General features: G+C 40.5%; 2 protein-coding genes across 9 annotated transcripts; both read right to left on the bottom strand.

The window, feature by feature from the left end:
- Positions 1-25139: 25139 nt before the first annotated feature.
- AFF1 (ALF transcription elongation factor 1) lies at positions 25140-97994 on the bottom strand. 2 transcript variants are annotated; one of them, XM_071555745.1, is made up of 21 exons: positions 97780-97994; positions 73235-73355; positions 71717-72715; positions 51059-51103; positions 50468-50554; positions 49858-49894; positions 49432-49483; positions 44982-45036; positions 44813-44850; positions 43259-43415; positions 41075-41953; positions 38620-38717; positions 36525-36768; positions 35409-35500; positions 34650-34713; positions 33677-33813; positions 32849-32920; positions 32168-32261; positions 32022-32065; positions 30972-31216; positions 25140-28250 (listed from the first exon to the last, which is right to left on the bottom strand). In XM_071555745.1, the coding sequence occupies exons 1-21, from the start codon at positions 97794-97796 to the stop codon at positions 28129-28131; spliced, it is 3699 nt and encodes a 1232-aa protein (XP_071411846.1). In that variant the 5' UTR covers positions 97797-97994; the 3' UTR covers positions 25140-28128. The 2 variants fall into 2 exon arrangements, with proteins under 2 accessions (XP_071411846.1, XP_071411845.1); XM_071555744.1 differs by having other exon boundaries at positions 44807-44850.
- Positions 97995-119325: 21331 nt separating this feature from the next.
- Positions 119326-233411, bottom strand: PTPN13 (protein tyrosine phosphatase non-receptor type 13). Of its 7 annotated transcripts, none has more exons than XM_071555752.1 (48): positions 233299-233411; positions 207327-207446; positions 199854-200023; positions 194786-194851; positions 192005-192190; positions 190758-190851; positions 179597-180160; positions 169013-169108; positions 167230-167329; positions 162443-162662; positions 159957-160031; positions 159673-159847; positions 158540-158693; positions 158245-158383; positions 157674-157826; positions 156309-156491; positions 154942-155104; positions 150644-151067; positions 150379-150476; positions 148507-148563; positions 147959-148051; positions 146660-146767; positions 146018-146149; positions 145308-145774; positions 144222-144350; positions 142178-142271; positions 141290-141375; positions 140312-140474; positions 139238-139452; positions 139048-139146; positions 137015-137376; positions 136653-136827; positions 135189-135347; positions 134803-134974; positions 134491-134701; positions 132755-132825; positions 131128-131189; positions 130300-130456; positions 129793-129969; positions 128465-128547; positions 127226-127281; positions 126054-126157; positions 124604-124770; positions 123949-124039; positions 122957-123294; positions 122225-122440; positions 121193-121255; positions 119326-120163 (listed from the first exon to the last, which is right to left on the bottom strand). In XM_071555752.1, the coding sequence occupies exons 2-48, from the start codon at positions 207439-207441 to the stop codon at positions 120083-120085; spliced, it is 7563 nt and encodes a 2520-aa protein (XP_071411853.1). In that variant the 5' UTR covers positions 207442-207446; positions 233299-233411; the 3' UTR covers positions 119326-120082. The 7 variants fall into 7 exon arrangements, with proteins under 7 accessions (XP_071411853.1, XP_071411852.1, XP_071411854.1 ...); XM_071555751.1 differs by having other exon boundaries at positions 128465-128544; positions 144207-144350; XM_071555753.1 differs by having other exon boundaries at positions 124604-124740; positions 144207-144350.
- Between the last annotated feature and the right edge of the window lie 10382 nt (positions 233412-243793).

Genomic DNA, 243793 nt, shown 5'->3' on the forward strand with positions numbered 1-243793 from the left:
GGAGAGCAGCCAGGCAGAAAGGGACCTTGGAGTGCTAATTGACAGGAAGCTCAACATGAGCCAACAGTGTGCCCAGGTGGCCAAGAAGACCAGTGGGATCCTGTCCTGTATCAAAAACAGCATGGCCAGCAGGACCAGGGCAGTGATCCTTCCCCTGTACTCTGCATTGGTGAGGCCACACCTTGAGTACTGTGTTCAGTTCTGGGCCCCTCCCAGTTCAGGAAAGATATTGAGGTGCTGGAGCGAGTCCAGAGAAGAGCAACAAGGCTGGTGAAGGGACTGGAGCACAAGCCCTATGGGGAGAGGCTGAGGGAGCTGGGGTTCTTTATCCTGGAGAAGAGGAGGCGACCTCATCACTGTCTATAACTACCTGAAGGGAAGTTCTAGCCAGGTGGAGGCTGGTCTCTTCTCCCAGGCACTCAGCAATAGGACAAGGGGGCACGGGCTTAAGCTTTGCCAGGGGAAATTTAAGTTGGATATCAGAAAAAAATTCTTTCCAGAGAGAGTAATCAGGCATTGGAATGGGCTGCCCAGAGAGGTAGTGGATTCACCATCCCTAGAGATTCTTAAACGCTGATTGGATGTGGCGCTGAGTGCCATGATCTAGTAAATGGACTAGAGTTGGACCAAGGGTTGGACTCAATGATCTTGGAGGTCTTTTCCAACCTAATCGATTCTATGATTCTATTCTATGATTTGTTGGCTTCACTGATTTAAACACTTTCTTAGGCTTTCCCTTGCATGTTGAGGAGGAAAATTATAATAACAGAAGCCCCACAATGAAGATACAATGAATAACTTAAAGCAAGCACACCATGAGATGAGTGTCCTTGGCTGGAAGAGCAAGAGACAGTTAAATTCTGTAGATATATCAGGCTGCTTCTGTCATCTTGATTAAAGAGTAACAGGCTTTCTGAAATATATGTCCCTAACAGAGTTTGTAACAGAGACTACACACTGCACTTACTATGTAGTACCACTGATGTCCTCTTTTGCAAGCTAAGCCTTGTCTCATTTTTTAAAATGTGACCTTTTTTATAGTTTACACTGTTATTGTGATGGGACTGCTAATTATAGTGCTAATGTAAATGAGAGAAAGACTTCCAGTCCTCAGTGTGGAGAATTAATTCCAATTTCTGAGACCTTTACAACTCTTCCTCATCACATGAGGTTAAGTGAGGTGTTGTTTTGTGCTGAAAGGAGGAATTCATGTTCCTTTAGGGTTGTTTTATAGTGTTCATGAGATTACAACACCTACAAAAAATCCAAGGAGGTATAATTTATAATTTCACCCCATTACAACAAAAGGGTCATAGTCTAAATTCTCTGAACATAGGCATAAAATTCATTACAACAAAAAACACAGGAAAACATTCTCATCAAGACAGCCACAAAAGAAAAAATAAAATTAGTGGCCTCTGTAGGCATAGCACAACTCCTATTTCAGGCTAAATCTTATTGAGATGAAAGTCCCAAGATAGTCCTATTTAAACTAATTTAGCATAAAATACAACTCAATACAATGCCTAGTTTCAACTGTCTCCTGCAATTTACTTTTAATTTTTAATGTTCCCCACCTTCTGTGTTTTAATAGTAGCTAGAGACAATATCCTCAAGCTTCCAATAGTAATGTTGAGTGCAAAAAAACCTCTGTAGTGTAAGAAAATGTTGTTCTTTCTGTAATCATGCTTACATGCCCACTAGCACAGTTGCCTCTTCAGAAAACACATTTAGGTAATGCTTCTCAGTGCAGCTAATCCTAATTATAATCAGTAGATATTTTTTTCACTACATTTAATTTATATCTCCTAGTTCTTGTTCACATTTGTCTGCACCTGTTCAATCATTCTGTTTCTTATTCTGAAGATCCTTTGAAGGGATTTCATTGAACTTCTTTAATACATAGCACGGGCTCTCTTCATTTTTCTACTCTGAGCTCAGGCTAATCAGATTCTGGAAAAAAAACCAGTATAGATAAATGTTGCAGTGTCTAAACAAAAAAGAAAAGGTTAAAATGTCCCTCAAAGACCCTGGTATCATAGGTACTCCTTAAGGCTCTGCCTCTTAAGTTTTTTCTGTTCCTTTCTTTCTTTCCTCAAGGGAAAATTATGAACTTTTAACCACCCCTCTTTTCGGTCCATCCTCCAGACACTCAATCCAGGTTGGAAATGTACAGCATCCTGCTTTCAGAGCCAACTCCTTCATCTCCAGTGCACAATCTTTGGTACACATCTTGTTCAAAAAATATAAAAGCTGGAGATGAGGGGAATGGGAGAAGGAGGAAGAAAAAAAACCCCATCAATTATTATTTGAAGAGAAGAAAATGCTAGATAACAACAAAAAGTTAAATAACCATTAAGCAAAATTTCTTTTTCACTGCATTATGAACCTAAAAACAGGTAATGTCTGAAAAGATTTAAAAGGCAAATTTTGGTATTTTTGAATATTTCAGCTCTTAAGTGATGTTATTAAATGAAACTGAAGGTTCATTTTATTTAGGTAAGCTTTCAAACATTCCTGAAAAACACATCAGTTTATAAAAAAATGAAGCATTCAAATCTTTTGTCCACCAAAAAAACATCATGCTGTTGTGAGAAACAAGTTCTCCATGACTTAAAATTCCCATTTTTTTTCCTTGGTTTTGGTATTACTGCACTGCAGGAACGAGTTAGTATTACAAGTCATGAACCTTAGCTAACTGCACCTAGAGGTCTGTATTTCTCCTTATAGAACCCAAATAAAACCTGCAGAACATTCCAGTACAGGTTCTGAACCAGCTTTTGCCTTGGACTGTATAATTCACATGACTGCATCACAAATTACTTTTGTGAAGTCTAAGTCCTAAGATCATAATGTCATATTCTCCATTACTCAGTTTAACTTGATGCCTAAAAGGTTTTTGATTTTTTCAATTTTATAGATTTTAGAAGTATTTTTAACTGCAGTAAAAGGCAAGTTTAGTGTGCTAATATTTCTAACAGGTTAAGTTCAATGTTTATACATGCCAACCTCTGTCACGAATCAGTAGCTCGAATTCTTTTAGTTTTTTAGTTTTGTTTTCAGGGTAGAAAGCTGAAGAATATCAGGTGGCTTGCAGAATTAGACATAAACATGATCCAAAAACCTTGGGTCTAAGAACACTGGAAAAGCTCCAAGGGTCCTATGCGTGCTGAGGAAGAGGGAAATGATGAAGACAGGGTCCCACTGGCCCCTAACTCAAATCCTGATGAGGTGTGACCACAGAGGCAAGATGGGACTGGATTGAGAGATATGTGAACTGGAGATTGGGTAGACAATATTATAAAAACCATTGAAACCAGTGTTCGCACATCAATATGTATTCCTGTGGTCCCTAGGCCTGATATTAAAGGACTTTCACTTTTTATCTTATCCCACACCAACCTGGCTCAGAAGTTTGCTTTGTTGGGGTCTCTCACGGCATCAAACTAAAGTCTGTCTCATCCTCTTTCTAGGTTTGGGAGTATATCCACAGACATATAACCTAATCAAAAAGCAAATACTTCAAAAAACTTCTGGTCTCATTCTTTAATGCATTCTATTTTTAGACACTAAAGGTATATTCACAGAATGACTAATTTTCAAAGAAGCAGCAAGATCAAGTGTTGCTGGTATGGAGGTAGTTATATGTAAACCAGTCTTCAGCACAGATACTAGTTATAGGTGCATTTATACTTAAAAACAAGGCAGCACGTTAATTATGCTTAATCATTCTCACAAGTGTAAAAGAACTACATTGTTTGAAACTTAGTGGGAAACCAAGCTCTGCTTCTCTGTGTTCTGATCTCACAGAAGGGAAAGTTAAAAAATGAGGAGATTGAGTGGATACTCAAAGTCTCCCTAGGGAACAGCAAGTTATTTTGTTGCTAGGGCCACAGCAACAAGCCAAACAGTGCTTATGAACTTGGATACCCCTCCTAAAATTTCACTTTGCACTCAATGAGCCTTTGATATGCATACTTCAAAAGTTCATAAAGTTAGAACTGAGATAGATTGCTGACATAATAAATCTTTTATTAGAACTTTTTCAAGTATCACTTTCACCAAAGTCATAATCGAACTAAGGCTGAGGGAAGGCTCATTGATTTCCAGGAATAGTCCCACTCCATTCCACAGTGACACTATTGACTTCAGCAGGAGATGGGATGCTACCAAGGGATTAATTCAAGCTCTAAATTTGACAGCAGACTGATTAACTATTGAGATAGAGTCATTGGTTCACCCTCCATAGCCTCAGAAAATCAGGGAAATTAGCAATAAACATGCTTGCCAGATATTTTCAAGGCTATCCTATTAGAATTTTTTATGAATACCAAATCCAGTGAAATGGAATGAGGTTTGCTAGAATAATTGGCAATTATTGAATTAGCAGTGAAGTCTTGCCTTCAAGAGCAGCAATAAACAGTTTAAAAGAATCTAGTTTAGTGTGAAATTGCAAGCAAAATAAGTTTACTGATAATAAAATAAGTCTAAATTTTTATTTTCTCATTAAATATATTTGCGGGACTTCCTGAGAATGGACCATTTCAATGCTATTTCAAAATGTTATCAATTGGCTTCACTATGCAAGTTGAAAATAAAACCTGAGGAATATCTCATAATAATTGTCAATATTGATGTGATATTCTCACAAAGAATAATCAATGGACTTAAATTATCACTCATTATTGTGCCAGAAAACCAAGATTCTGTCCCACACACATCCTCTTTTTTTTAAAGCTAGAAAGAGAACATTATGTGGAGGAGCACTTTGATGAAAATTAAGTCTTTTGCTGATTTAAGACTTAAAGACAACTCAACATTTTTTCTAGCTGCTTGTCCTGTTGACCTATCTCATCAGTACAGGCCCAGTTGGTAGATGGCACAAACCCACGAAGGAGCTATGGAGCTGGTCTAGGAGTTTAAAACATACCACTAAAAGTTATTTTCTCACTTCAGAATAATCAAAAATTAATGAAAATTTCATATTTTTGTGTCATTATAAACACATTTCATTCCATCATCAGTATTTGTCATGACTCAATGAATACAGTAAACTGCTAATAGTAATGGAATTTATTTTCTTCTAATTTTTTCTGAGAAAGACAGAAGAAACGCTCATGCCTTCTAGGGGACATGTCTCATATCAATGTACATGCCACAGTTCTGCACACATGAAAACTCAGAAGAGGACAAATAAAGTGAGAGTTTTGGAAGCCTTTAAAGGCTTTATTTTAGTATCTTCTATGCCACTCAAGTGCAACTCAATAAACTCAACAGCTTAAAGTTTAAACGATTAAGGAAAGAACATACAGTTGGAAAAGACATGCTAAAAGTAAACACCATAGTCAGAGGCAACCATGTTAAAAAATAGAGAAATTCTAATGATTCCCTATGCTTAGGAGAGAGTATTGTGCAGGTAATGTAAATAATGAACCTTTCATATGAAATTATGTAGTGTCACAACTCATTTACATCCCACTTAAAGTGTAATTAAGTTTCCCTGACAGCATGGCTTATGGCTGGAAGAACAGACCTGGCTTCTAAATTAATCCAGAATTCTTCTAGTTAAGTAACACTCCACAAAGAAAACTTAACACACTTTCATTTAAAGTTCCTAAACTTACATTTAAAGTGGCACTATGGGGAATTTCAGAGAATGTTTTTAAAGACTTCTAGCTACACTCAATCACACAGCTGACTTGAAAATAGGTGTACCGAATCCACAGCAAGTTCTGGCCCAAACCACAGTGAAATGAGATAATACAGTAAACGTGTCTAAACATGTTTCCATTTTTGTATTCTGTCGGAACCGACCTATGCATTGCAGAACTCCATTTCCAGGAGAGTGTTCTGAAATGCAGAGATAGATCAAAAGTCTCAGTGAAAAAGTGCTGCTAAACTACAGCAAAACACATGACCATCAGTAGGTTCATTACTTCCAATGATACTCTTGTCTAATTTTTTTATGGAGCAACATTCAGCAGTATAAGCTCAATACTAAACAGTTGTTTTGTCTTTTAATGAAAGAAGCCTTATTATTAACCACTCTTTTCAGCCACCTATAAAACTCATTCCTGTAAAGCAAAATATAGGCAAGTATTCCCCCTAAAGAACAGTAAGCAGTGGAAAGAATTCAAAAGGTTTATTTCAGAGGTGAGAACACTGAAAACTTATAGATCTTATTGGCACTGTATGTCCAGCACCGGGCCTCAGAGCAAAAGAAAAATGCGAGGCTTTTGATCATGCCTCAGCTTTATCATCACTTCCCACCCCTCAGCTCCTCCACTGGCTGACAAGGCCTTGCAACACATCTGTGTGTTACCTCTCTTGTTCCCAGGGAGCAACCTTCTGTGGAATGCATGCAGAGAAATATGCCAAAACTCTGTCTGGAAATGATGCATCGTTCCAGGCAGGAAAGTCTCCTTAGTGAAAACTAACTACTTGCTTGGTAGAAATATCTTACAGAAAAGAGCTATTTACACCTACAATTCCCTAAAAAAAGAAGTTACTAGAAAAAAACAAAATAAGGTTGTCTATATAAAGCATTTGAGCGTGTCCTGGTTCCACAGCTAGGACAGGGTTAATTTTTGCAGTAGAGCATTGCTATGTCAGGGCAGTTTTCTGTGTGAATACCTTGGCTCTTTCTTCTATCCTCTGTAATTAGTATTGGTGCTGTTGCTTTGTTTTGTTATCTCATTGCTGTTTCCATGAAATTGTTCTTATCTCAATAAGTGAGCAGCTCTTGGTTTGGAGAGTCTCAGTGGGAATGCTAAATTGAGAAGTACCATTTCTCAACCACAACAGAAAGTAATATTTTATGGTTTATTAATCACTTTCTTTTTTACTGATTTTCATCTTAGAAGTTCTATTTAGAGTAGAAAAAGCTGAAACACTTCAGAATACATATATCCTGTAAAATCCACATGGATTTAAGAAAGGTTAACTCATTACCATGAGCCATAATTTATATGTCTAGAATAAACAGTTTATAAACACTGTCATGCATTCCATTATATTTCTGCCTGCATGTTGCAAAAAGTGAAGAATATATGCAGTTTCTCCATGATTCTGAAAATATCATTAGAGATAATTCCATTTCTGCCACTGGGAAGAATCCAACTTTAGCAGCTTTACAAGATCACTCCCAAGAGCCACTCTGAAATACCTTACATGAAAATCTGCAAAGAGGGAATCTGGATCCCAAAGGAACAGGTACACAGTGGCTAAAATTAAACTGTAGCAATTACAAACGACTTAATCCTTCTCTATGAGAGGATTAGTTGTAACAGGTTTTTTGACTACTGAAAAACAAAAATGATGTTTTGATGTCCTGCAAAACAATTTTTCTCTATAGTCAAATAAAAGGTAAGCTGGTGGCAGTTATTTATAAAGAAATTAGCCCACTAGTCACAAAAACATGGTTTTTCACATGGTGGTAAAAGAACATGAACAACCAAGTCTCTGAATTTGAGACCTTAAGTTATAGATTTATAATATTAATTGTGTTACTACTTAAAAGGCTGGAAAAAAAATAATTTCTAATATCTCCTGTTAATGGAATGTTTAAGAAAAGCCCTTTGTGACCAGGAAGAGGAGTTTAAAACCCCAATTATCCCTGCACAGTCAGAATTTATAACAATAAATGCAAAACATAATAGCAATAAATGCAAAACCCAACTAACAATAAATGCAAAGCACAAGTACTTTAATGCAGTCCCTTATATGGCAGACCTTGTTGATTTGCCAGACTGTGATTTTCAATGTAAGAAAATACAGTTTAATAACCTGGATCAGATACTTATTTTCAAGTAGTTTTAGTCATTCCTTGACAGTAGGAACTGCTTTATTTAAGATATCCAAAGTAGTAAGGAAGCTGGTTCCAAGATCTCTCCCAGATTCCATTTCTGACTTAATATTTTCAAGTAATGGTAAAAATAAGGAACAGGAAAACAGTGTGCAAGCAAATGTTATGAGTTCCACTAAAAATTTACACTTAAAAATTAAATTACCAGTGCTAATTGAGCTTAAACAAGTGTGAAAAGCTTCAGACTATCTTTTGCTTCAAAAAACCTGCTAAGATGTCAAATTCAGTTCAGAAAGGATATTGAGATGCTGGAGTGGGTCCAGAGAAGAGCAACAAGGCTGGTGAAGGGACTGGAGCACAAGTCCTATGGGGAGAGGCTGAGGGAGCTGGGGTTGTTTAGCCTGGAGAAGAGGAGGCTCAGAGGTGACCTCATCACTGTCTATAACTACCTGAAGGGAAGTTATAGCCAGGTGGGGGCTGGTCTCTTCTCCCAGGCACTCAGCAATAGGACAAGGGGGCACAGGCTTAAGCTCTGCCAGGGGAAATTTAAGTTGGATATCAGAAAAAAATTTTTTACAGAGAGAGTAATCAGGCATTGGAATGGGCTGCCCGGAGAGGTGGTGGATTCACCATCCCTAGAGATCTTTAAATGCAGATTGGACGTGGCGCTGGGTGCCATGATCTGGTAAATGGACTAGAGTTGGACCAAGGGTTGGACTCGATGATCTTGGAGGTCTTTTCCAACCCAATCGATTCTATGATTCTATGATTCTATGAAATGCACCCTACTGAAAGGTAATAATATGCACGAAAGCAAACAGTTAATTTTTTATACAAAAGAAATTCAACATATGTGAGATACTGGATTATTATTTTAATTATTGGCCTGGACCAACTCAAAGTGGGGGACCGGGGAAAGGACAGATTGGATTTTACAAAAGTGAGGTGCTGTCCTGTTCCATAGCCTAGCCCCTTCAAGTCTCCTTGGGCAACCCCAGAGCAGCAGTCAGTCAAAAGCAACCTGGGATCACTCTGCCATACCACACTCCCTTTTCACCCTTAACCCAACTTCTCAATGAACACACCAGAAGCACTGCCTCTCACCCTGCCCCAGACTCCAAGAGTGGCCAGTGAGCCAGAATTTGCACCTGTGGTGGGTGGCCACAGGGGAGCCAGAACAGATAAAACCAAAAATGTGGTCTGCATGTGGTTGGACCCTAACATCTTCTGAACTCCTGGTAACTGGATCTACTATGGACCTAGGGGTGGTAGCTATAATTCTCTCTTTCTCTCTGTCTTTATTTCTTCTCTTAATCTCATTTCTCGATGTTTTGGGCAGCTTAGAGCTGGATTGATTGGATTTTGCTAAGTTAGTTTGTGTTAAGTCAATGCTTTGTGAAATGGCTTGTTTTGATTGAATGTTGCTCTTTAAATTTTCCCCAGGTTCCCTTATTTTCTAAAGTTTGACAGTAAAAGCATGTTCTTTTACCTCCTGGAAAATGTGTGTAGCATCTTCTTCCTTGAACCCTCTAAAGGTATGAAAGAAATGAAAGCCCTTTTATTAAAATTCAGCCGGTGAATTTTTTGAGTAAAACCCCTTAAATGAGGTCAGAATGCAAGCCTGGGGTCTTACAAAATGATCCTGTTGTTTTCATTTGTGATAAACTGGTGATAGATACTCAGCAAAATCAGGGTCTGACAGCAATTACAAGCTCTTTATCTCTCATCCTTTTAATGAGACTAAAGTTTCTCAGTGATTTCTAATGCAGTAGAAGGGCTCAGAGAACAATGAACACAAATATAATGGGAACAAGGCTTCACAAAAGAGCTTGTCAGCTCCACTGACTGAGTACAAGAGAACAAACTCATGAAATGAAAGACAAGATTAAATTGGCAGGTAATATTCTTTACAGGTGGAATTTCTGTATTTCAGAAAGGTGACATCTGAAAACTCCTTTACTCCCACCCCCACCCCAAGAATCTGTTCCATAGTCCAAGAAAGCCAGGTAATTAGTCAGGCTTAGGTTGATTTTAAAACACCAGTGAGGGCACAGTAATTTAATTTTATTTAAGTTCCATTGTAACAAAATTTAGTCAGTTCTGTTTTATCACATGCATAAAAATATATTTATATTTGCAAATCCACTACATAATTGGCAGAGAGTACTCCATGAGAGTATTTGCCTACTCCTCCCTTCTCTTGCCTTGAATTGCTATACCTCTTTTGACTTGTCTTACCAACTACTGCATGTCATTGGTACTACTGGTACCACTCCCTTGCTTGCATTGCCTCTCTTGTCTTTCATTGCCTTGCATACCCATGCCCCACTTTGAGTTGCCTACATTTTCTTGCCTGGTCTTGCTCCTCCTGTGATTTGCCTTCCTTTGCCTACCCCTCCACTGCCTAGCCTTGCCAACCCCTGTGTGTCTTTGCCTTGCCTACAACTCCCTTGCTCTCTCCTCCTGTGGTTTGCCTTGCTTTGCCTACCCCTCCAGTGCCTTGCCTTATTAATCCCTGTATGTCCTTGCCTTGACTTGCCTACACATCTCTTTTGGCTTTCCTTTCCTTTCCTAGCTGTCCATTGACTTGCCTCTAATATCCTATACATCCCTTGCATTTTCATTCCTACCCCTCACTTGCCTTGCATTGCAAACCCAGCCCCTGCCTTGCCCACCATGCCCTTGCTTTGCCTTGTCAAAGCATCCCTTACCTTACCTTACCTTCCAGTGCCTTGTGTTGCCTTTCGTACCATCCCCCATGTTGACTTGCCTCCCCTTCCTTGCCTGGCCTTACATTGCTTTGCCTGTCTCTATCCTTTCTTGTCTACCTTTCATGGGACTTGATTTGCCTTCCTCTTCTCTGCCTTGCGTGCAAATTCCTGGCCTTCCCTTGCTTGCCACTCCCTTGTCTTGCCTTCCCCTCACTGGTGTTGCATTGTCTTGCCTTTAGTTGCCTACCCAATCTTACATTTCCTGTCCATTCCTTCCCTTGATTACCACTGCCTTGCACTTCCTTTCCTTGCTTTGCCTACCCCTTTCTGTGCTTATCTTGCCTACTCCTCACTGGACTCGAATTGACTTGCCTCCTCCCCTCCTGCTCTTGCCTTGCCTACCCCAATTTTCCTTGCCTTGCTTTGACTACCCATGACTTGCCTTGCCATGCCTTCCTTGGCTCTCCCTTGCCTTGCCTCGCCTCACATACCCCTCCTTTGTCTTGCATTGCCTATCTTCCTTTCTTGGGTTGAGCTGGCAAAATGCCAACTGACCAATGCAGACTGTCAGTCTCCCTCCCTTTCTCACTGAAAAAAGGGAGAAAGGAAAAACACTTGAAAACTCGAAACAGGTTTAAATTTAGACTAATTATACATATTTATACAGAAAAGAGAAAATTAAAACTACAATATAACAGACACACAGGTTAGATAGAACAACAGTTTTTTCCCTTTGCAATGAAGCTAGACGCATCACTCTAGATCTACAAAACACTTCAAAAGTGTTTGAGAGAAACCAAACTACTTACCCAAACCAGAGGAGAGGATTCCTCCTGAAAAACCACGTCACTACTTATTAAATTTAAAAAAGGAACTTTAATTAGCAAATGGATATGGGAAGGATAACCGTTCATAACAAAACAAGAAACTACCCGGTACCCGCGAAGGGAAAAAAAACCAAATTAAAATACTTTAGGTGAAACTGAGTTCGCGTCTCTGCACCTTATCTGCTGCAACAACATTTGCAGACACCAGGGGTCGCTCCTGCGCCTCAGCCAGCAGTGAGGTGCCCCAGGGAAGGTACATCATAGTCGTCTCAGATTCCGGACCTGAAGCTCTCTCTTGGCATAAAGCATAACTGCTCCTTCTTAGCAGAAACTCCTCTGTCAAGTTGCGATTTTCTTCCCAGTTCTCTGCCTAGAAGTGAAACGTGTGAAGATTCCTCTCAGACTCAATGTGCCACAACAGATACAGCTTGGTGCTTTGCAAAGGGACAGGAAAGGAACATCTTATTCATCTGAGATTCCAGGCGTGCACCGCTTTCCTTTGGCAAAAAGCACAATCGTTTCTTAGGAGAAGCTCACCTCTGAAATTGAGAGTTTCTTCACAATTCTCTGTGAAAAGGGAAACCCATGAAGTTTCCTCCCAGAACAAACATGCCAGGACACCAAAAGCTCCTTGCTGATAGAAAGACAGGGAAAGTACATCGTAGTCATCTGCAAGTCCAGGCCTGCAGATTTTTCTTTCTTGGCGAAAAGCTCAACTGCTCCTTAGGAAGAACTTCATCTTTCCAAATGCGATTTTTTTTTCCAGTTCTCTGCCAAAAAGTGAAACATATCAAGATTCCTCTCAGGCAAAATGTACCCACAGGGCAGAAAACGCTAGCTTCTTTGGGAGGGAGTGGGAAGGAACATCATATTCATCTGTGATTCCAGGCCTGCGGCTCTCTCACAAGCGGTCCTCTTTAGGAGAAGCTCATCTTTTGAAATTGCACTTTTCTTTGCAGTACGCTGTGAAAACTGAAAGGAGTGAAGATTCCTCTGAGAAGAAACGTGCCAGGAGATAAAAAGCTTGTTGCCATTTGAAGGACAGGGAAGGCACACCATATTCATCTGAGATTCCAGGCCTGCAAATCACTCTCTTGGTGAAAAGCAGAATCATTTCTTGGGGGAAGCTCATCTCTCAAATTCTGGTTTTCCTCACAATTCTCTGCGAGAAGTGAAACCAAGAAAAGTTTCCTCCCAGGAGAAATGGGTCAGGCAGAGAAAAAGCTTGTTGTTTGTAGAAGGATAGGAAAGGCACATCGTATTCATCTCAGATTTCAAGCCTGCAGTTCTCTCTTGCCCGAAAGCACCATCGGTCCTTTGCAGCAGCTCATCTCTCCAATTGCAACGTTCCTCCCAGTTCTCTGTCTAGAATTGAAACATAGGAATATTCTTCCTCTCAGACAAAATGCACCAGGGCAGAAAACGCTAGTGTCTTTTGGAAGGACAGGGAAGGTACATCATAGTCATCTCAGATTCCAGGCCTGCAGCTCTCTCTTGGCATAAAACATAACCGCTCCTTCTTAGGAGAAACTCCTCTGTCAATTTCTGATTTTCTTCCCAGTTCTCTGCCTAGAAGTGAAACATATGAAGATTCCTCATTTCTCAGCCAAGAATTGAAGATGGACGAAGATTCCTCCCAGGGAAAAGGTGCCAGAACAGAAAGGAATTGTTGCTTTTCTAGTGTTAATGGAGCCAAATCATTGGCACCTGAGAGCCCAAGGCTGCCACCTTTTCTATTGGCCCAAAGCTCAATGTTTCCCAGTGGTTCCAAGGAACCCTTGAGCTTTGCACCAAGATAAAAGGTGGCAGCCTTGGGCTCTCAGGTGCCAATGATGCATCTCCATTAACACTAGGAAAGCAGCAATCCCTTTGTTTCCTGTCACCTCTTCCCTGGGAGGAATCTTCATCCATCTTCAATTCTTGGCTCATAAATGTCAATTTCTCAGACCCACATGTGCTAAGGAAGAACTGAACTTTGTTCCAAGGTAAAGGGGCACTCAAAAATTGGGGAAGGGGCACTCAAAAAGTGGGAAAGAAGCACTCAAATTTTTGGCCAGGAGTACTCCCAAGTTGGGGAGAGGCACTCAGATTTTTCGGGAAGGGGCACTGAAATTTTTAGTAAAGGGGCACTCAAAAATTGAGGAAATAGGCACTCAATTATTGGGAAAAGGCTCTCAAAGTTTTGGGAGGGGCCCTCAAATTTTTGGAGGGACCCTCAAATTTTTGCCATGGCCACTCAAATTACGGGTAGTGGCACTCCAAAACTGGGGAAAGGAGCACTAAAAAATAGGGGAAAGGGGCACTAAAAAATAGGGGAAAGGGACTCACAAATTTTGGGGAAGGGCACAGAAAAATTGGGGAAAGGGGCACACAAATGTTTAGGAAGGGCTTTCAATTTTTTTGGAGGGACCCTCCACCCTCCAATTTTTGGGAGAGCTACTGAAATTTTAGGGAGGGGTACTCAAATTTTGGAGAGGGGTACTAAGAAATTGGGAAAGTGCCACTCAAACTTTGAGAGGGGCACTCAAAAATTTGTGCAAGGGGAACTCATATTTTGGGGAGGGTCTCTCAAATATTAGGGAGGGGCACTCAAATTTTGAGAAAGGGACACTCAAAAATTAGGGAGGGGCACTCAAATTTTTGGGAGGGGCACTCAAATTTTAGGGAAAGATGTACTCAAAATTATGGGAGGGGAACTCAAATTTTGGTGAGGGGCGCTAAAACTTTTGGGAGGAGCACTGGGGACAGAGGATCTCCAAAATTGGGGAGAGGGGCACTCAAATTTAGGCAGGAGCACTCAAATTTTTGGGAGGGGCACTCAACTTTTGGGGATGGGAACTCGATTTTTGGAGAAAGGCGCACTCAAATATTGGAGGAAAGTGCACTCAAAAATTTGGGAAAGGGGTACTCAAAATTTGGGGGCAAAACTTGGAGGAAAAGGCACTCCAAAATTGGGGGAGTGGTACTCTAAAATCGGGAAAAGGGGCACTCAAATACTGGGGAAGCGCACTCTAAAACTGGGGAAAGTGGCACTCAGATTTTGGAGTGGAACTCAAAAATTAGGGAAATTGGCAATGAAAACTGGGGAATGGGGCACTCAATTTTTGGGGAGGGGCCCTCAAATTTTGGAGAAAGGGGCACTGAAAAACTGGGGAAGCAGTCACTCAAAATTTTGGGAGGGGAACTCAAATTTAGTGAAAGGGGCATGCAAAAACTGAGGAAAGGAGCACTCAACAATTGGCAGAGAGGCTCTCAAAATTTAGAGAAATAGGCACACAAACTTTGGAAAAGGGGCAATAAAAATTGGGGAAATTACCATATTATTGTAGTTACTGCCATTACCGTAATTATCTTAATTACCGCAATTACCCCACTATAATAATTGCACTATTACCGTAATTACCCTTGCTACCATAATTACACCATTACCGCAATTACTCATTACCGTAATTGCCACTATTACTGAAAAGGTGCCAGGACAGAAAGGGATTGCTGGTTTTCTAGTGTTAGTGAAGGCACATCATTGGCACCTGAGAGCCCAAGGTTGCCACCTTTTATCTTGGCGCAAAACTCAATGGTTCCCACTGGTGCTAAGAAATGACTGAGCTTTGCACCAAGATAAAAGGTGGCAACCTTGGGCTCTCAGGTGCCAATGATGTGCCTTCACTAACACTAGAAAACCAGCAATCCCTTTCTGTCCTGGCACCCTTTCCCTGGGAGGAATCTTCATCCGTCTTCAACTCTTGGCTGAAAAATGGCTGACTGCTGCAGGGCTAAGCACTTTGTTCACCTCTTCTCTTATAGTCTTACTAAATATTGAGCTCAGGCCAGAGAGATGGATAAATTCATCTCATTGTGCCTGTACTTTCAATGTAGCAGAGTAGCAGCAGATCAATACATGCAAAATCTCAAATCCATAGCCATCTTATACCTTTAAGCCCCTTAAAAAGCAAATTATTTCTTCTTAATAAAAGGATCAAATGTTTCTTTTACCTTCTCCAGGTTTTAAAATACCCTAAGCTCAAGATATATTAGCTCAGTATTTAGCTGGAAGAAATAGTTGCAAAAAACAAGGAATTTTTATTATTTGTGTGAAGAGGTTGGGAAGAATATTCTCAGTAGCAATACTAATTCTTCCTAGAAACATTTTGTATCACTCTGAGTAGTTCTGATACAGTCATACACATATCTGCACACCTACCTAGCAGCCAGTACTACTTACATATTCTCATAGCTGTGATGCTGATGGTTCCTTTTCACTCTTGATACTATTTTGTTAAGCTGTCAGTGCTAAGATCAATTTCCCTCAGCAACAGGGTTCTCTGGAAATAGAGTCCAGCAGCATCTGTCATAAATTAGGCTTTAGCTGTTTTAGAAATAATTTGCATTATTTTTCTACCCTTTGCCAAGTCAGAGTATTTTGACACCTATCAAATGAGCAGTGAAAAAAAGTAGTGAAGGTTTTCTAGGTAGCACTTCACATTCTGTTAATACCCAGGATTTTTGGTAGCAGCTATCACTGTAAGAGGCAGTGATCTATATTTTTTTTTCAAATAGCTAAATAACAGAGATGTCGAGGTCAAGAGAGGCTTTTTTTCCATGTCTCCATTCTGCTGGTGCTTTAGGTGGGCACTGTAGTGTAAAACCTTAAAGATCTGTGTCCATCAGGAATTCCAAACAGAGCACATCCATGCCAAACTGGTCTTAGCAAGGCAATGCACACCACTTGATTGACTGAGACCCTACTCCATTCTGAAGCCACAGGGCTGCTTATGGGGCAGTTTCTGGTAGCTCTTTGCAATACTGGGATGCACTACCTTGTCTACAACTATGTCTAAAATAGGAATCTTCTGCTTTGGATTTAAAATCAATTTCTCTGAGGATGGCAGAGTATAAGTTGAAATTTATAACACAGGCAGATCAAAAGGGAAGGCAAGTAGTAAGACTATAATTATGGAGTTCTACATGTAACAAGGATACTCAGGGTATCCCAAGGCCATTGACACAGGTATAACAATACCCCTGACCCTGGAGTCTGATCAGGAAATACAAGCTCTTTTCCTAAATGAGTCCCAAAATAGGTCTGAATTCCCTTGAAGCAGTATGTATCAGGTGCCTCATCTTTGTACTTGTTTCAATGTTTGTTTTAGTTCATCCGAACAGACACTAATCCATCATAAACAGGACTCATCAGGCATTCCTTGTCTGCCACTGTCTCATGTTATTTCTTGTGGGATTCAAATGCCCTTCTTTCAACAGTGTTTGATATTTTGGGCTTAGCTGGCTCTATATCCTGCTGCTTTGCACTAACATGCCTTTGAAAACACTAAAATATAGCAATGATTGTTAGAAGACTCTTTAGTGGAATTCTTCTCCATTTCTATATACTAAAGCACTCACTTCAAGTTCTAGAAGGAGGAAAGTTTCATCCCAAGGGAGATAAATTCAAAGAGAACTAAGCAGCAACATTTTTAAAATCTATTTTACTGTCATGTCTTAGTGCTTCATTTGGATTATTAGGTATGACTTCAGGTGCAGTCATTAATGGCAATCTGGGTGTCTGCTGATTTTCAGAATACATGAAAAAAATAAAGAAGAAATTGAAGTTTTCAGTAAACTTAGGCCTTACTTTTTAGGTGAATTCAAGCTTTCTGACTTGTACATAAAGAATTTGTTTCCATATTGAAACAGCTCTCCACTCCCTCTCCCTGTTGTATGGAATCATCTGTAGTTTGCTTGAATTACTGAGTGTAATTGATTATTGAAGATAATACCTTCTTTAAGGTCACTGGTTGTGCTATAAGCCAGAAGTGAGCCTTTACATTAAGTTAGTCCTGCAAAAATCTTTTTCATCCTTTTCAAGTCTAGTTGTAAATAATGAAAGAATCAAATATTCTCAGACTTCAAATGGTCCAGAAAAACCCTCCCTTACTTCATTATCTGGAGACAAGCCTTTCTTTTTGTAGCCAAATTAGCATCAAAGAATCACAAACTTGGAAAAAGCAAGTAATGTAGGATTGTGTAGAATGACTGTAATGAACCCTTTAATTATGAGAATCAGTGCAGTACTACTTTTGCAGTTCCCAGTCCAGTATTTGTTATAGACAGAAACCCTAGTAAGTGAAACATTATGGGATTCATTAAGTGTCATTTTATAGGTTGTAACTAAATCCATTGACACTCAATAGAAATGTTTGATACAATGCATTTTGTTATATGTTATATTGAATATTGTATGTATATCCAAGACAGTTTGGTTATGTTTCTGTTAACAACAATTAAGGGCAAAATAACATCTCTTTTGCCATCATGTAGTTCAGCAAATAAGCTGCACAGAGATATTGGATTCTAATCCAACAAATATTTCCACATAAGCAAGGAACAATTGCTAAGTACTGCTGAGCCAGCCAACACAGAGCAAGTGTATGCCAGAAAAGTAACAAATGAAACCCTGCCATGTATACTGCTGCAGGAACCACTGGGAATATCATGATTCTGGATGTTCCTAACGGGGTGCCAGAAATCTTTCTTCTTTCATGGTGGTCAGGGGAAGATGCAGAGCACTGCCTTGCAGACTTGGCCAATTAGCAAAAAATCCAGTTATTCTTCTTTAGATAAACAAGAGAACATGTATTTTGCAGAACCAAGAAGAGGAGGAGGCAAAATCACCAGGGAAGTAGACAGCATCTTGATTTATATAACTCCCTTTTGAAGGACAGGAACCTCTTAGGTTCAGTCAGGGCCTTGAAGTAATTTCTTATGCAAACCAACTTGAGCTCAAAGCCAATAGAAAATATTAATTTTTAAAAATCCTCTAGCTTTTGGTAAGATTTTTACATTTATAGGAACAGGTGAGCTGCCATGAGAAGAAAACAGCTTGGTATCACTACCTTAGGGTTTGTCTCTCCCAGTGCAATAGGGCTGAGAAGCTGGCAAGGGCTTCCTGACATCTCCAGGTGAGAACATCTCATTCAGCTTTAGAGTTTTGTGATATATTAACAAAGGACAACACAGAACTGAGGAACCTCTGTACTGTAGCCTGAGCCCATTAGTGATGACTACTATCTTCCTCTCCCTGTTAAGTCAAATAGAATCTAAGCACAAGGTCATCTGACCCTTTGCCCTACCACCTTGCCCCTTGATCTGTAATAGCTGCCATGTGTTGGACCTGGCCTGTAACGGCTTGTCTGTTTAAAGGGATCACGTTGTGAAGTGCTGTTCAATACTGCATTATTTCTCATGTGACATTTTCTTCATACCTTGGCACTGAGATCCAGGGATGCAAATGGTGCCTGATCTTGGCCATCCATGGGTCTGACATAGGCAGTTGGGTTTTGCTGCATTGCATTTGCTTTTGATGTCAAAGATGGGGGGAAAAGTCTGAGAGGAAGGCTGAGTGGTGCTGGTCAGGGTAACGGCTGAGCTGTCCCAACCTTCCTTGTTCTGTGAACCTAGGTCCTGAAATTATTTGGTTTGACTGTAAGTGGGCCCATGACTTTTGATGCTGTTTGTGTGTGCCATGCTCAAGTGTGCTACAGCCTATGCAGAAGCCACAGCTCTCCTCTTCCACCCCAACCCTTCTTCCTTCTCTCCTTCCACTCCACACCCGGCTACCATTACCTTGCAGGGTTCTGCAAAGAGAGGAATCTTCTCAGAGAACTGGTCTTTGTTCTCTAGAATCTCCTGACTCTGTCTCTCTTGAATATACAGCAAGTTTCTGTCTTTGTTGCACAAGCTTTAGGAAGGAGAGAAGGATAGGATGATGAACACTTCACATCAGTGCTATCAACAAGTGTCTACAACGGGTCTAACCCCCTGCTCTTCCTCAACCACATCTGCATGCACTCAATTCCATCAACACCACATCAAAGCACCAATAAAACTGTGTCACATGCACAGTAGAATGACTTAATGGACAACTAGAACCTTTAAACTACACCTTATCTGTGAAATACTGTTGCAGAACAAGGGAATCTCTTGTTCTAATATTATATATTAATATTGTAACTGTCCAGGAAAAGACATTGAGTCCAAGGACTAGCAGCTGCTTAAGCCAGCATCTCTGCTGAGCTCTCCAGCATTCCAAACAGGGAACTAAACTGCAGCTGATGAGTACCTGCCTAAATCAGATTTTCCACTAATCTACCAGAAAACTTACCAAAATTTACTGTTATTTTGTATTTTTCAAACTGTCTCAAAGCAAGTAAAACATACAGTTCAGTACCACAGCTTGAATTTTATTAATAATGAAAAGCTGGGTGAGACACACATGTACCTGCCTTATCATTCAAAATTGATACTGCAACTAGTATTCATGAACAACAACAAAAAAAAGGAGTTAGAGCTGAATCTGGAAAGCTCTGACTCTGCATCTCAGGAACTGCAATAATGAGGGGCAGAAGGAGTTATTTCACTGGCTTTCCCTGTGGATAAGTTATTAGCAGGTTAAGTAGCAGTTGTCAGTTCTCTACTGTTGCCACTCCATTTCTTCTTCACATTTCTCCTAAAAGGAAGAACATGGATAAATGTTGGTAATGAAGCTGAACCCTTCATAATTCCTGTTTCTCATTTTTAAAAGTTACTGTCTTTATGTCACCACAGCACACAGTGGAGATGAAAGCAGGCGCCCAAGTGGCCCTGATCAGAATTGTTCAAGTTTTTTTACGGTTCTCTATTTGGCCAAATTGATTTGTGTACCCCTTAGCTAAAACACACTGGATTCCTCTTCATTTTGCATTTCCCCATCAAGTTGCAGGTAAACAGCTGCTCTAACGGAACATGGAAACTGCTTGGAAACTTAAACCTCATGTACACATCTCAAGAACTTCCCTTCAACACTGCTATTACTAATACAGAAATGATATTATTATGGGCAAAACTTGATGTCTTGCATATATTAAATTGAGAGGATATATCAATGTACAGTCACAGGCAGCTTTGGATCATTAAAACTGTAAAATACCCCAGATTAATAGCTTTGGCTTCACTTCCTCTATTTGAGTTCCCTCACACAGGCTTTACCATCTTCCTTTGGAATCAGTGGCTGTGACAGCTCAGCTCTAAGACCAAATAACACCCATGTCCTGGAGAGAACAGTGGTGCCCCTCACTGGACTTCACACCACCCAGGCTGAGCCCCTTGTCCCAGCAGCTCTTGCCTCACTCCCCTGCATGGACAAGGCTCTCTCAGCCCAGCCTCTCACAGCAGCTACAGCCTTACCTGCAATTTACCACGCGAGAAGACTTCTTTCAGAGAAAACTATTGCCAGCTTGCAGAGGCAGAAGTAAGAATTGGTATTTAAAGCTGTTCCTGCCAAGCTCCGGTGATGGAAGGGACAGGAGACATCAGTGCCTGCCCTTTCTCTGCTGCTTTCAGACAAGCAGAGAATTACCTTGCACAAACAGGCTTTCCAGACAAGGAATGCCTCACAGCATGACAGCCCCGGTGCCAGCTGAGCTGCTGTTCACCTCACAGCAATGCCAAAGGAAGGGCTCTGCTCTTGGCAGGTGCCTGGGTGGCATGGGGGGATCACAGGTCAGAGCCACGTGGCAGTGGCTGGCCCAGCCAGGAAACTGCTCACAGACCCTGCTGGAGAGGAGGAATTTGGCACTTCCCAAAATCAGGACGCAGGCATGACAAGGCAGGGGCACAGCACACACCTGTGCCACCAAGCTCCCAGGCCCCTGCCCAGCAGCTGATAGGGAGCCACTTAGGGAACCCTCAGCTACCAGGGTCAGACATGCAGGTGCTTTGTCCAAAGGCTGTGAGCTCAGAGGCATCAATTTGTGTGTCTTTTGCCATGTTTTGGGGGGCCTGAGTACTGATGGAATCCAATCTACCAATCTAGACAGGCAAACTCCTGGACTGGGGTCTCTGCAACAAGAATTTCACATGGAAATTACTTGTTAATGGGGTATGAAAAACAAAATGGCACTGGAATTCTGTATCCAGCAAAACACAACTGCAGCCCAACCAATCTCTATGATTCACAGATTCTTTACCTCTCCTTCAAGTACAGCTGCTTCTTGAAAGACTTCACATGAGAAAGGGCTTCTGGACACTGAGTTACCTTCATCAGATAGCGAATGGGGTATTAAATCATCTCTGTCAATCACAATTAATCAAAAAAAATAATATCAAGACATCACTGACAAAATACGTATCACCAATTCCAAGACTTTCTGATTTCCTGAACAAATGATGGAGATGATTTGCCCACCTTTACACTGAAAAATAATTATCAGATTATTTTTTCATGACAGCCAATTCCCGCAGCTCAGTTGCTCTGAGACTGTCAGTTGCACATCTTTTTTTTCAATTTGATTGCTACACTGCAACTCTATGTCCAAAAATTTTCTGTGAAAACAAAAAATCCTCTATGAAATTCCTATTTAGGACAGCTTTCAATCACAACAGTAACAGCACATTTTGCTGCCTGCTCTCATCACAAGAGCTATTGCCCAACGTCCTTCTACCTAACCCGGTTTCCCAGCTTGAACTTCTACAGTCACTGGAAATAAAATCAGAGGTTTAATTTCACTTCACACTCTTTAGTCTTATTATAGAATTTTCTACTCCCTCAGCTTTAAATGTACATTTTTGTTTTAAAGGAGATAAGCACTTGTGTCCCATTTCCCCATGCTTAATGCTAGAGTCACAAAAAGAATTTAAGAGAATTCCACATTTATTTTTTTACCAATGTTCTTGTAAAGACATTTGCCATTTTCCAGTTGATGTGAGTCATTACATTGTTGTGGTGCATGGTCTTTCCTGTTCACACTGTTTCAAGGAGTCACTGAAGAGGAACAACATGCAGCTGATGCAACAGTTAGATGTCTGCACTGTACCATGTCAGTTCTAGCTACTAAATTGCTGTGTGGGATTCTCTTTTTTTCCAGAGCAATTCTTGCCCTTACACAAAGTAACAGCAGGTGGAAATAAAGCTTCTGTCTGGAGTGATTCTTCTGCTTCACTAGCTATTTAAATACAGTGAACTGTTCATCTCTTCTATAACAATCATCACAGAAAACTCACCAGGTGTCAAGAAGCAGGTTTAGTATGCTAAAATAAAGACAGTGCCCCTGAGCTGCAGATTTCTTCTCACCTTTTTACCTGAGCCAGACTGCTTACTCTAACCCCTACCTGCACTCAGCTTACTATTCAAATTAGCACTGAATGTATGCAAAGCAAAAGGCTCATTTTTTCCTAGCTGTGGGGTTAGCAAAGATTTTGTGCAATAATTTCAAGATGTATACCTCTAATGCACCTCCAGCTCTGATCTGCACACACTGTATTTCACATACTGTAGGTCTGCAGCACAATTACTTTTTGTCCACAACCTCTCTCTGGACCAAAAAAATTCTAGCTACTCCCAAACACTGTATTATCTAAGTAATGACCCCTTTACAATCATTAAACCAACAGTATTTTCTGATCTTTTTCAAATGAAAATTAAGCAAGTACTTGAACTTACTACAGCTATAGTTTCCAAGTGAAAGGTACAGTAGGCATCTGGGGGAAAAACCCACATGCAACAAGTGAAAAAGAGATGCATTTTATTACATGGAATCTGAAAAAAAACCTGAACTATTCTTTCCATTTACAAGCATTTCTTCAAATATGAGCAGCCAGCAGTAAAATCAAGATTTCACTAAACAACCCACAAGTCTTGCAAATGCGTTTGGCAGTGCACAGCATGGCCATGATGCTGTGATATGAAATGCTGAGCCCAAAGAAAACCTGAACCTCAGCAATACTGAGTAGGAGTGGAGAAAAACCCAGCAGGGACTCTGGGAACCCTGTACCTTGGCAAAACACATCACAAAGCAGCAGTGAGCTTAACACTGCTCTTGTAATGTGCACACATCCTTGTTCCAGGAATGCAAAGTTTACAGAAACATTCAGAAATGCTGATGATGGCCCAGAACAGTGTTGTTTTAGAGTAGTGATAGGGGTTAAAGAAAATGCAATTAAAAGAAAGCACAGGCTGCCAAAGGGCTATTTTAGTGTTTGGAGAGCAGTACAAGGCTGAGAAACTGCAATCAACTTGAATGCAGCTGTTTTGCCAAAAAACACATTTGTCTTTGAAAAGGAGAAGCCAAGACAAAGAGAGAATGCAAGCTCATCTACAATCAATAACAAATCTCAAAATAAATTAAACATGCTTCAAAATCAGGTTTGGTCAGTAAAGGCTAAATCAATAAACAACAAAACATTATTGGAAAACAACCCCAAAGTATTTTTGCCTATCTTAGCCCTGGGGGGGAAGGGGAGGTGGGAAGGGCCACTGTCCTGGGCAGAAAGGCACACAGGCCCGTTAACACTTTCTAAAGACCCATGGCATCCCACTCCTCCCTCTGCCTGCCTGGCTTTTGGATGACCTCCCTGCTGGCACATTGAATGCCCTTCCTCTGCTCCCCATCTCTATCCCACCCCCAAAACTAACCCTTCTTGCTTTTGCCATGACCAAGCAGTGTGGGAAACACACCTTTTGGGATATGAGGGGAAAGGAAATGGTGAGACAGAGGGAGTGAGTGATCCAGGAAAAGCAGCTGCCTCCAGCCAGCAGACAGGACAGCTCATGTCCAACCACCCCTTGCACCACCCAAAGCAGAACAGAACCCACAGATGCTTTAATCCACATAACAATGGGCACAACCATGAGCTCTCTTTCCATGCTCTTCCTTCACCCTCTTGCAACCAGCATGGGGCTGACCTGGTTTCAGGCCATTTGAAACAGGAATTGAAGGCAGTGAACTGAGTTCCAGACTCACTGTGCCTGAACAAACGCACCACCAAGCTCCTCTTGTCTAGTCTGTAGCAAAGAATCCCACACCAGATGCTCATGTAGGGACATGTGACATTTCATTTCTTTTACTAACTAGATACTTTTTCATTTTACTCTTACTTTAATATCAGTTTTGCCATAAGGAGTTTAATCATGGAGTGAACAAGTTCACTGACCCTAATAAAAGAGTGCATTTCTATACACAGGATCTGTAACAACAATGCATGTAGTGGGTATTAAAACGGGTTTCAATGTCTTCTACAATTTACACAGTACAGAAGAAACTCACATCTATAAATATCTAGTCTATTGCAGAATGGACCTGAATTGCACACAAAAATTATGTCCCAATAGTGCACAGAGATGCAAAAATTATTCTTCCAAGGAACAGTTACATTGCCTAACACAGAACAAAAACTGTGAAAAGCCTCAAACAAGAAGTGTTTTACGCCCATGGCAAAGAGATCTCCTTGTACACCCAATAAGACACAGAGCTACCACAAGGCATGAAATCCTGTGGGATTCCTTGAGGAAAATCCTCCTCAAACCACTTCAGAAACTAATGCATGAATAAGACCTGAGCAGACCCTTCTCCCAGCACCGAGCCCTGCAATACCTTTGTGGCAACCACAGAGCAGGACACTTTGGCCACTACTTCTGTGCTTTGTCTCCAGGTTTTCTTATTAATTGCCTGAAACCACTCCTGGGATCTTCCTGTCAGTGAGTGCTCAGAGCCAGGCTCTGCGGGCAATCAGTCTTCCCTGACTTGATTTTCGGAGAACAGGAAGCAGATGTCCTGAGTCGTCACCCTCCTGCCACTCTGAGCATCTAAATTTGCACTCATTTTTCATCATTATGGAAAAGGCAAGGGGCAACAGGGCAGCACTGGAAACAGACACTTCATGTACAGAAATTCAAAACTAAACCTCATTTAGAAGGGAAATACTAAGGCCATTTGGAGAGAAAAGGCAAACTCCAATTTCTCTACAAGAAGCTAAGAACACAAGGACTCTTGCAACACCTCATAACAAACATTCATTTATTGTTTAGTTCCCATATGAATGAATCAACCATCAACCATCTTGGAAACTCCATCTCACACACAGGGAAAAAAAAGGTTATATACAAGATGGACAAATGTCCCAAAAATAAGATGTACAGATTTATTATGGGAACCAAGAGGGAGGGGAGAGGACAAAACCAAAAACTAGGACATTGCAGTCAGACTGTGACTTTCAAGAGATCTCTATTGCCATGTAAGTGGGGTTTTCAACTATTAAATAATTGGCATCTTAAAAATAGAACATTTGACAATTTCAACACATGTATTATTTCTTTTAAATAAATATTGCATGGAAATGATGCTTTGCCACCATAGCTGCCTCCTTTCCTTCCGCAACTCAACCATCACCTCTGTTTTTCCTTGGATTAATGGTTTGCCTCTGAATGGCAAATACTATTTCCTCCACTGTTATGTTTTGGTTTGTGTTTTTATTTTTGTTTGGCTTTTGTTTGGTTTTTGCAAAGGCTTGAATAGGCCCAGGTGAAAATGATGATTATTTTCCTAACCCTTTGCAGGCCTCTGACCTGGCTCAAGGTTGAAATACAATGGCTTGTTTAAAATTTCCTATTATTTAAACAGTGTTCTCTGTGTCCTGAAATGAAACATAGCTCCCTGCTATGGAGCTTGGTACTGATAGTTCCACAGATCACTTTTGAAGTGAGAGCCCCCAGGTAGCCCCCGACAAGCCTGTGATATGAACTGCCCATGGTCTCATTTCCTGCAAAGTCCAGGGGAGTTTGCCCCAGGAACCAGGCCTGACAACAGGGAGGGACATGGGTGCCCACAAAATGAGAGTACCAGAAGACCTGAGTCCCTGCTACACCTTATGCTTACCCTTAACACTCTGCTACACTTCTTGAAGGCTCCCACAGTGGTCTTCAGGTTCAATAAAGCTTGCTTTCTTCTTCCCCCTCCTCGGCTGGTGATTCTAGAAATAGCTTTGTCTAAAGGCAAAGCCAGAAGAAGGCATCGATCCACTAGTCTGGGATCGAGCTCCAAAGTGCACATTAGCCTTCAGGCTGGCTGCCCATCCCCATGCTTCCTGAGAATAAATTGGTTAATGCTGAGCCTCTCTCTGTCCCTGGCTTACTCTTAAGAATTTTCTGCTCCAGGGAGGAGGAGTGCAAGTGAAGTCTGATAGGTAAAATGAGGAGGGGGACATGGACCTTCCTTCCATTTGTTAGGACAGATAATCCCTGAAATGTACTAAGGCTTTTAACAAAGTGAACATAAAAGGACAGTCCCTTCAGGGTGTCAGAAGACCCAGCCATGATCCCAGCAGTCCTGCACTGCCAGAGAAGGTGAGAGGAGAACTTCCTTGTGCTTGGGACCAGGGCAGAGCCTCAGCATGCTCCAGCCACCTCCTCCCAGAGCCAAGATGACTCCAGGTTTCCCCATGGCAGGGGCCACTTCTACAGAAACTACTTCTGGAAATGCAGACCTTTTGCTGATATTTTACTGTCCATTTTCATGAGCCTCAAACCCATGAGCAGGTATTTTACAAAGGAAATACTGCTGCATGTGTGTAGAAACATTCCTCCAACCTGAAATTCTGTGGAAAAGGGAGAATTCTTTCCTTTAAACACGAGTATTTTGGGATATCATCTTTCTCTTCACCACTCCCACAGGTCTGTCAGAGATAGGGCAAGGGATGTGAGAGGGCACCAGAGGGCTAAGGCACACTCTTATATATAAGGATGGCAGGATGCTGCTGTCACACAACAAGAAATCTTTGGATAGAAAAAGGTGTCATTTTACTGAACACACAAATGCCATGGATGCTGCCTTCACTGATACTGTGACATGGAAAAAATGCTTGCAAATTATTCCCTTTTGCATTCCCTTGACAGATTTCTAAGTCACTGGGCTCATCCTATAGTGTGGCTGAGAAAGAGCACATGAGTTCTGTCCCATGTGAAGGGGAGACTGCTTTGGTACCAAATCCTGCTCTTAGTTAATCACTGAGACCTTAAATGGTAGCAGGCAAATATCCAAATGCAAAATTTGCCTTATGTTCCACATTCAGCCACTTAACCAGAAGCATTTCCTCCCCATGGAAGCTCTCAAACTCCAAGCTATCACAGTGAACCAGTGCAGCTTTCCACCCCCACCCACTGAAATGACAAAAACCCGCCCAACAAGAACTCCTCCTTGTGACATCCCTCAGAAGAGAGGCAGATCTGTTCCAATTGCACCATGTCATTTTGCCACTCCAACTGTGTTTGGCTTCCAAGACCCTCAGTAACACAGTTCAAGTGCCATGGGCATGGATATGCATGAGATCACAGCAAGGAGGACCAAAGCAGTGATGATTTAAAAAGTAAACTTGCAGCACTGAAGGCAGTGGCTTCCTCAATTCTGTTAGCTAGCTGACAAAAGCAAGACGGTGAGGTTGGAAAGCAGGCAAAGCAGATCCTTTTGCTGTTTTTACTGTAACACAACGCTGGTTGGTGCTGATGAGGTTGCTACTTGCTCTATGAGGAACAAAGATCCAAGATTGCATCCGTGCTTGTAAAAACAACTTCTCTGGCACATTTTCTGGGTGTGCAGCTGCTGCAGACTGTGGGATGTTGCATAACCACCTCTGGAGGCAGATTTCCTTCTTGTCAGCATCATGTGCAACTCTTGTCCTGCTGGTTATTTGTAACAGAAATGTTTATAGACCATCGATACATTGGGCCATTCAGACAATTCATTGCACTTAATCATTTTAAAGGAAGGTGCCATCCTCCATCTCTTCTTTTTCAAGGCAGCAAAATGCTACCCTAAAACAACACAGTTCAAAGGTTTTTCCAGTGTAACCAGATAACTTCCAACTTTATTTAAAATATTTTCCCTTGCAGGTGCTTGTATTGAACAATAAAAAAAAAATAAACTGTTTCTGAGGCTTCAAAAGTGCAAAAAACTTCAAGGTATTTAACCACCTAGAGAACCAGTTAAGGCATATTTGCTTCCAGTCTCAGCCACTGTAATCCCTGTCTGATGTAGTGTACCAGGTCGGTCAGGCTACTGGTCAGTGCCAAAGAACATGTCACTCTGCTGAGTTCAGCAAAAAACTCTGGAAAAAAAAGGTAGGGAAAGAGAAAACATTTGATTGGTTTCATACAACAGGCATGTCTGACAGGCAAGGAGTGACAGCAGTCAGTTGGCCAGTCCTATTGAACAGTGCTAATGCCAACAGCTCAGCAGTCAGAGAGGGCTGCGGAGCATAACAAGCACAGGAGGCAGGGCACACAGGAGGAAAACACACTTGCACACACACACATACACACTGACCTGCCTCCTCATGTCATGGCTTTAAAGGACATTGAGCCTCCATGGTAGGTGGGCAAGAGTTTGGGTGTTCACACCACAGTCCCTGCTTAGAGCTTCCCCCAAATTTTAAACAGGTCAAAATTTGAGTGTCTTCCTAAGCAACACCCAGAAGCATGCACAGCTGTCTTCAGACTGGTCCCTTTTCTTCATTCACCCTCAAACCTTGGAGACATCATAATTTCTCCACGGAACAGATTTAACAATTTGTGTAGCTTGCCAGACTATAGATCTGATTTGGACTGCTTATAAGCTGAGCATGTCAGGCAGATCTCACAGTCCTCCTATTCTGTCACCAACTTCGGGTATCCCTCCTGCACAGGCAGGAGGTAGCTCTTGCAGCACATCTGAACATACCAGGAGGTGCTGGCAGGCTGCAAGCCCTGCTCTGTGCAGGTGACCACAAGTTATGGAAAATTCTCACACCCACTCCTTTAAAGTCACCTTTCCAAGACACTCCTGTATGACCAGCCTTCCAGTGACCTGGGCTTATCCCAGTCCCTCAGTCTCTCAAGCCTCAATCATGTTGCCAAGTACCTTTTCAGAAACCGGTCATTCTCAGGTCTCCTTTTTTGACACAAAAAGATTGAAGCTGAAGGCAGAAAAATTCTGTTTGGCTACACAAGGAACTCTTCTGAAGCAGAGTGCACAACACTTTCATTCTAATACTTGCCAATTCAGAAGCAGAGAATAAATTTTCCCTGATTTTCCCGCTTTTGTTTACTAATTTCATGTTTAAAAAAATCTTGTTTACTAGATCCAAATCTTACAGAAGAGTTGTAAGCAGAGAAAAAATGTCCAAAGCCCTTGTCTGAGCACACAGAAGATAACCTGATCTGTGACCACAGCATCATGTGAAAGGATAGGGACTTCCCATCCATGCCTGCAACCTCAGCTTGTCTTCGCTGGCAGAGATCAGAGGCTGGAAGACCTGATCACAGCCTTATGGTTCACAGCACTGCTGTGAATTACAGTGAGGAGCTGGGTCCTGGCTGTGGCTCCACCAGCACTTCAGCTCTGCACACGTGACTTGGGCATCAGTTACAACTAACTGCTAACTTAGGACTTCCCTCTTTAAAGGATCTTGATAGCCAGGCAGCCAACTGCTCTTTCTTCCTCTTCTTGGGCCCCATGAGTTGCATAAAAGAATCAAAGATGTGGCCTTTTTATTTCATGTTCTCACTCTCTGTACTTCTTTGCATCTGTACATTACACTGACTATCAACAAGCTTCTGTTCTGAAATGCCCCCTGAACAGTGACAACAACTACCAAGCCTACATGAGCATTTACTGGTCTCCTGCACACATCAACTCCCTAAAGAGTATTTACTATCCCAGTCATCGTTCCCCTACATCAGAACTGGCCACACAGAGCAGGTTTTGAATTAAGTCTTGACTGATGCAAAGTTGTGCTCAGGATGCCCTCCCACACATTTTCCTCCATGACTCACTCCTCTGGCTTACTAGCAGCATCCCCTGCTGCTTCTATGTGACAGCCTTTTATGAGCCTTTTGAGGACAGAATCCAAAATACTACACATGAACTGCTGCTGGGAGCATAGATTTGTTCAGAGGGCAGCCAATGACTACAGTTACTTTATTCAAAGGTGACTTGTGAAGCCCTTTGAATTTCAGCAACTACCTCATTAGTGTGAGGATGTTTGCAACCGTCCAACAATTCATCCAGGCACATCGTGCTTGTTTTCTTTTGCAAGTTTGCCAACAGGTCACAGCAATGCATCTATTCCCCTACAGTGCCCCACAAAACTTTGTGTTTTATGAAAAATAACATGGCAAAAGCCACGTGGGATGGCAGGTTACAGGCTGAACTGCACCCACCCTGTGGCTTTCATATATTCACCACTGCTTGCACCACAGGACAATACAGCATTTTTAACAACAAAACTGTAAAATAAAAAAAGTAGCAGCAATTCTAGGAACTGCTACTGGCAAATACTGGGCACGCACCCAGTAAGGACTCAAATTCAAGTACTGCTCAGCTTCTCTGTTAGGCAGAGAAGCCAGCTTAACCATTTTCAAGACAAAATGACCCGGAAGTTTGACAAAAACAAAAACACAAGACAACAGGCCAAAAAGATGTTTTTAAACAAAGTGAACCAACTCAGAAAAGCTCAGTGCCCAATGGGAAAAAAAGAAAAAAACCTACCCAACTTCTTGTTATGCTTCTTGTGTTACCATGAAGTGAGTTGGCTGGATTCCTGCACTTGATACCCTCATTCCTTAGCTCTTGGACATTTGTGGATGCCAAGACAACCGTTTAATTGGAACACTCATCAATATATCACCATCAAGTATCTCTGCCAATAACCTGCCAATATGCTGTAGCTGTCTATTTCAACATAAATAATGCTTTGATCTTTAGGTATGGTGCTTAGGTATGGTAGGATTTAAGCAAGTACACATCACCAAAATACATGAAACAGGAAAGACAAAGGGCAAAAACCTACCCTTATTCTTTCTGGCCAGTGCATCAGCCTTTTCCCAAATTTCATAGGCATGGAGGATATAGGAAGTGATGTTGACATAGGAAGAAGTGACACTTGAGATATGACAGGAGACAGTGACTGTAGAGCCAACGCTGTTGCCGAAGCCATTGTGGCCAATGCTGCTGCTATCATTTGATCCCGGCTGAGAACTCACAGAACCAGCAGGAGAGGGTATTGGAGAAAGAGGAGAAGGCAAGCCTGTGCTTCTGCAGCAGAAAAGAAACACCATCATTAACGTTCAATTTCAGAGCTAAAAGTCTTTCCACAAGGCTGTCTTATGCCAGGAGCTATCCGGTGTCATCCAGGCTTGCAGTATGGAGTGGACTGTTGAAAAGTGAGATGTGTTCAGCTACAGTACAAGTAATTGTCCTTTGAGTGGAAGGCCAAGTTTTTTGAAGTGATTTGTGACTCTAAGGACTCCTCTCAACAAAAGAAAAAGTGGAACCAGACATCAGAAAGGGCCACCCATCCACATTCCAAAATCTACACCTGCTTGTGAAAGTCTTCACCAGATTATCCAAGTGTTTTTTGCTAATGCCTTCCATTTCAGGCATGCTGAAGCTCCCCTGCTATGGAGACTGGAGCTCTCTGACAGCTACTCAAACCAGCCAGGTCAGCCTACACACACTTATTTATAGACCTTGGGAAGCTAAATGTGGTCAGCCACCCGCCTTCCAGACACAGACTGGCTTCATCACATCACTTCACCCCTAACACTTCAACCAACCTAATTTTAGTCACTGGTATGACAGGGCTTCCACCACTGCAGTCGAGAGGCCATTTACTTCCCAATGAACAATACTGTGCAAGGTGGCCAAAAAATGTCACTGGAATCAGCACCACTATTATAGTCCAAACAACCCTATCTCAGCCACAGAGCTTAAAGGGCACAGATGTGGAGCCTGGTAGCTGTCTGCCAAATGGAACTACCACAGCACAGAGAATAGCTCTTTGCTACTCATTGTCATTAAAACAGAGACACATGACAACGCACAAATTTTTAAATCTTACCTTGCAACACCTGGAGAAGGTGCTTGTATTACTCTGAAATTACTCTGCAGCAAGGAATAAAAGTCTTATTAGTTTTGGGCTGTTCAGCTGACATCAGTAATTACTGCAGCCATCCAGCTGGCAGCTTAGCACTACTTGTGCCCTACCTTGAAGTGGTCATTCAGGAGTCTGGAATACCTCATTGCAGTGTCTTTTTTGTACCCAAACATTGCCATGTGCAGAATGGACTGGCAGCGCATGCTGTGAACAGAAACACACCTGAGTGTCAGTGTGTGTGATCAGCACTCACCAGCCTTGTGGGATGGAGGCAAGCACACCTCAGCTGTACTGAAAAGCCAAGAAAGCTCAAAATTTCTCCTCCTGCTGCTCATCTTGAAAAAAAAAAGACTGGTGAAAAAAATCACAAGGCAAAGAAAGAAACGAGGAAGGGCCTTGTCTCTTCTTTATAAACAGGTGCCCAGCCTCTCAGAGGTGCCAAAGGCTGAGTAAGCCCCCGTCCAGAAGTGCCTCAGCTACAGCTTCAGTTACATGGCTAAAACACAGGCAGTCAAACTGCATTCTTTCACCTGAGGTGAAAGCCCTTATGTGCTCTCAGGTTACCAGCAGATCAACTTTTAATGCCTGTGCCTTCTACATATGGTCCCTTGTGATCTTCCAGCTCACTTTAGAGATGCTTCAGTTAATTCTAGTTTTTCTATTGTGTTTTTTTTCCCTTGCATAACTCTAACTCCCATTAATTCGCTCCTTCGACATTGCAAGTAACGGGTCTTTCACTCTATCCAATCTCAAAACAGAACATGAAGGAACAGAAAGAAACAGCTACTCACCGTAACACGGCAAAGATTTTTCCATGTGAAGAGACTGAGGAGTCTGCAAATGGGTTCAATGTCATAATGAATCTAAGGAAACAAAATAAACAGAACCTTGTCAGCTATCAGTGTGTCCTCAAGACCCACTGTTTATGAAAAAACAGTGTATACCACTCACTCAAAAGCCAGTCCAAAAGTCAGGAAGCCTGCTGTGAGTTCTTAGTCCTGGCACCAAGAACTTTGCATGATCTTGAACAGAGGACTGTGTCTCAAAATGCCTTGTTCTCCACACAGCAGAAACAGATGTGCCAGCCCCTTATGTGACTCACTCTCTTACACAAATTAAGGGACAACATCCCTACAAGTAGATGACCCATGTGGGCCACCTACAGGCCTTGGGCCCAGAGAAACCTGGAAAATCTGCCTTCAATCAAGCTGCAAGATCTTTGGGGCACAAACTGTTCTTCCACATGCCATACTGTTGTTTTGCTTTTTATAACTTTGCATAACTATTGAGGTCACATGCACAAGCAACTGCAGATCTGGGTAAAGTATAAGCTGCTTCATCTTCTTGATTGTCATGATCAATGTCCTCTGGTGTACCTCAGCTTCTGAGCTCAAATGCTGAGGAGGACATGGTGCTGCCTTCTGATAAGCAATGCTGAAACATTTCAATGCATTTGCCTCTGGGGCCTCTGGATAGTCTGTCTGTCTCAGGCTCATGCAGCAACCCCAACTCTGCTCCATGGTGGGAGTCCAGAGGTGTCACAGTTGAAAACAAGCAATGCAACTAATCCTTCCCCTCCAAACATTCTGCCAAACCATTATGCTTTGAAAGGCACTTACTTGATGAGAACTATGGTGTCGCTGAATATGCTATAAGCTGATTTTGGTTCTAGTGCATCCGATTCCAAGGCAATCCCATATTCGATGAATAAAAGGGCAGCCTCTAGGTACTGAAAGGCCTTTCCAGTCTTGTCAGTCTATTGGGAAGAACACTCACATTTTTAGACTAAGACCAAACCCCCTTCTCTCAAATGTACTTGAATTCTCTTTTTTTTCACCCTAGTTAGGCAGGATTTGAAGAAATAAAAGATCCCAGTCTGGCTCTGGGTGACAATTAGAGGGTTCTCAGCAGAACCCCTAATATGATCCCAGTCATCAGCTTTGCGGGCTCTGGCTACTTGTATCTCTTCCTCTTGCACAGCAGTTTCCTTAAGTAATTTATTATCTTCACTCTTTTCAGATATTATCTGGTCTTGCAGGCTTGTCTTTCAAGAGGCAGAGGGGGCCTTCCCACTGCAGTATTCCCTGACTTCATTTTCACAGGTAAAAGGCAAGTAGCAAATGGACAGTATCTGACTGAGCCATAATTAGAAAAAACAGTAAGTTCACTCATGCATGCTGTTAAACTGCACAGAGGAGAGAAAGCCAGTTAGATTTGCCAAGGTCACTTTCAAGTCTTGTTCACCAGCAACACAATAACTGTCAGGATCCTGATTTTTCCAACTTCTTAAACTATCTTAAAACCTACTGTATCATATGTCTTCCAAGGACTCTTTTGTTGCTCTGCAAAGCAAACAGGCTTGCTAACCTCAGACAACGTCAGTTCTGAACCCTGTTCTCTAGAGGTGTTTACACCCAAAAGAAACATCTGAACATCTGGCAAATAAAGACAGCCTCCCAACATACGACTGGAACATACTCCAATATGGAGCACAGAAGTCACATTAGCCTGTGAATCTTATTCACATGCACACAGGTACCAGGTCTGAATAAAAGATCTGGTTGACATTTCTGGCATGGGCCCAAGACTTACCATTGCATCAGCTTTGTGCTTCAGACTCTGGGCCTGTTCAAAGTAGTATTCCTTTGAATGCTGTCTGAATTGGGGACAGAGAAGAAAAACAGATGAAGAAGAGTAGAATAATTATCAGCTTTACTTTCATATCTAGAGGATGCTATGGGTCCAAACACCATGTTTTAGTAAGCCTGTTACAGCCTGATCAAACACACATGCCAGTTATGATAGTTACTGAATGAATGTTGTCTGCATGTTCAGAAGTACACAGCAGCAGAATGCACAGAGAAAATCCATAGATTTCTTAAAAATGTATGCTGGAATAATATTGAAAACTTACATTTAGAAATGAAAAACCACCAGAAGTTAGGCTACTATGGGAGCAAGTTCCCATGGAAAGACAGTAGTTATGCCATCTATCATTCCTCAAGTACAGTTCCATAAATACATTTAAATTGAAACATAGAGTAAACTTAGCAGCACCACACACTAATCTGAGACCAAAAGAGCTTGCGTTCAAGTTATCTGCTTACAAGAAAGATAGTACTTAACTTTCAGAGTAGCTTCCCTCAAACCAAGAACCTTTGCTTTGTTGTAAACCTTTGCTTTGTGGTGGGTGGGGTAAGTCCCAATCACAAGAAGGCAGTACAGAGCAGGTCTCACAAACCCCTCTCCTCCCAGAAGAAGAGCTCATGAAAAAGCAGAATGGCGGGTGCAGGGCCTGCCTTGCCTCATGTTTTCAGAAATACTGATCAGGGGTGAAAAACAAAACCTTACTTTTCAAACTTGAGTAGAGGTCTGCTTGGCTTGGAGGTACCATTTGGCAAAGAAGGCACTGGGAAAGGCTTTGTGTCATCCTTTACAGACCCCTGAAAAAGCATAGAGATAAAGTTGGTTAGAAAGTTATGCCTAAACCAATTCCAAAATGTGGCTTTCCTAAATTTCAAGAGAAAATATTTATTTGTCTAAGCATAGTCTATTCTCTAGACTCTCCCCTCCTTCCTTTCTTTATTCACCAACAACCCATCCTATAATGGAAATAGGAGTTTGGCTTCTCATTTGACTGCTCATAATATTTAAAACCATTCAAACACTTTCCCAAGAACGGAGAAATTCAGCAACAGGTTTCTTTGCACAGTGGCTAAGACAGCAGTAAGGCTGCAAGCAGCACTTATTTCACAGCCACTTGCCAAGGCAGGAATGGGTATGATCTGCTCACACACATTTTCAGCTTAACCACACAACAATTGCTGATTCTCCCTTACTGACTACACTGCCAGGAAAAAAGCAAGCAGTTAGAAGCCTGCTAATACAGCACGCCCAGTCTGGCTTAACATAGACACACAACAACATTCTGGACCACACCACCACCACCCAAGCCACCAGTAAGTGGCCATGCCACTGAATTTTATAATCCAGAAATGCAAAGATCCAGCTGCAAGGATCATGAATAATTTTTTAAACAAGCTATAAAATGTTACATCTGAGTTGCAGTCAATACCACAGGTTGCTTGTCTCTTATTTTAGCAATGCTCTCTCTCTTTTTATAAACATATTTTATTTTTACACCAATACTGTATTTGCAGTTGCCTGCAATCAGAAATAGTGACAGCATAAACATGATTCTCCTGCTTTTGGTGTTTGTGTGGTCACTCCTTCTCACTGTGTTTTACTGGCGAGATGAAAACAGATGATGGAAATTGGCAGAGAAGTTACAGGCTTTTGGGCTACCAACATACAGTCACAGACAGGCATTAAATGCTTCCTTCCACGAGCTTTCTCTTGTGGCTAGTTTATCTTCCTTTTTAATATCCTCAGAGTATGTTTTTAAAGAGAATCATACAGCACCCACGGCTTGCAGGAAGGATCCTACCAGTTATCCTGGATACCTACTCTGATGCCCTTTGACAGTTCCGTATGATTTTCCTCCACTTTCCTGTGCTTGGCAGACAAAGGATGCTTGTGGTTGCTCTTGTTCCTGGCAGGGTTATCCACGGCAGGCAGATCATCAGTCTTACTTTTCGATCTCTTTTGGGCAATCTTGGTTGACTGTGGTGCAGGATGTCCAGTAGACATGGGTGGCAGTGATGGGAGCAGCAGATCTTTCTTCTGCGTATCAAAAGAAACTTTTGATGGCCTGGAGATGGGAAGAAAATTCATTAATATGGTGTACATATAATGTAGGGATTTTTTTAAAACTTATTTACATCATGTACCAATTCTGTTTAAACTCCTCTGGAAGTGTGAGATGACTAGTTAATAAAAAGGATCCAACAAAAATAAAATTTCAGGACCACACCGTCACCTACCATCAACATACACACAAGTTGCTTTTCAAGTAAGAATTAGTCTCAAAACTTGTTCTTGTAGTAAACACCTGAAACCAGAATATGAGGACATTGCAAAAAAGGAATCCTTCCAACACAGCCCCTTTTCACTGAATGAGGAGGGTGATTACAGTGACTAAAATCCCTGTGACAAATCACCCAACGAGGCACCTGTAAACCACCTTTCAGTTCCTGCAGCACTGCTTGCTTCTCCCCCTTATGGTACATGGTACCTTCTGTAGTCAGAGATACTCCCCCTGACACTTGATCCTGTATGTGCTTTGACAGAATTAAACTGAGTTCCTCCTTCAAGACTTGTCAGCTCAACTAGACAACACTTAGAAAGTTCAGAGGATTCAACTGAGAGAGACTTAAAATGCTGTGCAGAGAATGTCAGAGATTATCACATTTAATAATAGAGGGACTAATGTTATATAATTCTCAGCATCTGAAGTTAGGGTGACCAGGGAGCTTTGGCAGCAGTAAGCAGCACTACATAGTTCTAAACCTTATTTCTCCACTGCTCCTTTACAACATTTTTATTCAGCTTCTCAAAGTTTCCAAGGAAACACTGAGCAGTGAATCGTGGGTCATGGACTGCAATATCAGAAGAGGATGAAATTAAGTCACACGTAGTGAGAAGGCTTGAGTGAGGCACATCTTGCCTGATTCTGCTGTGCACAGCACAGTTCTCTTCTCTTTCATCACTCACTTTCCCAAAGGATGGTCCCTACTCACTGCATACATGCTCTCCAGCTTCTCTACCTTGGCACAGCTGATGTTCCAGAGCACAGAATCATTCCTTGACCTGGTCTGGTGCACTATTCATCGTGTCCTTCCCACTTCAAAAGCCAGATAACAGGTGCTCATTTTCACTAAGAAGAAGGGAGGAATAAACTCCAGAATTAAAGCTCTTCCATTACTACCACAGTTTAAATATCCCTTTACCCAGCTAAATGTTAGTCCCCATGCCTCAGTGCTTTCAGAGTATGTCAGTGTTTTTTCTGCAGAAATGCATTTTACTCCTGTTGTCAGGACAGAAACCCCAACACTACCCATCAGTCCAAACCAACACCTCAAGTTCTAGCCACTAACAAGCAGGAACTGAAGGCAGTAGCCCATGACTGATGCATGAGTCTCCCCTCTCAGGAACACTGCCCAGTTGGAAACACGCTCCTGGAAGTATTCATTCTAGCAAAGACCTCGCCAAAATTCTGGCAGTGCCCTGGTATGCAAATTACAGGGCAAGCTTTGGCAGGATCTACCAGAAGCACTGCACATGCTATGCTAGGATAAATGAGAAATTCCTGGCCACAAAGGCCACCTGAAATTCCAGTCAGGACTCAAAAGGCATTGTCTTGTGTTGAGCCTAGATTTAGGCCTACCTAGCTAAACCCATAACAGGCATGAGCGTTGTGTTTCTGTTGGGTCACATAGAATAAAAAGACAAAGACAACAATAAAATTTTAGTGGAGAAGGGAAATACTCCCTGTTTTCTGGAGTGGTTGTTTCCAGGATGTTAAGGCAAATCTGCAACAGATTAAGTTTTAGAAGGCACATTATGTTAGAAGCACACTCATGAGTTTAAGGACAGGAGATCAGTTCCTTGCTTTAAGCCTCTTAAGAAAAGCTTTTCTGCCATCCCACCACTGCATACTCACTTCAATTTACTGGAGTCTTTGTTAGCTGAAGACAGTGATGATTTTGTTTCTTTTCCTAATTTCATTTTCTTCCTATCAGTCTCCTCCTTCTCTTCCCTCTAAGAAAAAAAAAAAATCATTCCAGTTTTCAAAGTTCACATGAAGTACAGACCAATACAGCTAAGCGTGATTGATGCTGGTATAAAAAAAAAAAAGAAAGAAAAAACATATCAGAACCAACAAAACAGAAACCACAACACAGCAGATATAAATTACAGGCTCACTGACAAGTAACCTAAAATGGCAGTTTATCTACTTTTGCTTGGCTAGATTAATTGTTTTGTAGTGGCAGGGATGGAACTTCTAAACCTGTTGCAGCTAATCAAAAAAAATCAAAAGTAAGGCATGTGCATGTGAGTCAGATCACACAGAACCCCCAGATGTGCAGGGGTATTCAGTTTCTATTAACAAGAATCTGATATAGGTGAAATTTTAAAGTCAGTTAAAATCTGGGGACCCCAGAACTGGATGCTCACTCAAGGGTGTGGGTCTCACCAGAGCAGAGTAGAGGAGCAGAATCATCTTCCTCAACCTGCTGACCACATATCTTTTGATGCAGCCCAGGATGTGGTTGGCTTTTTCAGCTGCAAGCACACACTGCTGGGTCATGTCCAGCTTCTTATCCACCAGAACCCCCCAAGTCCTTCTTCATTGGGCAGCTCTCAAGGAGTTCTTCTCCCTGTCCCATGCTTATGTCTGGGACACATCCAGGCTTATGTCACTCAGTGGGCTGTGCTGTGACACAGAGTCTACCTCTGGCAGTGTGCTCAGGACAAGGCTCTAGGACCAAGATCATGCCCTTAGACTGTTTTTCAAGTTGCTCTCCACACTACCACAAAACATGGCTGAGAGCTGTGCCCAGCCCAGCTGGCTGCCATGAAGCCTGAGCTTCCAAGGACATTCATGTGTACTGACAGAACTGACAGTGAGACTTAGAGGTGGATTTTCCTGAAGTTGGGCACTGAGATTGCACAGGAAGACATGCCTTACATCAAATAGCTTCTCTCCTGGATCTTTCAGACAACAAAAGAAGTGACAAACTGACTGACTGTTTCTCCTTCTGCCTCTGCTCTGCAAGACAGGGAACTGCTGGGTTCTCAAGTTTCTTCACCATTTCCCTGTTCTTCTCAATTGTCCCTCACAACCACAGGAAATTCAGAAAATGACAAAACTAAATGACACCCTCACAAGAATTAGGCTATTCACCCACTCACGTGGAGCCACCTGCTCTGTGAGAAGCAAAAAGGTAGACAGGCACTGAAATGTCCACAGGGAATACCCACTGACTGCAATGCCTGCAGCCAACATTTTGTGCAGCTGATCCAGCTGGCTGGAGGTATATTCATAATGCCCTTTGGGAGTCAGCTTTCCAAAAAACACTTGTGAGCAATGACCACCTCAGTCAAATAAAGGGCTGTCTTGTAACTCAAGGGAAAATGACTGTGATTGCTGAGGGACTCTGTAAAGGGGTCTCTGGAAAGCCCTTTAGATCTCTAAAGCATCAGCATCACTGCAAGCACCACAGCAGCTCCAGCAAAAACCAAACAAGTTTTCTACCCATTTATCCAAGTGCTGAGATTCAAAGGAGGGGTTTGTGGCAGTTGCTACTATGAGCGAACCCAGTTCAGTCAAAAGTCTGCATTTCCAGAAAAGCAAGAGGCACAAAAGGTGCTGCTATCACCCCTGGCAATAACACAGCTCCCATCTGCAGAATTCGTCCGTCCTGTAAGCAATCCCAACTGTTTCATGGAAATAAATGACTCCACATAGGAAAAGACTACACTACTCAGACTGAGGTTGTATGGCTCAAGGCAGCCAGAAGCTGTATCCATGAGCAAAACTGAAAACCACAGATCACAGTGTCCTGGGTCAGTCCTCTCTCTTGGCAGCCCACAAACTGTAAGGCCAGGTGCCCCCCAAAACAGACAGTAAATGCACAGTGCAATTGACTGCACAGACTGGGATGTGCTTCAGATACTGTGCTTCTTTTAACAGGGTGGCATGGGGAGGGGGCACCACCACCCTGCAAAGCTCTTGCTTGGGTTGAAAGTCAGAGATGCTCACCAACACTGCCAAGGGGCTGGTCAGCCACATGCTACACATAGCCTGCTGCTGAAAGCTCCTCTGACAGAGGAGGGCTGGGGTTTTGTTATCTGAGAAAACTAGGATTTCAAAAAAACACAGCAAAAAATTCTTTAAAACAGCAAAGCACGTTAGACAGTTTACAGGGGTTTTTGTTTGCTCAGGAGGGGATGTGAAACCAACAAGAAACATCTCCACATTCTCCTCAGAAGTTTGTTAACAGCTTTATAGGAGGAACATAATGGCTCCACTTCATACCTATGAAAACTCCACAGAGGTTTTTTAAACACCACCTTGGTCTTTGTATAAACCCACCTCCCCCTCCACCTCTCACCCTCCTCTTTTGAAGGCAGTCCTCAGGAGTGTCTGTGGCCTTCCTCTTCAAGTCCTGCTTCCTTGAACCACAGAGGTCCTTGGTCTCTGTTCTCTTCTGGTGTCGGTCTTTCCTGGGGGGCTGAGGGACTTTTCCCAGGTGACAGAGATCAATTTTCACCATGAGGCGCTTATGGGTTGGGGGGTCCCTCACTGGCGAGAGCAACTTCTCCCCGAGAGGCAAAGGCAGTTTCTCCTTGTGCAAATCCTGAGGCCTGTGGCTGCTGGTCCTGATGGGGGTTGTGCTCTGGCCTTGAGGAAGGGGACTGAGAGCATCATGTCCCTGGGCATCTCCAATGAGTTTGGGGTCCAAGAAGGGTTTGGTGTTGGCCTGGTGGGAGCTCTTGTGCTTCCTTTTCTCAAAGGGCTCTTGAAGAGCTGACTTCGTGTCTTGTCTCTCGGTGGATTTTGGCTTGGCTACTTTTTTGACTTTTGGCTTGTCCTTGGAAGACTGGTCTCTGCCCTCCAAAGGACCAGAGTCACTCTCCACCTTTAGGCCTCTCCTGGACCCCTCATGCACCAGGGGCTTGCTGGGCCTTTTACTCCCCACAGTCTGCCTGGTCGAGGGCTCCTCGGTGCACACGGGAGGCTTCTGGCAGTTGCGTTTGGTCGGCAGATGAATGTCCTGAGAAGCCCTGGCCATTTGGTTCTTGTGATGCAGCTCCCTTGGCTCAGCTTGCCCATGGGAGGAGTTGCTGCTGAGGCCCTGCTCCTGCTTCTTGCCCTCCTCACGTCCATCCCCATGGGCGATTTCACCGAGACTCTCTGTTGGCACTGCTGGTGGGTTCACCTTGGTCAGCCAGTTGTCGAGCTGCCACTTATTAGAAGTTGGTGGCTCAGGCTGTAGACAAAAAGAGAAAGGAAGGATTCAAGACTGATGCCTTTATGGGCTGTTCCCATCCTAGCACAGCTTACCAGAGTCCAGAGACTATTGCCTAGACATCTTAAAGTGTGTCCTTTCATATGCAAAGAACTGACTATAAACAAACAGGCCACATATGCACTAACTTGATCTAGAGCATCATGGATGGACAGTTTGTTGAATAAAGGAAGGATAAAATGGTCAATGACAAATAACTAGGACTTCAGTAGAGAAGAGTCCTACAACTTTGTATTTTCAGGACAAACCAGGCAGAATTTGGTAAAAGAGAAGTGTAACATCTGGTTCCTTCCAAAGACACCCATACTGCAGCGGGCAAACTCTATAACTGAGTTGCTGGTCGGTAAAGAGTATTAGGGTGAGATGGAAAGATAGGCCTTCTCAAAGTTTGTTTTCGGCACATAAAATTCTCCCTGTTCAAGCACTTCTAAGGTAAAAGAAAGAAAAGCTACAGCTGAGGCAGGACAGGAGAAATAAATTACAAGTTTCCTGGACTTAGTAAGAGTATCTCAAAACTGCCAGTGGATTAGTTTACATCAGCTGTGGTCTGCAGATAAAACCATGCACTTCCCACTGGGCTGAGAATGTTTTGCAAACTGGAGAAACTCGTAGAAAGGGACATGAGCACTTCAGCACTTTCATTCCTAGAAAGTGCATGGTCTCAATTATGAAACTTTAAGGCACCAACTTCTGTTTGTCTGCTTTCCCCAGTAAAATCTTGAGAAATGCCAGCGTAGCATTATCCAAGACAAATTCAATAGAAGCAAGACTAAGTACATTCCAGTCCTTCCTGCAGGTCTGATCCCTTCAGCTGCGAGCTGGGAGAAGCTGAATCTGTCACTCAGGCACAGGATCTCCAAGGAGGCAGCAGCAGCCCATACCCTCAGCACCCAGAAATGCTGCACAGGTAGAGGTGGGCTCCAAACACCCCAGACCAGCTGTGCTTCTCATTGGCACCTCACTTGTGCCTTGCCAGTGAAGGCACTGATTCCTCCTAGAGTGCTAGACAACAATGCCAAAGCAGAAGGGGGAACATTTCAAGGTCAGGTACCTGAAAGGCTAATTACATTATTACTAAGGGTTATTTAATTGACAAACTAGAACAGGAAGCAAAGGGCAAGAAAAGTCTGGTGATGTAGCAAAAATGTCAAGGGGACACCTGAACAATGGCAGTACTTCAGGTCTTCCATCCTCACTGCATTGAGACAGCAAGAGGCTGAGGCAAGAGGCTGTGTTATGCAGCCTCAGTGTTTTATTTGCATTCACCTCAGGTACTGGTGCTCTTGAAGGGTTGTTCACTTCACTGTCACTGGAGTGGCTCTCTGTTTCTGAGTCTGAGGAGCTGTCTGAGTCACTGGTGCTCCCTGACTCCAGGCTGCTGGAATGTGCTGATCCCACACTCTTGGGCTGAGACTGTAAGGAGCTGCAAGGCCACCATGAGATAAAATTAGAAAGCAGCATGGGGGAAGGTTACTTACTTATTATATTGACATGTCAGCATTCAAAAATAAAACTAAAACCCCATGTTTTGGCACTGAGACAAGAGGAGAAAAAGTCAAGAGGAATATACTACCACACTCCAAAAATAAAGAACCAGAATAAAAAATTCACTGGAAATAATAAAATCAACTCCAGCCCAATCAAACATTTAAGAGGGATGCCACTGCTACAATGTGATGCTCCATTTAGCCAATCAAAGTTTAAAAATCCACCAAAGCTGACCAGTGCTTTTTCTGAAAGTCCTAAATTTCAAAATGAAAAATTTCCAGTGAAGGTGAACAAGACAGAAACATACATTCCAGGATGGTTTCTGGTTTTTTCTATTCTCACCCTTAAGTTTTCACTACTTCATCTGTTTTACTTGGTCAGGCTGCTGTAACTACTTCATTAACAGCCATATCAAGCAGCAGCATTTCTTGCACCACCCTCTTCTAATCAAGTGTCTTCCTCCACACTAACAAGGGGAGTGGATGGAATTGAGGGAGAGCTGTCACTTCTAGGTACTGCTTTGTTGTTTTGCAAAGGGTTTACAAAATTTAAATGTTAAATTTTTATGGGTTTTTTTTTACTGTGCAAATGGTTTTCTACATCAGTATCAACACAGCTGTATGACTTGGAGGCAAGCTCCTTGCTGCTCCAAAACTGGTATCGTGAGAACACTTATTTTGCGAGTTTGCAGACATACAGATCATGCCAAAAATCTCCAAGTCTGACTTTGTAGATCATTATCCTGTGCTTGAAGAATATAGAAATCAAACCAAAAATGTATGACAGTGCTCTCCTACAGGAAAAATTCTGGGGTCCTCCACTTTTCTTCCTCTAATTCTGGCATGCAGCTATTCAGTCTACCTATTGCTTCTGACTAACAATACATGGCAGGAACTGCTTACAATCAGCTGCCTTATCAAGAGGAGCTGAAACAGCTTCACCAAGTTTTCCTAACCCTTTTCTGTTCTTTACTTCTTGTTTGGGGCTCCCCCCTGAACTAAAACTGGACTCACATCTCACCCATTGCTACTGCAACTGAAAATCCTGTTCGCTGCAGTGTGATCTACACACACACACTGGTGGAAGGGAAGAGGAAAAAGAAGGGAGCAGTTGAGGAAATACAGTTCTGGTTCATAGGCAAAATCCAGCAGGTCTGGATTATTCATTTCTAATTGGAACTTTCCAGAAAATGGACACACACTTAAAGCTGACTTTCAGTGGCAGCTAGAAACCAAAGCCTGTAGCTACAAGACAAACCGTCTATCCCAGATACAAAAAGTTTTGGTTTCCTCCTTATGTAATCTAGCTAGTAGTTTGGGAACAAACCTGTACCTTGGAGGAGCAAGTGAGGAAGGTGACTTTTCAACAACCTGTTTTGTTCACAAAAACAAAGAGGAGAGGGGGAGGAAAGGTTAGCTCACGGAACTCAGAACAAGGCAACAAGCGGTGATGAGTTAAAGGGATGTCTGTGTGCCTAGTGTGTAAAACATCTAAAACCGACTTGGTCGTCACCACTCTCTTCACTATCACTGAGCTGCAGGTCGTCCTGAAGCATTCTGAAAGACAACCAGAAGATAAATATCAGCCAAGGCAGACATATTTTCTATCAGCAGACACTGAAAAAAATTGGTTTGTGTTTGCCAAAACAAATCTCACATAATTTCTGAATATTTGGCATGCTTGAACTACTAAACCCTGTCATTACCTGAACAAATGGTTAAAATGTTCCCTCCTCCCCAGCTTTTCTTTTTAACTCTGTTTTTCAACTGACATTGGGATATTTTACAGTGGAGGTCCACAGCAATGGCTGCCATCTACAGACAACAAAGACCAAGCCAGTGAGGGGAATGCTTCTCAGAAAAGGCCACCTAGCACACCACCACAGGGTGGAAGAAGTCTGATCTTTGTACAGTAAGAGACTCACATGCTCTTAGCCTACACTGGCTCCCCAAGGGACAGAAAGCACCGTCTTTGCACCAGAAGCTGTGCATGTTCATGCTTTCTGCACTCAGGGTTGAAAATATTTCTCCTGTCACAGGGGTTCTCATTTTGCTGCTGAAGTCTCCTATCACGTGTGTAAGTAAATGCCAAAGTAAACCCTATCTCCTATTTCTTCTGTGCATAATGAACTTCATGCTCCTGCACATCCTGGCAACGTCCAGCAGTTCGGACACCCAAAGCCATTCACGAGTGAAGAGGCACAAGCTCTGTTTTACTATTGCTGGAGAAGAGAGCATGCTGCATGCAAATGCTTCCAAAAGCATCAATTAATCCTCTGCCTGCCGGTGTTAACTGCTGTTTGCAATTTCAATATATTACCAAGGTCCTTAAAAGGCTGGAAGGAAAGGATCTGTGGGAACAGACCTAAAGTTCTCCCAAATTGTTATCCCCTTCTTTGGCAATCATGCAGACATCCCAAAAGGATATTGAAAAATAGTCAGGCAAAACTTTTGCTATTCAGATGTACAGTTATTCAAATCTTGAAACTAGCTGGCATCTGACTGCTCAACCCAGAGAATTACTCAAGTGTCCGTACAAAAATGGGATAAAAAGCTTGTGAACTGAGACAGGTATTTAAATCAATCAGGTCAAAGCTGTTTATTTCAACCTCACTTCAAATTAAGAAGTTTCTCAGAGAGCCCTTACTGCTACATAAGAAAAATAAGCCTCCAGCTCTTCATGACAACACATTTCATAGCAAGAAAACAAATATGAATGATCTCCAGTGAATCACATCACCCTGGAAAAAGGTGGTGAAAGTTGGTGGTTTCTTTGTTCAGGCATTTTGACTATCATTCCCCTATGACTATCCTCTATTGCCTCATTTCCTCACACACCTTCTCAGTGGAAATCACCTCTTGTCTCTTCTTTTAGAGTAAACACTGAAGGGAAGTGCTAAGAGACACCACCTTGGAAAATGAGACTCCTGAATTTCCTACAGAAGGTAAACAGCTCGCAGCCTGCAGCAATCCTGCACGTGCCTACTCTGTTTGTGGGCTAGAGCTGAAGCTCACTGCCAGACAGACGCGGCACAAAAAGGAAGAAAAGAACAGCAACAATACAGACACTTCACACTTCTGGACAGTCTGGCCAAATGTCTACTGGCATCTCAATGAATTCTTTGATTTTCTTTTACAACTCTTTAGGGGTAGTAGTCCTTCAAAGGCGATAGTGAAGAAACTTCCAGGGATGCTAAAATGTTCTGAAAGTGGGTTTGGGTTTTGTTTTGCTTTAAGAATTTACAAACTTATTTCCTTCAGAGGTAAGAGGATAATCATAGAATTATAGAACAGTTTGGGCTGGAAAGGACCCTAAAGACCAGATAGTTCCAACCCCTGCCATGAACTGGGACATGCAGGTCTTCTTTTAAATCTTTCCACATGAGCTGCTGGTAAATAAAATGCATCAACATAAAAGAACACTGCCAGTACTTAAGCTCCATTTAGGATCAAGAAAGGGCAATAAAACCTCAAATGAGTCATACTTCTGCAAGGATAAACAAAGCCACTTTCCCCAAAACAAAGTTCCAACAAATTGTTAAATAGCTTAGTTAAAAACAAATAAATCTGCTTTAATTTTAATGCTTTAATTAGATCACAAGTTAATAGATGCCAAGTTTTCATTTGCAGGACATGTTCATTTGCAGCTTATATACACACCATTAATCTCCCTGTAAAGCTATTTAACAAGAGCTCTTATAGAGAGAGAAGCAGCACTAAATTAATATCACTTGCCAAACAACTACACAGGGAACACAGGCTGATCCCTCTCTGCTAGCCAGGTTAAAGATGCATCACCAAGGATGAGCTGGCATCTGCCTTTTAAAAGGGCTGTTTCCATTCCAGTGCAGCCAGGTGCAAACTTCGGGGCTGCATCCAAGAATGAAAGCCATCTGGGAAAGCCTTGCACGCTCTGAAAAGCTGAATGTTTAATTTGGGCAGACAGATGCCTTGGGATTTCAACTTCTAATTAACCAGCACAAACACTGTTTGTTTTCAGCCAGCTACTCTTCTCAACACAAGCTACTGCAGGCAGCTGAATTTTCAGACAGTCACGTGTGCTTTGAACAGCAAAGAAAGCCAGTCCTGTTGTGCCAAGGAAAACAAACACAAAAAAGAAAGATGCATCAGTTCAAGGGAAAGATGCAGAGGAAGTCCTTGGGCAAATCTCACTTGACTTCATTTTGGACATAAACCCAAGCCACCCTGTTCCTCCTTCTTTCACTGCCTCTGTCAAGTATGGGTATGCACATTCCTGGCAGATGAGTGCTGGCTCTGAAATGTGCAGCAAGGATGTTGAGCAGAAAGGGGATCTTGGCAAAGGACAGAGCTACATACCATGCCAAATTTAACATTCTGGTCCTTTGGGCTAAGAAAGGAGTCTTTTCCAATTCTTATCTACAGGAAAAATTCATTCTCTCTGCTCCCTGGAAAACTGACTAAGTGCTAAAGGGATTTTTACAAGCAGCTCAAAAGAGTTGAACTAATTATGGTCATAGGGTAGCTGAGGAGGAAGGCAGAGCCTAGAGCAGTTGAAAGTACTTGTTTTAATGGTGCAAAGAAAATTTCCAGAAGTCATTGAGTAGCAATCTGGGCTGGAAGAATGAGGAACAGAATAAGAAAGGGATTAAGGGAGTAAGTAGCTCAGTGCTTAACAAGACACTATCTCACACTTCCAGTGAGCAAGGGCTCCGCTGCATCATGCTGTAACAGTAGGAAAAGGGATATCTTACAGGGCTTGAGTACAAATTTCTACAATCTCAACCAAGATGGAGACATGCTCTTCCTCTTACTCATGACTAGCCAAGCTTTATTTTGGTTTAATGAAATGGTTCAGGATAATGAAAACAAGAGGAGTAAGCTTTGTAGTCTGTAGTTTGCAGCCTTTCATGGAACAACATACTATGGAGTAACATGAGATCTTGAGGTATCACATGAACTGACAGGCATTTAATGGTTTGGCAATAGATCCCTGAGCCTTCCAGACATGGAGAGATTTCTATTTGTTAATCGGGGCTCAGAAGCCACCAATGCTGCCATCTGGCCAGGTTAATCCTGAAAGACTAATGTCAACCCCCACCAAACTGCTTTCAAAGAGCATCTGTAATTAACCTCATTAATGGATAGCCACTTTCATCTACAAGAACAGTACCAAGTTATTCTAATCAACAACTTAAATTTTCTATTGGAGCAATTAATTTATTAGATGCATACTTCATATATATGTATACACACATACAAAATTAAAATACACTATAGAAATTTTATCTTCACCCCATCCTGCAACTATGTTATTAGAATATAAATTGAATGTTTTAGAAAATATAGGTGAAATTTTTTTAATAAAAATACAATTAAGACAACACTTTTTTGAAAACCTTTTCTTGAGGAATTGCAGAAAGTTGTACCATGCAATTGCTTTAAAATTTCACCCTAGATTTTGCAGGTTTTGTAGCTGTAGCTTTATGAGCCCTTCCAGGCTTCAAAACATTGAATTGATTGGATTCAGTTTGCATCCCTTATAATATGTGAGTTGGATGCATTATGAGTAGGTTAAGGAGGAGCACAAAAGTGTGAGGTTAAGCAGCCATAGATTAAAAGAACAGGAAAATTTTAATGTAGTACATTAGCAGTTAGGTTTTTTCTTCAGTTTTGTTTTGGTTTTTACACAGTCATCATAATCAGGACATGGTTTAGTAGATCTGCATTGCTGGCTTAAGGGTTGGACTTGATGATCTCTAAGATCTTTTCCAACCTAAACGATTCTATGATTCCATCACAAAACAATAATGTTTCTGTGGGTGAAAATTGCCTGTATTGAAGTTTTCTATGAAAACTCAGATTGATAATACCTTAAAATCTTCAGAATCATCAAGTAACCCAAATTTAGGTTATTCCAGGCTTTTTTAACTAACTGCACAGTAGAGACTGGAACAGAATTTAGTTACTTACGATGTTCTTGATTGAGAACTAGGCAATGTTTCTGAAGGTGCGCCATACTGCTCTGTAAATGAAAAAGGAACAGGTTGGTTTCATTGCCTCCTTGTAGCCTATTTTACCCTATGGGCTCTGAGCACCAGATTAGACTAACCATTTTCTTCTAGGACATAATTATTTGCCGTTGAGATTATTCATCACTCCAAATGGGGTTTCCTAGCAAAACATTGCTTGTCCTCTGCTGAACTGTGGCCTTAACTTCTAGATAATGAATGTATACAATCTCCTAAGCCATTTCTAAATTCATCACTGTTGAGCAAAGCAGACTAAAACATGCCTGTTAATCAATGTAAACATTTGATGTTCTCCACAACATACGACACTCAACACACAGATCTGTCAATACCCATATAACTATGTTTTCTTCGGATTTCTACTTACTCTGATCCTGTGCTACAGATCCCTCAGGCTGCAGTTCCTAGAAAGAAAGGATGAAGTGCAAATTGAGAATAAAATGAATCAGCTCTCTCTTAAAAGCAGCGTACCAATGATTTGCTTTCCATGTGTTACTGTAATAAATACTCTGACAAGCTTGTCTAAGCTTGACTTTCAAGTGCCCAATAGTTTAAACTGGCCTGATGTAGCTTAGCATGGAAAGAAATGATTTGTGCTACTGCCACCAAAAATGTGTTGCTAGCACATTAGGGATATGCACATTTTTGAAGAAATATTTGAAACATTTTATAAGAGCTGTCAAACGCTTCCGTTTAACACAGCAGATATTTTTGTTGACAATAAAGGTAAAATGTATCTTGTGGTTCAGCAGAGATACTTAAAATGTTTCTGAAATTGCAGACCACAATTACAAGTGTGTAAGTTGCTGAAGCATATTTCATTCATCCCCATTGTCCTTTCATTTATCAGACCTCTTCTGAAGATAATAATACCTCTTAACAGCCTTTATTTATGAAAGGGGGACAAAAACACATGCAAGTGCCAGAAAGCTCTCTTCAAGTTTACCAAAAATGCTGGCAAAAAGAGGGTGTTTTACCTTTGTTGGGAATGAAAATTTGGAAGGCTCTGCTTTAGTAGGCGTATTAAGAGCTGTCAGGGGAGGTGGCCATGAGCGTGTCATTTCCTAGAAGGAGTGAGAGGAGCAGCTATCAGGATTTTTTGCTGAGAGACACAGACAAAGTTTCAGGCTTCAGAGATTCACATGGATCTACCTCTTCATGTGTTTGTACATCTTTCCCCATGGAAGGACTTGGGTGCATGGTCCTGCTCAGGACCACACTGCTGCAGCCGGCAGTACAGACACAAGGCAGTGTGTCCAGTGCCTTTGGAAGAAGGTTGCTCAGGAAAGTCAACTCCTGACTTGATGAAGGAGCAGCTCTGTCTCTTGAACTGCTCTAGACTGCATTACACTCAACTACTGCTAGAAAGCCTGATCTGGCAACTCCAGCTGTATCTGAGGCCGACTTTTATTTTTACTTCTCCTCAGCACACCCCAAAACACACTTTTAGTGATGGCAACATCCACTGTGTGAAAAGAAACAAAGTAGCACTTTTTTTCCCCCACCCACTACCTTAATGAATATAAAATAAAAGCAAACACAGAGACCTATTATTTAAGAGCACCTACCCTCAAAATTTCTTCAATGGACTGCACATCAATAGGGTTGGTTTGCTGTAACAAGAAAGAAGGAAGCAGCATGACGTTTTATGGTTTTTTACCAACTGACATGAGATAAGTATGCACTTGGCTAACATTTGCTTACCAACAGCTCTACACATTTCATGGAAGTCCATTATTAATAAAATGCTAGTAAGGAACAAAATCCCCATCAGAAGGGCAGTTAATAATGCACTTCTAAAAAGCCTTGCTTTCAAGTCTTTAATAGAAGATATAGTCTAATAAGGATGAAAAAGAAGGAAAGTGAAACAGAGCTCATTAAGCAATTATGCTCATTCAGCTGACAGGATTCCCCTTGTTTCATGATATGCATTCTTCTATAAATCCATGTGTACTCAGCAGAAAAAGAAGCCAGTATAAAGTCCTAACCTTGGAGATGACACAGTAGAGGTGGGTTTAAGTGGAGGAATCATGCACCAGGCCCTCAAATTCCAGCTCTTGGACTCATATAAACATCAATTGCCATTAAAAAATAGAAATGCAATACAATTTAACATGTGTAGATTAGAATAAAACCTTGATTGCAGCACTGGGTAGAGGCAACATAGTGATTTCTGGAGAAGCCTGCAGATAGCATGGATCTGGATCAAGGGACTGCCCCTGTACCTCCCAACCCCATTTTGCTGGAGCCCAGGCAGCGATCACACATGCCTGCCTGGCCCCTGTTCCCCAGCTCAGGTGTGGTGATGCCCTCTGAAGCAAGGCCAGCTCCCTGTGGTGCCCTGGCACTTCACCAACGCCACCGGAATGGGACCAGGAAACAGGGTGGCAGCACCTGCAACTGCCCTCAACCAGGCTCACAAGCCCAGGCACAGCGAAGCTCTAGGGCAGAGTACAAAGCAATAGCAATGCTTCTATTTTCCAGTTATTTAACAAACAGAAGACACTGCAGCTTGTGCAAACACAGAAATCTGCTTTTAATGTATCAGCAAACCCACTTGTCCTGGCAGGACACACCCCTGCACGCACGAGGCACTGCTCTGCCTGGAGCAGGGTAAAACAACTCCAACAACATTACCAGTGGTAAATGGTATTTGCAAAGCTACAAGTGGTACAGGGAGAAGGGGACATCAAGCTGCTTTTTGTGTTGAATAATGCTGAAACCAGTCTGACTCATCAATCCCAAAGTTAAGCATCCTGATACTGAGACGTAGATCTGACAAAGTACCTAACAAAGGAACAAACAAGTGATACCACTAACTTATCTCAAGCTTCTGAGCTGACACAGCTCGCCTAAAGTCATCTGACAGTGAAACACTTTGTTCTATAAAAACCCAGCCCCAAACCCTACCAGCAGGGTCTTTAACATATCCCTTCCCTTCTTGGACCATGTGTGTGGAGATTCCTCCCATGAGTGCAGATACCATTCAAGGGTACTCCCTGAGGCTGAGTGAAAGATTTGCCCATGGTTGCTGGTATGATTAAGTAACATCAATCTCTACATAATAATTGTTTTTGTTAGCTTTAATAAATATTGCTTCCTAGTGTACTATACTATACTAATTATTATAGCTCCTATATTGCATAGCAAAAAGTTCTGGTTAAGCTCTTTTTGTCTAATCATTATTTTAATAAATTATTTTTATTTCTATAAATATATCTAGTTTGCCATCCTTAATCCTGCAGGACAAAGTTGTATAAAGGTTCAGTTACACCTATATAATCCTTCAGGCATAAACAGTGGGCAAAGGCTGGGGCTGAGATTGGATCCAGACACACCCAGGTTCCTCTCTAGGGAGGAGTTTAGAAAGCAAGGGGGTCCTTTCTGAACCTTGTGATTCAGTGGGAGCGCTCCTTTAATAAACTCTGGCTGAAGATCCCACTCTGTCTGTGACAGCAATGCCCCTGGACAGAGCCCACTGCACCTCTCACCAGACTATATGTGGTGGAAGAGGATGAAGCAGCAGTGCCCTCCCTTCCAGCACCACTGGCAACACTGGGCACTGGGCATGCTGCACAGCAGGACCTCAGCTGCTTCCACATGCTGACCCACCACTCAGCCATGGGGAACACCACTTCCCTTCCACAGATTGGCTTCTCATCTGCTAACAAGTCATGTGTTTTGAAGATGCCTGTAATTTACACATCTTTTCCTAACTGGTATCATTAAAGGAGACTGAAACTGAAAACAACCAAACAACTGAGTAGCTGTAATGGGCAAAGTGCATCACAGACCAGTTTCTTCCCTACAAACAAGGAATTCAATGGAAACATCCAGTGATCTGTGTACTTGCTGAAAGGGAAAGGCCAGGAAGACCTCGTTCACTTTAAAGGCAGAGGGCAGCAAGCTACAGTGCCCAATCAGAAGGATCTTCCCAAAACCAGATAAAGAGGAAAACAAACACTTCAGTAAGTCAAAAAATGTCATTCTCAGCCCTCTCACAGAAAGGCCACTCATCTGCTTCCCACATGCTGCTATTTACATTGGAGGGATAAGAAAAGATAAAAGAATGTCTTTTCCCTGCAACTTCATTTGTCTGAGTCTTAATAAAGCTCTCATCGAGGCAGTACTCATTTGACAAAGATTTGACTTTTCCTCACAAAATCATGCATGGAGTGCTGCTTCTGACCTTACTCATCCAAATAAGCAGAAGCTGAGGCACAGCCAGATGAGTCACATGAATGAAAGCAAGGCTTGCAGATGTGTCCCACAGCAGGCAGAAGGAGGGGAGAGAGAGAGCAAACAGCAGGGAACTACCACATAGCAAGAGATCAGGATGCTGCATACCCCATGGTGCCAAAAAAGCACCTCTTGTTCTCTTTTTCTTCCAGCAAGCTCAGATAGTTCAACCTAATTTAATTCTTAACTCAGTAAGTGGTGAACAGCAGACACAGAAACTTGCATCTTCCTGTACAGAAAAGCAGCTCTCAACTAGCAGATCGCTTCAAAAACTCCTGAGGTACCCCATGAGAGCATTATAGTAAAAACCCTTCCCACAAAACAGATAAGAAGATCCTGCCTGGGCAAGGTATTCAAAAACTCTCCCTATAATGGATTAATTGCAAGAAATAAAAATCAGTTTACTTCACCCACTTCAGAAACTTCTCTTTTATGAAGTGATAAGTGATGACAAAAGTGGAATTCATTTAATGTGAGAATCAGAGAATATGTACACCAGCCAGTTTGGACCTCTCTTATCCTTGCCAAACACCACAGACTCCTTCCAGAAGTTCTTTCTGATGAGTCTGGAGAGGCTTTGACATTGATTCAGGTTTACATACAGTATTTACAGTTCAATTGTCAGGAGGATTTATTGTAACCCCCAAGGGCACTGATCAGTGACTGCAGTTCTTCACAAGTCCAGGGACTTAGAAGAAACCACTTATTTATGGCACAAAATTTAAAGGAAAGCAAACACATGACACTGAACAAGTACTGCACAAGTCTGCATCAGCAGCAATAGGGCCTCTCTTTTGTTGGGTTTTTTTAAAGACACCAATATCAAAAACATGTTGAAATGATTGCTCTAGGGATTACAGTCAGACCATCTGGGACATGCACAGTGCCAAAACCACACCAAAACTGGTCAAAGTCATCTGACTGAACTGGGGAAAACTCCTACTCTCAGCTAGGACTGAGATTGTCATTTCCACCTCAAGCCTGCAGCCCAAAGCAGTCCCTATGCCCTGAACCTGTGGGGCACAGCCCCTTTCACTCCATCCCAGCTGCAGCAAACAAGGACTCCCCGTCATTTACAAACCTACTCATCCAGTGCCTGAAGGAGCTGGACTTTTCTGCATGCTGAGTAAATTCTTGCCTTTTATTGTTTGTTTGTTTCTTTGGGGTTTTTTTCCCCTTTAAGTCATATCTCAGCTCTGTTTCCGCTTGTTAAACCACTAAATCACCATTAAGCCACAAATACCACCCAGTAGCAAGGAATGTCCTTGCCAGTTTTAAGAGAAGAGTTTAAGGGAAAGGAGAAATACACTGATGCTTCATGAAGAGCCATAAACCCAAAGAAATCACCTAAGTGAGACCAGCTTTACTGAGGACTGTGGGTGTAGGAGGTCAGATATTACATGGTGCTATCTATCCCCACCAGCAGTTTTACAGCCTTTACTGGGAACAATCCCTCCACACAAGTCCCTTTAAGTCTGGTGCACATTTGCTGTCTGACACTGACATCTGTACTATCTCCAGCTAGGACTCCCTTGTGTCACATTCAGACTCACTTTCAGTTTGGGAATGACACAGGCACCCCTGAATGTCACTCACAAAAGGTTTTGATGGTCGAGGTCAAGCACAATCACAGGGCATCCAAAACTATTGGGTTGTGGAACTTTTGGTTTGGCTTTTTAAAGCCAGTGTTCCCATGCAAACTGACGTTGTGCATCTGTAATGGCTAACCTCCTAGCAGCAATAATACTAATTTAACTACTAATAATGTTTATTTAAATGATAAAATTAATAATTATACTAATTTAAAGGTAAAAAAAAAAGGAAAATAACCACTGAAGGATTCACTACTACTTTCATCATGAACTGCAAAGGACCTGAGGACTGGGGCCAATATAATTTCAAGCATCTACGCAAGCGTAAGAAGCCCTAGAAGTTGCACAAGGAATTAGTCTCTCTTTAGTACAACAGGCTTGCAAAGATGCACAGGTGCACATACTCACAAAAGAAGAGAGGGAGCTCTTAATTTAGAAAACAATTTAAAATCTGCACAGGCACTCCATTCAAGCTTCATAGCAATTGCGTGACAAAACTCTCAGAAATACTTCAAAGTCCTCTCTTCACCAGCAATTCCAAAAAACTACACACTTGCATGAGCACATAGCTCTGCTCACACTCCGAGCCTTGCTCATCTCTGTTAGGGAGATGAATGAAAAAATCAGGATATTAAGAATCACCCAAAACCAGACTAAACTGCTTGAGGAACCAGCAGGCACAAAAATGAGATGCCCCACTAGCTGCGATATGTGGGCCTTAGATACTGCATTGAATAAGCAGTTCTTTTTCTTTTCTTTTTTTTTTAATGAACCTGGGGTTGAATGACCTCTAATGTTGCTTCTTTTTAAAACAATACTCCATTAAAAATTACAGCACACATCTTTATTCCATTCTTCCAAATGTGCCAAGTGTAGCTGAAGTATCGTACAGCTCTCTCATGTGTGGAGGACTGAAGCTTTCTCCCTAGTCTTTAAATAGCTTGCCTCATGAGGAGGATGTGACAGAGTAGTTTCAAGCACAATGTCAAAAAAATCGCCTCCCAGAGAGAGTTGGCCATGCATTATTCCAGAAGTCTCTGCGTGACACTGTCGAGATGTGTAGACTCAAACAAGGCCAGCAGCAGTAACAGCATATAGAATATGCAAAGATGAGGACAGAAGGTCTGGAAGGAGATATTAACGGGAACACATACAGGCTGCCTCTCAGGCAAGTATTAAGGTATTGCAGACCTTTCTGTTTCTTCTCATCTCAGTAATTTCCCCCCAACTGCTTATTCCTGCTCTTTGCATGTCTCTGCTGTCACAGTCCATTGGGAGCTGCCCCTCTGACACCCTGTGCGCAAACGAGCCCCTTGCTTCTCCATCTCCTTCATCTCGGGTGAAACTGGTGCCTGCACATTCCCAGGCGGTGTGGAGAGGAACAGCTACAGCACGTGTGTATTTCCTATGCTACCTGATAAATCAAAACATGAAATGGATGCGTGTGTAGCTCAAGTAGGCCAACTACTGTTCTTTGCCCGGTCTCAGACTGAGTTATTAGGGCCAAGAAAACTCAAGCAGGCAGTACTGTAAGGAGAAGAAAAGCCAATTATGAGTTTCATGCCCTTTATTCTGCTGTCAGGGTTTTGGGTTTTTTTTCTAATGAGAGCTTTACCATCATAACTATCAGTAGAAATGGTCACCTCCTGCTCTCATGCTAAAAAATTTTTTTTAAAAAAAATCACATTTACAGCTGCTTCCCATTTAATACTACACTTTAATACATCTGAATAGAAATACCTAGTTTTACATTTATTTTTTCATGTCAACTGCACAGCCATTGTCATTTGAATGCAATGAAGATCACAAAACTGCATATGCATTAAGGGTTAGTTCAAAAACAACATGCAGGACAAAATCACACTGAAAGCTACCATCCTGTCCTCACTTCACCCATCTGTGCTTAACCAGTCAGAGCAGAAGGAGATCTTGCATATTAGATGCACTCTCGTCCTCACATACAAGACACGCCAGCGATAGCACGCTAACTTATTCTCCAAAGCAACCTTCCACCTGCATTTCCATGTAGTTAAAAATCCATCTTCTCCATACTATATAGAGATGAGAAATGCACACACACAAAGACGACATTTCCAAAATGAACCAGTCAATAAAAGAGACATGTTTTAACCAAAACTCTACTAATCTTGATGATGGATGCAATCATGTTCTGCCATGTATTGAAAAAGGCTGCCAAAGTTTGAAGCTCATATCATCTTGCTTATCAACATAAACATGTAAATTCATAAAGGTTTTCACATGCTCTCTTGAGGAAAACCAGACACCATGCAGATTCTCTGCCAAGGATGTTTTAATGCTCCATACCACAAAACAGAAAGGCTATAATTCTTTGCATTTTACAAATCTGAAGTGCCTCTTATATTGTACCCAATACTTGCAAATAATAATTTTTAAAACTTTATGAAATGGGCATTTTAGATTATGAAAAAGACTCAAAGAAAACCACCCCGCAATCAATGTATGCTTCGCTATCAGCAAGTTTTGTTTTCCCTAAAAAGCACACAGATTGTGTCATGCTTTCCCATATGCACTAACCTAGTCCGAAGCACTGTGTTCCACAAACTAGGGAACAGGGGTTTTCTAATCGCCTGTCGCTGAGCAGATTGGAAACAATAGAAAGTGATGACTCGGTTTTGAAGCACATGCTGGTGAAACTTAGTAACCTCAACAGCTCTCTGGGGCATAAAACCACATTTTCATTTTCAACCCACAGGTTCCATCAGCATCCACCCCTTATAATGCAATGCAACCTTGTCAGCTCTGGCACCAGCAACCCTCAGGTTAATCTGATTTCACCTTCCAAGGAAGAAGCCAAGTCACCATGACAGCTTTCCGTCTGCAAATCGGTTCCTTGCCTTGTGGGAGCAACATGAACTCAAAAGCAAATATTGCACCAACGCACCACCGGTGGAGGATCGAGATGAGTAAGAGCCCACACACAAGGAGCAGGGATTTTTCAGCCAGCTGGCTCCTGAGTGCAGTGCTGTGGGGCTGCAGAGCCCACAATGCTGGGAACAGAACAGAACAAGCCCCAGGCGCTCTGCAGGGCTTCGCCCACCGCGGCTCTGAGGGGCGGCATCCCGGCTGCACAGCACATGGGCTGTGGGGAAGGCATAGCCAGAGCCCAGAACAGCACAGGGATTTCTCTGCCTCATTCCTGCACCATCTGCAATGCTGCAGGGATTTGGGAGCAACAGGAGACGCAAGTTCAAAGGGCACATGGTTAACCCAAAACATGCATACTTGAAAGTCAAAGTGATTCAGATATGTCACTTGCATTTGTAAGCAAGTGTTTTTGCAAGAATATACAAAGGTAAAATACCACTACCACAGCTGCTGCAATGAAAAAGACCCCTGTAAACCACTGGAGAATTGACTACACAGGGGAAAAACAGGGAGAGTGACGAAGAGCAAACAAAAGCAGCAAAATTGCATCAAGTAAGAGAGATGCAGGCAGGTAGTCAACCCACAATTTTCTTCTGATTCCGGTTCTGAAATTGTAGGGACTGGTTTTTTTTACTCCTTTCTTTTTTAAAGTTCATGAAAAAAGTATTAGTATTTTTAAAAGAAAAAATGTGGAGTGTGAGTTAAAACTTACCAAGATGTGTCTTTGTACTGTTGCCTGTGAGCTAAAGACTAAATCAATAAAGAATCAGATTGAAGAGTGTGCAAACACTTCAAAACAAGCTGTATTTTAAGGATGAGACCATCCCTTCCCTGACTTCACACTTCCCTAATATGCCAGTGTGGGAATACTTGCATATATTTAGGATTTTTTTGGTGCTATTTTTGTAATAAGCTCACAAAGGTTCATTTCAGAAATACACAAAGAGACTTTCATTATCATCACAAAATCTTTTCAGACATCATTTGTTTAAAAACTCATATTGCACAGAGTTCAATATGTCTTTAATGACTGGCTTCATAAATTATATTTACAGATTTTAAAGGCTGTTTTTCATGACTACTGTAAAATAACGTACAGGTACTATTTGGCGGCAGAGTCCTTCTAACAGCAGCTTGAGCTGTTCCAGGAAATTCAGGATGCTGCTGTCAGAGAAGGACAAACCTGTGAGAAGGGAAGGCAATTTTCTCAGCAGGATTAATTTTCACGGGAGGCTAAAAATTACCACTAGACACATCATTTTTAGCACAGAAGAAGAAAGCTAACCCCATTTCAACAATAACATGACAATCACAACAAAAATACACAGGAAGGTAGAGTACAGAGGGACAAAAAGAGAAAATGAAACAAAGAAAACTGAAATAGAAAACTGAAATTTTATAAAATCCTTGTATCAGATTATCTTTGTGGAAAGTAGTAACAAAGTACCACATGCTGCAGGAGCTGTAAAAAATGCACATTGGGGGATGCACTTGCCGAAGTTTTGTGCTAGCTTCAGGTAGCCAGCTGGGTGGGGTTAGATGTGAAGGATGAGCAGAAACAACACCCCATGTCTCCCCTCTTACCAACTTAGTTCTTCCACCTATTCCAGTGAGACTGGAATGATTCCAGGAAATCATAGCAAAGCTAAAGTAGATCTGCTTGACATTGCTTACCACATTACGTTTCACTTCTGTATTTCAGGAAAAAAACAACCCTTTAGTGTGCACACTAAAACAATGCTGAGGCACCACAGAAATGTATGGAAGGACTCTCCCTCATCCAGCAAGCAAAATCTTAAAAATTACACTATGAATGCATTTGTTTTCACATTTGCATTTATGCTGCTTGCTTAAAGTCACAAGACCTCATTGTAGACTACAAATCCAATCTACCAGTCTCAAAGTCCATGAGAGCCTTCTAAAGTAATTTTTCTGGGTGCTGTTTCAGGTCCTCTGTGGGCACCAGGGTTTAACCAGCAGCTTGAATGTAGCCAAGTTCCCTGTGGACAGTTTCACAGACACACTTAACCCCTTTGAGTCGACTCCTCTCTCTTCCAAGGCAACGCCAAAGCTACTCTACCTAAACATGCCCCATCACCCATCGCCCTCCTGCTTCTGCCCTAGCATCAACCCAGAAGCTCAGCTCAGGAGAGAAGGCAACAGCTCCAGCCTGTCACCACCCTTGTCGCAGGTTTGAAAACAAATCAAACCATTCCCACGAACTTTCTTCAGCTGACACTGAATGATCCTGGCAATTTAAGCATTTTACATCAAAATACTGAGGAAACAATGGTTGCACTGTCCTGTTCCTGCGTGGGTGCCTGGAGGAAATAAAACATTCTTTAAAGATTTTACACGCTTTTCTGCCTCTGAGATGGATTATTTTGCTCAATCTAAAAATAAATGCATGGGCCTCATTGTGTTCAAACACATCAGAAAAAACAAATCGCTATTTTGTCTTTCTTTGATTGAAGCAGCAAAGGGGTTTATGTCCTGGGGGAACAGACTGTTGATATGTTTTAATGAAGGGTTCTTTACAAATCTTGAGCTACTGTAAGAAATTTGTGCATTTCTTGTTAGTCTTTATTAAATAATAATATAGTTGAAATCAAAACAAACTAAATGTGAAAATTAAGTGCAGCATCACCGGCATATAGTCATGCGGACCAGGACTCCAGCCAAGTCTGATTATTTCACTAAGAAATTGTTCCACATAAAGAAACGCCACACAAAAGCACCTCCCACTGCAATTACCATCTGTATAGTAGCTCACAAAAATCTAATTTTGACCCCTTGATTCTATAAGATTTTCTTACCTACTCTCCCCTTAAAGGCCCTCCAATAAATAATTTCTAATACTGCTTAATGTGAATCTCTAAGTATTGTGTCCATAAAAAGCTGAGGCTTTGTCCTCTTGTTCCCTGCAGAACAAACAAGGTGTCTTTCAATGTAAGTGTTGAACTTTAACTATGAAAAGCATTTGAGTAAGAGCAGCAAGACATGATTTCAGGTGTTTCCTCATTTCCAATACCGTCTCATTGTAGTTTGAGTAGCCTGACTTTTAACCTGCTCCAGAAAAAAAAAAAAAGCTGGACACTGCACCTGATACAACGGAAGATAAGACAACAGTGACTACATTTGTTAAGACCATCAAGGAAATTGTGAGTTTTGGTGGTGAGAGACATCCTGTGGTTCTGGGAATCACCTCAAACAATAATTAAGTGCTGCCATCATTCAGAAATGTTTTCCATTTCCAAACACCACTTTTCTCTTAGAGAACAAGCCAAGTTAGATTTATGATGGCAGTGGTGGCACTTGGTGCTCCTCCCCTTAATGACACAGTAAACAAGACTTGGAGATGCAGGCTCTCCCACTGTTTTAATACTTAACAGGACTTCTTTTCTGAACCAAGACCACCTATTCGTCCATTTCTTTGAAAATAGTGCCCCATGGCAGTTCCCTGTATTACCACCACTGCAAATAAAAATTTGAAAAGCAAACGAATTGAAGAGGCAGGCAGGAGCCTGGAGCAGCATCACAGCCTCAGTCCAGCACAACTCTGTGCTGCTGCCTGAGACTGACCACACAACTTGGAGGGGAGCTAGAAGGCATCAACCACCAGGAGCAGTGCATCAATGGAGAAAGCAAAGTGGGAGGGTTGTGATTAAAGGGATGCTTGTTAGTGGATCTAAGGATAGTATTCCCAAAGGAAAACAAAAAAAAAAGAAGAAAACTGTGTTGAGAGAAGTGTATCTCTCTTCACAAGCAACCAGAGTTCTTAACTCAGAAAAAGCCTAGGTATATTTTTAAACTTTAATGGAAATTGAAAAAATATTTTTAAATGCTTCAAAACCAAGGAACTTAACCTGTGGGGGGAAAAACAGCAGGATATCCCTTTGCTTGCAAAGACAACTTTCACCATTGTTTTACAACTGACTAAATGCAAAAAGACTACCTCTAGTTTTTAAGTTTTGAGGTTGGAACAGCAAAATGCCTTATTATTATCACCATCATGCATACACAGATGGAAGTTATCCTCTTGGAGACAAAACATTGGACAAATCTCTTGGAAAGCTCCCCTATCTTGCTAAACATAATAGGAAGCCAGATGAAGCTCTGTCCACCAGTTACCTGGTCACTCTTTTCAGTATACAGAACTAATTGTTGAAATTTAAAACTTTTTTTTGGACTTAACCTTTTGGCTGTAAAAGCAGCATCCAAGGTTGACATGGCCTGTTCCTAGAAGATGTTTGTTAGCATTTGTCTGAACACAGACACTTTCATCCTCTCCTCACAGCTTTGTACACTCAGCTAAAAGCCCACAGCACCCTCAGCTTCTTTGCCATGTAGATACAGAGGCCAGGGCTGGACACGGCCTTCTAGGACTTGCTTTGCTCCTGCTGTGCTGAGAACAATCTGTCTACAATCAGTATTTAAAATCCAGATAGAAGAAAAACACTTGCCTCTGTTATGATTCAAAATGTAACCTTCCTTAAAAATCATTTTATCATCACCTAAACTCTGCATTAAAGACTGCAGACAATATTTCCTAAATCTCAGAAGTTCTTTATGCCAGGCTTAGGCATCCAGTGGTGTCACATACAATTTTCATCTGCAGCTAAGTGCAGCAGGAGTGCTGAGCTGAAGTACCTGGCTGGCATTTGAGAAGTGATTCTTCTCAGCCAGGTGCAATAGGAAGGCTGTAGGTCATGAGCCTCCCAGGCTCAAAAGGCTGTAGGAGAACAAAGTAATGCTGAGAGGATGGGAGAGGGTCCCTTCACTGTTTCCTTCCTCGTACTCTGGAGGGAAGGAGCAGATTTTTGGCTTATTCAATATACTGTCTGAATGGCTTATAATTAAAATCCAAACAATGGGAGATGGTTATGTGAAGCACCAAGACATCAACCAACCTCTGCATAAGGAAAAGCTTTCTGCATCTTTTCCTGAAGCAGCTTTGGGGCAGCAAACTGGAGAAGACTACACTCGTTTCCAGATTTTCTCTATTACTGTTTCACTGCCTATAGTTTTCTTTACACACAATTGCTCAAATGACGCCATATTTGGAGAAAAATTACCAAGAACCAATGGCAACATGCTCAGGGATATGAGCAGGCAGCTTTATAATTTGTAGCCATATGATAGATTAGGTTCCACACCTTTGCATACTACAATTTATGTCCTCTCAGGCAAAGGCTCTACAATCACAATAGTTTCACATGAAGTCCCCAAACTCCCGAAAGCTGGAAAAGCATTCCCCACAGAAGGCTCTGAGGAAATGTCTAAGGGAAGGGTAGGACATACCTGAGGGGTTACTGCTACCATAGCAAACAGAAAAATAAATACCACATTGCTTCTCCTCTTGCTTTCAGTATGGAAACATGCTCAGTCCTACCGCAGTAACACGAATGCTCTATTAGCACAGAGGGGCAGGCAGGGAGCTCACCCTGCCCTGCAGCACGGCACACCAAGGAGCAAGGGAGGTCAGCCTGCACTGGTAATGCACAGATGGTGTTCCTTCAGCACATTCAGTCAAGGATTAACAAAGGAAAACTGCAAATAGACAAGCAACATGACAGCCAAGAGCACCTTTAGTAATAAACACTTGCCTGAAGTGAAAACATTCAGGCCAAATACACCACACCTTTCACCTTTAGTGAACAGATGGTGTCCAGCCAGGTCTGAATTACAACTTGGGCTGAACAGCAGTGAGCTGACAGGCTGATGAAAGAAATCAAAGTATTCCCTGTATAAGAAGGAGTAGGTTGCCAGGATCCAAATCTGACATGAGTTTGTCTCCTTTTATATCAATTCACCCTACATCTGCCCAAACCTACAGCACTCTTCATAAGCCACTGCTATTCAAAATGCAATGTGCATAAGGCATATTTAAAAAATACAGTGTTCTTACAACACGTTTAAAAAACACAACATTTAGAAGAAATATATACCACAACATTAAAACAGAATTGTTCCACACATTGTTTATTTTAGAATAGACTTGTAAAACATTCTGTTACTCTGCCAGTGGGCTCACTCTAGAGACACAGAAAAATACTTGTAAACACATACAGCAGCAATAAGCCTGAAAAATCATGACGAAGTGCTCACTCACTTTTCCCTTTGGGGGTGCTTTGTTTATTCAATTCAATAGTATTTTAAATCAAACATTTGAATTTAGGCTCTGATTCAAGAGGAGTAAGTTTGCTCAAAATTATGCTAATATACAAACTTAAATTTTCCAACATTTCCCAAGAAAAGGAAAAAGTATGCATTGCTATTTTGTCACTATTCTTTGTAAATTCAAGCAGCAAAAAAGAGATCTGAAAAATTTGGACGTATTTTAATTTTGACTTAGTGAAGTTTAATAAGCCATCCAAGATAATATTTCTGACTGTGGCATAATCTAAGCTATTAGGTAATGTACTGAATAACAATAGTTATTATTTATCTTCAAAGGAAAGTGCACATTTATACAAGTCACCCAAACCAGAGTTTCTGTAAGTAATGGGAGTTTAGGTCATGTTTCATAATGAGTTAAAAATGAGTCCACAATCCAAGTACTATTGAGTGCTATTTCCTTAGCAGCCAAAGCAAACATCACACTTGTTCCTTCCTCCTTTGATTCCAGACAAGCTCCATCTGAAGAACAGGCAGAAAGGCCAAAGTGATTGAATTCAATATCCTGGAGAAGCAGGACTCATAGAAGGCAGCAATGCCTTTTATGAGATGAAAGTAGCTGCAGGGAAGGGAGAGGGCAGAGGACACTTTCCAGCATCAAGCCCTTATCATGTCTGAAACAAACACCAAGTCATGTCAGCTGCAGTTTTTTTCCCATGTGATTGGGTATATGCAAAGGCAGCTGGGCCGAGGCAGAGCCTCTCTGGGACCTTTTGCTTGGAGCACGATGGACTGCCAAGATCATGTCTCGCACTATTTGCTCCACCTGACTGCATGAGAAAAGAGGGCCTCAATATCAAATGACATTTATGAACTATTTGACCAATGGAACAAATTGGCAAGAAATTGTAACACTACTAATGCAATTTAGAAAAGAAATTTGACTTGAAAAGTAGGTGATTAAAAAGTTAGGAATATCACCTTTTCCAATCGGGAATTAAAATATTCTCCTGCCTAAAACAGTAAAGCACTATTTTATTGTCTAAGTAACATATTCTTATCATTATAAAGATGAAAATTGGCATCTAAATCTTGGGAGGGAAAAGGATGTTAAAGATAATTCATGAGAGAAAATGAAAAATGAGACCTGCAACTTTAAAGTATAGAATAACCACACAAGGCAACAAGTAAAAGAGGCATAACTTACAGAAAATAGACTACACTATACCATGGCAACAATACTGCTACTTGCTGAATTAATTTCAAAAATTAACATATTGGTATGGTCAAGCTTTGGTGAGCTCCGGCAATCTTATGCCCTTATCAGGGAAAATCAGGAAGCCCTTCTGTGATGGAGAACTCTACCAGGTCATACAAACATCAGGGCAACTTTTCTCCCCTTAATGCTCATTGAAAACTAGAGAACTGACCAACACTTGAGTGTAACACCTTCTCACTGCAGCACCCGTATGGGGCAAGAACACTGCAACCAGTGCCCATGAAGCAAAAGCAGTGCCACCAGAGTTGTCATAACCCACATGGCTGTGCTGATGCAGAATACTCTGTGGAGCATCCCTAAGCTGCAAATGGCCACTTCCACTGATGTTCACTGGAAGCCAGTAAAATATCCCACAAATTAAGAAATACAATAGAAAGCATGTGCTAACCTTTTCCCTTCACTCAAACAATACAAAGAATCAGATCAAAGACCAGGAAGTGCTCAAAATAGCATTAGGAGAATATTAATGTGATGACCAATGTAGGAAGACAAATCTGTATTTCAATCCTGAAAGTACATCTCTTGAAAAAGACACCATTGGTCTACTCCCAAAATAATTCAGAGGCTTCAAATGGGCAGATTCACTCTCTGAGGGAACATGTCCAGTGGCATTCAGGACCATCAGAGGAAAGACCTCCAGGCTGGCACTTAGCTATGAAGTGCTGCTTGGTTGGGAAGGAGCACAACCATACATCGGTGTTTTCAGCCTTGCCTTGTTTACGAGCTCTTTGACCCGTTAACAACTAGAGAAACCAACTCCGTTTACATGAGGCAGCAATTACGAGACTCACTGAAAATAGCCTCCTCTCTCTCCAAGCCTATCCTTCAGCAACCTGCTCCCAGTGGGACACAAAAGCCAGACCCTGACAAGGCCCCCACTGGCCTCCATGGGGCTGGGCACCTGCCTGGGTCTCACCTCCTCCCACCGAAGCCAAGCCCTGGCACCGCCCTTGCACAGGCAGCTCAGTGCCGCGCCACGTCCACCTGGTACACTTACCTCTGTGAACATGTCTTACCGCCCTCCTACATGGCAGGGGAGGTTTCCTGTTTTCGTACATTCCCTTGTCAGCCCTAATCAGTGTCAATAGGTTATGGTGTCTTTTGTGCTGGCGGCGTCAGCCCTGACAGGAAAGAACTTTTAATCTCTTCCCTCACGCCGAGCCATGAGACGCTGCAAGTGCTCCCAGGCACAACTCCCTTGGCTACCCTCCGAAAAATGCTCTCTCAAGCACTCCGTTGCTTAGCAATATTTACCTTCCCCCTGTACAGTTCAAACTGGCAACATCTGTCCCTTTGGCACTTTCCACTTGTGCTAGAAGTGGTGCGGAGAGTTTCAAAAATCTACAAACAGGTTGGTGGAGGATGTTTCATGTGAGCTATTAGAGCTGCTTTGGCATTTTATTGCTGGTTTATTTCCAGCCTGGATAAAATGTGTGGCTTCTTCCAAAGCAGAGGCACACAAGGGAAAAACCTTTTTTGCACCCAGTGGGACTCACCTATTAAATCCAATACAGGAAGTAGCTTTTTCTTTTTACATAACTACACCTGCGTGCTTTGGCTTGGTTTAGATAAAAAAATTACCCAAACAAGACACAGCACTGCCATATAATTCTCTCCTGTCAACTGGGATTGTCTGTGATATCTTCTAAGACACTGCATACACATCAGGTGAAAGAAAACAAGAGAAGTCAGAATCTGTTTATGTATTTAAAAATGCCAAAGCTGTGTGCAATCCTGACCTCACAAACCCTGTCAAAGCCCCAGACTGCTTGCGGTCTGTGCAACCACTCCAAGGAGCAGTGACTAGGATCATTGCCTCTGGAGGTACCTGAAATGCAGCTGCTACAGCAAATGTGGAGAAAAACTGCCTTCACTTCTGAGAGCCAAAAAGGACCACAGGGAAGACTCAAGCAAAAGGATCCATCTTTGGGCACTTCATATTACAACAAGCAGCAGAGAATCCCACAGTTAACCTTTCTCTGGCTGCAATTCATTTCAGGTCACACTTAACACAATGCCCAAGGGTTTGAGAAAGGCCTCGGACTGCACAGCTTTGGATATTTACATGCAAGTTGTAAGGGAAATGAGATAGCTCAGTCTCAGCCCTTAGAGTGAAGTTGAGATATACTTTTTTGTTTTTTAACTTTTCTTACCCAAAACAGTCAGAAAAAGTAACAATTCTCATTCATGTTTGATCTGCTTCTTTAGCAGTCACACACCAACAAAAAGACAAATTAATGCATGTGGTGAAGCACAGAAACCTTCTCCAATCACAAAAGGCACTTCTGATTAGAAAAAGGGTAGAAGAGGAGACACAGAAGTAACACCTGTCTTGGTGCAAAGCAAAGAAAAAGATAAACAAAAAAAAAGGAATACAAAGGGGAGAGGGGAAAAAAATCACAATCTCCCTTCTATTCAGCAAATGAGAAATACAGATAATTGGGTAGAAAGATGACAACACTAGCTTAATACTAAATACTTGTGTATTCCTTATATAAGACCAAAAGTACTACATATGTCTTTAAAGATTTTCATCTTAAAAGGATGCTGGATTAAAACAATGTATGTGTTTCTGCTCTACAGGGTTCACCTGTCTGACAACTCCTGCCAGTAGAAAAGCTCAGTTGCCATGGAGAGAAGTCAGAGAAAAATTATTTACTAGAATGGACTTTTTATATTTGTCATCCAAACTTCTTTGTAGGTAGTCATTATATACACTATGTAATAACCATGTTTTAACTGGCAATCTTTCATAAACGTTTACTAAGGGAAACAGCGCAAATCACAGCAATCCCAGTTTGAACATAGAGATCTTTGTGTGTACCCTGTGCTTCAAGGATAACACAGCATTACCAAAAAGATTTAACACATCTGAGCCTCGTCGCTGTTGCTTCTAGTTGTTGTTTTGGAATTTAAATTGACTGCTTCCCTATTTGCTTCCTGGTTCACAGGCAGGAGAGTCCAGTGAGGCCTCATTACATGAGGTAAAAGGAGCTATGCCCTGACATTTACAAAATTGCCAGGAAAACAAAGCCAAATCTTCAGTGAGCATCCAGGGCTGTACATTCTTCCAGACACTCTGCCCTTAATAATGCTTGAGGATTTATAAACACTCTCCCTCAAACAAGCCTCACTGCTTCTTGGCCCTGCTGTCAAGCCAATTTCCTTTCACACATCAGAGACCATGTCAATGGAGGAAATACAAGGGTCTCCATTGGTGCTGCAGGTCTCCTGAACACATAGAACGGCTTTAAAAGCATCTTTGTTCAGGTGCAAAGGGAAGAGGTAAAACCTGGCAGAGATACATGTAAGCTTCTTCATGTGTGCTATACTTTTAAGCCTCCTCACAATAAATTTGGAAAGATGCCTTAAACAGACAGGGATGGCATTTGAAAGTGAAGGTTTTGATAAGGGGAAAAGGGGAAAGAGCTGTTCAGTTTCTTAATGCAAATGTGAGTCACTGCATGGTTATCTACTCTGGAAGGCTTCGGTTTTCAGTATTCCCAGGAGCAGAAGCTGTCAATAATGTATTCACAGCTGCAGGTGAAACAGGGCTCAGAAATTCAATTACCAAACACACATGTTATTGAGGAAATGGCTTTCTTAAATCATGTCAAGGGAGATCACAGGAAGAACCATATTTGGCATATTCAGTAAACTGGGGCCAAACACTTTAAATAACATGTATAAAACCACGCTCCCAGTTGCTGGGAGGAAGAGGGAAGAACAGCAGAGTTTTTGCTAGTCTAGACCCATTCATTGCCAGAGTCATTGCAAGGCAGGAGTCTCTCTGCAGCTCCTGTTTCACAAAAAATATACAGGACGACCTTTCAGGCAAAGGACCCCTGCTCAGCTTTCTCAAGACCCTATCTTTGGGTGAATCTTTCATCTGTGTTCAGCATACATCACTGGATGTTTCCTAAAAGCAAACCAGCCCAGCCTTGTTCCCCAGTCACCTCTCTCGAACTGTACATCCAGCACACATGGCACATATACAGGCATGCAACCTCACTGTTTCTTCCTCTTGCCTCTCTAAGCTTCAGCGCTGGAGGACTAATATCAAATAGATGTTAATCATTGAGACCAAACAGAACTAGGCAAATGTGACATTGACAAGACTGAAATAAGCAGAAAACAAAGTAATGGATTTTTCAGTAGGGCTTACAGAGCCATTATCCAAAATGCCTATGCACAGAAAACTGTCAGGGGCCACGGCCTAAAGATCCCTAGATCAAAGGAGCATCACTCCACATGTCCACAAAAAGGTTCATCTATCTGTTTCAAAAGAGACTAGGCATATAATTAAAACTAGGGTCTTGATTTGTGCAAAAACTTATTTTCATTATCTTCAATTCCCTTTTTATTGTGTTCTTACTTTGTCACAGATCTAACAGAAGGAGCATGAGTAGCATTACTCATGCACTGACAGCTGTAGGATTGGGCATTTGGCCTTAGGCTTCTGCTTGATGGAATGTGAGTGAGAAGCTTCACTCAGCACACAGCATCACAGATAATACCACCCTATCCAAATTCATATTAAATCAGAGATACATGAGATGACAGAAGTATGGGGATGGGAAGAGAGATGCAGAAAATAATGCAGATGAGAACAATAAGACAAGAAGGTGATGCCCTGCACTGGTTTACTTCTCCCCCAGGAGTAAAATATCTGGTCAAGCAAATAAGGAAATGCAGACCTCAGTGAACTTCCTGTTTTGAGGTGTGATGTGCAATGTCAAACCTACTTGGAAGCAAATAAAGTCTCTCAACATGGGAGAATTCTAACAACTTCTCAACCATGTAGTTTGGACTGTTTGCTCTCATTTTTCACAAGATACTGCCTACAGCCACTTTTAGCTGATCCACACACCCTTTTCCATGAAAACCAGACTTCACCCACACTCTTCCTTTTCATTACAAAGGCAGTAAAATACAATTTGAAAACTATCTCCTTGACTCTCCTTGCCCAGCTGCTTTAGGTCAGCACTGCAGGATCCCATATCCCATAGGACACAGCAATATTCTACATGCTGAAGGATGTGCACAGTAAAACCCCAAAACGTACCAGGAAACCAAGTGCCTTTGAGCTCATGGGAGACCAAGCTCCAAGGCAGGCAGGGTCACTGCTGGTCCCTCAGAACAACTGAAACAGGGCTTCAAAAGGGCACAAGAAAAAGAGCTGTTTGCTGGACAACACACGTACACCAACACTGCTTCTTCTCTCCCACTGCTTTGCCAGTCAAGACTTCTGTCTCCCTCACCACTCTGTCCACTGTTCTTTCCCTTTTCTCTCAAGTGAAAGCTACAACAGATTAATTGAATCCAGCTCAACTGTGCCAATCTCTGCCACACTCTGCACATGATCTCTAATCAACTCAAGATGCAGTGAGAACTATACAAAAAAAAAAAAAGGCATCTTCTCCAAAGTTTTCTTCCCTTTGTCAAGGACATTTAAACAGGACAACAGGGACAGCATTGTGTTCTGAATTGCACCTGCTGATCTACAAACCCTGTCCTCATGCCTTGTTGTACCAACTGAAATGGCTCATCCTGGAAAAGAGCAATTCATACTTCCCTGTGGGTCTACAAGTGAAATCTTATAAACTTACTGAGGAGAATCCTGTGGTGTTCACAATCCCAGGTGACCACAGAACTCACTGCAAAGTCTGCTGTCCCAATATTCAGTGAAAATGTGGGGTCCCCACCCACCAGCACTCATACTGGGCACTGACACTGCACATACTAACTGCATCACCACTGCACCTCCCCATATAATTTCCCCCTTCTTTTTCAAGAAGCCTTAGAGGAAAACAAAAATTACAGTCAAAGAAGCAGTCTCTTGAACCATAAAACATGCTGCAGCCTCACTGAGAAAATCACAGAAGAATCATGGCAAGTATCGCGTTTTCACCATCCAAACAGGGTGGTGTCTCAGCCAGGTCATCAAAAGCCAACCTCAAAATGCACCTTCTAAACAGGGCCATCCATGTACAGCTGTCATTTCTTCTGGCAGTCACTGCTGTTTGATGACTTGATCTCCCACAGCTGAACTTACCCTGCCTGGAACAGAGATCCTCAACAACTGCACTTACCTCCACAGGCTCTGAAGGGATTTCCAATTTGGATAGTCCAGCTTTGGCTTTCGCCTTCAAATCTGAGATATCTTCATCATGTTCCTTCATGGGCTCAGAAGGGGTTTCCAATTTGGATAGTTCAGCTTTGACTTTTGCCTTCAAATCCAAGAGATCTTCATTGGGTCCTTCGTGGTATTCCTCTAGGAGAGGTTTGAGCTCCAGTGATTCAAATGGTGCCTGATCTTGGCCATCCATGGGTCTGACATAGGCAGTTGGTTTTTGCTGCATTGCACTTGCTTTTGATGTCAAAGATGGGGGGAAAGTCTGAGAGGAAGGCTGAGTGGTGCTGGTCAACGTAACGGCTGAGCTGTCCTGACTTTCCTTGTCCTGTGATCCTGCTGCTAGGTCCTGAAATGATTTGGTTTGACTGTAGGTGGGCCCATGACTATTGCTGCTGTTCTGTGACCTGGAATTGATATGCTGGCTGGAATGTAGAGGTGACAGGGGTGCCACTGGAGAAGACAACAAACATGGCAGTAACGGGGAAAGAGGCAAAGGGGAGGCCTGCAGTTCATGAGCACGACCTTCACCATCCCCAGGCTTGTCATTCTGACTGTGCTGAAAACCTGCCTGACCATCTCGGCCACCACGATTGTGTCCTTGACCTTGGCTCCCACTACAGGACAAGCTGCAACTCTTGGTGTGCAAACCTGAAGCTGGTTCTGTTCCTGATTGTGCCTTTTGGTAGTGATTGGAGTGGCTTGGAGGACGAGGTGCTACAACCATAGGTCCCACGGGTGGACGGCGGGGTGTGTGCTGGAATGAAGATTGTAACGTATGGCTGGTCTTTCCAGGAAAGTATGGGCAATCAGGCTGTCCTGGTGGGATCAGAAAAGTAACACTTTTTGGAATTCCTATGAGATTCTGACAGGACTTGTTGCTCATGAACTCCTTAACCTCCTCATAATTGCCCAGCATGTTCTGAATTCGGCTTGACAACTCATCTTCTTTATTAGTCTGCAATAGAAGAACAAAGAGGTGGAAATTTCAAAAATCCTCCAAGAGATTCAGCTCAAGAAAAGGCAATTCTTCATGATTTTAACTTAGTCACCACACATCACCACAAGTGAAGTTAGGCAAGCTCATCTTGATCTTGCAAATCTCTCCAAAGGAAATGGGACTCCTGTAGCCACTATCAGTTATTCCAAGCCAGGCTTGCAGGTGCACCTGCAGCCTTCAGGAGCACTACTCAGATCTCTCTTTTATAACCACAGCTGCAGACAGACAGGCAACCAAGCTACTCACGAGCACGCTCCCTCAAATTGCAGGAGGCCAACTCAAAGTCTACACTGTTCTTTCACAACGAGCAGAGATTTAAGCACATACCCTTGAGCTGAAGTAAAGCAGATGGGAAGATGATGTGTTTGCATGTACTATGCTCAAGTGCGCTGCAGCCTATGGAGAAGCCAGAGCTCTCCTTTTCCACCCCAACCTTTCTTCCTCCTCTCCTTCCACCCCACACCCAGCTACCATTACCTTGTAGGGTTCTGCAAAGAGGGGAATCTTCTCAGAGAACTGGTCTTTGTTCTCTAGAATCTCCTGGCTCCGTCTCTCTCTTTCTCGAATACGCAGCAAGTTTCTGTCCTCGTTGCACAAGCTTTAGGAAGGAGAGAAGAAAGGATGATCAACCCTGTACATAAGTGTTATCAACAAGTGTCTACTGGATTTCAGACAATGGTACAAGTCCAAAATGAAAGCAATTTTGTAATCCACAGGGTGGTTACAGCTGACAAATCAGTTACATCAAATATTTGCTGCATAACATAGTAATGTGACACACAAGGTACATTATGCATCCTTCTTAGTGATTTCTACTCCTGATACCATCCTTCAAGGAGAGTGGGAAGAGAAAAACTATCAACCCCATTTAATTGTGAAACAAACTGAGAAGCAATCAATGGGAGTCATAAGCACATGAGCAAATCCGCTTGCAATGGTTGATATGAAAAAACTATCCCTCTTGTTTTCCTTCAGACTTCCAGCCCAACTCTTCATCCAAGAGTAAAAGAGAAACCACTATTTTGAAGGTGTTGCTATTTTCAAAGATTGAACTTTGCCTACTTGGCAAAAAATAAGGCAATACAACTTGGCAATGAGCATGCTTGAAAACTTCCTCTCTACTTTACATGGACATTTGGAAAACTCCTTACCTGAAGAACCTTGTAGCTGCATTTAAAGCAATCACATGAACTTATTCAGAAAGAAGATCTCAGAAATGGAGAAAACATCAGACCTAACCCCCTGTTCTTCCTCAACTACATCTGCATGCACTCAATTCCACCAGCACCACATCAAAACACCAATATAGCTGTGTCACATGCACAGCAAGATGACTTCACAGAAAACCAGACCCTTTAAACTACACCTTGTCTGTAAAATACTACTGCAAAACACAGAAATCTCTTGTTTTAATCTTTATAGACATTGCGGAAGAAAAAGCACGCAGGCATCTCTTTTCTCTCCTACTGCTACTCTACTGTACAGTCTACTGTATACATATAATTCCTATATTTTATTTATACACTCAACTTCTCAAGTGCCTGAGTCTGCAAGGGAAGAGCCTTGTCTTTCCCACCAGTGACATTTTCCTAAATACTACACCAAGAATCAGCTCCAGTCACCCCTAAAGGAAAGGCAGAGGACTGGCTTTGATGTAGCAGTTAACCAAGAGGTCTGACTGCTGCAGAGGGGGTTTCCTGACTCAGTGGGAGCTCTGGAAAATGATGCTGTCTAATGGTAAATTTCTATATTTGGAACTGCAGCAAGGATGTACTTGTACCACGAAGATGGAAAATCACATTCAGGGGGTAGACTGTGCACATTTATCGTAGTTTACAATTTTGCTAGTGCTGAACTGTTTCCAAATATAGCAAAATAGAAGGGTCCAGTAATATCTATGTACCCATTTCTGAAAACAATACAAGCAATTTTAAAAATTTACAAAAAAATCCCTGTAATAAACAACAAAAACCCAACCAAAACAGCAATCACAGACCATTGCTTCAGTAAATATACACAGTCCTTCTGTTACAAACTATATAGTAGAAGCATTTCCCCTGTGCATCTTATGTAATTTTCCATGTGAGCAATTCCCTAACTATAAGTAGCTGCCTTGTGTCTGCCAGGAAAGCTTTGTGTGATCAGGTGTGGGAGATACCAACTACAGAAGACAAAAACTTAGGAGGAATTATAAGGCAAACTAGAAGCAATCTTGGCTATAACTGCTACTCAAAGCCGTATGCTTGCAAAAGATATTTTGAAGTGAATGTATTTCACAAAAAGCCAGGCCACATATTATGACCCTGTAAATTGCTTTCTACTTAAACACTGTCCTAATGTCCATGTGGATTACAGATGTCCTTCTATCTCTAAGCTGGCGAGCATCCAAATCCAGGGGAATCAAGCTGTTTTGCTCAGAGGTTCTGATCATGCTCAAACAAAAGGCAAACACTAAACCACTTGAATCTCTTGCAACAATAATATTTACGATGAGAAGTAGCTGTGTTTCCTATACATACCTCAACACTGCATGTAAAACAACTTACATGCCGCTTGCTGCAAAAACAGCAGCTGTAATACCTCTAAAGGTCTTTTCTTTCCCTGAACCTTCGCTGACCCCAAGCTGTCTTCCCAGCAATAAATTCTTTCTATAGAGCGTGTGAAAAGAGAGAGGGGAGGGACAGAGGGAAGGGGAGGGGACATCGCTTTGTTGCCATAATGGCAGCTCCTGCAGGTTTAAGTAAAGCCAAACGTAGCCTGTTCCAGAATAGCCCAGCAGACACGAGTGCTCACACACGTACAGCACTCCTAGGCACTGCCCAGCGAGGTTACTCATGCATTGGTACCACTGCAGACCACCTCGTGTGGTCTGGTCATGCTGACAAGTGGCCCAGGCTGCCGGCCGTGCAGAGCTGGCTGCCTGTGAAGCCAGGAGAGGGGTCATTCCCTCCCCCTGGCTGTTCAGGTTTGCCATCCACCCTCTGGCTCCTTGTCTGAATTGGATCAAAGCTATTTTTGCTCTGAGTTTTTCTCCAGCTTCATTGAACAGAAGGAGCTCACTTTTAGAAGCAGAAGAATAAAGAAATAGTGAGTAGCTACTTATTTGATCATGCAGTTGAGATCAGCAGCCCTCCCTTCTTTAATTTACAGATAAGACCTTAAACTACCTGAAAACAGCAGCTAAAACTCATTTCAATTCTATTTTATCATGTAGGTGCCATGTTTTTTCCTTGCACACTGCCTCATCTCCTACTGAGCAGCTTCTATTTTTAAAAAATAGGTTGTATTGCACTAATTGTCATTCCAAATTCAGAGCAGAAGGGTCTGCTGTCTAGCAAAATGCCCACTTTTTTAATATAAGGCTGTAGATATCTACTCTCAGCACCTGTGGAGACACCATTTCTGCCCACCATTAACCTGACCACTGAGGGCATTTGTCAACATGCTCTTCAAAGATTTTAAAAACCTTGGTTATGGTGTAACTGGTCACACAAACAGTTACCCTAAGGTCAGTGTTAGAAAGCCAGGCAGAAAGCCACACAGAACCACAGTCAGCTCAGGCTCTGAGTGGACCTGTGCCAAGAGGAGAAGAGGTCTCCATGACCTGCCAGGCGCCAGCAGAGGAAACCCGTACAGAGACACCGCCTGCCCGGCCCCAGCAAGCCATCCCTCACACAGGCATGGACAGAGCCCTGACCCTGCTACTGCCAAAGCTGCAGGGAGAACCCCAGCTCCTATTCTTCAGAAACCTCTCCAGAGGAGCAGCTTTGATATTTAGACTTTCCTAGAATAGGAACTAAAAAAGCCCTCAAAACCTTAAAACCAAAACCACTCCCAAGCTCTTCCTTACTGACTTGCAAAAAATGCCTTGGGAAAACAGACTTCAAGGCTTAGCACCAACACACCAAGCACATGCAAGCCTGGGAGCTGGGGGACAAATGTACAAATCACCTGCATCCCCAAAAAGCCCCTAATCGTGCTTTGCTACTGAAATGGCAAAATACCCCTAGACTCAAAGCAGCCCAAGCTGAAGAAGGCAGTCCAGTGGCTTCTGTAATAAGAGATTTGGTTCAGGAAGTTCAGCAAAGCATGCACCCTGACCCACAACATCATCCAGGCTTGGGTCTGTAACAGAAGCCATGAAAGTACCAACATGCACTGAAGCCATTCCCAGTGACATGCTAATCCTTACTTTAGAGCTTCAAATGCTGGTATGTGACAATCCATCCCATGACAACATATGCAAAAAATAGTCTGGTGCAGGAAGAAATTCTGCCTCTCCTGTCCTGTGTGTTCTCCAAATGAAAACAAAAATCTGCTTTAATTGTAGTAAGATCTAGTGCTCCCAAAAGGAATTATCCAGGAGCAGGGAAGTGGGGTGGAGAAAGGCTAAAAAGCAAACACACAACACACACTTCCTTCTCAACACACAGAACCTCTTCCTCCGAAACACTGCAAGAGAACATTTCATTGTAGTACAACTGCAGGAAATCACAAATTTATTGAAGCTGTTTCGTCATTAAAATTGATTCTCTTTTTACCATGGGAAACTGCTGAACAACGTTGCTCATGACTGAGAGATGTATTCTTGTTTAAGGCAAGACACATCGCCTCCAAAAACAATTAAACAGAAATCACATGGATACACCGTAACAGCCTTGCTGCAGCCCCCCATCTCTGCTGCTCTTGAAGTCTCCATAGAAGAATGGCCACCAATTCACACAGCTCGGTTCACATCTATAAAGATTAAATATGCAGTTTCACTTATCAGCCTATAAGCTTGAAAAGAAACACTGATAATGGCATGGCACAGAAAGTTACTGAGCTGTGCTCAGCTCTCTCAGGTATCACCTAAGCAGTAAGCCTGACAGTGACTAAGATTAGCAGATGAAAGGGCAATATTACAGTTAAACCAAACAGTATCAAAAATGCCTTGCCTCGGCCTTTGTCTCCTTTCCTTTATGGAAATATTGCCAAGTTGTAACTTGCTAAATTTTTTAATTTCTCTTTCACATCAATTTCACAGAAAATACACAGTTGGAACATACACAAATGGTAAGAGAAAAACATTGGGCAGAAGCGCAACAGATGGTACAGTTAGCCAGTTATTTTCTGCATCATCATCATCATCAATCACCCTTGGTACATGCTTTCCAAAAACAAACACCTTTACATTGTAGAAATATGAATGAATTGGAACTTCCTTTTCAAGATTTTGCTTTCCCTATCTTCTTTAACTCACTGAGTCTATCCAGCCCCATTTATTGATGGTATGATAGCATGAGATCCACTGAGCATGAGATCGGGGCCTCACAGTGCACCTGTTTATCCACGGTGATTGCAGGAAACCTCTTGTCAAGTATTTTTCAACAAAAATAATCTTCCAAGAAAAGGTAGCACAGCTGCAACCTTTCCTTCAAAGCGTATGGAAAAATGATTCTCAATACACCTCTTCCTATGTTTTATATGTACAGCCCTCTAGGATACAAAAAAATGGAAGTAAAGGCTAGAATGTTACAACAGGCAAAAAGGAATTGCCAGTTTGCTTCAGCAGAAGCTAAATTGGCTTTTACGAGAAAAAACTTTTGTAATATTTATCATGTTCTCATTCAGCCTCTCCTATGGTAATCTTTGAGTTCAAATTCTTACTTATTTGTTTCCTACTGCTGTTGCCAAGTTTAAAATTATATTCATTACTCAGCCATTAAAAGGTTCTTGCTTCCTTTCAGCCTCAATAGGTCTTTCATCTTCAAGCAGTTCCCAGAAGTAAGCCTGAACATTTCCTGAGAACTGAGTCCCTGCAGAGCCCAGTGACTTTGCCAGGAATTGGGAACTCTCAGATGTTCTTCAAATATGACAAATCCTTCATAGACTTTTGCCTAAAAACCCCAAATGGCTATGCACTTGAAAACACAGCCCAAGATTCCTCAGCCTATGGTCCACAAACCACTGAAGTCTCAAAAGAGGAAACAGACTTGTCAAAAGATGCAAATAACTGACAGTAACAACCTCCTTTATGCCTACTCAAAAAAGGCAAACAAGTGAAAAGTCTATGACCTAAACTTTACCTTTCCCAAGATGTTTAAAATCTAACTTAGTTATAAATAAAAGCCAATATAGCAGTATCACAAAACAGGCCTCAGCAGAAAAGCCTCATGATGAGTAAGAAACACAAATTACCCCCTCCCCAAGTGGTGAACCCCTGAGAGGTCAGAATACAACATGCAAACAGTCTGCCGGCAGAAAGATGCTCCCAACAAAAAGCAAGAGTTTATGCTGATGTCCAGCCTCACTTAACAGCCATGCACGACACTTAGAAAACCTGGGAAACAGGACAATTACACAGCACTTAACTATGTTGCTGTAGCTGAAGCACCTGAACACACGGAGAGGCAGTCTCTTCACTTGTGATGCTGCAGAAATTAAGTCTCTAAAGAAACCTAGGCTTTCAGCCTCTCCCTCTGTACCCTGACATTAATAAAATGTTGTCAGAAAGGTGTTAATTATAAGTTAGACGAGGAACACGAAAGCTGTCATTCTCCATCTAAATGCAAATATACTAGGAGGGCTTCTAAGAAGGTGTGATTGTGTGAAGTGTAATTACAAGGAAAGCAGACAAGGAGTTGATGAATTTAAGGCTTTGTTTGTTCTGGATGTGGCAGGCAAAGGAGGAAATGTGAAAAATTTAAATCACCATGTAGGTGGCATGAAAATCCTGACCACTCTGCCTTTTAGAGGCAAGGCGTTCTAATTCATCAGGCACACATCTCCAGATTTCCCTGAGACAAGTGAGTGGTCTGACTGCCAGTCAGCCCTGAAGGCATGTGTGTCTTTTTGGGTAGGTGGGTGAAGATCTACAATTCGAATGCTATTTCAGGAACTGGATATGCACAGAGAGATTCAAAGCTGCTGGTGTCTTGTCTGCAGCACTGATGGTGCAGCTCTGGAAGTGAAGCATAAGATGGGACCCGTGTGCAGGACTAGACCCCTGGGTTTGGAGAGCCCCTCCACAGCAGCACACCAAGCAGCCTTGATTGTGGTGACCCAACCATGACACAACTGAGCTTACACGTGAGCAGCTTTTGTAGGCAAGATGACCCCATCTGTGTCTCTTCTCATTTCATCAGCAAGGATCAAAAAAGCTTTGTGAGGACACAGATAGACACTTGCCCAAGTGACTGGGTTTACTTTGCTGAGGCGACAGTGAAAAATTAGTTATTCTAAACTTCACTCTGTATCAAAATGGGAGGCATTAGATTGCCACTAACACAGCTACACTCCTCTGTTGCACAGCTGAGTAAACATTTTCACAGAGCCCCAGGCGGCTCCAGAGGTGCTCCCACAGAGAGTGCTCGGACCCAGGACCAATCTGGTCAAGCTTAGCCGGTACACACAGACCCTTCTGACAGCGTGCTACTTCCTGGCTTTGTTTGAGAATCGGTTTGAATGGAGAAGGGGCATTCCCTGCTGAGCAGATCCTGCTCTGACAGAGAGGGGACTCTGAGTCACACACGATTCTCTCAAAAGTGACCTTTTCTCATTTTTATGGATTTGAAAGCCAGATGCAGTTACAAAGTCTGTCATTAACACGCAACCTTGCTTTATTCCTGACTCGCCATAGGCGAGGCACAGGCATGCTGGCAGCAGGGTATTGAGCCCTGTGCCAGCTGCTGCTGCAGGAACTCTTCCAGCAGCACATTCCCTGCTTCTGCAGCACCTGGAGCCTGCAGCAAGGGGATTATTTCCCCTTGATGAAAATGCAGGTAGAGCATTTGGCAATTGCCATCAACTAAGCATGTAGACATGAACTCACACATGGCCATGTCAGAGCAGCACAGTGGCAATTTTTTTGGATAAGTCAACGTTCAGAGAGTAGGCAGGCAGCAAGAAAAATTAGAGACTCAGTTTGACATCTGCTCTCCACCAGGATAAAAGCACCTGGAACAGCTCTCACTATTTGGGAACAGACTGCCTGCCCTGCAGCATTATCCCCTCCCACAGTGTTTCTTCTTCTTGATTATCTATATGCCACTCAGAATGAAACCATTGTACATTTCTCCAGGTTGTTTAAGTCATTCTGAGACACATAATTACATTTACTCAAGTATTAGCCTATAAACCCCAGCTCAGGAAAATTACATGACTGAAGTAAGATCAGTGGAAGAGTGCCAAAACTCAAGTTTTTGTTAAGCCTGGCTGGATCCTCCAGCACTCTGCACTTCAGTGCACTGCTTCATCTGTTATCTCTGTGCCAAATCTTTCTGTTATGGCTCTTTACATCAATTATATGAGCACAGGAACAGGGGAACTACTTACATGGTGAGCAACAAGCCTTTCAGAGCAGGGATAACCTTTTGATGCATGTTCATGTGTGAACAACTGCCTGGCACAGAGAGGAGGTGTTTCCCAGTGAAAACACAGAGGCCAGGACTGTGATGCTTTACCAACTCACCCACCACTAGCAAAATATTAGTGTTTCTAATGCTGACAAGGCATAGTTGAGTACTCAGAAGTGGTTATCAGCTGCTGCCCAATCAGTCTGAAGGTTTTCTTCCTTCAATGAAGTGGTGCATGAAATCTCCCACTGAACTCACCTGCCTCTGAATTCTGCATATCAGTGGCAGAAATCCAGCACCTGGGATGAACTGCTGTAGGCTTGCCTGGGAAAATACATTCTACCTTACATAAAGCCTCTCCTACCCGTCCATTTGCTTTTGCCTTGAAATGCCGTTTGTTGTTGTTCAGTACAATCAGTTTACTGGTAATAGGTTTAAAGGCAGCAGAAGAACTACATTCACACCAGTAATTTACAAAAAGAAGAATGTAAAAATGCAGTCAGGTTTCTATTTCTTTAAAATGTGCTCCAAAAGAATGTCCTCTACTGGTAAACTTTAGAGACCTGAGAGATTAAGTAAAAAGGCTGCTGCAAACTAGTACTGTTTGAAAAAGAGGCATATAATTAAGGGATCAAGAAAAAACATTTTTACCTTTAATTTCGCAGACCTATTTTAATTAATTTTAAAATTATTTTTAATTATTTTTTCCACAATTACAAGATTCTGATTCACACACATATTGCTGTCTTACTGATTATAGGAAACAAAATCATGATTGCTTAGACCTACTGTTCCTCCACACCAAATATCCAAAAATTTTATTCCAGACCTAGCACAGAAGTACTCAGTAAAGCAAAGTCCAATGGTCCCCTTCAACTCAGTTACTGTTTCTCCAGGATTGTCATAAAAATGATAAGCCTTGCAAAGAACTATCTCATCAAAAATGTTTAAGGCAAAAAGTAGCTTACAGCAATGTAAAAAAAACAAAACAAAACACCAAAAAAAACAAATCCAGGTGATGGCTGCTGTTAAATTAAAAAAAAAATCCAGTGTTTAATTTTCCATGTGAATACTTTCATCAAGGATTCAAGTCCTATAATGTATTTTACTACCTCAGTTCTTTGGGAGTATACTGAAATGCTTACTGTAGGTGCAAGAGGTCAAATGCCATAAATTTTCTATTTTAGGACTACATTAAAATTACTCAAGTGGATATGCCTTTTGTTCATTGATTTTATGGAACTTCTTAAATGCTTTTTTTAAACATTATCGTTTTCCATTATACCAAAGAAGAATTTTAATAAGATGCATAGTCAGTAAAAGAAAAACTGAAATGTTTGGTGAGCAGCTATTTCAAGAGTCTGCATTTTAAATCTCTCTGCACATGATACTTCTCACATAGTAACATCCCTGTACATCCAGCCAGGAGAACATGTCACTGGTTTTCCGTAGGAGACTGCTATCAGCTGACCTTGTCCACACTCTGCCAAGCAGTTCCCAAGTCCATCAGTCACGTTGCCGTGCCATCCACAGGTGCCACAATATTGCCACATTCTCATTCACACACAGCTGAGCTTAGCACTACCTCTCTACCAAGAGCTCCTGCACACTTCCCTCCCCATGTCACACAGGTAGAGCACCAGGCTCAAGCATCACCTCCTGTCGCTGTGCATCACACAAACTGATACACGCACGTACATCACAACTTGGCTTTTGTCAATCCTCTGCTTGAGGCAACAAAACCATTCATACCACTGTAAAGCATTGTAAAGCAAGCCTGTTCCCTTAAACCCTTCCCAAACTCGCTATGTTTTTTAAAGGCCTTGTTTCACCCAGCTTATTCTAAATGCTGTCAGACAGCTTGCAAGGCTCTTGCAGAGCCCAGGAGCCTTTCACGTCAGATTTCCTGCATGGTCAGAAGGGTCCTCCTTTCTGTCCTCTGTGACCATCCCAGCTGTGGGCCAACATACACACCTGAAGCCCTACAGCTCAATGCAAACACAGCCCAATGGAAAGGAGAATGTAACATCAGCCTTTGAATTTGCTGCTTTTGTGACTGCAAACATGAGGCTGTTCAAATAATAAACTACACATTCAATGCTATCACTGATTTAATGTGCTGTGAAGCATGACAAAAGCAAAAACTACAAATACAAGCATTTTAAACTATCAGAAATATGGGTAAGTGTAATTCTGCCTCCTGAATCTTTAGTCCCCTGCAACCTATTTGACATGTGGGCAAATCTCTAATTTTTCTTGTGAAACATATGGTCTGTGTAAATCCTTCCCAAACAATTGACCAAATGAGTCAATATGCTATGAAAAGGAGAGTACTGTAACTAAACTGAGATTAAGAAAAATTAAAGACTATTAAAGAGCCAAGTTCTTTCCTACTTTGATAGGAATTAGTCACAAACTCATGATGCACGAATTAAAGGTTTCCTACTTGAGATTTCCACTTATATAACAGCATGTACTGAGTAACAGGTTGGACAAGTCTTATCTGCATTGCAAGGACCATGTAGAAACGTAATGAGATTAGCAATATTTGTTGAAAAGATCTGTTAATATGCTGAAAAGCCTATTTAAAAGCCTTTCCTGCAGTCTCTGCCAGAATATAATTATTCTAGAAGTATTTCCTATTTTTTTTTCATCTATACACAGAAGCACCTGCTAGCTTTCCTACGGTTTGTATCTGTTGTTCAATTTTATTAAGAGGTGCACATGCTCTGTAGCCAAGTACCTCTCTATGCTGGAGTTTCAAACTGCATTCAAATCATCAGCCTGAACAAAGCATCTCATTGTCATTTGAAAGAACTTGGCAAGTGTTCAATCTAAGCAAGAGCAATAATCCATGACAGGGTGCATTAGGCAGGTACTGATGCATGCCTAATGCACATTGCAAAGCATATGCCCCTCCAAAATACACTCTGAAGTATCTTATCTCTCATTTTTCCTGCTTTTTAAGAACATTTACACAAGCTGTTACTTTTATCAACTACAAAAAGTTTCTCCTTTAAGAAAATAATAATAAAACAGCTATAAATACTTTTCTTCTTCAATTCTGTGCACATTTATTTAACACGTTCCTTACTTCCAAATTAAAAACAAACAAAAACAATTGTAAAATTTTCCTTCCATCATCTGAACCTCTATTTGAAAAGTCTCTAATCTTTCCCTTGGTACTGGAAGCTGCATGAGAAACAGCAAACTGCTCAGCTTCACCATTGTTAGCCACATTTGCGTGCAGGCAGTGGGAACATCACACTGGCTCAGACCAAAACCAACAACCAGCTCCAGTTCCCACGGGACAGCAGCACGGGCTTGGCAGTGCCGAGACCCACTGCAAACACTGGAAATCTCTGGGACCTGCTCAATCTGCATCTCTGTGCACCACAGAGTGAGTCCAACAGGCATGTGTCCCATCCCACACATGGAAAGGAAGGCCTGAGCAAGAGGGCCTTCTGCAGGCAAGTGAAGTCAGGTGTCCTTGTCCTTAGGCAGCACAGGGAAACCATGCACTAAATCATGGGAAAGGGGAGTGCTGGTGGAAAGCAGCAAGGCCACTTCCAAAACATCTTGCCTCCCTGAGCAGCATGTGCTCCTGGAGAACATGTTCCCTGATAACCATGCTCTGTTCTGGAGAGCACACAGCTGTACACCAAATCAACTGCCAGCTCAATACTGAGCTAATATTGGTTTTCACCTGGTGGTACCTAACTCAGGTGAGTTATCCAAAGGATGGACACAACGCCTTTAAGGACTGATGTGTCTTGGAAGGCTTGCAGAAATACCAGAAAATGGTAACATCAATGTGTCTCTAAGCATATCTCCTTTGTTGCTGAAAAACATGAGGTAATTTTTGCAAACCACGTAACACAGCAAAACCCATGATTTTTACAGGGAGGCAGAGAGACAATGCATTTTCTAGCTGAAATAGCAAACTACTACATACCAGGAATTATCTGCCAATAATTGAGCAATGTGCTGATTAATACATTTTCTGGGTTGCCTAAGGACACTGCATGCATGAGTATCTCGCCACTATTAATTAATCGCTCTTTGTGCGTTTATCCTGGTAGAATTTACATGTTGCACACAGTGAATACCCTGAATGAGGCAATTTCTACCTCCAAAAGCACTTACTATTGTCAGTTTATTTGCCCTGCTTAGACTGATGCTCAGATTGGCAATAAATCATCATTCTTAGCAGCTGAAGTGTTTAGTGTCTTTCATTCAATATTCTTTCATGCTTACTGTTCCCCCTGGAAGTACAGTAATCGTGTGCTGAATAGTCATTTGCAGCACTGCAATTAAGAGATTATTCCATTAGGCTCTGTATTTCTATCTGGTTTTATGTTTCCATTAAAAGCACTTTGTTAAACAATTGAGCAAACAATGTAGTGCAACAGCAGAAGCAGATGCCTGTCAGGCAGAATCCTGGTGAAGCAGCCCAGGAAGAGCAGGTGGAGCTCATGGGTCGACAGAGACCCTCTTAGGCAGGGTCCTAAAACTTGGGAGAGGACAGGCAGTGTGACTGCACATGGACCAGTGTGGGTAAGCAATGGAGGACTGGAATAAATACCTGCCAAGAGACTGGGTGAAACTGGAGAGAAGTCACTGGCCAGACACCTACGTGGGGGTGAGTTTCTCTGTAATCACAGCATTATTTCTTGTGCTTCTGAGAGCAGCGTAAAAAGTGTCAAGGAAATTTTACATCTATAAAAAGTGGCCACTTTTTCAAGGAGCAAAACCTGACAGCCAACTGGTAGAAGGCAATCAAAGTACTTGTTAATTATGGTGTAGCTCTTGTATTTCATTGTCTTCAGGCTCTGTCTAGTTTTATTTCCAGATTAAACCTCCTAGGGGACTGGATCTTTCCAAGCCTGTTCTCAACCAGTTCTCCTTTTTTCTGGGTAAACTGCCCCTTTCAGAAGGTAGTTCTGCCCAGAAAATAGTAGTGATTTGATGCCAAGCTTGTGGACAAGGCTGGAAAATCACAGCAAAGTGCTGCAGGAACACATGAGAGGACTTTCACCGGGCATACACAGCATTTTGTCCACTCAGTGGTGACCAGGGTACCTTCCAGGAAATGCATTGCCTTCTCTGATAACACCTTTCTAGCCTCTGCCCTTATGAATATTTTCATCATAACAGCCAACAGCCTCTGAGCTCCTGTCCGCAATGCCATGGTGGTGACAGCCAGCCTAGGAGGGGAATGAATCAGCACTGCCTCTCCCTGGGGTTCCTCATCCCCTGCCCTGCCATGCACGTTCCCAGCAGCATTCATTCACTGCCTTAGGATGAAGCAGGAGGCCTGCACTTTGCTCACCAATGGACGGAGCAGATACCCACTAGTAACCATCGCATCAAGCTTCTGCAGAACGTTTTAAATTTTTTACATGCAGGCTGCTGGATTTTCCCTTGCCTCCTGACTGTCTGCTTAGAGCTACATCCAGTGCCAAGCATGGTAAGCCTCTTGAGCAACCTGCTCCCAACCAGACAATTTCCTGCATCATCATGGGGATGCGCTGACTCTGAATTGCTTCATCTCTCTGTAGTCTCTCACTGGCCCAGAGATTCAATAATGAAGTGTCCACAAACGTGATGAGTAACACCTCCAACACCAGCTAACGCCTCACATAAGCCAAGCAACATCCGGCCAAGTCATCTGTAGAAAGCTATGTATTCTCAAGAAAATGCATGATGATCACAGGGATTTAGAACAACTTTTTTAAACCACAGGATAACTAAATCTCAGCACACACTTTGTAATACATTCTGTATCTTTTCCATCTTACTCAATTGCTTGTTTGGCACAGTTACTAAACCTGCAATCACAAAACAGTAGAAGTCTGCATAGCAAACTTGTTATGCATAAGTATTTCTGGAAGCCACTTGAAAATTGGCAGTAGGGAAAGAACAGTCTCAATATTTCTGCATTTTGCTACTCCACCTGAAACTTCCCTTTTATTTGTCCTCAGAACAACTCTTAGAATCCTTTCTGAGTAGCACACTGTGCCTTAACTCCACATTGTTTTTCACTTAAGACAGCCCTGCTGTAATGCTTGTAGCAATACACACGCTAGAGAAAGAACAAAGGAAATGATAGTCAATATCCCTCCCTCTTACACATCTCTTTTTCTCTCTGTCATACACACACATAGCAGTCATTCCTCAATTTCAAACTGTGAATCAAGAACCCATTTTGAGCACTTGCTTATACACATACAAACCCCATTCTCTGTGTAAAAGCTTCGCGTCAAGAATTCATTTTGAGCACAAGCTCAAGCACAGCTCTTTTACCAGGAACACCTTCTTGAATTGGACTTGAAAGCTTAAAGCCAAAGGAAACTAGAAAACCAGATACTGGTCTAAATTCCTCTTCTCACCAAAGTAGCACATCACCTTAATACACAGTTTAAGTCTCTCAGAAGGTGTGGAGGGGATAGAGCAGATGGAATCCAGGCTATGATTTGGCCCCAGATGAGGACAATGTAGAAAAACCCAGAGTAACTCATGAAATTCGGAGCAGCAGCTGTAACAACACCTTGTATGTACACCCTGCTGAGCCCTGGCACATCGACTCACCACTGTCTCAGCTTTCAGCACACCCTTGGCCAGCCGAACTGGCACAAACCATTTCAACCCTCCTCTGGTTTCCTACTTTCCATCAAGCCTTTGCTGTGTGTAAGAACAGTTCAAGGTCTGTACCTAGTCAGTGCCAGCACCTCACTTGCACTCTATCTTATCTGCACTTACCAAAGTGACAGAGAGGAGGAAGGGGTGAAAGAATAGTTCAAGGAGCTTCTAAGAAAACTGCATGGCTTAATTAAAGACCTTTTAAAGGCATCTTATTAACCCCAGTTTTTCAGTCCTTCTCCTCTCTAGGTAAAGAAAGAAATATTGAATAAGCAAAAACAAATCATTATTCACTTGGCAGATTACTGTACACTAACAGTTGTTACGCTTAAGTAAACATAGCTTATATCAATATCATCTGTGTTTTTCCATCATTAGTCTGAATGGGAGGACGGCCCATTTCTTTTTTACAAAAGGAAACCATTAACTTAATATTCAATCAATGCACAAAGGAATAGGGAAGTGAAGAAGAGATTCCCCAGAAGATGGGGTTGGGACACAGAAAGTAAAGAGTTTTTCTCACAATACTTTCTTTTATATGGCATTTCTACCAGACTTTTTTTGGGGGGAGGGGGGGCTGGGAGGGGAGAGGGTTGAAGGGGGTCGGGGCAGGGGAGAATATTTCTAAACAACAGTTTGACGTTTTCTTCTGCTCTAGCTGAAAATAGGACCTTTTCTCCCATTTCCTACTGTTTTGACTAGCACAAATGATTACTGCCAAATCAGAAATAAGGAATAAGCACTCTTAAGGGAGTGGAGTGGAAACAGTACTGAATGCAGGACCCTTGACTGAGACACCTGCGTTCCATACGTGTCTCTTTATAACTAAGTACAGCACAGATACCCAAGTCAGTTCTAAATAAGAACATAAACAACTCTGTTTGGCCACAAAATGACACAAGGTTCAGCCCAAACGACTAAATGATGAACTAAATGTTCATTAGATTTAAAAATTAACACAGATCACCTCTGGCTTTATATGCATTACAGGATAGGGGTTTCTCTGTATGTGTGGTTTTCTTTTCCTTAGATTTGGGGTGTTTTGGTTGGGGTTTTTTACCAAGCACAGTTTCTCAGTTTTCACAATAAAGTCTCTCACAAGCTGTTCAAACAGCAAAATGACATCAACACACACCAATACAGTTGCCAAAACAGAGCCTTGAGAAGGTTTTGGTTGCAATTACCAGATTATATTATTGTTACAAATGGCTTTCATTAATCTAAGAATTACAGAAAGAAGGTTCTGGCTGTGAAATGCAGTGCCAGACTAGATCAGCTGTTTACACTGTAAGAGAAAGAAACAGCAATAGGCTCCCTGCACATAAATTCAGTGTTGTCCTTCCAAAGGTGCAGGCAAAAGGGATGTGCAATGAGGGAAACCTATTTACTGTAGGTCAGTTCACTCAGTTTAGTTAACTGACTTAGAAAGAAAACACCTTTTCCAAATCATTATGAACCAGACTGATTCCCATGTTTAAGGACTGGAAGAACCAGCTTGGAAGCCAAGTTTTAATGTTATCAATTTCTGCAGACTGGTAGTTTCATCCATCTGCTTTAATGCACTGTTGTCCTACTCGTGCAGAGCTGCACTGCGCGTGCACCACAGCACCAAGCAACAGCACTGCTCATCACGTTCAGTGACATGCTAAGGGATGGACAGAAACTCCAGTTCAGGTCTGTCTCATTAGGCTTACTTGGACCAAGGCTGAAGTCCTCCCATGTACCCACCATGAGTTTGGAGCAGGTCTGGTAGGAGGAGGGAACGATGACAAGTTAAGGGCAACTTCAGAGGGAAATTCTAAACTTTGCTGAAGTAAAGCTGTTGATGGGGTTTTTTCCTCCTTTCCCAGGCTAAATTCTTCACTTTTTGACAAATAAATAGAGAACAGCAAAGGAAAGCTTTGTGGTACTTAATTCACTAAATGACCAAGTTACTGAATTTTTCCAAGTTAGCCAATTTAGGAAGTTATTTTAGTCTATTGTTTTTAATGCCTCATTGTACAAGTCAACAGCTTTTCCTGCAGGATGCAATGTCCAAAGTATCCCATGTTTTGAAATAATACATCTCATTATTATGGTGTTGCTAAAAGCAGACTAGACTTTCTCAAAGAATAGAACACAATTTTACCTATTTTTCTGTCTCTTACAAATCTGGCTGATTACACAGAATTTTCTTATGCTCTAGACTAGCAGGTTTTTTTACCCCTGTAGTCCATTGCACACAACGCTGCATTTCCTTTGAGGAGGGTCACAAACACAGCTAAGAGTAAAGCCTATTATTAGTTTGCTGAAGCTAGTCCATATAAAATGGATAGGGGTTTACAAACAGATAAAGATCAACTGTGTTCCAAAACCTCGGCAAAGTGATCACATTCCCTTTAAACATTAAGGCACTCATTCACTCTGTTTCCAGACTGAAAGTTACAGAGTATCACATGTTAAACTCAAAATCAGATGCAAAACTTTAAATATATTTAAACCCTTCTGAGACACAGAGCATCTAAACAGGTTGAAAATCATGAGCTTTCAAAAATTAATGTACATTAAACATGCTCACAGACACAGGCAAAAAAAAAACCCAACATCTAAACTTCACATGCTTCGGAATTGACATTCTTAAAGCTTTAAAAATAAGTAATTTTGAAGGGAGAAGCATTGCTTCAAGTACTGCCATAAGTTTCCTATCAGCCTGAACAAGGCAGGACCAGGGGGAAAACATCCTACAGCAAAGTTCTCTCTCTATGCTGGGATATATCGTCAATGTGGGTATGCATCCGACAAGATTGTCCTGCAGCTTGGCCTCCCAGGAGCAAATAGTAAAGAGAAGCACAAGCAAGAAAACAGCAAACAGACCAACCATAGCCAGGTAAAAGACTGAAGAGAGACTTTCAAGCTGGACTACAGGAAACATGGTCCCTCTGGACAGAGATGGGTGTCTTCTGTCACCAATGAAAAGTTAACTGCAGGATAAAGCTGACTATGCTGCTCCAAGGGAGCTGCAGGGTCTGGACAAGAAGGCAGACACAGCGGACCAGAAGAGTTCTTTGACCAACACAGCTTATAGCCATCATCCCATATCCATCCTCCCAGAAGCCACAGGCCAGAAAAAGCAGCCTTATTCACCGGTATCATGGAGTTCACACTCAGCTTCGGCCAACAAAGTTATCTCACCTCTGCAGTATATTTGTTGCCTTTTAGCCACGCCAGCAGAACTTTTCACAGTAAAAAGGCCTGCAGTGCCAGACAGACATGGCAGCTTCCAGGTAACAGCAACTCTATGGGAGTCTTTGAAAAATCCAAGCAAACCTCCCTGCAATGAAGCACAGAGGGATAGCCCATGCTATCCTTCTGTTAGCTTGTTACTCTAGCAAAGCTATGAAGAAATAGGTCCCTAGGCTGACAGCCTGTTCTCAGCAGAACCACAGCTTACTGACATCAGGAAAACAACTTTTCCTAGAACAGCTTGTTCTGCCGAGGGCATTGAGGACAGGGAAAAGAGAAGCATGTCACCAAAGCACTTCTAAAATGCCAGCATATTCCCTGTTTTCAGATTAGGATGATTTTTCCAAAACAGCCTACGGGGGGAGAGGATTATTGAGAAATAGTTGCATACCAGCTATGAGGGAGAGTTTCTGAGATGTACTTGCAAAGATGAACTATCTCAGTAATATCTTTTTAAGCAAAACCTTACAGACTGCAGAAGAAGAAAAATACTAAAAGCAATTTCTTACCACGTCTAGAACTCTCTAAAGATGTAAATATCCTGTTACTGCACTACATTGCAATAATTCTTTTCAATTTCAGATGCTGGAGATATCCGTATTTCAAACGGCAATGCCCACAACTCAGCCTGGGGAAGAAGCATGTGCACTAATGCTCTCTCACATACCTCACATACACACACCAGCTGTTAGACACTACTGTGCCATAAAGGAGCTGATCATACCTTGCTGAATACATCATTTGGTGCTAATAGATTACAGAGTATATGGCATTCTAAGCAAAGATGTAGAGAATAAAAATACTACCATATGCTTGAGAGTTGCCTTTTTGTTTCTTTTTAAAACAGGCTACTGCTTAGGTTTTGGTGAACTTGGGGTAGGGGCATTTTTTTGTTGTTTGTTATTCTTTGGCAAGGTTTTGCAGCTGTTTTTTGTTGCCTGTTTTTTTTTTTTGTTTGTTTGTTTTTTTCACAAGTACAAAAATGAAACCCACAGTTCTGGAAGTCCTGGAAATGAGTTTTACTGTTGTCTCTGAGGTTAAACATTAACAATTTGCTTGTTGAACTTTCTCTAAAAATTAATGCAGGCCCATTATTTTCTTTTAACTTGATGGCAGCATTGTAAAACCACCAGTAAAGGCAACTTCAGATATAAACACTCAGTACAACTAAAAATGACAGTTCTGTGCACTAAACAATATCTAAACATAAACTAAACCAGAAGACAAACATCTTAATGAAGCATATGGCATTTCTGATGAAGGCTGCCAGTCAAACCTCCCCAGATAACTGAGCCTAACAATGCTGAAGCACTAAAAGGAGCAGAGCACCTCCTCAAATGCAGTTGTGTGCCCACACACCTGCTCTGCCTCCCTGTCTGCCACCTCTCCCTGCCCATACAAGAATAAGGCAGCAAAAGAAATGTGCGTTTTAAAAGCCATGCAGTTAAATAAGGTGATCAACAATTTCTGCACCTTAGCAGCATACAAGAGAGCTGGGGGCTGGCTCTGCACACAGCAGCCATCACAGCTGAGAGGGAAGACTGAGCAGGAAGGATTCTACCTCTCACCACTTTCCACAGCTGCTTGATTCTGTACAGATCCAGAATTAAAATTCTCTTCCCTGAATTGCCTGTGAATAAGCAACTATGAAAAGTCTGCTCATAGCACATGCAGGGGCTCTCGTCTGTTCCCCATAGAAGCATTCTGCTGGAGAGCTACAGCTCTATCATAATCCACCTACAGTAACACCTCATTTTGGAGTGATAACCTGCCCCAGCCAGTGCTGCGCCTGTCTTCTCATTCTTATCACAGACACAGATGAACTGCAGCAGCCAAATTTGCAAAACATAACATAGCCAGTACTTTTTTCACTATAACATACCACAGGGAAAAAAATCCATGCTTTGTTCAAGAGTGACCAGGGTAAGTACTTTCTCCTTTTTTTTTTGGGGGGGGGAGTGGGGGGAAAGTGTGGGGGGGTTGGGGAGTTCTTTTGGGTTGGTTGGTTTGTTGGCTGGGGGTTTTCTTGTTTGGGTTTTTTTCTTTTTTTGATTTGGTTTGGTTTGGGTTTTTTGAGGCTCAGGCCACACTACAGTAAACTCTTCTGCCATGCTTCTCATAATCCACGTAAGCAAACCAGGCTCTGTGCTCCCAACCACCTTATGCCAGAGCCAGGCCTTTGGAAGACACCCTGCACTCTGTGAGAAACTCTTCCTCACTTCACTACCCTCTGCCTCATGGAGAACAATGTCTTTGTGCCATTCCCAAGTAGTTTAGGAAGACACCTTTTCTATTATATTTTAAAGGCATTTAAAACCTTCATGATGTCATTTGCTATTACTACTGTTGGCAGAAAAGTGCTGAGGAGGATTTATGCAGTTCATTAAAAGCTTGTTTCCTGGTATTGATGCTGCATCTTGCAGTTGTACAAGCAAATTATTTTCTCATATAAAGCACTGAGAAAATGCCTCTAACACAGATTCAGACACAGGAAAATTACATGACCTAAGGAAACATTCCCTTGTATACCAGCTCAAGTAAGCCATGACAACTGTATTTCAAAGTTTTCAATGCCTTATCACAAATTGAAACACTCACTGCAAAAAGAACAAAACCAATCAAACAAAACACCAATGGACCTGCCTGAAAAGTCCACTTCTCTGTAAGCATATCTTTCTTCTGTGTGGGAGAGTTTCAGCTGCAGGCCTGCCCCAAATCAACAAACTCCAGGCTCAGAAAGTCCAGGCAACAAGGAACTGTGAACTCAAAAACCCCAGCAGCCCACAAAACATGCCATGGATCAGCTGGGCATCTGGTTCTGGAGAAAACAATTCTATTTCTACAGGCAGGGCTAGTAGCAACATACAAGCAAAACTGACAGGGATTCATGGAATGTTTTTGCTTTCAATACACAGGAAAAAACTTCAACAAGACATGTTTCAGCCCTTCTTGACCTACATCAGCTGACTGGAATACTGTCACCACCAATACTGGCATTTCCCTGTATCAACCCAACCCATAAAACTACCAAGTTATGAAAAGTGTCTCCAGATCTGGCCAGGAAAGCTGTGAAATGACATGGAACAAACTTAAGCTGCATCATTCAACATATACTCCTCAGGGAAAAGCCTCAGTGTTATTCCCTTCAGAAATTACCATGTTTTAAATGTAGGTAAGGCCACATTTTATTTCTGCACAGTGTAACCTTTTTCTACCAAAATGAATAGTACAGCCTCATTTCAAGATTCTTCTGGATTCAGCTGGTACAACTTGGTTTTACAGGGTGAAAACAGAGGGTTTCCCTGGCTGCTGTCCACCTAACCCTTCCCTGCAGGGCTGACTCAGGGGACAGAGCAAGGTGAGACCATCAGGGATGACAGCACAAAACTCAGATTTCATGTTGCTCTCACTGTTACTGTATTCACCTATGTACATAGATTAGGAACTTGCATTGGTTCTGCACACCAGCAATGATACTAATCATGACTAGGCTGAAAGGCAAGTCATATGTGAAATGGAAATTCTCAGCATCAAAAATTACAAACTATTTTGCTTATCCACCAATTATAAATAAGTGTAACTGACAGGGTCTACAGATGATTTAAAATTACTCCAACAAGCCTAAGAAAAGCAGCCTACAGCCTACACCTTAAAAAAACCCAGCTAGTCACCTGAAGATCCTCAGCTTGCAATTGCTGCAGCAGAGGGGATATTTCAATGAAGAAGGAAGCATAAAAGAGATAGGCTCCACCATTCCATTAAGGAACCGTGTCCTCACTCCTCCCTAATCCCTGGTAGTAAGCACAGGTGCCAGCCTGTCCCACACCCCTCCTGGGATCCTCCCATACTTCAGAGCAGCAGAACAGCACGTGACAAGTATCACACCATGCTCGACAAGAAAGTAAGCTTGTCCTCATTCAGATCAATTCTGCTTCTGCTCACACGTTCTTGAATACACCATAAAAACCTGTCACAAGCCCTCTTGCCTGGGGACACTACAGGCATAAGATCATTCGAGCATTCCAGAATCAAGCGCATAGAAAGCTATGGCTGCAAACCTACAGCTCAATGAGCAACTTAAAACAAACAAAAAAAAACCAAAAAAACCCCAACAAACAAACAAAACACCCAAAAACCAACAAAACCCTTACATTATACACAAAACAATGCTAACTAGAGGACAGTTTCTACACCTACTAGTTCCAGATGTAAGCTATTTACAGCAGCTATTGACAGAAGCTGATTATTCTCAAACTGCCGAAACCAAACCATACCCAACCTACCACATAATCATTTCTTAAGATTACTATTTTTAAAAATGTGATGACACTCATTAGCATATCAGCTTCTCAGCCATCACTCTTAGAGGTTTTTAAAGTGCTAAAGAGCAGTAACAGGCATGTTTAATCACCCCATTGTCCATAGCCTTTCACGCTTCAAAACAGTGAAACCCAAATACTAAGTGAGCTGCCCAGGATCACGGTACTTACGCTGAAGAAAGGATGCTGCATTTTCTTGTTTGCAAACAAGTATCCTCCCCGACTTGGCATCACTTTCACTAACTGAAACATACAGCATGTGAGAAATAGCACACGCGAGCAGATGGAGGAGTGTCTGAAGGCCTCCTAAAGACCAATACGCAAAACTCTGCTGTGCTCAGTATCATACCACCTCATCAGTAATTTACTGAGCTTGCAAAAATTGGTTTAGTTTTTTTTTCCTCTTTTTACAAAGGAGAAATGTACACAAAAAGCTCACCCACACCTTTTATCAGCTACCATGCAGAGTAAACCCTCCAAGATGTTTTGGCAAATGAATTCTGGAGATATGTCACCTCTCAGTCCCACACACTGCAGCTCTAATTATTTATTGTGAATATGAATTCACCCTTGATTGTTGAATAAAAGCTTCTACACACGAGCAAAGCACAAATCTTTTGAAATTAGATGGATAGCCTTGTGGACCTGTGCCACTAAAACAGAAATACCACAAGCATCAGGTTTTCTAGCAAATGCTACCTCTCTCCTGCAGACTCATTTTGGCTGCTCATATTCACTCCTACTCTCTTTAAATGAGCAATCATCTTTTTTTACTTTAACACTGATCTTCAAGGATACAGAGTAATCTCCTTACTCACTATGCTCTGATGCAGTTTTACAGCTTGAGCACCTCACATCATCCTGGCAAAAGTGAAACCCAAGACACATGATGGCTAAGAAAGGAGGGTAGAGAAGGGCAGGTGTGGGTCTTGTCCCCATACCCATCTCAAATGGTAGGTGTGGGGCAAGATCCTTTCACCTCCCCTGCGGTACTCAGCCCTACGGACCCAGCCCTTGGGCCTGTTTTCCTCACTTCAGTTTGAAACACTCAATGTACGTAACTTTATTTTCCACACCGTTCCCCTTACAGGTGAATGTGGTTCACTGATCCCAGTGCCAGCCCTGCCCTTTCTCGTCAGTTGGCTGAAGCTGCGGGCTACTGCTGGGACCTGACTCCCACGTGCTCTCCTGCCATCCGGGAAAATGGCTCTGCGATCTCTGAGACATCAAGTGTGTCCCTGGCCTTGGATTCAAGCCAAGCTCCACAGCCAGCAAGCATCACTACAATTTATGCTGCATCCTTGCTTAGCATGCAGGCCTCTTACAGCAAGGCTGATAATGCAGGCCACTAAATCATGCAGATAAATGATCATACAAAGAAAAAAAATATGCTAAAAACTGAACCTTTAGCTTTTTGTCAAGTATTCCCAGTGTTCCCACATGCAGAGAGAGCAGGCAGTGGAAGCTGGAGAAGAGCTCAGCTGTTAACCAAGTAATCAATCTTCCCCTGCTTCCTCCCCAAACCTCAGGGCTCTGTCCTTCTCCAGAATGTAATTTAAAGCCAGCTCTTGGCTTCAAACCTGCAGAAAAGCACCACTGTGAAAATACATTGGGAGTGCCAAACTTTTGTGTAGGATATGCCACCATTTTTAATTTTATTTTTCCTGCCTGCAGGAAGGGGGAGCAGGGCGGCTGTTTCGTATGGGACAAAATAGCAAAAAGGAATTTCTCTTTTAGGCATTTCTGAAATGCCGATTAAAGCATCATAAACGCTGAAAGGCATTTAACAGGTACCTTAAATAGCACTGCTCCATCAAGTACTACTACTTAAGAAAAGCTGCCTCCCTCATGCTGAGTGAGAAATTTTACATTAATCAGGACACTCCTACCCCTGCCCCTCAAGAGCAGGCAAAATTTTGCTTCTTTAAAGCCACAACTGAAAAGTATTTAACCAAGACTAGTAATTTTGCTTGAATTGTGCTGCGTGACAGCAACTAAATAACTCTTTTTTAAACTCCTTTCTGTGACCATTTTCTGCCCTCCCACCTCTCCGGCAGACTTGCACACCCGCAGACACAACCTGCTTCCCCTGCACAGCCAGCTCCCAGTGCAGCCGCACAGAAACCATTCACCACCCCTTACAACACTGCTGGGAGCAGTGACAGAAACCTCCTTACGCCAGGCTGCTTACAGGGGGAAACAAACAAACACCAGGCAAGCCCACAAGGGAGAAGAAAATCTGCTTCAAAGAGCTTTTAACTTGTTGGACTAGGCGAGATTTGACGGGGAGCAATTAACACTTTTGGCTTTCCTGCTGAAATAAAGTTTACGCTGGGCCCTTCGGTGAACAAATTACACGGGCAAAATCTACTCAGGCCGTGTCTCCAGAGACGCGGGGTAAAATCCCACAGCGAGCCGTGCCCAAGCAGGAGCCGGGCATCCCTACCGCGAGCAGCCCTCAGTGAGATGCACCGAGCGCGACCCGAGTTATTTAATGCCGTACCTCGACTGGGCAGCCATCGCGGGGTTATTCTGCCAAGCGTCCTCTATCCATGAGCTCTGCCCGCAGCTGCCCGGGCTCTACCCCGCTGCCAAAGCCTGCCTTGCCATGTGCCGGCCGCCTCCCCGGCGCTGCGCGGAGCCCCCACGCCGCGGTTCCCCCCGCCCGGGCGGCCGGCGCGGGGCTGGCGCTCGCTCATTTTGATCGACATCCGGGCGGCCGGCCCTCCCCCGGCCGCCGCGGAGGGAGGGGAGAACGCCCGGCCCGGAGGGACCGCCCGGGGTCGGCCCGCAGCCGGTGGGGGCGGGGGCCGGGAGGTGGCGGGGGCGCGGCCACGCTTGGAGTCCCCACAGCGCCCGGGGCGGTGGATCCGGCGGCAGTGCAGCCCCCAGGGCCGCCCCGCGCCCGCATCCCCCTGCCCGGGCGGGCGTTCGTGGTACGGCCCGGCCCGGCTTCTGGTCAGCATGGCCGTGCTCTGCCCGGGACGGCGGCAGCGTCGCTGCCTGGTGGGAAGCGGGGGAAAGGGGACGGAGAAAGCGGGAGGTGCGGATGCCGCTCCGCGTCCCGGCTCCCTGCCCCTTGGCCACAGCCCGACGGCTCTGGAGGGCGGCTGTGAGCTTTGGGGTTTGCGGGGGTTTTTTGGTGGAGGTTGGTGTTTTGGGGTTTTTTTTTTGTTTGTTTGTTTGGGGTTTTTCCTTGCTTTTTGGTGAGTTTTCTTTTTATTTGTTTGGGGGCTTTTCTGTTTTTTCCCTTTTTTTTTTTTTGGTGGGTGTTAACTTTTTGTTTGCTTTTATTGTTGTTGGGGTTTTTGTAAGGTTTATTTTTAATTTGTTTTTGGAGGGGTTTGTTTGGTTTTATATAAGCAAAAGAAAATGCCTTCGGTTTTTGGTTGGTTTTTTTTTTTCCTAAAGTTTTTATAACAGATTTCAAAGCAAATACAGAATACAGCTCATACCGTGAATCCCATGTGTCCTTGAAGGAAAGCTCAGCGAGCTACTAAACTTGCAGATGCCCATAACCTGGAGTTGCTGGCTAAGAAACCGTCAAGAAAAGGATTGTTATGCATTTATATGCCTACGTGAAGTTTGTTATGCAATTTCTTCTGGGCTCTGGTCCTGACTGCGGTTTGTAGACTCACTTGGAAAGCAGCAATACCTGTCCTTTGCTCTGGGTGCTCCTGGCACAATTGTAAAAACAAATGACTCCTGCAGCTCCTTTCAACCATGAGTTGACCAAACATTCAGCAGGCAAAAAACATTTATCCTAGATCACTTCACCTTTTCTCCCAAACGATATATGGCTGAGGTTTCTGCCAACACTGCGACAACGTTACATTCCTTCTAGTTTTCTGGTTTAAACTACTCAGCACTTACCACAAGAAGAATTTACGCCTGGTTCTTTTCATATTCCAGGTAGCTCAGAGTGGAGATTCCCACAGAGGTTATCTCCTTGAAGATTTAATAAAATTCATATCAGCTCTTTTGGGCAGAACAAAACATAATGGAAAAAATATATTCTATAGACTTGCCACACCACTTGAGCTTTCTCCCAGAAAAAAATTATTTCCTTCCATCCTAAGTTTCTATCAGTTTTCCACACTTGCCCTCCTTGAAAAGCACTTGCTCAAGTGCTTCTTGATTGATCCAAGGTATTGCCAGCAGGCTGTGCCAAGGTGAGACACCTCTGCTGGAAGCAGAGAGACTTTCCAAGAGACCAAGGACTGAGGGCAAATCAGGCAGAAGGAGACAAACCTCCATGCCATTATTCAACTTCTATATTTTAGTGCTCATCTTGCAAACCTACAAAACCTTCCTGACAGTAAAACAGAATCTAACCCTGTTTCATGCTACCAGGCAAGGGCTGCCTACCATTAATTTCTTGAAAGGACATGGCAGAGACTGCTGCTGAGGCTCTAAAGAGATGGCAAACCTGCAGGTAAATCAAAAGTTTGGCCAAATAAAACTGTGGCACAGAAGCCAAGGGAAGAGTAAAGGCAAGCACCCTGGGAAATCCTGCCTCTGTCAATCAATTGATACTTTACTTAAACTGTCTAAATCTTTATATATGGTATTTTTTACCTACAGTCTCTTCACTTCCACCATATTGTGTCACCCTGAGTTTGGTTTAACAGTGAATTAAAAAGTGGATTAGGATCAACTATTACAAAAGATTAACACAGTCATCATAACCTCATGCTACACATATCCCTGAAAGGAGCTTCTAAGTAGAATCAATAAAGCATTTGAAACCTTTGTATGAAAAATCATGCAGCAAAGGTGGGGAATACTGAGATTCTGCCAGCTACTGAAAGAGCAGAAAAACAGTTTTAGGAATCTAAGCAGGAAAGGGCTGGGAGACTAGGAGAGTAGGACTAGACTTGCACAGTGCTGCTGAAAGTGATATAACAACAAACTCCTGCTGAGTTGCAGGGCTCTTTTGCTATCCTTTCCTAGGATGATATCATCAGGAAAAGGAAAGGCATTTCAGGTTGCTGAAGATAAAAAAGGAACTTTAAAATAAAATAAAAACCAAACGCGAACATTCTCTCTGTCAAAACTTAAACAAGGAAGATAATGAACTGAACAATATTGTTCAGAATTTCTAAAGCATACCAACTATCCCACTTACCAGGATTTTCCAAAGAGTGAAATTTTTGGAGTCTGCTTTCTCCTGACAGAAATAAATAATAATTCCTGAACTGTGCTGGCAGCCACTTTCCATTTTTAAGGAAGGAGATCAGGGGCAGAGCATTGAACATCCCACCCAGAATAAAGCCTCAGAAATTCTGTGCCACAAACATTTCATGCAAAGCAAATGCCACTCTCGTGCTTTTTCTAAAGTTTCAGACACATACCCAAGGGAACAGCTGAGATGCCTCACTTTCCCAGCTTCTGGTTTCAGATTCACTAACTAGTCTAAGAACAAAACAATGCCATTTTTGTTGGAAAAAAAATTGATGATAACCTCCCCTGGAAGATTTCAAGTCTCACAAATCAGTTTCCTCAGAACAAGTTTTCTGTCAGAGTATGTCCTGTCACCTGTGGACTCCTCACCCGTGTTTGTTTTCAGAATTAGCAGACTACAGCTTTTCTCAGCTGTTTTTATTCACTGATCAGGGATACAATTTTCCCCTTTTTCAGTCATTGTCTTTGAAAGATGTATTACAAATGAAGGAAAATGTCTCCATTAAGTAAAATGCAAACAAAACAAATCAATAAAGTAAGCTCTTTGTACTCTTCAGTTCATCATAAGCTCAGAATGCAATCCTGATCTATCCCCTCCTTAAAAACCTACCAGGAAAAGCTTCCTACAGGCAATCATAATTCCAAACTGTATTTAAGCTGTCTATGACCATTTGAATATTAGAAGATCCATTCATATCTACCTAAGCACTGGATGAGAAGGAAGTTCTCCACAGAGATGAAGCTTGTGATTTAAACACTTCATAGAAATGCAAATCCAACCAAAAAGCAAACGGAGGTGTGTAGCCAACCGGGATGCCACTGTTTCTTAATTTTGAACTCCTGGAAATGCCAGGCTACTGACCTCGGGCATCACTGGTAAAGCATGGGCTGTGGGTACATTACGTGCATTTTAAGTACACAGCACCCTCTGACCTGCCTGTATACCTACGTGTATGACCAAAAGGAAGTTGCTATTACGGGGGGGGGGGGGGGGGGAGAAAAAAAGATTCAGCAGTTTCAAGCATAAAGCAACATTATTTCCAGATAAGGTGCAGATGCTGATACATTGCCAAAACCAGTACCTACAGCATCCGTAGCAAGGCCTGGCACTCCTACAGAAGGAAGATGGTATCTCTTTGCTCACCATTAACAATGCAGGCAAAACCTCTGTGTTGGTTCAGGAAGGGGAATGGAACATCTCTTAAGTCAGGAAAAAGGTGGAACATGACATTATACTAATAAAGGTATGATAATCCTTTAAGTTTGTGGGACAAATGCCAGAAGCTTATAGAACTGTGAAAAAATTAATCTAGCTAGAGTACCAATGAAGAAGGAATACATAGCAAGCAATATTAAAATCATTAGATTAACTACATGGTCAGAAAGCTTTCCTGAAATGTATTTGCTGTAAAGTAAAACACGTATTTGTTTACACACAGAAATAGGTCAAATTCGTGCCCTTACCAAGCTTTTGAAAACATCTCATTGCACTGTACCCCATCAGGTTTTTAAAACAGACACACCCCGTTACCTTCACTCTTGAAGAGTCACTGGTGTCCTTTAATTAAAATGTGTTCTCCCAGCTCTGTTGACAAGAAATCCATCTTACTGCTGTTATTTATTGCCACTGATGAGTCCTTTGCATTTGGAGGTGAAAAGTGTCCAATGGATATTGTGTTCCCCGACCTGAGGCAGCCGTGGGTAGCCTTTTCATTTGCAAAGGGGACTTCTGCACCAGGTCAGAAGGCAAGGACTGTGCTCCATAAAGGCTCTGAAGAAGAATCCTTAACCTCTCAGCCCCACCAACCTTGCTGACTGGCTGTCAGTGCTATTCTGCCTTGCATCTCCTTGCTACCTCTACAGAAAACCAGAGGCTGCATGACTGCAGAGTTGCTTGTGTTCTGGCAATCCCAAACCCTACACAAAACTGTCAAGGGCTTGACTCTCGTGTATCTTTCTCCACCAGTAGGCAAGGAACTATCCACACAACAAATACATACGTTGCTGCAGTAAAGCAGGGGCTACAACCATAAAGTGCAGGTTTTCAAGGGCTCCACATATTTGGAGAAAAGGAGTTGGTTTATCTCATCCTTAAACTCTGGTCTCCAAAGTACACTTGGAAAGCAAGTAAAATTCAGAAACCTATAAGGCAAGCACACACAAAAACCAGTTGAACAAGGTAAATGAAGCTGTAAGCAATGACAAGTCTGAAGAAGGCTGAGGCAGCAAAACTCTCTGTTAACCCTGACTCAGCAAAGCACTTCTCTGTAGGCTTGTTTCATTGTACCTTCTTAACCTTAGCAGTTTCCAGAACCAAAGCTGACTGCCAGAATCTCATCCTCGCTGGGCAAATACTGAAAAGCACTTGGATTTCACTGAGTCTATAACTCAAACTGTGTAGCTGCAGTGAGGCTAGAGAAGCTGCAGGGCAAAGGAAAGAAACTGAGCTGAGTACAACACTGAAAGAACAGGCAGGGAAGAATATAACCAAAAGGACATGTCAATTTTACCAATACAAGACTAACTTGGGTGCAGTTTGCTATGAAAGAAATTGCCCTACAGATTTTAGAAATCAAACTTTTCTGAGAGGAGACAGGAAAACAACCCTCTGTCTTTCACAATCTAAATTGAAGAAAACATATTTTAAAAAGAAACTGCCTTCTCCCAGGCAGCAGACTGCACTTGAAGCTGCATGCTACTAGCTTTTGGCAGCCACCAGGAGCAATTTCCATCATCTTACTTGGCATTACTCAATTATCACTCTGAATGCCTTAAATGTTCCATAACAAGCTTGAACTTTCACAAGTACTTTCCTTGCAGATGCATTGCCCCACCCACCTCCCCCCCCCAAAAAAAAAGGTGCTTTGGATACTGATAGCATGGGAAGTGCTGTAGATAATCCTCACAATATCTCTGTCCAGCCATACCTCCACTCTTAATGTGATTGGGCAGTGATCCTTGCCCTTTCATGCCTCAGTGTGGCTCACGTAATAGGTGGTTTCAGGATAGAGGATACCAGCAGTTTTAAAGATCTAAATGAGAAAGAAATGGGAATGGAAACAGAATAATAAACTTTGCAAGTTATATGTCCAAATGTAAACCCCTCATTGTTCAAACTTCCAATGTGCAAGTCAGATCAGGATTGCTTTTCTCAATGAAATGTATTAAAAATTCAGAAATACTTGTTTTGAAGGCTAAGTTGCTCACACAGGTCAGTGGGATAGCAACGGTGCTGCTGCTGCACAGAGGCAGGACAGGATTTGAAGCAACGGGGCTGGTGCACAAGACAGCAAGGCATGAAGTGCTGTAGGTAAATACCTCAACTCCACATGATGAGTTTACAGAGGACAAAAGGCACTCTCATCAGTGGGAATATGGAATCATTTAGGTTAGGTTGGAAAAACTCTTAAGATCATCCAGTCCAACCACTGACCTAACATTAGCACTATGTCTACATGAGGGTCCCATTGAGACCCAGTGTTCAATAATGACATTTCAACAGATTCGAGTTACAAAAATCATCAACTCCTCTTCTCCCACTCAATGTTTATGATTCTTGCATTGAGCGGCGGGGATTATTTTTTTTAAACCATCTTGGCATTTTTAACAGCAGCTGGGAAAGCCAGATTACATCAAATGAATTCCTGTTATCACTGTTCTCGTTGTCTGTAGATTCCATTATGAAGGCTCGATTTGAGTCAGGTTCTCCAGAAGAGAAAACCCAATATTCAAGATCTCTTTTGTGAAAGAACTGCATGTTGTACTCAGTATATGCCACCCCAGTTTTGCTTCAACAGTCACAAAGACCAATTCAGGAGCATCCCTCCCTGGAGCCAGCAGAGGGAAAAGTAAGCAAACAGGAAAAATCTTCAGTTTCCAAAGTAGCAAGTCGTTCCAGTAATTGTTACAGCAAACAAAAGATGAAATCTAAATGTTTATTTCCTTCAAACAAAGTATGAAATCTAAATGTATATTTCCTTTGTCGATGTGTGTCTGTGGATGCACGCTCTGCATTTAGGTTTGTGCGTGTAATACATCCAAAATCTGCATTTTAATTTACTCTACAAATTAATTCTGCATGGCAAAATTAAAAGATATAAAATACGTGCCCCCAACAGTCGCACAGAGATTTTGAAGATTTGTGTGAATCCCTCTCTTCTCCCTAGCAGTCTAAATCATCTTTCGGTTATGATTATGTCAGTGAACCACTACACAACAGGAAGGTTAGATGGACGCTTAAGAACAGATTGCTTACCTGAGGCACCAAATCATTTGAATTTTTGCTATTCACTAGGCTGACAGCTTTCTCCACAACAATTCCCAATAAGCTGTGGCAACAGCTCTGCACCAAACACACTTACAGGTCAGGAAACTGAGTTTGGGAAAAGCTTGTAAATGTTGGGAATGCTCCTGTAAACACTTCTGTTAGAGGCATACACTCTCATGACTACATCATAATGAGTGTTTGCAGAAATTGGCCTTAACTGTCTAGGAACAATAAAATACATTTAGTAACCATATGTCTGGAATTGTAAGGCAATAGGAGCCACCATGTGACATTGGCTGTCATGGCAGGCTTTTCCAAGAACTAGCAGCTGCCTAAGTCAGCATCTCTGCTGAGCTCTTCAGCATTCCAAACAGGGAACTAAACTGTACCTAGATGAGTACCTGCCTAAAGCAGGGAGACTGGGTCAGGATCTCCAGGAACATGCTACACACAGAGCCTGGAACATCCGACTGGCAGTCACTGCAATGGTTCTAAACATATACGATCCAAACACATGGATGACATGTAAGTAAGAATGGAAGAACCAAGAGATCCATTCTACCCTTTCCCTAGCAGTGACATTGTGTTTCAGGTCAGCTTTTAAAGATAATTTCAGGTTTGGCCAAAAGTGTGACAAATGAGGGTACAGGCCCCAGGATATTTAGTTCAATTTTAAGAATAAATGTGTCATACAGCCCTCGCTTTAGAACAACCAAATAGATCTCCAACAAATGGCAGCATTCTTGGAAATGAGAAGGAGAGAGGAGAAAAAACAAGCATTAAAAAGACAGCTATAGACTAAAAGCAACACTGGCTAAAAATTCAAAACAGCAATGTTCAGGAAGCAAGGAGGAAACAGAAGGGGAAGGATGTTGCAGCAATTACTGCAAGAGAACAAGCTCCTCACTTCTCGACAACAGTAGGTCCACATAGCAGGGCCCTCAGACACAGCTAAGTTTCAGCTACTATACAAATCGCACCATTTTGGCTCACCATATTAAAAAAAAAATAAAAAAAAATTCTCCTTATTTTGGTTCACAAAAGAGATGGACTTGGAGCACAATCTTCCTCAATGCTGCTCCTTCACTCTATGTCCAACTCTATGTCCTATTTCTCACCATCCCATCTGCCTCAAACTTGTCTTAAGTTCACAGGACAGCAGACACAGCAAAGCATGTGCAGAGCTGATGGCATCAAAATAGTTGTCGTGAGGACTGGCCTGGCCTGGCCCATAGGTGCACTGTGCAGTTAAGAGTGGGCATGGGAAGAAAAGAATCCTGCCTGGAAGCACAAAGAGATGGTAAGCAAGCCTCGATTAATTAAGTGCAAGATCACCTCAACAGAAGTAAAAAACCTCAAAGGGGAAGAAATAGCATTGAAAATGTTTACATTTCAATTTGTGACATTCATTTGCAGCATCTCGCACTCCTGAGGGAGCAAAATGATTTCTGGGTAGGGTTCAGGCTACTGTAGCATTATGTGAAGCCTTGTGAACCAACTCACTTAGGGTAACTGTTATTAAACAGGAGCACAGATGCTTGGATGATTAGATGAAGCAGCTACCAGTCTAGGTCATGGCTTTAACACCAGGTAAGGGACCACAAGATAACCATTCTGCAAGCCACAGAAAGAGGCATTGTAATAACGTAGGTAGACAGAGGTGCAGGCACACATGTGACTGAGCAAGGTAGGGGGAAAGTCTGCTCTGTCACCAGCTCATCCTTAACATGGCTATAAAGCACATGAGTAGCCAGCAGTAAAATGCTGATTTCACTCAACAATCTACAAGTTTGGCAAATGTCTTTGACGGGGCCAGGTTTTCAACGACATGGATGTGCCATGGATTTGCTGTTGCCTGGGCATTATTAACCTGACACATTTCCCTGAGTTACAAATGCTTTTGCAACCAAGCTATGTTTATAAACACAAGCTTTCCTCCCTGATGCTAATTGGCGCAGCCAGCTAATTCAGTTAGGATGCCTTCTCTTGTTCTAAAAGCAACTCCGTAAATACCAATGCTTTTTTGCTCAAAAAGCTTAAAGCAGTTTGTTGCTTCACTCATTTCCAGTTCAGTTGTGTTGCTTCTTGCTCTGTAGCCCCACACACCCCTCCCAGGGGACTCTAGGATGCCAACATTTTCCTTCCGAGTTAATCAGGAAGCATCTTTGCAAAAGACTGGTGGAAAATGCTTTTTAGATATGAAAAAATGCTAATAACAATTTTAGCAAAGTTTGTCATTTAGTGTGGGGGCTTTTGTTTAATTATTCAAGAATTTCCAGTTGAAAATAGAACGTAATGCCTTGTGTGCATTTATACAAGTTGCTAACTGGTGCTCCAAAAATGTTGCCACTAACAGTCATGCAAATATGAAGCAATGCAAAAGGAGACAGACTTTGGTGTATCACAAAAGGTTACATTTTGACTGAAGCCTTAGAAATACCATTCTAACACTACTCAGGATACATTATAACTCTTAAGTAAGAAAAAGGAAAGTTGAGCACTACACAGCAGAGCTGTGTAAGATCTACGCTTTCTATTCTACTGGAAATGTTATATCCATGACCCCATGGAATGAGCTTTGCAATAACTGGGAAGGCTCATCAAGACATCCCCAAGAGACATGCTGTCACAATGCAGAGAGCTGTAGCCATAGAGAAAGGCCCAATATCACCAAAAGATGGTACTCTTTGCTTTCTCAAGCGGCACAGGACCTTTCTGATTAGGAAAGATGCTCATGCTCTTGAAGATGTGTCTTCAAATCTAGTTGACTTGAAGTGATGACTATACTGGTGCTTCAGACCTGTAACAATGACAGTGACTGCAGACATAAAATAATCACATGACATGCATAAAATGTGGACACGAACAATTAGATGTTGGAAGTAAAATAGGTAAATTGAAATGTATCAAAACAGGGATGACACAGGGATTTCCATCAAAAAATCTCAGGGTGCTGTTAACAGTATGAATTCTGGCATCACTGTCTTCCAAAAGGGAAACCAAAGCACTGCATGGCTATATGACTTAGTATCTGGAATCTGACGCAGGTCTGCTCAAATCCTATTAGAAGCTCCATGCAGAATGCAGACATCAATATGGAAATAAAAATGGATATGGATATGACTTGACAAAGTGCAGAATTTTGCATTTGCTCTATTTTTTTTAAGTGCTTGATTCCTAGTTACTAACTCGTGCTTGCTACACAGGTAAAGAAACACGCAGGCACACCTCAGTTTATGCCGAGTAACAGTTCTGGGTGTCCTGAAGCCTGAGCTAGGACCTGGCAAGTATGAACACAGTTTTTTTGACTGCTCTTTTAGCAGAACAGAGGAGAGTGGAATTCAGTGTGTCCTTGGGGGCATCAGGCAGAGCATTACCAGCCAGTTGAAGGAGGGGATTGTCCCACTCTGGTCTGCACTGGGGCAGCCTCACCTTGAGCACTGTGTGCAGTTTTGGGCACCACAGTGTAAGAGAGATACCAAGCTGTTAGAGAGTGCCCAAAGGAGGGCAATAAAGATGGTAAAGGGCCTTGAGGGGAAGCTGCATGAGGAGCGGCTGAGGGCACTTGGTCTGTTCAGCCTGGAGAAGAGGAGACTGAGGGGAGACCTCATTGCAGCTACAACTTCCTTGTAAGGGGAAGAGGAGGGGCAGGCACTGATCTCTTATCTGTGGTGGCCAGTGACAGAACCCAAGGGAATGGCCTGAAGTTGTGTCAGGGGAGGTTTAGGCTGGAGATTAGAAAAACGTTCTTCACCCAGAGGGTGGTTGGGCACTGGAAAAGGCTCCCCAGGGAAGTAGCCACAGCACCAAGCCTTGCAGAGTTCAAGAAGCATTGGGATGATACTCTTGGGCACATGGTGTGACTCTGGGGGATGGTCCTGTGCAAGGCTAAGAGTTGGACTTGATGGTCCTTGTGGGTCCCTTCCAATTCAGCATATTCTGTGATTCTGTGAACTTGGCAATTTTACCACCCACAGGAAATCTGCTCTGTAAGTGGTAGGTCACTCATTGCCTCTTCAAGGCAGTGCTAAAGAGCATGAAAACTGAATTGAACGTGGGCAATATTCTAGCTCAGAACTCAGACTGCAATCATTTACATCAAGAGGAAAAAGCAAACTTGTTTCTCCAAATCATGCACCAAAGCATTTAATTCTGTGGCTTATCTTTTAAAGGATACATTTAAAAAAAAATTTACTTTTAACTTCTCATGGCAGCAGTGTCTTGGAGGAATTTCTTCCACCCCAACAATCCCATTAGGTTTAATGGCAGCACTGAGGCAGACTCCAGAACACAAATGCTACTGATGCACTACTGCTTCCTGTAGAGTTTAGTTCAGAGACGTCAGATGAAATGGGCCTATTACTACTAGAATTGACCTAAACCAGTTTCTTGAGTATACCTTTCCAGCCCTTATTGACTGCAAAAATTCTGTTTTCTTATACAGAAAGAGCCTCTTGATGTGTTTTTGTGAATTTAAAGTCTCTTTGCAACTTTAAGTTGTAAAATGGAATCTGATTGTACTCCAATGTTGGCAAAAACTCGTCATTAAACTAAGACTGAAAAATACAACCAGTAGAAGAGCTTCTCGTAAAATGCACAATAATTTATGCAGATGATAGTGAAGGAAAGGGAAGGAGGAAAACTTCTTGTTTCCTGTTTTTGTCCTTTTGAGTCCTCCTGTTCTGGTGAACTAGAAAAGCATACTCACCAAAATCACAGCTGCGATAGTGCTTTCCTAATCATATCATGAACAAGTTTCCAATTCTTCAGAAATAAAAAGTAGTATTGGGAATCTTTTTCCTCTTCTTTTCCTGGGAAGACCTTAACATTACAGTTTATATTCAGAACACTGTATATGAGTGCCAAAAAGCTTTCAGTATATTTACTTTCTCTCTCTTTTCCACTTATAGTATTGCCATAAAGGCTGAAAGCACTTGCAAATTACACAGGTTAGCTAAAATTGACTCCCTCTGTCTTTACCAGTACTGTTCAGCCTCAGGCTTTGGGAACAACAGTCCAGCTTGGTGCAAACACAGACTGAACTGTGTCAGTGGAAGAAGAGCTGGTGTGTTGACTGTTACAGGAGCTTGACCCCTACACATCAACGGGCCCTGACAATATCCATCCAAGAGTGTCAAGAGAGCTGGATGACATCATTGTGAGGCTGCTCTCCATGATCTTTGAAATGTTGTGGAGATCCCAGAAGGCTAGAGTAAGTCTAATGTCATCCCTATCTACAAGAAGGGCCTAGAGGAGGATCCAGGAATTACAGGCTCACCAATAATACTTCAGTTCTTGTGAAAGTTACAGAATGAATCCTCCCAGGGGCTATCCCAAGAGAAATGAAGCACATGATTGGGAAAAGCCAGCATGGATTCAACAAGGGTAAATTGTGCTTGACAAACCTGATTGCTTGGTATGGCAAAGTAATCTGTTTGGTCTAAGTGGGGTGAGTGGGGCACAGTGTCTGCCTGGATTTCTCCAGGGCTTTGGACAGTGTTTCCCACAGCCTCCTCCTGGACAAAGGTACGTGTTACGTTCTAGACAAGTGATTCATGTGGTGGGTGGGAGCTGTCTGGCAGGCAGCACCCAGAGGGTGCTGGTAAATAGCTCCTTTTCAGACTGGCAACCTGTGCCCAGTTGGGTCCCCCAGGGTTGATATTGACCTAGCGCTGTTTAGTATCTTCACAAATGATCTGGATGATGGGACCAAGCGCACCCTGATGAAGTTGGCCAATGATACCAAACTGAGTGGGGAAATGGACACTTTGGGAGGGAGTGCAGGAAGACCTGGACTGGCTGAAAGGGTGGGATAACAAGAACTGTATGAAGTTCAACAAGGACAAGTGTAAGGTTATAGAAGCTGCTTGAAGGAGTAAGGCAAGAGCTAGACAAAGGAGAAAATTTTTTAAATAAACATTACACTTTGATTTGACCCTTCATAAGGACTTTGTTAGAATTATGATTGCTCAGCACACTTTCCTCTTGGATTCCTCTCCTGGATGAGCTGATTCATACACAGTAAGTGAGGCAACTTTATGTTCCAGAGATTAGGAGTCATTCTGATACTTTTGAAATGTTCTTTGTAGGACCCACCTCTTACCATTCCAGCCTTTCAGTTGTGCTTTCAAACCACAGCTCCTTTGGGCTTGAAGGTGAAATTTTACAAAAAGAAACTGATTGGAATGTAATACAATCCACCTCTCCACATATATAACATGAGAAATTTCTCATGTCAGGTGCTGATTTGTGTTCTAACCAAGCGCCAAGAACACTGCCAGATCTCAATAATTTAAGTGAATGAGACAACTGGACAACATGACACAGCCAGACTGCACAATAAATTGTGTTAGGGGATCCAGGAGTTCTTGAATGATAAGGCATCTATGTGCTTCCCTTTATACTTGATTTCTGCCCAGTTCCATAACCTTGGAGTGCCAAAGAAGGTTATTGTATCTCTAGGAGCCTCAGATATCATGCCTAAATCCAGAAAAAAACCCAAGTTCTGAAAATTGCATTATCCCTACATGCTACAAACCACCAAGTCATTGGTCACACAAGAGATGTGTAAATAATGTCTGCCTCAAAAGAGAATAATAAAAAAAGATAAAATAAAAAGAGAAAGTGATTTGGGGGGCTAAGAAGGTAAGTGTTCTTGAAGTAAATAAAGCAACCCTTCCTACTAGTACCTCCATGTAGTTAGACACACAAATCCCACAGGCAAATGTCTCTGCTGAATCCTGCCCTAAGCAAATGATGATTTCTCTGCTGGGAAGAAAAAGAAGCTGTACATGAAAAACTGGTTACAGAAAGGGAATGAATGCAGAATCATTCCTTGCTTGGCCCATATAACTCCAGCCTAAATCTAACCTAAACCTAACCTAAAGCTAGTGCTTTATGATTCACTGAGAAACAGGAAACAGGAAGCTCTGCTACAGAAATGGTTTCCTTTAGGGGATAGGGTAACATGATCAAATTGTGCTGATGAGAAGATTGTCAGTGCTCTAGGAACACTCCTATTGAGGAAATACGTCCTGATAACCACTCACTCCCCTGTTACCTGTAGTATTCAGCATGATAGTCTTTTCCACAGTAGAACTGGGGATGCCTTTGTGTCACTATCTCAACCGCCAGCTTTTGGATCTATCAGTCAGTGTTAACACTGCTTCAGAGCATTCAGCACTTGTTAAAGATATTGAGGGGACAAACTGACTTGACCTTACTTTATCACTTCATTTAGTGTAAATGAAGATTTTTCTCATGGTTGCATCAAAGAGGCCCAGACCAGTTATTTTAATTACCAAGTCAGTGGTCACTGGTCTTTGAGAAATTATTATTCATTCAAAGAACTAACTTATAAAAAGCCTTGTCACATACTAAGTCTATACTGAACAACACCAGAATCTAAAGCCAGATTTGAACACAAGAAATCTGCACCTTATATATTAGGAATCAACAGAATGAGGGCAGATACAGAGCACAGGAAAGCAATCAGACTATATATGCCAGGCTGACAGTCCCTGTTGTGAACATACCAGTAGCCTGTGTGGCATCAGATCAAGGGCAAATTATAAAGACGAGGTAGCAGGCTAGAAAGGTCTGGCTTCAGATGGTCCTGTGGTGACCAAACCCTGTGGGCAGTCTTCCTTCTCTACCCCACAGAAGGCAATACATTGGAGATACAAAGAAATGCAAGAAAAGTTCTGCTGCGCTCCCCAGCACTTGGCCACTCAAGGCTGGGGTATTTTTAAACCCACAAATGTTTGACAAGAGAAAATTTATTTACTTGGCAAGTGCCAAAGTAGCTGTGGAGGAAGAGTTCCTCATTCTACAATGCATAGTCGAGAACTCTTTTCCTTTATCCTCTAACCCTGTGTCAGAGACTGAACTAGTTAATGGCTTAAACATTCTAAGATCACCAAAAGACTTTTGTCCACTGTAGCAAACTGAAAAGAAGTAGCTGCTCACGCAGCAAAGCCTACCTCTCCCTGAATATGCCTACTGTGAAAGGACTTTCAGATCAGGTGAGTGCCACTGTTCAGCTATCCCAGGTGCAGAAGGGTACGCACACCTGAAGATACAAACTGAATTTCCAGATAAGGGAAGAGGCTAATAAGAGGCAAATCCTGCGAAGTGGGATAATCTTTCTTACCATGCCGTTGTTCTCCCTTACATGATCACTTTGCTGTACAAATCCTTCCAGGAACCTCAAAGACATTTCACATCTTGCCAGGGCTATTCATCTCAAACATTGGACCATGATGGACCATGACTGATGCTGACATAATAGGCACCTGTAACATCTTAGGAGGTGTTAGAGACATATCCTGTGACACCATCCACTGTAATACTCCCTGCCCCAAAAGAGGTGCCTGAGCTTGAAGTGTATAGCAAGATTGTTGACTTTTGTGGGGGGAAGTGTCTCCTTCCCCCAAAAGATAAAGACCATCACTTCAATCAACAGACATAGAGCACCAAGTTTCATTGTTGGATCAAGTGGATGGTGACTACATATATCTTTCTCCTTCCTTTCCTTCCTTCCTTCCTTTCATTCCTTCCTCCCTCCCTCTTTCCTTAGGTGTTATTTTTATGCTTTAATGTTGTATTACTATACAGCAAGTGATGCTCAGGTTCAGATCTGAATGTCAGCCACAGGAGGTGTTCTACCTTTCTTTTCTTTTCCTTTTTTTCTTTTCTTTTTTTTTTTTTTTTTTTTTTTAACCAAAGCAGCACTGTTCCTTACTCCCAGCCCGGTCTTTGAGGTGAGTCATTCCCTCACCATGGAAAACGGCAATGCCATCACAGCATGCAGCTGTTTTTCTGCCTACATAGAAAGCTGGCTGAAGGTTGTGAGCACTGACCTGGTCCTGGAAGAGAACATGCCTTCCTACAGATGCAATAATCTGTTTCCAAGACTCAGCCCCACCACCTTCCTCTCACTAGCCCAACCACAAGGCGCCTGTCTGCCATGCTGCTGTTGATGAGAAGGTGCTAGGTCCCCCGAGTTCTGCGGCACTTCTGCTCTGGGATTCTTAATGTGGACCCAAACATGCTTCTAGGACATTATCCATGAATCAAAAAGGTGCATTTTTCTCTACAGACCCTTATATCTGACAGCGTATTTGATGTACCTTCAGACAAATGCAGACCTCTTTTCATTGTTGCTGTGTTTATTTGCTTTCTTTTGCCTTGTATCAAGTTTGATTTTGAAACACTGGGGGGGGGGGAATGCATTAATTTCCTGTTTCAAAAGACAAAAGGTCTCTTGGACTGATAGAATCTGAACTGGCTCATCTGTCAAAAAAAGAAACTCCAATCTTCAGCCTTTAGTCCAGAGCTTTTTGAAGGATCCTCTGAGATTCCCAAAAAAGCCCAAGAGATGCCACAGAACTCATTATAATGGAGACAAAAAAGGTGTTGGCTCTTGAATTGATATTGGAGAAGGTACTTCAGCTAGAACAGATGGAGGAGCACCCTCAGACTTGGGATCTGCTATCATGGCTTCAGGTGGTGGGGCACCAATGGGTGACAATACACAAGACGTGGACAGAGAGAGTAATTCCTCGGGAAGCTGGCATCGTGATTCTGAGTAGCTGGGAAAGAGTCATCATGAAAACCACTTGAACTTGGGTCTTGCCCAACTACAAGAATCCTCTCTACAAATCCGTCTTTGGATGGGGACCAGACAATAACTCCTATTAGAAATTCAGCACACTGTGGGGATATTTTGACCTAAACCAGTTTCACTGTCACTTTAGCTCCAGACACAGGCAGTGACTCATCAACAACCACTGGGCATTCAGACCCAAAATGCTCAGGTTTTAATAGCCAAGTTTTATTGGCATAATCAGGTGGTCTATCTTACCAGAGGTGCAGACACCCATTTGACTTTCAATATCTGGACAGCAAAAGAAATCTCCCTGGCATCTCTTGGCACTGCTACAGCTACACCCAAACCCAGAAGAGACAAATAACCCAGTACCGCTTCAAAATATCATGATCTCTGGAGAGGACAAAACACACAGAGACAACAGGCTCCAAGCCACGATTGCCAGTAAGGATGAAATTAAAGGAAAAAATGCAGTGGGCTATGGAGCATTTGGAAATTCAGTCACCAATGTCCACAGCAATATAAGACTGCCCATGATGGCTACCACCAGTTTTATCAGAACCTGGCAAGAACTGGATGGATTGAGATGTGTATCTGCAGAGAACCTATACTTGCCAAAATTCCAGACACAGATGGACATTTCCATTCCAGCTCTTATGGGAGAGCTTAGTCTCAAATATCTCCCTCCACAAAGTCTCTTGAAAAATACACCAGTGCCCAGAAAATGACAGATTCACAATTGCTGGGTGCAATACCTTCATCAGTCTGCTGGACAGGCACTGTTGAAATTGAATAGTAACTACAGAAGGAATTTTCCAAAAGATGGAATCCAGAAATTTAGTTTACTTCCCATTCAGTGGCTTCACTCCAGTTTGCAGAAAACACTACTCAGAACCACGTGCCACTGGAACTTGTTATCCTGCCAAACATTTGCAATGCTGTTCTTTGTCTCTTCAGTATATCCAATATACTATTTAGACATGTCAATCACCTTTTGTCAGCATCTTCTTTCCCAGCAGAGTTGGCCTTTTCTTCTCCAGTGGCTTGCTCATTTGCTGGACTTTGCCTAGCCAGGCGAATGTCATTCACTGTATAAGTATTTGGTGAACACTTAATTATTCAGAGCCTTTGTCACACTGTCCTCTCAAAGCTGCTTAAATGGTGAGTAACATTTCCCTGCATTTACCCTTCAGCTGGCCAAGACCAACTGCACTAAAACGGCAGCACAGAACAGATTTTGTACTTCAGCTGTGCTAATATCCACAAATCACTTCGTGCTTGTTTCTAGTATTGTCCTGACTTGAGTGGATGTCATAAATTCAAACTTGCATCCAGATGATAGCTCACATTCTTGAATATTAGCAACTGCCTTCCACTCCATCAACAGAATTTGGCCCTCAGCTCATACATTTCTGTCCCCCTCCAGAAAAGACATCATAGACATCAAACTTATTAAAACTTCACTGAGAAGAGAAATATTGAGAAGACATGTACCAGAAAGTTGCTAGAATACATAAGGAGCCAAGCTGCTTCGGTTTCTAGGTGGATGAGGAGTTGTTTTCTTGTTTGTTTGTTTTTGTTTGTTTTTTTTAACATAGAGGAAGTCAGAAGCACTTCGTAAGCATTTTACCACCTGCAAGTCTGCCATTTTTGAGATGGCAGACTTCAGATTAAAATTTTATTCTACACTGTTAATAATATGCACCATTTATCCTGGCCCAACTACTATCTTGTGCCTTCATCTGAGAGATTTGCAGGGGTGGGTATTACACTGGCCTCTGCCACATATGCAGAATCACTACAGAACATCTCTACCATATAGGTCACCAAACAGAAAGAGCTGTCCAGTTCCCAAGATTTCTCCCAGGCCAGCTTTCACTGTCCTCCTAAGTCCCATCTCATCACATAGACAGAAAAATCTTTGCAGCTGCAGAAATCACCTGAAGACCCAAGAGAATGGATCTCCATCTGGGCTTGTCCCATCAGAGGAAGATGTACAAGTGCTTTAAACAGCAATATAAGCCCAGTTATGAGCCTCCATTGCTTCCACTTTACTTAAAAGGAGATACTGAAATCTTTTCCTAGCACCTTTCAGGATCCTCCTGCAAAACACTGGACATGTAATGAAGCAAAGCACTCCTTACACAATCATTCTAGAATTCTTGTTTTCCCCAGATAGCTAGTTTTAGAAGGACTGAAGTTGTAAGGAAAGACACTGATTAGAAGTACTAAAGAAACAATAATGAACCCTCAAAACAGTTTCCAAGGAGCAACTGGAATTCCTCCTTTTTAGTCTGTTACCATTCATTTGCATAGGCAATGACCAGTAAGGAAAAAAAAATATGGTAAACTACTAATGGCACAGGACTACTTATGTGGCAAAGCTAATTCTGGTTGGAAGAACAAAAGGATCCTTTCTCTCTTGGATTAACACATGGGGTCAGTTCTTTAATTAGAACCATAATGAATTCTCTATCAGTTTTTTCCCAAGTTTGGTAAACTTCCTGTTAAAAATCAAATACTATAAAAAGGCAAATCCCTCTCAGCTGGAGCATGTCCTGGATACTTACTCAGCAAGGGATCACAGTTCTAAAAAGAAACCACTCAAGATTTTATTCCCACTGCAAATCATATAGACAGCACACTACAAAAGCACACAGCACTTTTAGCATTCAAGGAACTAGGCTTCTCAGGAAATTTACTTCTAATTTCTTCAAAGGAGGCATAAAGATTACAGGTATTCTAATCCTCTGGAGAAAAAGAGGAACACTAGGTGTATTTCCAAACATATTTCCCACAGAACTCAAATTTAAGCAATCACACTGCATAAGCACATCCATTTTCTTGTAGTGACTTTTGAGCTGTGGGGTGCATTTCAACCAACCCGACCACATCATGTATAACAGATGGGAAGTTCCATCTGCTTAGCAGAAAACGGGACAACCTTCCAGTGTCCTCAATAAAGGTTAGACTAGAGAGCATTCAATGTTTATCAGATATCCAATTCCTAAGCATTGAGACAAAAGCCCAAACAAATTCAGACCACTTCCCAAGAGAGCCCAATGCCACCTTTCACCACACAGGCCTGTCTTCTTAGAACACCTGAATGCTTCCCATTGGGATCCATCTATTTTATTATAAAGACAAGGGTCATCAGGAATTTGGCCAAGAAAACTTCAGTGTAGGAGCTCTAATTATTTCTGTTTGACCTTTTTTCAGCTGCATACTGATGGTACTGGGAAGGATGATTTCAGATGGAAAGAAATGGATTAAAGAGATTGAAGACAGATACAGAAAAGCTACATTTATCCTTTTTTTTGTTCAAAGATGCTGTGCTCTATAAGATCTCCAGTTTCTTAAAAATGATTAAAATAGTTAATAAGTGAGATGGGGTAGCTGAGTTTCCCAGACAGACTTCTGGGGTTGGTCCAGTACAATTCCTAAAAATTAGCAGGCTTAATAGATGGGTCTGTTTAGTCACTAATTATGTCTATTTATTTACCTTCCAAAGGTAATCATCTGAGAAACTGAAAGGGGGTTATGTGGTGTGTGGGGGTGTCTGTTTTTTGTGTGTATGTCTCCTTTTTTGTGTTTGTGTCCCTTTTCTGAAGATGGAGAGGTTAAGTCAAGTTAATTATCCTCTGCTTTTCTGTGCATCCATCATTAAAAGGAAATTGGGTATAACGTACCATACCACAAATCATCATATTTGTGAGGACAGGCAGCAAATCCTGGAATCCTGGAATTTGTGTTTCCCATACACTGTAATCTGATGCAAATTGTTTGTGCTGTAATTGGCTTCATGTAGCATACTATACAAAAATCTGTTCCTGTTTCTATATTGTTTGGCATGTATCTCAAAACATTTAAAAGAAGAATTCAACTGCCTTACGATATTGTCTAGTTACCATAACACTTTTTGTTTGTTTCTAAAAAACAGACATGCCCAAATCCTCTGAACTCACTATTTAGGTTAAAACAGCAGCAGCAGTGTATCAACTATCTGCATTTACTTACTTTTCCTGTAGGCAACTGTAATGCTGAAAATCTTCTGTCTTCAATTTAAAGCTCCTTCATATGTGTACTGTCAACACAGCTGGTCAATTTTCCTCTTTCTATCTACACAGAATTAATTTTCCATCCTCAAACTATGCTGCTCTGAAAAATGCACAATTTGGCTGTTATGCTGGAGGGAATAAAAGCCATAGTATTACTGTGACAAGTGAAAAAGGCTCTTTTCCTTTTTTATGTCCTGCTATTGCTAGCTAGACTACCATCAACCTAGCAAGACTCTTTCATTCTTGGGACAGTGGAACACTGTGGGCTACTATTCTGAAGAGTCAAAACCTTGAAAAACCACAGACCTCTGAGCCTTGTTTCCACCACTTCAATGCAGAATGCTGTTTAATTAGTACTCTTATACCCTTCCTGACAGCACAAGTGAAAAGCACCAGTTTTGGTACGGACTGCTGGGACAGGAATACTGCTCAAACCCTCAAATGACCACTCGAGGCTGATGTGTTGGCTGATGGCAGTTATTCACCATCCAAGGTTCCTTAGAGCATAAAAGGACAATCTCCTTTCAGAACAGTTGGACTGTTCACAGCATCACTAATCCACTGAGCTACTTAGAACCCAACATCCTCTCTCCCACCTCAAAGCTGGTTGCTGTAAGCAGAGCAGATTACATCATTGCCAGATCAGTGCTGTAGCATTCAATCCTGTAGCATTCAGCCCAGGTACGCTGAAAAACAAGGAGAGAAGGAAAATATCCTCTTCCTTTCACCATAGTGGGGAAACTCTACAGAAAGTAACCCACTGTTCACCAAGTTTTTCCAAATGGATACCGAAGAAATGGATACTGAAAATTTAAAATGTGCATAGCCCTTTTATTGCACGTCTTAAGAAGGGCAGCAACCACAATGAATGATCCCATGTAAGGCCAAGAAAATCAGTCACAAGGAGACAAAAATACCCAGACCCACTGATCAGTGTACATTAGGTATATTTTTTATTTACAGAGTGGTGATGTCTAATCAGTTATAAGGTTAGACACCAAATAAGTCAGATTTTTTTCTGTAAAAGTATATAAATATATACATGAAATTCTATGAAGTAAACATTATTAACTGTGATACAGTTAACACTCACTACTATCCTTATGCTAACAGGCATCTCTTAAAGCTTAAATGCTGATTCCAAGATACCCTCTATAAAATAGCCGTAACTGTACTAAAAGGGCAAAAATTCTGTGCCATAAACAAGCTTTCAAATTAAACTAGTAAAATGTCTTTGTAATAAAGTTTGCCAGGATAAAAATACTGCCTCATCCCTCACACTCCCCCACCCTGTAAGAAACAAATACCCCAAAACAGTTGCAGAACTGCAGGAAGTACTATAAGATTATGTTTTCCTTCTTCTTATGTTTTTTTAAATTAAAACACTTTTATTTCAGTATTTTATGACAATAAGGAAGCTGCAAAAAAATGCAGCTTTATTAAATATTGTTATACAAAAAACTCACATATGCATCCATGGGGTTGAAGATATTAGTGGTATTGTATGAGCTATCCCTTTTCCTTGGAACTGTATACCTTGCTTGGAATGATGGAGAGACTTTATAGAAAAGGCATTTGACAGCAACTGAAGAAAGGGACTAGAAAACTATTGGCAGGACAAATAAAACACTTGAGAGCTTCTCGACCTCCTTGCTTCCTATTTTGTGAGCACTTTTGCTTCAGTATTTTATTTGTTTCTCTGCTGTTCTTCATGTTGGAGATGATTCAAGACATAAAGGACAGCTTGATAGCAGAAAATGTACTGATCCTGCAGGGGAAAGGAAATTACAGAATGTGTGAAAAATGCTCGCACCACCTAAGTGCTCTCATGTGCACTTTATGGTTGCACAGCACTTGATTTCAATACTTATTCTACTATTCAATAATAATAATAATAATAATAAAACCCCTACACCTCCCCTCCAAAGAAAACAGAAAACCTCAAACAACAAAAGCCCCTAAGCAAGCAAAAAGGCCACAGTGCAGAAATATGCAACCTCAACTTAAAACAAATATGGACACTCCTCTGCCACTATATTTTTATAGAGGACATTCATCCTTCTTTCATACCAAAAACACCTAAAGGAGAGTGAGTATTTTACGTAAGTAGAAATGAAGACAGCAAGTGAATTTCAAGGTATTGTATCAATGCCAGCTAATACAGAACTCAGACAGTGCAACTTCTTATCTTAATCTCAGTGATACAGACATGGAAGCTAATACATGTTTTGGAGTATGAGTTGAGGATGGGGCTAATAGTTTGGTGGTTTAATTTCAGGGTTTTTTTTTTAACTATGACTTAACAATTCCTTCTTATTCAAAGAAAAAGTGCGTGTTTTAACAAGAGTTTGTGATGACCATCTCTAAAGTAAAGTTACTTAGTTCTAGATCTAGATTTTTCTTAAAAGATTCATTTAACTTCAGGTTGAATATATCCCCAAAGTACAGTTCAAGATATCTCTGGTAGTATCAGTGATTCATAGCAGCTACAGTTAGGCCTTCTTTTCAGTTTATAATGAAATTTTTAGACATACAAACTTAGCTGACTTTCTCAATAAACACATGCTTTTGAAAATGAAAACTCAACAGTATATTCCTCTTTTTAAACACTGACCGAAACAATACAGCATGTTAAAAATGTCATATAACTGTTAAATACATACTGCTACACACATGACTTAATTCTTGTGACCCAAACGTTGCATTAGAGAGCACAAAGACAATCTCTGTGTGCATCACAGAAAAAGTCTCTGGCTTATCAGCCAGTTCAGTGCACACCTGGGGCAGCCAGACCCACCTCTGTCTGAACCATTCCATGTCTCTGCAGACGCATCGTGCGCACCAGGTCTGAGATGTCAAACTACCAAAACAAACAGCAAGTTAAATGTTCAAAAAAGATGTACATGCAGAGAAAAGAAATATCCCCAGCATCAAATCACAGAATAGAACTAGGTGTATTAGTGAAATAAATAATTCACCATAGCCTATGCATGTCTGGTAGATAACCAGAATGTGCTGTCTCTGGGCAATCTGGATGTGGCCCTCCTACATCAGCTGCCCTCCTTCTCTTGTTCTCTTTCTCCGTACACAAGCCCTCTTGCTTTTACTGGGAGCTGAATATGCAGAAAATAGAGCCCCTTGGTCCAACCTAACAAAATACTTTTTAATTCCCCAGGTCTATAAAGTTCTAGATATTTACAGGGTGCTTAGAAATCCCACTGAGCTAAGCATGATGCAGCTCATCTTCTTTACAAGTTCACCAAAAGATTTGCTACACCAGGCTTCTGAAGGACATAAACATAAGGAAGCTGGCACCCTCCTGTGGATCATCCTAGAAATCATAACCCTAGTTGTGCTGGAGAAGGTAATTTAAATACCCTCACCTGAGATGTTTGTAGTACACTGAGGTTTTGATTCAGTTGCCTAAACAGATACTCTTGTTGGTTTCTAGCTGTCCTTCAACAGACCATGGATCTCTGGCCAACTGAGTACCACCGTGCTCAGCCCCAGTGCTATTTAACATATTTCCACTGAGTACAGACAAGTCAGGCAAGCATTTTAAGTTTTCCATCAATTACCCAAGCCAGCTAAGATTCCCTGAGTTAACCCAAGAACCAGTGGATAATAGAATTTTTCCCCCCTGGGATCACCTATGAAGAAACATTTAATAAGCACTGCTGTTTTCCACCCTGATTTATGTTACATTAACATATAGTCAGTGTGCTGCTGTTAAACAAATGGCATATTCTTTAAACAACTGAATAGCTTCAATGGAACATATTTCCTGCAGATCAAAAGCCCAGCTGAGCCCACCCTCTGGGATACTCACATCAAGGTCTCTGCTGATCAACCCCAGAATGACATCTATACAAATGAGGGTCCCCGACCGCCCAATGCCTGCACTGCAGTGAGTGACAATGGGGCCCGACTTGTGGATGTGCCGCATGTAGGAGATGAAAGTGAGGAGGTCCTCTGGTTGAGAAGGGGTGTCGTGGTCAGGCCAAGCGATGAAGTTCAGGTGGGAAATGTGCCGTACTTCACCCGTCTGAGGTTTAGAAACAACGACATGTAACACATGGCAAGAATAAAAATAAAAAAGAAAAAGGTTCCCAAAGAAAAGCCTCAGAAGGAAGGCATTTGCCCCAAAATGTTCTGTAATTCAATAAAAAAAGAGAAACAATGAACTAATTGGAAAATAATTAGCAAGTAATTTAATAGTATAATGTTTACTGTGCAGACTGAGCTGATCACACAAAGGAATCAACCAGCCAGACTGAATTATTAGGGAGTTCATATCCCTGTATATGTTTCTGTGGCCATAGAGACAAAATTTAGAGTCTTATTAGCATAATGAAATAATCTCCTAGCCCAAAGAAAAGGTCAAAGAGTAGGATAAGCTGCAAGGAAAAAATGTTGCCCAGCAATGATCACTTGGTGAAGAGAAGCCCTGCTTTACTTCTTGATGTAGACAATACAATTGAAAGCAGGCAAGCCAGAAGTATAAGGAATATAATGTCAATATTCAGAAAAAAACTAAGTATGCACAATTGGATTAATTTACCTGAATCTCTTCAAGCTCCAGCACTCTAATGATAAAGCCCTTCAGCTGCTGAAGTCTTACAAGAGCAAGGCGCAGTCTATCATTTATCATAGTGGTTTTATTGAGGACATCTGGCCAGTAACGCTGACATTTTATCTTTTCTCCTTCAACCTCCTGAGTCATCATGGCAATCACAGTACAGTTTTGTTCCCAAACCATTTGCCAGAAATCTGCTACAGTAGTAGGAAGAGGTCCTTGGCATGCAATGTAAACGAATTCTTCATTCCCCACTGGCATGCGAATGAAGCTGGCATTGATGTATCCACCTTCAACCCCAAGAGGTACTCTAGTGGTGTCATCTGTGAGCCCCACACAACAAAAAGACCCCATGTTATGAGTGCACATAATTCAACCTTCACACAATAGAGATGTTGAGCCTTACACTCTCATGTAGTACTTATCTCCACAGATGCTTTCAGATCTCACTTAAAAAAATAAATCACTTAAATACTTGATTTAGGATACTAATCAGTACTTTTGAATAGAGGAGAAAAACAAATCAGCAGCCAGGCAGGATATGTGATTAGAAATGCAGCATCTCTGAAAAACTGAGGTTAGGTATTTCTCAGTCATAAATAATCTTTGTCAGTTCTTACTTCTCCTCAACACATCTTGTACCCAACAAACAAAATTTCATGGCAAGAAATTTAATGCCAATAATATACATGTCTGCTTTTCCAGTTTACACAAGAAAAGCTGACCAAATCTTGTCTGGCTCCATATATATATATAAGACACAGCATCTGCTAAAACAACTGGAAAGTCTGTGAACATCTATCCCTTACTACTGCAGTACAATATTATTCACTGCTCTTAAACTGCTTTATAAATGCTTCTTTACTTTTTCCCTAACAGGACTGAGAATCAAATAGTCCCACTTCTGATCCAATCCATCTGACCACACACGTGGTGAGATAGTATCAACAGTGAACTTCAGATTAGTTAGGACTTACAAGGAAGTATGTTTTTATATCTGTTCTTTTTCCTGTTCTCCTTTGCTTGTCCTATCAAACACTGATCCAGAGGTTTTAACTCCTGAAGGTTCTATAAGGAAGAAATTACATGTGTATTAGGAAAACACTGAACAGTAACAAGTGTTAAGAGTAATTATGTTACCAAGTCATTAAAAAAAAGAATTGTTAAAAATTAAATCCTAATGTGGATATGCAAAATAAAGCTGTTGTAGGAAGGAATCTAATTTTACACAGCTAAGAAAATAAAATAAAACAAAACAAAAACCCCACCTACTATCCAGTAAATATTTAACCTCATTCTCCCAAAAAAGAGATCATGTAACATGGCTGACTTATGACTTTGGAAAAACTGGTTTCACTTTCAGCAGCTACATTTCACGCCTTTATTTACTTTGTCTATGCCTATTAACATCATATTCAATTGGCAATTTACTAGAACCAAGAATGATGTAAACACACTTAGGAATTGAATTCAAACGTATCTCTCAGCAGCCAGTGTGGGGAAGGAGAGAAGTCTTTGGCATTATTCTTTTCATCCCTTTTGAGCTGTGGCATTCAAGGCAGTGATGATTCAGCCATTCTATTCTTGTTTCATACTAGAAAAAAGGACTTTAAAGGACAAATAGCTACTCACTTCAATCTCTTTGGAAGGGACTCCCTGTTCCAGCAATCCACGCAACATCCTGATCACAGACTTCAATTTGGCTCCTGAGTACTTGCCTCCAGGGAGCACATTCACAATAGGGAGTGCAGAGATCTCTTCGTTTGTCACTGGAGGGAAATCCAGCAGAACAAGACCGACTGATATAAATATAAATATAAATAAATATCTAATACTAAGAAAACAAGCTGTAATACACTGCTGAATTTGCATATTGTTGTTCACCCCTGCACTACCTGTTTTCACTCAAATGCTTCCACACACCTGAGAGAATACACAGCTGTCCTCTCAGTTCCAGAATAAAAAAACCCCTAACAAAACCAGCATGACACAAAATCAGCTTTGATGAATCCAGGAACCAAAGGGAGTTTTTTTTCTGAAATTTCAATAAATACATGGAAACAAACTTCAACTATATTTTAAATCTAAGTTCTTCAAACACAAATTGATGAACGCACAAAGGGATGAATTCAGAAATCTCCACTTAGAGAGTACAGCTTATGATTTGGTTTTCAACACTTTTACTCAACATGTATATAAAACATCTTATGATTATCACTTGAAAGACAGCTTTTCTCCAATGCAGTTTGCCTTCCATCATCAGGCCTCCAGTGCTTCTTTGAAGCACAACAAAATTGACAAAATCAAAAATCTCTCTGATATTGCAATCAAAAGTGTCCTAAATCACTAAAGGTCTAAAAGCTCCTTGGAGAAGTGATCACAGCACCAAGCTTGACAGAGTTCATAAGCCTTTGGACAATGCCCTCAGGGACATGGTGTGACTCTTGGGGATGGTGCTGTGCAGGGCCGAGAGTTGGACTCAGTGATCCTTGTGGGTCCCTTCCAACCCAGTATATACTGTAATTCTGTGACTCAGACTGAAGTATTACATGGATTATCCTTCTTTTCTTTTAATGAATGCAAAGGGCTGCTGTATATGAATTTCAGAAATTGACACTTCTAATGCCAAGTAAAGACTAGATTCTTCCAAAGATATCAGACTGGGTAGAGTTCTGCTCTGCCACACAGCAGCAGTGGAAGGATTACAGTCAAGACAAAGAAAAAACACTGCCTAATATGGAGTAGTGGCATGTGAAACCCATAATACATCAATCTGATTACAGTCAAACATCTATATGGTTACAGCTTTTGTCAGATAGGTACTAAGGAAGGAAAGCATCATAGCTGGTTCCAACTCTTCTACAGCTACAGATACAAAGTTGCCAATACTTGTTCCCATTAACTCTCACATATTTATTACACAAAGTTGTAGAGATACTCTCCAGGGCATTGCTGAGCTTTTAGAATTCCCATTACACCTGTATTTACACCCTCAAAACATATCCAGGACAACTTAAAATTCACTTCTATCTATTTAATGTGATCCTCAGTTTTCCTCTGATTATTTGCTAAATGTTCTTGCCTTTATTTACATGTTCCTGGCCAACTGATTCAATTGGCAGTTCATCACTTCCCCACGTGATTTCATCCTCATCTGCTTGGCTCAAGGAAGCTTGTGGAGGAGATCTGTAAGAGAACAAGGTATAGAAGTAAGAAAGAACACCTAGAAATAACCAGCACATTTACAATCTAGTCAAAAAAATCACCAAAAAGTAATTTTACAGCTACAAGTATTTCTGGACTGTACCCATACCAGCGATGTTAAAAACCTAACTTTTTTCTTTTTTTTTTTACATCCCCAGAGGGGATCGGTAAAAAGTAACAATGGAAAAAGCCAGGAATACATGACTCTAGCAATAACTTTACAAAGCCTAAACAATTAAATAGCATCCAATCAAAAATCTGTATCATTCATATAATTCATTATCTACACACTAGAATATGTATTTTCAATGGCAAGTTTTCTAGCTTTATTGATGAATGTATTAAGCATTTTAGATCATAATGTCACTGTTTGTGCCAAGTCTCAATCCAAAACTTCCCACAAACTTAAAAACACAAAAGAAAAAAATCTTTGCCTAAAATTTCACTCAGAGAAGGACTAAAACTATTTCACAAAGAAAAACAATCTTGGGAATTTATACAGTTCCAAGTGGCTCAAAGGGACGAATAGTAACTTGGCGAGGCACATCCTTAGTACTCCATGTAAAAAAAAATAAGCCCCAGGCACCCAAATGACAGCTGATGGACCAGTGGAACTATACAGTTGAGTTGCAGTGTTCTAAAACCAGAAGTAACGCTAATGAAGCTTATATAGATTTGAACTGAAGGTTACATGGTTTGAATGTTTTCTTCACATACAAGTACCAAATTGTTAGTACAATGCAAATTATGTTATTTGGAGACATCTGAACACAGTCCAGTTATCTGCTACAACCACATAACAAAGGAACAAATAAAATGAGGGCATAGTAAACCACAAAGCTGACTAGTATTCTGGCAAATTATAACCTTTTAAATAAGGAATAAATGGAGAACAAGACATTGCACAGGTATTTTACTGGGTTTGTTTTGGTTTGTGGGTGGTTTGTTGTTTTTTGTTGTTGCTGTTTTTCTCTCATTTTAAGATATTCCACTTCAGAGTTTCAGACTCCATAGGTTTGTTTTCAAGCAATACTAGAACAGAAATCTTACCTTTCTGGCACAGCTTTTACTTCACAATAGTCTTCACAGCCATTTACATGTGTTGGCTAGTAAAAGAAATATTTCAAAACACATTAAAGGACACAGTTACAACATTCACCCTCTGCAAATCTTAAACGATTAACAATTACATGGACCATTTCTGAAGGGTACTAAGTTCAAAGCAGCACATAATGAAAGACTTTCCTCTTTTAGACATCCTCATTAACCCAAAATAACAGAGGACGAGAACACTAAGCACTTGGAAAGACATTGTACTATAACAAGGCCAAAAATCTATGTTAAAATAATTCCTGACTCACAGCAGCAGTAGTCATCTAAGTTAGAGTCACCTAACTCAACCTTTTTTGATTTAAACACTTAAAACCCCTTTTTGAGGTAAGTTTGATAGTAAAAACTGCCTCCTGTCAAGAACAATTCCTGTACAGAACAGAGCAGGGCTTGACCTCTAAATGACACATACTTCTACACACACCTTCCTCAACAGACAACACAGACTCAGCAGAGAAGGTGGCATTTCCATCCTTCTTTCAAGAAAAACACTAAAAAAACCATTTATACTCCTGAGGCCAACTTGCAAGTTTCCACTGCCATAACAGGGTATTTTACTTGTGGCTCTTCTAGAGCACACTGACCCAGAGCCAGATTCCTGATTTGATTTTCAGCTCTACTAAGTGGACAGAGAGCTACGACAGCCAGGATGTGCTGGATAGAGAGGTTTGCTGATCTGAAACAAGACAAAAACTAGGCATCTAGTGACTGATGTAAAACAGGATGCAAAATAATGTAGGGTAAATCACACATAGAAGTTATTCAAGCTACTGAACTTATTCAAGTAAAAAATGGTAGGAGAAAAAATTTCAAATATACATTTTGAATAGTGAAGTCTATAGAGCATGAATTGTGACTGCCTCCCTTCTTTGAGCAGGACTCCGTGAAATCTTGGATTAAATACCCAAAATACCATTAACAGAGTAGTTCATCACCACTCTTTTTGAAAAAAACCCATATATTCTTTGTTCTTTTATATAGTTAATTTATGATAATCATATACTATTTAAAAATAAATGCTTGTACACCATTTAAACCTACTACTGACAATGATGTTCTCATTTAAAGGACATGTAAAGTTATTTCCACAATTTCTATGTCAATAAGAAAAATAGCAAATTCAAATAGTTCCCATGACACCAAAATCAGCAAATGTCTGACAGATTCTTGCCATCCTACCTCTGAAAAATCTTCAGGTAAAGACGACCCATCACAGTCTGTGTCTTCAGACTTATCTTCTGTTCCCTTTCCATTCATCTCTACTAAACAGGAAAATCAGGAGATGCAGCATAAACACAACAAAAGATGCCCAGGAGCCATCCTATTGCAGATGTAAACCCTGTTAACACCTGTCTGGCATTACACAGGGGAATACAGGTGCCAGAATAATCAAGAAACACTTTTTAAGTCCCTTTGCTACCAGGGTGTTGGAAAAGAGCTCCTGCCATACAGGATAATCAGATTTTAGGCTTCTTTATTTTATAGTGGGAACAGATGTTGTGGTATGTGACTCTTTTTGCACAACTAACAGATTATCTGTGTCACAGCAGAAATGGATGGACAAGCTGGTACTACTAAGTTATTATATTCTCATGTCAATAGTTTTTCTGCAATTCAGTCACATTTACCAGGAATAGGTCTAAATCAGGATTCTACTTGCTTTTTGTATTACCAAAATCTAATTAGGACATGACAGATAAAATTGGACTTGTATCTGTCTGCTATGGCAGCACCCTGCTGTCATATCTTATGGATTCAATTCATCTCCAGTTGCAAAGGACAGATGCCAGCTACAAGAAATTCATGTTACTTCTCAGCTGGCACAGCTGGAACCTCCATGATTCCTGATTTCTAATGCAATAATCAATGGCAATAATCCAATGATGTTGAGGTGCATCAAAAGTGCTGCAGTAATTATAATTTTGGAAGGTGTACCTTGAGTTTTAGAAAGAATCTCTACCGAAGTAGCAATCACCTTTCTCGAATTTGCAGAGCATAGTGTGACACCAGAAAGAAACTACAAATCCAATTCCTCACTAAATTTCAGTTAATAACAAGGGGAGCTGAGGACTTGGAACTAAGGAAGAGAAGGGTACACAGACAGAAGTAGGTACTGAAAAAAACCTCAGTCCTAAAAGAGACAAAGCAGGCTGGCAAATTGTTTTTGAGAGATCTCAACAAATTTCCAAGTTGTGCAATCTGTAATCAATGAAATGTTGAAACGCTTCAAGCAATTCTAACATGACTGTAACTGCAGGACCAGGTACCTAAACAATATGAAAATCACTCAAGAGATGAGAACGACAGAATGGGATTGATTTTCCCAGCAACTTACTAAGTTGCATCTGAATCAGTACACGTTTGTCTGTGTTCAACTTGGGAAACTTTCAGTTCACACATCAATTCAATGTCAGCTCACTCTCTTGACAAATCAACTATTTCCTTGGCATCTTGTTTAAAAAGTATTTTGCTGTTAATGATATGCTTTTTTTAATTGCTCATGTTACCTGGCAGATGATCTTCTGATGCTGCCTTCTTGGGATGCAGAAGACTCTGAGCCTCTGAAGTTACATTATTACGATTTAAGAGGTTCTGGGCTTCCTCATCTACAACATCCAACAGATACTGGACAACATCATTGTGATCATCCTCATCATAATATTCATCATCAGGAATCTCTGTTCCTAAAGAAAAGTAGTACTTACTGGCAAGTTTTTCTTATACAGGATGGCTTGGGGTGGGGGGGGAAATTAAAGGGGCAGATAACATGGCATTATCTCTAGCTGTTATCATGGCTTTTCTTCATTTCTCTCTCACACAGAATCCTAGTTTCATAAATCTACTTTCAACATTGACTAATCCTCTAAAGCAAAGCACACGACTTGGAGATCATGATTGAAAATTGGCTGTCGGTCTAACATTGACTTATTTCAGCATATTCAACAATGCCGTGATTCTCCTGTACTTGTACAGTAAAGAGAGAATAATACTGTTCCCATCTCACCTCCTCTTACCTGATTTGTCAATGTGTTTAGAAAAATCTGACATTTGATTGCTAAATCCTAGGGAAGGTGCATCTCCTGGTCCTGAGAGATTCATTAGTCCCTTTGTATGATGGATGTTGTTTTCTGTATTTCCCTGAGAAGGTCCTAGGATGCCATTGCCATTTATCTAAGAGAGCAAAGAACAGTACAAATTAGCTCTTAAAGAGTCTGGCAGTTTGTTGAAGCAGCAACTAACCATTAAAAAGTTCTTTTCTCAGCAACAAATAAAAACACCTATTCATATCATGTTCTTATCTGAGATAGCTGGGTGATGGGTGAGAAGCTTTTAGGTGTGTTAAGGTTTCACATGAAAAGAGCAAATAAAAAAAATTTAAAGCACTATGAGGAAAAAAATATGTGGTGATGAAGAAGCAGCTCCTACAAGAGTAGTATTTAACATTATTACAACCTCTATAAAACATATGCAGGCTTCAATAATTTTAGTCCCACAACAAAGCATTTCTCAGAAAAAACTAAGTGGAAAAAAAAAGAAAACCACCTAGCAAATGTAACATGCAAGCATCTTCAGAAACTGTGAGCTGAACGCAGTTTTCTGAATCATAGCCTTGCATCCTTCTCATATGGCCATTTGTCTTTCAACAAAGCAGCCACAAAAAAGATCAATTCAAAAAGCTTGCATATTTTGTTATGGTCACTGCTTATTCATATGAACTCACAATAGGGGCTTGGCATACTTTGATTAATGGATTGTTTATTTAATTTATTTATTTTGAGAAGTGTGTAAAGTAGAACCTTTTCTCTGGTTAATGGTACCAGGCACAACAGAAGAATAGTTACCTTCGGACCATAAGCGTCAACAGTCTTTACTATTTTATCACAGGGATCACCACAGGAACAGCCTAAACAAAAATGGGTAGAAGACAATAACCTCACAGTAATTTTTTCACAGAAACTAAATTAGTCCTCATCAATTATTTTTATAAAAGAAATAAGGTCTTTAATATTATGCTATGACACGAGTAGCATTTCTGCCTACCTGGTTTCTGAGTGCCGTCAAACCCACATCTAACTGACTATACTTCACAGTGGCCTTTTGAATGTTATATTTAATGGAACCAGAAAGCATGAATGCTAAAACAAGCAACCAACTCTAAGCAAAGAGAAATGCTGATAAATAATTTAACAAGGTACAGAGGACTCAGAACTTTTGGGAACAAGGCTGATACTCTTTCTCTTGAACTGTACAAAATACAATGCTACAATCACGTGTCACTGACTACAGGTTTTTTTTTTCTGAAACACCACTTGACATCTGGGTCTTTGTTCAAAGGTACCTTTCCCTTCTTGGTAAAGAGTGACACTGTGATATCAGAGACCACTGCCTGCCCTAGAGGTGCCATTACTAGTATTAGAAATGAGACCACGTGGAAGCATAGGTGATATAAACCCAACTCCTAGTGAAGTTCTGGATTTTCATATACTTTATGCTTTTGTAAATGAAGGAACCTGTAGATGAAATAAATGAAGATTGAAAGTAACCTTACATCTTGTCATGACCTATGCATGACAAGTCATCTACAGGAAGGGGGTTTGAATGGCATCTTTCAAGCTTTGGTTATAGGACTTGTTCCCAATGAATACCTTGACTATGTTTATTGAAACAAAATGAGTAGCATACTTGGAAAACATGGGAGCAATATTACTGTAGGAGTTGCAATAATTTTCTCAGGGGAGATCAGTATTCCAAGCTATCAGAGTACATTAAAGGAAGTAAGAAAACAAAACTACAATGAATCAAGACAAATGCAAAGTGCCACATTACAAAGAAAAAGGACATGCCTGAGATGGTAAATAACTGTATAAGCAGATGCTGTGCACAGAAATGTAGGTGGTAAAGGACCCCGAGCCTGAGTGAACAAGGAATTATTTAGCAAAAGGAAGTTAATCTCACTCAGGAATTATGAATAGGAATGCTGTCTACACAACCTGGAAAAAATTCTTGCTGTCTGCTTGGCACTAGTGAGCCTCAGCCAATGCCATGTATGTGACCAGAACCACCACTGAAGGGGAACAATAAAATCAATTTGGGCTCTTTTGGTCTTGAAAAGAGAAGACCAATGAGAGACTCGAAGCCCTCTCCAATGTAACAAATGAACACTTTTATGTCTAAACAGAGGAAACAACAACATCACTATTATTAATAGTAGTAGTAACAATTATGATAATTAACTGATTGCTTTTTTTAACTCCTTAAAAGACAGGCTTGATACTAGAGAGACTATCAAAGCTACATGAAAAATGGAATCTTAAAGAGACAATTGCTGAATCTCTTTTCATGTGGGTTTTAAAAGAATGATCAAGTAAACAGCTGATCATAGCAAGTTGGAGTAGGATAGTATCTTAAGGCCCATATCAGTTCCTTCACTTTATAAACACTTGGAATGAGTAAGAATGCAAAGCTTACCATTAGCTTTCACTGGCCACAGATTTGAGTTATCAGGGCTTTTGGATTTTGGGAGCACTGCATGACCATCTCTAAGAAAACAAATATTTACAGAAATCTTCATTAAAAAAATAAATCATGGTAATCATCACATATTGATCTAAATAGTACTATTGGTAAGACTGCTAATCATGCTTTCTATTACAACAGTTTTGGAATGCTTAAAATATTCAATGACAGAGAGTAAGCAGTGGTAGTTAAGTAACTTTCTACTTCAGGGAACACTAAAGAGTTCATAAGAATTGGACTTTCCTTCTGGATTCTGACAAAAAGATTGAACCTTGCAGCCCCAGGACTTTACAACTCCTTCCCTTTCTGGGATAAAATACAGTGGGAACAAGAGAGGGAGAGAAGAAGCAAGAAACAGCAGGCATGGCTGGAAAACTTTAAAAAATGAAGCAAATGTTTCAGTGTCAGGTAAACATTGAAACAGAGTAATGTGGAGAGGTTTTTTACAGTCTTGCCAAAAAGAACAGCAGGAGTCAGTGAAAACACAATGGCACACTAGGAGCTGTACCACAGGGTTTTTACATTCACTAGTGTGCTGGGACATCCATGGGAGAGTCGAATTATTTAAGCAAAACCTTTTTATCTCATTTTTATGATTATAGAAATCTCAGTAGCAGCTTGAAGAAAAAGGAGTATTTGTATCAACTGTGCCATATTTTGAAAATGGTATTTTCATAGAATCATTAAGGTTGGAAGAGTACTCCAAGACCAAGTCCAGCCTCTGACTGAACACTAGCATGCCAACTAAACCACAGCACTAAGCACCATGTCTAGTTGTTTTTTGAACCTTTCCAAGGATGTTGACTCCACCACCTCCCTGAGCAGATCATTCCAATGCTTATCCACCCTTTCAGTGAAAAAATTCTTTCTGATGTGCAACCTGAACCTCCCCTGGTGCAGCTCGAGGCCATTTCCTTGTGTTCTGTCACTGATTGCCTGGGAGAAGAGAATAACCTCCACCTTGCTACAACCTCCTTTCAGGGAGTTGTAGAGAGTCATAATGGCTTCCCTGAGCCTCCTCTTCTCCAGGCTAAACAACTCCAGCTCCCTCAGATGCTTCTCATAGAACTTACTCTCTAAACTCTTCCCCAGCATTGCTGTCCTTCTCTGGATTCGCTCCAGCACCTCAAAGTCTTTCTTGTAGTCAGGGGCCCAGAAATGGACACAGCACTCAAGGTGTGGCCTCTCCAGTGCCAAGGACAGGGGGACAGTCACTCCTCTGGTCCTGCTGGCCACACTCTTTTTTGATACAGCCCAGGATGCCACTGGCCTTGCGTGCCTGGCCACGCTGCTTGCAGGCTCATGTTCAGCTACTGTAAGCCAGCACCCCCAGGTCCTTTTCTGCTGGGCCATTTTCCAGCCACTCTTCCCCCAGCCTAGAGCACTGCCTGGGGCTATTGTGGCCCAAGCGCACAGGCTCTTCTTGAACTCTTGTAGTTCATAGCTGGACACAGCTTTGTATTACCAAGAAACACAAAGCACAGCAAGTACCAAGTACCCTTCTGCTTCACCACAGCACAAGAACTGTGAATACACAGATCCTTTCAGTGGCATCAGTCCTCAATTACATGCCACCTAGTACCACTGTGGTGAATTTCTGTTATACCAGGAACATGTTTGACCCTTACATTCAAATAATCATGCAAGAAAAATAAAGCATATAGGGAAGATTTGCTTCCAAAACATACCTGGTTGCTTTGAGCACCACTTTTGGAAGGTATGTTTCCAGCATTCTTCTGGCTTCTTTCAGAGTCATTCCCTGTGTGCTTACTCCATTAATGTAATGGATAATATCTAGTACATGGAGACTCTCATCTCTGGCAGCAACCGATTTGGGGAGAATGTCACTGATATACACAACTTGATAAAGGCTGTCATGACCTCCTGATAATGACAAACCTTTGCAGGAAAAGAGGGGAGAAAATAACAAATCAAGCTTTCTTTGTAACTGAAGGGGAAAATTTTACTATAGGGCAAAAAGTAGTGCAATTGTGCGTTACCTAGCTCCTCCTTATGGCACATTAGTGTAATATCAGGCAGTAAATGAGGCAACACTGGCATCTTTGGTAACTCCAAGACACGCCCTAGCACCAATTTGACAGTCCTTGGGGCAGCACGGAGAAAGTTTACTGCGTCAGTATGGCTCATGTTAGTGACATCAATGTCATTAACCTGCAAAACCAAAAGCAACAGAGAAAAGCAGCATTACTGAGGAAGTATTTACTGCTCTTCCTCAAGTGCTATCAAATTATATCCCTCAGAAGATCCATGCCTTTGTTCCTTAACCACATTTGATGTGGCTCACAACAGAGCTCACTTATTATTTGTTTTAACTCAAAGTTGTCCTTTTCATACAATCCCTCTATGCAAACTTTAATTGTCTCACTTTTATCAGTCGGTCTCCAGGACGCAGTCTCCCATCACTTTTGGCAGGATCCTGGACAATGTCATGGATGTAGCAGCCGACACTGTCATTACCTTTGGTCACCGTAAAACCCAGACTACCCTTTTCTGACTTTGTCATTGTGACTCGGAGCTCTACCTCCTGGGGGAAGAAAACAGCACTTTACAATTCAGACAGTCACAAGAAATATGAACATTTTACGGAGATTAAGACAGTTTGAAACAGACAACTGATTTACCTATTGATTTAAGTAGAATGCAAGCCTGAACAGGCTCAGTTTAGCTGTTTCAAGTAAGCGTCTCTAATGGGCTCTGACAGAACCGAGTATGTTTTGTGTGGAGCTAACCTTGGGCCAAAGGCCTTTCATTGAAACAAAATTGTGAAAGCTCATGTCAAAATTAACACTTTATTTTACCTCCAACTAGCTGCCATATAAAAAAAAGGCTCTGTGTTTTTAAATAATTTAACACATCACAAAGTATTCAGAATAAAGTAAGTGAACGTTCCTACAGTGAACAATCTCCTACAGTAAGATACAGTAACATAGCTTATCTTGGAATTGAACATATGGATACATTGAGCCTATTTTAATTAGCATTAATTTTGATTTGAAAGATATGGATCTGTCTCATGTGCACTTAAAAAAATCACAGAGCATCAGGAAAGTTTGAGAAAAACTTCTGAAGAAGGGACTAAGGAAAATATAATTTTGTTTCTTGTTGAAGTGGAGTATAAGCTAGAATAGCTTTGTAAGCTGAAAGACCTTCACAATGAGACATATCAATGCTCAATTTGAATTTTTTTTCAATCTTGAAATAGATAATTTGAGGATATGGATGCAAAAGTCCTCTCTGATACACAAGACACTTCTGGGGTGGCAAGAAGCTATCTCAGAAGAACCTCAAAAATATGCTGCATTTTGCAGCAGAGCAGAAGGTCTTTGAGATTCATAGTTATAAATGCAGCAAAGAACAGGGTCCTGCTCCTGCTGCTCGAATTTATCCTCTGATCTCTGAACAACCATCCAGACAACTAAAAGGGCATAAGCAAGATATTTGCCATTTCAGCTTCCTCTGAGTACTTGGTTTAGAAGAAGGTAACTGTTTAATGCCAAGTTTCCAGGGTGAAATGATGCATGAAATAGACACATACACATCTACCTATGTAGACATGGATGTCTCCACATTCACAGAGGGAAATGCATCAACTGAAGAGCCCAGAGAGAAAATGCCTGCAGACATTGCATGAGAAGCTGCAGTTCACTGATTACAAATGACATTTATAAGGCACACGCCCAGGTTAATGCAAGTATAACTTACAACTATCCCTTTGTAAAAGAATGTGCTTAACTTCTACCCAGGCACTGCCAGTATCATGGCTAAAACAACTTGCAGTTGACCACAGCAGTACAATTTGTGCTACTGAAAGACAGAAACAGGAAATTACTGGCTCGTATTCTTCAGCAGTTTTTTCCAACTGGGTGACTAATGAATCCATTTCTCCCAGGTGTGGAGTCAGCTCAGAGACAGGAGTAGTATAACAGTCATTTATTAAAATGGATGTGGTAACATCAGGTACAGTTCTACATGTTGGGATCACTGGCAAATCCAATGGCAGATTACTGTAAATAAACCAGAAAAAAAAAGAATAAGTACAATGTGGCTGGAACTCATAAATTAATATATGGACCAATACTGACTTTATGCACATCTAAAAAGCAAAACAAAAAAGTGTTTCCATGAATAGGTCCAATAAAACATTTTGTAAAGATTTCTGCAATATTACAAAGGTCATTAGCAACAGCATACCTGTCCTCAAGCTCTGTCTTGCCAAGAGCCTCTTGATCAGGATATAGGATGGTGCGAACAGCCTCCTTCTGACCACCATGTGCCTCATACTGGCTCTGTGCCCGTGTCTCAGCTTCGCCTGAGGTCTGATACAGTGCAGAACTCCAGCCAAGGCCCACCTGTGCCGCTGAGTCTGTCACCTCCTCATCGCCACTTCTGCTGCTGTCACTGTAACTGTCTCTTCTAGAGGGAGATTTGAGCCTTTTCTTGCTCAGATCAGTAGTTTCATTTTCATCTGAGCTGTCACCTTGTTCTCCATTTGATGGACCAGAAACTTCTCTATTGACCTCTGGAAATACTTGTTGGGGTGAATGGATGGGAGTCTACAGAGAGCAAAAACATTTAATTCATCATAATCCAGTTTTGATGACAAAAGAAAGTTTCGAAGACTGCATAAAATTTCCACAAGCAAGTAGTCAGTGGCTACTTCCATTTAGATGTTGACTCAATTCTGTAAATATATCAGTTTCACCAAGTTCAACACAACTTAGCCAAGATGCAGTGTGCAAAACTTTGCAATATATACTGCTTAAAATCAGACATTTCATCTAAGGGTAACAAATATATTCCTGACTTGAGCTTCAGAAAGCCTACTGACAGATGCCTTCAAGTTATGCCCAGCAATCATCTGGGCAACTATCACAAAATCCCTTCCAACCAGAACACAATGCTGACACTTACAGGGCAAGTGAAGTCAAACCAATCTCACACAGAAGGGAAACAAGGGAGCTTTCAACCAAAAAGCTACCCAACAGACTACAAAAACTAAGATAATTTATGCCAAGTGGCAACTGTTAACCCAGTTATTAACTCCCATGAGAATGAAGAACAATTTTGCCAATAATCACATATTCCCAAGAATGATGCCAGCTAGCAGACGGACAGAATTTAAAAACTTCATTTCTGCTTTTATGGCCAAATTCTTGTGTTCATTAACACACCAATCTGTGATAATATTATAAACAAAAATTGTCATTTGTTCATTGGCTTTCCTCTTCTTTTAATATATACACTGTTTTATTAAAGTTATTCCAGTTACAAACAGGTTTATTACAGCAGTAGCTATTTATTAGTTTTTACAGTTGCTTAGCTCTTACTTCAATTTTAACTTCACTTAAATTTGTATTTGTACAATTAAGGTTCACTCATTAGACTTGAATTATTTTTTTGTTTAAGAATAATATTAGAATAACTTAGAATCAAAGAATCATAGAGAATATCCTGAGATGGAAGGCACCCACAAAGATCAAAGTTCAATTCCTGGTCCTGCCCAGGACAGCCCCAAGAATCATACTATGTGCCTGAGAGTATTGTCCAAACACTTCTTGAACTCTAGCAGCCTTGGTGCTGTGACAAGTGACCTGGGGAACTTAAACTGAGGACTTGTCTCCACTAGTTTTACACTTTCCTTTATTATGGAAAGCCTAACTTTCAGGCAAATTGTCCTCTATATTCTATTGTGCTAAAACACATTTAATTTTCACCTCTTCAAAGTACCATAAAATGGTCTTCTGTTCTCTCAATTTATTTATTGGAACATTTCAAAAATATTCTTTGGGACACCTCTAATTTCAAGTAAATATGGCAACCATTTCCCTGTTTTCACATGCATCAGCACCAGACAAACTGGTGTTTTGCACAATATCCCTCAGAGAATCACAGAAATACCCAATCTCTGTTTGATATCGAATTCAAACCACTGGGCTGCAAAGAAATTTCTGCCACAGAAACAGTGTATTAAACCAATTTCCCATCCCTTAAGTCACAAAATGGAGGAAAAAATTATTAAAGCCCTGCCTTCCTTTCAGATATCCACAAAATGCTTAGTGCACTCCTAAGGGATTCACTCCAAGAACCACATCTATGTGAGCACCCTCCCCATTTTTTCATCTGCACCTTCCATTTAACTAACTCACACACCAGATCTAATCAAAAAACCTTAAATAGCAAACAACTAAAAACAAACAAAAAACCCCACCAGTCATACATCTTACCAACAATGAAGGATCGATGTCTGGCAGTATTCCAGATGGTGGCCGACAAAGGAGAAGAGAGACTTCTGGAGATGTTCCCCTCAGAGCAGAGATGACTTCCTATAACCACAGTGGCATTCATTGTTAGTTACAGCTGCCTCAAGACCTGCAGAACTACCACAGTATGAGTTTCACTACTAAAGATACAAACCTGCTGCGATAATCCCTTTAGAGATGCCCCGTTGACTTTCAGAATGACATCCCCAATTTCTATTTGCCCACTTTCTGCAGCAGGCTGCCCAGGGAAGAGCTTTTTCACCCTCACAATAGTTGATCCCAGTTGCTCTGGGGTAAGGTTGTCTTCACGGCAGAAGCTGAACCCAAGGCCCGAGCTATTCTTCAACAGCTTTACCTCAAATGTGTTCTCTGCAAAAGGATCATTAACTTATTATTTTGTGCATCACAATGGCCATGAAAAAAAGTGTCTGGAGCTCTTATTCCAAACACGACAATGCACAATCTCCTCCTCACAAGATTCTCCCACTTTATTGACCAAAAGTGTTACCTAAAAGATCCCTCCAAGGTAAAGAGACAAAGTAATCATGACTTCTCAGTCTGCTCATTTGCACTGACAATATCAATACACAGAAAGGCAGAGTGTCTCGAAAGTACTATTCCCCAGGAAGTCCATTAAGGAGCCTTTTGAAGCCCTGAGTGACACTGGGGTCATTGATCAGACATTAGCAAGAGCAGCAACTGGAGTTCCTGGCAGACAGGATAAATCCCACAGAAGAGGACCCAAAGGTATCCGCAGTGGTTTCATCATCAGGGTAGGCTTCCCTTCACTCTCACAAGTCACCAGCAGAAGAGGTTGAAATATGTCAACCCCTAGTCAGCTGCTCACTTCATGTAGCTCTTCATGTCTTCTCTCACCTAGACAGGAACTGCAGGACGTACAGGGCATATGTATCTAATTATCTTAATCTCCCTTTGGCACTCTTAGCAACACCAGCTACAGCGACTTGGCATGTTAAGACTGGTGAAACTGGGAAACAAGAAACAGTGAGAGAGTGAACAGCTAATAGTTGCCAAACAAAGTAACCAAGATGTGAAGGGAAATCTTAAAAACAAATGCAACAGCACAAAGAAAGAGACAGCAATATGTGCAGGGGCTTGGTATTTATTTCTACCAGCTTCAGCTCCTGCTGTTCTAAGAACTGAAGAAAACTATCATGAAGCTAAAGGATGCTTTGACAGTTAAGACAATTATTCCATGTGACCTGACCTGCAGTGACAAAGCTGTAATCTTTGGCATTTGCAGATGCTGCCGCTGGGTTCTCCTGTGACTCACAACGCCCCACCTGATTTAGAGATGTGCACTGGGGTGTTGCTGAAGTGTGAGCCTTAGCCCCTGAAAGCTGACCTTTTTCCAATAGCAGATGCACCACCTAAAGAGATGAAACATTCTCCAGTTAAATGGCAACAGTAATGGAGATAGCACAGGGTTTTGTTCTACCTTGTCAGAGTCCTAAGTTTTACAGCAGCAGATTTTATAGACACTCCTCTCCCTATATGTCCTCATTTGTTCCTTATTTTTTAAGGATTGTTAAGTGAAAACCTCCAAAATGCACTAATGAAATTGCAAGATACTTGCCCACACACAGTAAGAAGGGGTTTTCTTCCAATAAAGCTGTGGGAGTGTTCAGAAGTGTCAAAGATAGTGTAATTTTCACATTTGTACAGGAAATAAAGTTATAAGCATTTTACAAAGTGAACACACATAGTAGTCCTTAGCAGTTCTGAATGTGTACATTCAATCACGATTTTCAGGTAAATAATAGCACTATTAAATGAGGAGACTCACTAAACAGAATGAAGTGCTATCCAAAAAGACCAAGACTCAAGTAAAGCTACCAGTGTAGCATGCAAACATGGAGGTCCTTGTCTCCTCAGTGGCTCAGAACTGCAGCATGCTGCTACACCTGCTTTCCAGTTCGTGCACCCAGGCTTGCTTCCTAGGAAGGCCAGAAACTGGGAGAAACCAGTTCCGTACAGACCTCACCCATACACAGAGCCAGAATTTCACAAGAGTGGGTGGGAAGCAAGATCTGTGGGCCAGGATCCAAGGAGTCTGAGAAAGCACACCTGAAGTGATTATGACACTGGGGAGAAGTTCAGTCTCTTTTCCAGAGAATTTCCAGTCTCTTTTCATTCATGAAGAACTGGTTTACTACAGATAGGAGTAGAACCAGCAGCCACTTACCTGTCCAGTGTTTCGCAGTGTTTCAACAGCTTGCTTATGGGTAGCACCTTCCAAACTAATCCCATTGACAGAGAGCACACGGTCACCTACAAATGATAAATAATTTAAGAAAAAATAAGCAGAACGTCACCTACAAAACATCTACGATGCACAGAAATCTTCAAGTCTCAGCTAACAAGGACAGTTTTTTACATAAATTCTCCCTCTTCTCCATACTCTGAGTCAAGAGGAGAACTTAGCAAACAAACTATATGGTTGGACTCAAAGGTCTTTTCCAGTCCAAACAATTCTATGATTCTATGAAATAATCCCATGTCAAAATTAGTGCTAACCAACAGAATAACAATCTGTCACAAAGCTCAGATTCTTTTATTAGAAAGAAATCTTAACTCTACAGTGGAAATTGTCACTTCAGTAAAGAATGTGGTCTGGCTCACAAACAAGAAGACTTGTAACAATTACCGCATTTTCTGTACTGAGTTGCCAGGCATGCCCAGTAAGAAGATCACAAATAATACAAAGGCCTCTCTCTCCATATTTGGAACAGAGAGGCATTTCTCCATTAACACAAGCTGCTATAGAAAATAGAAATCCAGCAGACTATCTCCTATTTTTCCCCTCCACAGTCCCAGCACTGCTGCTTCTACAGTTATTCTACACTATTTTTTTTAATCTGCACCTGCAGAATTACCTATCAAGGTCATATTTAAAATGACAACTGCAGTAGCTTAGAAGAACAGCTCTTCTCCCCAGCAAAAACGGTAAAATAACAGGAGGCAAACAAGAGTTCTTGTTTCTAGGCCACAGGTAATTGTCAAGTCCACCATAGACAGTTTTCTGCCCTTTTTTTCACATTGTGAGTTCCAAGTGAAAGAATGGGAATACTACCTTTTTCTATTCTGCCATCTGCTTCAGCTGCTCCATTGGGAATAATCGCTTTCACATAAATACCACCATGCCTTATGCTAGTATTGACACCACCCTAAAGAGAAAGCAAAAATAGGGTTGTTAGTCTTTTTGCAGTTAGAATACTTAATAATTAAACACAGTGTCACACAAGGAAAACTATACTTAGGAAGCATGTGGGCTATGGGCATGTAGAAAAAACAGGTAAACTATCAAAACCAAAATGTTATACCAAGCATGTTCTTTGCAGTCATGCAATTTACTTGAAGTGAAACTGGGGTGGGAAGATTATAAAAATACAATGCATGACAGTGCAAATGCATCCAACACAAACAAATGTCCTTCAGCAGAAATGTGTCTGCATTATGTCAGACTTCACATGCTTGCATGCATACCAAAGCTCAGAGATGTGCAGGAGCACAGCATGCCAAAGCAGAAGGTGCACACCCATGCAGTGTCATACTCCAATACAACTTCTCTTATGTAACAGGCAATTAAGGAGTGCTGCTTTCTCCTAGCTCTGACAACTTTGAAGGTCTCAGCTGAAAAAAAATTTGCTTAGGCTGAACTGACATTGTTTTTGGAGGGCCTCAGCCTTTCTGCTGATTGCAGAGGGGTTGGACTAGATGATCTTTAAACATCCCTTCCATCCCAAACTGCTGTGTGATTCTGGCTCGCTGCTGCTCCACAGACTTGGAGGGAAGAGGGAGACCAACACTATCAAAGTTCACTCCCAAAGCACACAGTGAAACATGTGAAAACTTAAAACAGTTGATTTCACACCTCTCCTCATCACCACTGTACAGTATTGCAATGTAGGGGCAGAATGCAGACCAAAAAAGCAAAGGTCAATAAAGATACCACCAGCTCACTCTTTAGGGGAACCCTTTGCATCAACTGGTATCTTCTGACATCTGCTACAAAGCCAATGCACACAGCAGGCCTGGTGTTACTCAGTAACAAATTCCTGCTGAACCTTTGTTCCTCCAACTGTCTCAAGTTATAAGCTTGACAAAGCCACATGACTTTGAACAGGCTGGGATGCTAAGATAACAGAATTTCATTCTGCTCCTCTTACAATACTAGCCATAAACATGAAAAATGTGCTAGGCTTGCAAACTGGTGCTCCACTTACATGCTTATCCGTAAGGCCATGTTTGGGAAAAGGCCAACTTAGTGCTAGGTATAAACAGCACATGAAAGCCAACAGATCCCAAGTACAGCTATAAAACTGTTTTCTATTCTTATAATTTAAGCAACTTTTCCTTTTTCAAATTGCCATGTAGTCTGGTGATCAATTAACCAGAAAAAATAGTTGAATATTAAAAATATCGAAATGCATTTTTTAATACAAGGATAAGAGCAGTGGGAAATGTGTGCATTTCAGTTATGAATTATTCTATTCTTCCCTGAAGTGTCACTTTGCAGTATGACAGGCCCTCAACATAAAACTACCTTCAAAATCTTATAGCCCAAAATTAGTCCTAAAAAATATTTTTTGTCTCATGTTGCAAGAAAGCAGTGTCAGCCAGGCCTCATTTGGATTTAAGTGGTGTCTGGTTTTTCTTCCTTTTATCCAGCAGAGGGAGAACACTGAACATGGTATATGCATGTGAGCATGCATGGAGTTTCTTAAATAACCCACTACCCCTTCCACTGCCTGCAGTGCCAGCCAGGGAGGGCCTCATTTCTTCCCTTGTAAATTTGCCACAGTATTGGGTAGCAAGGGACAAAGACCATCTTGCTTTTTGTACTCACAAAGCAGCATCTGTGATAAGAGTCTATAAGGACTTTGGGGCTCCACCATAAAACAAAAAACAAGAATTACTTAAAGGGCAGATGACAAGAAAAGGGATATAAAATACTATTATGTTTTAGCTTTGGTTAAGATTAATCACACATCAGTAAAACTATATACTGAACAGTGACTTCAGAAAGTATTTTGCTTCCTTGTAATTTAGCAATTTAATGGGTTGCTGGGAGTAGAGAAAAAGAGAAAACATCTAAAAACCTTGTCAAACAGTACCGTGACACTTATTCCCAAGCCGTTATCTTTTTTGGCTAGTTCAACCTCAAAGATATCTCCAGGTTTTAGAAGTGCTGCAGTAGCCTTTTTAGAATTCACTTTGTTTGCTGTATTCGCTGAGAAAGATTCCTTTATTAAGAAAAAAAAAGGAGAAAGAAAAAGAAACAAACAAAACAAAAAGAGACAGTGATTCACCATTAGAACAGACCTGTACAGCTAAGACCCTAAAGGGTGGGGGTTTCAATCAGACACAGCCAGAAGGAGTCCACGTGGCAAAGTACCAATTAGTAAGATTCTTAGGGGTCACTAGCACATAAATATGCTTGGCATTTAGCAACCAAGTCTTTATTGTCAAAATGAGTTGGCCACAGAATACCAACACTACAGTATTTCAATATTTCAGTATTACGGCAGCCTAAAGTCTGCTGGATTAATTTGCAGGAACTGCCACAACTTACTTGAATAACCTCCATCTGCTGAAAAGAGGAATGAATGTAAGTTGAAAATTAATTTGCAGTACTTGCTGCTGTGCTCTTTTGGAAAGGTGAAGCAGCAGGCTGTCTCTGATCAGAGCATGGCTCCCTGCAGAACTTTACTACACAAGCAGTTTTCCACAGATTAGATCGATCCCAAAAGACAATGAGTTCTGCTGCTACCCAGTCCAGATGCATCACTCCTACTTTAATCTATGAAAAACTTAATTAATCTGCCAGGTGAATAGACTTACCTCTAGGGATAGTCACTAGATTATGATCATATTGGACAAACACACAAAATTGAAAGGAGGTTTCCTACAGCCTCATCAAGTGCCCTGTACATTCATCCCAAAGGACAATCTGCCTCTATTAAGACATGTCCATCTTGTGACATTGGATAGCTGGAAAGTTGGTTCAAGTTACAGAAGGTATTTCCTCCACTTATTTTGAACAAAATCACCAAGCTATTAGAAATTAGCTACTAGCATTTCCTGCACACTAGGCTAGGCTGTTGTTTCCCCACATTCTTTCAACTTATTCACACCCAGTAACAGCTATTTTACTACCACTACCATACTGATGGGAAATATTCATATGAAATCCACTATGCCTTTTTAGCTGGCTGTTGTTCCTGACTGCCGGAGTAAGTTGCTTCATCCATGTCAGAATCCCCTCGGTCAGAATATTCCACAGGCTCCACTACCCCAGGCCTTTTATTTTTTGTTCGAGTACTGTCTGATGAGGATCTTCTCTTCTCATTCATTTTAGAAACCCCAGCCTGGAAATCACTGTAAAGCTGAGGATCCTGCTGGGCTCTACCACTGGCACGTTTGCCAAAGAAGCTGGCTGGCTGGCTCTGAGACAGGCTGGCACTCTCAGTTCTGGAATCCTGGGAGCTCATGCTTCCATCCCGCTTGCCTGCTGACAAGCCAGACAAGCTCCCCGAAACAGGCCTCTGGAGACCTCGGGACCGGTTGTGTTCTTCTGAAGAGGACTCTGCCTCATTGTCCTGCACCGACGATGGCCTCCTCAAATAACCCCTGGGTCCATTACTGATATGAGCAGTGTTAGACGATGCTGAAAACCAGGAGACAAGACAGTCATCAGGAGCTGGTAACATCTTATCTGCAGCATGACACGAATTTCTCAGCTTACAACCATGTAAGGTTTTACCCCTTCATATTATGCAGAACATTTCTGTTTATTGCAGCCAGTGTGTCCTCACCAAAGGTCACCATAACACACTTCATTCTGCCCCAGAACACTATTTCAAGCCTATACAAGCTAGGGTTGCTCTCAGAAGGGACTGCAGATCTCTACCTTTGGATAGCTTGTCCTTGGGCTGAGAGATAACAAGTGTTACGTCTTCAGGGGCATTCTCCAGAATTTCCAGCGCTGCATGGTGGCTGACACCTTCTAGACTCGTGCTGTTTATGGATATTAGTCGGTGTCCTGCACAAAAGGGTTTGTTCAGATAAAATCTAACATCCACATTTTTATCCATCAGTGAGAATACAGAGCACAGGTCTGAAAAGCTGTACACAATGCACAGATTAAAAATTACTACAATTCAAGTGATGCTGGAAAAGGGAACCCCGATCATTAAAAAAAAGTGCCAAACCCCAGACCAAACCACAAGAACTGGTTATATTTCCTCTTTTTAAACTTGCCAAACCTTTCCATATTATGATTTCTACCTTATTTTATGCTGTAAAAAAAATCCAGATAAAAAAGGAGAAATCAGAAGTGAAATGAGCAATATGCAAACGAGAATAAAAAAAGGGATATTTTACTCCTCCTCCTCCACTACAGTTATGGGTGTAGTATATTGTTACATTCACTTTTTCTAAAACCAAAGTATGAATACTGAGTATTAAAAAACAGTCATAGATAGAAGTGATACTGCATAAGTCTTTGGCCTTTTCCTACATGTATACATCTCTTGCTATTTACACTATTCACCTGGTTTTAGAGATCCTTCCAAATCAGCTGGCCCTCCAGGAATAACTGAATGAATAAAAATTCCCAGATCAAGTTTCCCTGTCTTCTCTCCACCAACTATTTGAAAGCCTACAAGAAAAGGCCCAAAGGAGGCAAAAAAGTCAGTGATCACAGTGTAGCTTAACACAATACAAGTCCATGTAACAAAACTTAGTTATTCTACTAAATGTAAAGCAAAACCAAACAATACATCTCAAATAGCAAAGCTTTCTGACTAAGATACACACAAACAGATGACATGAAATGCACATTCACTGATCAGATGAAATTTATTTTCTGTCATTTAAAAATTTCTGGGTTTCTCCATTGTTAGATGTTTCACTGAAATTTTTGATCCTAGTCTTAAGATCTGAGTTCTACAACTCCCTCTTTTCCTATGAACCTTCTAATTTATTTCTGCTCATTCTACCAGGTAAACCTGAGAAGGAAGTTCAAGATGAAAAAAGAAAAACCAGAACGTATCAGGTCTTCTACTATTTCAGCTAAAAGAGCAAAGTACCACAAATTGCATGGGGAAGAAAGAAGAGAAACAGTGCATTCCTTCTAACATTCTTTCTTTTTTTTTGTCAACTCTTAAGTTACACTGAAGTGTAAACAGAAAGTATTACTGTCTTGTAGGCTCTTCGAATTTATATTACAGTCCTGTTTTGAATGACAAACGGAACAATGTCCTTAAGGATACTTTAGAGAACCTTTCCAAAGCACAACATTGACACAAAATGTTTCATTACCCATACAGGGAAAAATAATGTAGGTTTATGAAAAAAACTCAGTGGTAGAGGAAGAAATGGAATGCAAACGTCTCATCTCCCAGGCTCCTTAAACCTCAAATTAGTGTTCCATCTGATATTATAGGAGTATGAAAAACACTCCACAATTAGCTCCTAATGGTTTTATTATGTCTTTTTTTTTTCAGCTGTCACAGCTGTGAAGTGTCTACCTAGACATAATTCTATATTAAACACAGAGATAAATTTTAAAGGCCAACTTTCAGGATGATTAGTTCACAACATAAGAATAATCCTACTTTTACAGCATGGAAAAACTGAGACACAGACTTGCTTAACATCACTCAACAAATCAGCAGCAAGCACTGTCAAAAAAGTCCAGGCTTCAGCATGTTAAATGCCTTCAAAATCCAGCGACTGTCTGCACTGCTTTCCTCAGTTCTACACTAAATACTTAAATACAGACCAGAAAACTTTAGTTTGTTTTTGGCTTCTAGAAGTACACATCAACAACAATTTTCAAGTCACTTACCTAAGCCCAATTTTTCATCCTTTTTCAAGTTCACCAAAGTGATCTCTCTCTCTGGTGTGGCAACTCTATTCTGTATTGTTTGCAGAGAGTCAACTGTAAAGCCAACATTTTGTGATTAGACACTACCTGAACACTTCCCTTCACATTTGCCTTGAAGATTTTTGCATTTAAAAATATTATTTCTCTGATAACCTGAAAAGTTTTTTTGATCTAGTGCATCCAACTTTCATCTTCTAAGCCATGTCCAAATAGAGAAAAAACCCTCCACTACCCTTATAACTCATTCCCATCTTCAGCAGTTAAATTTTTTTATTCCTCCCAAGAAAAGCATAGTGTCATGGAGTAATAACACAACTGAGTCCTAGAATCTTCAACTTCATTAGTCTCAGTTAAGTATTTAGATCTGTGTTTATGTGCCCTGCTCAGTTTGGGAGGATGCAAACGCATTGGTAAAAGAAGAAACAGGACAGATGGAACAGCAAAGCATTTGACAAGTGGTAATCAAACTGACCGAATTAATTCTATAGGCATATTACTTATCAACTTACCACTCTCTTTTAATGCTGCTGATGACAGAAGATTTTCTGAAGCATTCATGCTAACACCTGTGACATGAATGAAAACATTAGACACTGTTACCTAATTTTTTTAAATACAAAAAATACTAAGAAGTATTACAGACTTTACAGATGAGCTCATTCACAATACCAGATTACTTATTTTAAAAATAAATAAACATAGAATTAGTTTTGCATTAGCAAATCCAAATTACTCATGTACTTTGGTTATAATTCAAGGTTCAGATAGATGGTAGCTCATGCAAAGGCAATGAATTAAAGGAAAGACAGAGGTTTGGCCTTTACAACCATGGTTAACTTCAGATAAAATTAATGGAACTTTAAGTAATGAAGTCCAAGACTAAATTTTCTAGCAGTGTCAGCCAAATATGCTGAATTTAATAAAGCAACACAACAGGGGTTAAAGGAAAAAATAAGCTGCTGCAGTAACAAGCAATTTGAACTATTTCTATTTAAAGTGGTTTGCATATAGAATAGTATTTTCTTTGAAATTATCAATGCCAAGCAAATATAGCCCTACTTTAAAGAGGATAAAATAATAAATATACCTAGTTATGAAAGTAAATGAGGTGAGATAATTCAAGCTTTTTAGGAAAGCAGTCCTGGCTTTTTCCAAACCTATGAACTCTAAAGTTTCGTCTGATGAGTTTCATCATGCAAAGAATGTACATCCCCCAGCATAGGCAGTGTGACTCAGGACTTCCTGACATGGAGTCAATATCCTTATCAGAACTGCTGCTCAGAAGATTATGAGTAAGCACATGCTAACATTAATTGTAAAACTAAAAGCAATCAGTCACTACAGAAACTGCATGCCTCATCTCACTCTTTAGCAGTTTAAGCTCTCAGTACTGAAAAAACATGGTTCCCAAGTGACTCCTTGTTTCAAGGGCAGTGGGGCAGATGTGGTATGTTACACTCTGCTTTGTTTGCTTTTTTCTTTTTATTGAATTTGTTTATACTGACCCCCATCCCCATAAACATAACTTTCTTCCTCTTTTTCTGATGTTCTGTGACTACAGCAAAGCAGAACAGCATGATAAGCCTGCAAATATTTCAGTCATTGTAGTTTTCATTATTATAACAGGGAACCTTCTAGAACCAGAAACTAACACACAGATATTAAAAATTAATGATCAGTAACCCAACATATTAGTTTTAAGTCTACTCAGCTGCTCTGAATATTTTTTTTTTATGTGAACTCTGTATTTTTATTGCCTAGTAAGACTACTTGTGTGCACTCCAATCCTCGCCAAGGAAATGGAGTAAGTACATGTGGCTTACTTCACCACAAAAGTGTTTTTGTGAAACACTGAATGCATGCAGAAAAACTGTACCTAATTTATTATACTGGAACAAAAAAAAAAAAACAAACCAAGAAAACCTGTGCAGTTACTGCTCAGAGCTGCTAGCCAATAGCCAGTTTATACTGAGCTGAGTCACTTCCAAAAAATTCACTGCATACATCCTTTCCACAGAAAACACTAAAAAGGTTCACTCTTGACAAGCAGACTGTGAAGATTAGCAAACTATTAAAAGATCCATACAATCACATGGCACCCTGAAGTGCCATTTCTGCAACAGCATCTACTGTTTAAGTACCAATCCTTTGCACACCTGTGTACAGACTGGTGGTGACCAAAGGAGGATCTTTCTGATTCACTGCAACAATTATACAGGAACAACAGGCAATTGGCCTGGATTACTTTAACATGTGATATTCTGATCCAATTTTTAAACCAAAATATTACCATTGGTTAATAAACATATCAAAGCATTACACCCCAAGCAATTTTAGAGGTTAGTTAGTAAATACAGTAATATTATTTTTTGCATGCTGACCTACAACATAGGCTTGACCGGTATCTTCAATGGATGATGAGTCTGATTCATTTTTCTTTCTTTCAGGGCTTCTACTTAAACCTGCATGAGATTTTGAACTTAAAGGGGAGAAGGAGAGAAGGGGAACCAGACAGAGGGAAGAGGAAGTTGGGAGAGGGAAGGATCAATGTAATAAAATAATGGTATGAATAATAAATCAAAACTGATGCAAAATGTACATTGACTGTACACAAAGATACTGCAGGGTGGTCAGAGAGACTCTTACTTGCTTGGTTTTAGTGCTCCTGCTGCTGATCCAGTATCAAATTTTGGCATTTGCTGAAAGACTCTTCCCATTATGTCTTCTATTTTTTTAGGGGAAGAGTCCAAAGCAGTAATAATATTTTTCTTTGGGGGGTAAACGGAGATGTGACTCTGACTCAAATCATGAAATGACTTGCTCATAACTCTGGGTCTTTCCTCCCATGGAGTCTTCTCGGTTTTGTCCCTTGAAGAGCCAGGGAGTGGCTGGAACAGTGAGAGCTCAGAGCAGGACAGTCTCTTCAGAATCTCTGCCTGGACAGACAGAGGTCGAACGGCAAGGCGGTTCAAAGTGCTGCTGGCCAGGCTGCCAGTGCTGATTGCTCGGCCCATGTTGAAACCTTTCACAGAGTCTGCATGAAGGTTTAGGCTCCTAAATGAAGCCCTTTCTGTGGAAATTAAAAAAAAAAAACAAAACCAAAACCCAAACAATTTAAGTTATTCAATAGAGCTAGTGGGACCTCCTTGTGCAAAGCATGTTTTTTAAACAACCAACTCACACATATTTTCCCTAGATGCCTAGAAGTCTGTACCATCATCAGATACATATCAACACCCAACACATAGTTTGCTCAGGAAGCGAAGTTTGGAGTTCATGACATTAAACTAACCTGATCATTTACTACACCAAAGTCCAAAACCAAAGAAAGCAGAATATCCCCCTATTAGCATGAAGACTAACATTCCCTGTTAAACTGCTGTGCCTTATACACAGGCACATCATCTCTTTCTGCAAATCAAATAATGCCCTCAGGTCAAGTGACCTGGAAGACTACACTTCCTTTAACCTGCTCATACAAGTGTTGACCAGAATTTGAACAAATAGGCCTCCCCCATCTCTACACTATCAGATCCTACCAAAATTCCACCCATCCATGGCTTAATTTTCTTCTCATGAGCCCCTAAGCATTTGCAGTACAGTGGCAAGGTCATGGGGGCTTGGCAGCACCTCTGTCTGGCTAAAGAGCAACACTTGACTCAGGTGCACTTGAAGACCCCCCCTTCCCAGAAACATCCTAAGCCTTTTAGCACAGAATAGAAAGTGTTGACTAGGGTTTGCCAGACTTTTTGACTCATTAACAAGGATTCTGTGAAGCAGCAGAGAGAAACAGGTTTTGGGTTGTAGTTAAATTACTGTCAGCTGACTCGTGGGAACTGTCTGGGTGGATGTTCCTAGCTGAAAGCAAATGCCACATAACACAACTCAGCCTAACCCCCATCTTAATTCAGAGCAAAGCTGAGCAGGGCTCATTTCTATTATCCTAACTGCCTCCTAAGGCTAGCAGTTAAGTTCTGTGGCTTGGCTCTCACACAGAAACTTGATAAGCTGTGGCAACTTGTTGGCTGGTTAGAGACTTTAAAGGAAATCAGGCTACCTGAACCCTTCATAAACTTCACTGATGTCCTGGAGTCAGTTCTCAAGGAAGTCTGAGGAAAAGCAACCCCCAGCTGCATACATATTTCTGATCTAGGGTTAACCAGTAGTTTTTTTCAACTGCGCATACATTTAGGAAATAAGCTGCTCCGGGAAGCTGCACTGAAACTCAAAAGGAAAATACTACTTTTTGGTACAGATCATCCATTAGCTTTAATGGTAAATATTCTGGTATTTAGTAAAGTGTGTATTTGGCAAATGCAACCCTGGCCCTGCTATTCCAGAAGACATCCCTTCCTCCAGTATCTAGGACAGGAATTAACTGCAACAGTAACTCACGCTCTCTCTGTAACAGGCATGCAGATTGAGCAGATTTAGTTATGGAAGGTAAGTTTTTGACCTTTTTAAAGGAGAGTTAGTACACACAACTACTCCTTTCTTACCCAACACCTTCTCTAGCCATAGCCACCAGACTAGACAAGCTACAGAAGAATGATTTTGCGCAATCAGACCAGAAATCCACAAATCTGCGTTTCCAGACCCTGACAGAAGGTATCAGTGACACCCACTCTTGCTGTATTCCCATCCTGGGGAAGAGTACCTTAATAAAACATTCTAAGACCTCTTAACATTGCATTTACCCTCTATGAACATCAAACAGAATTTCTATGGATTTCAGATGAATACTTTAATATCATTATCTGTAAAGACATTAGGCCTTTCTGTCAACCCCATAACTGAAAATTCTTGTCCTCAAAACTAATCCTCTGTAAGGTTGACTCAACCCTCACCTAATTTCTGTGGTTTCCCATAAGCCCTTTCTGGAATTCAAACATTCCTCTTAAAGCTCAGTGCTTGGTTCTGTTCACTGCATGGCCACAGAAGTTGTGCAAAAAGGAAACCACCATTCCTCATGTTACAGCTTATTTCTTATGTACCAGAAAACTGCTAGTGTGGTTTTTTTCTTTATTTTTTGTTTTTCAGTGTTGTGTCTCATCACTTTCTATTCATGCAGAAAGAATATTATTCAAGAGCCATTTTCCTTTTATTTTTCAGGTTTAATTCTTTCTGTTACATTTACATGTGTTAAAATGTTTTTTCCTAGGTCACTTAAGACATGGTTCAACAAGTGGAAAACATGTCATCACAGGGGCTATAAAAGCCTTATGCCTTGAGCCTCCATCCTCAGTCATGTCTCCCTCCTCAGTTACGTTCCATGAAAATTTATTCACCGCCAGAACACGTCCCAGGCCTTCTTCCCACTCTCAAAATATTTTCCCCATTCATTGACTGAAATGAGAGTGAGTCTTGCAATACACTGCAACACCGTGTTTCTAAATAATCTTTCAAAGATAATTATCCTCTGTAGTCTGCTACTCCTCCTCATTAACACTGCAAGGAATACAGGCACATGCTTGTGCTCACTGTGCTTCTAACCCAGAATCACTCCTTAAGGAAGGGACCTTCAAAATAAACACTTGCTGTGATAACAAAAGAAAAGCAGTGCTTATAATTATTATACTGTTTTGACCAGCTGCTTCCTCACTGTTTTCTCTTACTTTCTATTCTTTAAAATATTACTCTAGTAACTCTATTGCTATATGCACATACCTATGCATGAAAGAGAAACATGACTAATCAACTTGGATAGTAAAGTTACGACAAAAGCCAATTTTTTGTTATAATTGCTTTTACTTTTAATAACGTGTAATAGAATTAAACATAACGCTGAGTTGTTTGCTTTCTGATTATGAATGATGGCTGGATTTTGAGACCTCTGAATTCCAAGTGAACTGCATTGCAGAGGCACACTATTGTTTTCCAGACTCCCACAGCATAACACATACTCTATTTGTTAAGAGCAACAAAGTTTGCCTAGCCAAGAAAGCCTTTATATATTGCTGTTCTCTGCAATTTAGGATAAACAAACACTAAATTAGAGAATGGTACAAAGACTGTAAGTCACTTGGTCTTAAAGCCCAACAGAATAGAAAAAAGGCTGCATAGTTGACCCATGCCTTTTCCCACACCCACCCCTTCTCTCTTTTTTTTTTTTTTTGCCTTTTAATTAGAGATGGCAATATCCACAGCAATGGGGTCAAACTCCATCCCAGCTACACTGGTGGAAGTCTGGATTAATACCAATAGGAATGCAGACAGATAAAAATAGGGAACAAAGAAAGAATAAGCAGACAGACTGACCAAAACAGCACTTCCAGACCATACTGAAGGCCAGCCAGTCAAGTGAGGTCTGCTCCAAACAGTGAAGAAATTAGTACATGGCGTTTGTTTCAATGATTACATTCTTCAACTAATATTTTCTTTCTAGAAAGAATGTCTTGATTTTTCTATTATACTCACAAATCATGAAGGAAACCAGTGAGTATCAGTGTTGTTCCTTAATAGGTCCATCAAACATTAAATGGAACAAAGACAGCTCTATTCACAGCTCAGAGATGTAGCATCATGAAATGCTCCCAGTTTTACCTGCCCTCCCATGATCACACCATTTTATCTATAATTCCACATTTCAAACCAATTCCTTACACATTAATCAAAAGGTAAAACTCCTCTTACTGAAATATCTTAGTTATTTCTGAAAAAAAGGTAATTAATCAAAGGGGATGGACTATTAGTGACCTAATTTTAGATTTATTTCAGTTTAGAGGAGCTGCTGTGTGCCAGCTTTTCTGTATTTTCCCAACTCCCTTCCTATTCCTCCCTTTAAACAAAATCTAAAAAAACTTAAGTTTGTGGAGTCTCTTCATAGTATAAACCCTCCAAATGTACAGCTACACATATGTAGCACTCAGCAGAATTATTGTACCTAAGTTCAGCTTTTGTCCTTAGATTGCTATTATAAATCAACACAGCATCACAGTCCTTACCTATGTCCTGAGTGTCCTGGTTGCTCTGCCTGGTCCTCATCTGTAGTTGGAACTTATGCTGGGAAGAGCAAAGATGCAAAAGGTACTGGCAAGTCTTACTATTGTCAGTCTGAAAGGCATGCTTGATACCATCTGATGTGTTCTGTAAAGTTATTTTCTTCTTCTACACAGTGAAGAAAGAAAAAAAGTTGAAGACAATTATTTCTTTCAGTCTACAAAGAATTTTGTGTTTGCTTGTGCACAGTTACAGCATTTAAACACTCCCAAGGCAAAAGGCACTGATGGAAGAGATTTCTGATAAAACAGGAGTCGAAAGTAAATTGAGATTTACTAAGTAGCTCTTTAAAGCTAAATCTGGGGTAGCTGAGATGGTGCTTTATTCTTATTTAATCTGTTACTGTTGGTGCTGAGTAATCACAACCAGCACTATTACATTTTGCAAGATGGGGTTTTCAAAAGCCCCTGAGGAAGCCACAAGCGGTGCTGCCATTCAAGATAAAAAGAACTAGATGCCCATTTAATTATGAAATCTGTCAGTTAATGTGCCAGGTTTTGAATTTATCATTTTAGTAATTTTAAACTTCAATTTATCAACTCTAGTTAAAATCACATGAAACATGATGAAACAGGCTGTAGCTTTTCAACAAAGTCTCAGACAGAATTAGAAGTACTGTTTCCAATAATGATAAGCATTTGAAGCTCAACATCTCATTAAAAACTGACACACGATCAGCAGATTATGGTGTACCCACTGAAGTTGGCTGGTATTGTCCAGATCAAGTGTCAGCCCCTGTTGCCTGTTATCATTTAACTTAACTACTCTTGGAAATAGAACAAATTAAAAGCAACATAGGTGCATTTCCTAGTTATACTGAGTACTGGCATTTGCCAGTACCCAGCTCTTTAATGCAGGATTCTCAGTTTGGTGCTCTTTCTCTATCCACGTCTCACACAGCAGCATGGGCAGATTGCTCAGAAATTCAGTAAATGGACAAAGCTTTTCCCTAGGCTTAGAGTAGCCCTTGATCTATCTTTGTAATAGTTCTTCCCTTTCAAAGGCAAGGAAGCCATATTTCACATCAATATATATTTGCCAAAACACAGCTGCTAAAACTCTCTTCTGAGCCTGGAATCACAGCAGCATAGAATAATAAAAAGGAATAAATAGTTAATAAAAAGGAAAAAACCCTTTAAAACATCAAAACTCCTATTTCAATCCTATAATAAAACAGCCACACAAAATGTAGTTAGATTATGCTGTAAAACAGCAGTTAAATTTGCAAAAACAACAACACACAAAACTCACAGTAACTGGAGACACAAATACAGACATTAAGACACAGACAGAGGAAAAGAGACCGACTTACACTAAAGGATATTTTCTTTGTCTCTCTCCAGGGGAAGCGTAGTACTGGTGTGCGGGCCCCATTGTGAACTTCAAAAATAACAACTCCTTTGCAGCACACTCCCAGAAGGATACCTGTTTGGGATCTCTTCTCAGGCAACACATGATGAAGGTGAACCCCATATTCTGTGAGCCTCTGACACAACTGTACAGATCAATGCAATGAAAATTCTGAGTATGAAGTTAAAACCATTACAAATTTTCATACCTCTGTATAAATATTATAGTTCTCTATACATATTTTCATGTATGCGCATATATATATATATATATATATATGTGGATTTTAGTAAACCAGAAACTTAACTAGCCAGATGTACTTTTTAAACACAGAACTAAATTAGCATTTTAATTCTGCGATCATGTTAAGGCATCATAACTACCAAAAGATGCAATTCCACTCACTTTGCACTCCTAGTTATTCATTCCTGTTGTCTCTCCAGTACTGGTGCAAGGACTGGTGTAGTGAAATCAAAGGAGAGAATCTAACTGCTACTCCCACTCCACCCCCAGTAAGCCAAGGTTTAGCTAGGGTAGAGTTCCCTACTCCTGCTCTCTGTAGTTAAGTTACAAGAACACTTCTGTAAAATGAGCAATACACTTAGAAGGAGCCTAGCCAGCCAAGTGTCTCTCTTCCATCAAGTACTCAAAGAGACTGTGGAAGTACAGTGTGACAGTGAAATTTCAGTGTAGTGGTTATTTGGTGTTTCAGTAGCAACTCTTCACCCTCTGAACTCATTTGCAGTCATTGTATGAAGGATAGAACCTAACTCTTCTCTCACAAACAACAGCAGCAAACACTATAATTAGATTTCTCAATGGGTTCTTTTAGAATAGCCCAAATATATTTGTGATAATAGTTTTCCTATCATCTTACATAGAATCTGCACAAGAAATTCACCTTGGCAATGCTTCTGGCTTGCTTCATACCAAGCATCATGGATAGTATTAGCTGTAACAAAATTTTTGGTAATTTAGATACTACTTTTCCCCTCTGTAGAAAGACATGGGGAATGCAGGGTGTACTGCCTCACCACCACAGCCTCCTTCAGAGTAAACACAAGGATCAACAGTTGCATTTAGTTAGCTTGAGCTAAATCAGGAAGACTAGTGATCAGAAAAAAGTGAGAGAACTTCCCATCTTTTACGATTCCTTTTCGTTTGTTACGATGTGCCTTTTGAAAAAATCCTTTTAGCTTTCTTTCTTTCAGTGTTATTCAGACCCTGAACTCTTTCCTTGTGCTTTGGCTTGAAGTCTATGCACTCAATATTCCAACAAGGAAATTCTTAAGTCACAGATTAAGGAAGCAAATTGTTGCTCACTTACCTTCAGAAATTCTAACTCTGTCTCTTTTTCAGATGCCCCCACATAAGTACTATGCAATTTTGGCAGCTCTTCCTTGATGTAGGACAGATCCAGTTTCTCCAGCACTCTCACTGGGACATAGTGTTCTAGTCTGAAATATGACATGCCGTGCACCTACAACACGAAACGTTTTTGTCATGGCATCTCCATATACTACCCTATGAGCATGAATGAAGCATAAACATTCATTTTTACAAAGAATTGTACAAATCACTGTACAAAAAATTACAAATCATAGGACTCCTATGATTCCGAGTATGGGAGGGAATCAGAATCTCAACCCTGACCCAGAGCTTAACTTCATGTTGGTTTCTTCATATTCAAGCCTGACTCTAACACTGAAAAGAGAGGGTGCAACATCCCAATCTTCAGTGAAATTCTGCAAGAACGTGTGTTAGACTAGAAGAATGCTTGCTCACAGCAAAACCTGCCAACAGCATATCAGCTTAGCTTCTAGTACAGCACAGAGCCATGAAGCTTTCTTTAATTAAGTGGCAAGATCACAGTCTCAAAGATAAAACTGGTGACGTACCTCTGCCTGGTAATCTCCATACTCAGCTTGGAGAGCTAGGGATGCTAATAACAAGGCTGTCTCATCATCACAGTGCATCCTGTCTTGTAGGATGTCCTTCCGCAGCTGTAGGTAATACTGGTGACAGGTTAGTGTATGCCTAGAACAGGAAAATAACACAAATCCATGAAAAAACCCCACATGCTATCTTTGGCACACTTTCCATTATAGCAGATTTCCAGTATTTGATTATAATAACTAATTTCTGTACATAAATGTAGGGCTCAAGGGTCTAAAATAAATTTCATACACTCACTGTATCAGACTGACATCATCCACAAAAAACTTTATGCGAAAAAACAGAGTGAAGTTGACAGGAGGCTTGTTCTTTTTCTTTGGTTCTTCTTTCCATCCTTCTGGAGCTACTTTACTCAGCTTTATGTCAGGATCAACGAAGAAAAATTCATTGTCTGCCATGAACGTTAAAGGGAAGCACATTGGTAAAAATATTAAAATCAAGTATCTCCTCTGGCTGGAGAATAAAGACCACATTTATAAATCTGCAACTAGGGTTTTGAACAGAAAGGTTTTCTCTTGACCAGCCATGACTTATAAGTACAAAATCTATTGAAGGCAATACTGAAAAAGGGCATAAGAAATAATTTCATAGCTATCCAAAAACAATAGTATGGAAAAAAAATACTGTTACCTTCTATGGTAATAAGAGATAAGAGGTTTTTTTAAATGTAAAGCTCTTATCCCATAGGAAATCTGAAACTGTCATTCATTTCCTCCCTTACTACTTCTGTCCCATTTACATTTTTGCAAAATGTTTAAGAACGCTGGGAGGCTGTCATGGACAGAGTAAGGTCTGAGCTGCTAAGGGCTTCCATGTCGTGCAAATATTGTGAGGGCTACAGTTCTTAAACAGCCTGATAAACAGGCCGACAGGAAACTTGTCAAAATGACCTTCTACCCAATGGGGATAAAAACCCACTCAAATTCTGGTCTGTTCTAATAGCAAAAAATTAACAGCTCAGGAGCAACTGAGGTAACTCCCCACTACAGCAAGGGGCCCTTCTCTGCATCACAAAGAGTTTGCCTTCACCAGAAGCTGCAGCATTGCCCAGGGCATATTAACAGAACCCACAGCCCTTTTGTGTTCTCTGGGTACTAGTCAGAGTGAAAGCAACAAACTGCAGGGAAGAAAACTCCACAACCAAAGGGAAAAGGCTGTCCAAGTGGAGTTGCCTTTACTCAGGTAAAGGTAGAATTTTATCGTGCCAAGTTGTTCTTCACTGAGGAATATATTTTGCCTCTAAACAAGATAGCATAATTCACAGTATATGCTTTGCTTATGCCAGGCAGTCACTGCTCATATTTTCCCAATACTATGTAGCTAATTCTTCTTATTCTGTACCTGTCACATACATCAATCATTATTCTTACCTCTTAAAGTAGCCAATCCAAAGAAATGATGCTCCACCAAGCCAATATGGGCAACGACCATATCAAAGACATCTTTACATATTGTTTTGGTATCACAGGTCAGCTCCAGCTTCTGCCCACTTAGAAGCATCACATTTACTTTTCGCCTGGTGTCATCGTTCTTCCCTTTCTTAGTCTGCATTTTGTGAAATAAAATCTTTCAACATTCACACTTGTGATAAAAATGCCTTTGCTGGTTTCACGTATTTCCCCTGCCACAAGTGGCTGAACACCTCCCTTCTTACCAAGATAGACTTTGGCAGATCCAAGGAGATGAATGGCTCAATCGTCATTTTCACAAACTCTGGGCCAAAGAAATTCTGCAAATGACAAAAGAGTTATGAGTGAACACTGCACTGCTGGAACAACAGGCTGAGGCACAGTTAACTCCTGCCCTGCAAATATGGAAGAGGAACCAAAGGCTGAAATTAGAATACTGTATTGAATTCTTCCTTCATGGAACTGCTAAGTGGAAAGAACATGATTTTGCCAGCATGAGTGCCAGACACCACTGGCAATTCACAGTGTTGGTGACATTATTACTCTGCATATTTTCTTTCTTTTGCTCCATAAAAAGCAAACATTGTAGTATTTGTCATCCCTTAAAATACAGGCTATGGGTTGTATATTAGGACCATCTGGGCTTATCTCAGTAAGGAACTGCCTGACAGAGCTAAGGTTTTCTGCACTGGTGACAATTCCACCTTGACAAATCTTTGCTTGTGACACTCAAGTCTCATCTTTTGAAGACTGGAATACTACAGTCTAGTTCTATCTGATGGGTTCAAGTAGATATCCTGATCCATTTCTGCCTGCCTGTAGACAAATAAATAATCTAATAATTCACCCTATAAATTACAGTAGGCTATTTGTCCAAACTGTTATAGGAACTTCTTTACACAATACCCACTTTAATCACAGAATCATAGAATCAGTTGGGTTGGAAGAGACCTCTGAGATCATAAGTCCAACCCTTAATCCAACCCCACTATGATTACTAGATCATGGCACTCAGTCCCACGTCCAGTCTCACCTTAAAAACCTCCAGGGTCAGAGAATTCACCACTTCCCTAGGCAGGCCATACCAATGCCTGACCACGCTCTCTGTAAAGAACTTCTTCCTGATATCCAACCTAACTCCCCTGGCAGAGCTTAAGCCTGTGTCCTCTTGTCCTACTGTTGGTTGCCTGAGAGAAGAGACCAATCCCCATCTGGTTACAACATCCTTTCAGGTAGTTGTAGAGAGTAATAAGGTCTCCCCTGAGCCTCCTCTTCTCCAGGCTAAACAACCTCAGCTCCCTCAGCCTTTCCTCACAGGACTTATGCTCCAGTCCCTTCACCAGCCTTGCTGCTCTTCTCTGGACCCGCTCCAGCACCTCAATATCTTTCCTGAACTGAGGGGCCCAGAACTGAACACAATACTCAAGGTGTGGCCTCACCAACACAGAGTACAGGGGAAGGATCACTTCCCTGGTCCTGCTGGTCACGCTATTTTTGATACAGGACAGGATCCCATTGGCCTTCTTGGCCACCTGGGCACATTGCTGGCTCATGTTCAGCCTCCTGTCAATCCAAACCCCCAGGTCCCTTTCTGCCTGGCTCCTCTCCAGCCACTCTGTGCCCAGCCTGTAGCGCTGCATGGAGCTTTTGTGGCCAAAGTACAGGACCCGGCACTTGATCTTGTTAAATGTCATCCCACTGGAATCAGCCCATCTCTCTAGCCTATCAAGCTCCCTCTGCAGAGCCCTTTTTCCTTCCAGTAGGTCAACACTCCCTCCCAACTTGGTGTCATCTGCAAACCTGCTAATGATGGACTCAATTCCCTCATCTAAATCATCAATAAAGATGTTAAACACATGCCACAGGTGGCCCAAGTCACCTTTTGAGTAAAACTGTTTACTGGCAACTGCCTACTACATACTGTGCACAATATGCAAAATATCTCTACAGAAACCTCTTAAGAGTTGGGGGGCAGGGAATCTGCTTAATTAAAGCCTACATGAACTAACTCATCAGAATGCTATGGACTGGAAACAGAAAAAGGAACTATTACCCTGTATTAGGACAGTAAATACCTGAGTCTTGTTTCCAGTTTTCCCATCCTTATTAAAAGAAAATCAATATCCAACTCACAGAAGGCAGCAGCAGAGGGCATCAGGCCATTGTCTCTTCAATACATCAGACAGTCTCTTTACCTACAGACCTCTGTCTCCCTCTTTCTCTGTAATCTCATTTCATTCACATACCAAGACAAAAGGGGGTTTGCACAGGGATGCAAGGTGAACCTACAGGCCAAATGAACCCTCTCTCTCTTTCTTTACCTTCCAAATTTGTTCATTTAATAACTTTTGATGTTGGTGGGACACATACACATTCCACCAAGAGAAATGCAATCAAGTGGTTGAAAACACCACTGAATCCAGGAAAAATTCTACTTACCTTTGTTAGGATGCTATATTATTTAATTGATGCAATTGTCAAGCCTTACTGTCTGTTTTTGCATCTCTTGATACCACTTTAGGTTCTGTAGCCACCAATACCACAAAACCTCTGAAGTTTACCCTGTGAGAATAGGCCTTTTCCATCAGGGCAACAACAAACACCTAGCATTTATTCTGCTGATGACTGTTTATTGCAGGGCCCAGTTTATGAATCTCACATACAAGAGTTTCAGTCAAGCCACTGCTCTGTTTCAATGAAAATAAGAGTTCACCTGAGCCCAGGGCATTACCCTCAGTTTTCTTTGTGTCATGGCTGTTTCCAGGGCTATTTCTCTCAGCGGATCTCTGGTGATGTCGAGCACCGAGGACCTAATTGCATCTCCTGGGTAGAGGTTGGGTCGGGACTGTCTGAGAGCCATCCTTGCCTGCAGTTGCATCATTTCTTCTTCCTGACGCTTCAACATCACTTCTTGACTTATTAGTTTGCCTTCAAATGGTGCTTCATGTTGCCTATAGAATAGTCAGAGGGGATGACAGACATTAATAGGTATGCCTAAGACATTCTGCTGCTTTAAGCTCATTCTGAAGTGGAAACACAGAACACAAAAACTAGTTATCAAATAGCACATTGAACATATTTATTCAGCAGCCAGGAGTTTAGTCCTGTGCAGCAATCCATCAACATAGAAACTAAGCAAACTTGTCAAGTTCCTAGAGCTGCCTGTCATTAATTCATATGAAAAATAAAGGTTCAGCTGCAGTCTAAAAAATACTTGACAGTATAAATCCAGTGAATCAGCACAAAACCAGTGAGCTCACAGGGGAAAGAAAAATGCTAATGCTTTGAAAATATCTTAATTCCAGTGTTCAAGCAGGGATTGTGAAAAAGCCATGCTCAAAATCTTACTGTTAAAGAAAAAACCTGAAATAATAGTGTACTTTATATAAGTAAATACTGCTCCACACATTTTCTGTTTGCACGGGCCTGATATTTATTCCTGGATTTCTCCTGAGCAGTAGTATATCTGGAATTATTTACATAAATATTTTCTATATATCAACATTCTACATATTAAATTATCCTAAATATTACACTCTAATATTTTCATCATCATATTTTGCTGAAAATAGTTCTTTTTCTTATAAATCCTAAGAGTGGCCTGGTTGACACAGTCACCACAAGGAGTAATTCAGAGTATAAATTAATAATCTGAAGGAAAAAAATGAGAAAAAACCAAACAAAACCTGCTTCAGTATTTCAGAAAAAACAGCAACACATTCTCAGGTTCTTTTCTCAACAGGTATGGATCCCAAAGGTCCTATTAGTTTTACTCTCTATGGAAGGAAAGAAATTCATGTCCCTTTTTAGGTGAAAAAAGCCATTTTTTATTTGAAAAATGAAAAAGGTGGTTAGGAAATGAGAACACAGAAAACCACGCAGTTCTAAGCTCAGTGCTTAGTGTACCATCTAAACTTAGAAATTAACATGAAAGAGCAAAGAAAATATTTAGAAGCCTGCATATCATTGCATTTAAGTTGAAAAATATAGATAAATTTAGACTAAGTCCTGCACTGCCACACACTCCTTTGAAGTAAGGGAATCTATAGACTTTTAAAGATATTCAATTTATACATCTACTTTTCAATTTATATGCCTAGCTTTCGAAAGAACCTAAAGATATGACTGATGAATGAGAAATCAGTTAACAAACCCATGCATAGAATAAAGTTATCCACGCTTGGTGGATATGATTTCAAATTTTAGTTTCATGTATTTACGAAGTTAGCAACTAATACCAGTATTATGAACAGTGCACCACATTCTCTTTTTTTCACACTCAAGTGACATTGGTTAGCGACCAAAACCAGCATTAAAATAAGAAATGTTATGTACAAGAAGAGAACGATGCTAAAGTTTCTCAAATGAAATTTCAAGGAAAATATAGAGTTGTTACCGAAAAATGTATGCATATAAACATATTAGTCTTTCCATTGTGCAGGGCTTTCACAGCATTGCTTCCCTTTTCCCTTCTCTGTTTCTAACAGACTTAATCAGGTGCAGGACAAAGTAAAGAAAAAAGGCCTCAGACCTGCTAAGACATGTGCACATGTTTAGTTTTTCACCATAAAGAAACTTATTAGGATTGACATATATGGGAATATTGACAATGACCTGAATAAAATACACCCACAAGAGCCCTTCAGATCAAGGTCTAAGGATAGGCTCTGAAATGAAACAAACCCAAACATTTTCTGAACATAAATATCTACGAATTATCAAAGACTATACAAAAAAGACAGACATGTTGCAACTGGCTCTATCTGAAAACACTTGCTACTGTGAAAACACCTACTGTAGAAATGATGCCTTGCCTTTTTAATAACATACAGATCTGTGCATTAGAAGCAAAGAAGAATTTCTGTCATTAGGTTGAGTTTATCATTTCTGTTGACACAGCTTAGTTTATCTGAAAATTGAGGTGGGTGTGGGATGTCCATGGAGGAAGCTCAAAAAATTAATGGATTAAAAATTTTCCTAACAACCATAAATCTGCATCCTTCAACATCCTGGGTAAGTAAAATTAACTCTGGCTGGGTCAGACTGCCTGTTTTCTGTTTTAGGTTCTAAGACAAGGAATTCGTCTATCCTATAGAAGAGGAAATTTTGTTGACATATACAGGTAGAGCTCTTTCGTGAAGCTCAGAATATGCATGTATTATTACTCCAACAACAACAACAAAAGTCTAAATTACATTCCTAACAGATAACATCATAAAAGCGTGTTTTGCGTGGCGCTTCATCAGACAAGTACCTGGCTGCTACTCTGTATATTCAGCAGTGTCTGACTGCAAACCAGAACCTCACAGCTGGTTATTAATCTGAAGATGGTAGGGGACTAGTCACCTGGAAGGCTTATGCCCTTAAACAGGGAAGAGAATTAACTCCTCCCTTAGTGTACTTACCAAAAAATTAGCAGGTATTGGATCAGAGAAGGAAGCTGGAAGAAGGGAAGCAGGTAGGCATTGTCTAATGATTAGTGCAGTGGAAAGGCTAGGAATGGACTGAGAAGGATGGATGTCTTTTGGTAAGGTAGGAGGGATATGAAAATGAAATCTACTGGGAGGAAAAGGCAACAGAAGGAAGAGATCCATGTCAGCTGCTGCTCCTAGAGAGGAAAAGGAAGAAACGGTAAAGGAAGAAAAAGAAAACAAAAGGGAAAAAAGGGGGAAAATAGAGGGGAAAAAAAAGGAATACAAGAAGCAAAGAGGAAAAAAGAGACAAGCCATTGCCATGAGGAATGCATTCCAAGAAGTTTAAAGGATAACAACAGTCACAGACCACAAGAAGGGTTTGAATATACTCTGACTGTACTACTGAATATGTATGGCTTCTGATAATTTAAGAACAGATCACTCCTCCCAAACAGCACAAGCTGCACTGGCTGAAAACTGAACAGATTCACTGCTCTCTTCTTTTTACAAAGACTCCCTCAAATACAAGTCCTGTATGCGATTTACAACTCAATTTTATAAGAATAATTCTGTGGATAATTAAGCAGACTGACTAAGGACATGTCACAGGACGAGAAAAATTAGTATGTATTGAAGTACAGATGGTATCTCTCAAAGACAGAGTAAAACACTGAAACATGCTCAGCAGTACTGATGGAATTTAAGAAACGGATTAAGTTGCATACACTTGGAATTAAATGACCAGCCAAGGCATGTAAACTCTTGACAATCTCCTCCTTGGAACTACTTGTTATCACTAGTTTTACTCTGAGAGCTGAGGGGTTTTAAAGTGTAAAAGCCATGGTCTGTTGCAACACAGCATATTTCAAGGCAGCAACATGCAATGTTGTGGATAAAAATATTAAGTAACTTTCTTAGAAATCTCTGTTTAACTCCCTACCATATTGGATAATACTCCTTCCACACTTGTTAGCACTGGAAAGTTTTAACAGTTGCTGTAGTAAGACATGAAGCACACTTTTCTATTCAAATCACATAATTAACAGGTATTATCTAAGTATTACCATAGGACTGAATTCTGCTTTGGCTGTTTTCCTGTTTCTCAACAGGTCTAAAAAAAAGGCTAGGAAAATCTAGCTTTAAGCCTCAGTTTTTGGCTTGGATATACATACTAGTCTGGCATTTAGATTAATAAAAAACTCCAAACTTGTTCACCTTATGAAAATGGAAGAATAATTATGAAAATCAGTAAAGAACTATTTGTGGTACTCTATCATGACATTTTTGTGCAAGTGCAGAGGGGTATCTTTTAGCACAAGCACAGAGAGGAGATCAAGCGGAAACAGAAGATTCAAAAAATACCAAGCCTTAAATAAGACTGTATAGTTACATATATGTAAGATATGCTTCTGCTGTAAAAAGATGCTGTATTAAGGTGGTGTTCAAAGCAGAACCTAATTTTTAAAGCTGTATTGATGACCAGCCCTTGAAAAAATAAAACCTCAAAATATGCAATATTTGAATACATAGCACGGCAAAGTAATTTTCAAAAAGCATAACCTGTCACTGAACCGGCCTGCATAATCAGTGCTGAGTTATTAAAAAAAATAATCCAAACAAAAAACCACGAACTAAGAGTTTGCCAGAATAACCAAATGTAAGGCTTTTGACTTATTTCAAAGAAATAAATATTATAATTTCCTTACTAAATAAAAATCCACAAGTTAAACTGTATTAATATCAATACCTTTTAAAATGTATCTTAGGAAAGTACAATGAAACAAATAATTAAACATTTCCAAGCAGAACATAGCCCCTGTTCTTCCAACAGATACAACATTTGCTAAGAGCTCAATCCACTCCCCATTACATATGGGAACTGAATTTGGACTCCTTACTTACCTCTAAATCACAGTGCATCATGAGACTTTTACTTAAGAATGCAATATATAACTCTGAAATGCTATTTTCATCAAGTACTACATGCTATTTTTTTAACCTTAAACAGAACCTGGGATGGGACTGAAAAACCTCACTAGCAGATTTAGAATACATTCTTTGACAAAGACAAAGCATGCCAAGACATTGTTATCACTGGATTTACCTTGCTCTCTGAGAATTAGCTTGACTTGATGTGGAGATATCATCAGCACCAGATAACACACCACTGGCATCATCTCTCTTGAAACCTTCATTTCTTCTCACTAGCAAACCAAAAGACAAATTAATACCTGACTGAGCAACAAAGCACACAGAGTAATCCCATCAAAAAATCAAGGACTTATTAGTCATATGAGATTACTTTGGAGTCAAATTCATGTGTTCTGCACAACGGCATTACAGTAGCAAACCAACTAGTATTATGAAGCTGATTTCAGTTTTCAAAGCTTTCCCTCAACAGTTTTTCCTCGACAAAGATAGCTAATGGTCCTTTGAAAATTAATACTAAGGAAGGCCTAGAAGAAATCATAATTAAAAAAACCCCCACACAATTGCACAGACAACTTCCCAAGGTAACACATTTGTCAGTCATGAGTTGAGACTCATACATGGCAAAGACAATACACAAAACCACTTCAGAACATTAAGAGCGTAGCTAATTATGTAAGCATCTAGTTCACAAGAAGGGAGCTAAGAAATCATTTGCTGAGCTCCTGAATTTTATTTCTGAAATCTGACTCCTCATTATAATTTATAATTTTTTTTTTTCTTTTGGCAATATACTAACCTGCAATTCTCTTCATAATAGTTACCTTCTTTGCTGGTACATCTTCCTGCAGCAGCACCTGAGATGCTACACTTAGAGCTTGATTTTGCAAACTACCACTCTTCCATCTCTTCTTGTACCCCCAATAAACAGAGGTGGCAGGAAAGCTCTTGCAGGACACATTACAGATGGACTGATTCAGAAAGGTCTTTTTGACAGTCTTTTCACTGAGTCCAGAAATACTATGACTAGTAGCCAGAGAGCACCTCTATCTTGCTTGTGCAAACTTAGGAGCTGTTGACTTTGGACAGGAACACATCAACAGTCTGTTCTAAATGGCAAGCAAGTGAAGGGAAAGGCATTACAGGAGCCTCAGTACTTTTTCCTGCTCCTTAGGCCTCTGGTTCCATAAGTGGAAGCAAAGACAATGAGAAAGGTTAGGAGTGCAGTGAGTACAGGGAGGCTGGGCTGGAATTCCCTGTATGCAGAATACATGCACTGCAGCTGTATTAGCTTCCTAGCTATTCTTTTCTTTCCTAATTTTCACCAAATTATTTGTTTCCATTACTTATAATGATTCGCAAATATGATTTTTTCCTGCCGTACATCAGCCAACCACCTTTTGTACCATCTACTGCTTTTCCAAGCCATTGATTTAATACAAATTATTTAAATTTATCATACTAACAGCCTGTATTATCCAGTACTTTTGCATTACACTGAAATCCTTGGCATGTAAATTATCAACCACTTAACCCTCACAGCAAAACTCACCAATATAAACATAATTAGACCATGTATGTTCCCTACAAACCTTTTGCAATTTACTGTTATTGTACTCTAACAACTTGATCATTTTTATGCCTCTGCAGACAGCATGTAGTTTAAAAAAAGCACTCTTTTAGTAAAAAGTTAGCCATTTCCAGCTTTTCCTACAAAGTTCCCTCCCAGAGTGGTAAATGTCAAAGTAATTTCTGAACAGACAATTATGCTGATCTGTACACAATGTTGTAATTACATCATCTTTCAACTTTGTATCAGTGGTAATTATCAAGCCTCCTACTAAACACTGAACTTCATAGTTTTGGGGTCTGTTTTTAATTTTGAACTTTTTTCTTTAGGTTTTTTTGTTTATTTGTTTGTTTTGGTTCTCTTTTTCTTTTTTAAAGACAGTTCTTACCTTGCCTGAAATCTGGTTCTGAAGAAATAACAGATGGACTTTCACTGGAAGTACTATAAACGTCACTGTGGTAAGATTTGTACCTTCTCAAAGGCTCTGAAAGTTTAAATCAGGGTATCAGAAGAATAAGAAAGCAACAGTCTTAGTGCAAAAATCAAACACAACTGAACATTTTAAATTTTAAAAAGTATTTTCAAAACAATTTAAAATGCCTGACTGTGGCTATGACGTCTAAAAACAAACACTCAGAGGATGCTGTGCAGTCCCCATTCTGTTCCCATAGCCTGAGGGTTCTGTGGTCTGCCTGGCCCCTCCTGGCTATGCCAACTGAGCCACTTCCTCTGAACTTCTCTCTCATCAGCACTTCCAAGTTAAAACTAATAGTTAAAAAAAACCAACAAAACAACAAAACCAAAATAAAAAAATTGATCCCTCCTGCAAGCCAAACTGACGTAAGAATTTGGTGTGCACCTCCTGTGTGTAAAGCAACTACCAGAACTTGGTGTCTGGTTCCTTCACAATGTAAAAAGAAAAATATCCGCACAGACAAAGCAGGCACTGGAAAATTAATATTCAGCTCATCATTGACATCCACAAAATATGATTAACAATCAATTAGTAAACCCCCGGAGGATATTTAATTAACCAGAACAGCGAAATCGATGTGATGAGAAATCACTACAACAGTCTCAGTTCCTGCTCTCAGGGGATTATATAAATAACATACTGGAGAGAAGGACTCCGCAAAAGGCGGTGTGTATTTGACATTTGCAATAATCTCCCAGAACTTTCCCATGAACAAGCCAACAAACAACCACAAAATGTGCATAAAAGCAGAACACGGAACAAATTCTACAGCTTCAGAATACTAATGCTTTACTGTCAAAGTGAGAGAAAACTTCTGGTGTCTTTATTTGCAGAAGGCTGTTTCTGGTTCGACTACAGTTAATGTTTTTGAAAACAAAAGTGATGGTATAGAGAAAAACACATGTAATTGCTGTGAAAAAAAGTGTGAGTCACTATAGCAAGGAACATAAAATGCAAGAATATAGAACAGGGCAGTTATGTCTGGAGGCGGCAAAAAGAAAATTCCAAGTTCCCACATCCAGAAAACAAAACACTTGGTGAAAAAGTCTGAAAGCATAATAAACCTGCAGCACAACTTGTGTTAGGTTAGAGAACAAGTTTAGCCAACAACACTAGTCATTTACACTTCCTACAGAAAATTCCAAACACAAAAAAAGCATGAAAAGGTGTAAGACAATGTAGTAGACCAATCCTATAGACTAGTTCATGTTCACATTGGACTGTTTCCAAAACCTTCCTCAACAGCCAGACCAGTTCACTTGGGCTGTGCAGGGATTCTTTAAGAAAACTGGGAAAACTAAGTAAAGTTGCCAATCAACCCATGAAACCAGCAGCTCCCACCAGCCCATCCCAGCTACACAATTTAGCAGCATAAAACCCAGTTAATGCCAAGAACATTTCACATTACTCTCAGAAATGAGCAATATGGCTCACACATGTTCAAACTGATCTACAGCAAGATGAAGAGAATTCACTGGTGGGGAGTGTGGGAGCAGTGAGGTTGCTTCAATCTTCCACAAAGGCTACTTTCAGCATTCTGGATTTTACAACAAAGAAGTCTACCCCCAGTGTAGCAATTAGTGCTTAACAAGGGAAATAAAAACCAAATTCAGTGGGTAGCTTCAGAGATTTATTTTTAAACTGCTCCCAGCCCTTTAAGTGAGGCATCAATCCAAACACGATAGTGGGGCTACAGTACCAAAACATTTAACTAAAACCAGACCTCTTGTTTCTCAGTAGTTTTATTAGCTGTAGGTTTTTCAAGTCTGCTGAACTGACTTTGAAGCAAGATGATGGAAAAGGGAACAATAAAATGTGATATTTTAAACAGATTTATTTTTTTCCACATAATCAGCAGCCTAGGCTTCTCAAATTGCACAGAAATTATGGCTCCATTCTGGTTCTTCAAGACATTATGTTTGGAAAAAAAAAAGTAATGTGGTAAGAGAGAAATATGCAGTTAAAGCATGAGACAAGTGTTTGTCCGTAGGGGTGTGATCCATGACTCTGCAGGGTGTTTGCCTTGCCCTGACTCACCCTGTTAGCAGGGGCTGGTGCCTTGCTGTAGGCCAAGGACCAAGTCCATGAGCCAATGAACATGAAGGAAGGTTTCCAATCACTGTTTATCCCATTGTTTTCACAGAGCTCCACAGAAGGCCCAACAAGGTTCAAACCTATTCTCCCAGCATTCACAAGGAGGGGACCACCCTCCTGTCTTGTCACATCCTTCTGCCCACTCAAGACAATAGAACTTCACTCAGTAACACAGGCAAAGGTATCTTCTCATCTGCTGGAGGCATTGAACAACCTTTCCATGAAGGGCTGCACTTATGACTGTCAAGTAAAGTTTAAAGACAATTAAGAAGTTACATCCCAAAATGCCACATAAATCCTCCAGTATTTTCTTCATTTTGCTCAGTTTAGAGAAAATATATACAGACATGAGCTGGTTGCTGCTAGGGCATCTTCTCTTTGGCAACTGCCTTCCAGTTCTCTGCTGGTCTATGTCTATGTACAACCACTACACTTCCCCCGAACACTGAACTTCCCCTTAACCAAACAATCTTGTCTGGGGCACAGACAGAATATGCACTGCAGACCTGCTAATACTCAATTAAAATGCAAATATTGAGACTATTTTATCTATAATGCTCACAAAGTTACCCAAATAACTTAGGCCCTCTCCTTTCCTCCAGTAAGTTCTCCTCAATTCTAACATATTATATTAGTATTTAACTTCAAAGAAGGCACTTGGATCATGTTCAAACTAAACTTCAAATTAAGAACTGGCTTCCAAAGGTCACAAAGTCCCAGTTCTAGAATCAAATTGAAGTTAAGCTTTTGATACATAATTTTCAAAAATGAGTACCCTGCCTGGCTGGGAATTAAAATACAACATCAACAAAAGCTAAAGAAAGCAATAAAACAACTATCTCCCCTATTTACAACTTTCTCTGGGAATTTTGAATGTCCTTGGTTCGTTGTCTTGGATTCTTGTTTGTTGGAGTTTTCTTCAATTTTTGGTGACATAAGAGAGACCTCAGAATTGATTTAACCTCTATAAACATCAAGCACATTGTAGCAAAAAAATTCTATCAGTTACTGTTCTTACCACTTCAATGTTCAGATTACAGTCTCTTACCAGAACATTTCAAACTACTTCATACTTTAGTAGAAAATGAAACTTGAGTTTAAGAATGTTTTAAGAGTCTGTAACTTAAATGAATATATAAAACTTGTACTAATAATCTAAAATAACCCAGGGTAGCACCACAATGCAAAGGTAAATGAAGCATTACAACTTGAAGAATCTGTCTTTGTGCTGCTTAGTGATGCAGTGGTATTTTTTTCCCACACTCCCTATCAAAACCAGCAGAGCACAACCTTACAGGCACCTCAGCAGCACAAAGTTACAAAACATACTATTTACTAAAGGAGCGACATGCAAGCCCAGACAAGTAATTTACAGAAAACCTCACCTCAGCCAACTTCAACAGAAATCAGAGTGCTACATTTAGCTTGGAATTTCATTATCCTGAACACAAATCACATTAGATACCCAGGCTTCCAAATACAGATCATAACAGAATTATTACTGGCTGCACAGAGAAGGTGGAAGAATTAAATCAACGGTTTTGGCAGGGAGGGAGCTCTTGTTTGCCCTTTAAGGTTTATTGGTAGGTGTTTCTATTACAGGACAGTGATACTATACCACCCTAACCCTATATTAAAACACATGAACTGTCCTTTATGGGAGGCTGGGACTTGCTTTTTTCTCAAGAGTTTCCTCAATAGGTTAGAGTCATATTTACTCTTCTTTTCCTCTTTTCATATAAGAAAACTGGAATTATCTTACACAAGGCAGCATAGGTTTAACAGAAGGAACATAAGAGATCCAGATCAAATCCCTGGTAAGGATTCACATCCAACAACTGTCAAAGGAAAGAAATTTATTCTTTTTTCAGGGAATCAGGCTCATTTTAACTTGCAAGATTTCCACCACCCAAATTCCAAAAGAAAAAGTTGTATTCCACACGCAGCCCAAGTCACCAGCTATCCAGGCAACTCCCCAGGGAGGCTAATGGAGATGCAGATGGCCTAGCAGTATCTGATCTGCAGGGAGAAATGTAGCCTTGTGAAACTGCAGAAAGCACACATCTCTAGTGCTAGGCTGGAAAGGAAAACAGCAAAATTAAAACCAACTTCAGGGTCTGATAAGAACTCGGGGTCCTCTACATTGACACTCTTCTGTTTCTGGATCTGGATCATGCTATCTAGGATAAGGCATGTAAATTAACAGAGGCACAAACTGAGAGTTGATCCAATAAAGTTGTTTGCCTGTTTTAATTTAAATGTTTTATCCAACTGAGAATGTAATGTGTTGACTAAAAATTTGATAATCCCAGACTGTGTGAGCTGCTGAAAGCTCAATAGATGAGATAAAGCAGATGTCATTCTGCTGTGCAATTATGGAATTGTAAGAGCTGCTTTACTACCTCATGTTAACCTATGTAATTCAGAATGAAACAGTAGTGACTGATGCCGTGGTACTTGTCTTTTAGAGAAACCCCCAACCATCTTTCTTTTTCCTTGAAAAGCCAAATCCTGTAGTATCAGTAAAATTAACAACTGAAATAGTACCAGTCCATTATCCTACCTCTCACATTCATTAGTATGATTTCTGAATGCTGTTCTACCTGAACTTTATCCTCACCGGACATACCAACCGCATGAGACTCCATTTTACCACCACTGCATTGAAATCACGCTGCAGCACAATGAGCCTGAGATATGTGCAAACTGCACCTGTATTTGCTTCCACATGCAAACACACGGACCACCGTGGGTGACTCGCACGGCCCACACGGGAACTGAGCAGAAAAGCCAAGTATGTGCACTTCACTGAATTTACTGCAGGAAGTTTGTACAGCAGCTATTCCTTTCTTTGCCCTAAATCCAATCTCCTATTTAACCCACTCTTCAGAGGCTCCTAATTCAAATCAATGAGGCTTAATTTGTCTGGATAAATATGCTACCAACAGCTGCCTGACTACCTGCAGAAATTTTTCCTTGTTCAAAAACGCAACTTCAGACTAAGAGAACTTTTAAATCCCAGGCATTTAGAGTATACCTACCTGTAGCTAAACATAGGCAATCATAATATGGGAGTTGTATAAATGGAGTCCAGATGAGTCTTCAAGGTAGCTAATGAAAACAGTTTTGTGAGTTAAAGACACAGAAGACTTAGGAGGCAGAGACCCATTTCTAGAAACACAGAATATTACTACCTCTTCTTGCTGACTGTATGAAGGAGAGCAGTAAGTGCACAAAACCCCCCAAAACCTGACGATTTAATCATCTGAACTTTCAGTGTGAAAAATATAAAGGTAAAAAAAGAGAGAAATAAACACAACTTGTGGCTCTAGAATTCACATGGTTCCCAACTGCAAAAACATTTAACAAAGGCTTGAGAATATTACTAAACCACCCCCATTCCAGAGCTTCAGCAAGATCAGCTTTTTTGGTATCCTGCAATCTTTTTCCACCCTGTCTGCTATTTCAACCCACAGCCAGCTACATTACTAGTCTCCTCACTGGTTCTGTGCTCCTGTATTCCACCAGGACACGAGCAATCTTTACTCCCTGTTCCCTCATGCATCTCATTTACAACATACTCATAAACAAAGCTGAATTTATGAAAAAGAAAAGGATACTCATTCACTCAAGTAACATATTGACCCATTCACTGAATTATGCACACATGCAAAACAAGGCGGGGGGGGGGGGGGGGGGGGGGGACACTGCCTAAGCAAAAGAAGAGATTCAGACAAGGCTACCATCTCACACCTTACCTATTGTGCCATTTGGAGGTAGGCCTGAGATAAGAAAAATTAAGCGTGTGTACACTTCATAACTATCAGGAGATACCATCAGTTTTGTGGGTGAGAAGGCAAAGAAAACTGGAGCAAGGGAGAGCAGATGCCACTTTCACGCTCTGGAGTGGCAACGCAGGCTTGCAAAATGTAAAAGGTAGAATATTTTTTTCTCTCTGAAATGGCACACTATCAGCTGGTGCCAAGAAACACTTCCCAAGTTTCAAAAGTAAAACGAAAACAAAACCTGCTCTCCTGGTACAGGTGAACTCCTTGGGTTTAACACCTAACAACTTCACAGCTCCAAACAACTCTGCCTAGTCTCACAAAACCTCCCTAAGAAAACGGTGAAGATGCAGAACTTATTCTCCTGTCACTTGGCAAGATTAACATGTATTTTTTGAGTATGTTCTTAGTGATGAGAATTGGCTACACCTGAAGTCAAGCAGCAGGCTCTTCCCCTTGCCTCCATCTGGCTAAATAGCACTTAATCATACACAATTATCTTCAGTATATGAGATAAATAACCTTAACCTCAAAACTGTACAGCAGATTAACATAAAACAGCAAGTTCAAGAGCAAGGCAGTTGCAATGACAGTCTTTGGAAGGCTTGTGAGGCTAAATCTGAGATGTTCCAACAGAATAGAGTGCACTTCAGATGGTGTGCAGCTCACTACAAAGTACTGAAGCACAGCTGTAATTAAAGCTGTGTCATTCTTTCCACTATAAACTCTGCTTTTCATGAGTTTATAATTTGGATTGTAAAAATCTGTTCTGAGTGAAAGCTTGGCAAACCAGAGCCTGTGCATATGAACATTTTCTTTTTCCAAGGCAGTCAGCTTCTTAAGGTTTTACAAATAACAAAAAGGTTTGCCAGCTTAACCCAAAATAAGTTAAAGAAAAATAAGCCACATGTCATTTAAATTTCTTTGTAGTTTCAGGGAAGTTTTATCTGGCCAAGTTCAACCCACAGAGAGTTCAATGTCACATCACAATTCAAAAACAGAAAAACAATGTACGGCTCAAAGCAGAGGCTTATCATAGAATCACAGAATCATAGCATCGATTGGGTTGGAAAAGACCTCCGAGATCATCGAGTCCAACCCTTGGTCCAACTCCACTTTGATTACTAGATCATGGCACTAAGTGCCAAATCCAGTCTCACCTTAAAAACCTCCAGGGATGGTGAATCCACTACCTCTCTGGGCAGCCCATTCCAATGCCTGATTACTCTCTCCGGAAAGAAGTTTTTTTCTGATATCCCTCTTAAATTTCCCCTGGCAGAGCTTGAGCCCATGCCCCCTTGTCCTATTGCTGAGTGCCTGGGAGAAGAGACCAGCCCCCACCTGGCTAGAACTTCCCTTCAGGTAGTTATAGACACTGATGAGGTCACCTCTAAGCCTCCTCTTCTCCAGGCTAAACAACCTCAGCTCCCTCAGCCTCTCCCCATAGGACTTGTGCTCCAGTTCCTTCACCAGTCTTGTTGCTCTTCTCTGGACCCGCTCCAGCACCTCAATATCTTTTCTGAACTGAGGGGCTCAGAACTGAACACAGTACTCAAGGTGTGGCCTCACCAGCGCTGAGTACAGGGGAAGGATCACTTCCCTGGTCCTGCTGGCCACGCTGTTTTTGATACAGGACAGGATCCCATTGGCCTTCTTGGTCACCTGGGCACACTGTTGGCTCATGTTGAGCTTCCTGTCAATTAGTACTCCCATGTTCCTTTCTGCCTGGCTGCTCTCCAGCCACTCTGTGCCCAGCCTGTAGCGCTGCAGGGGGTTGTTGTGGCCAAAGTGCAGGACCTGGCACTTGGCCTTATTGAACTTCATCCCATTGGAATCAGCCCATTTCTCATACAATTAACACAGGCTTAACGTTAACCTAGACCTGGGCTCAATTGCACTGAAAATATCCCCAGACCTACCAAAGGGAAGGCTGATTCTGTACTCTCTATTACACCCAATCATAAATAACCCTGTTTTCCATGACTCTTTGCCCATTTCTCCCTCTCAAACTGAGCAGAACCCTTACTCCAAACTACATGAATTTATAAAATAATTCTCCTCCTTTTTTACTTTCAATAAGGTCATGCTGTAGTTGTAGAGAAAGAATAGTATTTGCTGTCATTTTTTGTGGACTTCTTTCTACTCTGTTTCTAGTTTCTCCCACGTATCTGCTACGTGACCACCGCCTGTAGGTGTATCAAACACTACCCAAAAAACTGCCAAGTGCTACCTTTATCAAGAGAGGTAACATATTTCAAATCACAGCTTTCCAAACGTTTGCTCCTATCTTTGATCTAAGCTGGGCTTATGTGAGAAGAGCAGTTCCACACACACTCGATAGTGTCTGACATATGGAAATATATTTCTACCTAAGTGGTTCAAAACTGCATACAATAGTAATACACAAAACCCCTCAAGATTGTATTTTTCATTTCTTTGACAGATGAAACTAGTAACAGACATTTTATGAAAGATCTCAAGGCACTTTTTTATTGCAAAGAAGATGTGAGATAAGAATAGTAAAACATGCAACAAAAAAAAAAGGAAAATGAAAGGGAAAGAAGTCTTAATAGACTAACAGACTTTATGTATGAAGACTTTCATGGATCTGCTCACTAAGGCAGAATAGATAATTCCAGTCAGGCTTCTCAAGCCCTATAAAACATAAGAGCAACAAACTTCTATGTGAAAAAGTATTCGTCATCCGTCTTACTAAAATACTCCTTTAAACTGGCTCTCATTAAAAATTCACATTCACAACTAGGTTCTGGTCCCAGACTTTTTTTAAGTAGTTACCTGACCAAAAACACCCAAACAATCAAGACCCAAAAATAAAATAGTAAAACACACACTCTGAACTTCAATTCCAGAGTGAAACACATGTACCTTCCTTGACAGTAGAAAACTCTGGAACCCAGATATCTGCTGCAAAAGTATCTTTATTTTTTTTTCTAGTAATGACTGTGAATTCAGAAGGCTAGGCAGTGAGTCATTAGCTATTGCCTCAATCTTCTATATCCTGATTTGTCACTAAGTTTCTGTGACTCTGAAACCCCAGCTCCCAGTTTACTGTGACTGCACTTTCACCCATTCCCTTTATGAATTGAGTAGTTTCACATATCTGACCCATCTCAGTTTGCAAGTCATGGGCATGTTATGTTTTCTGCCATCTCTCAATCTGCCTGAATGAGAAAGATAAACCCATTGCTCATCAATGGGTTTGGCCACGCTTTTGGTTTTGTTCTTGTGCAACACAAACCTGCACAAAGCCGTACTGAACAACAAGGCTATTGAGCTTTCTCAATGTTGGGAGTGGCCTACTACTACACTTTGTCAGCTGCCTATCTCCAGTGATCCAGGCTGACTCATATACTTGAGATGGTCCCCTTCGATTTCAGTCTCTTACATCAAAAACCAACCAAACTTCCCTGCACCTCATGAGACATCTTGGTAGATAACGACAGATGGTAAACTTCTACAAACAACGGTATCTCTACAGTGCTGCTTTCACCTTCACACTACAATGTAACTCTCACCAGAAGATGCTAATTTGATAGCACGAAGTCCAACTGTACAGAAATCACAGCAGCTTTTTAAACTGCCTATGCCAATTCAGTAACACTTCTTTCTGTAGCAAAAGGCTCACATGCATAAGAAAGAAATGCCTTGCCATGCTAATTGCAATACAAACATCTCCCAAGGTGGTCACAAAGGGCATGAGCAGCATTTTTAGAAATTCAACCTTGACGAAAGGTTTTATCATCTCTCCTTAATAAGGAGTTGTTTACACCTCAGGCAGAAGAGGTGTAGGGTGTGTTTTCACACAGTCATTCCTAACACACAACAGGCAGGCAGTCATGAGTTTTCAACTGTATGGATTTTGAATCCACCTGAATAAATGATTGAGCTAGCTCTGTACATACAGCTCTTATACCCCATACCTTGGATGACCAAGTTATACTTTTTGGCTCAGTGCAAGCAGGATCCAGCTCTGCTCTCAGTTTCTATGCAACTGTCTCAAACTTATAACCCCTGCAAATCACATCACACTTACAAAGCAAACAAAACACACAGTTCCAGTTGCAGGGTTCTGCATAATGTTTACACAGAACAACTACAAACACTTGTTTTTTCCCCATGCATTCTTCTGAAGAACTGATAGAACTTGTTGTCAAGTATTCCCACTGAAGTAAAGGCCTGAACATGAGGGCAAAAAAATTTCATATGTAAGGGCTAAAGTCCAGAGCTATACAGAACAAAAACACATCTGGAGATGAAATTCTGCCTTTCCTCAGGAGCACAAGTCCATCTCTAATAGCTGGAGTTAAGGATCTTCCTTCAAGGAAAATTATTTTACAATTGGCTGTTACCAACTTCTTTTTCTTCTTTCTAATTTTAATTGATCAACTTGATACTGGTTGACTTACAGAGATCAACTACTCCCACTGAGTAAACAATTTTGGCAAGCACATTTATTTTCATTGGCAACATTTATGTAAAAAGGATGAAGCAAAGATCTCTGGAGTTTCAAGAGCTGCTACAAGAGAACTCAAATTTATCATAATGAGAACTCTTCTTGATGACTGGAATAATCAGAAAATCAAAAAGCTTCACTAACCTTCTACATTCATAGCTTCCCTCAGAAGCTGCAACTTCTTCTGTCTCTCTCTTATCCTGTCAAAGGCACTTGATATTGCTGCAGAAGTTGATGTCTCAGGCACATGGCGTGTTTGGTCCAGTTTTTGCGGTCCGAAGACATCCAGTGCTATGCTCCCATCAGAGTACCTTGCTTCCTTGTTTCTGTTAGTAGTGGAAGTCCGTACTGTAAATGTTTCACACTGATGGCTGTGCCTGTGAGAGCCTCCAACATGGTCCCTCTCAGCAGCCTTGTCAGTAGTGCAAAGCAAATCTGTGGAAGAAGCCCATATTTTCCTTTTGGGAGGGACATCTGTATGAAGGTGACCTTTTTTCTCAAACTCACTGGTTTTACATCTATGAGGAGAGAAAACATCTTCCTGTCCTGAGTTGTAATCTGCAGAAATGCCCTGGAAAAACTCTTCTTCGTCCTGTGTCCCTCTAATGGACAGAAATCCCATAGACTTGCTAAGTCCTTTGTTAAGTGTGGTCTGTTGAGAGAAGTGACCTCTGTGTCCACCAGGTGCATCAGTCGCCAGTGTTTTCCCTGGAATAAGGAGACATTTCAGACATGTAATTTTCTACTTAATATACAGGAGTCTGACACAAGTCAGTTGCTGTTAAAGTATATACTGGACACACACTTTGGCATTGATTTTGCCATACAAAACACTGAGAAGGCTACCTAAAGGGCTGCCTCAGTCAATAAAGACAGACCTCCAACTACTTCATATATGACAAGCATTTTATTTATTTTATTTCTGAAGTGCTCAAGAAAAATATAAGGTTTACTATAGTTCAGTATTAATATAGGAAAACTCCAAGCTATCACATACATGCTGCAAGTTGTTTTTTCATTAGTTTTATTTTTAAAATAGTTTGGACTATCATCAAAAATAGTACTTAATAATCAAACTGAAATCAGCCATTCCTCTCACACCCAAATACACCGCCTACAAGTTTTAATAACAAGTCCAGGTTTGTTCTACAGATTTACAGATGACTTGAAATAGCGTCAGTAGTAAGAAAAGAATGACTATGTACTTAGGAATTATAAGAATCCTGGATCATCCCCTAATGACTATTTTTGGTGATGACAGTCTCTCCAGATAAAGAATTCTCTAAAACAAAACCAACAAAGCTTCCAAGATCAAAGTGATTCTACAAGCCTGCACCTTCCATTTTCAATAATAAATAGATCCACCAATGCTTAGGAACAATCTCTCTTCTCCCTTACAGGAAAATTACTTCCATAATAAAAGAAACTATCAGAGGTGGAATAAAATCAATGAAATATGTGGTCTCTGAAGAACATCATATCACAGTCCCTGAGAAGTTGTGATGATCATATATGTCTTCTCAGGCATAAGATTTCAGACTGAATTTACAAAACTCATTAAAAACATCAGTAAGTACAATCAAATTTCTTAATATTTTAACAGATAACCTGCAAGTCTACCTTTCATGTTCTTAAACCTTCCTGAGATTACAGTTAAAGGATTATGACCATAGCAATAATATCCCATAGAAAACCTAAAGACTACCCAACTGTAGGTACTTTGTGCTAGCAAACTAAAAATTTTTAATGATTCTGCATTATGAATGTGGCAAAAATCCTAAGTCTATTGTTGATACCATATAGGCAATAATCTCGTATCTCCAAGTAATCAAGTACAGCAAAAAACTTCTTATGAAGTCTAGTCTTTTCAATTTGCAGGATACATGCTGCATGAATATGGCAATCTCAACTTCAGCAGTGATATTCCTGAATAGAAAAATCAACTAAAAATGTTCTGTGCTGGATTGCCTAAGCAATGACTGCTGACCCAGGTGGAGTCAGTATGGCATGTGATGTTTTCCCTACAGCTAGCTTCCTCTTTGCAGGGATATTGCCATGTACATCTTTTAAGAAGAAGGTGTCTTGTAGACATCATTGCAAAAGCAAGCAGTCAGCAGTCGTTCAAAGTAAATTGCTGTGCTGTATCAACTACTCTTAAAAATGGCTATATAGTGCTGTCTGCTGCTCTTTCAAAGTCAATTGACATTAACTGTCTCCCTTGGGCAGCAAGCTCCTGATGATCTTTATCAAGAGCCTTAATCCTTACAAACGAATTTCAAAGGAACACCTTTCAGTTCTGATATTCTACCTGAAGAGGGGCTAAGCTGTTGGTTTTCAGTTTCTAGTTCAGTGATATTTAACTAGCAATCAAAATAAGAAAGACTAAAGCCAAATGCAACCAAGCAATCCCTTGCTTTTAACCAACACACAAATACTTGACAGCAAAATGTTAAGGTTTGGATTGTCTAAAAATAAGAAGAAACTACACAGTTCCCACGTGCTCCAGTCAAGAGAATAAAAAAGCCTTTGCGAATGAGAATGAACTCATCTTATAAAAGGATCTGACACATCACTTCATATTTTACAAATAGAGCTTTAATCCTAAAGTAAATATAATTACCTTTGTGGTCAGGTAAATATTATGTTATTATCTTATTCTCAGACTATACATCTGCTTAAGGCTGGCAAACTACATCTAATATTCACACACACAAAAAAGCCTTTTAGAAATAGCTGCTCATTGTGAAGTTCCCACTATCCATCTAAAGCAGCAGCACATTATCCATTCCACAAACACATACTTCACATTCATATACTCGCATCGAGGACAAACACTCCAATACAGGATTTCAAGTCAGTAATTTGTGAGATAAAAGACTAAACACTGCAGTTTAGTTTTTAAGATGGTCCAAAAATCCAAATCAAAAGGAGCTTCAAGAATCCTCCCCAAAAATGAGAGTTCCAAGATAATTTTAGGCAGAAAAAAACAAAGCAACATCCTCTATACAGTTTTCACATATTTTTTAAATGTCAAATAAAAACCCAAACAACTACCTCCTCAACACAAAGTATTTCCATGCAGAGACCTTATTGAACAAAACAAGGGCAAACCAAGCAGAAAAACCCAGCTGCAGACAGCTGCAACTTCAAAATATTACCAAGGTTATACATTCAATTACTTGATACATTATCAGTCATGACTCAGAACATTCCTGGTTCCAAAGTTCATTTAGGTCTCTGCACATTGGAGCATGATTTTGCCACAGGATCATATGCAATGAAGAGTCCCAACAGTATTTTTAGTCCCAGTGGGTGTTGTCACCACAGAAGCCCCAAAGACATAAATCTATCTGTTGCATGCTGGTGAGAACTGCAGAGGAAGTACCCAGCTAACAGTGAGAGAGCGCTAGAGGGGAAGGAGCATCCTCCTCACCAAAGCTGTAGTTTCCAAGGACATGGAGCATTCAGACCAGATGTAACAGAAGCTATTTCCAGTTCGTGCAGAGGCACAAATGACACACGCTCCTTTGCCTTGGCATGCAAGAGATGCTCCCTATTCCTCAAGGCATCCACCCATCTGGAGCTTCCTCATGAGGAAAAGTGAACACCATGAACACTATTTTATCAGCAGTGACTAGGAAAGTAGTCATTGCTACAGCTTTGCTACTCAACTAGCTAACTGCATGATGAGACAGGAGATGAGCAGTCTCATTAGGAAGCAGAGCAGGAGGCATTACACTGCCACAACTGCTCTTCCACTCTACAGGTCTAACTCAGATCCACATTGACTTATGCAGCCAACATAAGAGTCTAACATAGTACCAAAAGGAATCTTCAGGATTCAGTCTTGAGGCTGCAAAATTCTCTTGGACATCTTTCATCTTTCCTTTATTATTCTCCCCACTCCCACTTCTGTGCTTCATCAGTCTTGGCAATTCTTTCCACCTTTGCAAAACCATCCTTCTCTGCATAACATCATTTCAACAAGCTCTTCCCAAACTGATTCACAGTGCCAACATGAGCTGTTAAAGAATCGTAACAGAGAAGGCTAAAGAAGTGACTTTGGGGCAAGGGATGCACACCCTGCTCAAGGTGGGCATCTGGAGAGGGCAAAGTGAAACAAAGCAGTGATACAGAACTTTCAGATCTGTACTTTATACCAGCTAAAAATGCATGTTCGTCTTGGCACCAGAGAGTAGAGGCCAAGGATAAAGGACAAGACTTCTCAGTACTGAAGAAAATCAATTGCAGATACCAGTAGTAACATTGGATTAGGCAATCAGCAGTTGGTCCAGGCCAATTTTTTTATTTTTGATAACTTAAATCTGTCCTCATCCGTTCTTACTTTTTTTAAGTACTATTACAGACTTTGTAAGTCACAAAATCAACTGATAAGGGATTTTTCACTTTTTTAATCCTGGACTTCCTCAACACACTACCTCAGCATTAATTAGATCAAGGGTCTTCACTGACTGCACTAAGTCTCTTTCAGCTCATATGTCTACCTTTCAGCTACCAGTACACCTCCAAAACAGAGCAGATTGGATTAATGTGCCCTTCTTTAACACATGGGTTTGCTTCTGAATGGCATACTCAAGTCCAAATACATTAAGCCAATATGTAGCTTATCCTTCAACTGTTCTTCCCCCAGCTTTATGATGAAATGAGTGGAAAAATAAAGGGAAAAACTATCAGCAAAAAAACTATATATAGAAAATAAAGATCCAATTAATGATCAAAAGGAATCTGACTGTATAATAGAACTTGTATGCCTTTGAATTATAATGAATGGGTAGACTCGTGTTATGACCTTCCTTTAATAAAAAAGAGGCTTTTATTTGTAATGAAAACTCTGGAGACCTATCCCAAGTATATTGGCTCCACTAAAGACATGAAGTATCTCACATTAGACCACACAGAGCTACACCGTGCTTCAGCTACCCATGTATAACAGGACACAAAAGTGTTTCCCTGCTTGTCAGTACGGTGATAGAATGAGCCATTAGCAATTAAGATGCTACAGCACATAAGTAACTTCAAAAGGCATACTTTCCCCCTCCTCAATTATTTGTCTGTTGAGCTAAACTCTTCTTATTTATCTGAGTGTATGGGTTCTTGATTTCACATATTGCCCTTGGGTGTTTACCCTGTACTTGATGTTACATTAGTGCAATTATTTATAATTACTGTAAATAATTCAAATGCAATTATAGTAACTGCATGATTCCAAGTGTAATATATAGTGAGGGAATATATACAATAAAAACAGCAATTAATCACCAGGAGTTCACAATTAAATTCTCTTGTGGTGCTAAAATGAAAATCTAGTTTTCTATACATGCCTTCAACTGCCAGATGTTCCATTTGCTAAATAACCATACATCTGCTTCCTTCTTCCTTTGGAGTCTTTAGCTATGAAGGCAACTATACCCTCTTTAACACCAGTGCCTTCACAGACCATCTTTCACTCACATGGATAGTAACCTGGTTGATTTTCCTCTAAGAAAGAGAGTTATCTGGTTCTAACTAAATCCACTCTGTCTGCAATTACTTGTGTACCAGCTTGATCATACAGGCAATTAATCAAACATTATGTAAGTGCAAACACAGTCAGCACCAACACTTACTGTATACATTCTTACTGAATAAACTCAGCTCAACTTTCTTTAAAAAGTCTTTCTGACTACCCTTTCTTCTGTTTGCAGAGCATGGAGTATCCTTTTCAACTCCGTTATGGATTTCAACTTGTGGATATATGTACATACACACACATGGAGGTGGGAATAGTTAGGAAGAGACAGGGGCTGGGGGAGCAGAGAGATTGCCCACATGTGTATAAAAGCACACACCATCATTACCAGATTTGAAGGTCTGACTGGAGGAAATTGTTATACAGGAGTTTAAAAACATCTCCCACACCATCTTTGTAAAGAAAACAAAGCAAGAGAAAAAAATCTTTATCCCAAGACAACGCAGTTAGTTTCTCAAACATGAGTGGGTAGCTGGTGGAGGAGTTGGGTTTGCAATCCCTTTGGGGCAGGCTTAAGAGCGAAAGAGAAGACAACAGAGCCAGATGTGGCCTGTGGGTTGGCCACTAGGAATGGCACCTCCTCTTTTACTTTCTGAATTGTTGAGAAGAATCCAAGTTTCAGACGGAAATACTCCTAAACAATGCATTCTTTGTGAAAAAAGAAATGAAATGGACACAAGGACTGTTGAAAGCACTGTAAGTAATGGCCAAATTATAAACCCCATATAACAATTTGCATTCTGCTTTGGACTGACACAGCTCTTCCATCAAAAAAACACTGAACAGCTCCGGAAACCAGGGATCTTGCTCAGAACAGTGGTAGTGATCCCTGCCAAGCAGCACTTCACAATTCTTAAATGCAACATCTTATCTCTACCCTTCCTCAGGCAACCACTGCTATTTCCCACTCAGGTTTACAGGTCAATTTTTTGGGGGTATGTTTTTTAACCAAGGTAGAAGGTCCACCCAGCTATTCCCTTCCTGGATTTCTGCATACCCCAAGAGATGCTCAGTGACAGAGCTGCTTTCCTGCTCAGAGACTTCCTTTGACACCTCTGATTTGGTTTGCTCACTGATCCTTGTGTCCATTCTTGTCTTCAGAGTTCTGAGTTTGTTCTCAGCACCACTTTACAGCATTTCCAACACTCCCTGGCTGGAAGCTCCGTATGGCAGCAGCAACTATACTTATGTTTAAAAGATCTCAACCGAGGCAAACTACCAGTATTGCTAGATGAAAACAAAAACATTTATTGGAAGAAAACAGCCATGGGCTTTGGAGTGCAAAAGAGCAACTTTTTTTTTTTCCTTCAACAAGGAACCTTCATCTGGCTTTCATTTGGTTTTGCTGAGCTCTGGAAGTTACTCTCCACCTACTCACTTCTTTTTTTCTAGTACTGAGGAGCCAGGGAAAAAAAAAAAGACTATTTCCAGATGAGATATTTTCAAGTCAGTGAAATTACATTTGTGCTGTAGCTTTTGATAACTTAAATCTGTGTGCTTGGATTTAGCAACATAATGAGTAAGTCACTTCAGTTCACACATGGAGATCATCACCATAAACTGCTTCTTTATAGACTAAAAGCTGCATTTTCACCCAGAACAGGAACTACAACACAATCCACAACCAAGTCCTTTGGATCAAAAGCAAAAGTATACATTTTCTTTTGTCTTAAGAGTTTTCTCCGGGCAGCTACATTGGTAGTTGATATTACGGAGTATGATAAGTACACACTAGAATTTGTTAAAATTAAAATCAACTTCACTTAGCATCTTTTATTTAGTTTACAACGCTTACCATTTTTGCTACACCTGACAGTGCATATAGGCTAATGAAACAGGGTGTTGTTCAACAACTACAATTTAAATCAGTATTTCCGAATATTTCCTCTTGTGTACCGTTAGGTGAACTTTCATAATGTTTTAAATTCATTTCAACTCTGTATTAGTGTAGCACATATTTTTGGCAGAGAAAAAGGTCAGAATTTTGCAGGATACAACTATACTATTATAATATACAAGTTTAACTCATGACAGTTTACAACAGTGCACAAGTCAAGTTAAAATCAGGGAGCCTCACTGGTAGGAAAGCAATGCCAAAAGACCTATTAGCTCTTCAGAAGATGAAGAATCTCTGGCAAAGGTCTATCCTTGGTGTTCATGGATCATCAACGAAAATTGGAACTTTGCAAATCAACACACAAGGTCAGGATTTCAATTATTAGATGGCTGGGAAGAGGGCTACCAGGCAAGTACAAGGTTCGGAGATTTCAACTGGGCTTTAAGTAGTCTATACATCCTTTTGAAGGATAGTTTGTGATGAAGAGTAACAGGAAATTAACTCTTGCTTTGTATTTGAAAGAGTTTGGCAGTCACTTACTCTTCTGTCACACCAGAAGGATATTATCAAGCAAATCAAGTAACTTCCACAAATAATTCTTGATGTAAAGACTCTGAAGGTCTAAAGTGTTTTGAGTACAAAAATTAAGTAAGACCCATTGGTTCAGATGAATCATAACAGGCCTTACTGTTTCTACTTCTGCTGGCTAAGTCAGTTCCTAAACACTGTGTTCTGGGTATGACTTGACCAAAAGAAAACATTCTGTAATATTAATTTAGAATAAATTATTTCTGCAGTCAGCCCTGCCATAAAACTCATTCACCAAGACAGCCACAGAAAGTGAGTCATGAAAAAAACAAAACATAAATTTAACTGGAGAGAACATTAACACAAAGCTATTTATTCATTTCATAATTCTCTTCAAGACATAAAGATGGAAATGAATAGCTGTAAATATCCAACCTTGTTACCTAAGAAGAGCAATTTTTTTTTTAACCAGGTGAGGCAGAAACGTATTTCAGAACTTTTATCCTAAGTCAACAATAGAGCCCTGGCGATGATAGTTGTGGATTAACGTGGTGTGGAAAACTGATCCTAAAAGTAATGAAATTCAATTAAAGCAAAAATCATAGCAATTCCAAAGACTGCAAAGATCTAGGGTATTAGCTGGCTACTCTCCAATCAGAAGCACATCTCTCTATTCATAAACTTACCATGATTTACCAGCTATCTTAAGTTACATGCTCACTGTAGCATCCTGATACTCTTAAGTTGACAATAAATGCTATACCCCTATGTAGCTTTTTTCCCCATAAGACACCTATTGGATTCATGGTGAATTCGCTTTAAGATTTTCACAATGACTCAACAGAACTTCAGCTCAAAGTATCAGACAAGTGTTCTGTCCCCTCCAGAAAAGACCTCTGCTCACCATCTTTACCTCCTTAAACACATTGCTAAAATTACTAGTAAAGCTAGACACATTCTTACATGCAACCCCCCGCCCTCTCCAGTTGTCTCAGTGCTAAGCTTGACCCAAAATGTCTTTGCAGAGGCAGTTAAACCCACTTAGATAAAAGATAACTGACATAACTTTAACTTGTTAGCAAGACAGTTCACTCATAAAAGCAATTTGATCACATAATCTATTTCCTTTAAGTTAAAGGCATAATCCTCAGAGAAAATATCAGACATTATAAAGATGTTATTCGTCCTAGTGCTGAACCATACAGCCATGGAGATACTGGCTGGAGATACTACAGCAATCTCCAAAATTTAGTACAACCTAAAATAAAAGCTTCTTCATTAAGATATACTGAAGACGCTGGGGACAACATTACTTCTGGAGATAGAAAACCCTGCTAAAAGTCTTATGCAAAGTTGTGGGTAGGAAAACAAATGAACAAAGAAACAAAATCTCTCAAACCAGACAAATATTAAAAAAATAAAAAAGTAAAAGTTTTTCTACAAAAAGAAAACCAGCAAAAGACTGTTCAGCTGTATTGGAGAGAACAAAACTAGAAATAACAAAGAAAAGAATAATCAGAGTTTGTTAATGAAGTGAGAACAGACTTTAAAGACAACCCTGCTTGTCTCCAAAACTTAACAAATATTTTCATCATTCCCAACACATGGTTTATTAGGATCATGGAATAAAAAGCAGAATAGACGATGGAAAAAGGGTATGGAAATGACAAAGCTTGAGGTAGCAAGGTATTGTGCTCAAATCAAGTTCTTCAAAAAAGTATGCAATAGGCTAGTACTGGCAAAAGAACAGAGGTCCATAAAGAAAATGTGAGTATCACAGCACTGGAGACGGGGAAGAATAGGTTTAAAGAATAAACTAACAATTTAACAAGCAGAACAGTAAGGTTCTGGTTCAACCCTTAAAGTTGGTGGAAACCAGGGAAAGAATTCGTTTCAAGAAACAGCTTAAGAAATTCAGAAAGTGCAGAAATTACATAGTTTACAAAGAAAATTAACTAGGTAGATCCAGTCCCAAATCCTGTGTTCCTACAGATCTCCCTATTGTTACAAAAAATTCTGGAAAAGAAGAAAAAAAAAACAGTAAGAAAACAAATCCCCTGACCAAGCAGTCAGAACAGCAAATTTGTGCCAGAAAACTAAGCAACAGCTTGTACCAGAAACTGTTCCCAAATTAACAGTGCTGTACTGGAAGGGCTGGCAATCACTGACATAGTGTTTTTTTATCAAACACTAGCCTCACCTAGGACACATCTCAAAAAAGAATCAATTAAGGAAGACCACCAATGCCTTGCCAGACTTGTGTCTAACCTTTGCAGTTCATATTGTCACTGACGACTCCATGGATTACTTCAGTTTCTGCCATTCAATGCACTGTTGCTTGACACAAAACCAAACAGAGAAGCAACGCAAGCACATTAACAACATAACTTTGATTCAAGTTTACTGGTGAAGAGGAAGCAAGACAACATGAGGTGGATGAAAACCTTGTGTCATTTGACAACTTATGGTGTTGAGCATTCGTGGGTAATGTTGCATGCTGGCACCAAAATAATCCATTTAGAGAAGATGAACATTTTAAGGCAAAATGGTCTCACCTGATTATAACATCTCACTGTCTGCATCACAATGACTTAGAGTGGGTCCAAGCTGATGCCTTGCAAAATGCTCCTGCCCAGCTCCACAATTCTTCCAGAAAAAAATTCGAGACGAGTCTTTTGGAAGAATACATCCTATCTTCTGAAAAACCTAGCATAGAGCTGCTGCTGCTGCTGCTGATGCCACTAACATTAAACAACATCTATCACCTTAAACAACATGAAGTCATGGCCAGCATCACTCTACATCACTCTATCATTTTTCTCCACAGTGGCAAGAGCAACTGTCCATCTCCTTCCTGCCCTGCCAATTTCCTCTTTCTTTACTTCTCAAGAAACAGTTCAACCTACCTGGCTTCCATATCCACCTCCCACTGTCACAGCACAGCAGAACTGTGATGGAATATGCAATACCTCTCTTCAGTGAAACAAGAGGAAGCAGAAAATAGTTTTGTGTGCAGGTAAAAGAGACCAGAGCTGCCTGGCAAGTGGAGAAAGAAGATTTATGCAATTAGAGTTATGAAGAAAAAGTGGAGTCCATAGGAAAGAAGGAAAAAAGAAAAGCTGCTCCTTGCTCTTCTAGCTGACGGATCTTCAGCTGAAAATTTCCTTTCTCCAGAAGCAAAACTTTTGCCCTGAACCTTTAAAACCTGTTTCGCTCACCACAACTGAACTGAAAAAAGACAAGAATTGAAACAATTATTCCCCATCACCAATATTTAGCTCAAACGAACCATCAGAGTTCTATGAATGTAAGCAAGTCCTCCTCTATTCCATTTCTTTGGTTGCCATTCTTGGTCTTCCACAGGGCTGTACTCTTTTTAGCCATAACCCTCTCTGCAGTGAAGCACTTACCTGTGGGAAGCCCTTTCCCCCTCAGCCTCTCACGAATAGCCTGGCTCCTGTCTGGCTGCAGTTTTCTATCTCCATTGCAAGACAGTTGATCCATCTGCAAAAAAAGGCATTAACACAAAGTCAAATATTGAAAGATCCCACTAGTATGAAACAAGCATTGTTTATGGAAATGAACAATATTACTCAGTGTCAAACAGTTATGTTCAAGCCCAGAGTGAGAGTTCAAACTTTTTAATAAAAAACAGGTTCATCTCTGAGAATATCCCCTAAAATTATCCATATTTGAATAGTCTGTGCATTATTTGACTACACATTTGGTTCACCTTTTTTCCACTAAGAAAAAATGAAGTTCACAAGCATGTAACATAAATACATGCCATCTCTACAGCAAACGGAAGGAACAGTAACACACAAAACCCATCTTCTGTGATTGCAACAAGGCTAGAAATTGTGATTGGCCTGAGGAGCTTTCTGTGTAACAGGAACTGTCTTGTACCCTCATGCAATTCAACGCATACGTAAAATCCCATGCATGCATTTGGGAGAAGTCTCTCTAGCCCCTCAGGCCCATTCCTTTCGTGTGTCAGGCTTAACTACTCCTTAACTATTTTTAAAAATCTTTAATTCATGGTCCTCTTTTATAACTTGAAATCACTTAACTATTCTGAAGTTATGCTGTAATGGTGTAGGTGAAGAGAGAAGTTATCAAGAAATACAGCGTCATGAGTTCATACAGTTTCTTTGACTTCTAAAAACAGTTTGACGGGTTGGTCATAATTAGACAATAAAATCTTGCACAATTCTCATATCCAAGAGCTGAGCAGAAGTGCAAGGGAATTGGCACACTGCCCAAATAGTCCTTTCTGTTAATAAGCAACTCTCCAAAAGTCAAACATAACTAAGATAAAGAAAACTCACAGCAATCATTTTTGAAGCATTTCAAGCAGCAACAAGTCTAAGGCTTGCCCTAGAGTTCATCATCTTGTTCTGCGTCTCCCTACCTTTTTTTTCAATGAAGACACAGTTCACGAAATTATCTTCCTAAGAAACTCGTGAATGCATGTGCCAGGAGGAATTGTCAAGTGCACAGACTTGCAACAGGAGGAGAGAAGTAGCTCTTTTGACCCTTGTCAAAATTGCAACATATCAAAATAAGACAAAGAATGACAGCAGAGTGACTGTGAATTTGCACTCTTGCTCTCTTCCTACTCCCCTCTTTCCTTTCTCAAACACTGACACAGACTTACCGCAGACAGGCTCCCCAGCACCAGTCTGACCAACTGTTTCACATATGAGAAGGAAGGGGCACAGTTGCTGTTCCTTATGTGGGCACTGCAAGCGTCCAGAACAGTCCGTACAGACACACGGGCATAAATGACATCTTCACACATGCCAAGGAGGATGCTGTTGAGATGGTCCCCAAGTTTGATAGGCTAGTGGCACACAAAACCAGGAGAGACAGGAGAATCAGTACTAACAGTGACTTGTGGAACACTCAAAAACAAAAGACATTCAACAATGTAAAATAACTATTCATTCATGAGACTTACTGCCTACATTATCTGAGTGTCAGTTTGAAAATCCCCATCAAGGTGGTGAAAAACACAGAGACTGTAGAACAGGAGACAGGCATTCAGCATTTAGATTCAATTCCTGCACTACAACATTCTGGCCCAAACCAACTGCCTGGTCTGTAAGGTCAGGACACCAGTGCATTCCTTTCTCAAATGCTTAATGAGTAAGTGAAAACAAAGTAAAACTGACAAGATTCAGAGTAAGTTTTCTCCTTGATTTTGAACATTCTGCCAGTAACAAGTATAAAATTCTGTACAACCCTCTATGCTCATTTTCTGGAGTTCGTCACCTCATCAGTATTTTACAGCAGGAGTGTTAGCATTTCGAAATTCCAGAGACATCATCAAACAATATCAACAAAAAAGTAAGGAATAAAATAACAAAGCCACTGGTTAAGGAAGCAGAGCTTCCTAACTGCAGGACAACATCCATACAATTAAAAACTCCCTAAATCTAGATTTATTTCTATTCTACTCATTCAGTTAATGCAGTACACTGAACATGGAATATCCCTCCTCAGGGTATGCAGCAGCTCTTGTTCTCAGTTGCTGCAGGCACTTGGGACTTGAGCTTTCTGATCTCCAGCTCTCCCAGAGTGGGTGGTTACCCACAAAGTACAAGCATTGTCATGCTTTTTGCATCACACAGAGCTAATAATTGCAATCTTCCAATCTTCCTTGCATGAGTATTCTTAAGATTTACCATAAAAATAAGTACACTAGACCACCCTGATTTAATTAACATAGACTTTTCCTATCTATGTGTTTAGCATCTCTAACTAATCATAAAAAATCACTCTCATATTCAACTCACTCCCAGTAGAGAAGCAACTCATTAACCAGCAAATGCAGAAAAAATATATAAAATGTATTAAAAAATGGGGAAATCTGCACATAAATTAACACTTAAAAGTAATGTCATACACAAGACTGTCCTTTTGCCTCTACCAACTCCATGGGGCAGAGACACCACATGAGAACATCCCAAAGGTAAATTCTTCACAGGCAGATCTCACCACACCATCTTTGGGAAAATAGTCTTCTATTAACAGGCAGGGTATGCCTTCCCACTGCATTACTGAGAAACTGTTGCTACACTCTAATACCAAAGGAAGAAACAAAGAAAATGGGGACTAAAACTCATGCCTACTTTTTGCTCAACACCTCTACCTACTTTACATCACTCTCCCACTACTGCGCTTTTCATCTCCTACAAGAGAGGATACCAAAGAATGGGGATCGCTGTCTAAGGAATTACTGGGGCTTTTGCGACAGGTCCAGCAAGAATTATGAATAGGTACCCCTAAACAGTCAGAGCTTCAATTTGTTTTATTTTTTGCATTCAGGCAGCTACTTCCAAGTAAGTACAACTGAGAACCCAACTACCACTCCATATCAGATTAGGAACTGAATCCTTACATTGTGGAAGAGCCTTTCAAAATTTCCTTCCTTGTTTTTACACATAACTTCAATGATTAGGATCAAACTCAAACATGAACAACAAATTGCTTCCCTCCTTGAGCCACACAATCCCACAGTTCCAAGTCCATCATTACGTGCTTTTTCAGATGCATTTCATCTTCCTTTCACACTATTAGACATTTAGTTCTAAAATTTTATTAGGGGCAGGGGAAGGAGCACCCAGGAAGATGACAAATTACATTATCTTCAGTCAGTTTTGGAAAGACAGTTAGTAGTTCTGCTGGGTGTGTAAAATAACCCATTGAGCAACACTGCTCTAAGCGGTCTGCAACTATGTCTGCATTGACTGACAAGTCAATAGCAAGAGTATACTCCCTGTTCCAAACAATTCATACCCTTTCTTGGCCATTGTGAAACCTAAGTATCTGTATGTGCCAAGTCCAGACTGACAGAATTTATGGCAGCACAGAGAACAAGTGCTTTATTATGTGTAAAACAACACTTATTTCAATATTTGTTTTTATATAAGCCTAAACCAAACCAAATTATTTTCTTCTTTGTCAGCAGCTTAAACTGTTCTTTCAGTCTGTGGCACTATAGGATAGACTAGCCCAGATATATTTTCATGGAAACAAACAGAAATGTACTATCAGCACCTTCTTCCTGCAAGACAACACTCTCATCACAGTCACACACGTCGCAGGAAAAAGCTCCAATATAGAAAAGAAAATCTCTTTACTGTGCAGGTGGCCACACACTGGAACAGGTTGCCCAGAGAGGCTGTGGGGTCTCCCTGATTGGACACAATCCTGTGCAATGTGCTCTAGGATGACCCTGCTTGAGCAGAGACGTTGGACCAGATGATCCACTGTGGTGCTTCTAACCTTAACCATTCTGTAAAATTCTGTGAAATTAGGTGAAATTCTCTTCATGGTTTCATTATGACATCCTGCCATGTTAACTGCAATGTAGAGTCAGGCAAACTATCAAGTTTGAAGCTGCAGTATTAAACAAAACTAAATTTAAACTTACCTGACTTTGAGGAACTTCGTGGTCAGCTCCCCAAAAGAGAGCCATCCCAAGAGAATAAATATGGACCTGTCACAAGACACAAGACATTTGTCAACTTATTGAACAGGACTGGAAATGCAAAGCACAATTTTAAGGGAAACCAATAACTTAACATCATTTTGCCTGTAAATATATTTTGAGTATTTAAGTTCAGTTGTCTTTCAAATCCTTCTTTTCCTTTACTGTGAGTGTCAGAGAAGAAAATTCTACTGCTACAAAACATTCTGCATCTAACCAGTACCTCTGACTTCTCTGTTTGTTTTCAAGCTTTCATCTCACTTATGTCATCCGTGCAATCAGCCTGGTGTGAGGTAAACACCATATGGCTGTGCCCAAGGATCCTCAAAACTTTAGTCTGAAGGTAAGGCAGACCTTGGAACAACTCAAATATAGTGGGCTACTATCGTTAGGAGATCCCAAAGATTAGGATCAAAGGAAAAAAAGGAATGAACGTAAAACTATAAACATATAAAGGAGGAACTGTTGAAGTTTGGAATTATTATGTAAATTCTCTCCCCTGCCACTAACTGCCCATGCCATTAGTTAACAAAAAGGAGTAGTTAACTGCTACCCTCTTCTTCTTGATCGGTGGGCTGGGGGCAGGTTGTCTCTTTTGGTTTTGGGGACATTTTTTCCATTCGGCGGAACAGAGGAGTGGGTTGTGTGTGTGTGCTGGGGTAGAGGGGAAGCCCTTTCCTCGCTGCTCCTCGCTGCTGTTGCTGCTGGCTGCTGCTTCTGGGTAAGCCGCTTCTTTTCTCCTCGCCATGGCTGTTCTCCTGGTTCCTGCATCTGGGGTCCCGGCCTCTGCTCCAGTCTCACCGCTACTTGCAGCATCGAGGCCTGCCCGCCTCAGCTGCGGCAGCGACCTGGGAGAGAGAACTTGCAGCTGCTTTTTTCCAGGTCGCTTCCAGTTTTCCTTCTTCATTTGGAACGCAGGAGACACAGAGAGAGAGACAGAGTTCATTTGGGAGCTCAATCTGCCGCCAGCCGGGCTGTGACACTGATACTGCTCATAAGTATAACTCTTCTCCAGGAGGAAACTTGCCGGTGTGGGGGTTGTTGTTGTTTTCTGTGGCGCTGGGGAGACGTTTTTGCTCTGGTCTGTTTATAGTTACACATATACATACATATACATACATACATATATACATATATATATATACACATACATATATATATATATCTCAGTTAAGAACAGTTATCCTTCTTGTATCCATTGTCTGATTAAAGTTCCTTTTCTTCAGTTTGATAAAGAGTGGCGTGATTATTGTGGAGGAAACCCCCCTCCTCCGCTTGTGGGTAAACATTTTGGTTTTTGCCCCTCAAATTGAGACAGGAACCCTACTCATTATTGATATTTTAAGATACAAATACATTAATCAAATTATTAACACATATCATTAACAATTAATATTGACATTAATATATCTTTATTAAGTCCATCAGTACAGAGAATAAAACCTTTAAACATTGCAGAATTAAGAGTACAAGCCCTTTCTGGCCCTGTAGGTGACTGTCAAAACAAAACAACTAAGTGTAGGAAAAAAAAAAAGCAGGTTTTCTGGACTGTAGAAGTAACATACAGTAGTGATGGATCTTTGTATCAAGCTATTAGTAATATCTATGCTACTTAAAGCAACAAGTTTACTAAATAATTCTGAAGGCAATGAACAACAATTACAGGGACAGTGATAAATTAGTTCACTTAAGTCAGCCTCTTCAGTGACTAAAAGCAAAACCTCTCAACTCCTATATATATAAATTGACATAATCTGTGCAGACACAGGTTACAGATTTTAAAAACCTAGATCTAAACTGAGTAAGGTTTGAATGGACCCAAGAGAACTTTGAAAATTATAAAAATTTTTCTTCTTCCCACACTAAATTTGTAGAGTTGCTAAAAATCACACACTTTGGGACAGAATTGCAGCAATGCACACAGGTGCAGATGCAGTGTACCCAGCAATGCACACAGGTCTGGCAGATGCAGTGTACCCAGCAATGCACACAGGTGCAGCTAACACACTGCTTTGTGCTGGACACAAACATGTAGCCAGCATTGTGCACCTGACACAAGCTCACTCACCAACCTCCTCTCCCAAAGAGAGCACTGGTCACTGGTGCAAGGTCTCTCTGCTACGTGCAAAGAACAGATTAGGTCAAGTAGTCAAGGGATATGAATCAAAGGTTCTCAGTTAACATCACTGCTCCATTCAACCCGAGGCATTATCCTTCAAATACCAAGGAAACTGTTCTGCATTTGGTTTTAAGCCATTACTCTTTCAAGTGAAATACTAGAAAGTGTTCCTTACATATCCAGATATCCTGGATATAAACTCCCCAACTCCTCCTATGTCCCAACAGTGCAAGAACAGCAATTAAACAGTCTATTATAAAAATGGTTAATTCTAATTACAGACATGGTCATGGTCTTAAGGCTGTCAATGTTCAAGAAGCATTTGAACAGTCAGACACATGATTTCATGTTTGGGTTGCCCTCTTTAGAATCTAGAGTTGGACTTGATGAACCTTGTGAGTACTTTTCAACTCAGGATATTCTCTCACTCTATGACTCTGAGCTCCAACATAATGAAAGATATTTCCAAAACCAAGAAATGCAATCAGACTCCTAAACATGCCTACCCTACTAACCTACCTGAAAAAAGCTTTCAAAATAAAAGCATTTATTCAAAAAGTCTAGTTAACTTTTCTATTATGACATTTTCAATATTTTCCAAAATAAATCAACATCAAATTCATTTCCCAAATTAGCCTTCCACTAGAATTTTTAGTGGTTTGCTTACTCTGTTTCCAATAATCTTGCAGTTACCTCAGATTTATTTTAATTCAAATTGACTGCATGTTATGGAACCAAAAGGATATTAATTTCCTGACTATCATATTTTTCCAATATCTATTCTTGAATATACCGTTAATTTGTCTTAGCAAACACAGTCATAACTCAAAACACAAATGCAACTCTGTCACTGTGTGTTACAAGGCCTTAAAAACCAAGACATTTTTCTGCATTCAGCAGCTTTTAGAAGAACAATCAAGGAAAACACCAATGATTTCCAGTAAATGAATTCAGTGAACTACAGCCAGTTGTGTCAGAACAAGACAAAGAAAGATTTAAGTAAGTTAAAAGTTACCACAGTCAGCAAAACAAGATCTAAAGAACATGAAGTCAACACATTTCTTGCAAGTAACCAGTGTACCACCCAATCGCAAGTCTGATTTGAATGCAAAAAGAAGCAGCCAAAAAAAGAGGGATGCACATACAATTTTTTTATCAGCTCTACTTACTTCAACTAATAAAGCAATAAAAGGACAAAAGTTTTTGAACAAAGTTATATTTTAGGGAGCTTTCTTATTCCATATAAGCAAGTAAGCAAATCACATTGCATCCAGCAAGCAAGGTTATTCTGCTACCAGGACAGAAATTCACACAGCCATAATCAGAGAGGACTAATCAGTGCTGCATATGCACAGAACACCAGGATTTGGTCATTGCCTATTGATATGCTCTTTGTTGCAGTTCACAGGCCACAGCGGTTCCTCTGTGTAATTCCTTCCTAAAGATTATGAAACACCACAGCATGGCTTTTAATAGTAACAGTCCTCTATTTATTTCAAAAAGAAAGAAGTAGCATACTGAATGCTGGCACAGAACAAAGAATGCAATCAGCTCTGATTAAGGTCACAAACTTGTCACTTCAAAACTTTTTCTGCATTTTTAAAGGCCTGTTTTGTACATTAACTTCAGAGCTGGCACTAGAGGTAACATTACTCTCTTCAAAAGTGTTGTTCATCTTGAAAGAAGATAAACAATTCCAACATTATGACCAAAGAACTTGGCAGCTGCATCCTACATAACAGAACCCAAATTTGTATTGATGTTAGTGTTATTTTTACTTCTCTATTAAACCTTTCAGCCTAGATTCCCAATTGTTTATAGTTTTCTCATAGAAAAATTATAAACATATTTTAAGATACCATTGATTTTGATCATATGCAGGGTAAGAGGGATCTCTGAAGGGCTTGAGAATAACTGAGGAAACTCATTTGCAGTAGGTATTCAGTAATATAGTCCTAAAGAAAACTGACTATATACAAGGTTTAGAAGAAAAAAGCTGCAAACATAAAATATTCAACACAGAAAAACATGTTTTAATAGTCCTTATGCACACAACAGCAATTGATGCCAATACTACTTTTCTCTGGAGTAAGAGCACTTTACTGTTCTCCCTGGAGGAAGACTACCAAATGTCATAATTGTTCCCAGATTACAACACTGGCTGCAGTTAGCTTCCCTCTCCAAGGACTATTGGTCCAGGGAAGCCAAGGAGATAGAATTACAGCTCAGCTTCCTTTTTTACTCCCACCTCTAAATATCTTTGACTAAGCCAAGGGAATGGTTTTTCAGGGAAAGTGTTACCATTTGCAGCAAATTCTCGTTAAGAAAACATCTGAGAAGCCAGTCACTTTGTGCCTATCAGTGACCTGAAGGAGATCATATATACAAACCTTACCTACCTCAAAGTCGACCCTTGGGAAGAGTTAAAAAAAAAAAGGTAGAAAGGAACAATTTTGCATACAACTGAGGAATACTCATACTAATTAAAAAAAAATTTCTTTTGAGGGAAGTGTAGGAATATCCCTTTTTTCAGAGCCCTGGACTGCTTGAGTAACTCCTTTGCTTCTCTCTCAGATCCAGTTTTGCAAAAAAACTCTGAAAATTGCAATTGATAACGTCACTGAAATGTTTTATAAAAAGAAGGCGAAGTATTGCTTATGACTAATTTAAAGGTCAGTTTTTCTGTGCTGTCAGCAGCATATATGTGACCAGGACCTGCAGAGACTCTTCTTCATAACTGCATACAACCACGATCACTATTCCACTTTTACGAACAGAAGAAATTACACAAATCACAAACCACAGGGACACGAAAAGAACAATTTAAAGCTACTTTGTGAAGGGATCAACAGCAAAAGACACCAGCTGCCTGCCAAGGAAGAGGCACCGTACCTTCTCAACATCTGACAGAGATGACAGCGAATGGTTCTGCAGAACCTCCGGTGCTGTGAACGCTCGCAGGTCTTGGTGGGAGACATTTTCATCAGTAAATGACACACTGCCAGATGGAAGCAACAGGAGAGACCATGGAGAAATGATGAATCCCAGAGTAGCAGGATCAGCTGCAATTGAAAAGGAAAAAAAAAACACAAACACACTGAAATTAAATCCATGGTGTTTGATGCCCTTGTCTGACGTTATTTTACTATCAGCCTAAATATTTATTACTAGTGGAATAGATTCATGCTTCCTTTTCCACCTACAGCGTTTCACAACCACAACAACCACCTCAATTTTAATCACACTGAGGAGGAACACCTATCTCTTCTGACTGTTCCTTGTTATTATTCATACCAGCAAGCTCAGGAAGAGACTGCTAAAACAATCACAAGCTCTCCTGTCCTCAAGTTATTTCATTTATGTTACAGGTTACACATAAATTGTTCACTTCTTGCAGTGCACGTGTCATTAAGGATAATTCCTACAATAGGAATGGAGTTTACTCCTATACTAACATAGCTCTACTGCAGCAGCAATGGTTTGAAGAGACAAGACAGAATTAGTAGAGAGAGGAAATGTTCCTTCTTACAGTGGCAGATGGAACTGGATAAAACAGAAATGTTTCTAGGTACAGAAGCCCCTTTTTAATCTAAAGTAAGAAAATACTACAAAAGTGAAAAATAAAAGAGTAATTCTAGGAGCAGTGGAGGGCAAACTAAATACCTGAAACCTTAGTAAGATTGCCCACTCAAACCATGTGAATAAATACTTGAAAAATAGCAAAACAAGCACTGAAATAGCAGAACCAAAAACGTGACCAAGAAAACTTCCTACACCCTGCATATGCAATTTGCCAGATAGGTTTTTGATGTCCAATAATACTGCTGTCAAACTTCTGGCCACAGACTTACCTTAAAAAAAGGGAGGGGGCCAGGGGGCAGAAATAAGCTGCACACACAGGGGAAGGACTAAAATCCCCAAATCTACCTTGAATTAAGGCAGAAAAAAAGAGACCATTTCCTTGAGTCTAATTATTTTTTTCTACACCTCAAACATGAATCAGCTCAGTTTCACTGAAGGAGCCACAAGCTTTTTACCTAAGTAAAAGTAAGTTAACTTCTTTTTTCCATAGGCATAGAGGCAATTGCTCTGTCTTCTGCTACATGAGAAATCAAAGAAACACACATCTGAATGGTAAGTCCTTCTTTTCCTTCTACATAGTAAGCAACAACAACAGAATAATAATTTCCTCCATCAGCTCCACCACTAACAATATTTTCCACTCTCCAATCAGCTCAGAATGTTCCTACAGTGCTGGTTCCTAGACTGCTCAATTATCTTGTAATCTAGAGTATTTCTAATCTCCTAGGAAATGTATTAAATTACTGCTTACAGGTATCAGATGTAAAAGGATCTACCAAGTAAGTCCTTCAATTTTCTAACCCCACTTCCTCTGAAACAAAACACAACTGCTGTTCACTATTGTGGCAGTAAGTTCTGATGCTAAACAAAAGAAATGTAAAGGTGAACAGACCTATCCTATTACGTGTACATAAGAAAATATTACATGATATGGCAATGCTATGAAATATTTTTAGGAAGACAACCTTAGCTGGCCATCAACTTCCAAAAATAACCCTGTGTGTGACCACTGCATTATTCACTACTGTGTGTATACACCACTGATACAAAACTGCCAAACAACCAACATCTTAAATATGGTAAGATTTCTGCTTGAAAGTTCCAACTCAGGAACCTTAAGTAATGTGGAGGCTTTAACCTGAATTTAACATTTTGTATGACAAGTCCTTTAAATATGCAAAAGATCTTCATGTTCTGAAAAAAGAGTTAATTAGATGCAGATTTTATTTAGATTTAAGAACAACTTAAAACCCCCCACATTTAGTCTGAAGTCTTCCCAATATTCATTTCAACAAACACTGGGGCATGCATTTGTTCCCTACAGATATAGAGTCTGAATTTATTGATCCACCCACACTCCACTATGATCTGAAGTAATGTAAAATGAATGTGATTAATTAAAAGTTTAGAAAAAGAGCTGGCTTTGCCAAGCTTGTTCTGGTTGACGCTTTCTTAAATTCCTCTTTTAGTAGCTTATAACTAATATAGCAGATCATACTGTCTACATCACAACTTTGGGAATCTGATCCATTGTTACAAAGGATGAGAGGATAGTAACTCATTCTCCAGTTCCTTCCTTAAGGTATGTATCATAAATGAAAATAACGGTCTCAAAGCTCCAACTAGATAGATTTATCTTCAGAAAATATTTTTCAGTAACACTACTCTTATCCTTTAATGTGTTTGTACCATGGAAAAAAAAGGTAACAGAGATGAAATGCATCAAATAGCCAGGGGCTATATGAAAACAACAGAAATTAGTTTCCAGTTATATTATTCATGGCACCTTCTATTTAGGCTTTCAGAATAATTTACCAAAGCACTAAGGGAAAATACACCCGAAATACATGGGGAAAAGACAAAAAAGTTTCAAACCCCTTTTTCTAAAAGCACTGGAATTCAGGATATGGCTTCTGGTCTATTTTCTATCCAACAGGCTTTCAACTGTGCTAGAGCTGCCAGCCTTCTGAGTTAACTCCAGAACTATGCAACTTGGTAACAAAACACTTGTGAGAGCACAGTTTAAGAAGCAGCGCCAAGACAGAGATAAATAGTGTGGTCTTACTAAAAGTGAGAGATTGAACTGGCTTTAAATGCAATAAAAACAGAAACACTCTTCAGCTACACAGCCAAAAAAATGAAAGAAAAAAAATCCTTTACATGCTTTAACAGGATACAAGTAGCCATGATAAAAAGACCCACCACATTATAAGAGACATTAATATAGGATATGTGAAATGCATCTGTTTTACAATATATGGATCTATTTTACAATAGTAATGGCAGGTAATTTTGAATTCTCAAACTGCATTCACAATTCATGCTCCTTCAGTTTTGTTTTTTCCCTGCTTCTCTCTTAGGCTACAAGGTCAGATAGGATGTACATTCCAGCTCTTTCAGAACACAAAACAAGTATCTTAAACAAGCACAGAACAACCCAAAAACATACACAAGGTTTCCAACACACATCTTGTTTCACTCTTTAGCTCTCACTGAGACAAGTAATATTTGTCCTAGAGCAAAGGAACCCAAAAATTTGTCTGCTTAGGCCAGGCTGGAGGCAGGCAGACTTCTGACACATCCCTAGCCAGGCCGGGATTATGCCAGTACAAGAGACCACTTATGTCATACATCCAGCATTCCTCTGGGCTGGTGCAGCATGTCCCTGCATGCCTGGTGTGCAGGGGAAGCAGCACTGAGCAATTCTGCTCCCTCTCCCTTGGGCATAAAGGGATGGGACTGCACAGAGAGCTCTGAGGTGATCCCAAACCGCCTGGAAATCAGCAGCACAGGGGGAAACACTGCAGGAGGAACTGAAACTACTCTTGCCTGAGAATACTGGAGCAAGAAACAGGGTGAACAATTAGATTCTGAGATCATAATTAGATCCTGACTTACTCCCCAGGCAGCATAAAACCACACTACACTTCATTGTTATGCTGACTACATCCAGCAGAGAGTTCTGGAAAGAGCACAAGGAGCAACTGAGCCTCATTTGGTGCAGGGTAGAGGGTGGAGGAAGGGATAAGGAATATAAAGTAAAAAAATGTTAAAAACACAACAAAATTACAAAAGCCCACTATCTTTCCTTCCCAGCAGCCAAAAGATCAAATAGTACCAGACGATGAAAAAAACCAAATAAAATCTTTGCTCAACAGCTATTGGTAAAGGGAAAGAGCAATTATTTAACGCCTGCCAGCAAGGACTGGCTGGAAACTGAGGATTTGTTTTCCCCTTCCTAGTGCATTTTCCCTCTTGTCAGTCAAAACATCTATTTCCCCCTTCATCCCTAGGTTAGGACTACTTGGGCCCACCACTAGACCCCACCAACACATTTCACACTTTGCTTTCCTTTTTTTTCCATCACACTTACCCAAGCTAAGCAGGTACAACAGTACGACTGTCAACAAATCTACAGGTCCCCCAAAACCACAACTTTCCTTCTTCACACTCACTCTTTGATGATATAACTTTTCTTTACATAAATCATTTCCCACATACAAATTTGCAAGACAGTCAACTTGCAAAGTTTCTTTCTTTGCTCAACACATCTTTCTAATATCAGATTCATTCTTCCCCTTCTCTTCCCCTTTCCTTTAGATATGTGTCTCCAAACGTAAGGTCCAACTACTTTCAGGATCCTCAGTACACACTTTAGCATAGGAGTGGCCTAAGTGATATATGAAGCCTTTCCCACTTTCAAGTTTTGATAAATCTTTTCTAGTTAAACCTACCAAATTAGAGGGACGCCTGTTTTATAATTCTCAGCAGCAGTGAGCACAGCACTCCTCTTATGCTTATACACTCACATTTGAGATTACTTCAAAGACTTGTTCCTTTGACCTCATGGAGTAGTGAGTACAAGATACAGCATGTCTGAAACAGCTGATACACCCTTTCAACAACAAAATAGTTATTGCAGATAATTAAACAGATGTAAGAGAAGGGCAGGTCTGGTATCGGCCTTTTCAAATCTCCAGATTAATCTCAACATCACCAGTACAACTAATGCCAGATCTGCAACTGAGTCCTAGGTTGTCTTTCTCTTTCATTTAACAGCTTATAATATGCTGACAAGAGAGCAACCAGAGCTGATCTTCTAAATCACTGATCAGCAACTGAGCATTTCAATCTAAGATTTCAATGCTTATAATGACTGAATATTTTGAAGTATTTTTAAGGAATTCAACACCTGTTAGAACTGTAAATATTAATCAGTATGAAAATATGCACATTTCTGTATCAGTTGCTGAATCAGACATGCTATGAGATGCAATCAACCATGTAATACATAGATTTTCAATCCGAGCTTCTTTTATTAAGTGCTTTGATGGATAAGAACATTGACTCACTAAATGACATGTAGAACTTTTATATAGCAAGAAGTCATCAAATCTGCAACAGAAGCTTGGTTGGGGCTACAAGCCCTCCACAAATACAGAACAAATTTGAGTCAGACAAGCCTAGAGGAAGCTCTGCATTCTCTGTTCCTGCACACCCACAATGCATCTTTACAAGCCAGCACAGAAGCCATATTCAAGATGACCAAAAAAAGGTTTCTAGATTGCTTCCTCAGTGAAGACAAATATTCATTAAAGACTGTCAGGTTATCCAAATTTTGCTGGGAGAAAATAGATTGCCTTTATCAACCTTAGTTACACAGTAAAGCTCTTTCATTTGAGTGTCTCTTGAAGTGCCTTTTACCACAGGCTATATCCTGGGTTAATTAATAGCATACAACTGAAAACAGTTTGCTGAACTAGCAGAAAAACAACTCAATAAAACAGCTTCATCTCGAAGAAGAGACATTCTTCTGGCACTGATTTTATCTGAATTTGTGTTTTGGTCTTGACTGATTGGAAGTAAGATCAGAAGCTTCTGCCACCTTAGACAGTCTTGGCTGGCAAATATTCCCCTGCCTTAAAAGCACACCTGGGGCAGGTTTCCATTTTTCACTCACATCTTTCAGGACTTGTCCTTCTGAAGGAGGGCTGACTGTGTTCTCATTGTCAATGCTTGCATGCAGTCTCCACAGTGATTATGATGACTCTTTTCTGCACTACTCTCAGGACAAGAAAGGGTGAGCTCTTATTTTCAGTGGAGACTTCCTTGGAAAGAATTTAGACCTAGGATAAAGTCTTAAGTGGTTTCATCGTCATACACTTATACAACTGTGATCTTGCAGGTACATTACAAGATGAAGCATCATGTGTCAGTTACTATAAAGTTTACAAGACTGAACCTCTAATCATTCGAGATCCCTCTTTATTCAAGGTTTTAACCCTCTTAAAAGAAGTAATTCTTCTGATTCTCTCTGAGAGACAACAAAGAGTGAAACAGAGAGAAAGAAGATGCCAGTTTTTCCTTTCTTGCAATATGAGAAGCAGCAGAACGGGACAGTTGGTCAAACTGCAACAATAAACTCAGCATTCCTAACAGAGAAGACTTCTAACCACACATGGGCTGTGAGCTCATTGGGAGGGAAAAAGGTAAATTGGTATGGGATATCAAACCCACCCATAATTCACCTACCAAGAAACATTTTGGAGAAGTTGATAAAATTTGTATTTGTAACACAAAGTCAAGCTTGATCAGAAATCAAACACCATACAGCAGTTTGTGCCCATATCTGCACATCATTCAACAGAGAGCACTCTCACAGGTCGTACAATGCATAAGACAGAACTAGTGTATGACTTGACAGATCATCTAAACCAAATCTTAAAAAAAATCCAACCCAAAATAACATAGATATTGAATGTCGATGAAATTCTAAATGAAATGCATGCAAAAACTACAACAAATTTTGCCCTCAATAACAAAGATGTGCCCCTTGCATAGTAATGTGGCAAAACAGTGACTGTTTTCAAAGTGTGAGCCTTTGATTTCTCATGAATAAAACTAAGTAAGCTTGCAAATGCATGTTTAGATATAAGGAGATGATTCCCATAGATATGCTGAAATACTAAGATGCACCAAGGAAACATGTTAACTGAGGCCAGGTTAAAGATGTTACTGAAGTTCAGTATTTGAGTTAAGTATTTGAAGTTCAGTGTTTGCTATAAAAAGCAAAAAGTGGGAAGGAAGGACCTTAAAGGATTTTCAGATTTTAAAGAAAAGAAAGGAAAACATATGAAGAGGAAGAGCTCCATACTCAGACCTAGTGCTAAAATGTCTATTATTTGCAGTATGGCAGATGCTCAGCTTAAAGTCTACTAAACTGGTGTGGTGAAGGAGAAGAAATACTTACTTTACTCTTTTGAAGTACAAGATGGCACCACATTCCTCTCAGTAGCTGTATGTGTTGCTACTTGCATTCAGGGGAATAATACCTCCTCTGGTCAAGTTTTTGGTTGCTCACCATTGTCTCCCTTGAGGTTACATCTCTTCAGAGCAGACTGGGCACAACTGCACAGTATTATACCTATTTCTACATCCCCTTCCGTGCCAAAGTGCTCCAATGGTCTCAGATTTAGTTATCACTTTTTTCTCTATTTTTCCATCTCATTTCAGTGAGTCTGAAATAATGCAAAAACCCTGTGGTAGCTTCCTACCAAAATGATGTTATCACTGCATGAAACTGGATGTGCCACAGGTTCTGAAGCAATGGTAGAACACATCCTTTGGACTGGGTTGCAGCCAGGCAGCTACCCAGTGACAATGTAAGAGCAAATTGTTATTGTGTTTAGAGCCTAGAAAGGACAAGGGAGTTTATTAATATGACCTGTAAATATAAACAAGATTTTTCCATTTTTGTATGTATCAGTCTTAAAAAATGCTTACCTTTTCTGAATAGTTCTTGAAGGCTCTCTGCACTTTGATTCAAAATAGCCCATATTTCCTCTTCTTGCAATGGCCCCCCCCGAACCTCCAGAGCCTCTGCCAGTGACACATGCATGTTACCTGTGAAATGAAATACACTGATTTAAGACTACATAAGACTTGTCTTCTCTTTGCATGCACTGTACAAGTAGTAATAACCCGTGTTCTACTCTCAGCCACCAAAATTCTACAACATTAATAGAACTCATCAAATATAAATAATACCAAACATTCACCATGATGATAAAGAACTTTGAGCATCAGCTATTATGAAGGAAAAACTTGGGTTATGACAACAATAGTCCATATTAATATTGTAGGCTCTAAATCAATATGTTCAATAAACTGGCATTAGTTCACCTGCTATGGGCAAGAGTTTGCTCTGTTCATAAAAATGACAGACTGATTAGTAATTACAGGTTCATTAAAAAAATAGCTATTAGCATTATTTTGAGAGGTTTAAGTCAGTCAAGCAGTTGTCAGGAAAACAAGCTCTTTCAATAAATTTTCACAGGGTTGTGTGTAGTATCTCATGACCAACCTATAAGAAGCACTACCAGTAAACATGCACATAAGCAACCTAGCTGTGGAACTGATAGCAACCTCCTCTGTTGAGCTTCTTCATCCATTTCAAAAACAAAGTAAAACTGTCTATTACACCCCCAGAAAACAAATAAGGATTTTCTTCCCCAGCTAAAAGACATTAGGCCTTAATACTTTTCAAAGAGTTAAACGACTTTGACCATATTACAATGCAATATTCAGTTGTCCAAAACCATTTTGAAAACTGAAGAATGCTTCCCTAAATAGTCTGGTAAAGTCAAAGCTTCAATCAATTTGATAAGCTCAGGACAAAATAAATCATATGTCAGTTTAATTACTTTGGTTTTCTATGGACACCAAATGTTCTTGGATTCACCAATTATGGCAATTTATATTTCTGATTAAGATGCAGCTGCAGTCTCTTTTCTCTTTGCTTCTCTCCAAACCCCAGAGAATAAAATCGTGAGGCAGTGAGCTAAGCTATAATGTCAATTATCACTGGTGAGTTTGTTGTGTCTCAAAGGCACCAAAGCTGCTGCTGGAAACAGAAAAGACAGTCCCACAAACAATGCTTATTGCCTGGAGATCAGTAACTGGGATCAACAGCTTTACATGGCCCAATGATACTGCTGGAGGTTCCTCCTCCTTCCTTTAAATCTCCAGCTAGAGCTGCCCCATCAGCATGCAACCCTGGCTCATATACACACTCATGGGTATTCACCTAACAATTTGCAAGGAGGACAGGCTGACTACCTATATTTGAGTTCCCAACTGTCTAGGAAGTTTCATGCCTCCCATGTGTTTTTACTTACAGATAGCCTGGCTTATACACATGTAATGGCAACATAAAACGCTCAACATGCTGCAGTTTCTATCCAAAAATATGGGCTTCAAAGATACTCACTGAAGTACTACCCAGAGCCTTTTCAGCTTGAATTCCTTACTACAACATTGAAAAATTACACATTGCTGGCTGCTTTTCAGCACAGCTTATTTTTCCCTTATTTCAAAACCTGTCAGTTTTTAGCATTCAGTTATTCTGCATATTTCCTAAGCCAGATATATTTTCAACAAATAATGTTCAAAAGTCATCACCGAAAGATAATGGAAGGGAAAGCAAATTAAGACCACATTTAAAAAAAAGATGAAATCTGAATTGCCAAAGAGAAGAATAAATAAACAATTCGAAATTGAAAGCTAGGGACCCATAGAGACTTCTAATAAATGGATGGAAAAACAGAGATAAATGTATTTCTAGTCAGCATGAGATTCACATACACCTGGTACACAGTGAGTGCCTCATCTATCATCTGTTCCAGGGAATTCTGTTATTACATGGCACTGTCTGAACTTTCAGCATGTACAACTACAAACTATCCCGATTATTCAGACTAAAATACCTTCTCCTAGGGACTAAAAATACATGAACTGCAAATGAAAACTGTTGGTGCTAAATATTCTAAAGGAATATGCTGAGCAGAGTACCACCAACAATTGGACCCCCGCCATCCCCCCCAATTCTTCTCTGTCACTCCACTTTTCCCCATCCTGCAAAATCCTGAATCCCTTCAGCTGTGATTAAATAGTGTGGACTGTTCTGTAGCAGATAAAAGCCAACTCCCTATTTAACAACTCAACAAAGACCATAAACATGTCTGCTGAATCTCCCAAACACATTACATCCACAGGGAAAGAATCCTACAGAAAACACTTTCTTGATCACAGTAAGAAGCTCTGAATATCCACCCAGCCACCCAAGCCTCAGCTGCAGCAGTAAAAGCAACATACTCGCATATTACAAATAGCAGTAGCCTGACAAATAATCCAACATACCACATGCCAAACGCAAAACATTTCAAATTGATTCTGAAAGCCCAAGCAGAAACCATCACAAAACCAGTCCTTCCAAACACATCGGCAAGAAAAAAGGGACAAACTCGGATTTGAGTGGGACTCTCACTTAGGCGGAACTGTTTCAGTAACTTTTTGTTACTTTCTCTGTAACTCTGTAACTTTGCTTCCTGAAAACTATCTTTTAAATTGCAGCAGTTTTCTGTCACAGCACTGAGCAAGCCAACACCCCTCCTTACGAGGATTGAAAAACATTTCATAAAAAAACTTCTCCGTAATTGAGGCAAGCTGGTGTAAAGCTTTGGTGGGCAAATGCATGGTCAGATTCTCCACCTGTGGAGCCCACCTGTTAGCAGCCAGACACCAATTCAACATGATGGAGCTGACAGTGGAAGGGCCTGGCTCAATACACATTTTACCCCCACCAGTTTGTTTATACCAGATGTTTTTCACAAGGAGAAAGAAGAAATCTGTTGGAATGCAAGTGTTTGCAATGCACAATTCTTCAAATTCACTGTCTCCTTAGATCCTGGGAACCTTGAATTGTGTCTGGTCCTTTGTGAATACCTAAGCTTAAGTGCTCAATACATACAAAAGCTTTTGGTTTTGTGCAATACCTGCAAATTTTGATAAATTGCAACATAAGGACAATACCAAGTAGTTTTTCTGAGAGAAAAATATATCAAGTTTTTGTAGAATACTATATCCAAACTATACAGACTGCTTATCTTCTCATCTTAGCCCTCTAATTGCAGCTAGAGCAGTGGCTATACAGTTGTAGAACATTTCTTTTCCATCTAAAATATATATCATCATAGAAAATGTGTATTTAAACTTCTATGTATAGGAACTCAGAAAAAAGAAGCTGGATGATACCAACAGGAGACAACAGACTAAGAATAGCAACCTCTTAAAAATGCAGGAAAGAGAAGACAGACTAAAGATGAGTTCTCTCCATTATGAATAAACTTTTAGCTGATTTCAATTGAGCAAAGAGGAGGTAATCCAGGGAGAGAAGATGAGCAGATTCCAGGAAAGTTTAGAGAATTCAAAACTGCAAGTAAAACTAAGACTCTTCTATTGTACAAACAGTACAAGCTAGTCTGTTTCAAACATCCAGATACTCTCCTGGCATTCCCTGTGTTTATCACTGTTTCAGGTTGACTGGCAAAGAAATCTAGATGCACCAGCAGAGTTCTCAATGGACTCTTAGTCAGGTTCTGACAGGCTATTTTTCTTGCAATGAGCTCTCTCCCTGCAGGAATCCTGTGCCCTGCTCCTTTATATGAGAATTGGCAGATTGAAGAACACTGAAAGGTGCACGAAGGATGAGTTCACTTCCCTTTTTCTTGAGACAGTGTTATTGAGGGCATCTTAATCTGAACCCACAGAGCTGGAAATGGGATCAGGAGCCTCACAAAGCAAAGCGCATCCTGTTTCTGCACCTTGTTTCACAAGGTGAGAAGTCCAGAAGTCATGGTCAGGAGGCACATCAAAGGGTTAGGCGGTTGTATGAACTCCACATGAACTGTTAGGGTGTGGATTACCCATACAAGCAAAAATCACACAAGATCACAGATACAGAACATCCAAACAGGGACACACACACAGCAGAGAGCACAACACAGTGTAGGAAGACAGTGGACATACTAAAATAGTTAACGCTGGAGATGCATTGACATGAACCTGAGAAGTGGCTTTCTCTGGGACAGAATTCACTCCTAGACCACACAAGAGCACTTTTTCCCCTGGAAAGGAGTTGCATCATGTGGAGGCAGCTCTTATCCTCCAGAACAAGAGTAAACTCAGGTGTAAGTCATTTGTGTCTACGACCTTTGAGTGTGATTTCTCACCAAACACACCATTAAGCCCTAAGCAATGCAGGCAGCAGTTACAGGAAAAAGTGCTGCTTAAGCCAGAGGCCTCTCCCCTATCTCAGACACTTCCTTTAAAAAGCCTCACGAGGACTAGCTGACAGCTCCTCCCTCTAAGACAGGCAGCTCACACACACCCTGATGAGTGGATGGGGACTTCTGTCTCTTGCCTGTAAAGCAAGCTCAGCAAGCTCCTTGCCCCTACACTTTAAAGTCCCAGTAATCCATGTTAAAAGCACAACACCTACAGAATACCCAAACAGTGTCAACATGACACATGAGGCAGCCTCCCATTTGCTCTGTGCAAAGTGTGAAGGAAAGCACGCTTGCAAAGTATATACATTTTCCCTACAAAAATCTGCAAAGTCTTCAAAACACTTTTTCATTATTTATGTATGCAAAACAGAAGTTAAATGTTCAAAATCCTCATTTTCCCCAACCACCACCATTTTTCCTTACACATTTTAAATTTGAAATTGAAGGTCTCTAACAGCAGCCAAGAATCAGGAAAATTGAAATGGTGTATTCTTTCCAAATTTTATTGAACTGTTCCCAGCCAAAATATTAAGAAGCTATTGCTATAACAGTGATTAATAAAGATTGTAATAGCAGTAATTTTTGTCAAAAGTTTTTAAAAATAGACTGGAAGTCAAAAGGCTAAACTGCTTCAACTTAACCAGTGCTTGACAACTTTGTGCTTTGATTTCAGTACCACATATCCCTTGCTTTTTCCTACCTTGTGCATCCACATTTATTCCCATGTTGAACTTCATAATGAAAACTTTCAGGTAAAAGCTGTGGCTTAACAATATCAGCTAAATGAAATGCCTGCAATACCCCATACCTGATATCTCATCAGAATACACTGCCAAGAAACATGGAGAGCAGCTGCTCTAGGCACACACTCTGCAGAATGTTTTTATATGCGCTAAAGCTAGTGGAAAAAAATCTAGAATATAAAAACATTGTTAGAATTTCTAGATAATTGCATAAAATGCTCTGATATTCATTTTAATCCTTTGACAAAATTTAAAACAGAGAAGAGATAGCAAGAAGGTTCTAGGTACATCCAAAATAATACTTTCTGTAGTGAAAAACCTCACCTTATTTCTCCCATATAAAACACTATTACTTGACTTTAACTGTCCCAAATATGAGGAATATTGCCCCCATTACTCCATAGGTATACTTAGGCAAAAAGCAGCAGTTTGCAAGGAGCACTTTTCTCTTAGCAGATAAGCCAAGAGCCCCTTCTAGGCCTCTCCTCTGTACATTCAAGACAATTCTGCCCAAGAGAACCTCTTAAAATTCACATTTCTTAGGCCATGATTAGCTGCCTGAAAATAAAACACTGACACTTTCATTCAGCAGTCACTGAGTGTGAAGTGCTTTCTAAAAGTACATGACATGCACAAATCTCAGGGACACTGACCTGAACCGTTTTGAAAGTCTGGTCTCTCCCATTTCAGAACCTAAGCATCCTAAGTCATTATCATGCCCTGTAATTCCAGAATCCTGGCATCTATCCTATTTATTTACATTGACCCACATCTTACACCACTGAACAAGACCTGGACTACATCTACCAATTAGTTTATCCCCAATAATACTGTTGCTGAAACTATGCTTAAATGCAGAACCCTGGAGCCAAGTTAGAAAGCTTATACTTCAGTAGTCTTTGAAACCTTGGTTTCAAATACACACATAAAATGTGGTTTCCTATACCTGCAGGTCTAATTTGCATAGATTGTCCAGAAAATAAGGCATTATTTGCAAATAGACAAGTCAAGTAAGCAATCAAGGCACATGTACAAGCTAATCAAGTCAACTGTGTTTAAAAACTTTTTTATTTTAGAATCCTGCTCTCAAGTTAATTACCATATATTATTCTCAATTATTGTCTTGAAGAGTAAGGACACAAACCCTTGTGTCATAACTATTTTTTTCATTTGTCCTATACAAAGAGGGGGAAAAATCCCCATAAGATCCAAATCCCATCTTCCGCCTTGTTTTTTTGTTTCTAAAGGCCAGCCAGAAATCAGGTGAACCAAAGTTTTTGTGAAAAAACACACTTTCACCGTGCTTTTCATTTAACCTGCTACCTGATAATAATATTACCTTAGAACTACTCCTTTCTCCTTCATTTTGGAGAGGTCAACAGAGATTAGTATTACAACCCAAGTACTTCTGCCCTCGCCTCCATTGTGGAAGAGATTAGCTTCTTCCACCCACATTTCTCCTTCCATGTTCTCCTCTTTTCCTCTCCTTCAGGCAGATAGGATGAAATGTCAGCAAAACAGTCTCATGCTCCTGGGCAAATCCTCAAACTATATGAAGAAAATTTCTTTAAAACTGCATTTCCTCTTCAGACTGATAGCTTGCTGTTTGAGCTCAGAACAGAAACTAGTTCAAATTTGTTGGTAAAACACTAAGAATGTGAGAACACTCCCAAAAATATAAATGTTGGCCTTTTGTTTGAGCATACACAGATGCACAGATGAGATGTTAGCATTTCTCCTTCCAAAGCCTTACTTCAGTCTCATATTCCTGTGTCTGGAAGACAGAAGAATGTGACATACTGAGAACCTTGGCTCACACCTCCAGGACAAGCAGTGTTTATTTTGCTCAAAAAGTGCTTGCTTTCTTTCCTGGAAGGTGGAAAGAAATCAGCTTTTGGCATTGGACTGAACTCACAATGGAAGACAAGCAAGGGTTAGTGCTGATTCCCTCGCTTGCTCTTCTGTCTCTCTATCACCAGAACCAGATAAACTTGTTTATCTGAAGCTTCGTGTAAGACAAACTAGTAAATCCAGTTCAAAATGTACATAATGATCATGAAAGTCATGTTTTCTAGGCAACTGTAGAATGCTTTTTTAAACATCAGGGTAGCTGATGTTTCACATTTGATATTAAAATTTTATTCAGAAGAGTATATAATTATCACTACAAAGTAAGCTTAATCCACATAAATCACAGCATGACTCTTGTATCCCTCTCTTTGTTTAATTGTCGGTGTAAGATTCTTGGGCAACTCCCTTATTTTGCTGTTGATCTGCTCCACCTTGGAGAGGCATGTCTCCTTGATGCATTTCTCATACTTGCAACTTTCATTTTAATTGCTAAGTAGGAACAGAGGCCTCGTGACTACAGCAAGCTTTAGAAATGAAAAGCAAAAATGGCAGGACCACAAACTAGCTTGGCAATAGTAACACTTTTCAAATAGCAGATGAACCAATAATATCCTTATTCACATGAATTCACAGGTGAAACTCTTCTAATGACCTGAAATAATCAGAAGCCAAATACGTCTTACTACTGACAACATAACTCCATTATGGAGTGATGATGTACTGTCTATCAGATAAATGGCAGTAAGAGTGGCACCTTCAGCTTTAGTCCAGCTGTTATTCCATTGTTGCATGCAAGAGCTACGCATTCCTCACATACTATGGAAAGGTCATGACTGAAGCCTGTCCTTACTCACTGGCAGCTCTCAGCACAGCTGAAGAGGGAATGAAAGCTACTGTCAGGGGAGCAGAAATAGTAGCAGGCACATAATTTAAACATATAAAGTCACTAGGTAGCATTATTCTAAGTCGCAAGTACTAACTACTCTCCACCATCTGTGGCATTCTAAAGCTATCTACAGGACACTGAGGCTCTGATGAGCAAAACGAGTAAGCAGTGGCAATTGTACAGTGACTGCTTTTTCAGTCACTAAAATGTTATTTTCTTTATAATCAATCCCCAGTGTCTGAGAGGAATAATGGTCAAGTATTTAACGTTAAGATATAAACTGCCACAGACTGAACATTCAATGACTCTACAAGTAAGTTTCACTGATTTAACAGGTACTAATAAAGTCAGTACTGCACACCAGATAACTTCACTAATGGATAAACTTACTCTTTGAAAAGCTTTCTTAAGGCCTCTTCTGTGGTAATGAAGTGATACAACTTTTACTACATTAGATAAATTCTCTATTACCAAAAGGTTCAGATTCTGTCAGATGTTAATCCTTTCAGTCTCAGTAACAGAGAATGGTATTTTGCTTTATAAATGCCTCTTTTTGGTAAGACAGCCTCTTGCAGAAACCTAATAGCCAGTGTAATGAAGGCAGCACAACTGGATAAGCAAGAAATTAAGCCAAGACAGTAAGAATTCTCTATTTTCTTGGATGTGGCACTAGAAAGTCTTCAAGATAGGACTAGAAATACTGTTATTGTGCTATTACTGGGGGGGGGAGGGAGGAAAGCATTAATACTCACTAACCTTACTAATAAAGAAAAGTGTTAGTTTTGTTGTATATTTGTAAGTAACTTTGAGGTCAACATACTCTTAACAAGTATAAAGACTGACCCTATCACATGTTACCTCAAAGCCAGATTTTAATTTTATATATTCATATCCAATCCTTCAACAAAGGGCTTTTGCTGTCATTATGGTGAGTGAACTGCATGGTTCACTTGGGTTTTGAGATTTTTTTCCTCCTGGGGGAGAAAGATGGATCTGAGCAAAAAAAAAATCTTTGTCAGCCTCATATGTTTGACTTCTCAAACATTTTGGAAAAAGAAATTAGTAGAAGAGATACCTCACTATGGCACCAAAGCAGTTTCTCCACAGTTAGAGCAATGTCAGAAACAGTTCTGTTGTATTCTTAGTTTGAAAGCAGTACCCTTCCACACTCATGACAAGAAAGTGAGCTGGTAGCAGGGAGCATGATTTGTGTACTCAACCACAATAAATGTCTGGTATTCAAAGGACAGTTCATATTAACAGCTGCTTCATATGTACCGCCTGGGAAGGAAACAATATTCAGCAACAGAAGTAAAACTGGCTGAGTAACAGAACAAGTTTGAATGACATCTACCTGCATCTAGTTCCTCCAGCATTGCTTTACCTTAGGCATATACAGGTGAAAAAGCTGCATCACTACAAGACAAGGCTTTTTTTGTTTCAGTACACATTTAGTGTAATATGAATGCTACCAAATTCACACATGGATTACAACATTTAGCAATATTTCTACTAAACTGCATTTGGATGTTTGTTTGGGGTTTGCCATGAAAATTAAAAAATAAAAAATTAAAAGTTACTACCTAGCCAGCATTCTCTTCAGCCAATCAGTTGCTACAAATACTTCATTAGCATTCTTACCCAATGCCCTAAGCTGAACTACATCCTTGGAAATTTAGACTCCCTTAAGCAACTACATATGCTCTACAACACAGCAACACAAAACTCCAGGATTTGAAGCAGAAAAAGAAAGCGTTTCCCACTCAGTAATGATTTTTTTGGTTCATTTTTGAAAAAAAAAATTAGAAAAAAGACAGCATAAGGAACAGAACATTGCAAGGTCTGCAGATAGATGACACCATGGATATCTTATCTGTGAACTCACCTGTCTGGGAGTAAAGCTATTATTCACACAAATGATGACTAACTCTTATTGTGAAAGCCTGAATTTCTACTCTGGAAAACAGACAAGATGGAACATAGGCCTACATTTCAGCTGTCAAGAAGTGTACACACAAGACAAGCTATGTCTTTAGGACCAAGACATAAGTCAAGCAATTGTTGTGCTGCTTATTTGTAAGTTGAAATACACACTAACTCAAGCACAGGAACAAATACCAAGTCTTATTCCAAGAGTGCTGCATTTTCCTCACTCTTCTGTAACAGGGGATAAAAAATTAAGTTGTTCTCAGACAGAGCCTTTCTCTACTCAGACATGGCAGTACAAGATGTAAGATTCACACATTTTATATGCACCAAAATATAATTTAAAATGTCTATAATATATTATCCTCCTATGAGATGTGAAAATCTTTACAAAGATTTATGCTAAAAAACACATATAAGCAGGTGGAATCTGTGGCTAACTTCATAATGCAACTTCATATATTTCTAACTGAGAACCAAATCCTAAAGAACTACCTCTTCATATCTGAGATAACTGATACCCCATTCTCATACTGACACCCAGTAAGGAAACATGGACACTTCAAGGGAATGGCAGAGCTGTGAGCAGGCAGATGGCTGGATTTGACTTGTCCATGGAACAACAATAAGCTGCTGCTTCAAATGAAGGCAAGCTGTTTATAAGGAAATGAGAAGCACTGACAAGTGAGTTTACATATCTGGCTCTCTGAACATTACATCAACCTTTAGGAAGGATGTGTTTTTTACTGTGCACACTCACGCTGGGAAAGTGTGTGTAGTGTCCCCACACATATGCATATACATAGGCACATACTATGTTAACATCTATCTATATAAAATGTGTATGTTCATTTGTGTGCACCTGTATATGTCATACAGATCAAACAATTCCCTTGTGTTTTAAGTTTCTGCTGAAGGACAGGAGAAAAACCCTGAAGGACAAACGGCAGGAGCACTGATCTATTTTGGGAAGTCAGCATGAACTACCTGAAAGCCTTCTTAGAGGGTCTCTAAAGCTTATTAAAGGTTTTGGCCAAGACAGATTTAAATAAGATTCTGTAAGCATTTTTAAAAACCAGTGGGGTACCAGCAGATGGGCTGCAACTCTAATAACAGACCTCCATCTGTCCAGAAACCAGCTCTTTGATCCACACATGTGGTACAGCAAGTGTAGCACTAACAAGTCTTAAAAGGTAGAACCATTTCCTAAGAAGCACTTCAATGGCATCCATCATCTGTGTATAACCCTGACCCTGTAAGAGACTTCACAGCAAGTTCTTCTCTCCATAAAATAAAAACATTCCAGAGAAAAAGTAACCTATTTAACTACTACTTCTTGAATGCACTTAACTGCTGTTCACGGGATACAAAAGATGTTTTCCTTTCCTGAAGCAATGCTGAGCTGAAGAGAAGACTGCTGGAAATTCATTAACATTGTCCTTGGGCAGGATACATGTAATTCATTTCACCCAGTAACTGAGAATCTGTCTATGTAATGTCATTTAGGTGATCTACCAGTAAGGTCCAGACATGAACTATATGAAAAAGTATTTGATGAAATCATTAATGAAAAGAAAACCCAACTGGATAATACAGAAGATAACAGAGCTGAGTCACAGAGTGCAAGCAATGGAGATTTCCTCTTCTGCCTAACACCTGCTTGTCCCAGGCACAGAAACTGTGACAACTTAGGTGATTGTTTGTCCTCTCAGACTGCAGATCCCTCTTTCTGCACTTCTCTCCATCCTCACACATACACATATTAAGACTAAAGCTCTGCATCCTCTCTGCATACATATCTCAATCAGTAACTAATTTGCAGGGCACATAAAAATCAGAGAGCACAGAAAACATGCCATGTACACTTTCATGCTGAGAAACAGACCCACTGCCCAGAAAATGAAAGATTGTCTCTACAGGAATGATATTATTCCCTAGTGGTTCATTATAGGATTTCCCAAAATTCTCAATCATCCGTTGCTGGTGATTTCATACTTCAGTATTTCTCAAGTTCTTTAATTTCTCTGTTAAATCTATCATTAGCAGGGATTCTAAGAACATTATTCACCACCAACCTGCAGGTATTGAAAAATACTGGCTTTTTTAAAGGCAGATTTTCTTTATCCAACTATTCATAGTTGATCCATTTCCTGCAACTGATATCACACATCCTAATTTACCTATTGTTTGCCCATTCAACTCTTTAGATGTGGTTTAGATTAAGTATTGGGAACTGTACAGCCTGTGTGACAACTATCACCAACTAATTTAGCAGCACATATAGAGATAGTGATCAGTTCAGACTCCACACAAAACATGAAGATTTTTGGTCCTGGATGCTTGCTTTTGAAATGAGCTAGCTCTTTATGGAGGCCAAAACCTTCCCAAGCAGCTTATATTGTCTTGTTTAAATCCTGCAATTAGGGGGTTTTAGCTCCAGATTAATTGGAAGACAAAGCCACTTCAAAACTTGGAATGCCTATGGTTAGGAAATCTTGCTCCAAAACATGAGTTGACACAACACATATGGCTCTGTACCAAATTCATACTAGTTAATCAGAACCTGACCAGTTAACTTGAGTCCCTCAGCCTGTCATTCTGCTCACCACACTTCTGAAAAATATATAATTATATCCTGCATGATTCAGTATGTGTTTACAACTGAGCAATTGTTAAATTGACTATACTGCCCCTTGAACAAATTTCTAACACACACCCAATTTATGATTCATCTTAAATTCAGCACTTACGCATAATTTATTCAGTCCCACAACCATGATATTCTCCATGTCTTAACTGCCCTCAAAGGTGATGTGATTATTAGCCCTTTTCCTGTTAGATGGGAAAACATGCCATTTCTCTTCCACAAGAGATTTATCTACCTGTCACTGCTGCCCGGATTCAAACACTCACCAAACTCATGGTTTCTGAGCCAAGAAAGTGAGTGAGATTTGGAGTGTAAGAAAGAGCCTCACCATACAGAACTTAAGCTTCAGTATCAGTTGACAGCAACATGAAATATCTGCAAGAGTGATTTAAACATCTCCTCAGTAGACCTTCCACACAAAACAGACTGCCTGATCTATAGTAAAGATAGAGATAGCCCATGATATAACCGACTTGATTTAACTTCACAGACCAGAATGGACAAAGAACTTAATTTGATCACTATCATTATTATGGCACTCCATAATATTTTGGTACTTGGAGAGATTACAGGACAGAACAAGCTACAGAAGATGGCACTGCCAAAGAAACCAGAAAAACAAGCTAGCAGTACCTCCTCCTATGACATAACACCAAGTCTGCTACCACCAAAAAAATAAGACATCAGGGAAGTTCTGCTTTGTCTGGATGATAAACATTCCCATTAGTAGAGGACCAGACAAGGAGCCACATAAAACCCTTGGGCAGCATAACAAAGGCAAACTAGCACAAACTTCTCATCTACAGGCCTAAGGAACTATGCGAGAAAAGCGAGTCACAGCATCATCTCTCTTTAACAACACTCCTATGTACAGTAATGGAAAGTCAGTCAGACTGAGGACACACACACAGATAAAGTCCATGTACAAATTATGCTGGCTGTACTGGAACAGAACCAAGCAGAGGTCATATTAATCTCTGAAACCACTGCCCTAGTGAGGGATTAAGTGAAAGAAGAATAGAAGGATAATATAACAGCACTTGAATCTTTTATTGACAAGGTAGACCACAGGGAGTTAGACCAGTTAAAGAATGCATCAAAATTTGCTGTCTTCTCAATCAATTTGATAATTTCATGTACGGCAGGTTAAGTTCATAACTGTTTTTTTATGGAGAGCCAAGAAAACACTAAATACAACCACCTAAAATAAACTGAAACAGCAAAACTAAAAAAAAATAAAACTAATTTCTTCCCTTCAATACCTAACAGTTCAAGTTCTATACAATACAGTCTGCAAACAATACACCAACTTCTATTCTTTCCATGCCTGTCTAGAACTTTTACAACAACCGAAATTTTCTTCCAGTTCTGAATATAGCACTTCAACTTTAGTCTTGAAAACTTTTTAAAAGATGGGTATGCCTTAAAAAAAATTATTTCCACTTTCAGTATATAAATGGCATAAACTTCTAAGAGAAAGTTCTGCTTTTATGAAAAAGAATTCACAGTTATGTGTGAGAAAAGAAATGGGCTGAACCTCTTCAACTCCTATTCCCATCATTCATTGCTAAGTAAACTTTGGAAAAGAAGTGAAAGAGATGGTTCATTGACACATGGAAAATTCATAAATGTAATGCTTCAAACAACACTTGGCCAGTAGTCTGAAACAGATTTCAAAACTTCCAAACAGTTTTATCAATAGTTTCAAAACATTTTCCATTTTGATACATGTTCTTTTACTACCATGCATACTTTGCTTGCAAAATACTGAATTTGAATGAGAGTTTATCAAACTGGACCAGTTGTACTGGTTTACCTCAACTTACATACACACTTACCTTAGAAAAAGTAGTACTAGCAATCAGCGAGAAGCATCAAGGGCTCAACACTTACAGAAGTATCTAGTTTGGTATTAATGAAATGAGGCAAGGAGAAACAAAAAAAAAGGAGAGAAGGAACAAAATTTTGGTGTCCTGAGATTTAAATCTCAGAGACAGGAGAGTGTGATGTGTTCTTAGTCCACAGTGGGAGGAGCAGAAGCACAGAAGCTGGAACCAGGACTTCATTAGGCAGTGGAGAGAGAACAGAAAGAAAGAATGCTTGCACTGAAGCACATACATACTGTTTCGGCCAAGAAAGAAATACCCAACTTACAGATAAAACAGCAGTTTGGAGCATTGGAAACTTTCATGCAAGAAAAAATAAGTTAAAGAATCATTATGGATGCCAAACTGGCAAAACTAAAGCATCAAGTGGATCATTACTAATCAATTACAAACAAATGTACTTTTTCCTCAAATAATTGTTTTGAGTGCTTTTATGATCTGATTCTGCACCACTGACCCTTTTTCATCCACATATCTAGAAATTGAATACTACCCCAGTCATTTAGAGGGACATAAATCCATATAACTGTTTACAGGCTGCTCTTTAAAGGGTGCAGATTAAAATTCTGAGCTTTGGCAAAAAAATGAGCTGAAGGCGAAGTTAGCTGGGACAAACCTAGCCTTTGCCTCTAACCATACTGATGAGTGACCTCCCCAATTTTTTAGTGATCTTCTACAATAGTTACTTCTGCAAAAGCAGCTGTGAGACTTCACCATTATTTTACACCATCGCTGCACAAAGAGGCAATAAAAACCCCCAGTTTCTCCCACTGGCAGATGCAGAGGGGGAAGAAGGAAGGAGAAGGAAACCTCAACTTTCCCCACACCGAAGTCACATACCATTTACAGTTGCTCTATATATCCATGAGCCTGCTGGTCACTAATTAGAGCTTTTGTAACAGAAAAATCTGAGTTTCACAAATTCTTTGAAATCAGTTTAAAGACATTATACCTTGGGGCTCCAAAATTATTACAAAAAGCCATTGCTCTTATTAGATGCATATTATTTCCTGGCACAATCACTGTGTTGTGTTGTTTGTTGGTGGGGGTTTTTAACTGGAATTTACAGCCTGTCATTGAAAATACATCACAAGCTTTGAAATGAATGTTGTGTATGTAAAAAGTACACATATATATATTATTAAATTCTAGAGGGCAATAGTTTCTCTTCCATTTTTCTAAAACCACTGAAGAGGGAAGCAGAACAAACAGATTTGATCAGTAGAGACTTCCCAACAACCAGTTCATATTATTGTAAAACGTTACATTCTATGATCTTCAGTTCTTTAATATTCTCAAAGCAAAGGCAATGGGTGGGACAGAATTAATCATAATTAACTTGTATACCAAAGAGTTCAGTTAATGTCAAGCATGAAAATATTTTCTATAACATTGCAAACTATATTCTGCACTGTGCAAGCACCAGGGAAACTTCCACAGACCATATTAAATTCAATTTACTGATTCTATTCTGCTCTCTAACACCGAGTAGTGAAAGACAAAAATTTCATCAGTGTCTAACAATATCACAAAACTAACAGCTTGGCATTGAAAAAGGCTTTTTAACTTACTTCAGTGTGCAAGGTCAAAGAGTATACACAGCACACCAGCACACATGCTGATACCAACAGAGCACAAGAATCTGATGTTGAGGCAAACAAGAACAAAAGGAATGCCTTTTATCATTGCAGAATATCTTTCACTTCTTAAGTAACATGTTTCTCATCTGTACAAGTGATCCAACTACTTATGTCTTCACATACCATTTGAAATTACAATTACTTGCATAATCTAATTTACTATTTTATCAAGTAGTATATTTTCACTTTACTCCTTAACAACAACTAATACTACAACCAAAACTTTGTGATATCATCAAGATCTTCCTGTCTTTTTCTCCTCCTGAGCAATGATTTTTACTCAAGAGTTGCATGCATGAAAATTAATTCCCTTGATTACTTGACCATCCATCATTTAATCTCTCCATAAGTAGTCACAAGAAATGGGAATAAAAAAATCCATGACAGAAAGGATGAAAACCCAAGCAACAAACCTCACCTTCAACCAGATAGCTAAACCTTTAAATTTCTCCTGCCAGGTGGAAACTTCTCCCTTCTTTCAGCCATGACCACTGCTGATGCCTCTAATCCAGAGCCCTGACCTAAGTGCAACCAACACACTGCTGTAATACAGACTTTCATGGACAGTGCAGCAGCTCCCAGTGCTTGGATTCCTCAAACTCCTACGGTTCTTCTCAAACAGCAAGTCAACTCATGTGGACACACTCCAGCTCCAAAGGTAGATCACAAAATTTCTTACTACACCTTTGGTTTGGTTTGTTTGTGTGTTTGTTTTTTAAAAAGAGTTAAAGAAGCTCTCAGTTTGGAAGAGCTTCCCATTTCTTTTGCTCTTTAGAAACCTAAGTAATGTTCAATACAAGAAGTGCTATACTGGGTCAGGCTTCCTCTTCAATCCCCTTTCCTGGCAATCACCAGTTCACTGAGTTCCTGAGCTAAAGGTTAGAGCTGCACAGTCAGATCTGATAGTCACTAATGGTCTCTGTTCATTTCTCTAATCCCTTTCTGAACACTTTTACACTTGCACTCCACATGACATTTTGTTCCAGGAACACAGCTGCAATTAAGCAGTTCACAAAGAATATTTTCTTTTGTTCCTGTGCAGACAGCAACTTATTTCTCAGATTTCACTAGAGAAGAACATGTTAAAGGTCTTGAAGGATTCAGTCATGCCTCAAAGTTGCCTGACTTTTACCAGCCACCAGTAAGTGTTTGCAGCGACTGAAAACAACAGAAAATGTTTTCTTCCAATAAATCCAATCTTCCAGCATACTAAATACTTTCCCTCTGAAGACACAGCATGCAAATAAAATTACAAAATTATTATAAAAACATTTTTAATACTTTCCTTAGCATTTTGTGACAAAACAACAAAAAGTAGGCATGAGGTTTTCTTCCTCTATATACTATTTTCTTCAAATTCACAGAGGATAGAACTGCATTATGGGCCAAGGAAAAAGGGAAAAACTGTTCTTACTGAAACTGCTTGCCAATAGATTAAAACAAACACTAGTGCTAATGTGACACAAGGGTATCAAAAAACCTCTAAAAACAAACAAAAATAAACCCAAGAATTTTTACAATGCATCACACTTCAGAAACACCTGGTTCTTGCACCAATCACGGTGAGCACACACATTTTAATTTGACATGAAGGAGCTTTACACAGCTATTTCAGAAATTCAGTTCTACGTGTTAGCCCATGTGCTTAAAGCTCCAGGCTGATTTGGCTGTTCCATACATGTGACAACCTCACTGCAAAGCCACTCAATACATGAGTCTATACAGCTGATGAAACAAACTTTCAGTGCTGCCAGCTAGCAAATCTTTATGATCAGATAATCTTTAAATTCTTTACTAAGGTCATTCAAGGGATTCAGTGACAGGGCACAATGAAAAATTAAGCTCTTAAGAATTTAAGGTTCTTGATTATTAGCTTGTTTTACTAAGCATGTACATTTGTCTGATAAATAGTAATAGAATGTCTTTCGGGAAACCTAAGTCTAAAGTTTTGGTGTTTCCTCAAAAACTTAATGTATACATTTCTTGGAACATTATAGCACACTTTCCAGACAAATATCTGGTTTTCAGAGTCTGAACAACCTTACAAATAAAAAAGGGGCAAGAGGGCAAACAGTTCTAAAAAACCTACAAAACCCCAAGAAAACAAATAAACCCCCACAAAACATATCAGATAATTATTAACCCTTGAAGGCCTTAAACATGACCACTAAGCTGGTAACACCAAAAGTACTTGCAGCTTTGAAGGTCTGAAAACTCATTGCAATGCTTATGAGGAAGAAACCTCAGCTCACAGAAGCCTCCACCAGCACATGAGATAAGCATATTCTGGTAAGGCAAATAAACCCAAAGTAGAGGAAACTGAAGGTGTCAGTTCACACTCTGAATGAGCCCAACCTTTTTTTTTTTCTCCCCTCCTTGTCCTCTCCACCTTCCTTTTTCCCCAACTGTGTGCTCTGCCAAAATATATTGATTTTTTAACACATTTTCCACAAGCTAGACCTTCTGGATCACAGTTTTCCAGGTGCTGTATGGGTATTCTAGCTACCTTGTACTTTCTTCCTTTTTCAGATACAAGCCATTTAACAGCTCACAACTGCTGCTGTTGTACAGCACAGTTTCTTTATTTACAGCCACACAGATATATACTGCATTGTCTATTGTAATGTCACATATCAATAAGGGTGTCAACAGCATTTCTATTCCACTTGCATCCTACTCAAATTTCCAGAGAAGTTAGCAGGGAGATTGGCATCATTCTTCAGGGTGTATCAATTCAGATGCCAAACAGCAGCATGCACAAACATCAGTTATTTTTATGGAAAAATATCATCAAAACCTTCGTTTTTGCTAGATTGCAATGGTTTTTTTTCCTACTTCAGTGGATTCATTAGATGTGCTATTATTTTTTGCTTCCACTTTTCATACAATCAGTAACACTAATTAATAAGTTGAATTTTTCTTCAAGTGTTTCTGAAGCTCTTTCTCAAATGGTTAAGAGGAAATTCCTTCAAGTGCAGGGCCACTGGTCTAAGAACACAGAAAATATGACTGAAGATACACAAAACCTCTAAAAGACAGGCTGTAAAGGCTGGACAGAACCTCTATACTCCAAGAAACCTAGCCAAGATAAATCCTTTACTGAAAAGTACAGAGGGAGCATATGGAGAAACAAACCTCTAATTAATGCATGCATAACAGGCAGTACTCTCTTATTTCCTAAACGTCAAAGTGAAGAAGTCCAATTTTGAGACTTAGAGAAGATGAAAGCAAGTCAGGTTCAGAAGAACAAACAAAAAACACATCTCAATCTCTGAAAAATAGTTAAAACACATAAAGACACATGAAAGAAATGCCATCACAAAACGTCTGAAGGAGAAAGCAGTATTTATCACCTGCTGAAACACCCCTTTAAGGAAGTTACATACAGTCTTTAATTAGGCTGCTGGAGGGATAACTCCCCATCAGCCTAACCACACAATTGTCCAGTCAGCGACCTATACTGCAGAGATGTCTCTCAAAGTAACACATGTGCTGTTACTCACTTACAGTAAAAAGCAAAGAAAAAAAGTAGCACTTGTAGCACTCAACCATTTACTTGCCTAGAATTCAAACTCCCACGTTAATTCATTGAAGGCAAATACAATTTTGCATTGACTTGGGAAAAGGGAGCTATTATTTCAGTGACCATAATCCTAAGCACTAGGAGGGGATTTTCCACTTACTGATTTTACAGTAAGGATACTAAAAGGCAAAACTTCCGCTCCATTTCTCTTCTCTGAGTTTTCTTTTTGTTGAAACACTTAATCATGTGAAGAGAGAAATGGATAAAATCAATAATAATATACTGTTCCACTAGAATTGTGGCAAAAGAAGAAAAAAGAGCAAGATCCTTTACAGTATTCATACCCTGATGAGCAAACTACCTTATATAAAGTTTGACTATGTATGGTTAAAAATCCAAATGCTTCATTTTTTCACCCCTCTATTGCTCAAGACAATATTCAAGTCCCAATCTTTCTTCATGTAAATCGGGCATGATTTTGCTGGGAAGCACAACCATTTCTAACAGTAGAAGTTTCAAACTCTATTTTAACTCTCTCTTTAGTCCATGTAGTGTTTTAAAATTACAATATATAGAAGTGGTTAGCAGAAAAAGACAACAATCCCATCAAGAAAGATGGAACACATTTAACACTGAATAAGGTTGCTTACAAGTTTGAAATTTTGTAGTTAATATTTCAACAGCAATGTTCTACAGAGTCTCTGAATAACTGCTGTGCAACAGACATGGTTTTACGAGCCAAGACCCATTATCTTTCCCTGGTGACCCTAAGAAACCCCTGGAACCACCTGCATCACAGGTTTATTGGGGTGGCTTTTAATGGCCCCTTTGTAACCATTCATGTTTCTATGAAAATTTGAACACAGTACAGTATAAACATACTGTTGAGATGTTAAAGAAATTACTACTAGAAAGGGGAAAATCCTCATCTCAAACATAAAATTAATCACTAGGAACCAATTCTCCTGCACAAACAGGGAGCTGCAAACGAGAGTATCTATAACCTCTGAGATTATGAGATAAGCCATGTTCTCTCTGTACTCAGCAATAACTTAGAAAACTTTTGCACTCAGCTCCTTGGGCTTTTTCTCCAACAGGTTTTGAGGGCCTGCCCACTGCCCAAGCACAACACTGGCTATTACATGAATAAAAATAAAGCCAGACTATAGAATAGGCACCAGACTCAGAGAAGCTTACATCTTCAAGTATGCAACTTTACTATAAAGATTATTTACATTAACACACCTTTAAGCCTTTCAACATCTCCTCTAAAATAGCATTTTAAGTCAACAAAAAATCCAACAATTTCCAAAAGCCTGGCATAACAATGCTATTACAATGAACTAATACAGTCAGTTTTATACAGCACACAGCATGCTAAGACTCCAACACACAAGGACATCCTGGAATGTGCTAGGAATGTAACTGTCATCTGGCTGCTAGAGAACATCAGTTGCACCTACATACATATGTAGATGTAGCCAAAACAGCTTTCACAGCTGATGCAAAACTGGGTATGAAACACAGATCCTGGTATTTTCACTCATTTATCCCATTCATTATGATGAAAAGCACATTGTACCTTCAAAAGATGAGGTATTTGTACAATCTAGCAGCCTTCTCCCCTCAGCAAATCATACAGCAAGGAACAAAACCGGATTTCAGGAAAAGGTCTGATGGAAAAGAGCCTCTGCTTAAGTTCTTTTACTTGAGAAACAGAGTTAAACAGGAGTGTTATCCAACAAACTTTGCATCAATTTCAAACTTACAGCACAAATACAAAATGCAACAGCATTGTTCAACAGAAGTCACTCAAGTAGCCTTTCAGCCAAAGATTTTTTTCTAAATAAAACAGACTTCATATACACCACTTCTGAGATACTTTTCTGCATGTGCCTGAAACCAAGTACCTACACAACATAAAAATAGTCACAGAAGATGACAATACCACATGAAAATCGGATTCACTTTCAAAAGCTTCAGCAAGGAGATTCTCTCCCATATTTCTTCCACAGATATAAATGCTTTTTAGTAGGACAATTTTCAACAAACACACAAAAAAAATCTTTAGTTAGAGTTGGATAAAGACACCATGAAACTCCAGCAAACCATATCCTTCCTCTGACAAAGTAGAAGCACAGAGAAATTAAGTCTCAAAATCTACTAAAAAAAAAGTGGGGGATTTAGCATCAGATTAATTCATAAAGAGGTTTGTGTTCACTTCCAAACTTGTGGACTTAAATTTTCATCATTCTTAGGTCAGTCAATTCTTCTCCCCCAGCTTCACTTTGGGGTACAAAGCAGGAGAGAAACCTTTCCTCTCTTTTCCATTTCACCTAATTTAATGTCTGACTGAAGCAGGAATCTTGAGCTGACACAACACCTAGTCCTAAATCAGACATTACCCTATCATCTACAAATCCTTAATAACACTCAATGTCCTGCAAAACTACTGCATTCACGATAAACACCAGCAATCAAAAATCAGTTTTAATACTGTGTCTCCTTTAATTCTTGACATATTACATGCAGACATTTCTGTGGCTCATTAAATTTACACATAAAAGATCAAGAACAACACATGAAACCCTGAGAACAAAGTCTTCTCACCCCTGTTACTCTTCCTACTTTGCCATAACTGGAGCAGATCTTTATCCTGACAATTGGATTCCAAACTCACAAGGCATATCATTGTCCCAAGGCAGCCTACTCAATTAATTGCCTTTTATGAAAGCATTTTAATAGATAATGATGCATAAAAAATATGCCTAGTTCCTCACCAGGTATTTAACTAGCACAGGAGAAAGCGAAACGTGGACAAAATAAAAACGGCACCAAAGAGTCGCCTTCTGCCCTTCCCATCTGTAAATGCCAGCCTCGTTCTCTGTACTTCAGGAGCAGGTGGGGCTGGGAAACACTTCTTTCAGAAGTTCCACCCTTCTTTACAGATGCACAGATTTCATTAATAGTTAACTGGCGACATACAACATTAACTTACTCTGGTATTCATAGCCTTCCATCCACACTTGTCCCATGGCAAGCAACAGCTTAGGGCAACTGCTTACAAATATTTTCTGCACCATGACACACTACCCCAACACTCGTTTTTCAATCTCTTTGTCCCACTAACTAGTTCATTTTAAAATAGCAAAACTCCAGTCAATTTTTATCTAAGTAGAGGAAAAAAAAGTGAGTTGACAGACTGTTGGGCTGATAACCAACACTCCCTCCCAAGTGTCCAAAAGGCAGCAGTCAGATCAATACTTACATAATCTTAGGTTTAACAGGCTCCTGGTGAACTCAAAGTGGAGTCTTACCATCAGTGGATGACAGGTTCTAGGCTTGTCATGCAAGTAAACTGGAAAGCTCTTCTAAAGAAAATCACCCCCCAAAAGAGCTGCCCTTACCCTTGTTCAAGTTAATAAATCTTGACAGGTACTCTGGAACAACCACTAGAGACTCTTGAGTGAAGGTCTCCTTAACTGTGAAGAACTTTGAACAAGAGAATGCCTATATTAACAAAGCCCTCTGGGCCATACTGTCATGTATTTCACTATATAAATATTTGAAGCCATTTCACATAGGGCAGTATTCAGGGACTTCAGTGATAAAGAAGAGCTTTGTGAAACTGATTGGCACTTCAACACTAAACTCCATTTAAGAGTCTGCCCAGTCTCACTTTATCTGTCTAATTACTTACCTCTCTTGCAGGAATAGCCTGCTATTAAGGTTTGCTGATTAAGATTTGAAGGCACTTTGAAGATTTATTGTACTATACAACCACTAATTATTATTGTTCCTACCTCCACTTGGTTGGGAGAAAAATAGGTATGTGCCAAGTAACTTCTGTTCCACATGTAAAAATAAAAATATTTGCTCTTCTGTGCTCTTCAAAAAGTAAAAAGATAAAGGACTGCATTTTTTACTTGCATTTTTACTTTACTGTGTGGTTCTTATAGTCACTGTATAAGAACCACACAGCTGAAAAAATCCCACCATAAAGGAAAAAAAGCAAAGAAACACAACTTTCCTCCCACTGGAACAAGCAAATGCAACACTTGTGTCTTAGTAACTTCTCACTTGCAGGAATACAATCTCCTCCCTTTCCAAGGCTTCTTCACTACTTCCCTTCAAGGCATCGAAAATGACAATGCTGTGCACAAGTTAAAATGCTACACACAAGTTATCACAGGTCATGATGTCAGTTACGGTGGTTATTTACCACTCAGCCACACAGCCCATTTTTACTTTCAAGGGCCTGTGAAGCTGTGAATAGACTACTGGATCACATCCTCTTCATAGGTTCTCTTATCCTGGTGAAAACACATGCAGAGCACCCACTTATCCCTTAATATTCAGCTCATCCTTCTCACAGTTACTTCCTTGTTTCATGCATGCTCTTCCACCCACTCAAGTGTCCTTGAGTCTGTGGTTCTCACAGCCTCCAATTCCACTCAACAAGAGCCTCGGAATGAAGAGATTTTTTTCTAAATTAAGCTGTTATAACAACACCCTTGTGATACAGCCTGTCTTCTTTTGTATCTGGTATATTCAAAAGTATTCACTTTTATTGCACCTTTAACTTAAAAAAACAACCACCAACCACACTCTGAATAGAAAAAAAAGTCAATACAAAAACGCTCATGTAAAGAAGGTTCAATTATTTTAACATGCACAAGTAAAAGAAAAAACGTCCCATTATGGAAGAAATACATGTTATGTGCTTTTTCAGTCACCAGGCAAGATTGGTAGGTTAAAAAGGAGTAATAAGATATCTTTAAAAGTTAGACTGCATATTTTTTTTCTCTCTTGCTGTTATTCACTTCTTTCCTTAACTTGTTCCTTATATTTTAAAAGCGTTTATGGAAAGACGTGCTTGTTTTCAAACAAACACTCCAAGTGAAACACACATGCTCAGTGTGAAAGCTGAATAGATGTTTGATAGCACTAGGAGTGGTAGCAAATTCTGTTGTAACTGCACTACCAAAAGATTCTATAACTAGATTTACTCTTTCCTCATCAGTATTTCTTGCACAAGAACCAAATTATTTGTTTTGCTATTTGTATCTCGATCTTGGTTGATTCCAGCTCTTGCAGAAATGTCTTTAGAACGTATTTCTGGTCATCCAAAGACAGACTTGCACAGGCAGAGCTCAGCCAGAGGCCTGGTGCTTTATTTGAACACAGAAAGCAGTCCTGCTCTGGAATCCTTACTTTGGGTGTTAAACATCATCATTTCACTAACCTGAGCCCAAATGAATGACCTGGGAGTCCTGACACCTCGGAATATATGTATTCAATGCCTTCTCACATGAGGTTCAGCCCCCAGGAAAATGTCTGTGTATTCTGACCCAGTTTCGCTGTACAGTTTCATAAAACACGTTCTCTTCCCTGAAAAGGCTCCACGAACTGATCTCGGTTACTGACCCAGCTAGTTCCACATGCAAAGGCTTTCATATTCCCTTCTCCAAAACTCACACCTTAATAAGATGGCTAGACACAGATTACCTGCGACCAACCTTACAGTTTCCATGTCCTACATTTACTTCTGATCCTACCTGCAAAACCAAACCGGTTCCCAAATGTTTCCCCAGTAAACAGGAGGGGTACAGAACAGCTCCTGGCGGTTCCCTATGAAGTCACTGCCTTTGTTGTTTTAAACATGCAATTTAAAGAGAATGACACAATCTAGAATAAGAGTGAGATTATCCTGCGGTCTGCGGAGGTGTCGATTGCTGGCAGATAAAAAGCCAATGAAACCTACGCTATTTCTCATCGCCGGCCAACAGATTTATACTTCATTTCTGCTCCTCCAGAAACGTGAACAAGGAAAAAAGTTTTCCCTCTGTCAAGAAGTCCAAAGGGTGGGGGGGTTGCTTTGTTTGGCTGGCGCAAGCAAAACTGAGCCCTTCTCCGCCGGCAGACACGTGTCCCGCTGCTGCCGACAGCCCAGACGGACCCTCAGGGACCCAGACAGGGGGTCCACGGGGGGCACCGCCACCGGCCGCCCCTCCCTGTGGCCTTTCTCTCCCTCTCCGGCTCCTCGCTGCCGGCCCCCCCAGATCCTGCGAGAAGCGGGACCAGAAGATCACACCCCACCGGCGGCCGGCCATCCATCCATCCATCCGCGAAAAGACCCCATCGCTGGGGCGGCCGCCAAGCGCCGTCCCCTCCGCACCTCTCGTCCCTCGGAGCGGCCGCACCGGGAGCCGCGGACCCACCGCCGCTCTAGAGACGCCGGTCGCGCACAGAGGGCGGCGGTGCAGCCCCGGAGCCCGAAGCTTCGCCCTCCCCTACCGCGAAGACCGGGCCAGGCTGTGCTGGGCGCCCTGCAGGCAGTGCGGGCGGGCAGGGAGCGCGGAACAGCATCTCCTCCCGCGCCGGCCGCCAGTCCCGCCGCGGAGAGGGCGGGAGCGGAGACGCTCCCCGCCCCGCAGCTCCCTCCCTCTCTGCTTCCATCCCTCCTTCCCGCTGTGCGCGGCCGGCCCGCCGCCAGCAGCCGCACTTCCGAGCGTCCCGGTACCCACCGCGGCCGCCCGGCCCCGCCGGCCCGGCCCTCCCGCTGCCCGCTCAGCTCCGCGCCGCGCCGCGCCGCCGTCGCTGCCCCTCGGGGCCGCCAGCAGCGAGGGCAGGCGGGCAGCACCGCCCACCGCCCCCGAGCGCCGCGCCCTCTCTCCCGCCCCCGAGGCCCGGGGAAGATGCTGACACACGCCCGGCCCCGCCCGCTCCGCAGCGCCCGGACCGGCCCCGGCCCCTTCCCGCCCTCTCTCGAAAGTCACTTGCGAATTGACCCTCTCGGGGGTAAACTTCGGCTCTGGTGATGGCAGCCGGGGTTTGGCCTCAAAGACGTTTTGTTTTATTTTCTTTTTTCTGGAGGATGATCTTACTTCTGGCTGCTCCGAGCCCTTGGCGCTTCAACTGACAGTCTTGTTCCTCGATCTTAAACAAAAGCCGTAATGGCAAAGCTTTCAAACACGGCCCATTGTTTGTAGCATATGAGACAAATTGTGCTGCGGAAAAGGTCCTCTTGGTGATGTGAAAAGTTGTTCGACTTTTTGGGGTATTTTTTTGTTTGTTTATTTTTTGTTTGTTTTCCAGTAAGTCTTCTTTTTCCCCTATGAATGTGAACGTAGCTGTGGGGACCCGCTGCCCGCCTGTGCAGCAGGATTGGAGCTTCTCCAGTGGGTTCCTCTGGGGTTTCTGCCAGAGTTCCCTCCTTTGAGGAGACAGACTGGGAAAGAAAGTAGTCACACAATAGGAGAAGTACTTTTAGTTGCAAAGAATACTGACCCCACGTGTGCCCCCGAAAGCAGGCTATGGGAAAATCAACTTTTTCAGAACGATATTCGAGAAGAGTAATTTCTGGTTTAAAAAATTGAATAAACTTTAAAAAATCTGTGGAAACAGTTGCTTTAGAATAAATAAGAAATGTTTGGCTCTAGCTGTTCATAACTAAATACCTAACTAAATTATTAAGGACTCAGCATGAAAGTGAGTCTGCCATAACTAATAATGTCAGTGACTTTATGTAAGTCAAAACAAAAATAAAGATGATGAGTAGAACTAATTTACATTGTAAGAGGCTACAGTAATCTGAGATGTTGTTAGTTATGTAATTTAAATATGATTTTCTAGTAATACAAGTTCCTTAAGTTGATAACTATCTTCTTTTATTTCAAGGTGAACTGGGTATATTGGTATCCATGTTTCCAACAAGAGCTCACTTCTGTACATTTATACATTCCATGGCAAGGACTCATCTCCTCTTTCTACAGGGTAGTGTCTTACTGAAATAAGAGGGATTTCCTATGGATATTGATGATCTGTAATATATTTTATCCTAAAACTCTGCTTCCAAGCTTCAGATAAATTAATAGTGGCTGTAACCCATGTTACTCTTAATTCTGACTTCCTCATTGTGTTTGAAGATGGGACACAGAAGGAACTCTGTAGGAATATGATGTTTTTCAAAGTACCTTATTAATTCAAGTAAACAGAATGGGTGGGACTTACAGATGTGTTAAAACCCAAGTTACACAACAAGGCAACGTTGTATACAATGCCTCTGAACACAAAAGTCTCCTCCTCAGACAGTCACCTCTCTTGAAAGACTGCAAATTTGATTGTAATTTACTTTCCTCTAAAGAAGATTTAATTCCTTGTTCTTCATTCCACTAATGAGCATCCATTTTGGACAGAATTTTCCTTGGTGTTGTAAATGTATGTGAATGCCTTAACAATTATCTCATTAGACTATTTGATTTTTTTTTAATTAAACATCTTCAAGAAGGAAACTTGGAGCTTAGGATCAATGAAAAAAGTAATTGTCATCTTCACCTACTGTGCATTTTACAGGGATGCAAATATAGGGAAAACATTGTCATAACTTTAGAAACTTCTTACATTGCTGACTAAGACATAGCACATTGTGCACAAAGACTGAGTTGCTCGGAAAGAAACAGCAAAGAGAAGTAGCTACCACAAAGATTAAATCTCAGAAAGATCAAGACAGTACATTGACTATCTGGGATTTTCAAAAGTGACAAATAATTTTGGATGTTCTGGTTTTGGTTGGCAAAGAGGGACCTTCTTTTCAAAAAGTACAGAACAAGTGATGTCTGAAGTTTGGCAACTTGATTCACAGATCCCTTTAGAACTATTGGTCATTTTATGGTCTTCGGTTAAATGACAATCAAGGAATAGGGAGAACACTGCCTAGTAACATTTGATGAAGATCATTGCCAGTGGGAGGAAGTTCTTTTGGTCCCCATCTGGAGTGAAATCCATCTGTAGTCCAATGCAGTGAAGTTTGGAGTCCACTTATTGGCCCTGTATTGGTACAGGTGCAGAAGAGGAGGCCTGAAATATAGTTAGGAGTATAGTTACATAAGTACCATGTGAAAAAAAGAAAAAAAATAGGGAGTTTACTTGGAAAGTACTTCTTACATCAAGTCTTAATGTTCTTGAGGACAATCTTCAAGAAAATCTAATTTACAGAAACTAATTAGCTTTAGATACTTAAAACCAGACTGGTTGAAATAGTAGTAAATATACAGTAGAGAACAATCTTGCCCAGACAGAAACTACTTGTTCAGACTGGTTCTTTCTGCATTTAACTTTGGAGTCTATCTTAATGAAGGTTTTGTATGGGAATATTACAGTCAAGAGTTAAATCAGAGCAGCGGAAGAGAGACATTAAAATGTATAGGGAGAGTAGGAGAAAAGGGCTTGTTTTTATTTGAGATTTGAAATGAGATGAAGGGTCACCGAGGCTGAGAAATACACAAAGGCTGTCCCAGACTGCAGCCTTTTTTGAAGAAAAGGCTCTCACATCAACAGTAGCTAGATTGTGTGGAGGGACAGACCAAAGTCTAGACAAGTTGCCAGGGGGCCAGGGGGGCACAGAGAAGAGAGAGGGTTTTTTTGCAAAATGGTAGTCCTTCTATAATTCTATAATTTCTATAATTCTATAATTGATGACTCTCAGCTGACCAAATTTTAAATGCCAGGCCAAGAGGCTTTTGAATATTCCTTTGTTGTAGCTCTCCAGCATGGAAAATCATTGTGTTTATCTTCAATGAATTCATTCCTCTTGCTGCAATGCAACTTAGCATCACCCTGTGTACTAGTAAAACTCTTGCTCAATGCAGTAAGAGCTTCTTAAACAGAGCACTTTAAACAAAGAAGGTGCTGACTTGTACAAATGACAATTTATACATTTTGCCATGATCTTCAGTACTCACATGTCAACAAGAAATTCTGCTTATCTATTGGTAAATTCTATAATTTGGGGGTCATACTTTATTTTTATTTTTCATTTCATGCAGTGAAAGTTGCACAATAACAGTTTGAGTAGGTGGATGTCTACAGGCAAACAATCTAACATGTAGTTCCAGCGTTTACAGCTTGTGCACTATTTTATTACACTTCCTGAGCTGTTGAAATTATAGAGGCTACACACATAAATTTTTCTGCTTAATCAAATCTCACCTTACTAGGGTCATAGAAATTACTGGAAACGAAGTTTTTCATATTCATCTTTAGGGATTGCATCGGTTTGCTATTTTTGACTAGCAAATACATAGGTATTCAGATGCATGAGCTTAAACCTAACTGGAAGGGATGGGAACTGAATGGATTCATTGCAGTACTATTCATTAAAAGGTAGAAAACCCAGTGAAAGTTAGCAAACCAAATTAACATAACCCAACTTCTTTTTCTGAACTTTTTTACCACTGATGGTTGACATCTGTAAGACTTTTTTTCAGTTTCTGTCATGACAGCATGTCACTGATAGCACCCACACTGGTAGTAGCAACAATGTAACGAACTCTCTGGTCCTGAAGATTGTACTCAGTATTTTTTTATGCCCTTTGTGTTCCCAGTGCCATCATTCCAGAGGCAATACCTGGGTTATTGCATTTCCTAGTAGTATCAAAGCACGCATAGACAAATGGCTGACATTACAAGTGATGAAATAACTCAGCAGAGATTAAAATATCTATGGATGAAGAGATAATAATAAGAGACACTGGCACAAGCATGTCTGTAGAATCATTAAATGCTTTGGAAAACCAGCAAAAAATGTTGAAGATGGATTCCAGGGGAACAGAGTGAGAGAACCACAGAATGACAGAGGTAGAATCCCTGTATAAAGTACTAAAGGAACTATCAAAGAGTCAGAAGGGAAAAAAAAAGCAATATATCAAATGCATTAGAGTTATTGTACTCCCTTTAACACTGCTTGAATTTATTTCCATACTGAAAAAAAAAACAAACCAACTCTTCCATTTGTCTGCAAATCTCTTAAGAGTATCATTTTCTACAAGAGTTCCACCAGAGTTAATACAGAGTAATTATATTGAAATCTGTAGAATTACTTCAGCTTTACATTGATGTTACAGTGACCATAATCTTACTCTGTAGGTGACAATTATTATGAACCCTACTTACTCTGTAAACCATTGTAATTCACATTTCTACTCATATTTGCCATAGAAAGTTGTGAATTAATTTGACCAGAAAGCTGTCTTGTTCCTAAGAATTGCCCCTCTGTTCTTATGTAATAATAAGGGTTATTTTAATACACTTTTTAAAGTGATATGAAGCTGGACTTTTAAATGCTGTGTGCTGGGATATCTCATGATAGTTTTTTACCTAGTCAAACCAAATATTTTGTCAAACTAAATGGAGTGAGTTCCACCGCAAAAGTTAACAACTTTTTCACACAGTTGCACCCACTGAAGTGGATTAATTTTAATGCTTTAAATTAATTTTAATGCTTTTCCATTTATGCAGGCATTTTTTTCAGGACTACTCAGCTTCCTTAATTGCTTACTATCACCAAGCTTTTCATGGTAATGTTACCTTTTTTTGTAGTTCATTGCCAATCAGTTTTGCTCTCATGGATTTTAAATCAAGTGACTTTCAAAGAGAAAGAAAGACTCTTCCTTTTGAAGAAGCAAACTCCTTGCACCAAGTGAGCAGCATCTCTCTATTCTGGTAATTTTTGTCCTTGTGATTACATAGGCCAGCTTAGCTGACTTCTGTGAGAATTGCATGTGAACATCCAGTAAAAGTTTCACATTTACTTTGGCAATTAAAAAAGCTATACTGATTAATGTAGTTATATAATGATTGTTGGACACTTCTTTCCCACTTCCATTTAGCTGTGTCACACAGCTTCTCTTAATAATGTGTTACTGCTTTGTTCACTGGAAATTCTTTTAGAACTATGAAGCAGACGAAGCAGTACAATGGACAGTCTTCTTCATGTTGATTTTGTATTATGTATTTCCACAACTTGAAATATAAACAGATTTTCTAACAGTCATTAGCCCCAAAGAGAAATTTCTTTAGTACCCCCTGGCCATAAATTACTTTTAGAACAAGCAGAGACAGAAACCAATTTGCAATACAACACACCCTTGGAGAAGTTTCTCACTTCTTAGAGATGGGTCATCGTTTAATCCCTGTGAAGGAAACACTTTACAATTGGGTGAAGTGTTAATGAATTGCCTAATTTTAAATTCTGGCTTTATAATCCTAATTGCATATTTTTATGTATGCCTGACAATATTTTGGCATCTGTAACTCCTGTCTCTTGAAGCTTTCAAAGCAGGTCACTATATGGATTTACTAAATCTCACAGCACATGGAAAGATAATATTATTCACATTTCAAAGAAGGGAAAGCTGAGGCATGACTTGATATATTCAGGGTTATGCAGGAAACTTGTTGCAAAGTACTGGAAGTTTTTACTTCCAGTCCCACACTCCTTCTACAGAAAAGCTGGAAGTCCAGAAGGAATCAGACTCTTGCTTAGTGTCTGGAAGGTTTTCCTCTGGCTACACATAGCAGTAGTTATTAATTTTCACTTCACTACCTTTCATTGTACATCCTGCATATTTTTGAATTTCAAACATGCCCTTTTCTCCCTGCAACTGTGGAGATTGTTAGGTAGAAGACTATCTTATTTAAATTTCAAAGGGCTGCTTTTTAAAATACTTCCTTATGGTGGAACCACTAGTTTATGCTTTTAAGTAAAATCTTTACTCAGCATGTTTAAAAATTACAAGGCATTGCACACAAGGAGCATTTCAGGCCATATTTGCAAGCAGATTTAGCGTGTACAAGTGCAGTCAGAGCATAGGAATGTTCTGATCTCTTGAGTAGCTTCCATTGTTGTGAGGTTGCCACTCTTTGCCTTGACACTTACTAATGTACACAAGCCACCTAAAAATCAAAGAAACTGTATCTCATTCTTTTTCTTTGGCAGCTTGTATTTTTAAGAACCCAAGCATAAAATGTATCATGTGTACTTACTTATCACATGACTAATTACATTCCAACTACTTTGCACTCATGGAATGCATCTTATTATGTCAATTACAATCAGTCATCATCATTAAGCACACAACTACAGCTGAATCCATTCATAGGAGAAATAGCAATACAGAGTGAACTAAAGCTACAGCATGTGGTGTTACCTTCCTTTTCATTGCATCATTAAAGTCACAAGTGCTTTAATACATCCTCTTTTCCCAGTCAGCCACGGAAGTCCATGGCACAACATCACCAGTGAACAGCAACTGAAGTGTACACCAGCAAAAGCACCAAGTGTTCTTGTATCCTGCATCTGAGACAGCACACACACATTGAACAGGCAAGGCAAAGTCTGGCTTTAGCTGCTTCTTCTGTCTGGTTTAGTCCTGACATAAGGATTGAAAGCCAGAGCTGGTGAGGCTGGATCCACAGCTAACAAAGTAGGTATGCATTGCAAGGTCCGAGTGCTCTGCGGAAATCTGAGTTTCTGGGGCTGAGCTGGAATGTGTGAGCCCATGGAGGGAGATGTGTGTGGGAGGGCTGAGTGAAAAGCCTGTGATAGCAGAGCAGGGCAGAACCCACTGAGGTCAGAGTGTAGCTTGGTGCCACAGCCTGAGGAGCATGTAAGGGAGCTGTCAGATGCTCTTGTTTGGTGATGAGGCTTAAGGTGCAGGGCTGTCATATGTGCAGCACCTCTGGAGGCAGGCACATTCATGATAGACAGAGTTGGAAAAGAAAAATCTACTAATTGCAGTATCTGCTCCATGTCTGAACAAGACAACCTGTGCCATGACATTTGAATGATGGCAAAACAGAGCCACCAGTGAGACATTATCTGTCTTTTATTACTGCTGGTGCAAATGAAAGCCCTCAAAGAAGCCTTTTAAAGTGTTTAGTTCCCATTTAAGTTAAAACTGGGTAATTTTTTTCTGTCTTATGCTAGGATTTAATTGCATTGTCCACATCTCTGTGTGATTTATCTAATTTACCCCATTGCATGGAAATACCAAATAATAGTGGCCCAGGGAAGGCACACTTACCACAAATGCAAAATATGTTGAAGGGATATGTTCAAATCGTACAATGTGCCATGACAGCAAATAATAACCATATTACCTATCAAAGATTGAGGAAAAAAAGAGGTTGTCTTTTATTACTTGGATTATTGCACAACTACAAATAACACTTAGTCTCCTGTGATACATATCATAGTCGGTCTACCTGAGCTCAGAATTGGAAAACTGCCCTTATTTACAGAGCAAAATATTGACATGTTTTTCCACAAAATATTTTCTGACTCTCAAGTACCAAAAGTCCGTAGAGAAGTACCTGTCAACTTCAAGAGCAGACTAATAGAGGATGTCTAGCAACTGCTATTAACCCTTGTTTTGAAAAAAAGAAAAAAAAAAATCAAACCCAACTGCAGTGTGACCAAATCTACCTCTGACTTAGTTGGTTTGTGTGACAGTTTAAAATGAAGCTTGATATAAGGCAGCTAACACATACTATGGGATCAGACTCTGGCCCAGACCCTCAGCTGGATGCAACTGGGAAGAATTCTCTTTTCTATCACAGGAAACTATTTGGCGTCAATTGTTTCCTTTACAACTTTTAAATAGACCCATTGTCTCCAAGGCTTATTAGGGAGAGATTTAAACAAGCAAACTTAACCATATGTTCTGCACATGCAGGAAACAAAATATGAAAGACTACATTTTTTATTTTCTATTTTAATCTCTATGAACTGCTCATTGCTAGGTAACTGTAGGAAAACAGATGTGAAATCACCAGAGGAAAAGAACTACATCTTTTTAGCTGTGTAAGAGTGGGAGTGAAAACATAAATTATTGAAAGCTATTTTATCTGAAGATCACTGAAAATCTGAATAACTTATGTTTTCAGAGTTCCTGGAGAAATATATTAGTATTTTTAAACATGGTCTTTAATATTTGTATTCCCTGCTGGTATGGCAGCCTTATTCCAATACAAGTAGTATATTTTCTCTAAAAAAGTCTGACAAGTTCCATTATTATGTTGTCATTTTTCTTTCTTCTAAAGGGAAGCAGACATGGCATTACTTGATTTTAATATGAATAAACTATCTTCTTTTGACAGCAGTCCAGTCAGTGTCAGCAATGTTCAAGGAACTTACCTGGTTGGTGGAACAAGGCTGAGGATTAAGCTACATTAGCTCCAAAGTTTCTGAAGTATTTAGCTAAAGAAGCCTGCCCTCTGATTTATTACTTCTCTGCCTGTAAATTGTTCACTTATTTTTAAGTGGTGTGATCAGTAGTGGGCATAAATAAACATGAGTGGATGCCTCATGTTTGTTGAAAACAAATGTAGTTTGGTTACTGAGTCCTTGAAATTATTCAAGTAGACAAAGTGACTGCACACCCAAGTCAAGTGCTGTGCTTGATCTTCCATGAGTAGACAACCCAAATCTGGGAGCTCAAAGCAGATGTACATTGCCATCAAGAAAAATCAAGATTTTCTTGTTTGTTGGGCCTTAAATTGGAGTTCTTTGAGTATTACTATGCATAAAATAGTCCTCAGAAGAATAATACTTACAGAAACAAAACAAGGGAGGACCAGAGCAGTCTTATGGTGTAATTTGGAAAAGGCAAAATTGGAGGAATTCCTTCCAAAATTCCACTGCATAGGCAGGTATTTTTTTATTCTCAAATCTTTTGTAGTTAGGAGTTGTCCATGTCTTTCCTGAGGAGGAAAAAAAACCCAAAACCAAACCTGTACTGAGATCTTAATAAAAATACTACATACATGAGCCATCAACAAATCATCAGTTATTTGAGTTGTACACATTATCTTCATCTCGGCAAACTGCAATCTACAGCAGGGGTTTCCTCTTACATCGCTGTACCTGCACTCTTCTTCCCTGGTGCAAATTGACGTGGTAGAGGAGACTTCACCAGAGATAACTGACTCCTAACTGGTGTCCCACATGCAACAGCAGTGTGATCTGCTTTTGGAACTTAAACATTTCTGGATTTTCAAGGACGTTAGAATTCTGTAGCATAACCACACTCCTGCTCCAGGACTGCAGATGAGATGACTTCGTTCTTGGTTGCCTTTATAGCCGTTTCTGTGCCCAAGCCAATACTTGCTGTTCATGGGTTTGTAATTCTCTACAGACTTGTTTCATCTTTTGACTTGAAACAATCTGTATATTTCCATCACTGGCTCATCTTGTTCAGTCTGTTTTCTGTCTTGCTCTGGCTGGGAGTTCCTTTCCTCAACGCTACAGCATCCACTTTGTTTTATATACAGAAATTCTAATTTTAAACAGGGTTTTTTTGTTGTTTAAACTGCATTAGTCTACTCCAATGCCAGTGTCATCCATGTATCTTCTTACCTAATACTTCTGATGTTCAAATATGGTATGAAGCATAAGAAACATAACAAGAATTAGTCGATTTTAAAAGGTAGAATGCACTGTGGATTTTCTCTAAAGGGAGATGTTTCAAGCCAGTTAATTTACTGATACTGCCATAAATACACTGAAGGCAATGGAGCTGCACTGATTAACTATGCCTGCTAATGCTCAGACTGATGACCGTGTTACCATTAGTTGTATAATTATTACCCAAGAAGGGGCTCATAGGATAATTTTAATGACACTGCTGGAGAACTTTCTATTAAAGAATGCTAGCAGAACAATAATCGAAAAGCAGGTATTTTAATGTACTTGCCCAGTTGTAACTGGCTTAACACTGTAGATACTCTTTTCTGCCTCAGAAACATGCTTTACTGAAAACTACTGACTGTTGCACAGACATTTTAAGTCAAGTATTTAAATCTCTAGGAAAAGAAATCTGAAACTCAGTTGATTTTGTGCATTTTATTTTGGCAATGCTGCAGAGTGAAATGTATTTCTTTACACAAAGGACTGCAGCATCTGATGCACATCTGTTCTGCTCTGAAGAAAACAAAACAGTTCCCTTTCCGCTGTGTTCGTCTTTTTCATTGTTGAAACAAATAATGAACAAAATCAGATAATCTAAGAAAAACACTTGAAATTAACATGCTATTTAATCTTTCAGTCTAATATTTTCCATCTGCATGCCTGGGTGTTAAGCCTGGTTTATATTTTATATAATATGCTTCAAGTACTTGCAGTGAAGCTACAGTTCCTTGGGGCAGCTGGCACACCATTAACATGAATGTTGTGTTCAAAAC

The sequence above is a fragment of the Pithys albifrons genome, chromosome 5 (assembly GCF_047495875.1).
Source record: "Pithys albifrons albifrons isolate INPA30051 chromosome 5, PitAlb_v1, whole genome shotgun sequence".
NCBI lineage: Eukaryota > Metazoa > Chordata > Aves > Passeriformes > Thamnophilidae > Pithys > Pithys albifrons.

What these genes read in the sequence shown, in the direction of transcription:
- AFF1 (XM_071555744.1), bottom strand. An exon ending in AGTTCTCAATCAAGAACATC is followed by an intron (nt 45,037 to 49,431) that starts GTAAGTAACTAA and finishes GTTGTCTTTCAG; the next exon opens with AATGCTTCAGGACGACCTGC. An exon ending in AGCACAAAGCTGATGCAATG is followed by an intron (nt 33,814 to 34,649) that starts GTAAGTCTTGGG and finishes TCTTCCCAATAG; the next exon opens with ACTGACAAGACTGGAAAGGC.
- PTPN13 (XM_071555746.1), bottom strand. Translation starts at nt 207,441, where the DNA reads ATGCATGTGTCACTGGCAGAGGCTCTGGAGGTTCGGGGGGGGCCATTG. An exon ending in GATGATGTCAGTCTGATACA is followed by an intron (nt 158,384 to 158,539) that starts GTGAGTGTATGA and finishes TTCCTGTTCTAG; the next exon opens with GCATACACTAACCTGTCACC. An exon ending in TGATCAGCAGAGACCTTGAT is followed by an intron (nt 121,256 to 122,224) that starts GTGAGTATCCCA and finishes TTGTTTTGGTAG; the next exon opens with TTTGACATCTCAGACCTGGT.